The sequence below is a fragment of the Neovison vison genome, chromosome X (assembly GCF_020171115.1).
Source record: "Neovison vison isolate M4711 chromosome X, ASM_NN_V1, whole genome shotgun sequence".
NCBI classification, from domain to species: domain Eukaryota; kingdom Metazoa; phylum Chordata; class Mammalia; order Carnivora; family Mustelidae; genus Neogale; species Neogale vison.
The window spans coordinates 62,043,580-62,331,937 of record NC_058105.1 but is presented as its reverse complement, the minus strand read 5'-3'; the positions used below and the strand labels follow the sequence as shown (position 1 = coordinate 62,331,937).

The 288,358-nt window shown below is 36.7% G+C and overlaps 2 protein-coding genes across 3 annotated transcripts; both read left to right on the top strand.

The window, feature by feature from the left end:
• The first annotated feature begins 103,234 nt into the window (after window positions 1-103,234).
• SH3BGRL (SH3 domain binding glutamate rich protein like) lies at window positions 103,235-226,745 on the top strand. 2 transcript variants are annotated; one of them, XM_044235401.1, is made up of 4 exons: window positions 103,235-103,712; window positions 214,015-214,200; window positions 220,027-220,107; window positions 226,247-226,745. In XM_044235401.1, the coding sequence occupies exons 1-4, from the start codon at window positions 103,668-103,670 to the stop codon at window positions 226,277-226,279; spliced, it is 345 nt and encodes a 114-aa protein (XP_044091336.1). In that variant the 5' UTR covers window positions 103,235-103,667; the 3' UTR covers window positions 226,280-226,745. The 2 variants fall into 2 exon arrangements, with proteins under 2 accessions (XP_044091336.1, XP_044091337.1); XM_044235402.1 differs by lacking the exon at window positions 103,235-103,712 and adding an exon at window positions 112,084-112,108.
• On the top strand, window positions 153,034-155,426 carry LOC122897211 (52 kDa repressor of the inhibitor of the protein kinase-like). Its single transcript, XM_044235400.1, is given in 3 exon segments — window positions 153,034-153,248; window positions 153,345-153,739; window positions 153,742-155,426. Coding segments are annotated over 3 exon segments (2,289 nt in total). The 3' UTR covers window positions 155,421-155,426.
• Window positions 226,746-288,358: the final 61,613 nt, after the last annotated feature.

The window sequence follows — 288,358 nt, the reverse complement described above, 5'->3', positions numbered from 1 at the left end:
ATAATGTGGCTTTTGTTGATAATTCTGCAAAAGCTGATTCTTTTAATAATAACTAAAAGGGCACAAGTCACCACTATCAGGAATAAAACAGAAGATATCAGTACATATCCTCCAGCTTTTGAAAGGGTCATAAGGGAAGACTATGAACAACTTTACACTCATAAATTACATAACTCACAGGAAATAGATCAGATTTTTGAAAATCATAAGCTATAAAACCTCAACCAAGATGAATAAGTCTTTTATACCAAACATTTAACAAATAATTAACAACAATTTCACACAATTTCATTTAAAAACTCAAAGAAGGAACACTTCATGACTAACTTATGAGGTCAGTATTATATTGCTCCCAAAACACACAAAAACAGTGTAAAACAAAACAAAACAAAAAAGAACACAAACAAATATATCTTACGGACTTGGGGGGAGGGGGAAAAACTCAACAAAATATAAGCAAACTGAATCCAACAAAGTAAAAAGGAAAAACACATTAGAAACAAATGTGCTTTAAATCTTGAAAAGGAAAAACAAAACTGGAGGTATCACAATTCCAGACTTCAAGTAATATTACAGATCTGTAGTAATGAAAAAAGTATGGTACTGGGACAAAACAGACACATGGATCAATGGAACATAATTGAAAGAACAAAACTAGACTGACAATCTTATCTTAATCTACAATCAATTAATTTTTGACTGAGGAAGCAAGAATATGCATCGGGAGAAAAACAGTCTCTTCAACAAATGGTGTTGGGAAAACTGGACAGCTACATACAAAAGAATAAAACTGGACCACTTTCTTACACTATACACAAAAGTAAACCTCAAATGGATTAAAAATGTAAATGTGAGATCTGAAAATATATAAATTCTAGGAAAGAACACAGACAGTAATTATTCTGACATCAGCTGTAAGGACATCCTTCTAGCTATGTGTCCTGAGGCAAGGAAAATAAAATTAAAAAATAAATTATTGAGACTACATCAAAATAAAAATATCTGCACAGCCAAGTAAACAGCCAACAAAACTAAAAGACAACCTCCTGAGTGGCACAATACATTTGCAAATGGCAAAGCTGATAAAGGTTTAGTAACCAAAATCTATAAAGAACTTATACAACTAAACACCCAAAAAACAAACAACTAAAAATGGGCAGAAAACCTGAGCAAACATTCTCCAAAGGAGACATACAGATGGATAATAGGCACATGAAAAGCTGTTCAACATCACTGATCATCAGGGTAATCTGACTCAAAAAACAATGAGTTTACACCTGTCAGAATGACTACAATTAAAAACAAAAAAAGTCAAGAAACAACAAGTGTTGGTGAGAATGTGGAGAAAAATGTACTCTTTTTGAGAATGCAAACTGGTGCAGCCATTGTGGAAGATAGTATGAAGTTACCTCAAAAAATTTAAAATTGAACTACTGAGTATTTACCAAAATAATTCAAAACCACTAATTCAAAGGGATATATGCACCCCTGTTCTTATATTACTTCCAATAGGGAAATTACAGAAGCATTCTAAGTATCCATTGATAGATGAATGAATAAAGAAGATGTGGTGTATATTTATAATGGAATATTATTCATCTATAACATAGGATTAAATCTTGCTATTTGCAACAACATGGGTGGATCTAAAGAATATATTGCAAAGTGAAGTAAGCTAATCAGAGAAAGACAAATACGTAATTTCGCTCATATGCAAAATTTAAGAAACAAAACAAATGAACACATTTTTAAAAGAGACAAGCCAATGAGGGGGGACAAAAAGAGACAAACCAAAAAACAGACTCTTAACTTAGTGAATAAGCAAATGGTTACCAGAAGAGAAGTGGTTGGAAGGTAAATGAAATATGTGAAGGGAATTAAGAAGAGTACACTTAACATAATGAACAGTGAGCAATGTATAGAATTGTTAAATCACTATATTGTACACTTGAAACTAATATATAGCAGTGTGTGTTAACTACATTGGAATTAAAGTTAAAATAAAATTATGAAAAAAGAAACAAGTGTGTTTTATTATAGTTATGCAAGGCCAGCTCAACGTCTGAAAATCAATTAAAGTGATCCACCATATTAACAGGTTACAAAAGAAAAGTCATACGATTATATCAAAACACCCATAAGGTGCATTTTACAAAATTCAATTTTTTGGGATGATAAAAACTCAGCCAATCAGAAATAGAGGGAATTACCTCACTATGGTAAAAAAAACACCTACTATAAAGTCCTGAGTTAACATTGTACTTAATGATCAAAGAATGAATGCTTTCCCCCTAAGACTGGGAAAGGCTTCACCTATTACCACTTTTACTCAGTGTCTTATAGGAAGTCTGGCGAACAAAATAAAGGCAAGAAAAAATGAAAAGTACACAGATTGGAAAGAAAGGAATAAAACTGCCCCTATTTGTAGATAACATGACTGTCTGCAAAGAAATTTCACTGATGTTGCAAAAAAAAAAAGGTAGAACTAATTAATGAGTTCAGCTAGATTGGAAGATACATGATCAACAAACAAAAGTAAATTGCATTTCCATATTCTAACAACGATTATATGGAATCCAAGATGGAAAGAAAGCACAATACCACTTACAATTATTACAGAGAAATTGAAATATTATATGTACAATTAACACAATATGTAAAGGTTCTATATGCTTAAAATTACAAAAGGTTCATTAAAAAAAATCAAAGAAGACCTAAATAAATGGAGAGATCTATCATGCTTATGAAATGGAAGACACTATATTAAAGATATCTATTCCCCAAATTGATCTATTTTGAATACAATTTTTATTAAAATTCTGAGTTTTTTGTAGGCACAGATAAGCATTTCTAAAGTTGATATTAAAATAGACACACTCTAGAATAGCTAAAACAAATTTGAAAAAGAAGAATCACCCCTAAAGTGTTAAGTCTTAACATTTAACCACAATAATTAAAACAGTATGGTGTTGTCAGAGAAATAAGTGATCACTGGGTATACCCAACTTATTTTTTACAAAGATGCAAAAAGAAGTCAATGAAGGAAATATTGTATTTTCAACAAGTGGTGCTGAAACAACTGGCTATCTACCAGGTACAAAATAAACATATCTTAACCTCACACCTAATTAAAAAAAAAACTCATATTGGGTCATGGACTTAAATGTAAAACATGAAACTATATAATTTTTAAGAAAATATAAGAATATCTCCAGGATCTATGGCTAGCAAACATCCTTATATTTGATCATAAAAAGCATAATCCATAGCAGGAAAATTTGCTAAATCAAACCTCAGCAAAATTGCAAAATTTTGTTTTGTGAAATATACTGCAAGGATGAAAAGACATGATACAAAAGGAGAAAAGTTTTTCAAATCATATATCCAATAAAGGTTTCATGTATATAAATAATTCTTTTTTAACTTTATTTTATTTTTTCAGTGTTCCAACGTTCATTGTTTATGCATTGCTTTTTTTAAGATTTTAAATTTATTTTTATTTTTTTTATTTTATTTATTTATTTATTCAATTTATTTTCAGTGTAACAGATTTCATTGTTTATGCAACATACCCAGTGCTCCATGCAATACGTGCCCTCCGTAATACCCACCACCAGCCTCCCCCAACCTCCCACCCCCCACCCTTTCAAAACCCTCAGACTGTTTTTCAGAATCCGTAGTCTCTCGTAGTGCATCTCCCCCTCCAATTTCCCTCAAATCCCATCTCCTCTCCATCTCCCCATGTCCTCCGTGTTATCCCTTATGTTCCACAAATAAGTGAAACTGTATGATAATTGGTTCTCTCTGCTTCACTTATTTCACTCAGCATAATCTTTTCCAGTTCCATCCATGTTGCTACAAAAGTTGGGTATTCATCATTTCTGATGGAGGCATAACACTCCATAGTGTATATGGATCCGTTGAAGGGCATCTTAGCTCTTTCCACAGTTTGGGGACCCTGGCCATTGCTGCTATGAACATTGGGGGTACAGATTGGCCTTCTTTTCACTACATCTGTATCATTGGGGTAAATACCCAGTAGTGCAATTGCAGGGTCATAGGGAAGCTCTATTTTTAATTTCTTGAGGAATCTCCACACTGTTCTCCAAAGAGGCTGCACCAACTTGCATTCCCACCAACAGTGTAAGAGGGTTCCCCTTTCTCCACATCCTCTCCAACACATGTTGTTTCCTGTCTTGCTAATTTTGGCCATTCTAACTGGAGTAGGCTGGTATCTCAATGTAATTTTAATTTGAATCTTCCTGATGACTAGTGATGATGAAAATTTTTTCATGTGTCTGATAACCATTTGTATGTCTTCATTGGAGAAGTGTCTGTTCATGTCTTCTGCCCATTTTTTGACATTATTGTCTGTTGTGTGTGTGTTGAGTTTGAGAAGTTCTTTATAGATCCTGGATATCAGCCTTTTGTCTATACTGTCATTTGCAAATATCTTCTCCCATTCTGTGGGTTGCCTCTTTGTTTTATTGATTGTTTCCTTTGCTGTGCAGAAGCTTTTGAACTTGATGAAGTCCCAAAAGTTCATTTTCGCTTTTGTTTCCTTTACCTTTGGAGACACATCTTGGAAGAAGTTGCTGTGGCTGATATCGAAGAGGCTACTGCCTATGTTCTCCTCTGGATTCTGATGGATTCCTGTCTCACATTGAGGTCTTTTATCCATTTCGAGTTTATTTTTGTGTACGGTGTAAGAGAATGGTCGAGTTTCATTCTTCTACACATAGCTGTCCAACTTTCCCAGCACCATTTATTGAAGGGACTGTCTTTTTTCCACTGTACATTTTTCCTGCTTTGTCAAAGATTATTTAACCATAGAATTGAGGGTCCATATCTGGGCTCTCTACTCTGTTCCACTGGTCTATGTGTCTGTTTTTATGTCAGTACCATGCTGCTTGGTGATTACAGCTTTGTAGTAAAGCTTCAGGCAATGTGATGTCACCAGTTTTGTTTTTCTTTTTCAACATTTCCTAAACAATCCAGGGTCTCTTCTGATTCCATACGAATTTTGGGATTATTTGCTCTAGCTCTTTGAAAAATACTGGTGGAATTTTGATCAGAATAGCATATATAAATAATTCTTAAACTTAACAAAAATGGTTCAGGGGAAGAGAGTAGATTAGGATGACCCTAAGCTCACTTTGTTGCATGGATACTATTAGGTAACATTCACATCAACATAAATAACTCAGAAAATGTCCCAAAGACTTGCAGAACAAACTCCACAAATATAAGTAGAGAAGAGGTCACATCAAAGAAGGTTGGAAGGGAAAAATTCAGTTTGAAAGTGATAAAGACCATGGCTATCCCTGGTGAGGAGGTAGCTAGGGGCATGGTGAAGTCGGAGGAATAGATTATTACATCTTAGAGTGCAAAAGGAAGACAAATCCCCATAACATTTGGCTTTGAAATCAAGAGAGATCATATTTTATGAGTTCTTACAACCAGCAGGACTTAAAGGTTGCACTTTTAAAAATCAACAGGCTTAGCTCTAGGAGAGCCTGGACGATGTAAGAAAGCTGAGGCCCTTCCCTTACCAACATAGCATGACAAATAGATCATGGAGTTACAATATAGAAGCAGCAGTTTGAAAAATGTCAGGGCACTCAGGAGGGAGAACTATTTACTCATCTCAGAGTCTGGTTGGAAGAAGCAAAGATCACAAAGACCTCCTCCAGAACAAAGGAGCTGGAAGGCACCATTTCCCTCTCCAACTGACAAGAAAAACATAGTGCCACCACCAGGAACATGTGCAACCCCAGCACTCATTATTAATTTTTTTACAACAAGCCCCGCCCCCCATATTATTGGATCTGCCCTTTCCAGTCACACCTGCCTCAGGCCCAGCACTGTGGACTCCCTAACTCAGAAGACCAGTGCAAACCCTATCAACACCATGTATCCTGACCCAGGACCTTGGTTACACCTACAGTGGATGGAGGTCTCATTTTGAAAGCAGATCAAAACACACCTTGTTCTTTCAAGATATGTCTTAAGCCTAGAGCCAGCAAAAGGATAATACTAATAAAGATTAGAGAAGAAATAAATGATATAGAAACTAAAATAATAACAATAAAATAAAATTGATAAACCTCTAGCCAGATTTTCAGAGTCCATAGACTCTGAAAAACAGTCTGAGGGGTTTGAAGTGGCGGGGGGGTGGGAGGTTGGGGTACCAGGTGGTGGGTATTATAGAGGGCACAGCTTGCATGGAGCACTGGGCGTGGTGAAAAAATAATGAATACTGTTTTTCTGAAAATAAATAAATTGGGAAAAAAAAAACCTCTAGCCAGATTTATCAAAAAGAAAAGAGTAAGTGCACAAGTAAACAAAATCACAAAAAGAGACAGGAGAAATAACAACCAACACCACAGAAATACAAACAATTATAAAAGGATATAATGGAAAACTATATGCCAACAAATTGGACAACCTGGAAGAAATGGAAAAAAATATATATATATAACCAAATAATATATATATATATAAAACCAAAACTGAAACAGGAAGAAATAGAAAACTTGAATAGACAGATAACCAGTAAAGAAGTTGAATCAGTAATCAAAAATCTCCCAAAAAACAAAAATCAAGGACCACATGGGCTCATAGGATATTCTTTTTTTTTTTAAGATTTTATTTATTTATCTGGGAGAGAGATAGAGACAGAGCATAAGTAGGCAGAGAAGCAGGCAGATGGAGAGGGAGAAGCAGGCTCTCCACTGAGCAGGGAGCCTGATGTGGAACTCAAACCCATGACTCTGGGATCATGACCTGAGCAGAAGGCAGATGCTTAACTGAATCAACCAGGTACTTCTCACAGGCAAGTTCTACCAAACACTTAAGAATTTACACCTATTCTTCTGAAGTGATTCCAAAAAGTAGGAATGGAAGGATAATTTCCAAATTCATTCGAGGGGGCCAATATTATCCTAATACCAAAACCAGAGAAAAACCCCAGGGGGAAAAAAAAAAGGACTGAAGGCCAATACCCCTGATGAACATGGATGAAGAAATTCTCAACAAAATACTAGCAAATCAAATCCAGCAACACATTAAAAACAATTCACTACAACCAAGGGGGATTTATACCTACGTGGCAAGGGTGGTCCAATATTTGCAAATCTATTCACATGATGCATCATATTAATAAAAGAACAGATAAGAACAATATGATTATGTCAATGGATGCAGAAAAAGCATTTGTAAACGTGCACCCTCTAATCATGATAAAAAACCTCAACAAAGTAGGTTTGGAGGGAACAAACCTCAATATTATAAAGGTAATATATGAAAAACCCACAGCTAACATGACCTCAATGGGGATAAACTGAGAACATTCCCTCTTCACCCCACTCTCCTCACTTTTATTCAACATAGTACTGAAAGTCTAGCCACAGCAATCAGAAAACAAAAAGAAATGAAAGCCATGTGAATTAACAAAGAAGAAGTAAAACCTTCACTTTTTGCACATACATGATACCATATATAGAAAACTTGAAAGACTCCATAAAAAAACTACTAGAACTGAAAAGAATTCAGTGAAGTCACAAAATACAAAATCAATATACAGAAATCTATTGCATTTCTATACACCAATTATGATGCAACAGAAAGAGAAATTAAGGTATCAAGCACATTTACAATTGTTTCAAAAACAATAAGATACCTAGGAATAAACCTAACTAAAACGGTGAAAGATCTGTAGTGTGAAAACAATAAAACACTGATGAAAGTAATTGAAGGTAGTACAAAGAAGTGGAAATACATTCCATGCTCCTGTGTTAGAAGAACAAGTATTGTTAGAATTTCTATATTACCCAAAGCCATCAACACATTAAATGCAATCCCTATCAAAATAATGAATTGTTGAACACTACATCAAAAACAAATGACATACTATATTTTGGCTAATTGAACATAATAAAACATTTTTTTAAAAAATTAAAAAAAATATCACTAACATTTTTCATAGAGCTAGCACAAACCTAAAATTTGTACAGAACCATTAAAGACGCGAAATAGCCAAAGCAACCTTGGAAAAGAAAAGCAAATTGGAGGTATTACAATTCTGAACTTCAAATTATATTACATAAATGTCATAATTAAAACAGCAAGGTACTAGCACAAAAATAGACATCTCAATTGATAGAGCAAAATGGAAAACCCAGAAATTAACCCACAACTATATATGGTCAGTTAATCTTCAACAAAACAGGAAAGAATATCCAATGGGTAAAAGACAATCTCTTCAACAAATGGTGTTTAGAAAACTAGATGGTAACATGCAGAAGAATGAAACTAGACCACTTTTTTACACCATACACAAAAATTAATTCCAAATGGATGAAGAACATAAATGTGAGACCTGAAACCATAAAAATCCTAGAAGAGAACACAGGTAGTAACTTCTTTGACACTGACTATAGCAACTTCTTTCTAGATATGTCTCCTGAAGTGAGGGAAACAAAAGCAAAAAGAAACTATTGGGACTTCATCAAAACAAAGCTTAGGTACAGTGAAGGAAACAATCAACAAAAGTAAAAACCAACCTAAGGAATGGGAGAAAATATTTTCAAATGGCATATCTGATAAAAAGTTAATAACCAAAATATATAGAGAACTTATAAAACTTATCATCCAACAAACAAATGATCCAGTTAAAAAATGGGTAGAAGGCATAGATAATTTTCCAAAGAAGATATACATATGGGCAACAGAAACATGAAATGATGCTTAACATTACTGATCATAAGGGAAATGTAAATCCAAAATACAAAAACATATCACCTCACAGCTGTAGGAATGGGTAAAATCAACAACACAAGAAACAAGTGTTTGCCAGGGTTAGGAAGAGGGAACACTCCTGCACACTTGGTGGAAATATAAACTGGTGCAGCCCCTGTAGAAAACTGTACTAAGGATCCTGAAAAAGTTAAAAAATAGAAAAACCCTACAATTCAGCAATTGCACTGTTGGGTATTTACCCTCAAATCCTAGAGACTTTAAGAATTATGTTAAAGCTTCTCTGCCTGTGCTCTATAAATGGGACAGCAAAGCCTGGATGACAGTACATTTGTTGACAACATGGCTTATTGAATCTTGAAACCCCCTGTTGAGACCTACTGCTGAGGAAAAAAAATAGATTCTTTTCAAACATGACTGCTTATTGATAATGCACCTGGTCATCCAAGAGCTCTGATGGAGTTGTATGATATGAATATTGTTTTCATATCTACTATCACAGCATCCATTCTGCAGTTCATGGATCAAGGAGTAATTTCAACTTCCAAGTCTTATTAATTAGTATATAGACTTTGTAAGTCTATAGCTTCTATAGATCACAATTTCTCCAATGGATATCTGCAATGCAAAGTGATAAACTTCTGGAAAAGATGTACTATTCTAGATATTATTAAAAACACTTCTGATTCATGGAAAGAGGTCAAAATACCAACATTAACAGGAGTTTGGAAAAAGTTGATTCCAGCCCTTATGGAAGACTTTGAGGGGTTCAAGACTTCAGTGGAGGAAGTAACTGCAGATGTGGTGGAAATAGCAAATGAACTAAAATTAGAAGTAAAGCCTGAATATTTGAATGGTTATAATGTCATAATAAAACCTTAATTGATGAAGAGTTGCTTCTTATGGATGGGCAAAGAAAGTTTCTTGAGATAGAATCCACTTCTGGTGAAGATGCTATAAAGATTGTTTAAATAACAACATAATATTTAGCATATTATCTAACCTTAATTGATAAATCATTGACAGGGTTTGAGAGGCTTGACTCCAATTTTGAAAGAAGTTCTATAGTGGGTAAAATACAATCAAACAACATCACAGGCTACAGAGAAATAGTTCAGGGAAAGAAGAGCCAAACAATGAAGTAAACTTTATTATTTTAAGAAACTGCCACAACCATTGCCTCAGCCTTCAGCAACCACCACCCTGATTAGTCAACAACCATCAACTTTGAGGCAAGACCCTACAAAAACAAGAAAAGGATTATGACTGAAAGCTCAGAAAATGGTCAGCATATTTTAGCAGTAAAATATTTTTTAATTTTTTTACTATATTGTGTTAGTCTCCATACAGTACAGCACTAGACTTTTTATGTAGCATTCTTTGATTCATTATTTGCATACAACACCCAGTGCTCCATGCAATACATGCCCTCCTTAATATCTATGACCAGGCTCACCCATACCCCCACCCCCTCCCTTCTAAAACCCTCAGTTTTCTTCTCACAATCCATAGTCTCTCATGGTTCATCTCCCCCTCTGATTTCCCCTCACCTTAATTTTTCCCTTCCTTCTCCTAATGTCCTCCATCCTATTCCTTATGTTCCACAGATTAGTGAAACCATGTGATAATTGTCTTTCTCTGTCTGACTTACTTCACTTAACCTAATCTCCTCCAGTTCCATCCATGTTGATGCAAAAGTTGGGTTTTCATCCTTTCTGATGGCTGAGGAATATTCTTTTGTACATATGGACCACATCTTTATTCATTCATCAGCTTCTTCCACAGTTTGGCTATCGTGGACATTGCTGTTATGAACATTGGGGTGCATGTGTTCCTTCTTTTCTTTCTTTGTTTTAATAAAGATTTTATTTATTTATTTGACAGAGAGAGTGATCACAAGTAGGCAGAAAGGCAGGCAGAGAGAGAGCGGAAAGCAGGCTCCCTGCCTAGCAGAAAGCCTGATGTGGGGCTTGATCCCAGGACCCTGAGATCATGACTTGAGCCAAAGACAGAGGCCTAACCCTCTGAGCCACCCAGGTGCCCCTGGCCCTTCTTTTCACTATATCTGTATCTTTGGGGTAAATACCCAGTAGCATGATTGCTCTATTTTTAACTTTTTTTTATTAAATTGATTTATTTTCAGAAAAACAGTATTCATTATTTTTTCACCACACCCAGTGCTCCATGCAATCCGTGCCCTATTTTTAACTTTTTGAGGAACCTCCATACTGCTTTCCGAAGTGGCTCTACCAACTTGCATTCCCACCGATAGTGTAAGAGGGTTCCTCTTTCTCCACATCCTCACCAACATTTATTTCTTGCTTGTCAATTTTTGCCATTCTAGCTGGTGTAAGGTGGTATCTTAGTATGGTTTTGATTTTAATTTCCCTTATGGCTAATGATGTTGAACATTTTTTCATGTCTGTTAACCATTTGTATGTCTTTGGAGAAGTGTCTGCTCCTGTCCTGTCCATTATTTGGCTTGATTATCTCTTTTTTGGGTGTTGAATTAGAGAAGTTCTTTATAGATCTTGGATACCAGCCCTTTATCTGTAGTGTCATTTGCAAATATCTTATCCCATTCAGTGGGTTGCCTTTTTGTTTTGTTAATTGTTTCCTTTGCTGTGGAGAAGCTTTTTATCTTGAAGTCCCAGAAGTTAATTTTCTCTTTTGTTTCCCTTGTCTTTGGAGAAGTGTCTTGAAAGAAGCGGCTGTGGCTGATGTCGAAGAACTTACTGCCTATGTTCTCCATGAAGATTTTGATGGATTCCTGTCTCACATTAAGGTCTTTTACCTATTTTGAGTTTATCTTTTTGTATGGTGTAAGAGAATTGTCCAGTTTTGTTCTTCTGTACACAGCAGTAAAGTATTTTTAAATTCACACACACACACACACACACACACACACACTTTATTAGACATGATGCTTTTGCACACTTAACAGACTGCAGCATAGTGTAAATAGAACTTTTATATGCACTTAGAATTCAAAAAGTTAATTTGACATGGTTTATTGGAATATTTACTTTATTGCAGTGATCTGGAGCCATACCCACGTGTCTGGAGTATCCCTGTACAAGGTTTGCTTTTTCAGCTTCCTCTGTTTAGTTAAATGTCCCTTTCTTGGGAAGAACTATGATGATCACATTTAAAACTAATCTCCCTATCCTCTTTCCTTGCTTTATATATCTCCATTGCAGTTATTACTTTCTTTTTTTTTAAAATTTTTTTCATTTATTTATTTTCAGCATAACAGTATCATTATTTTTTCACCACACCCAGTGCTCCATGCAATCCGTGCCCTCTATAATACCCACCACCTGGTACCCCAACCTCCCACCCCCCCACCACTTCAAACCCCTCAGATTGTTTTTCAGAGTCCATAGTCTCTCATGATTCACCTCCCCTTCCAATTTACCCCAACCCTCTTCTAACTCCCCATGTCCTCCATGCTTTTTGTTATGCTCCACAAATAAGTGAAACCATATGATAATTGACTCTCTCTGCTTGACTTATTTCACTCAGCATAATCTCTTCCAGTCCCGTCCATGTTGCTACAAAAGTTGGGTATTCGTCCTTTCTGATGGAGGCATATTACTTTCTAATAAACTATTTAATTTACTTATGTGTTTTGTTTATTTTATCTTCCACTCTATTATGTAGGCTCCATAAAGCAAATACTTTTTGTCTGTCCTGATCACCAATACATCCCAATTGCCTATCTCATAATAAATCCTCAATAATTACTTATTCAATAAACAAATAAACAGGTATCTTCCTTTCACTTTCTTCTGAGAAGAGTTGTTGGTAGATTGATTTTTTCTTGGGCACTCTAGCTGTCCCTGTTACTAATAAAGCAGGCACACAAGGAAAGCTTGTGATTATTGACATTATCAGTAGGCACAGATGTTAAAAGTAGTTCAGCATAATTCAGGATACTCCAGATGATAGTTCAGTTATAGACCTAAAACAGGTGAGCTTAAATGTCTGCATCAGTATGTGTAGCCCTATATAACTTTCTACCCTAAGTTCTAATGGATGATAGGTCTCTCTTAGCAGCAGATGTTCATTACATGTGCTCACTAAATGTAGCTGAGGCTTGGAGTGAATCTGGGCCTGCTGACCATGAATGATGTCCTCATCATCCTGAAATGTCACTGCATGTACCTATAGCCAGTTATATAGGAAGTCAAGATTTCCCTGACTTAAAATAAAGCTAGAGGAAGAGAACCTGGCTGATTTTTATCATTACTGGATAGCTTCAGTATTTCTTGCTGGTGGGCCTAACTTTTCATGCAGAGCCATTTATTCAGTTATGGTTGGTGATAGGTTGAAACAGCATGGCTAGAAGATGAGTCTAAGTGTACAGGTAGCCTTTCAGTTTTACACATGGGTCCAAACTGCTATCCTTGGGTATCTAAATCCATTTCTGACATAAAAGTGTAGAAAGCCTTTTTTTAAAATATTATGTTCGGGGCAGCATCATTCATTCCCTAGTGTATCTTTTCCAGCAACTGGAACTTTTCCATAGTGTCTGCTTCCTTCTCTGGAAGTATTGGCATCTCTTCATAAGCAAGAAGTCACATACCATCTAGGGTGTTAATACTAATCCAATATAGATTTGACATAAAAAAGGACTTTTTTGGTTGTACAGAATGATCTATTTCTATATCCTTCCATCAGCAGAATGTGTCAAATGTTCTGACTTGCTCAGAAGTGTGAGGCCTGAGTATTCACAGAATTATGTAGGGGACTTCATTAACTGACCCAGACCAAGAAATTCTTCTTAAAAGATACTAGACTCCCAAACAATAATGCAAATGTAAAGCCCTAATATGTAAGTAAGACCTTTGATTACAGAGCTAATAGTTCTGTAATTGTTCTCTTTCAAAAAACAGTCCTGGAAGGACTGCAGGATTATTGCCAGCTCATCTGTGTCCATATGTGTAGTGCTTTTGGATCTATGGGTTTCATAACATTATGGTCATGTCTTAATACTTTAGGCTATGGAAAGTCCAGTGAGAATGCCCACCAGGGAGTCTTGGATGATAGGATTGATTAATCAAGGGTGACCTGACGTAGAAGGAGAAATCAAATAGTGGTCAAGCGAATAAGGAAAGATTTTAGGACAATTTTGCTCTTTTGGTTACTTTCTAACTCACTTTTTAAATACTTGTCAGTTTTTAAGAGTTTAAAAAGTATATTTATGATAAAGTGTATTTTAAAACACAAAACTTTAAATGTATGAATTAAAAAGTGACACTTTTCCTTTACTTTCAAATTACATCCTACACGATATTCATTTTTGAAATGTATACAGTGTATACAAATGTTGAATCATTATGTTGCACATATGAAATTAATAGACTGTGGTGTCAACTATACTTCAATAATAATAAAATAACTGAGAAAATCTAAAATTTTATCATCAATTTTAGTTCATGTATTTTTAATTTATGTTTTATTTTTTAAAAGATTCTGCTTATTTATTTGAAAGAGAGAGAAATCAAGCAGGGGGGAAAGGTAGAGGGTGAAGCAGATTCTCTGCTGATGAAAAACTTGATCCCCAGACCCTGAGATCATGATCTGGGCCAAAGGCAGGCATTTAACTGATTGAGCCTCCCAGGCACCCCAGATCAATACATTATTTATGTTGTCTGACTCACATCAATTTCTTGCCCAATGGGAGTAAAACTCAGGCCAAGATAATAAGAGCACAGATAAAGAATAAAAAAGATGATTGTTTGACTTTCTCTCTTCCCTTTAATTTTTCCTTTCCTAATGCACACTGGCATTTTCAAACCAGGCCCATCTCTGTACGCTTATCCTCCTTTACTGTGTAGCTATGTTGTCCTAGTTTTGTTATATTTTGTCAGTCTAAGAACTGAGAATTATTTGTACACTTATCTTAACATGGGTCTATAATGTTATTTGTTTCACTATGAATGCCTGCCATTCATTTATGTGACATATTTTCTCCTTCCTTTTGCTCAAGGTCAATACCTAATTTCTGGATTACTGCATTATCTATTTCATTTTTTCAAAACAACCAGCAGTTTCATAGAAAAGCTAAAGTCATGTACAACATTGAACAAAGATGCTGGAGTAGAGAAAATGGGAGAATAAGGTAACATCTAGGATTTATTTATAATATTGAAAATTGGGGATTGAGATTTTCAGAGAGCCAGAAGCTTTATAACAGGGAAAACTTCTGAAACCCCTGTTTGTTTATAAATAAATTTACCATACAATAAGCTCCCCAAAGGTCTAGAGTTTTTGTCAGTTTTATTTACTGATGTATTCAAGAGCCTATAATAGTTCCTCCATATAATGGGTGCTTGATATACAATTTTATCAAATGATTAAATGCAATTGTCTTTCTGTCTTAGAGAACTCGATGTAGTGGAGATATCACTTGTTCTGAATTAATCAGTTCAATTTATCAGTTCAATTGATCATTCTGAATTGAACATTAAATGATGGAGTTGCCTAAGAGTTTAGCTATGCACTACTTTCTCTTCTAAATCTATATTATTTCCTTAGCTATAACCATACATTCTTATGGCATTGACTACCATCTGTAAAATGATAATGTCCACATGTCTATTTTTACCTCCAGTTCCATATATTAAATAACTTATTTGACATCTCTGCTTGAATGATACACAGACACCTCAAACTATCATATTTAAAAGTGAACTCATTTTACTTCCTCCACATTAGCCATTGAGATGAGTTGAACCAACACTGCTGTGGTGTAGTGGCATTGATGAGCCTAATTTTAGCCTTTTTAAGTCCCAGTAGATTATTTCCAGCAGCAGACTGATGATATATATCCTTTACCTTATGCACACTAGCTTGCCAGAATTAAAGACTAAGAGAAACTACAACTCTGTGAAATCTTTAAAAAATTGAAAAAGTTAAAAAAAAAAAAAAGCAGAATCAGACCTATAAATACAAAAAACAAGCTGATGGTTGCCGGCAGGGAGGGAGTGTGGGAAGATGGAAAAATTGTGTGAAGGGAAATGGGAGATACAGGCTTTCAGTTATGGAATAAATAAGCCACAGAAATAAAGGGCATAGCAGAAGCAACATAGTCTATTATATTGTAATAGCAATGTATGGTGACAGATGGTAGCTATACTTGTAGAGAGCACAGCATAACATAAACTTTTCAAGTCACTATGTCATACCCCTAAAATAATGTAACATTGTGCATCATCTATACTTAAATTATTTTTTAAAGAATTTATTTATTTATTTGACAAAGAGAGATCACAAGCAGGCAGAGAGAGAGAGAGAGAGAGGATGAAGCAGGCTCCCTGCCAAGCAGAGAGCCTGATGTGGGACTCAATCCCAGGACCCTGAGATCATGACCTGAGCCAAAGGCAGAGGCTTTAACCTAGTGAGCCACCCAGGCACCCTATAATTAAATTATTAAAAAAATGAATTATGACATGTAAACAACAATAACCACAACAATAACCACAACAAACCCCTCTCAATCTGTATTCCCCCTACCTGTCTTAGAAAATTCCAAGTTTAAGGTCTGAGTTAACTTAATTTTAAGCTTGAGAACTATTCAAGATCTGAGAAGTAAAAGAAGAATGTTGAGAAGTAAGTTAAGGGTTCAGGCCATGATAAAATATCCATGTAAATGAAGAGCTTTATGAAGAAAATAGCTCACTATAATTTTGAATGGTTCAAAAAATGTTAGGGTCAAACAGCAGGGTCAAGATAAGACTTTTCAACATCAACATCAGCATTACTGACATCTTGGACAAATAATTCTGTGTTTTGGGTGGGGAAGGGCTGCCCTGGTCATTGTATAATGTTTACTAGCACCCCTGAGTTCTACACACTAGATATAAATCACAGTTTTGACAAAAGAAAATGACTTCAGATACTGCTGAATGACAAAATTTTCCTCAGTTGATAGTTATTGATCTAGAAAGTTTGATGTATCAGAGATTAATGATCTGAGAAATCATATTATAGAACTGTCAACTAATGGAATCATTGTGAAATATTTCTGTCCACATACCTTACCTATTGTGGTAAAGGGAAAAGGTCTTAAAAATTACAAATGGACATGGATTATCAAACTCACAGTTACTATGACCAGGTATAAGCTGTACAGTACACCTTATTAGGAATCCAGTAAGCTACCTTGTTATATTTGTAGAACATGTATTATAAAACCCCAGGAATTGATGAAGATGAATTTTAAGAGAGCCCTTTAGAGGAAAAGATAAGTTTCTGTCATATCATAACACCTAATGGAAAGGTGATGGATTATGTTAACTACCTAGAAATATTAGTGGTTCTAAATGAGAGCATTGCCTTTGTCAGAATACTGGAAGAACATTAATGCTAGCTATTTAAAGTCCCAAGCCACATGAGTATAGCCAATTTGAAAAGACAGAAAATTTCTAGTTCTGTGATGATACTATTCAAGAGGAATTCAGGAAAAGAATTTCAAAGAAGTCCAGCCAGCAGCTTACACATTCTTGATCTCAGTCAACCCAACTGCATGAGTAACAAAATCTCAATAATCTCTCTATCACTGTTGGCACTGACACCTAGGGTACCATATCTTACCTTGGTTTTTATCATCCCCAACCTTTTGTTATTCAGCCACCCAGAGAAGGAAATGAATAACACTTTGACATTAGATTTTACTGGACTCAAGTGCTTGGTAGTTTTCCTAAATTATAATTTAAAGGTTTCAATCTGCTACAGAGCCAAGATTAGGATCAAAAATATGCCATCTCAGGTATTCAATTTATAGGAAATGGGAACTATCCTTATAGAAGAAACTAAGTTTACTTGAAATTGCCAGAGCACTTGGTATTTTTTTTAGTAAATATGTTTGGAAACAACTTGTGCCTGCCTCCAGATGATATCTGTAGCAGCTACACTGCACTGCATAAGTACTTGGTGCTTCAATGTATAGGGTAGGAAATAGATACAGAACATGATGAACTGAGAGAAAAGTTCCTTCTAGCACAAGAAGACTGGTGTGGCTATTATCCACAATTTGAGGTAGATTTTATGGCCCCATCCATAAATGTTTGTGTGTGTGTGTGTGTGTGTGTGTGTGTGTAGTAACTGAAAGTTTTGCAAAATATTTTTCTAAGTGACAGTTATTCTTATATGTCTTACTTCACCCTATTCCACTTCATTTTATAAAAATGATGTTTATAGGGGCACCTAGGTGGCTCAGTGGGTTAAAGCCTCTGCCTTTGGCTCAGGGCATGATTCAAGAGTTTGGGATCAAGATCCACATCAGACTCTCTGCTCAGCGGGGAGCCTGCCTTCCTCTCTCTGCCTGCCTCTCTGCCTACTTGTGATTTCTGTCTGTCAAATAAATAAATAAAATCTTTTTTAAAAATGATGTTTATGACACAGTGACTTGAACTCACTACTTAATGGGCTGTGATCTGCGGTTTCAAAAATATCTTAGGGGCAGGTGCCTGGGTGGCTCAGTGGGTTAAGCCTCTGCCTTCAGCTCAGGTCATGGTTTCAGGGTCCTGGGATCGAGCCCCACATTGGGGGTCTCTGCTTGGCGGGGAGCCTGCTTTCCTTTCTCTCTCTGCCTGCCTCTCTGCCTACTTGTGATCTCTCTCTGTGTGTCAAATAAATAAATAAAATCTAAAAAAAAATCCTAGGGAAGGAACTAAGATGGCAGAGTAGTAGGAGGACCCTAAGATTGCCTTGTTCCTCGAATGCCAAATCATTCTGAATACCCAAGAAATCGATCTGAGGACTGACAAAACAAGCTGCATAACTAGAGGGAGAAAGGAAGTCACACTGTAGAAAGTAGGTGTGGGATATATTTTGGGGGAGATAGAGATTGTGGGTACTGCAGAAGGGAGGGAGTCCTAGCCACAGAAAAGGGCAAAAGGGAGAGGAGTACACAGGAGATCACACAAGGAAAACAATTTTCCAAAGCCCGTGACTGATAAACGAGAGAAGCTGTTTTGGGGAGTTTTTTTAGCCAATGATGTTCAATGATCAGAATTTTAGAGGTCCACAGCACCGGAGTTTTGGGGTTTCTGAAGTGCTCCTATGAAGAAGGAGGGCAAATAGACCAGGGACAGACAGCACAATCTGAGGATCCCCTGGGACACACTAGGAGAGATGGTTTCCCTTTCTTAGAGACATCTTAAAGAGGTTGGCATTTCCTCTCCAGGGATCAAAGAGCCAGCTGGTGCCATTTTCTTCCACTATACTTCAGGATAGGCACAGAAACACCTCCTGAGGGTAGCAAACCTAACATCAACTCATTGGTCTACTTTACTACAAACTCCATGCCCCTGCCCTTTGGTGCAACTGCCTTTCTGGGACAAACCTGCATCAGTCCCAGTGCAATGAGACCCTCTCCCAGAGGACCAGTGCAGGTCCACACCACGCCAGATCCCTAAAGTCTGGAGTTTAAAATTCAGCTAGCCTGCCTGGGATAGAGTCATAAACCCCTTACACCAAGTCCTAACCCCCTGTTCTCCACTGGTTCTGCTTTTCTTGGACAAGTGTGCAGTAGGCCCCTCTCCCAGAAGATCAACACAAACCACCTGTGCACACTGTGCCTACCATGTTGAGTTCTGCAAAGCTTTGGCTCTACTAGAAATAGTATAGGCGTCTTTTAATAAGCAGATCAGAGCACATCTACTTAAAATCTGTCACACTCTGGCCAAGGTACAAACACTCAAACTTCAGGCAAAGAAAAACTCTGAAAAAGGATTGACCTAAGGGAAAAAGCAGCCAAAACACAACAGCAGAGTGCACACAGCATACACCAGAGACCCATCCTAAAGTGCCATGCCCTGGATAGTATGTGACCTATTCTTCATAAAACCAATATTCTCAGGAACAGGAAACATAACAGACTTTCCTAACAAACTGAAAGAGACAGACACTAAGATAAAACACCATGACAGAGGAATTTAGCCCAAGAGAAAGAACAAGAAAATATCAGAGCCAGGGATCTAAAAGTGACAGATATAAGTAATATGTCTGATGCAGAATTTAAAGTAACAATCAAAAGGATAAAAACTGGGCCTGAGAGAAGCAGGGAAGGACATCAGGGAGTCCCTTACCACAGAAATAAAAGAGCTAAAAACTAGACACACCAAACTGAAAAATGCAATAACTAAGATTAAAAATGGATTCAACGTAATGAGAACAAGAATGGAAGAAGTAGAGGAATAAATAAGTGACATAGAAAATAAAATAATGAAAAATTATGAAGTTGAAAAGAAAAGGAAAAGAAAAATATTATATCAAAAATGTAGACATAGGGAACTCAGTGACTCTGTAAGTTGTAATAACAGTCATACCATATGAATCCAGGAAGAAGAGAGGAGAAAGGGAGCAGAAGGTTTATTTGAGGAAATCGCAGCTGAAACTTCCCTAATCTGCCGAAGGGAACAGACATCCATATCAAGGAAGCACATAGGACTCCCATGAAAATTTAAAAAAAAAAGGAGGTGAACAACAGAACATATCATAGTCAAACTGGCAAAATAAAATAAAGAAAACATTCTAAAAGTAGCAAGACAAAAGAAATCCTTAACTTAGAATGGAAGACTAATAAGGTTAACAGCAGATCTTTCCACAGAAACTTAACAGGCAAGGAAGAAAGTGGGATGATATATTCAATGTGTTGAATGGGAAAAATCTACAGCCAAGAATTTTGTATCCAGCAAGGCTATCATTCAGAGTAAGAGAGATAAAGAGTTTCCTAGAAAAACAAAAACTAAAGGAGTTCATGACCACTAAGCCAGCCCTGCAAGAATGGATGGTAAGAAATGACCGAAAACACAAAAACTAGAAAAGAGAGCAGAGAAAATCTCCAGAAACAACAAGAAAACCAATAACAAAATGTCACTAAATTTATATCTATCAATACTTTGAATGGAAATGGACTAAATGGTCCATTCAAAAGACAGAGGTAATCAGACTGGATTAAAAAAAAAAACACACCAATCTATATGCTAACTACAATCAACTCATTTTAGATCTAAAAAACACCTGCAGATTACAAGAAACTCATTTTATATCTAAAAAAAACCACCTACAGATTGAAAGTTAGGGGATAGAGAACCATCTATTGTAAAAATCGACAGCAAAAGAAAACTGAACTAGCAGTAATTGTCAGATGAAGTACATTTTAAACCAAAGACTGTAACAAAAGATGAACAAAGGCACTATATCATAATAAGGAGACAATCTAACAAGAATATCTATCAATTATAAATATGTGTACACCTAACAAGGGAGCACCCACATATATAAAACAATTAATAACAAACATAAAGGAACTCAGTGATACTAATACAATAATAGTATGGGACTTTAACACCCCACTTAAATCAACAGGCGGATCATCAAAGAAAAAAATCAACAAGGAAACAATGGCTTTGAATGACACACTAGACCATACTTATTTAACAGATATATTCAGGACATTTCATCTTAAAGCTGCAGAATATATATTCTTCTTTAGTGCACATGGGACATTTTTCAGAACAATGACATGTTAGGTTACAAATCAGGCCTCCACAAGTATAAAAAGATTAAGATAACACCATGCATATTTTCTGGCCACAACACTGTGAAACTTTAAGTTAACCATGAGAAAAGAATTTGTTAACACTACAGGTACATGGAGGTTAGTGAACATCCTTCTTTAGTAGGATGAATAGGTCAACCAGAAAATTAAAGAAGAAATAAAAAAATACATGGAAACAAATGAACATGAAAATGTGGTCATATGAAACAATTAGGATACAGGAAATATGATCCTAAGAAGAAGTAATACAGGTCTAAATCAAGAAACAAGACAAATCTCAAATATGTAAACTCACCTTACATCTATAGAAGCTATAAACAAATAACAAATGAAGACTATAACCAGCAGACTAAGGGAAATCATAAAGATTAGAGCAGAAATAAATTATATATATATATATATATATATATATATATATATATATTAGAATTGATCAATGAAACCAGGAGCTGGTTCTTTGAAAGATTAATAAAATTGATAAACCTCAGACTTATCAAAAAGAAAATATAAAGAATGAAAATATAATAAATTCACAACTGAAAGAGGAAAATAACAACCAACACCTCATATAAAAACAATTATAAGAGAATGTTATGAAAATTTGTATACCAACAAATTGGACAATCTGGAAGAAATTGATAAATTCCTAGAAACATAGAAACTACCAAAACAGAAACAAGAAGAAATAAAAAAAATTGTACAGACCCATAACCAGCAAAGATATTGATTCAGCAATCAAAAATCTCCAAAAAAACAAAAGTCCAAGGCCAGATGGCTTCCCAGAGGAATTCTACCAAACTTAAAGAATTAATATCTATCCTTCTCAAACTTTTCCAAATAATAGAAATGAAAGGAAAACTTCCATACTCATTCTGCAAGGCCAACATTACCTTAACTCCAAAACCAGAGAAAGACTTCACTGAAAAGAGAATTTCAGGCCAATATCATTCATGAACACATCTGTAAAAATACTCAAGCAAATAGTAGCAAATCGAATCCAACAATACATTCACCATGATCAAGTGGGATTTATTCCTGTGTGGCAAGGGTGGTTCAATAGTCACATATTATTCAACATGATACCACATTAATAAAATAAAGAATAAGAAGTATATTATTATTTTAATAGATGCATAAAAGGTATTTGACAAAGTAGCATATATTCTTGATAAAAAACAACAACAAAAACAATAGTGTAGGTATAGAGGGAACATACCTCAACAAAGGCCATATATTAAAGACCCATAGCTAATTTCATCCTTAATAGGGAAAAACTGAGAGCTTTCCCTCTACAGTCTGAAACAAGAGAGGGATATCCACTATCACCAGTTATTTAACATAGTACTGGAAGTCCTAGCCTCAGCAGACAATAAAAATAAATATAAAGCATCCAGATCAGCAGGAAAAAAAAGATTAAACTTTCAACTTAAGTTACATTATAAACCTGTAGTGATCAAGAGAATACAGTACTGACACAAAAACAAATAGATCCATGGAACAGAATAGAAAACCCCAAAATGAACCCACAAGTATGCAGTCAATTAATTGTCAACAAAGCCAGAAAGAGTAACCAAAGGAAAAGAGTATCTTCAGCAAATGGTGTTGGGAAAACAGGATAGCAACATGCAAAAGAATGAAACTGGACCACTTTCTTACACCATACACAAAAATAAATTCAGAGTGGATGAATTACCTAAAGGTGAGAAAGGAAGCCATCAAAATCCTAAAGAAGAACACAGGCAGTAATGTCTTTGACATTACTTTGACAGTAAATGGCAACTATTTACTCTATATGTTTCCTGAGGCAAGGGGGAAAAAAGCAAAAAAAAAAAATTTAAGATTTTATTGTTTTTTATTTGACAGAGATCACAAGTAGGCAGAGAGGCAGGCAGAGAGAAAGAGGAAGAGAAGCAGGCCTCCTGCTGAGCAGAGAGCCCGATGCGGGGCTCGATCCCAGGACCCTAGGATCATGACCTGAGCCGAAAGCAGAGGCTTTAACCCACTGAGCCACCCAGGCGCCCCAAAGCAAAAACTTTTAAAAAGATAAACATAAAATATAAAACTTTGGGACTTCATCAAAATAATAATCTGTACAGCAAAGGAAACTATCAACAAAAGTAAAAGATGATGTAGGGAATGAGCAAAGATATTTGCAAATGACATATTTGATAAATGGTTAATGTCCAAAATATATAAAGAACTTTTCAAACTTAACACCTAAAAAGCAGATAGTCCATTTAAAAATTGAGGAGAATAAATGAATAGACACTTTTTCAAAGAAGACTTACAGATGGTTGACACATTGAAATGATGTTCAATATCACTCAATATAGGTGAAATGTAAACCTAAACTCCAATGAAATTCCACCTCACGCCAGTCAGAATGGCTCAACTTAACAACACAGGAAAAAACAGATGTTAACAAGGATGCAGTGAAAGGAGAATCTTCTTACAGTTTTGTTGGAAATAGAAACTGGTGCAGCCACTCCAGAAAACAGTATGAAAGTTTCTCAGAAATTTTAAAATAGAACTATCCTATGATCAGCAATTGCACTACTAGGTATTTAGGAAAATAAAAAAATACTGATTCGAAGGGACACATGTCCCCCGATGTTCATAGAAGTATTATCTAAAAGAGCCCAATTATGGCAAGGGTCCAAATGTCCATTGACTGATGAATGGATAAGGATGAGGTAGTATATATACACAATGGAATATTACTCAACCATAAAAAGAATGAAATCTTGTCAATTTGCAATGATGTGAATGGAACTAAGAACCTTATTAACATGAAATAAGTCATTTAGAGAAAGACAAATATCATACGATTTTACTCATGTAAAGAATTTAAAAAATTAAATAGATGAATATGGGAGAAAAATAATAAGGCAAACCATAAAATAGAGTCTTAAACATAGAGATCAAACTGAGGGTTGCTGGAGGGGAAGTGGGAAGGGAAATTGGTTAAATTGGTGATGGGTATGAGGGGGGACACTTGTGATGAGCCCTTTTTATGTAAGTGATTAATCACTAAATTCCACTCCTGAAACTAATATTACACTATACATTAACTAACTGGAATTTAAATAAAAACTTGAAACTAGAACAAAAACAAAACAAAAAAGACTCTTTAGTGTTTCACTTTAAGAATGACAAAATTTGCAAATAGCCACATATCATTTTAAGTTTCTCACTGGTCTGTGCAAGGAAAACATAAATATCAGATTTTTTCACTCATTTCATTTTTCTCAGAGGATATCAGCCTTGAATTGCAAAAGCATTAGCAATGACTGAGACTACTAAAAAAAAAAAAGACCCTAGAACTATTTGGACCTGTATTTTATTTTGTTTTATTTACCAGGATGATTGAATACGTTAAGTCCACTAGGAATCTTGAGCATAATGCAAAAGATGTTCAAATTTGGCAGTGTATCTGGAAACAATCCATAATGCCAAACCCATAGTTTTAATAATGAACAAAGATGTATTGTTTTTAAAACCAGATAGGGAATAGGGTGGAGTTAAGATGGCAGAGTAGTAGGGTGACCTTGAGCTCGCCATATCCTTCAAACACAGCTAGATAAACATCCAACTATTTTGAACAACTAGGAATATGATTTGAGAATTAAAAAAGCAATCAGCACAGTTGGAAGGAGAGAACATGGCAGATGCGAGTTTTGGAGCCATGATTTGGGATTGAGAGCAATTGTGCAGCCTCAAAGGGGAGGGACACTTTTTGTGGAGCAAAAGAAAGAGAGAAAGTGGGAAAAAGTATTGTGGGTAGATATCAGAAAATAAGCCATAATGAGGAGATCCCTTGGGTCGCACAGGGAGAGATCACTCCCCTTCCTGGAGTGTATTTGGAAGAGCGTATTTTGTCCTTCCAAGGACAAAAGGGCAAGTAGGAGCCATTTAGCAGCATTCAACAGCGAGGTCAGAGGTGTACGGAGAGCACAGAAAAGCCACAATAGGCGTAAACTTCTGTGTGTGAACCAAGCAGCTGCTTTTCTGCAGCAGAACTAAACAGAAAATAGAGACTGGGGCAGACTTCAGCTAACCTAGCTACTGCTTTTTGCTGTCTGCCACAATATATGCAAGCTTCTGTGCAACTGCTTTTCTGGGAAGGAAGAGAGTAGGGGACTGAGTCATGCACAGACAGAAGAACCTTGTTGCAACTTTTCTCTGTGTATCACAATAAACTCTAGCCTCCATGCTCGAACTGTGCAGCTGCTTTTCTGGGACATGAGAATGCCAGGTGCACCATGAGGCTTTCCTCCAGGGGATAAGTGGGGGTACACAATTTGCAAGGCCCTTTAAAACTTGGAGTTTTGAATCCCAGTTACCAGCCAGAGATAAAATGCAGGAGATCTGGTGGCAACGGGCACATAAACAGCCTGGGAGTACACAAGTTAAGGGCAGGGAACTAATGAAAACCTGGGACACAGGAGATTGTTCACTTTTCTGAGAGAACCTTCTGAACAGTGGTGTCCAGGGGTCCCCTCCATGCAGACATCAGGGTAGAGTGACACTGTATTCCTCCTCCATCACTCCTCTCCCTGATGCACACAGCACCTCCAGTGGAGGCTGGAGCCCCCTACACTAAAACTTGCCCCATTATACCTGACAGGGATATCTTTACAAGGGCAAGTCAATTTGTGAGTCAGACCAATGGGCCTCTCCCTCAGAAGACCAACACATGTCCCTGGATGTTGCAATTCTGATAATTAAAGAATGCTCCAAAAAGTGTCCAATGTGGCTGAGGAGTGGAAGACCTTAGTTTTGTCTGGTCCCAGAAATTCATCTAGGTAACTATCAAATCATTCTGAACACCTGCAAACTTAGCTGGAGATCTAAGAAAAGAATAGCTGCTACTCTGCAGATAGAAACCATTTATTGCAAGGTAGGAGGTGCAGAAAAGTGAATCTGAGGGGATATATGGGAAGATAGCTATGGGGGGAGGGAGCCTACCTAAACCAGTTGCTGGAAATTGATGTAGCAGTGGGGAACAAAATCTGAAGTTTTAGAAGTCTGCTCCAGTGAGGGACTTCCCTGCCTGAAAGCCATTCAGGTGGTGAAGTGGCACAGAATCTCAGGTGGGATAATGTGTTCTCAGGATCCCTGTGGTCACAGAAAGAAAAGGGGTACCTGAGTGTGACAGAGTTCCCAGACATGGGGGCAGTAATTCCGGCTGCAATCAGAAAGCCCAGGAGTGGGCTTTTAGCTCATGGTTACTATAAACCATGATCTGTGACACGGCTGGGTGACTGATCTCTGAGCAGATAGCAAGCAAGCAGGAGAACCACTGCTGAGACCCCCTCCCCTTCCCCTCTGGGAGAATTGTGCAGGTGTGCACTGTAGGAGTCTGCAGGGTTTGGAGACTTGAAATGGGGTCATGAGACAGAGATAGAAATGCTTAGTCACAGGCATGGTGAGCATGGAGTGTGGACAAAGACCAGGGAGACAGGGGTGATAGATTTCTTTTCTTTGAGGGTGGACTGAAGACTGAGGGCCCGAGATTTTGGTTCCAGGGATGGAGACTTAGAAGCTGCCATTTTGATTCTCACCCACTAAAGTGGCACAGAAGGCCCTCAGGAAACAAAAGCCACATAGAGCAATCCAGAGCCAATTACACTGACCATGGCCTCCTGGCAAGGGTGGTGCAACTCCACCCAGGCAGACACCTGAGAATTAATCAAAGGGGCCTCTACCCCTGCCCCCTCCAAAAAATCACCAAGAACATCCTGCTAAGAACAAGATTACCAATTCCACAGAACTGCAAAACTCCAGCTCTAAGGGAAAACAGTGGATTAGAATTCATAGGGTTTTTTCGCCATGATTCTTTACCTTTCAATTTTAACTTTTTTTGCTTTCCTTTTTCAAAAAAATTTTTCTTTTATCAAATTTTTTGAGGATTTTTAAATTTACACTTACACTCTACCCTTCCACTGAATTTCATTTTATTTTTGAGTATATATGTTTATATTTCCTTACAATTTTGGAATGTAATTTCCTAAACAAACAGACCAAAATACACCCAGAATATAGTGTATTGATCTGTTCTCTTCACCTATCTGATCATATTATCATTTTTTCTTCTTATTCTTCTCCTTTTTTAAAGTCTTTTTAAATTTTCATCATTAAAATTATATTCTATCGTCCCATTGTATTTAATTTATTTGTGTATATATATATATACATATATTTATATATATTTAGTATGTATATATATTTATATATAATTATATATATATATTTAGTCTGTGTATATATACATGTATATATGTATATTAAGTTTTTCTTTCTTTAAATTTTGGAAGGTAGTTTCTTCTAACAAACAGACCAAAACACGCACAAGATACAGTGTATTGCTCTCCTCTGTTCACCTGTATGGTTATATTCCCTCATTTTTTTGTCCTAATTTTCATTTTCACAGTTATATTTTATCCTTTCATTGTATTTAACTTTATTTCTGTACATATATGAGTTTTTTCTTTCTTTACAATTTTGGATTTGGTTTTCTAACAAACAGACCAAAATGACCAGAGAATCCAGTGTATTGCTCTATTCTGCTCACCTGTCAGATTATATTCTCTCTCTCTCTCTCTTTTTCTCTTCCTTTATTTTTTTCTCCTCTTTTCTTATTTGTTTAGTGTATATTTCTCCAAGGTCATTGCCATTTTATTATTTTGTTCTCTCATTCAACTATTTTTTTCCTGGAAAGAATGACAAGATGGAAAAACTCACCTCAAAAAAGAACAAGGGACAGTACTGACTCCCAGGGACTTAATCAAGATGGATATAAGCAAGATGTTAGATTAAAAGTTCAGAATAATGACTAAAAATATACTAGCTGGGCTTGGAAAAAAAAAATAGAAGACTCTTTATAATCCCTTTCCGGAGAAATAAAAGAACTAAAATCTAACCAAGTCAAAATCAAAAAGGTTATTAATGAAATGCAATAAAAAATGGAGGCTCTGTGGTGCCTGGGTGGCTCAGTTGGTTAAGCAACTGCCTTTGGCTCAAGTCATGATCCCAGAGTCCCAGGATCAAGGCCCATATCATGCTCCCAACTCCATGGGGAGTCTGCTTCTCCCACTGACCTTCTCCCCTCTAATGCTTTTTCTCTCACTCTCTCCCTCTCTCTCAAATAAATAAATAAAATCTTTAAAAATATATTTTTAAAAATGGAGGCTCTAACACCCAGTATAAATGAGGCAGAAGAGAGAATTAGTGATATAAATGATAAAAAGATGAAAATAAAGGTGCTGAGAAGAAGAGAGATAACTATTGGATCACAAGGGGAGAATTCAATACATAAGTGATACCATAAAGCAAAACAATATCAGAAAAATTGGAATCCCAGAAGAAGAGGAAAGAGAGAGAGGAGCAGAAAATATAATGGAGCAACTTATAGTGGAGAACTTCCCTAATCTGGGGAAACAGACATTAAAATCCAGGAGACACATAGAAAGCCCCTAAGAATCAATAAAAATAGGTCAACAGCATGACATATAATAGTGAAACTTAACAAATCTCAGAGAAAAAGAGAAAATCCTGAAAGCAGCTTGGGACAAGAGGTCTGTAACCTACGAGTATAGAAACTAGATTGGCAGCTGACCTATCCACAGATACCTGTCAGGTCAGAAAGGACTGGCATGATATATTTAGGGTGTTAATGAGAAAAATATGCAGCTAAGAATACTTTATTCAGCAAGGATCTCATTCAAAGTACAAGAAGAGATTAAAAGGCTTCCAGGACAAACAAAACTAAGAATTTGTGATCGCTATAACAGCCCTGCAAGTAAAATTAAAGGTGATCCTGAAGAGAGCCCCAAAGTAACATAGACCAGAAAAGAACAGAAACAATACACATAAACAGTCACTTTACAAGTAATACAAAGGGCACTAAATTCATAACTTTCAACAGTTATTCTGAATGTAAATGGGCTAAATGACCCAATCAAAAGACACAGGGTATCAGATTGGATAAAAAAAGCAAGACCCATCAATATGCTGTCTGCAACAGACTCCTTTTAGATCCAAAGACACCTCCAGATTGAAAGTGAGAGGATGGAAAATCATTTATCATGCTAAGGGACATGAAGAGAAAGCTGAAGTAGCAATCCTTATATCAGATAAATTAGATTTTTAAAGCAAAGATTATAATAAAAGATGGGGAAGGTCACTATATCATAATTAAATGGCCTATCCAACAAAATCTAACAATTGTAAATATTTGTGCCCCTAACATGAGAGCACCAAATTATGTAAAGTAATAAATAACTAAACTAAAGAAACACATTGATAATAATACAATAAAAGTAGGGGACTTCAACGTCCCACTCATGGCAATGGGCAGTTTATCTAAATGGAAGATTAACAAGGAAACAAGGGCTTTGAATGATACATTGGACCAGATGGACTTCACAGATATATACAGTGTTCCATCCTAGATCAACAGAATACAAATTCTTCTCAATTGCACATGGAATAATCTCCAGAATAGTTCACATATGGGGTCATAAATCACATTTCAACTGGTGCCAAACGACTGGGATCTGTCCCTGCATATTTTCAGACCACAATGCTTTGAAACTGGAAATCAATCACAAGAGGAAATTTGGAAAGAACTCAAACACATGGAGGCTAAAGGGCATCTTACTAAAGTTGGTTAACAAGGAAGTTAAAAAAGAAATTAAGAAAAAAATGGAAACAAATGAACATAAAAACACAACTGTTCAAAACCATTGAGATGCAGAAAATGTGGTCTTAAGAAGGAAGTATATAGCAACACCAGCCTTTCTCAGGGAACAATAAAGGTCTCAAATATGCAACCTAACCTTGCACTTACAGGACATAAAGAAAGAACAGCAGATAAAGCCAAGCTAAGCAGGTGAAGAGAAATTATAAAGATTAGAACAGAAGTCAATGAAATAGCAATCAAAAGAACAGTAGAGCAGATCAATGTAAATAGGAGCTGGTCTTTTGAGAGAATTAATAAAATTGATAAACCACTGGCCAGACATATCAAAAAGAAAAGCAAAAGACCCAAATTAATAAAATTATGAATGAGAGAGGAGAGTTTGCAACCAACACTAAAGAAACATAAACAACAGTAAGAAAACATTATGAGCAACTATATGCCAACAAATTAGGCAATCTGGAAGAAATGGATGCATTTCTAGAAACATAAACTAACAAAACCAATATAGGGAGAAATAGAAAACTTGAACAGACCCATAACAAGCAAAGAAATTGAATCAGTAATCAAAAATCTCCCAATAAAGAACATTCCAGAACTGGATGGCTTCCCAGGAGAACTCTACCAAATACTTAAAGAAGACGGGGTGCCTGGTTTCCTCAGTTGGTTAAGCATCTACCTTTCCCTCATGTCATGATTCCAGGGTCCTGAGACTGAACCCCACACTGGGCTTTATGCTCAGCAGGGAGCCTGCTTCTGTCTCCTCTGCCTGCCACTTTCCCCACTTACACTCTCTCCACCTCTGTCAAATAAATAAAATCTTGAAAAAAAAATTAATGCCAATTTTTCTGAAGCTGTTTCAAAATATACAAATGGAAGGAAAACTTACAAACTCATCCTATGAGACCAGCATTTCATTGATCACAAAACCAGACACAGACCTCACCACAAAGGACAATTATAGACCAATATCCATGATGAACATGGATGCAAAAATTCTCACCAAGACATTAACTAGTGGAATCAACAGTACACTAAAAGGATTATTCACCACAACTAGGTGGGATGTACTCCTGGACTACAAGGTTAGTTGAACAACTGCTAATCAGTTTAATATACCTCATTAATAAAAGAAAGATTAATAACCATATGATCATCTGATCAGAGGCAGAAAAACATTTGACAAAGTAAGGCATCCTTTTGTTTATTAAATACTTTACAGTGTAGGGATAGAGGGAACATACTTCAATATCTTCAAAACCATCTATGAAAAGCCCACAGTAAGTACCATCCAAAATGGGGACAAACTGAGAGCTTTTCTCCTATGTTCAGTAACATGGTGGGATGTCCACTATCACCACTGTTATTCAATATAGTACTAGAAGTACTAATAAGCAGACATCAAAATGAAATAAAAGACATCTGAACTGACAAAGAAGTCAAACTCTTACTCTTTGCAGATCACATAATACTATATATAGAAAACCCTAAAGACTCCACCCAAAATTACTAGAACTCATACAGGTTTCAGCAGCATTACAGGATATAAAATCAATGCACAGAAATAGTTGTGTTTCTATACACTAACAATGAGAAATGAAGAAAGAGAAATTAAGGAATCAATCCCATTTACAACTGCACCTTAAACTGTAAGATACTTATTAATTAACCTAAACAAAGAGGCAAAGTACCTGTACTCAGGAAATTATAAATCATGCATAAAAGAAACTGAGGAAGACATAAATAAATGGAAAAACATTCCACGCTAATGGATTGGAAGAACAAATATTTTTAAAACATCTATGCTACCTTTAGCAATATACACATTCAATGAAATCAAAATACCATCAACATTTTTCACAGAGCTGGAACAAATAATCCTAAAGTTTGTATGGAACCAGTAAAGACCCCAAATAGCCAAAGGAACATTGAAAAAGAAAACCATACCTGGTGACATCTCAGATGTCAAGCTCAATTACAAAACTGTAATAATCAAGACAGTATGGTGCCAGCACAAAAACAGAGACATAGATCAATGGGACAGAATAGAGATCCCAGAAATGGGTCCTCAACTCTATGGTCAACTAATCTTCAACAAATAGGAAAAAATATCCAATGGAAAAAGGACAGTCTCTTCAACAAATGGTTTGGGGAAAATTGGACAGCCACATGCAAGAGAATGAAACTGGATCATTTCTTTATATTATACAGAAAAATAGACTCAAAATCAATAAATGAACAACTGTGAAGCAGAAATCCATCAAAATCCTAGGGATGAGCACAGGCAGCAACCCCTGTGACCTGGAGCCACAGCATCTTCTTGCTAGACAAGTCTCCTGAGGCAAGGCAACACAAGTAAACATGACTATTGGGACTTTATCAAAATAAAATGCTTTTTTACAGCAAAGGAAACATTCTACAACACCAAAAGGTAATTGACAGAATGGAGACAATATATACAAATGACATATCCGATAAAGACTTAATATCCAAAATCTATTTAAAAACTTAGAAAATCAACACCAAAAGAAAATAATAATCCAGTCAAGAGATGAGCAGTAGACATAAACAAACATTTTTCCAAGAATACATCCAAATGGATAACAGACACATGAAAAAAATTTTCAGCATCACTTGGCATCAGGTAAATACATACCAAAACCACAAATGAGTTACCACCTCACACCAGTTAGAATCGCTAAAATTAATGACTGGAAAGAGCAAATGTTGATAAGGGTGTGGAGAAAGGGGAACCCTCTTATACTGTTGGTGGGAATGCAAGCTGATGCAGCCACAGTGGAAAACAATATAAAGGTTTCTCAAAACATTGAAAATAGAATACCCTATGACCCAGCTGTTTTACTACTGGGTATTGATCATTAATTACATTGGTATCTCCCAAAGATACAAGTGTAGAGATCTGAAGGGGCACCTACATTACAATATTTATCATGGCAATGTCCACAATAACCAAACTATGGAAAGAGCTCATATTTCCATCAACAGATGAATAGAAAGAGAAGATGTGAAATATATATGTGATGGAATACTACTCAGCCATCAAAAATTAAAATCTTGCCATTTTCAAGGACCTAGATGGAACTAGAAGGTATTATGCTAAGTGAAATAACTCATTCCAAGAAAGACACTTATCATATGATTTTACTCATATGTGGAATTAAAGAAACAAAGCAGGGGATCATGGAGAAAGACAGGAAAAAATAAACCAAGACAAAATCATACAGGGAGACAAACTATAAAATATTCAACATATAAAACAAACTGAAGTTTGATGGAGGTGAAGGGGGTGGGGAATTAGGGTAATGGGGTAATGGCAATTAAGGAAGGCCTGTGATGTCATAAGCACAGGTATTATATGACTGATGAATCACTGAACTCTACCTCTGAAACTAATAATGAATTGTATGTTAATTATTTGAACTTAAATAAAAAGAAAAAAAAAGACTTTCACAAATATCAATCAATCAATCAATCAATCTCCAAATCATCAGCTTCCAGTGGAATAGGAACAGGGTTTTTCCTTCCCTTTTCTTTTTTTTTCTCTCCTTTCTATAACTTTTTAAATTTTTTTTTAGTTTTTTTTGTTTCTTATTATTTATCTTTTATATCTTTTTCTGTTTTTCTTTTCTCTTTGTGTAAGACATCAAACTTACAATTTTTGGTTCATTTATTGTATTGTTTGTTTCCCTGTCTTATTTTTCAGATTGGACTTTTTTCTCTCTCTCTCCCTTCTCCATTCCTTACTCCTCTCTCTCTCTTTCTTTCTTTCTTTCTTTCTTTCTTTCTTTCTTTCTTTCTTCTTTCTTTTTATTTTTTGGATTCAAGCTTTTAATTTTTTGTTTGAATGTTTCTTTGTATTTTTGTTCCTTTTCCTTTTCTCCTGTAGTGGATCAAACTTTGTTTTTCTTCTTTCTTGTACATGGTTATCTTGACAACCATATCAAAACACACATAATTTAAAGGTCCAAAAACTCCCTACTACAAGCAAGGAAGTACTCTATAGAAGATAGACAAGTTGGAATGACCAACCAAAATGAAACAGTAGAGTGTAAACACTGTAGACAAGAAATTTTCTGAAATTTTGTTTTTATTCTTGCTATTCTTGTTACTTTGGTTTTTCTTTTCTCTTTTTCTTCTTCCTTTCTTTTCTGTACAAAATGACAAGATGGAGAAAACCACACCTAAAGCAAGAATAGGAATTAGTACTGACTGCCATGGTTTTAATCAATACTGATAAAAGTAAGATGTTTGAAGTAGAATTTATTTTTCTTAAAGATTTTATTTATTCATTTGAGACAGAAAGATACAGAGAGAGACCATGAGAAGAGGGAGAAGCAGAAGGAGAGGGAGAAACAGATTCCCTTCTGAGATGGAAACTTGAAATGGAGCTTGATTCTAGGACCTGGAGATCATGGCCTGAGCCAAAGGCATATGCTTAACTATCTGAGTCACTCAGGTGTCCCTGAAATAGAATTTTAAAAAATGACAATTGTAAAAATACTTGCTGGGCTTGAAAGACACTAAACATAGAAAACACCAAAGAATCCCTAGCTATAAGGATAAAGGATATAAAATCTAGTCAGGCCAAAATTAAAAATGTTATTACTGACATGCAGTCCCAAAGTGAAAGCCATAAAAATGAGGATGAACAAAACAGAAGATAGAGTCAGTGATATAGAAGATAAAAAGTTGGAAAATAATGAAGCTGGAAAGAATATAGAAGGAAAACTATTAGATCATGAAGGGCATATTAGGAACTCAACAATTCCATAAAGTGAAATAATATCCACATGATAGATATTCAGAAGACAAGGAGCAGGAAAAAGGGGCAGAAGGTTCATTTGAACAAATTAGAGCTGAGAAATTCTTTAATATGGGAAAGGAAACAAATATTCAACCCAGGAGGCACAGAGAATACCCCTCAAATGCAGCAGAAATAGTACAACACCTCATCATATTATAGTGAATCTTGCAATTTTCAAAGACAGAGATAAAATCCTGAAAGTAGCTCAGAACAAAAGGTCTTTAACCTACAATTGTAGACACATAAGGCTGGCATCAGACCTATCCACAGAGACCCAACTGATCAGAAAGTCTGGGATGATACGTTCAACATGTTAAATAGGGAAAAAATATATATAGCTAAGAATACTTTATCGAGCAAGGTTATCATTCAGAATAGAAAGAGGGATAACGAGTTTCAAGAACAAACAAAATCTAAAGGAAGCTGTGAACACTAAACCAGTCCTCCAAGACATACTAAAGGGGATCCTTTCAGTGGAGAGAGATCCCCAAAGTAACAAAGACTAGAAAGGAACAGAGACAATTTAGAGGAACAACGACTTTGCAGATAATACAAAGGCATTAAATTCATATCTTTCCATAACTACTCTGAATGTAAAAGAATTAAATGCTCAAATTAAAAGACATAGGTTATCAGAATGGATATAAAAACAAGATCCATTGATATGCTGCTTACTCATTTTAGACCCCAAGACACCTGCAGATTGAAAGTGAGGGGGTAAAGAACTAATTATTATTCCACTAGAGCAATACAAAAGAGAAGTAACCAAACATATTTTTAAACTAGATTTTTAACCTAAGACAAGTAAAAAGAAATGAAGAAGGACACTATATCCTACTAAAGGAGTCTATCTAACAAAAAGATCTAGCAATTCTAAATGTTTATGCTCCTGGGGAAGCATAAACAGCTTCAGCATTAAGCTCTTGGGGAAGGCAAATATATAAATCAATCAATACCAAACTTAAAGAAACTCATGATAATAATACAATAATAGTAGGGGACTTTAACATCCCACTCACAATAATGGACAGATCATCTAAGGGGCGCCTGGGTGGCTCAGTGGGTTAAAGCCTCTGCCTTCGGCTCGGGTCATGATCCCAGGGTCCTGGGATCGAGTCCCACATCGGGCTCTCTGCTCAGCGGGGAGCCTGCTTCCTCCTCTCTCTCTGCCTGCCTCTCTGCCTACTTGTGATCTCTGTCTGCCAAATAAATAAATAAAATCTAAAAAAAAAAGAAGATCAATAAAGAACCAAGGGCTTTGAATGACACACTGGACCAGATGCACTTAATAGATATATTCAGAGCATGTCATCCTAAAGCAGCATAATACACATTCTTCTCAAGAGCATATGGAACATTCTCCAGAATAGATCACATACTAGGTCACAAATCAGTTCTCAAACAATACAAAAAAATGATATTATACCATGCATATTTCCAGGCCACAATGCTTTAAAACTTGAAGTCAACCACAAGAAAAAAAGATAGAATGATCACCAATACATGGAAGTTTAAAAACATCCTACTATGGAATAAATGGATCAACCAAGAAATTAAAGTTGAATTTAAAAATGCATGGAAGCAAATGAAAGTGAAAACACAATAGTTCAAAACTTTGGGATGCAACAAAGGCAGTCTGAAGAGGGAAGTATATACAGGTCTTTCTCAAGAAGAAAGAATAGACTCAAATACACAACCTAAACTTTCACCTGAAAAAGCTGGAAATACAAGAGGAAATAAAGCTCTGTGAAACATGTGGACAGCTCTGATCTGAAATTAATCATATAGAAACAAGAAAAAAAAAGTAGAAAAGACCAACAAAACTAGGAACTGATTCTTTGAAAGAATTAATAAGATTGATAAACCCCTAGCCAGACTTTTATTTTTTTTAATTTAATTTAATTTTTTTCAGTGATCCATAATTCATTGTCTATGCACCACACACAATACTCCATGCAATATGTACCCTCCATAATACCCACCAGCAGGCTCACCCAATCCCCCATCCTCCTCCCCTCCAAAACCCTCAGTTTGTTTCTCAAAGTCCACAGTCGTTCATGGTTTGTCTCCCCCTATTATTTCCCCCAACTCACTTCCTCTCTCCATTTCCCCATGTCTCCGTGTTATTCCTTATGCTCCACAAGTAAGTGAAATCATATGATAATTGACTCTCTCTGCTAGACTTATTTCACTCAGCATAACCTCTTCCAGTCCTGTTCATGTTGATACAAAAGATGAGTATTCATCCTTTCTGATGGAGGCATAACACTCCATTGTATATACGCACCATATCTTCTTATCCATTCATTTTTTGAAGTGTATCTTGGTTCTTTCCACAGTTTGATGACTGTGGTCATTGCCTCTCTATGAACACTGGGGTAGAGATGACCCTTTTTTTCACTACATCTGTATGTTTGGGATAAATACCCAGTAGTGCAATTGCAGGGTCATAGGATAGCTCGATGTTTTAAATTTCTTAAGGAATCTCCACACTGTTTTCCAAAGTGGCTGCACCAACTTGCATTCCCCCCAACAGTGTAACAGGGTTCCCCTTTCTGCATATCCTCTCCAACACTTGTTGTTTCCTGTATTGTTCACTTTGGCCTTTTTAACTGGTGTAAGGTGGTATCTTAATGTGGTTTTGATTTGAAACTCCCTGATGGCTAATGATGATGAATGTTTTTTCATGTGTCTGTTAGCCATTTTTATGTCTTCTTTGAAGAAGTGTCTGTTCATGTCTTCTGCCCATTTTTTGACAGGATTATCTGTTTTGTGTGTGTTGAGTTTGAGGAGTTCTTTACAGATCTTGGATATCAGCCCTTTGTCTGCAGTGTCATTTGTGAATATCTTCTTCCATTCTGTGGATTGTCTCTTTGTTTTGTTGATTGTTTCTTTTGTTATGCAGAAGCTTTTGATCTTGATGAAATACCCAAAGTTTATTTTTGTTTTTGTTTCCCTTGCCTTTGGAGACTAGTCAGACTTTTAAAAAGAAAAGAGAAATGACCCAAATTAATAAAATCATGAATGATAGAGGAGAGATCATTACCAACACCAAAGCACTACAAACAACTCTAAGAAAATATTATGAACAACTATATGCCAACAAACTAGGCAATTTGGAAGAAATGGATACATCCCTAGAGACATATAAACTACCAGAACTGACACAGGAAGAAATAGAAAATCTAAACATACCCATGACCTGAAAAGAAATTTAATCAGTAATCAAAAATATCCTAACAAACAAGAGTCCAGGGCCAGATGGCTTCCCAGGGAAACTCTACCAGATATTTAAAAAGGAATTAATACATATTCTTTTCAAACTGTTTCCAAAAAATAGACTAATTTGCCAAATTTTTATAGGAGGCCAGCATTACCTTGATCCCAAATTCCAAGACTCCACTAAGAAGGAAAATTACAGACCAATATCCCAGATAAACATAGGTGCAAAATTCCTCACCAGTTAGTAGCTAATTGGATCCAACAGTACATTAAAAGGATTATGCAGCATGACCAAGTGGGATTTATTCTTCAGTTTCAAATGTGGTTCGACATCTGCAAATCAATCCGTGTGATATGCTACATTAATAAAAGAAAGGATGAAAACAATATGATCCTCTCACTAGGTGCAGAAAATCCATTTGACAAAATACAGCATACTTTCTTGATAAAACTCTCCACCATGTAGAAATAGGTGGATCATACCTCAACATAATTAAAAATAATCTATGAAAAGACCTACAGAGAATACCATGCTCAATGGGAAAAACTGAGAGCTTTTCTCCTAAGGGTGGAACATAGTAAAGATGTCCAGTCTCACCACTGTTATTCAACATAGTACTAGAAATCCTAGCTCAGCAATCAGAAAACAAAAAGAAATAAAAAACATTCAAGCTGGCAATGAAGAAGTTGAACTTCATTCTTTGAAGACAACATGATATTCTATGTAGAAAATCCAAAAGACTCCACCAAAAAATGGCTACAACTGATACAGGAATTCAGCAATGTTGCAGGATATAAAATTAATGCAAAGAAGCCAGCTGCTCTTCTATACAGTAACAATGAAGCAGAAAAAATAGGAATCAAGGAATTGATCCCATTTACAATTGCACCAAAACCATAAGATACCTAGGAATAGTGCTAATGAAAGAGTTAAAGGTTCTCTACTCAGAGAACAACAGAACATTTTTGAAAGAAATTGAAAAAGACACAAATAAATGGAAAAAATTTCTATGCTTATTGAGTGGAAGAACAAATATTGTTAAAATGTCTATGCTACTCAAAGTAATCTACACATCAAATGCAATCCTTATCAAAATACTATCCACATGTTTCACAAAGCTAGAATAAGCAATCCTAAAATTTTTTATGGAACCATAAAAGACTCTGAAAGTAATATTGAAAGAGAAAACCAACACTGGAGTCATCACAATTCCAGACTTTAAGCTTTACCACAAAGCTGTAATCACCAAGATGGTATGGGACTGGCACAAAACCAGACACATAGATCAGTGGAACAGAATAAAGAATGCAGAAATGGACCCTCAACTCTATGGATGAGGAACATCCAATGGAAAATAGTCTCTTCAATAAATGGAGAGAATGAGAAAAGAAAATCCAATGAAAAATAGTCTCTCCAATAAATAGTGTTGGGAAAATTGGATAGCCACATGCAGAAAAATGAACATGGACCACTTTCTTACATCACACAAAAAATTAAACTCAAAATGGATGAACAACCTAAGTGTAAGACAGGAATCCATCAAAACCCCAGAGAATAACACAGGCAGCAGACTCTTTGACCTTGGCTGCAGCAACTTATTGCTAGACACATCTCCAAAGGCAAGGAATAGAAAATAAAAAATGAACTACTGGGACTTCATCAAGATAAGGAGCTTTTGCACAGCAAAGAAAGGAGTCAAGAAAACTCAAAAGCCCCAAACAAAAAATCTAGTCAAGAAATTGGCAGAGGACATGAACAGACATTTCTCTAGGAAGACATACAAATGGCCAACAGGCACATAAAAAAATGTTCAAAAATTACTCAGCATCAAGGAAATAAAAATCAAGACCACAAGGAGATAACATCTCATACCTGTCAGAATGGCCAAAATTAACAAGTCAGGAAATAACAGATATCGGCAAGGATATGGAGAAAGAGGAATACTCTTACACTGCTGATGAGAATGCAGCTGGTGAAGCTGCTCCAGGAAATACTATGGAGGTTCCTCTAAATGTTAAAAATAGAGCTACATATGACCCAGCAATTGCACTACCAGGTGTTTACCCAAAGGGTACGTACATAGTGATTCAAAGGGACACATGCACCCCATTGTTTATAGCAGCAATGTCCACAATACCAAAAATATGGAAAGAGCCCAGATATCTGTTAACTAATGAATGTATAAAGATACAGTATATATATTTACACAATGGAATATAACTCAAGCATAAAAAATAATGAAATCTTGCCATTTGGAACAACATGGTTGGAAGTAGAGGGTATTATGTTGAACAAAATAAGTCAGTGAGAGAAAGACAAATACCATATGATTCACTTATATGTAGAATTTAAGAAACTAAATAGGTATACATAGAGGAAGGGAAGGAAAAATAAATAAATATGAATATATAGAAGGAGGGAAACCATAAGAGATGCTCAACTTCAGCAAACAAACTGAGGATTTCAGGAGGGGAGGTGAATAAGGTGATGGGGTAATTAAGTGATAGGCATTAAGGAGGGCAATTGATGTAATGAGCATTGGGTTCTTATATGCAACTGATTAGCCACTAAATTCTACCCCTGAGACTAATAATACACTATATGTTAACTGGATTGAATTTAAATGAAGAATTTTAAAAAATAAAGCCAAACAGCAGAATTCATTGGAGCAGAATGGGTTCTTGGAAACCCATTTTTTTCACTCATCAAGACCAAAATCAAAGAGCTCTAATCACAGTCGCTTCAACTTTATGGAATAAATGCTTCTTCATATATAATATATTATATTAGGTATTCCAGGTGATGAGAACAAAAAATATTTAGAATAACCCCATCATGAATCTCAGGAAATTCACAACCTAAAGGATTTGATTGGATTTTGCTGAACATGCCACAAAACAGGTAGTATAAGCAGAGAACACAGGTTAAGAGCTAGCACATGACATCCTTTCCATTTGACTGTAAATACTCTAAAAAAATACCATTTTCAGAAAAAAATACCACTTTCTTCACCCTTATTTTTTGCAAATTTAGTATAAATCCTGCCTGTCAACAGACCCGCTTCCATTGGAGTGGGAGTTGAGAATTGAAATTCAGTAAGCCTGGCCTAATGTGACTAAGGGCTGGCAGAAAATGGGATGGATCTAATACAGTGATGTCTACCAACATGATCTATTGCCTGTAGATGAATTGGGAAATGATACTTTCCCTATGTATGTGAACCCAGAGCTTGAGGAATTATGCAGGAAAGTAAAGCATCTGTCCTTTTTATAGGAAAAGTTTGAAGTAGACTGTGTCTGATTTCCATGAGAAAAGAGAAGTTAGGGTAGATAGTCAGAAAATGAGAACAGAGTTATTGCGACTATGAGCTAAGGATTCTGCCTGCCCATACACATAGGTTTTATAATAGACAGTGTTTTTTGAACATGAAGCTTCTCCAGAGAGCTCTCAGGAAGTTCCAGAAGACTCAAAGAGCATGGAGGCCTACTTTTCTAGGGTAAAAGCGATCAAAGAGAGAATAGAAAATGGTTGTATTGAGAAAGAGTATTAATTAACCACAGAGGTAATTTGAAATCTGGATTATAGCCCAACATTATTCTATCACGTGGGTTATTCCATGGAAGGATGTCACAAACAGACCAGCATTGTTTGGTACGTGAGAATCGGCCTGTGAACCATCTTAGAGTGGCTAGATAAAGGATTGCTTATTTTCCCATTCTTTTATGTGTTGATTCCTGAGTGAAGACACAGACTGTGGTATGTACTACAACATTTTTTTTCTTTTTTACCAGGAAAAAAGATTGTAAGGGGTCTCAGAATGCCCCCAGATTTGTACCACTTGGGTTTTGGACACATCTGTGTATACTTGGAGAACTGGTGGCAGAGCAGTGCTACCTGAAGGGTCACAGAACCTCTCGAAAAATAATTCCTCTTCTCTGTGGAGTAAATTTCACAGAACTAAAGAGAAGTTCAAAGACAAGGAGGCAGGTCCATTAGAAAGAATGATTTAAATTATACACAGATGTCTATAATTCAGTTGGATTAGTCATTAATCCAGCTCATTCACAGGGACTCACATTTCGGTCCCAGAAGAAAACCAAACATGAAAAATGCAATGAGCTGTTTTACTTCATTACATAGCTGTTTTACCTCAGCTATCACATTTTCATAACACCTCAAGTGTTTAATCCTTACATTGTGGTCTCTGAAGCACTATCATCAACAACTTCAGTTGGGAGATGGTACCCTTAATTCAGATATCCCTCTTGGGCAAAAGCAGTAGATATTAGCAACATTAATGTAAAGATGTCCAAGTTCCAGAAGTAGCAAGAACCTTCAAAGACTATCAGCAATGAATGTGGCTTTAAGAGACAATGTCTTACATAAATTATTTTTGCATAGGCAAGACAGGAAGCATGACTACAGCAAGGAGAGGAAGAGAATGGGAGGCACCAAGTGACAACCAAGAAGACTGGTTCACATGCTAGCTGAGACATGTCCCCTAAGATGCATGGTGGGTATGAGTAAAATAAAATAGAGAGTAGTCACTAGATTTTGTAAAGCAAGTGAATCCAGAGTCAGACTAATACTGTATGATGATTGTTAGAATAACTATTTTACATCCATGATGATTTGGTCTGGCAAATAAAAATCACTTAAGGCTATATTACTTTTCTAGTAAGAAAACACATGTATAAGAAAGAGAATGGGATATATTAAGAAAGGAATGCAAAATAAGGCAAGATCACTTTGTCTCATAATGCTAATGGCCTAATTTATAAAATTATAAGTGGACACATTAGAGGTGTAAAGAATAAAATCAATAATCCTTCAAACATTATCAATGAGTGACTACCAATGAGATATACCAATGATGAAATGTATCACTTATAAATAAAAGATCATTAGCTGTTTGTAATATATATGTATATAATATGTAATATTATACTGAGAAATGCTAATATATCTCAAATCTCTTAAATCTACCATTATGAATATATTAAATATGACAATAAAACATCATAATTACTCTGAGCATTTACTGTGTGCCAAATGCTTACATAAACAATCTCACTGAATTCTCACAGTATTATTAGATACCATTAGCACTATTAGTACTATTAGATACTCACATGTATTAGATACTATTATTTCCACTATGTATATAAAATAAAAAATGACAAACACTTAGGGAGACTGTAACTTGGTCAAGATATACTACAAATATGTAGTGAAACTGGGATTGTGACAGTCTTCTGACTGACTTCAATCCTGATGTTTCCTCTGCTACAATATGCTATTTTCCAAGAAGATTGATTTTACAAAATCGAAATGAGCATGTGGAAATATATAACACTGTTAAAAGAATAGCACATTGTTTTATGACTCAGGAAAATCTGCTTTTAACAACCAATCTCTGTATTACAAGCAAATTCAGTCTCATTTGATAAATATTAAGTGATTGATAATACTTACTTTGGAGTTCTACATATAAAAAAATGAGATTTTAAAGTACACCAATCAATGGTGGTAAAACTGAAGCTCTCATCACAGAAAAATGCATCACACAGAAGCATCTTAAGTACATGGGAAGGAAAATAAATGACATTGAAGTAACTTCTGAAAAGGTAATGACTGTACAGTTTTTCTATTTTTAAAATACCATTTATTTTCTTTTCAAATAGAGATATTTGCATCCTGAGTTCTTATATGTCAGGTAACAGGTCAGTTTTCTGCATAAACTACAGTAATTGGTGGAAATGTAAACAGAAATGCAATGACATGTTTCTAGGCTTGACAACATAATTTACTGAGATTTTAATCACATGTTAGTGTATGGCAGCCCATTTACATTTTCTTGTATATTTTTAATGCGAGCTAGTTACTCAACAGATAAATATTCAGAATTTTATTGAGTTGAGGGTATAAAGCTGAAAATTTAAAACTTTTCAATGACTTCCTATTGTTCTCAAAAAAACCCCCAAGATATCTTACGGGCCTAAAGAGTCCTGAATGCTTTAAAATCCGCTTCTTTCTGTACAATTTATCTCCACGTCACTTGGACCTCTCTCACCACACTCCTGCCACAATGTTTCAGGGTAATTGTACATATTATACCCAAATTATGGTACATTACTGAAATTATTTCATTCTCCCACTAGAAAATATTACAAATATAACAATAAGTATACAAAATGTGAACTGATAAGTATATTCACAAAGAACAATTTGAAGAATTCTAGATTAATGCAAAAGAAGTTTAAATTTATCAAAAAATTACTTTTTATGAATCACATGTCTTGATAAAATTAAATATGTTGGGCAAAGCTAACTGTTATTTGTTTGTTTAAATCTTATTTCTTTCTCAAAAGGATTTGAGAACTCTCTAAAGCCATTTTTAAAGAGTGATACTGCACTCTTCTGGTTCTCCTCTTTCTGCTCCTTAAATGTATATACATAATATAGGGATATATTATATATATATATATAATATAGGGAAAAGCAGGAGGATGTAGAATGAAGCAAACTTGAGACATAGCAACCAAATGTGATATATGGCCCTTATTTAGATACTGATAAGAGAAAAAATAAATGGTTGTATAGAGACACTTTTTAAGTAATCAGGAAAATTTTAATGCAGCATGGTTAGAAATAAATAAGGGATAACTTAATTTGGATAGCTATGATAATGGCATGGAAGTCTAATGGAAAAATAAGTTCTATCACATTGATATGCATACTCAATTATTTAAGAGTGAACAGACATGATGTCTATAATTTGCCTTTAAATATTCCAGCAAAAACAACAACAAAAAAAGATGAAAAGAGATTATCAGAAAATAATATACACTGCAAACCCAGAATAAACTCCAATGTCAAAAAAATAAAAAGCTACCAGAGGATTTGAAGAAAATAGGAAAACATGGAAAACATGGGTGAAATTTTGTTTTAATAATCAAGGGATAGGAAAGGTCCTTTAAACTATGGTACATAATCTGTAACCCAGGGGAAGAGTCAAAGATAGCAGCGGAATAGGAGACTTTAATTTCCTCTGGTTCCAGGAATTCATCTAGATAATCAAATAATTCTGAGCACCTGCCAACTCAACCACAGAGCAAAGAAAAGAAGAGCTGAAACTCTAGAGATGAGAAACAAAACAAAACAAAACAAAAACAACAACAACAACAAAACAAAAACAAAAAAAAACATAACCACTTTCAGCAAACCAAAGCAATATATGAGAAGATAGACCATAGTAAGGAGGAAGCCTCCAACAGTTGGCTACCAGCAAGTGATATAACAGTGGAACACAAAATTGGAACTGTTGGAAGTCTGCTCTGGTGAGGGACATTGCTCAGACTGCTCAGCAGAGATGGAACCCAAGCTGGGACAGTGTGGTCTCTGGATTTTCAGGGTATAAGAAGACCAGGGGTGCCTGAGTGCAGCAGAGCTTCCAGGCATCAGAACAGGGAAGCCGGCTGTATTAGTGAGCCCAGGAGTAGGCTCTGGACTTGGGATTGCCATAATCAGCGAACTGTGGCATTGTCAGGTGACTGCTCTCTAAGCAGGAGCCCAGCAAGTGGCATAGCCAGCAACACTCCCTTTCTGCCCCTGAAAGAGTGGCACAGGAGCACATCACAATAGTGTACAGGGTTTGGAGTCTTGGAACAGGGTCATGTGTCTGAGATAGAATCACTTTGTCACAGAGTGGGTGAGCACAGAGTGTGACCAGGGACCAGGGAGTGATTGGCTGCTTTTCTCTCATGATGCACTGAGGAGTGGAGCCAGAGCTTTCAGCACCAGGGTCAGAGATAGGGAGACCGCCATTTTTATTTCATTCTCTAAAGCTTTACAGAAAGCCTTTAGGGAACAAAAGTGAATAATAGTGAAACTTACAAATCTCAAAGACAAAGAAAAAGTCCTGAAAGCAGCTTGGGACAAGAGGTCTGTAACCCACAAGGGTAGAACCTAGATTGGCAGCTGACCTATCCACAGATACCTGGCAGGTCAGAAAGGACTAGCATGATATATTTAGGGTGCTAATGAAAAAAAAATATGCAGCCAAGAATATTTTATTCAGCTAGAATCTCATTGAAAACAGAAGGGGTGATAAAAATCTCCCAGTACAAACAAAAACTAAAAGAATTTGTGATCACCAAACCACTCTACAAGCAATATTAAAATTGATCCTTTAAGCAAAGACAGAGTCTAAAAGTAACAGACCAGAAAAAAACAAAACAAAACAAAACAAATAAACAAACAAAAAAACCCCAGAGATAATATACAGTAACTTTCATGGGACAGGTAGTACAATGGCACTAAATCAATATCTTTCAATAGTTACTTTAAACATAAATGGGCTAAAATCCACAGTCAAGAGATACAGGTATCAGATTGGATTAAAAAAAAAAAAAAAGCAAGACTCATCAATACGCTGTCTTCAAGAGACTCATTTGAGACCCAAATACACCTCCAGATTGAAAATGAGGGGATGGAAAATCATTTATCATGCTAAGGATATGAAAAGAAAGCTGGGGTGGCAATCTATATATCAGACAAATTAGATTGTAAACCAAAGTCCATTATAAGGGATAAGGAAGAACACTGTATCATAATTAAAGGTTCTATCCAACAAAATCTAACAACTGTAAATATTTATGCCCCTAACATGGGAGGAGCCAATTATATAACCCAGTTAAATAACAAAACTAAAGAAACACATTGATAATAATACAATAATAGTAGGGAACATTAATATCCCCCTCACTGCAATGGACGGGTCATCTAAGCAGAAGGTCAACAAGGAAACAAAGGCTTTGAATGGCACACTGGACCAGATGGATTTCATAGATGTTCCATCCTAGATCAACAGAATACACATTCTTCTCAACTACACATGGAACATTCTCCAGAATAGTTCACATACTGGGTCACAAATCACATCTCAAATGGTACCAAAAGATTGGGATTAGTCCCTGCATATTTTCAGACCACAATATTTTGAAACTGGAACTCAATCACAAGAGAAAATTTGGAAAGAACTCAGATACATGGAGGCTAAAAGGCATCCTACTAAAATGTGTCAACCAGTAAGTTAAAGAATAAATTTAAAAAAAAAACATGGAAACAAATGACCATGAAAACACAAGTGTTAAGAACCTTTGGAATGCAGTAAAGGTGGTCCTAAGTGGGAAGTATATAGCAATACAAGTCTTTCTCAAGAACAAGAAAGGTCTCAAATACACCACCTAACCTTACACCTAAAGGAGCTGGAGAAAGAACAGCATATAAAGCCTAAACCAAGCAAGAGTAGAGAAATAAGAAAGATTAGAGCAGAAATCAATGCAATAGAAATCAAAGCAAAAGTATAACAGATCAAGGAAATGAGGAGTTGTTTCTTTGAATTAATTGAGATTGAGAAACTCTTTGCCAGACTTATCAAAAACAAGAGAAAAGATCCAAATAAATAAAATCATGAATGAAAGAGGAGACATCACAAAGAAATACAAACAATTATCAGAACATACTATGAGCAACTTTATAGAAATAAATTAGGCTATCTGTAAGAAACTGATGGATTCCTAGATATGTATAAACTACCAAAACTGAAACAGGAAGAAATAGGAAACCTGAACAAACCCATAACCAGCAAGGAAATTGAAGGCATAACCAAAATCTCCCAACAAACAAGAGCCCAAGGCCAGAGGGCTTCCCAAGTGAATTCTACCAAACATTTAAAGAAGAATTAATAACTATTCTTCTGAAGATCTTTCAAAAAAAATGGAAGGAAAACTTTCAGACTCTTCTTATAAGGCCAGCATTACCTTGATCCCCAAACCAGACACAGACTTCACACAAAAAAATTATAGACCAATATCCCTGATGAACATGGATGCAAAGATTCTTACCAAAGTATTACCCAGTAGGATCCAACAGTACATTAAAAGGATTATTTACCATGACCAAGTGAGATTTATTCCTGGGCTATAAGGGTGGTTCAATATCTTCAAATTAATCAATATGATACACTACATAAATAAAAGAAAGAACAAGAACCTTATGATCTTTTCAATAGATGCAGAAAAAAATTGACATAATGTAGCATCTTTTCTTGATTAAGTCTCTTCACAGTGTAGGGATAGTGGGAACATCCCTCAATATTCTATAAGTTATATATGAAAAGCTCACAGCCACTATCACTCTTAATGGGGAAAAAGTGAGAACTTTACCCCTAAAATCAGGTCAGGAACAGAACAGGGATGTCCACTATCACCACTGCTGCTCAACAAAGTACTAGAAGTCCTAGCCTCAGCAATCAGACAATAAGGACAACAACAACAACAACAGCAGCAGCAGAAGGCATCAGAATTGGCAAAGAAGAAGTCAAACTCTCACTCTTCCTAGATGACATGATACTTTATGTGGAGATCCCAAAAGAATTCACCCCAAAATATCTATAACTCCGACAGGAATTCATCAAAGTGGCAGGATATAAAATCAATGCACAGAAATCAATTGAATTTATATACACAAGAAATGAGAAAGAACAAAGAGAAATTAAGGAGTCAATATCATGTAAAATTGCACCCCAAAACAAAAGATACCTAGGAGTAAACCTAACCAAGGAGGTAAAAATTCTGTTCTCAGAAAAATATAGAACACTCATGAAAGAAATTGGGGATAAAACAAAGAAATGGAAATATGTTCCATGCACATGGATTGGAACAATAGGTATTTTGAAAATGTCTATATTACCTAGAGCAATCTATGTATTCAATGAAATCCTTATCAAAATACCATCAAGTTTTTTCACAAAACTGAAACAAGTAATCCTAAAATTTGTTTAGAACCAGAAAAGACCCCAAATAGCCAAAGAAAAGTTGAAAAAGAAAACCATACCTGGTGGCATCACAATTCCAGACATGAAGTTCTATTACAAAGGCTTAATCATCAAGAGAGTATGGTGCTGGAACAAAACAGACACATAGATCAATAGAACAGAATACAGATCACAGACATGGACCCTCAACTCTATGGTCAACTCACCTTCAACAAACAGGAAAAAATATCCAATGGAAAAAGGACAGTCTCTTCAACAAATTATTTTGAGAAAATTGGACAGCCACATGCAAAATAATGAAACTGGATCATTTGATTACACCATACACAAAAATAGACTCAAATGGATGAAAGACCTCAATGTGAGACAGGAATCCATCAAAATCCTAGTGGAGAACATGGGCGGCAACCTCTTCGACCTTGGCCACAGCAACTTCTTGTTAGACATATCTACAAAGGCAAGGGAAACAAAGGCAAAAATTAACTATTGGGACTACATCAAGATAAAAAGCCTTTTGCACAGAAAAGGAAACAGCTGACAAAACCAAAAGACAACTGACAGAATGAGAGAAGATATTTGCAAACAATGCATTAGATAATGGGCTAGTATCCAAGATCTGTGAAGAACTTATCAAACTCAACACCCAAAAAACAAATAATCCAGTTAAGAAATGGGCAGAAGACATGAATGGACATTTATTCAAAGACATCCAAATAACCAACAGACACATAAAAAATGCACACCATCCCTTGGTATTAAGGAAATACAAAACAAAAACACAATGAGATACCACCTCACACCAGTCAGAATGGCTAAAGTTCACAAGTCAGGAAACAACAGGTGTTGGTGAGGATGAGGAGAAAGGGGAATTCTCTTACACTGTTGGTGGGAATGCAAGCTGGTTCAGCCACTCTGGAAAGCAGTATGGAAGTTCCTCAAAAAGTTGAAAATGGAGCGACCCTATGACCCAGCTATTATACTACTGGGTATTAACCTAGAAGACACAGATACAGTGATCTGAAGGGGCACATACACCCCAATATTTATAGCAGCAATATCCACAATAGCCAAACTATGGAAAGACCCCAGATATCCATTGACCAATGAATTTATAAAGAAGATGTGTAATATATGTGCAATGGAATACTACCCAGCCATCAAAAAAATAAAATCTTGCCATTTGCTGGAACCTGCATAGAACTATAGGGTATTGTGGTAAGCAAAATGAGTCTTTCAGAGAAAGACAATTATTATATAATCTCACTGATATGTGGACTTTAAGAAACAAAACAGAATCTTCGGGAAATAGAGGAAAAATACAACAGATGGAACCATAGAGGGAAACAAATCACATGAGACTCTTAATCATAGGAAACAAACAGAATTGCTAGAGGGAAGTTCGTGGAGTGATGGGGTAACTGGATGATGGACAGTAAGGAGAGCATGTGTTATAATGAGTACTAGGTATTATATAAGACTGATGAGTCACAGACTTATGCCTCTGAAACCAATAATACATTATGTGTTAATTAATTGTATTAAAATAGTTTTGAAAAATCTGGAAGCCAAAAAAGAAAAGATTGATAATGTCAACTACTTCTAGAAAAAAAATTACTTCTGCGTGATTAAAAAAATCATAAATTTAAAAATGAATAGTGTAAAGCTGGAAAATATTTATAGCTCATATCACAGACAATAGCTAATCATTAGGGAAATATGCAATGAACTGCAATGAGAAAGAATTTTCACTAATCAGCTTTGGGAAATAAGCATTCTCATATATTTTGATAGAACAATGTTTAGGGAGGATTATTTGATAATGTTTATCAAAAATACAAATAAATTTATGTTTTGACTTTGCAATCCTAATGAGAATTTATGTCTAAAGATATACCTTCATATGCATAAGAAACTATTAATTGGTGACCTGTGTGTAGTAATAAAAGATTAGAAATAACCAAACTGTCCATCACTAACAAACTGGTTAAGTAAATTATGGAAGATACACACATACAATGGAATACTGTTTTTCTGCTTAAAAAACAAGAACAACCTCTATATATACTGATACATGATGATTTCTAGAATATATAGTAATGTGAAAAAAAAGTAAGAAAAAGAATAGTACAATACCTTTTAAATAAAAAAGGATGGAAGTGATAATGCTATATAGCTTTATTTCTACATATTTATATAGAGAAACACTGGAAATTATCCACAAGAACTAATAAAAGCAATTTCTTGTAGGGGGTAGGAAAGAGTGATGCAGATGGGAGGGGATAAAAATGGAAATCTTCAATATAAACCATGGTTTATTGCTTTATTTTGATCCATTTGAGTATACATATGTTCCAAACAATATAAATTAATAACATTTTATGATAAAGAATTACACTCCTCAGCAAGCCTTCCTCATTTCATTCAAGATTTAGTCTTTCCTTTGGATGTGCTCCCATACTATTTCATATGCAGCTTCTATAGCACTTCTCAGTTAGTACCAGAATTTTTTGTTTGTCAGTCATTTCTACAAAGTTATGAAATACTTGGGTTTCTTAACTTGTGTTAATTAACTTCTGTCTTTTTAACAATGTGCATGGTATCTGGCAAACATGATAGTTGCCCAGTAAATTTTCTTTTGGATTAATATAATCTTTCTAGGTTTACCTTATCTTACTAAATTTCTTCCTATAGCATCTTTGCTTTTGTCTCATTGCATTTGTCACTATCTTGTTTTACAATTATCTACTTAAATTCGTTTGTTTTTATGAGATTTTGAAACCCTGGAGTTGTAGCAGGTGGCCAATTAGGATGGTGAAATAATTTTCTATAATTCCTAAATTAACAGATGATGATAATGCCATCACAATAATTAGTGATAGTTAAGATGATCACTTTTTAGGAAAATAATAGTCTCATTAGTGGAAAACAAGATTTAAAACTTTAAAAATATATTAGTTTATTACACTGATCCACTTATTCATGGAGACTTCACACACACTACAGTCATTTATTCAAAGGTATACAGAAATCTATTAAGTTGTTTTTAAAATATTTCAATTTGGTTTCCAGAATTTAAAAGATTATTTTGAAAGATATTAATGGAATTTAGACAGACTTCTATAGACTAGTAGGGATAGAACATTAATATACAGGAACTGAAATTATAAGACCAATAGAGATATTTACTTAGAGCACATAAATTCTTTGAATACCTGAAAGTTTCTTGACCTAACTGAAATACATTTATTTATACATTCTTTTATCCAGCAAATATTTTTTGAGCAACTACTATGGAAGTACTTAAGATGTAAATAAAATGTGCTAATGATGTATTGTATGGTGACTAACATTACACAATTTTAAAAAATGTAGTCTTTTGCAAATATCTTCTCCCATTCCGTGGGTTGCCTCTTTGTTTTTTTGACTGTTTCCTTTGCTGTGCAGAAGCTTTTGATTTTGATGAAGTCCCAAAAGTTTATTTTCGCTTTTGTTTCCTTTGCCTTTGGAGACGTATCTTGAAAGAAGTTGGTGTGGCTGATATCGAAGAGAATACTGCCTATGTTCTCCTCTAAGATTCTTTTTTTTTTTTTTTTTAAATTTTTTTTTTTTAACACTTTATTTATTTGACAGAGAGAGATCACAAGTAGGCAGAGAGGCAGGCAGAGAGAGAGAGGAGGAAGCAGGCTCCCTACTGAGCAGAGAGCCCGATGTAGGACTCGATCCCAGGACCCTGAGATCATGACCTGAGCCGAAGGCAGCGGCTTAACCCACTGAGCCACCCAGGCGCCCCTCCTCTAAGATTCTGATGGATTCCTGTCTCACGTTGAGGTCTTTTATCCATTTTGAGTTGATCTTTGTGTACGGTGTAAGAGAATGGTCGAGTTTCATTCTTCTACATATAGCTGTCCAGTTTTCCCAGCACCATTAATAGAAGAGACTGTCTTTTTTCCACTGTATATTTTTTTCCTGTTTTGTCGAAGATTAATTGACCATAGAGTAGAGGGTCCATATCTGGGCTCTCTACTCTGTTCTACTGGTCTATGTGTCTGTTTTTATGCCAGTACCATGCTGTCTTGGTGATCACAGCTTTGTAATAAAGCTTGAAATCAGGTAAGGTGATACCGCCAGCTTTATTTTTGTTTTTCAACATTTCCTTAGCGATTCGGGGTCTCTTCTGATTCCATACAAATTTTAGGATTATTTGCTCCAGCTCTTTGAAGAATGCCGGTGGAATTTTGATCGGAATGGCATTAAAAGTATAGATTGCTCTAGGCAGTATAGACATTTTAACAATGTTTATTCTTCCGATCCAAGAGCATGGAATGGTCTTCCATTTATTTGTGTCTTCTTCAATTTCTTTCATGAGTGTTCTGTAGTTCCTTGAGTACAGATCCTTTACCTCTTTGGTTAGGTTTATTCCCAGGTATCTTATGGTTCTTGGTGCTATAGTAAATGGAATTGATTCTCTAATTTCCCTTTCTGTATTTTCATTGTTAGTGTATAAGAAAGCCACTGATTTCTGCACATTGACTTTGTATCCTGCCACGTTGCTGAATTGCTGTATGAGTTCTAGTAGTTTGGGGGTGGAGTCTTTTGGGTTTTCCATATAAAGAATCATGTCATCTGCAAAGAGAGAGAGTTTGACTTCTTCATTACCAATTTGGATACCTTTTATTTCTCTCTGTTGTCTGATTGCTGTTGCTAGGACTTCTAATACTATATTGAACAAGAGTGGTGAGAGTGGGCATCCTTGTCTTGTTCCTGATCTCAATGGGAAGGCTGCAAGCTTATTCCCATTGAGGATGATATTTGCTGTGGTTCTTTCACAGTACAGACAAAGGTTGATATCCAGGATCTATAATGAACTCCTCAAACTCAACACACGAAACAGGCAAACACATCAAAAAATGGGCAGAAGATATGAACAGACACTTCTCCAATCAAGACATACAAATAGCTATCAGACACATGAAAAAATGTTCATCATCATTAGCCCTCAGGGAGATTCAAATTAAAACCACATTGAGATATCACCTTACACCAGTTAGAATGGCCAAAATTCACAAAACAGGAAACAACATGTGTTAGAGAGGATGTGGAGAAAGGGGAACCCTCTTACACTGTTGGTGGGAATGCAGGTTGGTGCAGCCTCTTTGGAGAACAGTGTGGAGATTCCTCAAGAAATTAAAAATAGAGCTTCCCTATGACCCTGCAATTTCACTCCTGGGTATTTACCCCAAAGACACAGATGTCGTGAAAAGAAGGGCCATCTGTACCCCAATGTTTATAGCAGCAATGGCCACGGTTGCCAAACTATGGAAAGAACCAAGATGCCCTTCAACGGATGAATGGATAAGGAAGATGTGGTCCATATACACTATGGAGTATTATGCCTCCATCAGAAAGGATGAATACCCAACTTTTGTAGCAACATGGATGGGACTGGAAGAGATTATGCTGAGTGAAATAAGTCAAGCAGAGAGAGTCAATTATCATATGGTTTCACTTATTTGTGGAGCATAACCAATAGCATGGAGGACCAGGGGCGTTAGAGAGGAGAAGGGAATTTGGGTGAATTGGAAGGGGAGGTGAACCATGAGAGACTATGGACTCTGAAAAACAATCTGAGGGGTTTGGAGTGGCGGGGGGGTGGGAGGTTGGAGTACCAGGTGGCGGGTATTTTAGAGGGCATGGCTTGCATGGAGCACTGGGTGTGGTGAAAAATAATGAATACTGTTTTTCTGAAAATAAGTAAATTGGAAAAAAAATGTAGTCTTTTTCCTCAGGGAGGCAGTATAGCATAGTGATTAAGAGCAAATGGCATTACATGAACCTACTTTTAAATTATTGCTTCTCTCTCTACTAGTTACATGACCTAGATCAAGTTACTTACTTAAACATTGTGCCTTAGTTTTATCTTCTGCCAAATAAGGAAAATAATAGGTATTTTACATGATTGTTATGAAGATTTAGGTGGAATAAACAAATATAGTGCTATTCACAGTGCTTGAACATAATAATAGCTCCAAAAGCATTTATTTTTCAGTCTATTGTCTAAAAATGGAAGTGTTCTTTTCTGTAGTTTGTTTTTATAATAGTAGCAGTCATCTGCTTTATTGTTGTATATGGTCTCATTGCAAACACTTACAGATAGACTTGGTATTCAAACATGGTACTATTATCCTAATTCTCAGGCTTCATGAGGTATATGAGAACTTCTTAGTAGTGAGCACAGCAGTGAATAAAATTGAACTATATTAATGAAGAATAAAAGAGTTTCCATAAGACTGACGTGGGGGAATATTATTCATTTGAATGAAGAAGTAGAATTCTAAGAAAGATTCTAAATGTATGAAAAAGTATTTTGAAAAAGAAATGCTAAAGGTTAGTGTGGGTTTGCTAGGAATATATTATGCTAGACCAGTAGACCAGTGCTACCTAAATTGTTGTCCCTCAGAACATTGAATGTTAACTAGGTAATTTTGAAAAATAATTTTTTTCTATGACCAAATAAATTTAGGAAACATGAGATTAAGCAAAATTAAGCATATGCTTTCACATGTACTTACTGCAAGACTTTTCAGAGTTTTAATACACTAAAGTGTATTATAGGTTTTCAATAGAGTAAACATAGTATATAGTGTTTCCCAAATGTGAGCACAAAACTATTTTGTTGTGTCTGTGAGTGCATTACTTCTCAACATTATCCTAAACTAATATGTTATGAAATAATATACTTTTGGAAATATAGTTCTAATTTGTCTCTTTATAGAATTACTAAAGTAGTAGAAAGAAGAAGGAGCAGACATATAATATTGTAATTTTTGGAAGGCATTTGAAAAAAATATTTTGTTAATCTGAGATAGAAAAGTGAATTCTGGATCAGTCATCATTAAACACTTTGCTTTCATAATCTCTAGAAGAATTTTCAAAACATATATCTTTTACACAATTTTAAATTAATAAAGTGTTTTATCATCATTTTAAAATTACTTATAATATTTTGGTTGTCAAGATGCACAGAAGTGACATCATTATAAACCTTTTCTATGCTATACTCTGTAATTGGCCTTACACATGGATCATTTGTAGTTATTTATCCAGTAAATCAGTTTAAATAATGTAATAGGCATACACAAATCCAGCAACCAAAATGAAACCTAGACCTTGACAGTAATTTGACATGTAATCATATAGTTTCCTCCTGCTATTCCATTTCCAGGAGTGACCTACCTTGAAAGCTATGTTTATTGTTCCCAGGATTTCTGTTTCATTTAGTCTTATTGAATTTAAACACATTTTGAAGATATGCATAATTTTAGGTATTTTTAACTTCATTAAAAAAGTGTTCATGCTATAAGTAATCTTTTGGAACTTAATATTTTCAGACAATGTTATGTTGCTAAGATTAATTAATTTTTTATGTCTCTGTAGTTTATTACTTAAAAAGAAAAATTTTATTTAAGTAAATAACATATAAAACATATATACCAGGAAGTGTGCAAATCATAGGTACAGCTTGATTAAATAAACACATCTTTGTAACATCTAGAAATAGATTTAAAATTGGGGACTGGAGGGGCTAAGATAGCAATGTAGTAGGAGGACCCTAGGCTTGCCTTGTCCCTCAGATACAGCTAGATAACTCTCAAATCATACTGAATACTCAAGAAATTGACCTGAATCTGATAGAGCAAACTTCATAAGTCAAGAGAGAGAGAAGAGGTCACTTTGAGAAAGGTAGGAGGTGAGGAGATGTGGTTTGAGGGAGAAGCAGATCACATGTGCTGTGTAGGGGAAGGAACTCTGTTCTCAGAGAAAGGGGAAGGAGGGAGGGAGGGAGAAAGAGAGAGAGAGAGAGAGGAGCACACAGGCGACTGCACAAGGAGAACATTTCCCCAAAGACATTGACTAAGAAAATGAAAGGGGTTGATTTTCCTGAGTTTTTGAAACAAGTGGGGCTCAAAGACTGGAGTTTTAGAGGTCCATCGCATGGCTTGGATAGAAGCCTGAGGCCCCTGCCCTAATCCCGGAGAGAATGCAGGCAGTAACCCTGGATAAACAGCATGATCTGAGGATTGCCTAAGAAGCATGAAGAGAGATTGTTCTCTCTTCTTGGAGTGTATCTACAATAGGTGGTATAGACTCTCCAGGGACAAAAGAGCTGGAGAGCACCATTTCTCTCCCTCATCCCTCAGCACAAGCACGAGACACTTCCTGAGGGTGGCTAATATGGGCACTGGCTGTTTAGTCTGCTTTACTCCAAATCCTAAGTCACTGCACTCTGGCACAACTGCTCATCTGGGTCAAAACTGCATCAGTCCCAGCACAATGAGACCCTTTCTCAGAGGACCAGCACAAGTCCTTGCCATACCAGGCTCCTGAAATTTGGAATATTAAAGGTCAGCAGACATGGCTAGGGTAGACTCCAAGGTAGGGTGTGCTGATCCAGGAGTGCAAGCAACCCAGAGACAGATAGTATGAAATCAGTGATCTGGAAAATTTTGGAGATGCACAAGGGGGAAATTATTAGCTCCTCTGAAAGGGTGTACCTAACAACAGCAAGCATGTACTCACCTCTCCAGAGACAAAGAAGCTGACTGGTGCTGTATCCCATTACCACCCCTTAGCATAAACCAACTTCAGTAAACAGCACAGTGCAAAAACTGGTTGCCTAAATTGCTTACACAAAGTCCTATCTCCCCTGGGCTCTGCTATATGACTTTTCCGCGTGCAACTGTGCCTAATGACCAGCACAGGAAACCCTCCTGGAAGATCAGGGGAAAAAACAAAAACAAAAACAAACAAAAAACCACAACCTTACAGTCACCATGTCTACTTACCATAAAGTTCAACAAATATTCAGGCTGGTGGCGAGTATTAAGGAGGGCACATATTGCATGGAGCACTGGGTGTGGTACATAAACAATGAATCTTGGAGCACTGAAAAAAAATAAAATAAAATTATGATATAAATAGCATCAGGTCTCATTTAGCAAGGAGACCAGAGCTAACCTAGTTAAAACTCTCCTTAAGACTCCTGGATGGCTCAGTTGGTTAAGCATCTGCCTTCTGCTCAGGTCATGATCCCAGGGTCCTGGGATAGAGGCCTGCATCAAGCTCTCTGCTCAGCAGGGAACCTGCTTCTCCCTCTCCCTCTGCCTACTGTTCTGCCTACTTGTGCTCTCTCTCTCTGTCAAATAAATAAATAGAATCTTAAAACAAAAAATTTAAAAATAAATAAATAAATAAATCTCTCCACACTCTGGCCAAGGTCCAAACAAAGCCCACTGTAGGATAGGAGAAAACATGCAGAGGACTGATCTGAGGGATAAAGTAGCCTAAGCACAGCGATAGGGTGCACACAGGACACACCAGAGACAATCCCTAAAGCATTAGGCCCTGGACAGGATATGACCTTTTCTTTGTAAAGCCATTATTCTCAGAAGCAAGAAGCATAACAGGCTTTCCTAACACAGAGAAGACAGAGACCCAACAAAATGCCAAAATGGGAGAAGTGATAGAAAAATCAATAAAAGAAGAGAGAAGAACCACATGGTCCTCTCAATTGATGCAGAAAAAGCATTTGACAAAATCCAGCATCCGTTTCTGATTAAAATGCTTCAAAGTATAGGGATAGAGGGAACATTCTTGTACTTCATAAAATCTATCTATGAAAGACCCACAGCAAATATCATCCTCAATGGGAAAAGGCTTGCAGCCTTCCCATTGAGATCAGGAACAAGACAAGGATGCCCACTTTCACCACTCTTGTTCAACATAGTATTAGAAGTCCTAGCAACAGCAATCAGACAACAAAGAGAAATAAAAGGTATCCAAATTGGCAAGGAAGAAGTCAAACTCCCTCTCTTTGCAGACATCATGATTCTTTATATGGAAAACCCAAAAGACTCCACCCCCAAACTACTAGAACTCATACAGCAATTCAGCAACGTGGCAGGATACAAAGTCAATGTACAGAAATCAGTGGCTTTCTTATACACTAACAATGAAAATACAGAAAGGGAAATAAGAGAATCGATTCCATTTACTATAGCACCAAGAACCATAAGACACCTGGGAATAAACCTAACCAAAGAGGTAAAGGATCTGTACTAAAGGAACTACAGAACACTCATGAAAGAAATTGAAGAAGACACAAAAAGATGGAAGACCATTCCATGCTCTTGTATCGGGATAATTCATTCCAAAAGAAAGAACAAGAAAAGGTCACAGCCAGGATCTAATTGAAACAATTATAAGTAATAACAGTGATCCAGAATTTAAAGTAACAATCATAAGGATTATTAGTTGGTCCTGAGAAAACCATGGAAGACATTAGGGAGACCCTTAGTGCAGAGATAAAGAGGTTAAAAAAATCAGGCAGAAATTAAAAAAAATATATCAATAACCAAGATTTAAAACTGACTGGATATAATGAACACAAGGATGGAAGAAAAAGAGGAACAACTAAGTGATATAAAGGATAGAATTATGAAAAATAATGAAACTGAACAAAAAAGAGAAAGAAAAATTTTGGATTACAAGGATAGACTTACAGAACTCAGTGACTTCAGCAAATTTAATAACATTTATATAATAGGAGTCCCAGAAGAAAAAGAGAAAAAATGGGACAGAAGATTTATTTGAAGAAATCATACCTGTAAGCTTTCTTAATCTAAGAAAGAAACAGATAGCCATATCCAAGAAACAGAGAAACTCCCATCAAAATCAACAAAAGTAGGCCAACACCAAGACATATTGTACTTATATTTACAAAAAGAGTAATAAAGAAAAAAAAATCCTAAAAAGAACAAGGCAAGAGAAATCACTAACTTACAAGGGAAGACCAAACAGTTTAGCAGGAGATACATCCATGGAAACTTGGCAATCCAGAAAGGAGTAGGATGATATATTCAATGTGTTGAATGGGAAAAATCTGCAGCTAAGAATATTCTACCCAGCAAGGCTATCATTCAGCATATAAGGGGAGATAAATTTTCCCAGACAAACAAAAACAAAAGGAATTTGTGACCACTAAACCAGCCCTACAAGAAATATTAAAGGAATCTCTTTCAGTGGGAAAGAAAGACCTAAGGTGACAGACTAAAAAAGAACAGAGAAAATCTCCAAAAACAATGAAAAACAAGCAATAAAATGGCACTAAATACATATCTATCAATATCTACTCTGAATGCAAATGGACTGAATACTCCAATCAAAAGACACAGGGAGTCAGAATGGATAAAAATATAAGACCAGTCTTATGAGTATGAGAGTCATTTTAGACCTAAAGTCACCTACAGATTAAAAGTGAGGGGATGGAGAATCATTTATCATGAAAATGAATGTAAAAAAAAAAAACAGTGCTGCAATCCTTATATTAGGCAAGCTAGATTTTAAACCAAAGTCTGTAACAAGGGATGAAGTAAGGCACTATCATAATAAGGGGACAATCCAATAAGAAGACCTATCAATAGTAAATATGCATGCACTCAAGAAGGGAACACCCAAATATATAAAACAATTGATAACAAATAGAAAGAAATGCATTATACAATAATAGTATAGGACTTTGACACTGTAGTTGCCTCAGTAGACAGATAATCTAAGAAGAAAATCAACAAGGAAACAATGGTTTCAAATTACACACTGGGCCAGACTGACTTAACAGGTATATTCAGAATGTTTCATCCCAAAGCAGCAGAATACACATTCTTCTCAAGTGCACATGGAACAGTCTCCAGAATAGATGACATACTAAGCCACAAATCAGGCTTAGACTGAGATCATACCATTCATATTTTCTGACACTACCCTATGAATCTTGAAGTCAACTATAAGAAAAAAAAACTGGAAAGACCACAAATACATGGAGGTTAAAGAATATCCTATTAAAGAATGAATGGGTCAGAGGATGAGTTAAAATGGCAGAGTAGTAGGGGGACCCTATGCTTGCTTTATCTTTCTAACACACCCAGATAAATACCAAATCTTTCCGAACACCCAAGAAATTGATTTGAGGACTGACAGAACACACTGCATGTCTGGAGGAAGAAAAAATGGCCATATCATGGAAAACAGGAGCTGCAGAGAGTTGATTTTCAGGAGAAAGAATTGCATGTGTTGTGGATGGTAAGGAGCCCTGACCACTGAGAGAGGAGAGAAGAGAGAGAGAGGGAGAGAGAGAGAGAGAGGCAAGCATGAAGGAGACTGCACAAGAAAAACACTTCCTCCAACTGACTGACTAGGAAAAGGAGAGGGGCTGATTATTCTAAGTTTTTACAAGCAGTGGAACTCAAAGTCTGAGGTTTTAGAATTCCACACCTTGCTAGGGTCGTGCTTGGTGGGCTTAATGGTGCTCCAGTGGGAAAGGAGGGGAGATTCATGAGCAGACAGTGTGGTCTGAGGATCCCCTGAGACACACAAGGGGAGACTGTTCCTCTTTTTAGTGTGCATTGGGAAGAGGTGGCACTGCCTCACAGGGGACAAAAGAGATGGAAGGCACCACTGAGTGGCTCTGTTAATTAGCCTAACAGCAGATGTACCTGCTAAGGATGCAAACCTGAAAGCCAGCTTTTGTTGTGCTTTCATAAACTCTGAATCACTGCATGGTCATGCAACTGTTTTTCTGGAAAAACCAGCACCAGCCACAGCATGACAAAAGCCTCCCCCCAGAGAATCAGGGAGAGTCTGTGCTGCACTGGTTCCCTAAAATTTGGAGTTTTGAAACCCAGTTGAGTTCCTGAGATAAAACACAAGAGCATGTTGCCATGAAGCAGGCAGAGAACTCAGAGGCAGACATAATGAAGCTGGGATTCTGATGGAGGCCTGGACATAAGACAGGAGACTGTTCACTATTCTGTTAGAACTTTTTGAATAACAGCAGTAATGTGCTTCCCTCTCCAGGAAAGAGAGTGTGGGGTAATACCATTTTCCTGCCACCCATTTGCACAGAGAGATTTCAGTGAGTAACATAGTGTCTCCAGTGGAGAGCAGAGCTGCTTACACCAAACCATACCCCATTGTGCCCTGTAGATGCATCTTGACTATAGCAAGTCTGCCTGAGAACCAGCTCAACAAGCCCTTTTCCCAGAAGACCAGCACAAATGTCAGGCATGCACCATGTCTACTGATCAAAGTGTACTGAAAATCTTCAGCTCTAGGAAAAATAAGATCTACCATTTTGTAACACAGAGACCAAAACACACCTAGTTGAAACTTGCTACACACAGGAAAAGTTCCAAACACTCTCCACTGCAGGCAAGGAGAAACTGTGCAGAAGACTGACCTAAGGGAAAGAGCAGCCAAAACACAACAGAGTGCACACAGCATACACCAGAAAGATTTCCTGAAGCACCAGCCCCTGGACTGTATATGGCCTCTTCTTAATATAGCCATTACTTGTAAGGAGAAGGAAACCTAACAGGCTTTCCAAACACACAGAAGAGAGAGATCTAGGCAAATTATTAAGGTGGAGGAATTTATCCCAAAAGAGAACAAGCAAGGGCATGGGAATGGCTCAGTCAGTTACATATTTGCCTTCAGCTCAGGTCATGGGTCCTCCCAGGGTCCTGGGACTGACTGAATCCTACATTGGACTCCTTGCTCAGCAGGGATTCTGCTTCTCTCTCAGTCTGCCACTCCCCCTGCTTGTCCTCCCTCCCTCTCTCTCTCTGGCAAATAAATAACTTAAATCTTTTTTTTTTTTTAAAGCCCCACTTACAGCAATGGACAGACCATCAAGGCAGAAAATCAATAAAGAAACAATGTCTTCAAATGACACACAGGACCAGATGGACTTAACAGATACAGTCAGCACATTTCACCATAAAGGAGCAAAATACACATTCTTTTTGAGTGCACATAGAATATTCTCCAGAATAAATCACCTCCTAAATCACAAATCAGGTCTCCACAAATACAAAAAGACTAAGATCATACCATGCATATTTTCTGACTACACCACTAAAAAACTTGAAGTCAAGCACACACACACAAAAAAAAATTGGAAAGACCACAAATATATGGAGGATAAAGAATATCCTACTAAAAAATGAATGGTTTAACCAGGAAATTAAAGAAGAACTTTAAAAAGAATACATGGAAGCAAATGAAAATGACAAGATGACAGTCTAAAACATTTGGGATTAAGCAAAGGCAATCATAAGAGGGAAGTATATACCAATACAAGCCTACCTCAAGAAGCAAGAAAAGTCTCAAATACCCAACTTAACCTTACACCTAAACTAGAAAAGGAATAGTCAGTAAAGTATAAAGCCACCAGAAGAAGGGAAGTAATAAAGATTAGGGAAGAAATAAAATATATAGAAAAAATAAACACAAAAGAACAGAACAATGAAACTAAGATGATTATTTGAAATAATTAATAATATTGAAAAACAAGTAGCCAGACTTCTCAAAAAGAAAAGTGAAATGAAAGAGATCAAAATAAACACCACAGAAATACAATTACAAGAACATATTATGAAAAATTTTTTATCAATAAATTGTACAATCAGGAAGAAATGGATACAATTCTAGAAACACAGAAACTACGAAAAATTGAAAAAGGAAGAAGTAGAAAATTTCTATTATAGAAATAGAGAAATAATAGAAAATGGAACAGACCGATAACTGGCAAAGAAATTGAATCAGTAATCAAAAATCTCCCAAAAAACAAAAGTGCAGGAGCGAGATGGCTTCTCAGGGGAATTCTACTAAACATTTAAAGAAGAGTTAATACCTAGGCTTTTCAAGCTGTTCCAAAAGGCAAAATGAATGGAAAACTTCCAAACTCATTCAATAAGGCCAGCATTACATTAATAACAAATCCAGACAAAGACCCCACTAAAAAGGAAAAATATGGGCTAGTATCTCTGATGAACATGGATGCAAAAATTCTCAGCAAGATATAAGCAAATTGAATCTAACAATATATTAAAAGAATTATTCAGTAGAGTCAAGAGGGATTTATTCCTGGGCTACAGAGGTTGTTCAATATTTGCAAATCAATGAATGTGATACACCACATTAATAGAAGAAAGGATAAGAGCCATATGATCCTCTCAATAGATGTAAAAAAATTGACAAATGACAGCATCTATTATTTTTTATTTTATTTTATTTTATTTTATTTTCAGTGTTCCAAAATTCATTGTTTATGCACCACACTCAGCACTCCATGCAATACATGCCCTCCATAATACCCACCACCAGGCTCACCCAATCCCCCATCCTCCTCCCCTCCAAAACCCTCAGTTTGTTTCTCAAAGTCCAGTCTTTCATGGTTTGTCTCCCCCTATTATTTCCCCCAACTCACTTCCTCTCTCCATTTCCCCATATCCCCGTGTTATTCCTTATGCTCCACAAGTAAGTGAAATCATATGATAATTGACTCTCTCTGCTTGACTTATTTCACTTAGCACAACCTCTTCCAGTCCTGTCCATGTTGATACAAAAGTTGGGTATTCATTCTTTCTGATGGAGGTATAATACTGCATTGTATATATGGATCATATCTTCTTTATCCATTTGTCCACTGAAGGGCATCTTGATTCTTCCCACAGTTTGGCAACAGTGGCCATTGCTGCTATGAACATTGTGGTGCAGATGGCCCTTCTTTTCACTACATCTGTATCTTTGGGGTAAATACCTAGTAGTGCAATTGCAGGGTCATAGGTTACCTCTATTTTAACTTCTTAAGGAATCTACCCACTTTTTTTTCCCAAAGTGGCTGCACCAACTTGCATTCCCACCAACAGTGTAAGAGGGTTCCCCTTTTTCCACATCTTCTCCAACACTTGTGGTATCCTGTCTTATTAATGTTGGCCATTTGAACTGGTGTAAGGTGGAATCTCAATGTGGTTTTGATTTGAATCTCCCTGATGGCTAGTGATGATGAATATTTTTCATGTGTTTGTTAGCCATATGTATGTCTTCATTAGAGAAGTGTCTGTTCATGTTTTCTGCTCATTTTTTGACATGATTATCTGTTTTGTGTGTGTTGAATTTGAGGAGTTCTTTACAGATCTTTGATATCAGCCCTTTGTCTGTAGTGTCATTTGCAAATATCTTCTCCCATTCTGTGGGTTGCCTCTTTGTTTTGTTGACTGTTTCCTTTGCTGTGCAGAAGATTTGGATCTTGATGACATCCCATATTCACTTTTGTTTCCTTAGTCTTTGGAGACATATTTTGAAAGAAGTTGCTGTGGCTGATGTCAATGCATATGTTCTCCTCTAGGATTTTGATTCTAGAATTAGGATTCCTGCCTCACATTGAGATCTTTTATCCATTTTGAGTTTATCTTTGTGCATGGTGTAAGAGAATGGTCAAGTTTCATACTTCTACACATAGCTGTCCAATTTTCTCAGAACGATTTATTGAAGAGACTGTCTTTTTTCCACTGTATGTGTGTGTGTGTGTGTGTGTGTGTGTATATATATATATATATATATGCATATATATATGTATCTTTTTTTTTTCTGCTTTGTCGCAGGCTATTTGACCATAGAGTTGAGGATCCACATCTGGACTCTACTCTGTTCCACTGGTCTATGTGTCTGTTTTTTTGCCAGTACCATGCTGTCTTGGTGATCACAGCTTTGTAATAAGGCTTGAAATAAGGCAACGTGATTCCCCAAGTTTTGTTTTTCTTTTTCAACACTTCCTTAGCAATTTGGGGTCTCTTCTAGTTCCATACAAATCTTAGGCTTCATTTTTCCAGTACAGCATCCATTCCTGATAGAAACCCTCAACAAAGTAGAGATAGAGGAACCATACCTCTACATCATGAAGGCCATATATGAAAGATCCACAGCTAATAACCCTCAATGAGGAAAATCTGAGAGCTTTCCCTCTAAGATCAGGTAAAACACAGGAATGTGTGGTCTGATGGCTATTTTTTAACATATTACTGGAAGTCTTAAATTCATCAATTAGACAAGAAAAATAAATAAATGTCATCCCAATTGGCAAAGAATAAGTCTGTTTCACTATTCACAGAAGGCATGATGATATATGTAAAAAACCCAAAATATACCACAGAAAAATTGCTATAATTGGAATAGGAACTCAGCAAGTTGCAGGATATAAAATCAATACACAGAAGTCTTTTGCATTTCTGCACATCAGTAATGAAGTAGCAGAAAGAGAAATCAAGTATTCAATCCCAATTACAATTACACCAAAACCAATAAGACACCTAGGGATAAATTTATCCAAACAGGTAAAGCTGGTACTCTGAAAACTACAGAACACTTATGAAAACAAAAAATTGAAGAGGACAGAAAGAAATGGAAAAACATCCTCTGCTCATGGACTGGTAGAACAAATACTGTCAAATGTCAATCTACATATTAGTGCAATCCCTATCAAAATAACAACAGCATTTTTTCACAGAACTGGAACAAACAATCCTAAAATTTGTATGGAACCAGAAAAGATCCTGAATAGTCAAAGAGATCTTAAAAGCAAAGATGGAAATATGGAGGCATCAGGATTTGGTCTTCTAGCTATATTGCAAACTGTAATGATCAAGACAGTGTGATACTGGCACAAAAACAGACACATAGATAAACAGAACTAACTAGAAAACCCAGAAATGTCTCCCAACTACATGGTCAACTAATCCTTGACAAAGCAGGAAAGAACAGCCAGTGAAAAAATGAGTGTCTAGAAAAAAAAAATGTTGGAAATACTGGATAGCAACCTTCAGAAGAATGGAAATGGACTACTTTCTTACACCATACCCAAAATTAAATTCAAAATTGGTTGAAAGTTTGATAAAGCAGGAAAGAATATCCAATGAAAAAGACAGCCTCTTCAATGAATGGTGCTGGGAAAATTGGACAGCCACGTGCAGAAAAATGAAATTGGACCATTTCCTTACACCACACATGAAAATAGACTCAATATGGATAAAGGACCTCAATGTGAGAAAGGAATCCATCAAAATCCTTGAGGAGAACACAGGCAGCAACCTCTTCGACTTCAGTCACAGCAACATCTTCCTAGTAACATCGCCAAAGGCAAGAGAAACAAGGACTAAAATGAACTATTGGGATTTCATCAAGATCAAAAGCTTTTGCACAGCAAAGGAAACAGTTAACAAAACCAAAAGACAACTGACAGAATGGGAGAAGATATTTGCAAACGACATATCAAATAAAGGACTAGTGTCCAAAATCTATAAAGAACTTAGCAAACTCAACACCCAAAGAACAAAAAATCCAATCAAGAAATGGGCAGAAGACATGAACAGACATATCTGCAAAGAAGACATCCAGATGGCCAACAGACACATGAAAAAGTGCTCCACATCTCTGGGCTCAGGGAAATACAAATCATAACCACAATGAGATATCACCTCATACCAGTCAGAATGGCTAAAATTAACAAGTCAGGAAATGACAGATGCTAGCGAGGATGTGGAGAAAGGGGAACCCTCTTCACTGTTGGTGGGAATGCAAGCTGGTGCAACTACTCTGGAAAACAGCTTGGAGGTTCCTCAAAATGTTGAAAATAGAACTACCCTATGACCCAGCAATTGCACTACTGGATATTTACCCTAAAGACACAAACATAGTGATCCGAAGGGGCATGTGCACCCAAATATTTATAGCAGCAATGTCTACAATAGCCAAACTATGGAAAGAACCTAGATGTCCATCAACAGATGAATGGATAAAGAAGATGTGGTATATATACACAATGGAATACTATGCAGCCATCAAAAGAAATGAAATCTTGCCATTTGCGATGACATGGATGGTACTAGAGGGTATCATGCTTAGTGAAATAAGTCAATTGGAGAAAGACAACTATCATATGATCTTCCTGATATGAGGAAGTGGAGATGCAACATGGGGGCTTAAGGGGGTAGGAGAAGAATGAATGAATCAAGATGGGATTGGGAGGGTGACAAACCATAAGTGACTCTTAATCTCACAAAATAAACTGAGGGTTGCTGGGGGGAGGGGGTTTGGGAGAGGGGGTTGGGTTTATGGACATTGGGGAGGGTATGTGCTATGGTGAGTGCTGTGAAGGGTGTAAACCTGGCAATTCACAGACCTGTACCCCTGGGGATTAAAATACATTATATGTTTATTAAAAAAAATAAAATAAAAAAAATAAAAGGCACAGTGTGTTTCACCTTGTCAGAAAAAAAAAAAATTGGTTGAAAGACCTAAACATGAAACATGAAAGAATCAAAATCCTAGAGGAAAACACAGGCAGCAACCTTTTTGACCTTAGCCATAGCAACTTCTTACTAGACACATGACCAGAGGCAGGGGAAACAATGGCAAAAATGTACTATTGGGACTTCCTCAAGATTAAAAGCTTTTGCCCATTATAGGAAATAATCAACAAAACTAAAGGCATCCTTTGGAATAAGAGAAGATATTTGCAAATGACATATCTGATCAATGGTTCCTACCCAAAATATAGAAAAAAATATAAAACAACATCCAAAAAAGCAAATAACCCAGATTAAAAATGGACAGAAGACATGAACAGACATTTTCCCAAATAAGACATTCAGATGGCTAGCAGACATATGAAGAGATGCTTAATATCGCTTATCATCAGGGAAATACAAATCAAAACCACAAGGAGACATCACCTCATTCCTGTCAGAATGGCTAAAATTAAAAACACAAGAAAGAACAGATGTTGGTGAGGATGCAGAGAAAGGGGAACCCTCTTACACTCTTGGTGGAAATGCAAACTGAGAATCTACTTCATGGTTTGCCTCTATTCTCACACCATGTTCATATGTTTTGTTTCTTAATTTCCACATATGAATCAAATTATATGGTATTTGTCTTTCTTCGACTGACTTACTTCACTTAGCATAACACTCTGTTTCCATTCACATCATTGCAAAGGCAAGATTACATTCTTTTTATGGCTGAGAGATATTCCATTGAATATATACCACTTATTTATGCATTCATCAGTCGATGGACATTGGGGCTCTTTCCATAATTTGACTATTCTTGATAATGCTGCTATAAACATTGGGATGCCTGTATTCCTTTAATTAGTACTTCTGTAATTTTTGGGTAAACACCTAGTAATGCAATTGCTAGATGGTTGGGTAATTCTATTTTTAACATTTTAGTGATATACATGCCCCTTTTCAGATGGCTGCATCAGTTTGCATTCCCACCAAGAGTAAGTTAGTCGAAGACAAATACCATATAATTTCATTCATATGTGGAATTTAAGAAACAAAACAGATGAACATGGGGTGAGAATAGAGGCAAACCAGGAAACAGATTCTCAGCTGTAGAAAACAAACTGAGGGTGCTGTAGTGGAGATGTGTTAAATAGGTGACCTGTTAAGTAGGATGCTTTTGATGAACACTGGGTTTTGTCATGTAAGTGATGAATCACTAAATACTACACCTGAAACAAATCTAACAGTATATGTTAACTAACTGGAATTTAATAAAAACTTGGGGAAAAAGAAGTTGTATACATACAATGAAAAAATCTCAGCCATAGACAAGAATGAAATCTTGCCATTTGCAACACCATGAATGGAGCTAGAGAGTATTATACTAAGTATTATACTAGAGAGTATTAACCAAGTGAAATAAGTCAGTCATAGAAGGACAAATATTATATGATTTCACTCATATGTGAAATTTAGGAAACAAAACAGATGTACATTGCTGAAAAAAGAAAGGAGATAAGCAACCACAAGAGACTCTTAACTATAGAGAACAAACAGATTGTTACTGGGCGGGAGGTGGATTGGGGAATGGTTTAAGTGTCTGATGTGTATCATGGGGCACTTTTCCTGATAATCCTTCGGTTTTGTATGTAGGTGATATATTTTATTTATTTATTTGACAGACAGAGATCACAACTAGGTAGAGAGGCAGGCAGAGAGAGAGGAGGAAGCAGGCTCCCCGCTGAGCAGAGAGCCCAATGTGGGACTCAATCCCAGGACCCTGGGATCATGACCTGAGCCGAAGGCAGAGGTTTTAACCCACTGAGCCACCCAGGCGCCCTTCTAACCACTTTTTAACTGTAGTATTTTTACTTGGAATATTGAGTTCATAAGTTCTTTATATATTTTAGATATTTTAAATATATTTTATATATTTTAGATACTTTATAAGATATGTCATTCACAAATATCTTCCCCCATTCTGAATGTTGCCTTTTCGTTTTATTGATTGTTTCCTTTTTTTGTGCAGATGAAACTTTTAGTCTTGATGAAGTCTCAATAGTTTATTTTTGTTTTGTTTCCCTTGCCTTGGGATACATATTTAGTAAGAAGTTGCTATGGCCAATGTCAAAGAGGTTTCTACCTGTGTTCTCTTCTGGGTTGTTGATGGTTTCCTGATTCACATTAAGGCTTTTTACTTGCTTTGAGTGTATTTTTGCATATGGTATAAGAAAGTGGTTCAGTTTCATTCTTTTGTATGTCGCTGTCCAGTTTTCCCAACACCATTTATTGAAGAGACTGTCTTTTTTTTTTCCCCCATTGGATATTCTTTCCTGTTTTGTCAAAGATACGTTGACCACATAGTTGTGGATTCATTTCTGGATTTCCTATTCTGTTCCACTGATCTGTGTATCTGTTTTGTTATTGTTGCTGTTGTTTTGTTTTGTTTTGTTTTTGCCAGGTCCATATTGCATTGATCATTACAGCTTTGTAATATAACTTGAAGTCTGGAACCGTGGCCTCAGACTTCAGCTTTGCTGAAGTGATGCCTCAGCTTTGCTTTTCTTTTTCAAGTTTGCTTTGCCGATTGGGGTCTTTTGTGGTTCCATGCAAACATTAGGATTGTTTCTTGTAGCTCTGTGAAAAATGCTGTGGGTTTTTAATAGGGATTACTTTAATATGTAGATTGTTTTGGGTGGTATAGACATTTGACAATATTTGTTCTTCCAATCTATGAGAATGGAATGTTTTTCCATTTCTTTATACCATCTTCAATTTCTTTCATCAATGTTTTATAGTTTTCAGAATATAGACCTTTTACCTCTTTGGTTAGGGTTTTTCCTAGGTATTTTATTATTTGGTGCAATTGTAAATGGGATTGAATCCCTGATTTCTCTTTCTTCTGCTTAATTATCAGTGTATAGGAGTGCAACACATTTCTGTATGTTGATTTTATTCCCTGTGACTTTATGGAATTTGTGTATGAGTTCTAGCAAATTTATCGTGGAATCTTTTGGGTGTTTCATATAGAATATTATGCTATGTGCAAAAAGTGAAAGTTTGACTTCTTACTTGCCAACTTGAATGCCTTTTATTTCTTTTTTTGTGTGTGTCTGATTGATTAGGTTAGATATTCCAGCACTACGTTATAATAATGCTAAGAGTGGAAATCCCCAACTTAGTCCTGACTATATAGGGAAAGCTCCTAGTCTTTCCTCATTGAGGATGGTATTAGCTATGGGCTTTTCATATATGACCTTTATGATGTTGAGGCATGTTCTCCCTAAGCCTACTGTGTGGAGGGTATTTATCATGAATCCATGTTGTACTTTGCCAAATGCTTTTTCTGCATCTATTGGAAGGATCACATTGTCCTTATAATTTCTTTTTAAAATGTGGCATATCATGTCACTGATTTCCAACTATTAACCCACACTTGCAGCACAGGAATAAATCCTGCTTGATCTAGCTGAATGATTCTTTTCATGTACTGTTTGATTTGGTTTGCTAGGATTTTGTTGAGAATTTTAACATTCATATTAATCAGGGATTTTAACCTGTAGCTCTCTCTCTCTTTTTTTAAGATTTTATGTATTTATTTGACAGAGAGAAATCACAAGTAGATGGAGAGGCAGGCAGAGAGAGAGAGGGAAGCAGGCTCCCTGCTGAGCAGAGAGCCCGATGCAGGACTCGATCCCAGGACCCTGAGATCATGACCTGAGCCAAAGGCAGTGGCTTAACCCACTGAGCCACCCAGGCGCCCCTGTAGCTCTCTTTTTAAGTGGAATCTTTGTCTGGTTTTGGTATCAAGGTAATGGTAGCCTCATAGAATGAGTTTCAAAGTTTTCCTTCCTTATATATTTCTTAGAAGACATTGAGAAGAATAGGTATTCACTCTTCTTTAAGTGTTTGGTAGAATTCATTCTTAAAGTCATCTGGACCCAGACTTTTGTTTGTTAGGAGATTTTTTACTTCTGATTCCATTTCTTCACTGGTTATCAGTCTGTTCAGGTTTTATTTCTTATGGTTTCAGTTCTGGTAGTTTACATTTTTGGGAATTAACCCATTTCTTCCAGATTGCCAAAATTTTTGGCCTATTTTCTCATAATATTCTCTTAAAATTGTTTGTATTTCTGTGGTGTTGGTTTTTATTTCTCATGTCTCAACTACAATTTTATTTATTTTGGTCCTTACCCTTTTCTTTTTATAAGTCTGGCTAAGGGTTTATCAGTTTTATTAATTCTTTCAAAGAAACAACTCCTGGTTTCAGTGATCTTTTCTACCAGCTTTTCTTTGTTTGTTTGTTTCTATATAATTTATTTCTAGTCTAATGTTCATTAATCCCTTTTTTCTGACTTTGGGATTGATTTGTTGTTCTTTTTCAATCTCTTTGAGGTACAAGTTTAGGTCATTTCAGAATTTTCTTGCTTCTTGAGGTAGGCCTGTGTTACAATATACTTTCCTGTTGGGAATGCTTTTGCTGCATCCCAAATGTTTTGGACAGGCATGTTTTCATGTATTGTTTTATTTTTTTTTTTTACTTCCTGGTTGGCCCATTCATTCTCTATTAGCATCATGTTCTTTAATCGCCATGTATCTCTGGTCTTTGAAAAATTTTCTTGTGGTTGACTTCAAGTTTTATTACATTGTGGTCAACACTATGCATGGTATGATCTCAATCTTTTTTACTTGTGGAGACCTGATTTGTGACCTGGTATGTGGTCTATTCTGGACAATGTCCCATATGTATTGAAAAGAATATGTATTCTGCTGCTTTAGGATGAAATGTTCTGAATATATCTGTTAAGTTCATCTGGCCCAGTGTACCATTCAAAGCCATTGTTTCCTTGCTCATTTTCTGCTTAGATTATCTGTCTATTAATGTAAGTGGAGTGTTAAAATCCTCTACTATTATTGTATTATACTCATGAGTTCCTTTATGTTTGTTATTAATGTTTTATACATTCAGATATTCCCAAGTTAGGGACATAAATATTTATAACTGTTCAATCTTTTTTTGGACAGCCCCCTTTATTATGATGTAGTGACCTTTTTCATCTCTTTTAACAGTCTTTCATTTAAAATCTAGTTTGTCTGATTTAAGTGTTGCTACTCTGGCTTTCTTTTGACCTCTTTTCCATGACAAATGGATCTCCATCCCTCACTTTTAATCTGCAGGTGTCTTTAGGTCTCAAATGAGTCTCTTGTTGGCAGTATATAGTTTGGTCTTTTTTTTTTTAAATCCAGTTGGACACCTTATGAATTTTTATTGGAACATTTAGTCCATTTCTGTTCAGAGTAACTATTTTTTTTAAAAGATTTTATTTATTTATTTGGCAGAGAGAGATCACAAGCAGGCAGAGAGGCAGGCAGAGAGAGAGGGAAGGAAGCAGGCTCCCGGCTGAGCAGAGAGCCTGATGCGGGGCTCGATTCCAGGACCCTGGGATCATGACCTGAGCCGAAGGCAGCGGCTTAACCCACTGAGCCACCCAGGCGCCCCTGTTCAGAGTAACTATTGATAGATATGTATTTAGTTCCATTTTATTATTTGTTTAATTGTTGTTCCTGGAGATCTCCTGTGTCCCTTTCTAGTCTTTGTCATTTTTGGTCTTCTCTTACCATTCAATAAGTGTCCTTTTAATATTTCTTGCAGGGCTGGTTTAGTGGTCAGTTAGTTTTTGTTTTTCTGGGAAACTATCTCACTTTCTACTCTGAATGCAGAATAGAATAGCCTTCCTGGATACAGTATTCTTGGCTATTGACTTTTCCCATTCAGCACATTGAATATATCATCCCACTTCTTTCTGGCTTGTCAAGTTTCTGTTGAGAGATCTCAACTAGCCTTACGGGTTTTCACTTCTAAGTTTGGAAATTCTTTTGTTGCTACTTTTAGTATTTTTTTTCATTATTGCTACATTTTGTACATGTAATTACAATATGTCTCAGTGTTGGTCAACTTTTGTTGATTTTAATGGGAGTTCTCTGTGCCTCCTGGGCTTAAATGTTTGTTTCCTTCCCTAGATTTGGGAAATTTTCATCTATAATTTCATCAGATATTTTCTGCTCCATTTTCTCTCTCTTGTCTTCTTCTAGGTCTCCTATGATAAGAATGTTATTACTTTTGAGGTAGTCACTGAGTTTTCTAAATGTACTGTCGTGATCCGTAATTCTTTCCCTCTTTTGTTCACTTTCATTATTTTCCACAATTCTATCTTCTATATCACTTATTCATTCCTCTGCTTCTTCCATCCTGTAATCATTGCATCCAGTTGAATTTGAATCAGGTTTTTGCATTTTTTATTTCAGTGTGATTGTTTTTTAAGCTCTTTTATCTCTGGGGTAAAGGTCTCCTTGGTGTCTTCCATGCTTTTCTCACACCAGCTAGTATACTTATAATTGTTGCTTTAAATTCTGGATCAGGCATATTATTTATACCTGCTTCAATTAGATTTCTTGCTGTGACCTCTTCTTGTTCTTTCTTTTGGGTTGAATTCCCCCATGTTGGCATTTTGTCTAGGTCTCTGTCTTCTGTGGTTTTGGAAAGCCTGTTATATTTCTTGCTGTTGAGAGTAATGGCTTTATGAAGAAGAGGTCATATAGTGTCCACAGACTGGTGCTTCAGGGAATGTCTCTGGTGTATGCTGTGTACACTCTGCTGCATATTTTGGTTGCTCTATCCTTCATGTCAGGTGTCCCAAGAGGTGCTCCTTGCTTGCAGTATTCAGTGTTTGGAACTTGGCCAGAGTGTGATGAGTTTTAACTAGATGTTCTCTGGTCAACTTGTTAAGAGACTTGATGGTATTTCCACTAGAACTGAAGCCTTGCAGAACTCTATCATTGGGAGAGGTAGTATGTGCCAAGGTTTCTGCTGACTTTCTGGGGAATAGGTTCACTGCACTTGGAGTGAGGCACACTTGCTGAACAAAGGCAGTACTGACTTAGAGCAGGCAGGCAGGACTTGGTGTAAGCAAATTATATAGCCAGTGTTGGCACTGTATTTTTTATTGAAGTTGGTTTATGCTGAGGGGCAGGGGTAGGTCATGGTACCAGCCAGCTCCTTTTTCTCCTCGAGAGGGGTCTCTGTGCTTGCACTCCCAGAAGAATGTATAATCTTCCCCATTGCACCCCAGGTGCTTTCCATATTGCCATTTTCACCCCGTTTCTAGGTTGTTTGCCTGTCATGAGTGGCACAGTGCACTTTGGGCTCTAACCCTGCCAAGCCTGCTGATTTTAAAACTCCAAAATTTATGGATGTGCTAATGCAGGGGTCTTCACTGGTCTTCTTGGGGAGGGTCTCACCATGCTGAGACTAATGCAAGTTTGATTGAAAAGGGAAGTTGTGCCAAAGTGCAGGGGCATGGGATTTGGAGCAATCAGGCTAGACAGTCAGGTTTGGGGTGAGCTGCCATCAGCATGTGTTTCTGCATCTATGCCAATGGTGCCTGCCATGTCTTCGGTCCTTATAGAGGAGTCTCTGTGAATGCCATCTCTCTCAGTTGTGCTCTAAGAAGAGCGAACAATGTCTCACCTTTGAGCCCCATTCTGATTGTTCCATTTGTCCCCATGTTGCTTGCCTTCTTTCTTTTTAGCAGTATGGCAACACCCTTAAGGTTCTATCCCAGCAATGCCTGCCAACCTTTAAAACTCCAGTCTTTGAGTCCTTGTGGTTGCAAAACCTCACAAAAATCAGCCTCTTGTTTTCCCAGCCAAAGGCTTTGAGGGAAGCCTTCTCCTTGTGCATTCCCCTGTGTACTCCTTACTTTCTCACCTTTCTCTGTTACCAGGGTTCCCTCCCCTTCATGGCCCTTGGGAAGTTTCTCCCCCAAACCATGTATTTACACATCCTACCATTTTCAAAGCAGCCTCTTCTCTCCCTCTAGTTGTGGAATTTGTTCCCTCAGTCCTTTGGTCCATTTTATGAATATTCAGAGTGATGTGATAATTATCTAGTAGTTTTCAAGGAAAAAGATGAGCCTAGAGTCCTCCTACTATGCCATAATCTTAGCTTCCTCTCCATATTTCATTTGCATTTAAAAAATACATTTGCAGGCAAAGGAAACAATGTTTCATTTTTGTCTAGTAGGTCAAGTTTTTTTTTAATTGTATTTTTGCATCATTTATGCCTCTATAATGATTCTGGCCTACATTGTTTTTATCAGTTACTGCAAGAAGCCTGTTAAAATATCCCATTATAATTGTATGTTTGTCTATTTCTCCTTCTAGTTCTGTCTTTTTGTTTTATGTTTTAATGTTGTGTGACTATGCACATACACATTTAGAATAGTTATATCTTCAACAGTAAATTAACTTTTTTGCCATTATGAAATGTCCTTTTTACCTCTAGTAAATTTTTGCCATAATGCTTACATTTTCTGATATTAATAGCAATGTCAATTTTCTTTTGGTTAGTTTTTGCATTGTACAATTTTTCCATCTTTATTTCTGTTTATTCTGCATCTTTTTTTCCCAATTTATTTATTTTCAGAAAAACATTATTCATTATTTTTTCACCACACCCAGTGCTCCATGCAAGCTGTGCCCTCTATAATACCCACCACCTGGTACCCCAACCTCCCAACCCCCGCCACTTCAAACCCTTCAGACTGTTTTTCAGAGTCCATAGTCTCTCATGGTTCACCTCCCCTTCCAATTTACCCAAATTCCCTACTACTCTCTAACGCCCCTTGTCCTCCATGCTATTGGTTATGCTCCACAAATGAGTGAAACCATATGATAATTGACTCTCTCTGCTTGACTGATTTCACTCAGCATAATCTCTTCCAGTCCCGTCCATGTTGCTACAAAAGTTGGATATTCGTCCTTTCTGATGGAGGCATAATACTCCATAGTGTATATGGACCACATCTTCCTTATCCATTCATCCGTTGAAGGGCATCTTGGTTCTTTCCATAGTTTGGCGACTGTGGCCATTGCTGCTATAAACATTGGGGTACAGATGGCCCTTCTTTTCACGACATCTGTATCTTTGGGGTAAATACCCAGGAGTGCAATTGCAGGGTCGTAGGGAAGCTCTATTTTTAATTTCTTGAGGAATCTCCACACTGTTCTCCAAAGAGGCTGCACCAACTTGCAATCCCACCAACAGTGTAAGAGGGTTCCCCTTTCTCCACATCCTCTCCAACACATGTTGTTTCCTGTTTTGTTAATTTTGGCCATTCTAACTGGTGTAAGGTGATATCTCAATGTGTTTTTTTTTTCCCCCAATTTATTTATTTTCAGAAAAACATTATTCATTATTTTTTCACCACACCCAGTGCTCCATGCAAGCTGTGCCCTCTATAATACCCACCACCTGGTACCCCAACCTCCCACCCCCCCGCATCTTTTGATTTAATATGTGTCTTTTATAGGTGGAATAAAATTGGGCTTTTTTGCTTATCCAATCTGATTATCTTTTAATTAGATTAGTAACTCTATTTACGTGTAAGGTATTTCAGACATATTTATTTTACATATATACCTTATTACTACTAAATGTCTCATCTGTCTTTTCCTATTTTCTCTCCAGTCTTTTTTTCTTTTGGTTTGATTTTTATTTATTCCATTTGAATCTTCTATTAGCTTCTTAAGCTTCTTAGTTATATATTCCTCTAGCTTTCTTTTAGTCACTCTCCTAGTGATTAAAATAGTGTCCTTGAATATATATATACATATACACAAACACTGTAAGCACTTCATGAATACTATAATGAATGTTGATCATTTAAACTACATTTAACTAATATATATATTCTAATGTCTTCAAATTTTAAAAATATTTCAAATTCCACAAAAATATTACATTTTTTTCTTGTATTTATTTAAATTCCATTGAGTTAACATACAGTGTAATATTGGTTTCAGGTATAAGATAGAGTGATTCAACACTTCCAGACAACACCCAGTGTTCATCACAAGTGCACTCCTTAATGCCAATTGCCTATTTAACCACTTTCCCACCTCCCCTCTGGTAATCTTCAGTTTATTATCTATAGTTAAGGGTCTGTTTTGTGGTTTGCCTCTCTCTTTTTTCCCCTTTTTGGTTGTTCGTTTTGTTTCTTAAATTCCACATATGAGTGAAATCATATGATACTTTCTTTTTCTGAATGGCTTACTTCACTTAACATAATACTATCTAGCTCCATCCATGTCATTGCAAAGAGAAAGATTTCATTCTTTTTTATAGCTGAAAAAAAAAATATATATATATAATTTCCAGTAGTATATATATCTCCATACTACTCCATACTACATCACCTTTATCCATTCACTTATAGTTGGACACTTGGATTCTTTCCATAATTTGCTTCCAAGAGATAATGTTGCTATAAACATTGGGGTACCTTTGTCCCTTTGAGTTAGTAGTTTTATATTCCTTGGGTAAAATCATGTAGTTCAATTGTTGGATTGTAGAGTAGCTCTATTTTTAACTTTTTCAGGAAACTCCTTCCTGTTTCCTACAGTGGCTACTCCAGTTTGCATTCCCACCAACAGAGCAAGAGGGATTCTATGTCTCCACATCTTTGCCAATACATGTTGTTTCTTGTGTTGTTGATTTTAGCCATTCTGATCAGTATGAAATAACATTGTAGTTTTGATTTGCATTTCCCTGATGATCAGTGATGTTGAGCATCTTTTCATATTTCTGTTGGCCACCTGTATGTTTTCTTTGGAAAAATATCTATTCATGCCCTCTGCCCATTTTTAACTGGATCATTATTTGTTGAATAATGAGCTTTGTAAGTTCTTTATATATTTTGTGTACTAGGTATTTTTCAGGTATGTCATTTGTGAATATCTTCCTTCATTTTGTAGATTGCATTTTACTTTCGTTTATTGTTTCCTTTGCTGTGTAGAAACTTTTTATTTTAATGAAGTCCCAGTCCTTTTCTTTTGCTTTTGTTTCCCTCACCTCAGGAGACATATCTAGAAAAAAATTGCTACAGCCAATGTCAAAGAAGTTACTGCCTATGTACTCTTCTAGGATTTTAATGGTTTCCTGTCTCCATTTAGGTATTTCATCCATTTTGAATTTATTTTTGTGCATGGTGTAAAAAAGTGGCCTAGTTTCATTCTTTTGAATGTTATTGTCCAGTTTTTCCAACATTAATTGTTGAAAAGAGTTTTTTCCCATTGGGTAGTCTTCCTTATTTTTTTTTAAGTCTTTCCTGTTTTGTCAAAGATTTATTATCTATAATCACCACAACTACAATCTTATGACCTGTCCATTTCACAACTGGAAGTCTTTACCAACTGGCCCCCTGTGCCAATTTCACTCAGCCACCACCTCCCCTACTCCTGACAAACACCATTCTGTTTTCTGTATCCATGAGTTTAGTTTAGTTTCTTTGTTCATTTTGCTTTTTTAGATTCCACATATAAGTGATATTATATGATATTTGTCTTTTTCTATCTAGCTTATTTCACTCAGCATGATACCCTCAAGGTCTGTTTATGTTGTGACAAATGGAAAGATTTCATTCATTATCGTGGCTGAGTAGTATTCCATCTCATAGATAAACAGATAGATAGAGGATAGATAGATAGGCAGACAGACAGATAGATAAAATACAGATCAAGTGTATTTTTTTATCCATTCCTTCACTAATGAGAACATAAATGTCTTCCATATATTGGCTTTTTGAAGTAGTGTTTTTGTTTTCTTCTAATAAATACCCAGAAATTTCTGGATCATATGAAGACAGCACACAAGAGAATGAAACTACTATCTTCCACATACACAAAAATTAACTCAAAATGAATTAAAGACTTGACTGTGAGTCCTGAAATCATAAAGTGTCTCAAAGGAAGGCAGTAAACTTGACATCAATCAATCTCTCTCTCTTTCTCTCTCTTTGTCTCTGATTCTAAAAACAAGACAACCAAAACAAAAACAAACAAGTGAATCTGCATCAAATTTAAAAAGTTTCCGTACTGCAAAGAATACCACCAACAAAATGAAAAGGCAACCTAATGAATGGGAGAAAATAAGTGCAAATCATATATCCAACAAGGGGCTATTATCCAAAATATATAAAGAAGTCATGTAACTCATGAGGGAAATGCAAATCAAAACAGCAATGAGATATTACTTCTCACCTGTTAGAATGGCTAATATCAAAAAAGGAAGAAATGAGTGTTAGACAGTTTATGGAGAAATAGGAACATTCATGAATCTTTGTTGGGAATGTAAATTGGTGCACCCACTATGGAAAACATTTTAACTTCTTAAAAATCATGATCAATTAGACAATATATAATACATTATCTGTTTTTGATGTTGTGTTCAGTGATTCATTGGTTTAATATAACACTCAGGGTTCATCTCCACACATGCCATCCTTAATACCCATCACACTGTTATCCTATCTCCCTACCCCCTACCCTCTGTAACTCAGTTTGGTTCCCGGATTCCAAGGTCTCTCAAGATTTTTTCTCCCTCTCTCATTTCTTCCCATCCAGTTTTCCCTCCCTTCCCCTGTGCTCCTCCATGCTATTCCTTATGTTCTAAATACAATTGAAACCACATGGTAAATGTCTTTCTCTGCTTGACTTATTTCACTTAACATAATCTATCCAGTTCCATCCATGTCAGTGCAAGTGGTGTTCTCCACATCCTCCACAATACTTGTTTCCTCTTTTGTTAATTTTTGCCACCTTAACTGGTGTAAAGAAGTATCTCATTGTGGTTTTGGTTTGTATTTTCTTGATGGCTAGTGATGTTGAACATTTTTTCATATATCTGTTAGCCATTTGTATGTCTTTGGAGAAGTGTCTGTTGATGTTTTCTGCCCATTTCTTGACTAGATTATTTGTTTTTTTTTTTTTTTTTTTTGTGTGTGTGTGTGTGTTGGGTTTGAGAAGTTCTTTATAAATCTTGAATACTGGTCCTTTATCTGTAATATCATTTGCAAATATCTTCTCCCATTCTGTGGGTTGCCTGTCAGTTTTGTTGACTGTTCCTTTGCTGTGCAGAAGTTTTTATCTTGATGAAATCCCAAAAGTTCATTTTTCTTTAGTTTGCCTTGCCTTTAGAGACATGTCTGGAAAGAAGTGGCTGTGGCCAAAGTCAAAGAGGTTACTGTCTAAGTTCTTCTCTAGGATTCTGATAGATTCCTGTCTCGCATAAAGGACATTCATCCATTTTGAGTTTATCTTTGTGTATGTTATAAGAGTTTCATTCTTCTGCATGTGGTTGTCCAATTTTCCCAGCACCATTTATTGAAGACACTGTCTTTCTTCCATTGGATATTCCTTCCTGCTTTCTGGAAGATTAGTTGGCCATCGAACCGAAGTCCCATTTCTGGAGTCTTTATTCTCTCTATTCTGTTTGATTGATCTATGTGTCTGTTTTTGTGTCAATACTATGCCATCTTGATGCTCACAGCTTTATATTGGAGGTTAAAGTCAGGCATTATGATGCTTCCAGCTTTGGTTTTCTTTTTCAATAATCCCCTGGTGATTTGGGATCTTTTCTAGTTCTCTATAAATTTTAGAATTCTTTGTTTCAACTTTGTGGAAAAATGTCAATGGTATTTTGATAGAGATTCTATTAAAAATGTAGATTGCTCTGGGAATCATGGACATTTTCTTTTTTTTTTTTTAAGATTTTATTTATTTATTTTACAGACAGAGATCACAAGCAGGCAGAGAGGCAGGCAGAGAGAGAGAGAGAGAGAGAGAGAGGAGGAAGCAGGCTCCCCGCAGAGCAAAGAGCCCGATGCGGGGCTCAATCCCAGGACCCTGGGATCATGACCTGAGACAAAGGCAGAGGCTTTAACCCACTGAGCCACCGAGGCGCCCCAATCATGGACATTTTCATAATGTTTATTCTTCCAGTCCATGAGCATGGAATATTTTTCCATCTCTTTGCATCTTCCTCAATTTCTTTCTTAAGTGTTCTGTGGTTTCTAGATCCTTTCTCTCTTTGGTTAGGTTTATTCTAAGTATCTTATGGGTTTTGGTGCTATTATAAATGGTATTGATTCTTTGATAACTCTTTTATCTGTGTCATTGTTAGTGTATAAAAATACAACTGATTTCTGCTATATTGATTTTGTTTCCTGCCACGTTGCTGAATTGCTCTATGAGTTCTAGTAATTTCGGGGTGGAGTCATTCGGGTTTTCCACATAATGTATCACGTCATCTGAGAAGAGAGAGAATTTGATTTCTTCATTTCCAATTGGAATGCCTTTTATCTCTTTTTGTTATCTGATTACTGAAACAAGGATTTCTACTACTGTGTTGAACAACAGCAGCAAGAGTGGGCATACCTGTCATGTTCCTGACCTTAAGGTAAAAGCTCTTAGTTTTTCCCCATCAAGAATGATATTCACTGTGAGCTATTCATAGATGGCTTTTATGATACTGAGGTATATTCCCTATATCCCTATCCTTTGAAGAGTTTTAATCAGGAAAGTATGCTGTATCTTGTCAAATGCTTTTTCTCCATCAATTGAGAAAATCATATGGTTCTTGTCTCTTCTTTTGTTAATGTGATCTATCACGTTGATTGATTTGCAGATGTTGAATCACCCTTGCATCCCAGGAATAAACCCCCAACTGGTCATGGTGAATAACCCTTTTAATGTATTATTACATCCTATTGCTTAGGATCTTTTTGAGCATTTTTGCATCCATGTTCATCAGGGATATTGATCTATAATTGTCCTTTTTGGTGGGGTCTTTGTCTGGTTTTGGGATCAGGGTAATGCTGGCCTCATAGAACAGGTTTGGAAGTTTTCCTTCCATTTCTATTTTTTGAAACAGCTTCAGTAGAATAGGTGTCATTATTTCTTTAAATGTTTGATAGAATTCCCCTGAGAAGTCATCTAGCCCTGAGCTCATTTTTTGGGAGATTTTTGATTATTGTTTCAATTTCCTTGCTGGTTATTGATCTGTTCAAATTATTTATTTCTTCCTGTTTCAGTCTTCACAGTTTTAAGTTTCCAGGATTGGATTCATTTCTTTCAGATTGACTAGTTTGTTGGCATATACATGCTGATAATAATTTGTAATAACTTCCTCTATTTCTTCAGTATTGGTTATGATTTCTCCCCTCTCATTCCTGATTTTATTAATTTGGGTCCTTTCTCTTTTCTTTTGGATAAGTCTAGCCAGGAGTTTATTGATCTTATCAATTCTTTCAAAGAACCATCTTCTAGTTTCATTGATCAGTTCTACTATTCTCATTTCTATTTCATTGATTCTGTTCTAATCTTTTTTATTTCTCTTCTACTTGATTTAGGCTTTATCTGTTGTTCTTTCTCCAGATCCTTCAGGTGTAAGGTCAGCTTGCCCATTTGAGATTTTTCTAACTTTTTGAGAGTGGCTATGTATTTACCTCTAAGGACCACCTTTGCAGTATCCTAAGATTTTGAACCAATGTGTTTTCTTCCTTTGGTTTGCCTGAACTGTTGAAGTTCCTTTTTAATTTTTTGAGTCTGGTTATTAGTTGGTTTATCTAATTGGCTGCTCCCATGTTGGGGGCATAGATATATACAATTGTTAGTTTTTCTTATTGGATAGACCCTCTAATTATGACATAGTGTCCCTCTAGATCTCTTACTGTTATCTTTGGTTCAAAATCAAATTTTTCTGATATGAGGATTGCTACCTCAGCTTTCTTTTGAGGTCCATTGGAGTGGTAAATTGTTGTCCATCCCTCACTTTCAATCTTCAGGTGCCTTTATGTTCATAATGAGTCCCTATAGAAAACATATGGATGGGTCTTGCTTTTTATCCAATCTGAAACCTTTTGCCATTTGATGGGAGCATTCAGCCTGTTCACATTGAGAGAGTAACTATTGAAAGATATGAATTTAGTATCATTGTTTTGTCTGTAAAGTCCCTGTTTCTATAGACTGTCTCTGTTAATTTCTCATCTACACTACTCTTGGGGGGGTCTTTCTTGTTTTATAGATTATCCTTAATATTTCTTGCAGGGCTGGCCTAGTTGTCACACATTCTTTCAGTTTCTGCCAATCCTGGAAGCTCTTGATCTCTCCATCCATACTGAATGGCAGCCTAACTCAATAAAATATTCTTGGCTGCATGTTCTTCTTATGTAATACCCTGAATATGTCTTGCCAGCCCTTTCTGGCTTGCCAGGTCTCTATGGATAGGTCTGATGTTATTCTGATGTTCCTCCCTCTGTACATAAGAAATTTCTTCCCCCTAGCTGCTCTCAGGATAGTTTTCTTGACTGTAATTTTGGAGCTTCGGTATTATATTCCAGGGTGTTGATCTATTTTTATTGATTTTGGGAGGGGTCCTCTCTACTTCTTGGACACAAATGCTTTCTTTCCTCAGGTTAGGGAAGTTCTCAGCTATGGTTCTCTTAAATACACCTTCTAATTTTCTTTCTCTCTCTCTCCATCTCCTCAGGGATCCCAATAATTATGACACTGGAATATTTCATGGTGGTGTTGATCTCTCTAAGTCTTTTCTCATGGGTTACTAGCTGCTATCTCTATCTTCCTCAGTTTACTTCCTTTATCACTAATTTGTTCTTCTGGTTCATTTACTCTGGGTGTGAGAATATCCAGTTTAGACTGCATCTCATTCATGGTATTTTTAAGTTCAACCTGACTAGATCTCATTTTTGCCCATAGACATTCTATATTGTCACTAATGCTTTTCTCAAGCCTAGCTATTGACTTCATGATTGCTACCCTGAAGTCTATCTCTGACATCTTGCTTATATCCATGTCCATTCAATCTGTGGCAGAGGACATCATCTCTGGTTCTTTTCTTTGTTGAGAGTTCCTCTTCCCAGTCAGTCTGTTGAGGGATGGTTGAGGGAATGTACAGAGTCCAAAATATCAACCACTACCTAAGCAAAATGCACCTTAGAAAAAATCCAAAGTGGCTGAAAGCTAAAAAAAAATATGCCACCAAAGTCAAGATGATCCAAAGCAAAAAGAAAGTGAGGAAAATGTAAAGAGGGGAAAAAAGAGAGAGAGAGAGAGAGACGTGGGTAGAGAGATTATAATCTCTCCAAGTGGACACAGCAGGATGATCTGCCTGTTCCTTCTTGATTTCTGGTCTCTGTGTTAGAAGACTCATACCCCCAAATTGCAAAGAAATCAGAACTTACATATATATCAAGATAAAACTGAAGAGTGAAAAATGGGCTAATGTGAGGCATAAATGTATAAAACATGTGGAAAAAATAAGTTAAGCAGTGACTTAAAAGTATAGGTTGGAAAATATAAATGTATTTGAAATGAGAGCAGCGTTAAAAAAAAATAAGAAGAAAATAAACTAAAACAGAAATGTCAAATTTTAGTCTGAAGTATAAGCAAGTCCTGAGGGGAACACCTGGAGCTCACTATATTATTTTCCCCTAGTGCTGGATTTTTACAGTCCTGTGGGAAATAAGCTTATCATTCACCCATTCTTCCAGTCTGTCTTCTGGGAGAGGGGATAGCTGTCTGCTTCTCAGGTGTCTTTGTGGGTCAGGGTTGCCCCACCCATTGTCAGAGTGGATAGGCTTAATGTGAGCTGGATGGCTGTGTGGCTTTTGTTCCATGGAGTCTTTCCACATCTCTTTAGAGGGTCAGAGGAAAAATGGCATGCAGGAATCTCTAGCCTGAAGTTATACTATCAAGGTCTCCCACTGCCACAAATCCTCCAAGTCAAACTGTCTCCACCTCTGTACCAGACTCCACAGATTCATGGAACTTGTGTCTGTCACACCTCTCCTGGGGGAGTCATAAAGATCCACAAGCATCTCTGTGCTTTGTAACTTTGCAATTGCCAACAGGCATGGGCTTGCTCATGCACTTTTTTCTGCAGCTCCTAGGTCACAATAGTGCTACCCTAGTGTTCATTCATGGGCCACACCACTCTGAGAGATGTCCCTGTCCTGGATGTAAGCCATTCTATATCTCCTCTAGGTTATTAGATGACAGCCCAAACCTTAGAATCCTTTTCTAGTCCTTTTCAGTGTGGTTAGGCAGAAGGCAGTCTCCCTACCTGCTTGCCTTGTGGTTTATGGTGCCCGGAGCTGAAAGTATCCCCTGGGCTCATTGACCATAACCAGTTTCTCTGTTCCACTGCTTGGGCATGGTATCAGTTTTGGCTCCCCCATTCTTTCAGAGTCTCCTAGAATCCTGAGACCACAATGATTCACCTAGAATTCTACCTTACTCGCTCCCTGTGCCCTTTACAGAAGGGAATGCCTCTAACTAGAATAGATTTCCAAGGTTCCTGACTTTTTGCTCCAGTGTTACATCACTTTCCAGCTGCCAGCTTATGGAGGTTCTCTCCCTCCTCTGCTTATTTTCAGATATTTCCCCTGAAGGTTCAAGTTTCCATATCCTGCCCTGCAAAAAGTAGCCATTTTTTGCTTGTGGATATCCAGATAAATCTTCTTACATCTTAGGTGAAATTCGTGTGTGTGTTCAGAATGGTTTGATAGATATCCAGGTAAATTTGAGGGACCAAATGAAATGACCCCTACGCTACCTCTATCTTGCCCCTCTTCCCCTATTCTAACTTTTTGAGAGGAAATATAAAGGACTATAAATAGTGAAGACTTAATGAAAAGGACCAAAGTAAGAGAACTTGCAATACCACGTTTCAAGATATTAAAACTGATAGTAACTAAGATAGTGTGATATTGGTGCAAGGGTAGATAAATAGGCAAATGGAATAGAATACAAATGCCAGAAACGGTCCATGAATGTACAATCACTTGAACTTTGACAAAAGTGGCATTGCAAAGCAGGGGGAAATGGATGTTTTTATCAACCACTAGTGATAGAAAAATTGGATATCTATGTGGAAAAATTAAATTTGATCCATATCTCAAATCTTTCATAAAATCACTCTCAGATAGATTCTAGTTATAAATGTAAAAATAATCATAATAAAACTTTGTAAATGAATGTAAGAAGATATTTTCATGTCTCCAGGGTCTGGGAAGATTTCTTTAAGATTTTACATAAAGCAAACTAAATAGAAAGAAAGAGATTGATATATTTAAACAATATAAAAATGGCACTGTTAAAATTATAAAATGCCATGTCTCGGGCTGGAAGACAATATTTATAACAAATATAAGGGTCAAAAGGTGAGGCAGGAAGATGGAGGAGTAGAAAGACCCTAGGCTTTCCTTATACCATGAACATGACTAGATAACTAAAATCATCATAAATACCCCAGAAATTGACCTGGAGATTGATAGAACAAACTCCACAACTATAGGGAGAAAAAAGGCAACATCACAGAAGGTAAGAAGTGTAGAGGTGTGGTTTAGGGGAGAAACAGATTTCAGGTGCTGCAGAGGGAGCGATAGTCATGCAAAAGGGCAAGAGAGAGAGAGGAGCAAATAGGGGAATCCACAGGGAGAATATTTCCCCAAAACCATTGCCTCAGAAAAGGAGAGTTAGTTGGATCTTTATGAGTTCTGACAACCAGCAGGGCTTACAGCCTGGAGTTTTCAATGCCAGTGGGTTTGACTGGGAAACAGCCCAGAGGGCATTGTGCTGCTTTTGGAGAGAAAACAGGGAAACAACCCCTGGGCAGAAAGCATAGAAACAATGATCTGAAGAGGCCTGGGGCACACAGTGGGGCCATTATTTGTTATTCTTGGCATGCTTCCTGAGGAGCAGGTTTCATATAGACACCTCTCCATGAACAAATGAAGTGGCTGGCATCATTTCCTTCCTTAGTTCCTTAGTATAATTGCAGAGCTTCCTACAGGAAACACTGAAGTGCCCACACTGGCTGCCTAACTTGCTTAAACAAAATCCCATCCAACTGAGTTCCAGCAAAACTGCACCTCTCTGTCAAGCTTACCTCAGTCCCTGTGCTGTGGACCCCTCCCCCAAGAGACCAGCACAAACTCCTGACCACACCACATCTCTGTACCAGAATGTTTTTCAGGGCCTCAGTTCTAGTGGAGATGGTGACAGATTTCATTTTACAAGCATACCAGAACACACTTAATAAAAACTTGTTACATTCAGACCAGGGACTAAATAAAGGCAAGGTAAGCCTCTGCAGATGACTGGCCTGAAGGATAGAGCAGGCAGAAGACAACAGAGCACACAGTGCACACACTAAAGAGACACTCCCTGAAACAATATGCCCTGAGCACTACATGACCTTTTCATCATAACACCATTATTTTAAGGAGCAGGAGAAATAACTGGCTTTTCTAACACAAAGAAGAAGATAGAGACTTAGACAAGATGTGAAGACAGAGAAATTTATCCCAAATGAAAGAACAAGAGAAAGTCACAGCCAGATATCTGTGTGAAAAAGATATAAGTAACATGTCTGACAGAGAATTTAAAGCACCAATCAGAAGGATACTCACTGGGCTTCAAAAAAGAATAGAAGACATCATTGAGACCCTTACCACAGAGATAAGAGGAAAGAAGAAGAAGAAGAAGAAGAAGAAGAACAACAACAACAACAACAACAACAACCAGAGATGTAGAGTGCAATAAATGAGATTAGCAATATATATGATGTAATGAAGAGCAGGCCAGAAGAAGCAGGTGAATGAATTAATGACCTAGACTGGACAAGTAAAGGAAACAATGAAGCTGAACAAAAGAGAGAAACAAGAATTATCCAAAATGAGAATAGACTTAGGAAACTCAGTGACTCCATCAAAAGTAATAACCTTCATACTATAGGAGTCCCAAAAGAAGCAGACAGAGAAAAGGGGGCAGAAAACTTGTTTGAAGAAATAATAGCTGACAACTTCCCTAATATGGGGAAAGAAACAGATCCAGATCCAGGAGGCACAGAGAACTCCCATCAAAATCAACAAAAGCAGGCCAACATCAAGACATATTGTAATTAAATTTGCAAAATATAGTGATAAAGAAAAAATCTTAAGAGCAGCAAGACAAAAGAAGTCATTAGCTTACCAGGGAAAACACATAAGGTTAGCTGCAGAATTTTCAAAATAAACATGGCAAGCCAGAAGAGAGTGGTATGATATATTCAAAGTGCTGAATGAGAAAATCTGCTGTCATGAATACTCTATCCAGTATGGCTCTCATTCAGAATAGAAGGAAAAATAAAGTTTCTTAAACAAAAACTTCAGGAGTTTGTGATCAACTAAATCAGATCTGCAAGAAATATTAAAGGGGATATTTTGAGTAGAAAGGAGAGTCCAAAAGTGTCACTATAAAGACTGGAGACACAACAGCAGTAAAAGTGAATATTTCTTTACAAAATTAGTCAAAGAACTCACAAAAATATAATAACATAAAATATAAATATAATATAAATATAAATAAATAATATAATATAAATATAAATAATATAAATAAAATATAATAACATATACCAAAAACATGAGAAGAAGAGAAGAATGGGTTCAAATTTAAATGACCATCAATTTAATATAGACTGCTATTTTCAGAGGAGGTTGTGTATAAATAAACGTACTGGTAATTATAGGTCAAAAACCACTAGTAAACATGCAAAGGTAAAGAGAAAGGAATCCAAATATATCATTAAAGAAACTGAACAAGCCATGAGGAGAAAGGCATGAAAGGATCACAGAAAAATCTCAAGAGACAACCACAAAACCAGTAATAAAGTGGCAATAAATGCATGTCTATCAGGAATTACTTTGGAAAGCAAGGAGACTAAATGTTCCAGTCAAAAGACATAGCACATGAACACCTGTGTGGTCCGGTCAGTTAAGCATCTGCTTTCACCTCAGGTCATGATCCCAGGGTCCTAGGATCAAACCTCACATTGGGTTCCCCACTCAGCAGGAGTCTGCTTGTCCCTCTTCCTCTGTGTTCCCCTCATTCTTGCTCTCTCTCTTTCTCACATGTTCACTCTCTCTTTCTCTCAAATAAATAAACATTTTTTAAAATAAAAAACACATAATATGTCAGAATGGATAAAACATCAACTACAATCTATATGCTGCCTCTAAGAGACTCATTTTAGACCTAAACACACTTGCAGACTGAAAGTGAGGGGATGAAGAAATATTTATCATTCAAATGGATGTGAAACAAAAGCTGGAGTATAATACTTATATTGGACAAACTAGAATTTGAAACAGAGAATGTAATGGGACCAAAAAAACAAAAAATAAAAAATAAAGACACTATATAAGGACAAGGGGGATAAGCCAATAAGAATATATAAAAATTGTAAGTAAATATTTATGCACCCAACATGGGAGTCCACAAATATATGAAACTATTAATAACAAACTTAAGAGAACTAATTGATAATAATACAATAAAAGTAGGGAAGTTTAACACCCCATTTATATCAATGGACATATCATCTAGACAAAAATTCAACAAGGAAACAATGACTGTGAATGACACAATTTTCCAGAAGGACTTAACAGATGTATTGAGAATATTCCATCCTGAAACAGCAGAATACACATTTTTACAAGTGCTCATGGAAAATTCTTCAGAATAGATCACATACTAGGTCACAAAATCAGCCTGAACAAATACATAAAGATTGAAATCATACCATGAAACATTTCTGACCACAGTGTTATGAAGATAAAAATCAACAATTAAAAAAAAAATCTGGAAGTCCACAAATACATGGAGATTAAACAACAATCTACTTAACAATAAATGGATAAACCAATAAATATAAAAAATTTAAAAAGTACATGAAACAAATAAAAATGAACACAGTACAGTCCAAAACCTTTTGGATAGAGCAAAAGCCATCAAAAGAGGAAAGTAGATAACACTCTAGACCTACCTCAAGAAGCAAGAAAATTTTCAAATAAACAACATAGCCTTACACTTAGAGCAACTAGAAAAAGAATGACTAATTAAGGCAGCAGAAGAAAGGAAATAATAAAGATTAGAACAGAAATAAATAATATAGAAAAATTAAAAAAAACACAATAGAACAGATCTATGGGTCCAGGAGCTGGTTCCTTAATTAAAAAATTAATAAAATTGTTAAACCTCTAGCCAGACTCTTCGAAAAGAAAAGAGAATGGACCCAAATAAATAAAATCACAAATGAGAGAGGAGAGATAACAACCAATACCATAAACAATTATAAGAAACACAAATAATTATAAGAAAATAAAATGCAAAACAATATGCTAACAAATTGGACAACCTGGAAGAAATGGATGGATTCCAAGAAATATATAACCTAAACAGATTGAAAGAGAAAGACTGGGAGACAAGATGGCTGGGAAGTAGGAGGAGGTGCCCTTTCAACCTGTACCCTAAAGTGAGCTGATTGCTTTCCAAAGGACTCCGATCACCCACGAAATCAGCCTGAGATCAGAATTATACACGTCTGGATCCCTACTGGAGCAGAAGACGCCAGTGGGCAGGTAAAGCGGAGTGAGAACGTCAGACTGATACCAGAAGATAAACAAAATGGGGAGGGAACCACCAGAGGCGACCCGTTGGAAACTAATATCCCAATACAAGAGTGTCCTGCACCTGGGGACCAGCCTTAATTCGGGAGTCTGGTAGAAAGCACTCAAAAAGAGCAAAGGATCACCGGGGGGGAAATTGTGGGAATCGGGGTGTTAGGATTGGGGCTTAAATCCCCAGACCCAGGACAGCCACCCCTGGCACAGAGCCAGAGAGAGTGCAGCAGAGAAACCAGGTCTCGGTCCCTGAACCACCAGCGGACCTGAGAGTGCGTGGCGCCTGGCTCCCGTGAGGGGCTGGGAGCCTCGCCAGCCAACAGAAGCACAGCCTTTTTGCAGTCCCCACACGAGTGCCCTGCTGTGCCATCAGAGTCCAAGTTGAACCCCGCGCCCTCCCCTGAGAGAGGTGCACACAAACGCCAGCTGGGTGCTCTCAGACCGGAAAGACCATACACTCCCAGCCTGGGCCAGCGGGAAAATCTTAGTGTGCAATCGCTGCTTGGAACTTCTCTGGCGGTCTGGAGCTGCCCAGACAGCCACTGCTGCTGTGGTTTTGGGTACAAGCAAAAAATCCTGAGTCCCCAGGGACCGTGACTGGGAACCTGCTCTGCCAGCAGCCAAGGGGTGATTTATTTGGGCTCTGCAGCCGGACTGAGGCTTCTCTCTGAGAGGGAGGTTAGGGTGCAGTTTGCTTTCCTCTAAACCTACAAAAACCATCAAAAGTGGCCAAGGTGAGAGAGAAAAACAAAAGTGAACAAATATAAAAACTTCCAGAGAACAAAAGCCTGAAAAAAACCAGTTTCCTCAGAGCCTACCCCCTTGAGGGGGGCGGCAGGACTTAACTCAGAGAACATCATTGACTGAACACCCACATGGCAGACCCCTCCCCCAGAAAATCAAACGGGAAAGAAAAAGAAAAAAAAAAGACGACAAGAGAACCTCCACCACTACTTCATAGGACAATTTTTATTATTAATTCGATCGCACTATTCTGGCTCCTTTTTTTTAATATAGTTAATTTTTTATTATTATATAGATAATTTTTAACCTATTTACCATCATAGTGAGATGTCCAGTACATCAAATTCCATAATAACCTTCTAACCTGAACTTTTTGATACATACAGCTGTGTTTTCCTTTTGCATTTCTATTTTTTTAAATTTCTTTTTTTAAATTTTAGTTTAGTTTAGACTAGTTTATTCCTTTTTTAATTTTTATTTTCTAATATTCATATAAAGTAAAACTTCAAGGTAATCCCTTTTCCCCAACAAAGCCACCCTTATAGGTAAACCAATTCCTAATCCCCCCTTATCTTAGGAAAGTTGAGTCCTTTAACAAAGATATCAAGATACATCCAAGAAGAATCAAAACAACCTTCCTCACCCACACTGAGAATTTACAACCACTTTCCCATCTTTTTCTTCCACCAATATTTCTGTGTTTTTGTGTTTGCCCTGATAGTATATAAATCTTATACTTGGGGTTCTTTTTGACGAGGTTCTTCCTTTATTTGCATATATATATGCAAATATATATATGCAAATATATATATATATATTTTTTTTTTCTCTCTTGTCATATGCTTCTATCAGTCTTTTTGTTTGTCTGTGTCTGTTTGTATACTTCATAAATCTTACCTTGGGGCCCATTTGGGCTGAACCTTCTCTTTTATCTCACCTTTCTTTCCTGTATCTCTCCCTCTCTCTCTTTTTTTTTTTCTTTTCCTTTTCTTTTTTCTCTCATTTGGGTGGGGAACCCTGATTGCTCAGAAGCATTCCAGGGTGCACCTTGACTGCACCACAGTCGATACACCCAGCTACACCCATTCAGCCATTTCTCACCAAAATGACTAGGAGGAGGAATGCCCAACAGAAAAAAATACAGAGGATGGACCTTCTGCAACAGAGCTAATGGCTATGAACATTGACAATATATCAGAAAGAGAATCCAGGCTAACAATTATCCAAGCAATAGCTAGGTTGGAGAAAGCCATGGGTGACCAAAAGGAATTGATTAGGGCCGAACTGAAAATGACCAGAGATCATGTTTTCAATATTAGGGAAGAGCTGAAAGCTACCAGGGATGAGCTTCACAATGCTCTTAATGAGTTCCAATCAAATCTAAATACTCGCAAAGCTAGAGTAACTGAGACAGAAGATAGAATTAGTGATCTGGAGGACAAACAGATAGAGAGAAAGGATAAGAAGTAAGCCTGGAGCAAACAGCTTAGAAGCCACGAAAACAGAATCAGGGAAATAAATGATGCCATGAAACATTCCAACGTCAGAATTATTGGAATCCCTGAAGGGAGGAGAAAGAAATAAGTCTAGAAGATATAGTAAAACAAGTTCTTCATGAAAAATTTCCAAATTTCATGAATGGAACCAGTGTTCATGTACTAGAGGCCGAAAGGTTTCCCCCCAAGATTATAGATTCTCGAAAGTCCTCGAGACACCTAATAGTAAGAATGAAGAATTATAATTGTAGGCAGAACCTCTTGAAAGCAGCAGGACAAAGAAGATCCTTACTTAGAGGATCATCTAGAGGAAAGCCCGTCAGAATAACGTCAGACCTGTCCACAGAGACCTGGCAAGCCAGAAAGGGCTGGCAAGATATATTCAGGGCACTGAATGAGAAGAACATGCAGCCAAGAATACTTTATCCAGCAAGACTGACATTCAAAATGGATGGAGAGATATAGAGTTTCTAAGACCGGCAAGGCTTGAAAGACTGTGCAACCACCAAGCCAATACTGCAGGAAATACTAAGGGGGCTTCTGTAAAGGAGGAAAAAGCCCAAGAATAGCATTGAACAGATATATAGAGACAATCTACAGAAAGAAAGACTTCAAAGGTAACACGATGTCAATAAAAATGTATCTATCAATAATCACCCTCAGTGTGAATGGCCTAAATGCACCCATAAAACGGCACAGGGTTGCAGACTGGATAAAACGACAGGACCCATTCATATGTTGTCTACAAGAAACCCACTTTGAACCTAAAGATACACCCAGACTGAAAGTGAAGGGATGGAGAAGCATCTTTCATGCCATCGGACCTCAAAAGAAGGCTGGGGTAGCGATTCTCATATCAGAACAATTAGATTTTAACTAAAGACGGTAGTCAGAGATACACAAGGGCACTACATCATTCTTAAAGAGACTATCCACCAAGATGATCTAACAATTGTAAATATCAATGCCCCCAACATGGGAGCAGCCAATTACATACGTAAACTGTTAATCAAGATAAAGAGTCATATTGATATGAATGCACTAATCATAGGAGACCTTAACACACCTCTCTCAGAAATAGACAGATCATCGAAGCAGAAAATCAATAAAGAAACAAGAGCACTGAATGACACATTGGACCAGATGGACCTCATAGATATATACAGAACATTCCACCCTAAAACAACAGAATACTCATTCTTCTCAAGTGTACACGGAACCTTCTCCACAATAGACCACATCCTGGGTCACAAATCAGGACTCAACCAATACCAAAAGACTGAGATTATTCCCTGTACATTCTCAGATCACAATGCTTTGAAACTGGAGCTCAGTCACAAGGAAAAGTTCAGAAAGAACTCAAAAACCTGGAATCTAAGGACCACCTTGCTTAACAATGCTTGGATCAACCAGGAGATCAAGGAAAAACTGAAACAATTCATGGAAACCAATGACAATGAAGACACTTCTATCCAAAACCTATGGGATACAGCAAAGGCAGTCCTAAGGGGGAAAAACATAGCCATCCAAGCCTCCCTCAAAAAAAATTGAAAAATCCAGAACACAGCAGCTGTCTACACCTTAAAGAACTGGAGAATCAACAACAAATCAAACCAACTCCACACATAAGAAGGGAAATCATCAAGATTAGAGCTGAGATCAATGAGGTAAAAACCAGAGATACAGTAGAACGTAGCAGTGAAACTAGAAGCTGGTTTTTTGAGAGAATCAATAAGACCTATAAACCATTGGCGACACTAATCCAAAAGAAAAGAGAGAAAGCTCAAATACATAAAATTGTGAATGAAATGGGAGAGATCACAACGAACACCAAGGAAGTAGAAACAATCATCAGAAGTTATTATCAACAGTTATATGCCGATAAGCTAAGCAACCTAGAGGAAATGGATGCATTTCTGGAAAACTATAAACTCCCAAAATTGAACCAGGAAGAAATTCACAACCTGAATAGACCAATATCTAGTAACAAGATTGAAGTGGTAATCAAAAAGCTCCCAAAAAACAAGATCCCAGGACCTGATGGATTCACTGGGGAATTCTACCAAACTTTCAAAGAAGCAATAATACCTATTCTTCTGACACTGTTTCAAAAAATTGAAGCAGAAGGAAAACTCCCTCTTTCTATGAAGCCAGCATTACCCTGATCCCCAAACCAGGCTAAGACCTTACCAAAAAGGAGAATTTCAGACCAATATCACTGATGAATATGGATGCTAAGATTCTCAACAAGATCCTAGCAAACAGGATCCAACAGCACATTAAAAAGATTATCCACCATGATCAGGTGGGATTCATCCCTGGGCTACAAGGATGGTTCAACATTCGCAAATCAAACAATGTGATACAACAAATTATTATGAGAAGAGAGAAGAACCGCATGGTCCTCTCAAGGGATGCAGAAAAAGCATTTGACAAAATCCAACATCCGTTCCTGATTAAAACGCTTCAAAGTATAGGGATAGAGGGAACATTCCTGAACCTCATCAAATCTATCTATGAAAGACCCACAGTAAATATCATCCTCAATGGGAAAAAGCTTGCTTCCTTCCCGTTGAGATCAGGAACACAACAAGGATGCCCACTCTCACCACTCTTGTTCAACATAGTATTAGAAGTCCTAGCAACAGCAATCAGACAACAAAGAGAAATAAAAGGTGTCCAAATTGGTAATGAAGAAGTCAACTTCTCTCTCTCTGCAGATGACATGATTCTTTATATGGAAAACCCAAGAGACTCCACCCCCAAACTACTAGAACTCATACAACAATTCAGCAACATGGCAGGATACAAAGTCAATGTACAGAAATCAGTGGCTTTCTTATACAGTAACAATGAAAATACAGAAAGGAAAATTAGAGAATCGATTCCATTTAATATAGCACCAAGAACCATAAGATACCTGGGAATAAACCTAACCAAAGATGTAAAGGATCTGTACTTGAGGAACTACAGAACACTCATGAAAGAAATTGAAGAAGACACAAAAAGATGGAAGAGCATTCCATGCTCTTGGATCGGAAGAATAAACATTGTCAAAATGTCTATACTACCTAGAGCAATCTATACTTTTAATGCTATTCTGATCAAAATTCCACTGGTATTCTTCAAAGAGCTGGAGCAAATAATCTTAAAATTTGTATGGAATCAGAAGAGACCACGAATTGCTAAGGAAATGTTGGAAAACAAAAATAAAATGGGGGGCATCACGTTACCTGATTTCAAGCTTTACTACAAAGATGTGATCACCAAGAAAGCATGGTACTGGCATAAAAACAGACACATAGACCAGTGGAACAGAGTAGAGAGCCCAGATATGGACCCTCAAGTCTATGGTCAAATAATCTTCAACAAAACAGGAAAAAATATACAGTGGAAAAAAGACAGTCTCTTCAATAAATGGTGCTGGGAAAACTGGGCAGCTATATGTAGAAGAACGAAACTCGACCATTCTCTTACACCGTACACAAAGATAAACTCAAAATGAATAAAAGACCTCAGTGTGAGACAGGAATCCATCAGTATCCTAGAGGAGAACATAGGCAGTAATCTCTTTGGTATCAGCCACAGCAACTTCTTTCAAGATATGTCCCCTAAGGCAAAGGAAACAAAAGCGAAGATGAACTTTTGGGACTTTGTCAAAATCAAAAGCTTCTGCACAGCAAAGGAAACAGTCAAGAGAACAAAGAGGCAACCCACGGAATGGGAGAAGATATTTGTAAATGACAGTACAGACAAAAGGTTGATATCCAGGATATATAAAGAACTCCTCAAACTCAACACACACAAAACAGACAATCATATCAAAAAATGGGCAAAAGATATGGACAGACACTTCTCCAATAAAGACATACAAATGGCTATCAGACACATGAAAAAATGTTCATAACCACTAGCCCTCAGGGAGATTCAAATTAAAACCACATTGAGATATCACCTTACACCAGTTAGAATGGCCAAAATTAGCAAGACAGGAACATCATGTGTTGGAGGGGATGTGAAGAAAGGGGAACCCTCTTACACTGTTGGTGGGAATGCAAGTTGGTGCAGCCTCTTTGGAGAACAGTGTGGAGATTCCTCAAGAAATTAAAAATAGAGCTTCCCTATGACCCTGCAATTGCACTACTGGGTATTTACCCCAAAGATAAACAGATGTAGTGAAAAGAAGGGCCATCTGTACCCCAATGTTTACAGTAGCAATGCCACGTTCGCCAAACTGTGGAAAGAACCAAGATGCCCTTCAACGGACGAATGGATAAGGAAGATGTGGTCCATATACACTATGGAGTATTATGCCTCCATCAGAAAGGATGAATTCCCAACTTTTGTAGCAACATGGATGGGACTGGAAGAGATTATGCTGAGTGAAATCAGTCAAGCAGAGAGAGTCAATTATCATACGGTTTCACTTATTTGTGGAGCATAACAAATAGCATGGAGGACATGGTGAGTTAGAGAGGAGAAGGGAGTTGGGGGAAATTGGAAGGGGATGTGAACCATGAGAGACTATGGACTCTGAAAAGCAATTTGAGGATTTTGAAGGGGCAGGGGGTGGGAGGTCAGGGTACCAGGTGGTGGGTATTATGGAGGGCACGGATTGCATGGAGCACTGGGTGCGGTACAAAAATAATGAATACTGTTACGCTGAAAATAAAAAATAAATTAAGAAAAAAAAAGAAACAGAAAGACTGATAACAAAGAAACTGTATTAGTAATCAGAAATACCCCAACAAACAAAATTCCAGGAGAATATATGTTCACAGTTAAATTCCACCAGACATTTAAAGAAGAGTTTACACCTATTCTTCTGAAACTATTCCATAAAATAGAAATGGGAGGAAAACTTCCATGTTCATTTTATGAGGCGAGTATTCTCCTGACACCAAACCAGAGAAGGACAGCACTTAAAAAAAAGAACTGTGGTTCACTATCCCTGATGAACACAACTGCAAAAATTCTCAACAACATTCTAGCAAATCAAATCCAACAATATCTTTTAAAAATAATTCACCACAATCAAGCAGAATTTATTCCTGTGTTGCAAATATGGATCAATATTCACAAATCAATCAGTGTGATAAATCACATTACTAAAAGAAAGGATAAGAACCATATGATCATTTCAGCAGACGCAGAAATAGCATTTGACAAAGTACAACATGAGAGACCATCCCTCAACAAAAAAAGACAATATATGAACTACCCACTGTTAGTATCATCCTTAATAGGTAAAAACTGAGTTTTTCTTCTATGATCAAGAATAAGAAAGGAAAGTCCACTCTTACCACTTTTATATAACATATTACTTAAAGTCCTAACCATAACAATCAGACTATACAAAGAAATAAAATGTATCCAAACTGGCAAGGAAGTAAAACTTTCATTGTTTGCAGGTGACATAGTACTCTATTTAGAAAGCCTGAAAAACTCTCCAAAAAACCTGCTGGAATTGATAAAGGAATTTAGTAAATTCACAGGATACAAAATCAATGTACAGAAATCTTTCATTTTTATACATCAATAATAAAGCAACAGAAAGATAAATCAAGGAATCAATCCCACTTACAATCCCACAAAAATCATGAAATACTTAGGAATAAACCTAATGGAAGAAAACTATAAATCACTGATGAAAGTAATTGACAATGACACAAAGAAATGGAAAAAAACATTCCATGCTCATGGATTGGAAGAACAAATATTGTTACAATGGCTATACTACCCAATGCAATCTGGACATTTAATGCCATCACTATGAAAATACCAACCAATTTTTTCACAGAACTAGGAAAAATAATCCTAAATTTTTTATGGAACAACAAAAGACCCTGAAGAACCAAAGAAATCCTGAAAACAAAACAAAACAAAACAAAACAAAACAAAACTGGAGGGGTCACAATTTCAGATTTCAAGCTATATTACAAAGCTGTAGTCATCAAGACCGTAGGTACTGGCCGAAAAACAGACACATAGATCAATGGAACAGAATAGAAAACCCATACAGTGGTAGAATTGGGGTACATAGTGTGGGAATAGGTTGAGCAGATAGAATAAGACAGAATCGAGCTTATCTCTCACATGGAAAAGTTCCATAACAAGAGTTAAATTATTTCTGGTAGATATGGGTCCATACATATTGCATAGGATAAGAGCTAGAAGCCACCTCCCATTCAGAAATTCTATCTCAGTTTCAATCTCCGTCTTTCTTTCCACCCAAACCTTTTTTACTATATTCACTGGGGGCTCTGTTTATGATGAGAAAGATCTACATCTTCAACCTTTCCTGTGTTCTTTCTACCTCCTTGCCTTGATACTTGTTTCTCCGGAACAGCACTTTCCCCTCTCAAGTGGAGACTGCTTATGTTCTCACACACCACTCAGGGTTAGGAGTCTCTAGATGGATTATCTTCAAAACCGAAGGTCTGCTTAGAAGCTTCATTTTCTTGCTCAACAAATGGACCCTGGGCAAAAGTAGCTCTAATTTATCACTGAGTCCTTTGGAGTTGTAATCGATCCCCATTTCTTACCCTGGTAATTCCTTACTTTCCGGCCCGGTCTTTGATATTATTAAGAAGATTTTGTAAGTTGTCTTCTAAAATTTTAAATTGTCTTTAGCAAAAAGGTTGTCCCAGATCACCCAGTCCATTATTGCCAGAAGCAGAAATATTTCCTATTTTTTTTCCAATTTATTTATTTTCAGAAAAACAGTATTCATTATTTTTTCGCCACACCCAGTGCTCCATACAAGCCGTGCCCTCTATAATACCCACCACCTGGTACCCCAACCTCCCACCCCTCCACCACTTCACTCCCCTCAGATTGTTTTTCAGGGTCCATAGTCTCTCATGGTTCACTACCCCTTCCAATTTACCCAAAAGCACATACCCTCAACTGTTGAGAAAGTGAAAGTATTATTTACCCCATAATACAAAAAGAAGACTATAAAATCACAATTAAAAAGTACTTAACTAGGGGCACCTGGGTGGCTCAGTGGGTTAAAGCCTTTGCCTTCAGCTTGGTTCATGATCCCAGGGTCCTGGGATCGAGTCCTGCATCAGGCTCTCTGATCATCAGGGAGCCTGCTTCCCTCTCTCTCTCTGCCTGCCTCTCTGCGTGCTTGTGCTCTGTCTTTCCATCAAATACATAAGTAAGATCTTAAAAAAAAAAAGGAAATGCTTAACTAAATATATACAAAACATGACCATGTCAGCTTCTTTAAATATTAAATTTAGTATTCATCAATATTTCATTTCACTTGAAAAGAATTTGGAATTCAGATTTTTTTCTTCTACAGTAGCAGAATTCATATATATATATAATGGTTGCAGAGAAATCACTATCAAGCATGATTTAATGAATTACTTGGTGCTAAGTAACTTTGAATTTAGAAATGGAGTTTTAAAATATTACTATATTTTATTTAACATTTATATTATTTATATTTAAGTAAGAAGATAGGTACATTTGAATTTTTTAAAAATTTGCTACACTGTGTAGTGGTGTTTCCAAAATAAGAGTGCCTAGGGTATAAGGGAGAGTGAAGAATGGGACAAAAAGAGCAAAGGCATGAAAATAAGAATAAATATGGTGATTCCAATGAGGAGTCAATAATGATTATGCAGGGAAGTTTAGAAGGGCAATGGGTAAGACTATGGATATTGTAGGGTAGGATTGATGAAGTTCTCGAGCCTAGATGAGGTTCGGTGGGGTGAGGTTCGGAGCCCACGGCTAAAGAAAGAATTCTTAAGACGTCTCTGGTGCAAAAAGGTGATTTATTAAAGCACGGGGACAGGACCCGTGGGCAGGCGGAGATGCGGCTGCCCCGGGTTGTGAGGGTAGGCGTGTTATATACCTTGTGGTTGGGGGGGGTTGGTGAAGGGATGGGAGATTTCGACAGAGCTCTCACGTGCTAAGGTGGGCCTACAAGGTGCCGGGGGGAGTCCTTGCCCTTATGGCTTGATCAATGTCGTTTTTAGGTCAGGTATTAACATCAAGATAGTTAGGAGATTCTTAGTGGGGTATTATGACCCTGCTGTCATTCACATTCCCTTCTACCTCAGTCTCCTCCAGTTTTGGTGGGGAGGGGGACATTAGGGCTTCAGGACATGAGAGTTATTTGCCTCTGGAAATTTGTGCTATTGATAAAGTAACCTCCCTGTTTAGATCTCTAGGATACCTGTAGAGCAAGGGAGATTCCTGTTCTGCAGGATTGCGATCCCTGCAAGTTAACTATTTATCGTTTTATGGCAGTCAGGGGTGCCTGAGGAATGCTACACCTATGGAGGGGAGCGGGTGAAGAGGGGGTGCAAGGCGCCAGCTTCTACTCTGTCCTCAGCCAGCCTCCTGTTCCCTCATCAGGATCATGGAAGGAGATCCTCAAAAACATAATTTAGGTTTTGTTTGATAGTCATTGAAGAACTATCCAAAGTATTTCAGCCTACATTGTCTTTATTGATATATGAAAGTAAAATTTTAGGAGGAAAAACAGCTAACAATTATTGAGTAATTTCCCTGTTTCAGGGATGTGATATAGTGATGGTTAGGAGGGAACCTTTGAGTTGGTTAGACTTGAGGTTGAGTCCTGATTCTGGAATTTATCAGCTATAAGACATTGGGGAAATTACTTATTTTCCTGAGTCTTAGTTTCTTCATCTACAAAATTGTTATAATAACATATACCTCTCAAGGTTGTTGTATGAATCACATATTCTGAAGAAGGGGGGTCCTATGAACAGAGAACAGTTAAGATAAGGTATTACAATTATTGATTCTAGACAAAAGTGATTACACCACTGGAATGGAGAAGGAGGAAAGACTGCAAAGGAAAAGTAAAGAAGCAGGACAGGGGACTGACTCCTTCAACTCACTCTCATTCATCTTGCAAGTTTCTTATTTCTGTTCATTTGACATAATCTGGGAAAATGAAATTATACTCTTAAGAATAGGGTCCCTCTCTGAACATTATCTATCGATTGTTTATACATCTCCTTAGAGCTACAAATAACCATTTGTTCTCTCTGTTCATCATTTCAACATCCCTGCAACATATAACTCAACTCCCTTTCTTCAGTCAATTAAAAAATAAAACAAAACCAAAATCATTCACTTTCTTATACGTATTTTCAATTTTTTTATTGTTTGCAATTTATTCCTTCATTATTGAGTTTGCCAGTCAGGCCTCCTGAAAATTTTCAGAGACAGGATTCACTATGTTAACAAAAAGTAAAACTCATAAAGGAAGCCAATCCTGCCATTTCTGGTCTTAGGGAAACTTGAAACTTTTCTTAAATCTTTTGTACCATTGCTCACTTCTTCAGTGCCGGATTTCTGCTACCAGCTAACTTCAGAATGATCATTACATAACAGAAGTCTTAAAATGTGCAAGGCTTTGAAAGCATGGGCTCTGGATTCAACAGTCTTCTTTCAAGGAAGATCTGTCTTCTTATTTGCATACATTTCTAAGCAGGAAGTTATGCGCAGAACTTTCACTTTCTGTGGTAAAATGTCTTTCATTCTAATGTAATTTAATTCAATGCTCCCTTTTGTTTTTTCTTTCTCCTCTACCACTTCTTGCGGATAGAACAGTCAACAGATCTGTTTCAACAGATCTCGCGGTGCTATTCGAGATTCCCTATTTAAAAAAAAAAAAAAAAAAAAAAAAGAAAGAGAAAGAAAGGAAGGAAGGAAGGAAGGAAGGAAGGAAGGACGGAAGGAAGGATGCAAAGGAGCCTGTGTTTTCCAGGCTTTGGGGCTGGGACTGCAGTGTTCTGAGCTCACTGAAAGCAGTCAAAGGAGGAGGCGGGACTTGGTCGAGTTCCCCTTCCACCTTCCCCCACCCTTCTCTTCCCACCTCTCTTCCACCTCTACCTCGATTCCAGCCTTTGCGGCAGCTGCTCTCTAGCTGTTTGCACGACCCAAAGAACAGCGGCCTTTGTTCCCAGGATGGTGATCCGTGTGTATATTGCATCTTCCTCTGGTTCTACGGCGGTAAGGAGGGTGGGGGAACCGCCTTTGTTTTCCTACACACTTATCTCCTATTGCCCCAGAACTGTTCAATTGCAGAAGTTCATCAGGGCAGCTGTTCCTTCAGAGGACGCAAGCATCTTCCGCGTCCTGCCCTTCTCTTTCTTTCCTTTGTTGCTTCGATTTCATTTTTCCGTGGAGTTTAGCTTTGTTTGCCTTATGATGTTAAGATCACATTTCTTCTTTGAGGGAAAAGAAAAGCTACTGAGTTTTGGTAGATGGGGAAAGGTGGTATATATATAGGGTCTTTAAGGTTAGTGGAAGAAGTCAAATAAAATCACAGACTGGTGAGTTTCAGGAGTGGGAAATTTGACATTTGTGTTTTAGGTACTGAGACGAAGGGCTGGTGTGCCCTTCTGTAAGGATGTAAAACATGGGCCAGCTGATGACATTGGGTGGAGGCCTACCGAGGCATTGCAATTATTTTTGAAGTGAGGCTGCTTTAATCAAAGAGTCATTTTGCCAGTGTGTAGGAGAGGGTGTTTAAACTCAGCCTAAAAAGAGTGTTAGAACTAGGCAGAATTCGGGAGGTGAAGTTGAGAACAGTGGTGCAAAATTGTGGGTTTTTTAAAAAGCAATGTAACAAGGGACCTGTTTTTTCTTTCCATAGTGTCCCTTATTTTGACTTCTTTTTTTCCCCCAAAGATTTGTCTTCTAACAGTTTCTAACTGCTTCAAATATCTTGAGAACTAAAAAGGGAACTAACAAGTAAGTGGCTTGTGTAGTGGTAGACTCCAGTTGCTGTTTCTTCAAATGCTGGGACACTTCCTCCCTGGATTCTTGTGCTTTTAATTTAGAGTAACAATTCTTCAGCAGCTGTGGGAAGCAATAGGATAAACTGGGATGTAACCTGACTGTATATCCATGATAAATGAAAGTGCCTGTTTTTCACAACTCAAACAAATCTAACAGTAGCAAGAGTAGATAGAAGAGTTCTGGATATAGGATGTAATAATTGCCTCCTCTTCTGAGCTTTAGAGCAGCAGCTATTCCATGTTTTTACTGTTGCTGTTTGTTTTGCTTATGTACCCCTAGGTGGGTTTGGGATAAAACTGAAGGTTATGTGAAATCACAAGAACCTTGAACTTTGAAATTTGTCTTCTCTAGACACTATGTGTGGATGTGTTTAGACAATTCTCTGACAGAAAACTTGACATTTTTTAGCAACTTCAGGTTGAAAACATAAAATTTTCATATTGTGTTTGAACTTCACTTCATGAGCTTCTTGCTTTATTATTAACCACATATATTAATTTTGATATTTTGAAGTAATATTTGAGTTACTCCGAGTCTCAAATCCAATACAGTAATTGTAAAATTTTAAAGACCAGCTTAATAACCTTACTTAATTTCCTTATTAGATTGAACAGATCAGGAAGTTAGTTTCATTTTGGGTGATATGCAGTTCCAATATTGCCATTTACTCTTTCTTTCTTGCTCTTCTGCCCCTCCCCCAAAAGCAGATTAAAAACTAAATTCCTGGGGCACCTGGGTGGCTCAGGGGGTTAAAGCCTCTGCCTTCGGCTCAGGTCATGATGCCAGGGTCCTGGGATCCAGCCCCACATCTGGCTCTCTGCTCGGCAGGGAGCCTGCTTCCCCCTCTCTCTCTGCCTGCCTCTCTGCCTACTTGTGATCTCTGTCTGTCAGATAAATAAATAAAATCTTAAAAAAAATAAATAAACTCCTTTCATAATTTCTAGTAAAGAATAATTGTACCTCTTTCTTTGTTAAGACTTAAGTTTCTAAGGGCCTTAAAAAATGACTGCTGTCTCTTATTATGCACATTGTTAGACTGGATTGCTGAAGACTATACAAATAGGAAATATTTATGCTACTTGTGTTTTGTTTGATTTTTTTTCTTATCAGTAGAGATTTGTATGTTGTTTTACTAATTATAGTTTTATGAGCCTGTTATCAAAATTATGCATAAGGCCAAAATAAATTATTTTTTAAAAAAGCATGGGTACTTTTAAATAGTGCTAAAACAGTATAAAGTGAGTATACTTCATTTATAACACAAATAGTTATATACTTATAATATATACTTATAATACTTATAATAGTTATATACTTCATTTATAACACAAATACTAAGGTTTCATTAAAATTGCTACCATATAGTTTTTAACACACGATTTAGAAATTTTGGGGCAAAAATCTTAACGGGAACACAATAATTGGTCAAAATGAGATAGTCCTATAAGTTACTAAGTGTAGGTCTCTGAAGAGCATTTAAAAGAAAGCTTTTGGTTTTGAATTTGTAATTTCTCACTGTTTTCTGATTCCTTCTAGTGGTTGTTATAAAAATAACCAATATTAGATGTTTTATCAGCTAGAGGAGAATCTATGGTAAGTCCAAAACAACATTAACTTGTTCTGTTCTTATTTCAAGACTCCTTTTCCTTCATAGACTGATTAAAACAAAAAAAACAAAAAGTTTTCAAGCGTTTACTCAACTCTGCCCCAACACAGCACTTGCTTCTCATTTAGAAATGAAAGCAAGTAGGTTGGTTTTGCAATGGTTTTCTTGCATCAAAAACTAATGACATGATACGCTCTAGTTCCATCCATGTTGTCGCAAATGGCAAGATTTCGTTTCTTTTGATGGCTGCATAGTATTCCATTGTGTATATATACCACATCTTCTTTATCCATTCATCTGTTGATGGACATCTAGGTTCTTTCCATATCATGCTTAGCGAAATAAGTCAAGCGGAGAAAGACAACTATCATATGATCTCCCTGATATGAGGAAGTAGTGATGCAACATGGGGGCTTAAGTGGGTAGGATAAGAATCCATGAAACAAGATGGGATAGGGAGGGAGACAAACCATAAGTGACTCTTAATCTCACGAAACAAACTGTGGGTTGCTGGGGGAAGGGGGGTTGGGAGAAGGGGGGTAGGGTTATGGACATTGGGGAGGGTATGTGCTTTTGGGTAAATTGGAAGGGGTGGTGAACCATGAGAGACTATGGACTCTGAAAAACAATCTGAGGGGTTTGAAATGGCGGAGGGGTGGGAGGTTGGGATACCAGGTGGTGGGTATTATAGAGGGCATGGCATGGAGCACTGGGTGTGGTGAAAAAACAATGAATACTGTTTTTCTGAAAATAAATAAATTGGAAAAAAAATGAAAAAAAAAAACTAATACATACTGTATGGTGACTAATGTAACATAATAATAAAAAAAGAAAGTAATAATAACAATAGGAACAATTAAGTGTATCAGGTACTATCTCACCTTTTCTTTACAATTTCTAGTCCTGTGAATTAAGTTTATGATTATCTCTATTTTTAAGATAAGGAAATACAGGTTCAGAAAGTTTAAACAACTTTCTCAAGGTCACATAACTAGAAAGCCACAGAACTTGAATCCAACACAAGCTGTTTAAATACAGTAACATGTATTTAACCACCAAGAAATATATTGTCCCAGTGAGGCATGTAGAGGAGGCATGAGAAGGTAAATGTGAACATGAGAGGAGAGGTACAGAAATGATTATCCCCTGTATATGGAAGAATTACCTGAGCATATACACATATAGGGATTAGAAAAATGAGGAGCTGATGTGGAAGAGGGATAGCATGTCTAAAGTTGAATGTCAATAAGTGAGGTAAATGACTGTTCATTCAAGACCATGGAGATAAAGAAGACATTCCTATTTGGAACTATTTTTTATAGGTCAAGGTAGAAGAAATTCAGACCTTAATACAGTTTCTTTTTATGGAAATCATTTAGCAGGAATGCAATTCCAAAGTTGTCTGACTATAGGAGGTGATTTCTGCCTGTTCAGAACTGTTTGTGCATGTCTTGACCAACTGTAACACAGAAGTATATACCTTTTTTGTCAAGATTGTAATGCATTATACATTTATATTTAATGGAAAAGGAATAGAAAACACAGACCTTGTGTATCTTAATAAACTTCAAAAACTTTTAACAAAAATAAGCATTGGGTTTTGATGAGAATTGCTAGAGGGATGATTGCTTGGAGAATTTTAACTTTTGGGAGGATTTTTTCTCATACTTCTTTTCCCTGGACCCATAATAATCTCTGTTTTATGATCTCTATGTATTCTAGGTATACTTGGTGTAGGAATGTTAAGATTGTGATACATAGACGGTTTCTGAGGGGTTTATTTATGAAATGACTTTTTAAAAATGATCTCTTTTATGACAGTTAAAGCAAACTATTATCCATGTAAGAAATGAAATACACATAATTTTTTATGGCAGTGTTCAGTACACAACTTATAAAAACAAGTAAATAAATGCTTGTGATTGCCAAAGCATGAGTCACTAGGCACAGTATTTTTTTGATTTGGATAATATAGATGTGGAATAAAACACTACAGTTCTTCATTTATATGATTCTCACTTAATTGTATTTTAGGTGGCAGAGAATTTTGCTGCTCTGAGTCTGCATTTATAATGAACATTGATTTGATGTATGGTCTTTGTTATAGCTTTCAAGGTTTGTTTGGATGCTGTTTAAAGGTATTTACAAACTATTTAAAAGAACAAAATCAGGAACTATTCTTTGAATGTTTGGACATACTTTTTGGATGCTCTAAACAGTGGAAAATGACAGCATTCTCTAGGTTAATGCAGGAACTCAATATTAGTGCTTTCAACTTGGTGCCCTATATTCGATGACTGACTTCCTAAATTTCACAGCAAGAATGGAAAAGTTTTTGGAATAATTTGGCCCAACTTAAAGATGCTTGGAAAACACAATTATCAGTAATGATGATTCTTGAGCACTTAAAAGTCAAATGGTTTTAGGGAAGAGTGTATTTTGGGAATTTAGTATAAATTTAGGTTTATGATCTGGTAGAAGAGAAAGATAAAATGAATTCATCTCTAGCTCAAAGACTAGTTTCTCTACTGAGGAGGCATTTTGATCTATTTATCTTAAAGTCAGTTTTCCCCCTGGATTGGCCTGGGCGAAAAAAATAAACTGAAACTCCAGACACATTCAGGTCAAATGTTCTAATTCTCTGTAGTTTATTTCTAAATTCTTCTCTAAAATATACATTGCACAATCAAACATATATCTTTTTATAGAAATATTTTCTGCTACTTAATTGAATAATTAAGGCTAAATGTGATATTTCATCTCTTACTGATAAAATTAAACATATTGACAATTTGTCAGTGACTATGACCATCTGTTTGCTTTCAGTTCTGCTTTGTAGCCCACCAGAAAGCCTTTTACGCCTAGTCCTTAATGACTTCCTCCAATCCAGATCAAAATTAAATGAAAGTATAATTAGAGAGAAGGGGCTGTTCATTTATGAAGACTTTTTTTTATTAATATGAGAGGCGAAGCTGACATTTTACACTTGGTTTAGCAGAATTCTAAGCAAAGGGATTATTTGCTAGTCCAGTCCCTCACATTTTGGCTTTATTAGGTTGTTTGAAGTTTTGCAGATTGCCAGAACATTAGGTAAAGTTTAAATATAAATTAAAACATATCATGACAAATTCAAAGATTATATATTTACAAGTATTCAGTGTCCGTGTTATTAGATTTTTTTTAAAGGATTTTATTTTTTGATAGAGAGAGACACAGTGAGAGAGGGAACACAAGCAGGGGGAGGGAGAGAGGGAGAAGCAAGCTTCCTGCTGAGCAGGGAGCCCAAAAGACATGGGTCCTGATCGCAGGACCCAAGGATCATGACCTGAGCTCAAGGCAGATGCTTAACGACTGAGCCGCCCAGGCGCCCCAGAGCTTTTTGTTTCATTACTCATTCATTAACATGACTAATCAAGATTTGACTCTATTAATAGTAAAAGCTAACATTTATTTACACTGTGCCCCGTGCTTTACGTACATTATCTTAATTAGTTTTATCTTTATAATAACACTAATAAGTACTATTATTAGATCTATTCCAGAACATTGGAGAAAGTATCTCTAAGACCCAGAAACATTAGGTATATTGGTCAAGATCAATATAAATACTATTACTAGATCTATTTCATGAAATTGGAGTATTTCTAAGACCCAGAAACATTAGGTATATTGCTCAAGATCAAAGAGTTACAAATGACAGAACTGAGATTAGAACCCAAGTTGTTTTGGGGGTGCCTGAGTGGCTCAGTTGGTTAAGCATCCAACTCTTGGTCTTAGCTCAGGTTTTGATCTCAGGGTTGTGAGTTCACGTTCCATGTTGGGTTCTACATGGAGCATGGAGCCTGCTTAAAAGAAGAAGAAGAAAAAAAAGAGCACAAGTTGTTCTGACTCCAGAACCCACTCCTAAACACTCTGTTACTTACACATTCACTTAGTGTATACTAAGTGAATTTTTTTTTAAGATTTTATTTGACAGAGAGAAATCACAAGTAGACAGAGAGGCAGGCAGAGAGAGAGAGAGGGAAGCAGGCTCCCTGCTGAGCAGAGAGCCTGATGCAGGACTCGATCCCAGAACTCTGAGATCATGACCTGAGCCGAAGGCAGCGGCTTAACCCACTGAGCCACCCAGGCGCCCCACTAAGTGAATTTTTAAACAAAAATTATGTCAGTAGTGCATTAAAATCTTGTCATGTGACTATGGGTCTATAGTTGCTGTTTAAGACTGGATGATGCCTGAAAAGAAAGAAAAAGACTGAATGATGCCTAACCAGGCAAATGTGTCTTCATCCATACTCTTTACATGAGAGTTAGGTGAGACTGTGGAAAGTAGGGAGGTTGATTAGTAGCATCAATTTCAGATACGTTTTAGTTCTTTTTTTGTTGTTGCTAATAAAACTGCCTAACTAAGGGCAGATTTTTAAATAGCATTTGTGCCATGTATTGAACCCTTATGATTTTGATTCTCTTCCCTGAAAAAGTATTTTCATGTTGCTATAGGCCAACATAATTCAAATTCAAATTCAAATTCTTTGGGGTAAATACCTAGTAGTGCAATTGCGGGGTCCTGGATAGCTCTATTTTTAACTTATTGAGAAAACTCCATACTGTTTTCTAGAGTGGCTTTATGAGCTAGCATTCCTACCAAAGTGTGAGAGGGCTCCCTGTTCTCTGCATCCCCACCAACATTTCTTATTTCCTAACTTCTTAATTTTAGCTATTCTGACTGGTGTGAGGTGGTATCTCATTGTGGTTTTGATCTGTATATCACTGATGGCAAGGGATAAGGAGCATTTTTTTTCATGTTATCTATTGGCCATTTGTATGTCTTCTTTGGAGAAATGTCTATTAATGTCTTTTGCCCATTTCTTAACTGATTATTTGTTTTTTCAGTGTTGAGTTTGCTAAGTTCTTTATAGATCTTGGATACCAGCCTTTATCAGATATACCATTTGCAAACATCTTCTCCCATTCCTTAGGTTACCTTTTAGTTTTGTCGAATGTTCCCTTTGTTGTGTAGAAGCTTTTTATCTTGATGAAATCCCAATAGGTCATTTTTTGCATGCCTCTGGAAACGTGCCATTTTGCTTGCCTCTGGAGACGTGTTTAATGAGAAGTTGCTCTGGCTGAGGTGGAAGAGGTTGCTGCCTGTGTTCTCCTCAAGGATTTTGATATATTCCTGTCTCACATTTAGGTCTTTCATACATTTTGAGTCTATCTTTATATATGGTGTGAGAAAATGGTCCAGTTTCATTCTTCTACATGGGCTGTCCAATTTTCCCAAAACCATTTATTGAAGTGACTGTCCTTTTTCCATTGGATATTCTTTCCTGCTTTGTTAAAGATTAGTTGAGTTGACCATAGAGTTGAGGGTCCATTTCTAGGATCTCTATTCTCTTCCATTAATCTGTGCGTCTGTTTTTGTTCCAATACCATAATGTCTTGATGATTACAGCTTTGTAATAATAGCTTGAAGTGTTGTTGTATAAAATAGGATTAAGCTTTTTTATAAATATTTTTAAATCTATAAATATTGTCTCTACTGCAATAATTGTTTTAAGTCACACAGGTGGGTTTCTGTACATAAAAGAACAGATTTTGAAGCTACATCAGTGTTTCTACAGTTTATGTCTTAGCTTTTCTCCTCTCAGTATGATGAGCTTGTCAGGATACAGCAAATGTTAACAAGGATGCAGAGAAAGGGGAACACTCTTATACTGTTAGTGGGAATACAAGCTGGTACAGCAGCTCTGGAATACAGTATGGAGGTGTCTCAAGAAGTTAAAAATATAAATACCCTATAATGCAGCAATTGCACTGCTAGATATTTACTCAAAGAATATAAAAATACTAATTCAAAGAGATATCTGTACTCCGATGCTTACAGCAGCATTATCACCACTAGCTAAATTATGGAAAATTCAATAGAGATAACAATTTACCTACCTTCTTTCTCTACCAGATCATGAACTTCTTACTGTCCAGAATATGCTTATTCATGGTAAGTTTCCAAATAAATATTTGTTGATGCATGAATGGATGGCATGTTTAAATTCATGTTCAAACATGTCATTCAAATGGGGTTCTGCAGTTGCTAGTGGGAAATGTGTGGCTAGAACTTGGGGAAGGTGGTGCTGGAGAATATATATTGGAGTCATTCAGAAATAAGTACTTGAAACCAAAGGAAAGAATGAGCTCATTTGAAAGGAGGAATTGTAGAGTGAAATGAGAAGAAGTCTAAGAACAAGGACAGGATATTAGTGGATGTTCATATTTAGGATAGGGTAAAAGGAAGCAGGTGTAGCAGATAACAGGAGGATTCATTAAGAGAGATCAGGGTGGCATCCTTTAGTAGAAACCAGAGTACTGATTTAGAAAGGCTGTTGAATTCAGCATAAGGAAATCATTAGTGATCCTGGAAATAACAGTTTCAGTGGAATGCTGAGGACAGAAACCTGATTAAAAAGTCTAAAGAAATGCATTATATATTGAAAAGAGGTGAGTAGGTAGGCCAAGATTTGAGTAGTTTGATAAAAAGAAAAAAAAGTTGAAAAGAATTAAGTAACATTACCTTAGAGCTATTAAAATGGAACAAAACTAAGTGAACTGGAATTTTGCCTTAAAAAATCCTATTTGTCAGTCTTCCCAGCCTATATTTATCAGAACATTGTTGTTGTTTTATTTCATTGTAGAATCAACTTTAAACTAACTCAGTTATTAGTGGCTGAAGTATTCAAGAATTAGTATCTTAGAAATTATGACAGAGAAAAATGAACATTTGTAATTATAAAACAATGAAAACAAGTAAACATTTTTTGTTGAAATGTCCACTGAACATTTTATCAAGACAGATACAAATTACTTCAGAAAATATTGCTTTAAAGTATAAAAGTCTTTGTTAATTTCAGTTACCATATAAAGTCTGTGTTGACTATGTAGTAAAATGTCTTTATTTTTTAGCTGTAAATTTAAATTGCCCTTGTAAGAGAATAGTCAGGAAAGTCAAAGTTCTTACAGAAATTATGAAGAATAGCTGGACAACTTACATTACTCTAAACTTTAGTAAAAACAAGCTTGACTCTTCAGAAAATATTGTTCTCTATGCTCTAACTTCTATGAGGTGGATTATTTTAGTCAAAAGAAAGTACAATTTATCTTTTTTTTTCAATTTGTTCTTCTACATTTAGTCCTCCACCTCCTAATCTTAACCTAGCTTCCAAAATTTCTGGGCTGACTTGGGATCTGGTGAAAGCAACTCAATAAAAAAGACAAAGATAAATGGAAAGAAATTAGAAATTTGAGGCTCCATATAAATTAAATTATTAAATTCAACTTCAGAGAGTTTATAGAGCTCTGGTTTAGTACTTCTACATTGAGCAAACTTAATACATACACATACACATACTATATAAAAATTTGGTTGAGATACTCAAGTGCTGAATCTTAGGATGGACAGGCCCTGCCAATTCTGGATCTGTAGGCTATGCTGAGCATTCCCTTCTTTTATCCCAATATTCATTCATTCATTCAGAAAATATTTATTGTCATCCATTGAGCTAGATTCTAGACCCAGGTACTCAAGAGTGAAAAGAGCCAGGAATAATCCTCAGCCTCTTCACTGAGCCAGAATAAGGGAGGACATATAGAGACGTCAATTTTAGTGACCAAATTATATGGTTTACAAATAACAAGGTATATATGAGGGGCTTGAAAGTGGAAGTACTTTAGGGACTATTTTTGTGCAAGTTGGTATGCTGTCTCACAGGAATTAGCATTCTCTTACCTCCAAAAAATGCCTCAAAGTATTTTGTCTACGTCTTCCAGTTGCCCTGACAATGATCTTCACCTTGAATCACTACTCTGAAAACAGTGATAGTTTAATATTGACTTTAACTTTTACTCCTTTTTCCTGCCATTTCACTTATATTTATACATTTTGCACTGGTACTATTATACAGTTCTGATTAAAGTCAAATGTAGCAACAATGACAAGTTAAGGATTTGTGGTTTTATTACCTATTTCTATCAGTTACCTTGGGATACTTGAACAAAGCATGCTAGACCTCTATTTTATTACCTCAAAATGTCTTTTAGTCCACTCAATAATCCCTTCACTTTGGAGTCACCCCAGCTTTGATCTTTTGTGTAAACAATTATGCTTTACGAAAATCTAAGGTGTATTCATTAATTCCTTTATTTATAACACCTCAACCATCTTATTTTTGTCTCTCCCTTTGTGTTCTCTCTGGCTCTTTCCTTCTTTTCCAAGGACTATAGGATTTCCAGCTATATATATTTCGTGAGACTTGTGATTTATTGACTTTAAATTAATTTCAAAATCAGCAGTTTATGCACTTTGAAATCAGTAATTTGCTAAAGTCTAAGTATTAGGCATCATTCATTTATGATAGATGACAGTATTAATAATGAAGTGAATCATATGCCATGACTAAGGTAAGTCCTAATGTAATGCCTTTAAAAGATTTTATTTCCATGGGCGCCTGGTTGGCTCAGTCAGTTAAGCATCTAACTTTTGATTTCAGCTCAGGTCATGATCTCAGGGTTTTGAGATTAAGCCCCAGGTAGGGCTTTGGGTTAGGCATGGAGCCTGCTTAAGATTCGCTCTCTTCCTTGCTCTGTGACCCTCCCCATTTCTCCCTATATAAAAACAAAAAAAAAAAAACAAAACACACACACACTCTGTCTCTCACTCACACTTTGGGGCACCTGGATGGTGCCTGGGAGGATCGTTCTGCTAAGTATCTGCCTTTGGCTCAGGTTGTGATCCTGTGGATCCAGTCCCGCACAGAGCACTCTGCTCAGCAGGGAATCTGCCTCTCCCCGAACCAACCCCCCCACACACTGGTGCTCTTGCTCACTCTCTCTCAAATGAATAAATAAAAAATCTTTATTAAAAAAATACTTGTTTCATTGTTAGACAATTCCAGTTATTAAAAGTAATTTAAGGGGCACCTGGGTGACTCCACTGGCTAAGCATTCTGCCTTTGGCTTGGGTCATGATCCCAGTGTCCTGGAATAGAACCCCACATCATGCACCCAGCTCAGCAGAGAGCCTGCTTCTCCATCTGCTCCTGCCCCCCACTCATTCTCTCTCTCTCAAATAAATATTTTTTTAAAAAGTAATTTTAAATTAAGTCAAATTATGGTTCATTCGAACTTCTACCAGTGGTCTGAATTTTTTTTAAATTTGGAACTAAATCATCTCTTTGGTATTAGATCCCTTTACCTAAGTTAAGACCCACATCATGACTTCTTGCAGTTTTTTGAAAATAGTTTTTGAATATCTGTCCGCAGACTGATTGTTCTTAGTTCTTTCAAATATTTCATATAATGCATATATTTTGTCATTTACTATCCTGACTGTGAGTTTCTAATTTAAGTCTCGCTAATTATCTTTAAAGTTTTTAATCCTGAAAACTTGGTATAAGTATTCAGTGTAGTTTGGGATATATATGCTTATATTTCTGAGAAATTTAATGAATTTTAATAAAAGCACATTAAGGTGAATGATGTTTTCAGGTTGTCCCTGTGACTGAGAGAGACTCTGATGGCAACAACACTTGGAATAAATGTGACAGAGATAAGAGCTGTGCTTAAGTTTTGTAGTTAAGTAGAAAAGTAATTTTCAAATCTCCTTTTTTCTATTAGGGCAAATTGAAGAGGGTTATTTTTATGATCATTTGACTATACTGGCTACATTTATTGGGTGAATTAACATAGATGAATGCCTGCATACAATCACGTTGTATTAACTATTAGTGTTAAGGCCAACTGTGGTAGACAGAGTAATGGCCTCCCAAAGATAGCCACATCCTAAACTTTGGAACCTGTAACTATATTACCTAACATAGCAAAAAGGACTTTGCAGATGTGATTAAAGATTTTGAGATGGGAGAATATCTTGGATTATCCAGAAGGGACTGATGTCATCACAGAGTTTGTTATAAGTGAAAGACAGAGACAGGACAATCAGTGTCAGATTGACATGAGAACAAGTTGACAGCCATTTATGAATTAAAGATGGAGAAATGGGCCATGAGCCAAGGAATTCAGACAGCTTCTAGAAGCTGGAAAGAGAGACAAAATGGATTCTCTCCTATAGTCTCCAGAAGAGAACACAGCCTTCCCAACACCTTGATTATAGCCCACTGAGACATGTTGGACTTCTGACTTATAGAAATTTAAGGTAACAAATATCTGTTAGTTTAAGCCATTAAATTTGTGGTGATTTGTTACAGAAGTGAATAAACCAATGTTTAAATTGAATAGTTTCAGTTTCCCTTGATATAGTATAGAAAATTGAAAATAGGAGGTTCCAGAATATTGTCAGTAATGGAGGAGTAGGGTGAGATTTCTATATGGAACAATTGAGCATTTTTCCAATGATCTGGTCATTTGGTAATTGTCTGTAAGGAACTATGATCAGAGCCCTGAACTATCTAATCTGGCACCACAAGAATTGTGCCTGCCTGCCTGATTGTTTTGTTGAGAAAGACATATGACAGTGAACAGAGTCAGCATGTTATAGATTGTCAGTATAACTTAAACTCCATATAAAACTTTCTGACTATATAATCTACAGAGTTATGGAAAGAGCTTGGCAGAAGAAGCCAAATGCAGGTCTATTTTAAAGTTCAATCCCCAATTTTTTCTTCCTCAAGAGAGATTTTAAGCAAGTTTCCCTGCTTTTATCTACCTAAGATGTTTATGACTAAGCAAATGGATCATATTTCTTATATTAAAGACAATTAACATATAATATAATTATTTTATTTTATCTTATTTATTTTCAGCATAACAGTATTCATTGTTTTTTGTACCACACCCAGTACTCCATGCCATCCGTGGCCTTTCTAATACCCACCACCTGGTTCCCCCAACCTCCCACTCCCCGCCGCTTCAAACCCCTCAGATTGTTTTTCAGAGTCCATAGTCTCTCATGGTTCACCTCCCCTTCCAATTTCCCCCAACTCCCTTCTCCTCTCTAACTCTCCTTGTCCTCCATGCTATTTGTTATGCTCCACAAATAAGTGAAGCCATATGATAATTGACTATCTCTGCTTGACTTATTTCACTCAGCATAATCTCTTCCAGTCCCATCCATGTTGCTACAAAAGTTGGGTATTCATCCTTTCTGATGGAGGCATAATACTCCATAGTGTATCTGGACCACATCTTCCTTATCCATTCGTCCACTGAAGGACATCTTGGTTCTTTCCACAGTTTGGCGACCGTGGCCATTGCTGCTATAAACATTGGGGTACAGATGGCCCTTCTTTTCACTACATCTGTTTATCTTTGGGGTAAATACCCAGTAGTGCAATTGCAGGGTCATAGGGAAGCTCTATTTTTAATTTCTTGAGGAATCTCCACACTGATCTCCAAAGAGGCTGCACCAACTTGCATTCCCACCAACAATGTAAGAGGGTTCCCCTTACTCCACATCCCCTCTATCCCCTTGTTTCCTGTCTTGCTAATTTTGGCCATTCTAACTAGTGTAAGGTGATATCTCAATGTGGTTTTAATTTGAATCTCCCTGATGGCTAGTGATGATGAACATTTTTTCATGTGTCTGATAGCCATTTGTTTGTCTTCATTGGAGAAGTCTCTGTTCATATCTTCTTCCTATTTTTTGATATGATTGTCTGTTTTGTGTGTGTTGAGTTTGAGGAGTTCTTTATAGATCCTGGATATCAACCTTTTGTCTGTACTGTCATTTGCAAATATCTTCTCCCATTCTGTGGGTTGCCTCTTTGTTTTCTTGACTGTTTTCTTTGCTGTGCAGAAGCTTTTGGTTTTGATGAAGTCCCAAAAGTTTATTTTGGTTTTTGTTTCCTTTGCCTTAGGGGACATATCTTGAAAGAAGTTGCTGTGGCTGATATCAAAGAGATTACTGCCTATGTTCTCCTCTAGGATTCTGATGGATTCCTGTCTCACGTTGAGGTCTTTTATCCATTTTGAGTTTATTTTTGTGTATGGTGTAAGAGAATGGTCGAGTTTCATTCTTCTACATAAAGCTGTCCCGTTTTCCCAGCACCATTTATTTAAGAGACTGTCTTTTTTCTACTGTATATTTTTTTCCTGTTTTGTTGAAGATTATTTGACCATAGAGTTGAGGGTCCATATCTGGGCTCTTTACTCTGTTCCACTGGTCTATGTGTCTGTTTTTATGCCAGTACCATGCTGTCTTGGTGATCACAGCTTTGTAGTAAAGCTTGAAATTAGGTAACATGGTGCTGCCAGTTTTATTTTTGTTTTTCAACATTTCCTTAGCAATTCGGGGTCTCTTCTGATTCCATAAAAATTTTTGGATTATTTGCTTCAGCTCTTTGAAAAATACTGGTGGAATTTTGATCAGAATAGCATTAAAAGTATAGATTGCTCTAGGCACTATAGACATTTCAACAATGTTTATTCTTCCGATCCAAGAGCATGGAATGGTCTTCCATCTTTTTGTGTCTTCTTCAATTTCTTTCATGAGTGTTCTGTAGTTCCTCGAGTACAGTTCTTTTACCTCTTTGGTTAGGTTTATTCCCAGGTATCTTATGGTTCTTGGTGCTATAGTAAATGGAATCGATTCTCTAATTTCCCTTTCTGTACTTGCATTGTTAGTGTATAAGAAAGCCACTGGTTTCCATACATTGACTTTGTATCCTGCCACATTACTGAATTGCTGTATGAGTTCTAGTAGTTTGGGGGTGGAGTCTTTTGGATTTTCCATATAAAGAATCATGTCATCTGTGAAGAGAGAGAGTTTGACTTCTTCATTGCCAATTTGGATACCTTTTATTTCTCTTTGTTGTCTGATTGCTGTTGCTAGGACTTCTAATACTATGTTGAACAAGAGTGGTGAGAGTGGGCATCCTTGTCATGTTCCTGATCTCAATAGGAAGGCTGCAAGCTTTTTCACATTGAGGATGATATTTGCCTTGGGTCTTTCATAGATAGATTTTATAGTTTAGACGATAAACTGGGTATTTACCCCAAAGATAACTATAAAATAGTTTATAGTTAAATAGTTTCATAGATTGATTTTATAGTTTAGATTTTTTAGTTCTTCTAAAAGCTTCGTGAAGATGACAAACCATAGAATGTTTAATTCATATGAAGGTTGCTAAGCATTTGTGAATGGAAGAAACCTAAGATACGATAATATTAAATGACTAGTCTTAGAATTCTTAAAGAAGTTGTAGCAGAGTGAGGATTAGAATTTTTTGGCTTCAATTAGTATTTTTAGATTGCTCTATATTTCACTATAATAAGGACATCTATTCTATTTGGCAATTTATGTCATTCATGTTAATAACTTTAATATCTTGTTTAAACTTATTTCAAATATGAAAGTGAGTTTTAGAAGGATGAAAAGACTTGATAAAGGTCACACAGCCCACCAGTGAGGTCACTGAGAGAACATATGTGGTTTTAATTAAGCAGCTGACGTCAAAATTAAGCTTCATAATTCAGATGTAATACCCATAATTTTTTTTTATCTATAGAGGTAAAAATATTTTGGGGGTGAGATGGGATGAAGGAGGGATAGGAATTATCTGGTTTATGTAACGTTTTTCATTTGTAATACTTGAACTCACTAGATAATTACCAGCCATCTTTCAAATGTTATTATATAAGCTTTTACTCTGCATCTTAGTCTACTGCTGACAGTCTTAAAGCTAGAATTTAACAATCTTTTTTTTTTTACTGTGAAATGTTTTGCTCTGTTGAAAATATTCAACTCAAATATTTCTTTATATTTTTATTATTACTCTATGTTTGTTAATTTTTTAAATTTTAAATTACACCGATACTCTGTTTTAACAATGTGTAAATGAGAGAGAAGGAGAGAGAGAGAAGATTGAGAATGGATTATTTATTTCACCAGAATCCCAGGATCACACAGAAAACCAGAAACAACCCATGGAGGCCATATTACCATGAGCAAGTCATCTTTGGTTTAGTGGATCAAAAATGAATGTATTTGAATTCGGTTTTCTTCCTGAGGTAGGCTAGATCTAGCCCTCAAAGATATCAAGTCTTAATCTCTGGAACCTGATAATATTGCCTCATATGGCAAAAGGGGCTTTGCTGGTATGATTAAATTTATGATCTTGAGATGGGGAGATTATCTTAAGTTATCTAAGTAGGACCTAATTGTAATTACAAGGATTCTTATAAGAAGGAAGCAAAGGAATATTTGATGACAGAAGGGGAAATAGGAGATATAATGATGGAAATAATAGGTTAGAGTGCTACAAGGAAGGGAATACAAGCCAAGAAGTGCAGGTAGCCTCTAGAAACTATAAGAGGCTAGGGAAATCAATTACATCTAGAGCCCTCAGAAGAAACTAGCCTTACTACCTTCTTAATTTTAGCCCAATTAGGCTAATTTCAAATTCTGACCTCCAGAGTTGTAGGTGAATAAATCTGTGTTGATTGAAGCCACTAAATTTGTAATTATATGTTATTGTGACAGTAGGAAACCAATATAATTCCCTGCTCTGTCGTTAAATCATGTATTCTTGGCTAATTCGTTTAATTCTGTGACTTTTGTTCCTTTTAGGTAATGTTGGGTTTAACAGTGCCTGTATTATAGCTCTCTCAAGCCTGTTATGAGGAACTGTGTAAAGTTGTACCTGAAATAAATATTTTGGACTTTTCACTACAATATCGCTAAAGCAATTAACTAGTCTCTCATTTAAGAGTTCCACTTTATTTTTCTACTTAAAAACAAGGAAAATATTTTCTTCTGTACATTTCTTATATTTCTTACCACCATATGTCCTCACTCTGCTAGATTTATTTTAGAAAATGGAAAACCTGCCTTATTGCTTGCAAAACCTTTGGGGCTTGAGTCTATGTGAAGAGTGCACAAAAATTTTTGAACAGACTATCAGATGGAACTGTTGACATCTCTCGAGCATAAAGGGAACCAAGTTTTACTTTTGCTTTACAAAGGACTTTTTTTTCTTTAACTTGCTGTCATGGTTAAGTCTTAAAGTCACAATAATTAATTTGCTTCTTAAAAGTAATAGTCTTTAAATATCAAATACTCTTTAAATCATGGAATTAAAAATAAATTGTCATTTTTCCCAGCTCTTATAAGCTTGTATGCTGTTAAATAACCTAAACCAAGAGTGGGCTGAGTACAATAAACTAACGTCTGGAATGTTAACTCACAGATAACATACTTCACTAATTTCTTGGATTTCTGCACTCTCTAATTTACAGAAATATTACAAGACAAATTGTGACCATGTAGCTTCATTCTTTTATATATTTAATCAAGCAGGTAATTTTAGATACCAGGGCTCTAGAAAATATGTTTACAGCGATTGCCCATGAATACGTATTGACTTTCCTAGTGGTAGTTATTATTACTATGTTTATAAGAACAGTCTATTTTGAACTATAGTATATAGTCAACCCATTTTACTTTGTTTATATTTTTTGGATATATAACTCTAAAATCTTTTGTTCAGCAAAATGACATTAAGTGTGACACATGAGCTATAGCTTATAAGTTACATATAGGACTTACAGGTTTTGAGATTCACTATTATCGAATTTTGGGAATCCTGAATGTCTGGATGAAAGGGAGGTCTGCTTTTGAAAAGAACATAGATAATCTGGTAACCTTATTTTTTAAAAGATATTATTTACTTATTTGAGAGAGAGAGAGCACAAGGGGGTGCAGATGGAGAGGGAGGAGGAGACTCACTGCTGAGCAGGCAGCCAGAAGATGTGCTCAATCCCAGGATCCTGGGACAGACACTTAACTGACTGAGCCTCCCAGGCACTCCTGGGTAACTCTTCTTCAAGGAAGCTGTGATGCATATTCATCTCTGGTGCCTAGAATTCATTTCCAGAGGCTATAGAGGAGGTATCAGTGATTAAATGAAATGATATTACTAGTAATTAAGGATTTACTAAACATGTGGTGTAATGAAAAGTCCATTGGATTTAGAGTAGGAAATTCAGAAGTTGAATTTCAGTTCCACCATTCATAGCTGTGTTACTAGGTCATTTAGTTTCTGTAGACCTTAGTGACCTCAACTAGAGAATGAGTATACTAGTACTTGCTCTACCTATTCCATAATGTTGTTGTAAAGAATGAGTGAATATGTATCTTTATTTATTTATTCATTCATCAAGTACATTTGGAGCATTTACTATGTTGCTTGGCTCTGTGCTAGGCCATGGGGGTTCAGCAATGACTAAGACTGACATAGCACTTGCTTTCATTAAGCTTATATTCTAATGGAAAATGCAGATACTAAAAAAGTAAACACATAAACATGGAATTACAACTTGTGATAAGTACCATGAAGGAGGGGTTTGGCGTTTAATGTGAGAGCATAACAAGAGACTTACTTCAGGTAGTGTGGTCAGGAAGGGTCCCACTGTGGAGGTGATAATTAAGTTTACTCTTGAAAGAAGGAAGAATCAGTTACATGACACGCAAGAAAAATATCATTTCAGAAGGAATAATAGCAACTTTTTGAGATATTTTGAGATAAAACTGAGAAGTGAGAAGACATTAAATAGAGCTTTGAGAACATGGTGGTAAACTTTATAAACTCTAAAACCCTTTGTAAGTTTAAGCGGTGATAATATTATTGACACTACTATTTTTGATGTAATATCCCTGAGTTCTCTCATCCCTATAATGAATGTGTGGCCCTAAGTGAATCTTGGCACATGGAGATAGGCCTGTGGATTCCTTTATTTCAGCTTTGACTCTGAGCCAGATGGGATGAAAGCTGGGTTTCCCTCATTTGCCTTCAGATCAAAGGTATTCTAGGTGTCTTCTATAGTTACTTTTCCCCAAATGAAATTATTGGTTTCTTGGAGTTCCTGATTAAGTCACAGTAGGCAGAAGAATTTTTTTTTTAAGATTTTATTTATTTACTTTACAGAGAGAGCGAGCACAGGCAGATAGAGTGGCAGGCAGAGGCAGAGGGAGAAGCAGGCTCCCCGCTGAGCAAGGAGCCCAATGTGGGACTCGATCCCAGGAGGCTGGGATCATGACCCGAGCTGAAGGCAGCGGCTCAACCCACTGAGCCACCCAGGCGTCTCAGAAGAGTTTTATCTGTTTGCACTTCTAATATCAACAATTTCATCCCTGTAAACTAAGTAAAGAACTGTTTTATTGAGTGGTCACTAGAAGGCATATTTCTTTATGTCACACTCGTCAGGGAAAACAAGGACTTATTTTTCCAACTAGTTTCTAGAAGAGAAAGATTCAGGGATAATTAGACATCACTTATTATACTTGGGTTATCTGTCTGTTGAAGTGGAAGACTTCATGAAACAACAGTGTAGCAGAATAGAAAGCTTCCTTAGAAATAAGCTATTTAAAATTCGTGATTATATATATAAAGAACGACAGCTCAGGAACTAAACTCCAGGTTACTTGACTTGTAGGTCAGAGCTCTTGAAAACAGTATGTTGATACACTTGATGAAGTCTTAGAATATAGTAAGGTTCAATGACATAGAGTTCAGAGCCTATGGACAAGAAAAAATTCTTGAGATGTCTTTGATGCAAAATGGTGGTTTATTAAAGCACAGGGATAGGACCCATGGGCAGAAAGAGCTGCTGCTCTGGGTTTTTGAGGAGTGGTGCATTATATGCTTGCAAGATGGGAGGGGGTTAGGGAATGGCATAAGTCTCTAAGGAATCTTAGAAGCAAGGTTTCCAGGACCTTGAGGGGCTAGCTATTGTTGAGAAAAAGGTTATTCATTACCAGTAATAAAACCTTTTCATGAGACCCTTTAGATGTGTATCAGTAGGCCATATGCTTAGGACTGATTGTCAACACCATCTTGGAGGGTTTAGAGATAAGATTTCCAAAGGAATTTGTTAAAGTAGAACTTACAGGATTCTGGTTGAGGGTAGGGGTCTTCAGGCTAGGATTGCCCTTTGCCCTTAGCAAAGCATTAAGGTGAAGGCAGTTGAGTCCCTAGAGGAATGTCACTCTGCCTGTTTTAAGGGCTTGTCAGTGGGTAAGGAAATTTAGTAATTTTTCTTCTGCCTCTGTTTCCCACATCATTCTCCCCTGAACAATCTTGACCCTTAAATTTTTAAGGTTGCTGAGGGTAGAAGGTCTCATGTTCTATAACTTCTTCCTGCTGAATAGGAGCGTAGAGCTGTCCATACCTACGGGTCAGTATTGGTCAGTCGAGGAATGTGTAGGGGAATTACAAAAGACAGAGCCAGCTGAACCCAACGCTGACAGTAAAGAAGTGTCTCTGTGAGTGGTAAGGATCATCTGTCAATGAGAAGTCATTGTAGCAATGGAGTCTCAGCACCAAATAGAGACACACTGAGCAAGGCAACACATTAAGATTAGTAAGGCTAACAATGAGAAGTTCAATAACGATCTTTAATTGTTGACCATAATCCTCCTTTAAAACAGGAACTTAACCAATCACTGAGAGAAAAAGAAGGATTTTGTAGAATCCCAATTTGGGTATTCATATCTTATGTTATAGTCTGGTGACATTTTTTGATAATCTGGGATGTACACACATTGATAATCTGGGATGATAATCTGGGATTTGTTCTGGTAACTGCACATGTGCTGCCCTGTGCTGCTTTTAGGACAGCTAAGGTGATTTTATTTTGTAAAACTGCTTTACACTTTTTGTGTTTCAGTTATTTAATAGAGAAATGCTATTTTGAGTATCACTATGGTCTTTAACCATATACTTGTTAAGACCTTTTATGTGACAAAAAACACCCTTCAGTCCCAAAGGGGAAACAAAAATGGATGTTAGTTGGTCACACCAAGGAGAAACAGAATGGGCTCACCATTGTTTTAAGTTTTGGAAGGTTGGCCAGGTTGGTAATGGTTTTAATAATGCATCCATGATTCCGGGCAAAACCCAAAGTACAGTGACCTATCCACCCGGGGGAAGCCATGAACATAAATTAGAGCCATATAACCATCAGGTCCCATTAGGAGACAATCCTCCAATTCTGGGTTTCTATAACTGCAGTTAAGATCTCAAGGGCTGTTTAGTTTTGGAGGGCCATCTTTTTAATGTGTAATAAAGGCAGTCCATTGTTACTTTATAAGGACCATGGGAGTCCAAACCTAGGGACAGTTTTCCTTCACAAAGTTTTTGTCACCTCCATGGCCTTTTTGCCCAAATCAGTGGTCTGGTGTAAACCTTATATTACTTTGGATCCTAAGGTCATATCCTTTGACATCCTTTGAAGTGAATTATAGCTATCTCCTTTAGGTGGGTGTACAGCCTTAAGAAAAGTAATAATTTTAGGCCTGTATTTGATTGTGGAGTTATAGCTTGATAATAATCCCCTTTTCTTCCAAATTGCTCCATGGACATGTAGGACTAGAAAAGCATATTTGGAGTCAGTATTAATATTTATTTTTTAGGTTTTGGCAGTTGCAAAGCACTAGTGAGCACTATGGCATACCCAGCTTTTCTTATTCTTTTTATGAAAACTATTGTCTTCAGTAAACCAACTGTCATTTATTTTTAATAGGGGCATCTTAAATCTGGTCAACTAGAGTAAGCAAGATCAATAACCTCTGAATGGTCAGGTCCAGGTATAAGGGTAGATAAGTCTGATAGGTTGAGTATTATTTCAGGCATATCTGTAAGTGAAACCTGGTATTTAATAAGTTGCCCTCCATCATCCATTGGTGGGTGGCCTTTGGTTTCAAAGACAAATCTGGACCTGATGTGAAGTCATTACAGGCAGGGACTGTCCTACAGTTAGATTTGAGGCTCCCTTTACCAACAGCACTGTTGTATGCTTAGCTAAAGCCTTTGTTTTCAATTGTACCTTAATAGAGGTGGCTTTTATGATAAATATGACTAAGGGATGAGACCATTAAGAAGCTCTTTTTGAGTGGTCCAGCCTTAATAATATCCTAATTACTGGCAAGTGGGATCACTGGCAAGTGGGAGAAAACTTGTCAAGAGATAAGGAGAGTCCCACATGCATCATCCAATCCAATCATAAAGAAATTGGCATCATTTTTTAGCTCCACAAGTCCATAGTTAATGCTATGGAGTAGGGTATACTTTTGGCTTTTGGGCAATTTTATTATCCCAACCACACAGAATTGGTAAAGGTTATAGTTAAGTTATATAATTGTTGGGGAATCAATCCCATTTTTCAGTTGTTTAATCATGTGCCATGGGGTCTTGTTATTATCCCCACAAAATAAAAAGCAAGAAGATTGTCTAAACAAGCTATTGTGCAACCTTTCTGAAGTTTACCTCAAATTGTATAGCTTAGGTAAACAACATTTAAAGACAATCAAATCTAGAATTTAACATTCACAAAGGTGTGTTATATAAAACAGAATTTTTTAAAAGATTGTATTTATTTATTTGACAGAGAGAGATCACAAGTAGACAGAGAGGCAGGCAGAGAGAGAGAGAGTGAGAGAGAGAGGGAAGCAGGCTCCCCGCTAAGCAGAGAGCCCGATGCAGGACTCAATCCCAGGACCCTGAGATCATGACCTGAGCTGAAGGCAGCGACTTAACCCACTGAGCCACCCAGGTGCCCCAGAATTTTTCACTCTAAAATAACCCTCATTTCCAGAGATAGCCAAGTCAGGACCAATTTATTTGAAAAACAAGTCCGGTTTTAACAAAGTTGGCCTAACTATTTACATAAGTTCAGCAAGAACAGTGAGTAATCATATAAATCTTTTAGACTCTGCTTTGCTGGAACTTCTTATAAGGAATATCTAGGTTGAACTTTTAGTAGCCTCCGAGACCAGAAGCCAAGACAAGTACTTGCCATCAGACATGCCTGCAATACCTGTCGATTTAGGCAGAGTCCTGTTAGAGGTCCCCAAAATATCCTGAGGTTCCTGGACCTGACAGGAAGTGACATTCTTTACTCACCTGTTGAGGCTGCTGGGAACTCGGTAAGCAAGGTATCAGGCCTACAGTTCCACGGGGCTTTATGGCTCCAGGATTCATTAAGTCAATCTCAATTCCTTAAAGCTGTCTGGTGAGTGAGTCTATGCATGTCTTTCTCAAATATGACATTCCAGTCAAAGCCTTGGTAAAATAACCAATGTTTCCAATATTGTCCTGTTACAAGGAGAACAGATTCTTATTGAACTTATGCAAATGACTGATTGCATGGAAGAAAGAATACTTTCTGATACCTTGAGTTTCAGAGGGTTCAGATAAAAAAAAATAATGCTTTGATTTGTTTACAAATGAATATTTTTACATTTTTGTAAGTCACAGATAACTTAAGTAAAATTTTCCTTAGTCTGAAAGAGCAAAATTAGAGAACAAGCAATGTCTAAAATAAGAGACATAACACTATAATTTTTTAGTTCATTTAGTCCCATGTTACTAACTCTGGTTTAGTTTGAATGCAGCTTTAGTTAGTTCTGGAAATTCTTACCCATTTCAGTTTTAGGATTTTCAATATATTGAATACCTGTATTTGTCCTGAAAGTCCTTTATATGAATCTCCTTGAAGATAAAACTCATTTTACACGAGAATTAGAACAATTATAAGTGACAAAAAACTCAGAAATGGACATTGTTAATGATCTGAAATAAGAGTTCACTATGATACTATAGCCAAGGAAACGCAGTTATCCTGTGACACACTGACACATAACACTTTTACAGCCAGAACCAGAATGTACCATACCAAACAAGCAAGCCTAATTAGTCAAGACTTTGTTCAAGATTTAAATCTTGGGAAAGTTTGTTAAAACCTTTTAAAGCACATGCCTAAATAGGATTAGGGATGTTAAAGATCTGATAAAACAAAACATAGAAACTATTTTTTTTTCTGGGCAGGCAAAGAGAAATCTATTTACATTTTACATATTTTATGTCTCTTATTTTAGACATTACCAGTAATAAAACCTTTTCGTGAGACCCTTTAGATGTGTATCAGTGGGCCATATGCTTGGGAGTGATTGTCAACCTGTATCTTGAAGGGTTTAGAGATAAAGTGTCCAAAGGAATTGTTAAAATAGACTTACAGGATCCTGGTCCGGGGGTAGGAATCATCAGGCTAGGGTTGCCCTTTGCTCTTAGCAAAGCCTTAACGTGGGGGTAGTTGAGCTCCTAGAGGAATGTCACTCTGCCTATTTTATGGGCTTGTCAGGGGGTAAGGAAATTTAGTAATTTTTCTTCTGCCTCTGCTTCCTATTGAAGGCAGATGCATTCACTAGTTGGTAGTCTATGGCTCTATAAGGAGAGAGAAGCCAGAAAATCCATGTTGGATTGCTCTTGAAAATTTTTCATGTAGAAATAAGTTTAAGGGGTGCCTGGGTGGCTCAGAGGGTTAAGCCTCTGCCTTTGGCTCAGGTCATGATCTCAGGGTCCAGGAATCGAGCCCTGCATCGGGCTCTCTGCTCAGGGAGAGCCTGCTTCCCACTCTCTAGCTCTGTCTGCCTCTCTGCCTGCTTGTGATCTCTGTCAAATAAATAAAAACAAAAAATTAAAAAAATAAGTTTAAATATAATTTTAGTAAGAAGCCTGTGAATACAAGCGTTGTTTGCTCTTAATCTTTCAAGAAAATAGTTTTCTGCCGAAGAGAATGACACATTTCACTGACCATATACCATATACCTACCTGTCATCTAAAAAAGATGCACTTGCAGATGAAGTTCTGTTTGTACATTTGCAGTCAAGTGAATACTCATCATTCCTAACTCTGTGACATTAGGATTTTTTTTTTTTAATGAGAGAAATTGAATTTCATTTCATACATATTACTGGCCTTTGAAAATAACAGTATCCGTTGTTTGTCATTTTAAAAATAGACAAATTAGTTTATAATTTTGGGCACTTTCTTTTTTTAATCATTTCTTTCTGAAACCAAGGACCTAAATAAAGTGGTACAGTTCTATGGGATTTTGCCCTGTGCTAGAAAGCAGTTGACTTGTTGCTATAGCTGACTGGAAGGGAGATTCCTAACTCTTATCATCTAATAGCAGTTATTTTAACTGAATTGCTACCTGTTAAATTGGTGATTGTATAATCAATTTTGTGATGAGCTTGTCAAATTTTTGCTGAAAAGTTAGTGTAATTAAGTTAAATGTGTAATTAATTAGGTATAATTAAGTTAGGTGTAATTAAGAAATTATTCAGTTTCAATTTGTGCAAAATTACTGTGTTGACAGTTTTCATAATGACTTCTTATTTAAGTTTTAGCATGCCATTGTGGTACAATAAATAAATTAATTAAAAATATGTATACATTAATTATATATATATATATATATACATATATATATAACCAAAGACCAAATATATATATATATGTATATACATACCAAATATATATATATATGCACAGAACTCCTAAACCCATGGAGTTTTCTGAATGGTAAGAGTGCTTTTTGTTATTCATAACGACCACACGGAATTTTATGCTAATGAGGTGGCCCTTGGCTGGGTGTAGCCTCTAAATGGCTTTAGATTGAAAGCTGATCTCCAGAAAAACAATCAAGTGATTAGGGGTTTGGGACTTGGAGAAGGACAGGATATTGAGCTCAATCACCAGTGGCCAGAAATTTAATCATCTTGCCTACATAATGAAATCTTCATAAAACCCCAAAATGACAGGATTTGGGGAACTTATAAGTTTTTTAATATATCCATGTTCCAGGAGAATGGTGCACCCTAATTCAACAAGAACAAAAGTTCCTACACTTCAGATTCTTCCAAACCTCACTCTATGTATCTTTTTATCTGGCTGCCTATTTCTATCCTTCACAATAAATAGTAAATAGAGGTGTTTTGTTTTGTTTTGTTTTTCCTAGATCTTTCCTAAGTTCTATGAGTTGTTCTAGTGATCTTGGGGGATGGGGTGTGGAAACCCTTGAATTTTTAGTTAGAATTATGGGCTTCCTGGGGTCACTACTTGTGACTGGCATAATCCCAGGACTGAGCCCTATAAATGTGGGATCTTATTTAATTGCAAATAGTGTCAGAATTGTATTGGTAGACACATGTGGTATCAGAGAATTGGCAAATTGGTTATTAATGTAGAAAAATTACATATAGCTGTCAGAAAAACCACATTAGCATGCTAGTTAGTTTTGAGATTAAAATGTGAATGTTTGACATTTAAATTCCAGTACTCTTCTTTGGTTCTTGTTTTGTAACATTTATTAGTGTTCATAAGTGATACCAATAATGTCTCTATAGAAGAACCTTTCAGAACCTTATAATATATGAAACTCAGCTACATAAACATTAATGCCAAGCTATTAGAAGACCCCAGTTGTAAAAGTGTCAGCTTTGGGTATAAGGCTACAGTAGCAATATTCTCTGGGAACTAGCAAATTAAATTAACTAGGATAATGTGTATGGTATTTAGCATAATACCTGCAACATAGTAAATGCTAAATATATTATATATGTATGTCCATATGTTATTAATGTGTATGTGTGTATTTAAAAAAAGTGATTAAACAATGTAGGTAATATAAACAAACTATATTCAACACATCATGAAGGAGGAACTCTTCATTTAGAGAGCTGCAAAATGGGGTGGAAGGCAGGAAGCTTTTACAGAATAAAGAATAAAGAATAAGGAAGAGAAAAGTAGAAAATATCTAGTTGGTTGGGGACACATAGTCTAACTTGTTTGGGGTGGGAAGGCCCAGATTTAGCATGCTATTTTGAGATTGACTGACTGGGTATACTGTTTCTGGCCAAGTACAACATTATAGGAACACAAAAAAATATCTAAATTTTAGTTTCCTAACATGGCACCCCAGTCAAGAGTGGCTCCATCTTTTGCTTAGAAATTATAAACTGGGGGTTGCTGGAGGGAACGGGGGTGGAGGGGATGGGGTGGCTGGGTGATAGACATTGGGGAGGGTATGTATTGTAATGAACAGTGGGTATTACATAAGACTGATGAATCACAGACTTGTACCACTGAAATAAATAATACATGATATGTTAATTAAAAAAAGAAATTTATTACAAATAAATATGCACACACACTCATATGATAAATAATACATTATATGTTAATTAAAAAAAGAAATTTATTACAAATAAATATGCACACACACACTCATATGCACACACCTCTAAGCCTCAGTAAGACAGAGATAATAAACCTACCTTACTTGGCTGTTATGAAGTTTAAATGAGATAATATAATTAGTACAGTGTTAAAGCAGTAATTGTTCAATGTCACTTGATATTATTATTTTTATAATTATTATTTATTATTACATATAAATAGATGAATTCATATTGTCCATAAAATCCTTTACTAGGTACAGCATTGTATATAAGTTATTTAATCCCTTCTGAAGCTCATTTTATGAAATGGAGGTAATATGACTACATGTACATCACAGAATCACTGTGATAACTAAACATGATGAAGCTCTCAATTTAATGCTTGGCATACTCTAAGTATTCAATCAATCATAATGATGATGATAATGATAAAAAAAGATGATTTGTCTGTCCCATGGATAATAAGTGTAGACTAGCTGTCAGCCCTTTTGAACAGAAAGACTTTTACTGCTCTATTGATACTGACCTGGAACGGTTTTTCCTGTTACTAAATTTAGACTTTTAAATGCATACCCATCTCTTTCTCTTCTCATTCTCTCTCCTGTGCTGGCTCTGGTTTTTGCATGCTAAAGGTAGCTGCTTTGGGAAAGCACTCATGGCATATATTTGCCCTTTCAGAGATCTAACTGAATGCTTAATAAAACAATTTTCATATTGTGAAATAATAATCCAGTATTTCCTTTTTCTTTTGACATACAGGGTCAAATTCCCAATATGCTTATGAACTAGTATCTGACTCTGCACTTGTCTGATTCATCTAACTCACTTTACAGTAAATTTGGCCTTATCAGGTCATGTCTTTATTTAAAATTTTGATATTTTGTTCATCATCTATTTTTTGTATTAATTTTTATTTTAAATATTTCTTTAAAATATTATTTATCTTGATTACTGGGGTTTTTGGCACCCCTTAAAATTTTACTCTAGGTGAGGGCCTCACTTCCTTTACCCTAGTCCAGGTCTGTTCTAAACAACTGAAGAACATCATAAAACTATAGAGCTGCTTGAGATAATGGGATATAGCTTTTCAGAATATAAATATGGAAATATACCCTGATAGTATTTGAATTTTTACTATGTATTGATTAATAAATAATAAGAAAAACTACCATAAATTTGGTAATACTTTGAAATGAATTTGTTTTTTACACTTGATCTTAGCCAAAAGGCTGAGAAGCAATGAAATGAATTTGTATTTTAATTTACACAACAGTTTCTATACATATTAGAAAACATAGTCATACGTTTCAGTTCAAGACGTATTCTTTAAATCTCTAGAAAATGCTTCCCGTACTCAGAGCTTTTTAAGTCATTTACAGTAATAACTCTATTCTTCCCTCTTCACAGTGATCTCTTGACCACAGATCAGAAACCACTGTATAAGAATTCAGATTAAATAAGGAAAATCAGTGCAATTAAAATATATTTTATGTATATAAAATAAAACATATTTTATATATTTTATTTATATTTATATATTAATTCATCTTTATATATTTATATAGATTTATTTATATAAAATATAATTATATAATTTATATATTTGTAAATTTATTATATATTTATATATTTATATATATATATATATAATATATTTTATTTTATATAAAATAAAAAAGGCAGAGGCTTTAACCCACTGAGCCAGCCAGGCACCCTAATTTTAGGGCGCCTGGGTGGCTCAGTGGGTTATAGCCTCTGCCTTCGGCTCAGGTCATGGTCCCTGGGTCCTGGGACAGAGCCCCCTATCTGGCTCTTTGCTCAGCGGGGAGCCTGCTTCCCCTCCTCTCTCTCTGCCTGCCTCTCTGCCTACTTGTGATCTCTGTCTGTAAAATAAATAAATAAAATCTTTAAAAAATACATCTATTATATATATTACACATATTATATATAATATATGTAAATATATGAAAGGAAGAACTTTGGCTTGAGTTTGAAGATCGAGTAAAAGAAAAAGAGGAGGCCATGAAAAAGTTAGGATGGCAGAGAAGCAGGGGGACCTTGACCTTTCCTCATCCCTCAAACACAGCTATATTGAGGTCAGATCACATGGAACCCCTAGGAAATCGATCTAAAGACTGGGAGAAGGAACTCCACAGTTGAAGGGAGATAGTGTGGCAGATGCAAGAGGCTTGGAAGTGAATTGGGGGAGAGAAATACTACTTTTCCAGGGAGAGAGAAAAGGGAGAGATAGAGAGGTCGAGGGAATGCAGCACTGGGTTCGCACAAGATGAAAATCTCTCTGCATCACAGACTGATGAGCAAGGGTTTCTGAACGTTGCAGGTCTTTTGCATCAGCTGGTGGTGCTCAAACTCTAAGGTTGGGAAGGGCACAACTTCCATCAGAGCAAAGCTGTGGTGTATATTCCTGGGGAGAAGGACGGTGCTGGACCCAGAGTGCAAACGTGGTGTAGGGATATCCTATGTCACACTGGGAGAAAACATTCCCCTTCATGGAGTACATTTGAAAGAAGGTATATTGTCTCTCCAAGGACAAAATCCTATAGGCATCCTCAAACAGCCTTTCATCCGCAGGGGTCAGAGGCATGCACAAAGGGTGGGTAATCTGGTCACTGCTTTTCACTGTGCTATACCATAGATTCTGTGTGCTGTGCAGTTAGGACAAAGAACATTAGCCAGAGTGCTGCAACAAGACTGTTCTCCAAAAGAGGGGACTGGTCCTTTTAGTGCGAGTCCTTTAAGATTTGGAATTTTGAATCCCATCCATGCACCAAACATAAAAAGCAGGAGAGCTGTGGCAGTGGGCACACTGAAGGTCTTCACTATTCTGTGAGAGCTTCCTAAACAGTGGAGGAATATGAGATACCCTGTCCAGGGAGGAGACAGTGTGGTGCTCCCATTTTCCCATTACCAATAACATGGTCAACTTCAGAAAGCAACACAGTGGCCCCCAGTGGAGGAGAGAGTTGCTTATACCAAACCCCACGCTGCTGTGTGTGGCAAGTGCATGTTTACTAGGGTAAGTCTGACTCTGAGCCACTGAAATAGGCTTCTCCCTGAGAAGACCAGCATAGGCAGCACTCCACATGCACCACATAGAGTGGTTCAAAGCATCACCTGAAATGCTGATGGAAATAGGACAAGGCTTTACTTTCTTTTTTCCTTTTCTTTGGAATCAGGCTTATAGTTTTTTTTGTGTTTTTAGTTTGTTTTTTTCCTTACTTTTTTTTTTTAATGTGGCTTCTTTTTGCTTTTCTTTTCCTTCTTTTTTTTTTAACCTTTCTTTTTCTTTGGAATCAAGCTTATATAGTATAGTTTTTGATTGTCTTTTTTGTTGTTGTTCCTTTTCCTTTGTTCTTTTTTTTGTTATTGTTTTTGTTTATGTATTTTTGGTCAGGTTTTTTCTTTTTTTTTGCTTTTTCCCCCCTTTTTTCCAGGCTTATGTTAACAGACAAATCAAAGCAAACCTAGTTAAAGGTGCAAACACTCCCCACTGCAAGCAAAGAGGAACTCTGCAGAGGAATAAACAATGGGAAAAAACAACTAAAATGTACCAGTAAGGCGCACACAGCATACACAAGAAACACTTCCTGAAGTGCCAGGTCCTGTACAGTATATGACCCCTTTTTAATATAGTATTACTGTCAGGTACAGGAAACATAACAAGATTTCAAAACACACAAATGATAGAAACTTAGCTAAAATGACAGAAAGGAGGAATTCTCCCCCGGGGAGGGTGTCAAGAAGAAATCATAATCAGAAACTTGTTCCAAAGAGATATAAGCAGTATATCTGAACAGGAATTTAGAACAATAATTATAAGACTACTAGCTGAGCTTGGGAAAAAAAAAAGTCCTAGAAGATAGCAGAGAAACCCTTGCTGCAGAGATAAAAGATCTAAAAGCTAAGGTGACTGAAAAAAAAAGTGCTGTAACTGAGATGCAAAACTGACTGGATATAACCACAATGAACATTGAAGACATCAAGGAGAGTACAGATGGTATAGAAGAAAAAATTGTGGAAAATAATGAGGCTGAAAATAAGAGGGGAAGAAAACTATTAGATCATCAAAGTAGACTTAGGGAACTCAGTGATTCCATAAAACTAGTACTATCTGTATCATAGGAGTCCCAAAAGAAGAGTGGGTTAGAAGAACAGAAGATTTATCTGAACAAATTATAGCTGTGAACTTCTCTAATCTGGGGAAGGAAAAAGGCACTCAAGTCCAAGAGGCACAGAGAATTTCCCTCAAAATCAATAAAACCAGGTCAACAAAAAGACACATCATAGTGCAACTCACAAAATACAGTGATAAAGAGAGAATTCTGAAAGCAGCTAGGGACAGCAGTTCCTTAACCCACAAGGGTGGACACATAAGGTTAGCAGCAGAGTTGTTCACTGAAACTTTGTGGGCCAGAAGAGAGTGTGAAATGGGAAAAATATGCAGGCAAGAATACTTTATCCAGCAAGACTGTCATTTGGAATAGGAAAGATAGTTTCCAACACAAGCAAAACTAAAGGAGTTCATGAACATTAAACCAGCTCTTCAGGAAACATTAAAGGAGACGCTTTGAGAGGGAAAGAGAGACCAAAAGCAACAAAAAGTAGAAAGGAACACAGACAATCTATAGGAACAATGACTTTACAGATAATACAATGACAATAAATTCATATCTACCGATAATCACACTGAATATAAATGGACTAAATGCTCCAATCAAAAGAAATAAGGTGTCAGAATGAATTAAAATCCATATGCGTTTACAAGAGACCCATTTTAGACCCAAAGACACCTCCAGATTGAAAGTGAGGGGGTGGAGAACCATTTATCATGGTAACAAACATCAAAACAAAGCTGAAATAGCCATCCTTATATCAGACAAAATAGATTTTAAACCAAAGAATGTAAGAAGAGATGAAGGAAATTCTATCATAACAAAGGGATCTATTGAACATGAAGACCTAACAATATATTAATCAATTAATATCAAACATATAGAAATTCATTGATAATAATACAATAACAGTAGGGACTTTAACACCCTACTCACAGCAATGGACAGATCATCTAAACAGAAGATCAACAAGGAAACAAGGGCTTTGAATGACACAGTGGACCAGATGGACTTAATAGATGTATTCAGAGCATTTCATCCTAAATCAGGAGAATACACATTCTTTTTGGGTGCACATGGAGTATTCTCCAGAATAGATCATATACTGGCTCACAAATCAGGCCTCAACAAGTACGAAAAGATTGAGGCTATACCATGAATATTTTTAGACCACAATGCTGTGAAACTTTAAGTCAACCACAAGAAAAAAAAATGGAACTAACACAAATACATGGAGGTTAAAGAACATCCTACTAAAAAATGAATGAGTTACTCAGGAAATTAAAGAAGTCAAAATATACATGGGAGCAAATGAAAATGGAAACATGATAGTCCAAAACTTTTGGGATGTGGCAAAGGTTGTCCTAAGAGGGAAGTATATAGCAATACAAACCTTCCTCAATAATCAAGAAAAGTCTCAAAAACACAACCTAACCTTACCCCTGTAGAAGCTGGGAAAAGAAGAGCAAATAAAGCCTAAGTCCAGCAGGAGGAGAAAAATAAAAAAGATTAGAGCAGAAGCCAATGATATAGAACTAAAAAATATATACATATAAAACAGTAGAACAGATCGACAAAACTAGCAGCAAGTTCTTTGAAATAATTTATAGATCTGATAACTCCCAAAAAGGCTTATCAAAAACAAAAGAGAAAGGACTCAAATAAATAAAACCATGAATGAAAGAGGAGATATTACAACCAACACCACAGAAAAACAAACAATTATAAGAGAATATTAGGAGCAATTATATGCCAACCAATTAGGCAATCTGGAAGAAATAGATAGATTCCTAGAAACATATAAACTGCCAAAACTAAATCAGGAAGAAATAAGAAAAAATCTGAGCAGACTCATAGTCAAAAAAGAAATTGAATTGGTAATCAAAAATCTCCCAACAGGGGCACCTGGGTGGCTCAGTGGGTTAAAGCCTCTGCCTTTGGCTTGGGTCATGATCCCAGGGTCCTGAGACCGAGCCCCACATCAGACTCTCTGCTTAGCGGGAGCCTGCTTCTTCCTGCCTGCCTCTCTGCCTGCCTCTCTGCCTGCCAACTTGTGATCTCTGTCAAATAAATAAATAAAGTTTAAAAAAAAAAACACTTAAAAAATCTCCCAACAAACAAGAGTCTGGGACCGGTTGGCTGCCCATTTTATTTCACAAAACATTTAAAAAATAATTAATACCTATTTCTCTGAAACTGTTCCAAAAAATTGAAATGGAAGGAAAACCTCCAAACTCATTCTGTAAGACCAGCATTATCTTGATTCCAAAACCAGACAAAGGCCCCAATAAAAAGAATTACATGTATTGCATGGAGCACTGGGTTTGGTGCATAAACAATGGATCTTGGAACACTAAAAGAATAAAATTAAATTTAAAAAAAATGTTGCACACCTAGTAAAGGCCAAAACCAAAATTCCAATCTAGATTGTTAAAAAAAAAAATTTACAGACCAATATTCCTGATGGACATGGATCAAAAATATTCAGCATGATACTAGCTAATTGAATACAGCAGTACATTAAAAGGATTATTCACCACAACCAAGTGGGATTTATTCCTGTGCTGTAGGGGTGGCTCACTATGTGCAAATCAATCAAAGTGATACATCACATTAATAAGAGAAAGGATAAGAACCATATGATCCTCTCAATAGATGCAGAAAAAGCATTTGATAAAATACAGCATCCTTGATAAAATCCCTCAAGAAAATAGGGATAGGGATGCCATCAGGGGCCCCTGGATCAAGCCTCTTTAAACAAGTAGACCAAAACATACTTAGGTAAAACTTGTCAGACTGTGGTAAAAGTCCAAATATTCCCTACTGCATGCAAGGAGAAACTACAGAGATCTGGCCTGAGGAAGGAATAACCAAAACACTATGAAATTTGAAGTCAAACATAAGAAAAATATTGGGAAAAGCACAAATACATGGAGGTTTAAGAACATCCTAGTGAAGCAGCACCTGGGTGGCTCAGTTGGTTAAGCCTCTGCCTTAACTCAGGTCATGACCCCAGTGTCCTGAGATTGAGTCTTGCATCTGGATCCTTGCTTGGCTGAGAGCCTGCTTCTCTCTCTGCCTCCTGCTTTCCCTACTTGTGCACTCTTTCTCTCTCTATCTCTCTCTGACAAATAAATTAAATCTTAAAAAAAAAAAGAAAGTAGGTATGGATGGAACATACCTCAACATCATAAAGGCCATATACAAAAGACCCACAGCTAATATCCTCAATGAGAGCTTTTCCTCTAGGTTCAGAAACAAAACCGGAATGTTTACTCTCACCATTGTTGTTCAGTATTTTACTGGATGACCCAGCATCTGGATCAAACAACAAAAAGAAATTAAAAAACAAAACAAAACATCCAAATCAGTGAAGAAGAAACAAACTTTCACTCTTCACAGATGGGATGATACTCTACGTATAAAAACTGAAGAACTCCACCAAAAAAAAAAAAAGTTAGAACTAATACAGGAATAGAGCAAAGTTTCAGGATATAAAACCAACAGACAGAAATCTATTGCATTACAATACACTAATAATGAAATAGCAAAAAGAGTAATCAAGGAATTGACCCCATTTACAATTACACCAAAAACAATGATAGCTAGGAATAAACCTAACCAAAGATGTTAAAAATGTGTAATTGGATAAGTATAGAATAATTATTAAATAAATTGAGCAAGATTCAAAGAAATGGAAAAAATATTCCATGTTCATGGATTGAAAGACAAAATACTGTTAAAATGTCTATACTAGCCAAAGCAATCTACACATTCCATGCAATCCCTATCAAAATAACAGCAGCATTATTCACAGAGCTAGAACAAATAATTCTCAAATATCTATGGAACCAGAAAAGACCCTGAATAGTCAGAAGAATGTTGAAAAAGAAAACCAAACCTGGAGGCATTCCAATTCCAGACTTCAAGCTGTATTACAAAGTTGTAGTAATCAAGACAGTATGTTTCTGGCACATAGATGAATGGAACAGAATAGAGAACCCCAAAATTCACCCAAAGCTATATGGTAAACTAATCTTTGACAAAGCATGAAAGAATATCCAATGGAAAAAAAGTTTCTTCAACAAATGGTGTTGGGAAAATTGGAGAAAAACTTGGAGAAGAATGAATCTAGACCACTTTCTAACAACATTCATAAAAATAAATTCAAAATGGATGAAAGACCTAAATGTGAGACAGTAATCCATTAAAATCCTATAGGAGATCACAGGCAACAACTTCTTTTATCTCAGCTGCAACAACTTCTTGCTAGACATCTATCTCCAGAGGCAAGGGAAACAAAACTAAAAGGAACAATTGGGACTTCATCAGGATAAAAAGCTTTTGTATAACAAAGGAGTCAACAAAACTTAGACAACCAACAGAATGAGAGAATATATTTGCAAATGATATATCAGATAAAGGGCTAGTATCCAAAATCTATAAAGAGCTTATCAAACTCAACACCCCCCACCAAAAAAAAAATCCAGTTAAGAAATGGGCAGACACATGTACAGACATTTCTCCAAAGAAGACATACAAATGGCCAACAGACACATGAAAAAATGCTTAACATCATTCATCAGGGAAATACAAATCAAAACCAGAATGAGATAACACCTCACACTGGTCAGAATCACTAAAATTAACAGTTCAAGAAACCACAAATATTGACGAGGATGTGGAGAAAAGGGAATGCTTTTGCAGTGTTGGTGGGAATGTAAATTGATGCAACCGCTCTGGGAAACAGTAGGGAGGTTCCTTAAAAAGTTCTAAATAAAGTAGCTGAGGTCCAGCAATTGCACTACTAGGTATTTATCCAAAGCATACAAAAATAGTGTCTAATGGGCCCATGCATCCAGCAGCACTATCCATAATAGCCAAAATATGGAAAGAGCCCAAATCTCCATCAGCAGATAAGTGGATAAAGAAGAGGTAGTGTATATATGCAATGGAATATTAGCCATCAAAGAGAATGAAATCTTGGTATTTGTATTCATGTGGATGGAACTAGAGTGTATTATGCTAAATAAAATAAGTTAGAGAAAGACAAATACTAGATGATTTTATTCATATGTGGAATTTAAGAATCAAACAGATGAACATAGGAGAAGGGAAGGAAAAATAAGATAAGGAAAAAAGCAGGGAGGCAAACCATAAGAGACTTTTAACCATAGGCAACAAACTGAGGGTTATTGGAGTGGAGGTGGGTGGGGGATGGGGTAAATGAGTGAAGGGTATTAAGGAGGACACTTGTAGTAAGCACTGGGTGTTATATGCAAGTAATGAATCACTGAATTCTACCCCTAAAATTAATACTACACTATATCTTAACTACCTTGGACTTAAATAAATCTTGAAAGGAAAAAAAAAAAAAAGAAAGAAAAGGAGGAGAAGGATGTGGAAAGGCTTTCTATTTATTGAGTGTTTTGAGGGTGCCAGCTGAAAGCCAAGCACCTTATATTATTTATCCTTTCATTATTCCTTGCATTCTTATGAATATATATATATATATATATTCATACATACATGCAATAATATATCTGTATTATATCCATTTTACATATAAGAAAATAATGTCTCAAAGTATTTAATAACTTGGCTGAGGTCTTACAGCCAGTAAATCTGCATAACCAGGATCCATACTCTGGATTTTACCTTAGCATTATTCTAATGAGAATTACAAAATCCAGCTACTGTTAATGTTGATAAAGAGAGCGAATTTGAACTTGTAAGCTTGGCCTCCACAGAAATTATAACAGTGGTTTGCTTTTGAACTTCCTCATTTGGCAGGCCCATCTTAATTATCCCAATATGTTTTGAATATCCTGTTGAGAAAACTTATGCTGTTTCTAGACCATCATTGAAGAGATTATTTCATCTTTGATTGACTTTACTTGTTGTTGATTATTTTGTGTCCAAAGACAGTAGATGTGATTTGTTGATTACACTGTTTTATGATCTATGTTACGACAAAATGTTCTTTGTTGAGTATTTTTTCTATAACATGGAAAAAATTTTTTTCTGTTGTGAGAGGATGTGTGATATTTAACATAACATTAGACATTATGGAAATTAAAAGTTCTTAGATGCAACTTGACAGGAGTTATTCATCCTTTTTTTTTTCCAATTCTGTCTTCCTCTAAAATCATTAAACCTCTCGGGATCTTGAGGCATGCAAATACTTGATCACAACTGTATGAACTTGGTAATAGGATAGCTAGGATAGGTGATATCATGTAGGATTATAATTCTGAGCTTTGGACTAAGTCCTTTTGTCTTCCTTTAAAAATTTTTGGTTATGTCTTTGACTTATGCCAGTAGTTAGTGCAGATAATTATGAGCTAGTAAATAGTCATGAAATATCTGAGTTTCTGCAGACTATAGAGTTGATCAATTGAGAGCACATGGTTTAGATTCAGATGTGTGGGTTCAAATTCCATGTAGTGGTTTAAACCACCATTTACTGTTGGTTATCTGGAGTAGGTTACTTTTCCCCCTCAAAGGCTCTGTCAAATAAAGTTTCTGGTTTCTGTCAAATAAAGATAATACTATCAACCTCACAGTTTTCTTTTAAAAATTAAGAGAAAATGTGATATGCTTTACAGTGTGCCTAGTGTATAGTAGGTACTTGATAAGATGTAAGGTATCTTTATGATGATGATGATGATGATGATGATGACAACGATGATGATGATGATATTTAATTTTAACAAAGAAAACATGCATTTATGAGCTTAAGTGTTCAGGATCTAATATGTCTGGCAGAGACCACTACCAAGCTATCTCAGAAAGTTAGTTGCTTTTCTATTTTGGGAAGTTTAAAGAAGTCTAATTTTGAGAACCCAGACCTTGCAAAGATGGGGAAAATGGGAAAGAGGTCACTGAATTTATCTTTTTATTGCTTGGGCTTGCTAGGTAGCTTGGTATCTCTGAAAGGCTGATGTGGCTATAAGGAGAAGGAAAGAAATAATACTTCAAGCAAACTGAAAAGCAGTAGTTCACTCGTTCTTACATATGACCTACAGACTGCCCAACTACACCTAGAAGGGTGGTTTCTTTTTTTTTTCTCTTTTTTTTAATGCAGATTTTTCTGAGCCCATGTCAAGATTTCCTGAACTATATTCCAAGTCATACTAAGGTCTGAAAATCCACTAGTATAGTGAAATTAGGTTGATCTGGTTTTAAATTCCTATTTTGCCACTTATTAACTATCCCCACGTCTTCTACTCTTCTCATGTGTCACTGCCAATTCTGCTGTTAGCTCCCTCCCTCCCTTATTTCCTCCTTGTTACTATATAGCTAATCCCAACTGTATAAACTGATTTGGGTAGCTGCGTAACCAATCATCTTTTCCCCTGAGACCATTGGAGTGGTATCACTTAATTACTCCTTACAGAACTTGCACATTGTTCTAGCTAACATTGTTTTTTGTTTACTTCTCATTCTCAATGATTGGTCCTGACATAGCTGCCAGTCTTCCTTTCCAGTTTCTATGTGGTTTGGGTTACTACCTTAAACCAATTTGATGCCAAGTTCTGTAAACTTTTCAGTGAGTTTACCCAGTTTACAGGCCTTATAGCAAATTTAACTCAAGGACACAGACTTAGATATAAAACTTCAGTTTGTAAAGCCCAGAGACCCTATGATCACTCAATACTTGTATCCCAGTGCTGATAATGTTCCATATTTTATTCAGAGGAAAAGAACACATGTGTTAGGTGTGAGGGAAGTAGACTGGAAGGCTACATTTAAGCCAAACCTCAAAAAATACGCAAAGTTTTTACTATTAGTGTTGGAAAAAACATTCCTGAGAGAGGCAACAGTAAGAGCAAAGATATGATAAGGGGACTGGTGAACAACTCAATGTTAGGTGCTCTATAAACATTTCATTGTTTCTCATGGTGTAATATGGGGACCACCTGCATCAGAAATCTCACAAGATGCTTGTTCAAAATGCCATTCATGGATGCTCTACTGAATTATGATCTGTAAGAATGTGACTCAAGAGTCTACATTTTGAGCATCAGAGGCAATATCAAAAAGAATCAAGTAGCTATATGTAACTAAGGTTAAGGACCTGAGGAGCTGGGGAGACCAAACCAAATCCTTCTTAAAGTGATGAAAATTCCATGGCTTGGAGAATGAATAATGACTTTCTAAAATAAGTGGCAGTGTTTGGAATTAGTCTAGGTCCAGGGAACCACTTGAGATATAATATGTAGGATTCTAGGAGAAAAATAAAAACTACTCTGAAATTCAGTAAGTTTTGTGGTATGTGTGTGTATGTGCACATGTGGGTGGGTGTGTAAGAGAGAATAGAATAGAATAGAATAGAATAACAGTGCAAAGAAATCCTGATATGGTTTTGAAGTCCCAGGGTACCCTCAGTAAGAAAACAGACACAGCCTGGAGACTTGGGACCATGGGAATTAAATAGACTCAAGTGAGACTATGTTAGTGAGAGAAAAGTCAAGAAATTTTATTGAATTAAATCATTATTTATTATATTTATGAAGTCTTCACTTGGAATATCATATTTCACATTAATACTTGCAATAATTTATAAGCATAAGTACTCATGTCAGTCTTTTGGACATTAGGAAACTGAGGCCCAGAAAATTTAAGTGACTTGTTTATAATCACATATCTAGTAGGTAGAATAGACAAATTTTGAGCCTATTTTTTAAAGTTCAGTAATATTACCAATACACCAATACTGCCTCCCTCACCTATGGAAATAATATCAGTAATAACAACAACTAACATTAGTTAAATGCTTACTGTGTGTCAGACATTGTTTTCAGCATTTTATATCTTTTTTTTTCAATTTATTTATTTTCAGAAAAACATTAGTCATTATTTTTTCACCACACCCAGTGCTCCATGCAAGCCGTGCCCTCTATAATACCCACCACCTGGTACCCCAACCTCCCACCCCCCGCCACTTCAAACCCCTCAGATTGTTTTTCAGAGTCCATAGTCTCTCATGGTTCACCTCCCCTTCCAATTTACCCAAATTCCCTACTCCTCTCTAACGCATTTTATATCTTAATTCATTCAGTCCTTTTTTTTTCTAGAATCATTTTATCTATCCAAGATTGGTTTTCCATCCCAACTTCTAAAATCCTTGTATCTAACATATGTGCCTTTCCTATCCTTAGATACTCCTTAGAACTCTTTATAGAACACAGACAAAAAAAAAGGTGGAAAAGAAAGCTAAGAAAAAGGAGTGGTAGAAGGACACTTATAAATTATAGGGCCAGAGAGGTCATGTTATTTAGGACTATGTTCATGTAGCTATCTCTGATGACCATTTATAAGGAAGTAGTCAAATAATAATGTTAAACTTTAAAATGTTGATCAACAGTGCACATTTCCATGAAGATTTTAATTGAGACTCATCTTTTGTGAACCTTGTGATATTATGCCTCTATACAGCTAGTATTAGTTTCATCCTTTTGGCCTCAAGGTGTATTTTTTTCATTTTTGAATTGTCTACCTTCTCAAACTATACAAGCAGAGTAAAAACCAGTTGTACATACATAATCATCTTTTAACCTTAGCTAATTCTAAATAGATCTTCTAGTGGCTCATATGTTAAGTATTTGGTTAACAGCTTTAAGAAAGATTCCTTACTGTCCATAAACAGAAGACATTTTAGATGTTGGGGAGAGGAAGATAAAAACCAGGAAGGAGTTAGAGATACTAGCAAAGCATTTTTACCTTCTTTTTCTCTTTGCCTGCCTCTTTTTCTGGCTTAGTTTTAGAGCCTGAAAATCCATATACTCTGTTTTTCTCAAGTTCCTTTTCTTCTTATTTAGAATTGGATCAAAACAGGCTTTGATTGAACAGTCTGAGGGGTTTGAAGTGGCGGGGGGGTGGGAGGTTGGGGTACCAGGTGGTGGGTACTATAGAGGGCACAGCTTGCATGGAGCACTGGGTGTGGTGAAAAAATAATGAATACTGTTTTTCTGAAAATAAATAAATTGGAAAAAAAATGGGCAAATTAAATAAATAAATAAATAAATTAAAAAAAAAAGAAAGTTGACAATACTAGTAGTAAATAATTTTACAGTGGTTACAGTGCCAAAAGAATAAATCAAGTTAGTATTCTCACGAGAGGAGAACCATCAAAGTGATGCATCATGGTTTAAATAAGGTCTTCTGCCTTGAACAGACCTTAACCTAAAAATATTTTTTCAATATTCACAACGTGTAAGGCATTCTGGTATTCTGATGGAAACAAACATAAATCCAATGTGGGGCCTGCCCTTCAGATTGCAATCTAGTAGGGATAACAAAACTTGTATGTAAACATGTGTATGTGTATATATATTTCAGTATCAGCTCTATAATGACAAAGAACTTATATTAACAGTTAACCATGGCAGTAGAAAACAGAAGAGAAGCACAATGCATTAATTTACCAATTTTTCATTCCTTACTGTGAATATCATAAACTAAAACTTCTTCATGTGTAAAGATAGCATTTTCTAAATTTGTCATCTTGTTTTGTTGTGCTGAGGTAGTTTCTTTTTTTCTTTCTTCAGATTGTACTTTTGGCTATCATACCCATGGGTTGATTTCTTCCCCAAACAGAGGACTTCTAGCTCAGTTTATTTAAACATAACTCATCTTTACTATCTGTTCCTTCTTTCACTATCTTTTCCTTCTTAGATATACCCCCTCAACACACACTTTTACATACAGAAGGTCTGCCTTCATTTACAATGTCTTGCTTTTGTCAGTGGTCCCATGTGATTGTCAGCAACATCTTTTCATTAAATGAGAAAAATTTTTTTAAAAGCCTACTCCATTAATTAACACTTACTTAGTTCTCTTGCATTTGTCCCATTTAAATTTTGAAGTCATTTTCACTTTGATAACTCATAACTTTTATCAATTAATTAATATCTGAAATTATTTCATCTATTTGTTAATTTGTTTCCCTATTTATTGCCTGCTTCTCATCATTAGATTATAAACTCCATAGAGGAAGGGACCTTCCTTTTCTGTCTTGTTTATTGCTCTTATATCTGTTCCTTATAAGTACCAAGAACCTAATAGGTTCAGCTCAGTAAATACTTATTAAATGAGTGATTGATTTTAGTGGCTCAGTCAGTTGACTGTCTGACTCCGGATTTTGTCTCAGGTCATGGACTTGGGGTCCTGGGATGGAGCCCACATCATCTACCATGCTCAGTGTGGAGTCTGCTTGTCTCTCTCCCTCCCCTAGTTCACACACATTCTCTCTCTCTAATAAATAAATAAAAATAAAATCTTAAAAATAAATAAATGAGTGAGTCATTTTAAAAATCCTAATCATAATGTTTCCCAACAAATCCTATCAGTTTTTCACTTAATAATGTTTCTTTGATTTTCTACTCCCTCCACACTTATATAACTCATACCTTTCAATTGACACCTTGTCCCTTTAGACCTAAAAATAATTTCTTACCTTCAGTCTTTTTTTCAATCCATTCTGCATAGTACATTCATGGTACATAGTACATTCTGATGTACTACTTTTCCTCACAGTATCTTTTATCTCATTTCATTACTTAGGAATCTTCCCCAAATGCTTCTTGGTCTTGAATATGAAAGCTTAAAGTGCTATGTGAAGTTTTGATCTTCCTTTTGCTTATTGGATTATAAGATTTACCAATTATTTCCACCCCAGCTCTCTATTCTTATTTCCTTTCTAAAACATTTATAGACCTTCCACTTTACTCATCTTGATAACCTGGTAAAAACACTAGAGCCTCTTCTCAAAGATATACATGTATGCATTTTATAGAAAGAATCCCTTTCGTAATATGAACCTCACAATTAAACATTTCATTATATAAACTCTCAAATTGTAATAAAGTTTCACATTCCTATGACCTCCCTTCTTATGTACTAATTTTATCTTCTCTTACTGTAGTTCCCAGAATATTTTGTGCAATTCTGAGCTCAGAAGAGGCACTTCTGGCCTGACATACATACCATTATCCTATTGTGTTTCTGTGAAAAAAACAAACAACTAAACTAAATTCTTATTCAGCAAAAGGTTGAAAGAATCCAGCAAGTAACTATGCAATAATAGTAGTTAAGAAGAATATCTGTGAACTGAAATTTTAATTATAAAAACGAATCTACACAGAGGCATAACTAGAAAATTTCAGAGGGAATAAGAGAACTATTCTGATTCTGCTGGTGATTGCATGACTTTACACATATGTCAGAATTCACAGAATTGTACCTCAAAGGAGTAAATTTCACAATGTATAAAAATAAATTTAAAATATTTCTAAAAAAATTTTTAAGTAATTTCTACACTCAACATGGGACTCAAACTCACAACCCCAAAATCAAGAATTGTATGCTCTACCAACTGAACCTGCCAGGCACCACTAAAATATTTTTAATATTGTGAAGTTTTCAACTTTTTTTTTCTATTCTATCTGCTAAGCAGTATCAGGTCTCTATGTTTTATAATTATGGAACTGTGATTATTTTCTTTCTTTATTTTTTTTTTTTTTAGATTTTATTTATTTGTTTGACAGACAGAGATCACAAGTGGGCAGAGAGGCAGGCAGAGAGAGAGGAGGAAGCAGGCCTCCCACGGAGCAGAGATCCTGATGTGGGGCTCAATCCCAGGACTCTGGGATCATGACCTGAGCCAAAGGCAGAGGCTTTAACCCACTGAGCCACCCAGGTGCCCCAGTTTCTTTCTTAAGCTAAGGTATAATACCTTCTATAATTCAAGTTTGGTGTTGAGTTATTTTTCTCTCTTTCAAAATAAAGGTGAAAGTATGCATTCATTAGTATGCAATAGCTTAATTTAATTTATGTAAAGTCTACAAATTCAACTGTTTTTTTTTCTTTTTTTTTCAACTATCTTATTCTCATTTAAAGAGCAAATTTTCCATGCTCCTGGGTGACTCAGTCTGTTAAGTGTCTGACTCTTGATTTCAGCTCAGGTCATGATCACAGTATTGTGGAATTGAGCTCTATAGCGGGCTCCACAATGGTCATGGAGCCTGCTTAAGATTCTCTCTCTCCTTCTCCCACTGCCCCTCTCACCCTGCACACATGCACTCTCTCTCCCTCCCCCTCTTTCTAAAAACAAAACAAAACAAAAAACACAAATAACAACATCTACAACAACAAAACATAAAGAACAAATCTTTAGGGCCAAATTCTGGTTCTTTTTTTTTTTTTTCTATATAATTCTTAATTTTTATTCCAACATGATATTCATTTTTTTCCAATTTATTTATTTTCAGAAAAACAGTATTCATTATTTTTTCACCACACCCAGTGCTCCATACAAGCCGTGCCCTCTATAATACCCACCACCTGGTACCCCAACCTCCCACCCCCCTGCCACTTCAAACCCCTCAGATTGTTTTTCAGAGTCCATAGTCTCTCATGGTTCGCCTCCCCTTCTAATTTACCCAAAAGCACATACCCTCCCCAATGTCCATAACCCTACCCCCCTTCTCCCAAACCCCCTCCCCCCAGCAACCCACAGTTTGTTTCGTGAGATTAAGAGTCACTTATGGTTTGTCTCCCTCCCTATCCCATCTTGTTTCATGGATTCTTCTCCTACCCACTTAAGCCCCCATGTTGCATCACCACTTCCTCATATCAGGGAGATCATATGATAGTTGTCTTTCTCCGCTTGACTTATTTCGCTAAGCATGATACGCTCTAGTTCCATCCATGTTGCCGCAAATGGCAAGATTTCGTTTCTTTTGATGGCTGCATAGTATTCCATTGTGTATACACACCACATCTTCTTTATCCATTCATCTGTTGATGAACATCTAGGTTCTTTCCATAGTTTGGCTATTGTGGACATTGCTGCTATAAACATTCGGGTGCACGTGCCCCTTTGGATCACTACGTTTGTATCTTTAGGGTAAATACCCAGTAGTGCAATTGCTGGGTCATAGGGCAGTTCTATTTTCAACATTTTGAGGAACCTCCATGCTGTTTTCCAGAGTGGTTGCACCAGCTTGCATTCCCACCAACAGTGTAGGAGGGTTCCCCTTTCTCCGCATCCTCGCCAGCATCTGTCATTTCCTGACTTGTTGATTTTAGCCATTCTGACTGGTGTGAGGTGATATCTCATTGTGGTTCAAAGCAGGAAAGAATGTCCAATGGAAAAAAGACAGCCTCTTTAATAAATGGTGTTGGGAAAATTGGACAGCCACGTGCAGAAAAATGAAATTGGACCATTTCCTTACACCACACACAAAAATAGACTCAAAATGGATTAAGGACCTCTATGTGAGAAAGGAATCCATCAAAATCCTTGAGGAGAACACAGGCAGCAACCTCTTCGACCTCAGCCGCAGCAACATCTTCCTAGGAACATCGCCAAAGGCAAGGGAAGCAAGGGCAAAAATGAACTATTGGGATTTCATCAAGATCAAAAGCTTTTGTACAGCAAAGGAAACAGTTAACAAAATCAAAAGACAACTGACAGAATGGGAGAAGATATTTGCAAACGACATATCAGATAAAGGACTAGTGTCCAAAATCTATAAAGAACTTAACAAACTCAACACCCAAAGAACAAATAATCCAATCAAGAAATGGGCAGAGGACATGAACAGACGTTTCTGCAAAGAAGACATCCAGATGGCCAACAGACACATGAAAAAGTGCTCCATATCACTCGGCATCAGGGAAATACAAATTCTGGTTATTTATAGGAGAAACTATAAGTCCTTTAAAAAAAAAAAGCTGGATTTACACCTTAGTTTAAACTTTCTTTTCCCCCTCAAATGGTGTTCAAAAAACAGGCATGAGGCATTTTGTTCAGTTATACTAGTAGGTTTATGAGAATTAAGCATGTATTGAATATATCTGAATGTATCCTTTGCTGGATGGAGAAGCTAGAAACCTTCATTCTGTGTCCTGTTGCCCTGCCAAATAAACAGAAATTATTGAAATCTCCTTCCCAGACCAAAACATTCCAAGGAAGTAAGTTCTGAGCTGCCAGGGAAGGTTTGGTGGGCCTCTACTCTGTGCTAGGCTAGATGGGAAAATTACTCTGATACACCAAATATCTTGATAAAAAAGTTCAAAATAATTGCAGCTATCCTTTCAGTAGAAAATTTTAATGTGACAAATAAATTCCATCTGTGTCTGCACATTTAGTAGTTAAAAGAAATATTCTAGCCTTAACTTTAGTCAAACTGACTACAGAGTGGTATGATAAAAGAAAAAAACCCAGAATTTCCAGTCTTTCATTAATCACATGCAGATGAACCCCACAGATCATATTGACCAGAAGCTGTGACAAGAATTGTTCTGTGAACTATTCAACCATCATATTTACTGAGGAAACAACTGTATTTAGTACAGACTCAAGGAAAATATATTTGATAGCATATCATTTGGTAAAGAGCAGGAAAAATACAGTTTTAGCATATATGATAGATCTCAATCTAAACATCTGATATTTCAAAAAACAAATAGCTAGTTTTAAATGGATGCTACATAATTAAAGAAATCTCCTAAGACTTTCCCAAAGCAAAAGCACAGCTCTGTCCTCATAATCATAAACTAAGTTGGAACATCTAAAAAAACTGTATAATCATTGCTTTCTTTTTAATAGATTTTATGCAATTGCATTTTAAATCCATTTTTACCTTCAGTTCTACATTTGAAAAGTAACAAATACTGGGAAAATGTATTGGACAAATGTATGTATTTAAATGGAAACAACTGCTTAAAGTATGTTTTTAAAGTCTTAAAAAGTATAATTTTATATTTTAATCCAATAATATCCCTTTTACTAGTTTTAAGCCATCTGTCTTTTCATTGGCTTGACTGGTTAGCCCCTTTTCGATTTTTAGAATAAAAAAAAATTCCTAATTATTTAATAAATTTCTGGTATCATAGGTGGGGGAATAGGCAATATAGGTGAAGAGGATTAAGAGTACAAACTTCCAGTAATAAAATAAATAAATCATGGGGATGAAAAGTACAGCATAAAGACTATGGCCAATAATATTGTGATAACTTTGTGTGGTGACAGATGATAACTACACTTCCCCAGTGAGCATTTTGTAATGCATAGAAATGTCAAATCATAGGGCACCTGGGTGGCTCAATCATTTAAGTGTCTGCCTTCACTTCAGGTCATGATCCCAGGGTCCTGGGACCAAGTGCCCCTTTGTTGGACTCCCTGCTCAGCAAGGAGTCTGCTTCTCCTTCTGTCCCTTTCCATGCTTGTGCACTCTCTCTCTCTTTCTCCCTCTCTCAAATAAAACAAAACAAAACTTTTGAAAAATGCCAAATCACTTTATTGTATACCTGAAACTAATGTAATATTATGTCAACTGTATCTCAATTAAAAAAAAAAATAAAGCCTGCTTACAATGGGTGTTGAAATTAAGTGATGAATCACTAAATTCTACTCCTGAAACTATTACACTGGATGTTAACTAACTGGAACTGATTTATTTTTTCAAAAAATTATCAGAGAAAGAGAGAATGAGAGTACAAACAAGGGGAGCATGAGGCAGAAGGAGAAACAGGTTCCCTGCTCACCAAGAATCCTGATGTGAGACTCAGTCCTGAGGACCCTGGGATCATGACCTGAGTTAAAAGAAGACACTTAAATAAAAACTTGGAACTAAAAAAAAAAAATTAAAATGTGCTTACTTTGATTCTCTGTTCCTCTGTTTTCTAGTTGTGTCTTTGACAAGGTTAACTGTTCTAAGAACTATTTTCTGACCTATAAAAATGAGATAATCACACAAAGTGCTTAGTGTGATATTTAGCACATGACATAAGTATTTAAAAAGTCTATCATAAGTATTTTGCTGAAATGCAGAAAATTGAATTTAGTGTCCTTAATTTTAAACTTTAGTAAAACAGAAATAGTGTTTTTTTCCTTTTTTGCTCCCTGAAGAGCTAGGCTGTGGAAAAAGAATTAATATACAGGATTGGGGGAAAGGGTGGATTTCTTTACTAAGATATAAGGATGGATTGAAGAAAATAGAAAAAAAATGTTAATTTAAAAATTCTTTTAATTACATGCAGTGTAACAATGAATCTCTTTTCCACCATTTTACTTGTTTTTATGCTCCCAAAATGGAATTTCACACATTCTTGAAGGCTGGGAATATTTAGCAATTATTTCCTGTTGCCCTACAAAACTAGTCACTGAAATGTTTGTGAGTCCCAAGCCTAATGTTAAAAAGTGGCAGGAGTCTATGATGAAGAATCACTAATAAATATGTATCATGTGGATATTTTATAAGATCCATGAATATTTAAGGAGACTGTATATCTCCCAACCCACAAATATGAGATGTTACTGCTGTGGTAGATTACACAGTTAATCAGTAACATTCAAATTTTATAAAGGCCATGATAAGTGTGGATTTGATGACCATATTCCGTTAATTATTCTTATAATTCTTTACTATAATCTGAGTGAGTCAGATGCTTAGGGCATTTAGGTGTATTTCCAAAAATTATCTACACTCACCATGGAGACTGATCTATAATTGACCCCGAGTTTTCAGTATCCTTGGATTCTTCACGGGTTTTGTCTACATTTGCCATAAGAGTAAAACACTTTTTAAAAATGGTAAGGTAGGCTTCTCGCCTGCCGCCCTTCCCCCCAGCGCTCCGGCCTTGCTGAGCTGGCCGGCTGGCCTGGCTCCCTTCCCCAGCCACGATGGGTGGGCGGGCTGCCCTGAGGAGGCGGGAAGGGGAGGGCTGGGCCAGCCGGTGGGTGGGCGACGATGCCGAACTTCTGCAATGCCCCCAACTTCACGAGGAAGAGCACGCAGTCGGACCTGGCCTTCTTCAGGTTCCCGCCGGATCCGGCCAGATGCCAGAAGGGGGTGGAGAATTGTAGGAGAGCAGACTTAGAAAATAAAATGCCTGATCAACTAAACAAATATTATCGATTATGTGCCAAACACTTTGAGACCTCTATGATCTGTAGAACTATACATTTTGCAGAGGCATCAGAACACTAAAGAATGATTGGGTTATTTTGTTTCTCAAAATTAATTGAAGCAGGTACTTGTGAAGTCATTGGGAGAGTCCTTTATAGGACAGTTCTTCGAGATAATGCAATACCAACAATATTTGATCTTACCAGTCATTTGAACAATCCACATAGTAGACACAGAAAACGAATAAAAGAATTGAGTGAAGATGAAACCAGGGCACTGAAACAGAAAAAAAAAATTGATGAAACTTCTGAACAGGAACCAAAACATAAAGAAATAAACAACAGCAACGCTCAGAATCCTAGTGCAGAAGAAGGGGGTGAGGAACAGGATGAAGATATTTTACCTTTAACCCTTGAAGAGAAAGAAAACTAAGAGTACTTAAAATCTCTATTTGAAATTTTGATTCTTATGGGAAAACAAAACATACCTCTGGATGGGCATGAAACTGATGAAATCCCAGAGGGTCTCTTTACTCCTGATAACTTTGAAGTGTGCTGGAGTGCCGGATAAATTCTGGTGAAGCGGTTCTGAGAAAGCGCTTTGAGACAACAGCAGTTAACACATTGTTCTGCTTGAAAACACAGCAGAAACAGATGCTAGAGATCTGTGAGAGCTGCATTTGGGAAGAAACTCTCAGGGAAGGGAGAGACTCGCACTTCTTTTCCATCATCACTGATGAGGTAGTGGACATAGCAGGAGAAGAACACTTGCCTGTGTTGGTGAGGTTTGTTGATGAATCTCATAACCTGAGAGAGGAATTTGTGGGCTTCTTGCCTTATGAAGCTGATGCAGAAATTTTGGCTGTGAAATTTCACACTACCATAACTGAGAAGTGGGGGTTAAACATGGAGAATTGTCGTGGACAGGCTTACATTGTGTCCAGTGGATTTTCTTCCAAAATGAAAGTTGTTGCTTCTAGACTTTCAGAGGAATATCCCCAAGCTGTCTACACACTTTGCTCATCCTATGCCTTAAATATGTGGCTGGCAAAATCAGTGCCTGTTGTGGGAGTGTCTGTTGCATTAGGAACAATTGAGGAAGTTTGTTCTTTATTCCATCGATCTGCACAACTGCTTTTGGAGCTTGACAATGTAATTTCTGTCCTCTTTCAGAACAATGAGGAAAAGGGTAAAGAACTGAAGGAGATCTGCCATTCTCAGTGGACAGGCAGGCATGATGCTTTTGAAATTTTAGTGGACCTCCTACAAGCACTTGTTTTATGTTTAGATGGTATAAATAGTGATACAAATATTAGGTGGAATAACTATATAGCTGGTCGAGCTTTTGTACTCTGCAGTGCAGTAACAGATTTTGATTTCATTGTTACCATTGTTGTTCTTAAAAATGTTCTATCTTTTACAAGAGCCTTTGGGGAAAATCTCCAAGGGCAGATATCTGATGTCTTCTTTGCAGCCAGTAGCTTGACTGCAGTGCTGCATTCACTAAATGAAGTGATGGAAAATATTGAAGTTTATCATGAATTTTGGTTTGAAGAAGCCACAAATTTGGCAACTAAACTTGATATTCAGATGAAACTCCCTGGGAAATTCCGCAGAGCGCAGCAAGGTAACCTGGAATCTCAGCTCACCTCTGAGAGTTACTATAAAGAAACTCTAAGTGTTCCAACAGTGGAACACATTATTCAGGAACTGAAATATATAGTCTCAGAACAGCACCTTAAAGCTCTTAAATGCATATCTCTTGTACCCTCTGTCATGGGACAGCTCAAATTTAATACATCAGAGGAAAACCATGCTGACATGTGCAGAAGTGACTTGCCCAATCCTGACACACTCTCAGCTGAGCTGCATTGCTGGAGAATCAAATGGAAACACAGAGGGAAAGATATAGAGCTTCCATCTACCATTTATGAAGCCCTCCATCTACCAGACATCAAGTTTTTTCCTAATGTTTATGCATTGCTGAATGTCCTGTATATTCTTCCTGTGATGAAGGTTGAGAATGAACGCAATGAAAATGGGCGAAAGCGTCTCAAAGCATACCTGAGGAACACTTTGCCAGACCAACGGTCAAGTAACTTGGCTTTGCTTAACATAAATTTTGACATAAAACATGATCTCAATTTAATGGTGGACACATATATCAAACTCTATACAACTAAGTCAGAGCTTCCTACAGATAACTCAGAAACCATTGAAAATACCTAAGAAACGTTTAAAGTAAGCTTTCTCTTATGTTTGATATTTGGAAAAATCTGTAAGAAATTTGAAAACATCTTACAGAAAATCTGTCAGGTGTATGTAGGCCACTTAATCACTGAATATCTTGACATATTGACCTCTCATTGAGTATATTAGACGTTGATAATATGCCTATTTAAATGGCCCCTGTTTAAACTCTCATGCTTTGGAGACATACCTGTTCTTCCAGAAGATAGCATTGAAAGTGCCACATTACACTTCTATGGGATTTCTGCTAGTGACACTTGGGAATTGTTTTAGTTAAGTCATTTTAGACATAATATTTATTATCACTGGATCCAATTGTCGGGTATTGAGTTATCACTTCTTAGAAGATAAAGATTTTGAAGAGGTATGGGGGGAAGGGATACATTTTAGAAAATGTTACAAGAAGCTCATGAGTGACCCTTGAGTAGTAGGAGTGTTAGTATGTTAAAATCTGTAATGGACAGTTCAGGGAGTTACCAGACAGAAACATGTGAGCTTGCCAAGCAAGGATTGCAGTAGAGATTTTGTCTTTATCAAATGAACTTAAAGAGCAATTTACAGTTAAAGTTTGAATGGGAGAGCCTCCCATTGTTCCACATTGGGTTGTTGCTGTTTACATTCCTTTGTTGAGCCTACATCTTCATAAGCTCTTTAGCACATTGAAACACCTATGACTTCATAGCAGGTATATGTTGAACACCTCTGTTCATGGTCAAGGCAGGATCAGAGGCCATGGATACTGACAACTGATTTGTCTGTTTTCCTCTGTCTTTTCCCATGACTATATCTACTGCCTCATCTTGATTTATAAACAAAACCTGGAAAACCTACAAAAATAAGTGTTTTGTGGTTTATCTAGGAATAATACAGAAAATATTGCTGTTATTTTTGGTGAAGAAGATCAATTTGTATAGTTTATTTCAACTTAAATAAAATGTGAATTTTGTTCAAAAAATGATAAGGTAAAATTAGCATTTTAATTTTTGTAATTTTATTCCCTACAGTGTATGGTTACTTCTAATATTGATTAAAATCAAAACAAAATATAAAAGCAATGTTGTTTGTATAACATTTTCATAGTAACATTGACATCACAGTCCTTTTTTCATAGAATTTACTTTCAATAAAAAAGTGATAACTTCCAAGTTTTTTTTTCCTTTTTAAACTTGACTAATATTAGATTTTTTAAACAAATCATTTCCTGAATCAGGATCAAAATCCTTAAGGCAAACGCATGTTTATAGAGAATGAATACTTTGCAGCTTGTCTGGACTTCAAAATGAGGTCATGATTTATTTTTTGTCTTTTGGCAAACATATGGATATTTGTTTTTTCAGTGAGAGAAGTTAAAGATATGACATTGATTATAAGAACTGATTTCACAAATGAACAACCTAACTTATAAGGGACTGCTGAAAACATGTATTATCCCTGGGGGAAGAAGAGCTCAGTCTGGGTTGATGGATTCTTGAAGAATCCATGATTTCTGTTTTATTTTTTTTAACATATATTTTATATTTTATTTTATTTTATATTTTTTCAGTGTTTCAAAATTCATTGCTTGTGCACTGCACCCAGTACTCCATGCATATGTGCCCTCCTTAGTACCAAACACCAGGCTCACCCAGTCCCCCATCTTCCTCCCCTCCAAAACCCTCAGTTTGTTTCTCAGAGTCCACCATCTCTCATGGGTTGTCTTCCCCTGTGATTTCCCCCAACTCACTTCTTCTCTCCATCTCCCAATGTCCTCCATGTTATTCTTCATCCTCCACAAGCAGGTGAAACCATATGATAATTGACTCTCTCTGCTTGACTTACTTCACTCAGCATAATCTCTTCTAGTCCCGTCCATATTGATACAAAAGTTAAGTATTCATCCTTTCTGATGGAGGCATAACACTCCGTTGTATATATGGACCATATATTCTTTATCCATTCATCCACTGAAGGGCATCTTGGTTCTTTCCACAGTTTGGCAACTGTGGCCATTGCTGCCATGAACGTTGGGGTGTAGATGGTCCTTCTTTTCACTACATCTGTATCCTTGGGGTAAACACCCAGTAGTGCAATTGCAGGGTCATAGAGTAACTCTATATTTAATTTCTTAAGGAATCTCCCCACTTTTTCCCAAATGTACTAACTTGCATTCCCACCAACAGTGTAACAGGGTTCCCCTTTCTCCACATCCTCTACAGCACTTGTTGTTTACTGTCTTACTGATTTTGGCCATTTTTACTGGTGAAAGATGGAATCTCAATGTGTTTTTTATTTGATTCTCTCTGATGGTTAATGATGATAATTTTTTTTCATGTGTCTATCAGACAGTTGTATATCTTCTTTGAAGAAGTGTCTGTTCAAGTAGTCTGCCCATTAAAAATTTATTCATTTATTTGACAGACAGAGATCACAAGTAGACAGAGAGGCAGGCAGACAGAGGAAGGAAAGTGGGCTTCCTGCCAAGCAGAGAGCCTGATGTGGGGCTTGATCCCAGGATCCTGGGATCATGACCCTAGCCAAAGACAGAGGCTTAACCCACTGAGCCACCCAGGAGCACCCCTCTGCCCATTTTTTGATGTGATTATCTGATTCATGTGTGTTTAGTTTGAGGAGTTCTTTATCAGTCTGGGATATCAGCCCTTTGTCTGTAGTGTCATTTTCAAATATGTTTTCCCATTTGTGGGTTGCCTCTTTTTTTTGTTTGTTTGTTTTTGTTTTTGCTTTTGTTTTTGTTTTTGTTGACTGTTTCCTTTACTGTGCAGAAACTTGATCTTGATGAAGTCCCAAAAGTTCATTTTGTCTTTTGTTTCCTTTGCCTTTGGGGCATGTCTTTTTTTTTTAAGATTTTATTTATTTATTTGATAGACAGAGATCACAGTTAGGCAGACAGGCAGGCATAGAGAGAGGAAGGGAAGCAAGCACCCTGCTTAGCAGAGAGTCAGATGCTCCCTGCTGAACAGAAAGCCAGATGCTCCCTGCTGAGCAGAGAGCCAGATCCCAGGACCCTGGGATCATGACCTGAGCTGAACTCAGAGGCTTTAACCCACTGAGCCACACAGGTGCCCCTGGGGACATGTCTTGAAAGAAGTTGCTATGACCAGTGTTGAAGAGGTTACTGCCTATGTTCTCCTCTAGGATTTTGATAGATTCCTGCCTCACACTGAGGTCTTTTATCCATTTTGAGTTTATCTTTGTGTATGGTGTAAGAGAATGATCACATTTCATTCTTCTATACATAACACCCAACAGAGGAAAAATTCGGAGACTGTGCCATCTCCATTAGAACTATTGGACATGTACATAAATATTATATCAGAAAGGGAATTAAAGGTAACAATTATTCAGGCAATGGCTAGGTTGGAGAAAACCATTAGTGACAACATAGTGACACCATAGAATCTCTAAGGGCAAAAGTGAAAGGGAAGAAGTTAAAAATGCTATCAATGAGATCTAATCTAATCTAAATATTCTAACAGCTAGGGCAACTGAGGCAGAAGATAGAATTAATGATCTAGAAGACAAATTGATAGAGTAAAAGGATCAGGAGGAGGCATGGAAGAAACAGCTTAGAAGCCATGAAAACAGAATTAGGGAAATAAACGACACCATGAAGTGTTCCAATATTAGAATTATTGGGATCCCTGAGGGAGTGGAGAAAGAGTAGATTAGAAGTTATAGTTGAACAAATTCTGCATGAAAATTTTCCCTGGACATGAACAAATGTTCATGTCTTAGAGGCAGAAAGAACACCTCTTGAGGTCTAGAAAGACCTCAAGGCACTTGATTGTGAGACTGACAAATCATAATTTTACAAGAGCTTCTGAGGGCAGCTAGGAGGAAGAGATTACTTATGTACAAAAAAAAGTACATCAGAATGCCATCAGACCTGCCCAGAGAATGCTGGCAAGCCAGAAAGGGCTGGCAAGACATATTTAGGGCACTAAATGAGAAGAACATACAGCCAAGTGTACTTTATCCAGTGAGGCTAATATTTAAAATGGATGGAGAGAAAGAGCTTCCAAGTCCAGAAAGGCTTAAAAGAGTATGTGACTGCCAAACTGGCACCACAAGATATATTAAGGGGGGTCTCTATAAAAGGAAAAAGGACTCCAGAGTGACATAGAACAGAAATTTACAGAGACAATCTATAGAAACAAGGACTTCACATACAACATGATGTCAATAAAAACATATCTTTCAGTAATCACTCTCAATGTGAATGCCCTAAATGCTCCAAAAAAAATGGCACAGATTGGATAAAACAACAGGACCCATCCATATGCTGTCTGCAAGAGACCCACTTGGAACCCAAGGAAAAATGTGGACTAAAAGTGAAGGGAGAGAGAAGCAATCTTCATGCCAATGGGCTTCAAAGAAAGCTGGGACAGTGATTCTCATATCAGATAAATTAGATTTTAAAATAAAGACGTTAGTCAGAGATAAAGAAGGCCACTACATCATTTTAAGGGGTCTATCCACCAATAAGATCTAACAATTGTAAATATTTATGTCCCCAATATGGGAGAAGCCAACTACATAAGACAACTGTTAATCAAGATAAAGAGCCATATTGATATGAATACATTATTGTAGGGGATCTTAACACACAACTTTCAGTAATAGAAAGATCATCCAAGCAGAAAATCAATAAAGAAATAAGAGAATTGAATGACACATTGGACCAGATGGACCTCATAGATATATACCAAACATTCCACCCTAAAATAACAGAATTCTCATTATTCTCGAGTGCACATTGAACTTTTGCCAGACTAGACCACATACTAAGTCACAAATCAGGGCTCAACTGATACCAAAAGACTGAGATTATCCCCTGCATATTATCAGACCATAATTCTTTGAAACTGGAACTCAACCACAAGAAAAAGTTTAAAAAGGAATGACTTCTGGGTTTTTTTGTTTGTTTGTTTGTTTGTTTTGTTTTGTTTTAAGATTTTATTTATTTTTTTCCCAATTTATTTATTTTCAGAAAAACAGTATTCATTATTTTTTCACCACACCCAGTGCTCCATGCAAGCTGTGCCCTCTATAATACCCACCACCTGGTACCCCAACCTCCCACCCCCCCGCCACTTCAAACCCCTCAGACTGTTTTTCAGAGTCCATAGTCTCATGGTTCACCTCCCCTTCCAATTTACCCAAATTCCCTACTCCTCTCTAACTCCCCTTGTCCTCCATGCTATTTGTTATGCTCCACAAATAAGTGAAACCATACGATAATTGACTCTCTCTGCTTGACTTATTTCACTCAGAATAATCTCTTCCAGTCCCGTCCATGTTGCTACGAAAGTTGGGTATTCATCCTTTCTGATGGAGGCATAATACTCCATAGTGTATATGGACCACATCTTCCTTATTTATTTATTTTAAAGACAGAGATCACAAGTAGGCAGAGAGTCAGGCAGAGAGAGGAAGGAAATCAGGCTCCCTGCTCAGGGAGCAGGTATCAAGACCCATTTGTGGGGCTTGATACCAGGATGCTGGGATCATGACTGAGCAAAAGGCAGAGGTTTAACTCACTCAACCACCCGGGTGCCCCATGATTTCTGTTTTTAGTAGAATTTCTGTACAACCAAATTCTTACAATTTTCTGTTCTACCAGGTGGTGAAATTATGGGATTTCATCACCTAAAACTACATTCAATGTTCAGATAGCTTCCTTTTCAGATACCTAGAAGCCTTGAGAACATGATAATAGCCAAATAAGTTGTAAATAGTAAATGTTGGCAGTTATCCATTGGTCTCTTTCATTTGTGCACATCTTGTGAGCAAAGGCACTGACTACATTTGTTCTGTGTTATCTTTTCAAGGATGCAACCAGTCTTGAAATATGAGATAGTTTCTCTCTCCAAAGCAAAAGGAAGATTTGTGTTTGGTTTAGTATAAAATATCTGGGTTCCTTAACATGGCTTCCTGTGCCACCATAAAGGAATTGACGAACAGAGAAAAGGTATAAGAAAATGAAGGTAATCTGAATACTATTGCCATTGTGACCTAGAAGTCTCATGTTACCTGCCACTATCCTTAAAACTCTGGCTGGGTTACTTGTTAGTTTGCAAGTGGGCTAAAAATATTAGATCTTTCACAATTCTTGACAGTAGTTCTCTTTTATAATATTTTTTATTTCTTTTCAGCATAACAGTATTCATTGTTTTTGCCACACCCAATGCTCCATGCAATCCGTGCCCTCTATTATACCCACCACCTGGTTCCCACAAACTCCCACCCCCCGCCCCTTCAAAACCCTCAGATTGTTTTTCAGAGTCAATAGTCTCTCATGGTTCACCTCCCCTTCCAATTTCCCTCAACTCCCTTCTCCTCTCCATCTCCCCTTGTCCTCCATGCTATTTGTTATGCTCCACAAATAAGTGAAACCATATGATAATTGGCTCTCTCTGCTTGACTTATTTCACTCAGCATAATCTCTTCCAGTCCTGTCCACGTTGCTACAAAAGTTGGGTATTCATCCTTCCTGATGGAGGCATAATACTCCATAGTGTATATGGACCACATGTTCCTTATCCATTCATCTGTTGAAGGGCATCTTGGTTCTTTCCACAGTTTGGCGACTACATTCAATGTTCAGATAGCTTCCTTTTCAGATACCTAGAAGCCTTGAGAACCTTATAGAGAGCCATTATTTGAGACCTTATATGAGACCATGGTCATTGCTGCTATAAACATTGGGGTACAGATGGCCCTTCTCTTCACTATATCTGTGTCATTGGGTTAAATACCCAGTAGTGCAATTGCAGGGTCATAGGGAAGCTCTATTTTTAATTTCTTGAGGAATCTCCACACTGTTTTCCAAAGAGGCTGCACCAACTTACATTCCCACCAACAGTGGAAGAGGGTTCCTCTTTCTCCACATCCCCTCCAACACATGTTGTTTCCTGTCTTGCTAATTTTGGCCATTCTAACCGGTGTAAGGTGGTATCTCAATGTGGTTTTAATTTGAATCTCCCTGATGGCTAGTGATGATGAACATTTATTCATGTGTCTGATAGCCATTTGTATGTCTTCATTGGAGAAGTGTCTGTTCATATCTTCTGCCCATTTTTTGATATGTTTGCCTGTTTTGTGTGTGTTGAGTTTGAGAAGTTCATTACAGATCCTGGATATCAACCTTTTGTCTGTACTGTCATTTGCAAATATCTTCTCCCATTCCATGTGTTGCCTCTTTGTTTTCTTGACTGTTTTCTTTGCTGTGCAGAAGCTTTTGATTTTGATGAAGTCCCAAAAGTTCACTTTTGCTTTTGTTTCCTTTGCCTTTGGAGACATAGCGTGAAAGAAGTTGCTGTGTCTGATATCGAAGAAATTACTGCCTAGGTTCTCCTCTAGGATTCTGATGGATTCCTGTCTCACGTTGAGGTATTTTATCCATTCTGAGTTGATGTTTGTGTACGGTGTAAGAGAATGGTCGTATTTCATTCTTCTACATATAGCTGTCCAGTTTTCCCAGCACCATTTATTGAAGAGACTGTCTTTTTTCCACTGTATATTTTTTCCTGTTTTGTCGAAGATTAATTGACCATAGAGTGGAGGGTCCATAGCTGGGCTCTCTACTCTGTTCCACTGGTCTATGTGTCTGTTTTTATGCCAGTACCATGCTTTCTTGGTGATCACCGCTTTGTAGTAAAGCTTGAAATCAGGTAACATGATGCCCCCCCCCATTTTATTTTTGCTTTCCAACATTTCCTTAGCAATTCGTGGTCTCTTCTGATTCCATACAAATTTTAAGATTATTTGCTCCAGCTCTTTGAAGAATACCAGTGGAATTTTGATCAGAATAGCATTAAAAGTATAGATTGCTCTAGGTAGTATAGACATTTTAACAATGTTTATTCTTCCGATCCAAGAGCATGGAATGCTCTTCCATCTTTTTGTGTCTTCTTCAATTTCTTTCATGAGTGTTCTGTAGTTCCTCGAGTACAGATCCTTTACCACTTTGGTTAGGTTTATTCCCAGGTATTTTATGGTTCTTGGTGCTATAGTAAATGGAATCGATTCTCTAATTTCCTTTTCTGTATTTTCATTGTTAGTGTATAAGAAAGTCACTGATTTCTGCACATTGACTTTGTATCCTGCCACGTTGCTGAATTGCCGTATGAGTTCTAGTAGTTTGGGGGTGGAGTCTTTTCGGTTTTCCATATAAAGAATCATGTCATCTGTGAAGAGAGAAAGTTTGACTTCTTCATTGCCAATTTGGATACCTTTTATTTCTCTTTGTTGTCTGATTGCTGTTGCTAGGAGTTCTAATACTATGTCAAACAAGAGTGGAGACAGTGGGCATCCTTGTCGTGTTCCTGATCTCAGTGGGAACACTGCAGGCTTTTTCTCATTGAGGATGATATTTTCTTTGGGTCTTTCAAAGATAGATTTTATGAAGTTCAGGAATGTTCCCTCTATCCCTATACTTTGAAGCATTTTTTAAATCTTCTTTTTAAGATTTTATTTATTTATTTGACAGACAGAGATCACAAGTAGGCAGAGAGGCAGGCAGAGAGCGAGAGAGAGGAAGAAGCAGGCTACCCACAGAGGAGAGAGCCTGATGAAGAGCTCGATCCCAGCACCCTCGGATCATGACCTGAGCCTAAGGCAGAGGCTTTAACCTACTGAGCCATCCAAGCACCCCAACTTCGAAGCTTTTTAATCAGGAACAGATGCTGGATTTTGTCAAATACTTTTTCTGCATCAATTGAAAGGACCATGTGGTTCTTCTCTCTTCTCTTATTAATTTGTTCTATCACATTGATTGATTTGCGAATATTGAACCATCCTTGTAGCCCAGAGATGACTCCTACCCGGTCATTATGGATAAGCTTTTTAATGTGCTGTTTGATCCTGTTACTTAGGATCTTGTTGAGGATTTTAGCATCCATATTCATAAGTGATATTGGTCTGAAATTCTCTTTTTTGGTAGGATCTTTGCCTGTTTTGGGGATTAGATAATGCTGGCTTCATAAAAGGAGTCTGGAAGTTTTCCTTCTGCTTCAATTTTTTGAAACAGCTTCAGGAGAATAGGTGTTATTTCTTCTTTGAACGTTTGATAGAATTCCCCAGGGAATCCATCAGGTCCTGGGCTCTTGTTATTTGGGAGGTTTTTGATCACTGCTTCAATCTCATTAATAGATTTCGGTCTATTCAGGTTGTCATTTTCTTCCTGGTTCAATTTTGGGAGTTTACAGTTTTCCAGGAATGCATCTATTTAATCTTGGTTGCTTAGCTTATTGCCATATAACTGTTGATAATAGCTTCTGATGATTGTTTCTACTTCCTTGGTGTTAGTTGTGATCTCTCTCTTTTCATTCATAATTTTATTAATTTGGGCCTTCTCTCTTTTCTTTTGGATTAGTGTGGCCAATGGTTTATTGATCTTATTGATTCTTTCAATATACCAACTTCTAGCTTCATTGATACATTCTACTATATCTCTGGTTTCTACCTCATTGATCTCAGCTCTAATCCTGAATATTTCCCTGCTTATGTGTGGGGCTGGTTTTATTTATTGTTGATTCTCCAGTTCTTTAAGGTGTAGAGACCGTGGGTGTATTCTGGATTTTTCACTTTTTTGAGGGAGGCTTGGATGGCTACATATATCCCCCTTAGGACTGCCTTTGCTGTATCCCATAGGTTTTGGACCGAAGTGTCTTCATTCTCATTGGTTTCCATGAATTGTTTCAGTTCTTCTTTGATCTCCTGGTTGATCCAAGCATTCTTAAGCAAGGTGGTCTTTAGCTTCCAGGTGTTTGAGTTCCTTCTGAACTTATCCTTGTGATTGAGCTCCAGTTTCAAAGCATTGCGATCTGAAAATATGCAGGGAATAATCTCAGTCTTTTGGTATCAGTTGAGTCCTGATTTGTGACCCAGTTGTGGTCTATTCTAGAGAAAGTTCCATGTGCAGTCGAAAAGAATGAGTATTCTGTTGTTTTAGGGTGGAATGTTCTGTATATATCTAGGATGTCCATCTGGTCCAAAGGGTCATTCAACGCTCTTGTTTCTTTATTGATTTTCTGCTTCAATGATCTGTCTATTTTTGAGAGAGGCATGTTAAGATCTCCTACTATTAATGTATTCATATCAATATGATTAACAGTTTTCTTATGTAATTGGCTGCTCCCATATTGGGGGCATAGATATTTACAATTGTTAGATCATCTTGATGGATAGGCTCTTTAAGAATGATGTAGTGTCCTTTTGTATCTCTAACTACAGTCTTTAGTTTAAAATCTAATTTATCTGATATGACAATCACTACCCCAGCCTTCTTTTGAGGCCCATTGGCATGAAAGATGCTTCTCCATCCCTTCACTTTTAGTCTGGGTGTATCTTTAGGTTCAAAATGGGTCTCTTGGGGCGCCTGGGTGGCTCAGTGGGTTTAGCCGCTGTCTTCAACTCAGATCATGATCTCGGGGTCCTGGGATCGAGCCCCGCGTCGGGCTCTCTGCTAAGCGGGGAGCCTGCTTCCTCCCCTCTCTCTGCCTGCCTCTCTGCCTGCTTGTAATCTCTGTCTGTCACATAAATAAGTAAAAATCTAAAAAAAAAAAAATGGGTCTCTTGTAGACAACATATGGATGGGTCCTGTCGTTTTATCCAATCTGCAACCCTGTGCCATTTTATGGGTGCATTTATGCCATTCACATTGAGAGTGATTATTGATAGATACGTGTTTATTGACATTGTGTTACCTTTGAAGTCTTTCTTTCTGTAGATTGTCTTTATATTTCTGTTCAATGCCATTCTTAGGATTTTTCCTCTTTTATAGAACCCCCCTTAATATTTCCTGCAGTGTTGGCTCGGTGGTTGCATAGTCTTTTAAGCCTTGCCAGTCTTGGAAACTCTTTATCTCTCCATCCATTTTGAATGTCAGTCTTGCTGGATAAAGTATTCTTGGCTGTATGTTCTTCTCATTTAATGCCCTGAATATGTCTTGCCAGCCCTTTCTGGCTTCCCTGGTCTCTGTGGACAGGTCTGATGTTATTCTGATGGGCTTTCCTCTGTAAGTAAGGAGCTTCTTTGTCCTAGCAGCTTTCAGGAGATTATACCTACAATTATGATTCCTCAATTTGACTTTCAGGTGCCTTGATTTTTTTTTTGGAATCTATAATCTTGGATGGAGACCGTTCGGCCTCTAGTACATGAACGCTGGTTCCATTCACGAGATTGGTAAATTTTTCATGAAGAACTTGTTCCACTATGTCTTTTAGACTTCTTTCTTTCTCCTCCCCTTCAGGGATTCCATTAATTCTGATGTTGGAACGTTTCGTGGCATCATTTATTTCCCTGATTCTGTTTTCATGGCTTCTAAGCTGTTTGTTTTCATGCTTCCTCCTGATCCTTTCTATCTGTTTGTCCTCCAGATCACTAATTCTATCTTCTGTCTCAGTTACCCTAGCTTTTAGATTATTTAAATTAGATTGGAACTCATTGAGAGCATTGTGAACCTCATCCCTGGTAGCTTTTAGCTCCTCCCTAACATTGTGAACATCATCCCTGGTCGCTTTCAGTTCTGCTCTAATCAATTCTGTTTGGTCATCCATGGCTTTCTCCAACCTAGCTATTGCCTGGATAATTGTTAGCCTGAATTCTCTTTCCGACATATTGTCTATGTTGATAGCTGTTAGCTCTGTTGTAGAAGGCCCATCCTCTGTGTTTTTCTTCTGTTGGGCTTTCCTACTCCTAGTCATTTTGGTGAGAGATGACTGAACAGATGTAGCTGGATGTATCAACTGTGGTGCAGTCAAGGTGCATCCTGGAACACTTCTGAGCAATCAGGATTCCCACCCAAACGAGAGACAAAAGAGAAGAAAAAGAAAAAGAAAAAAAAGTAAGAAAAGAAAGAAAAAAGAGGGAGAGAGCGAGACAGGAAAGAAAGGGAAGATGAAAAAGAAGGTTCAGCCCAGATGGGCCTATTCATGTTATCAATCATGGTGCAGTCAAGGTGCAACTTGGAACACTTCTGAGCAATCAGGATTCCCCACCCAAACAAGAGAAAAAAAAAAGAAAAAGAAAAAAGAGAGAGAGAGAGAGAGGAATAAAATGGGAGGATAAAAGAGAAGGTTCAGCCCAAATGGGCCCTAACGTAATATTTATGAAGTATACAAACAAAAACAAACAAAAGGACTGATAAAATTATATGAAAAGAGGGAAAAAAATATATATGTATATGCAAATAAAGGAAGAACCTCGTCAAGAAGAACCCCAAGTATAAGATTTTTATACTATCAGGACAAACACAAAAATACAGAAACACTGACAGAAGAAAAAGATGGGAGAGTGGTTATAAATTCTCAGTATGGGCGAGAAAGTTTGTTTTGATTCTTCCTGGATGTATCTTGATACTTTTGTTAAAGGACTCAACTTTCCTAAGATAAAGGGCGATTAAAAATTGGTTTACCTATAGGGGTAACATTGACTGGGGAAAGAGGATTACCTTGAAGTTTAACTCTATATGAATATTAGAAAATAAATATAAAAAATAAACTAGACTAAACTAAACTAAAATTTAAAAAAATTAAAAAATCAAAATGCAAAAGAAAAACACAGGTGTATGTATCAAAAAGTTCAGGTTAGAAGGTTATTATGGAATTTGATGTACTGGGCACCTCACTGTGATGGTAAATAGGTTAAAAATTGTCTGTATAAAAAATATGAACCAGAATATTGGAAAGGAGTTAAAAATAAAATTTGTCCTATGAAGTAGTGGTGGTTGATCTCTTGTAATCTTTTTTTTTTTTTTTTCTTTCCTGTTCGGTTTTCTCATTGAGGGACTTGCCTCCTGGTTTTTCAGTCAGTGATGTTCCCTGAGTTAAGTCCTCCCGCCTCCCTCAAGGGGGTGGGCTCTGAGGAAACCGTTCTTTTCAAGCTTTTGTTCTCTGGAGGTTTTTATGTTTGTTCACTTTTTTGTTTTTCTCTCTCTCACCTTGACCACTTTTGATGGTTTTTGTAGGTTTAGAGGAAAGCAAAATGCACCCTGACATCCCTCTCAGAAAGAAGCCTCAATATGGTCCACTGTGGGTGCTGCAGGGCCCATATAAATTCCCGCTTGGCCGCTGGCAGAGCAGATTCCAAGTCACGGTCCTTTTGGACACAGGATTTTCTGCTTGTACCCAAAACCACGGCAGCGGTAGCTGTCTGGGCAACTCCAGACCACCAGAGAGGTTCCAAGCAGTGATCACACACTGAGATTTTCCTGCTGGCCCGGGCTGGGAGTGCCTGATCTTTCTGGGTCTAAGAGTGCTGGGCTTGCACGCACCTCTCTCAATGCAGGGTGTGGGTCATGCGTGTGTCTCAGGCTCTGAGAGCAGGGCGCGGGTCCAAGAGCACCAGGCTGTGCCTTCGCGCACCTCTCTCCTGGGAGGGTGTGGGTCACACGTGTGTCTCAGGCTCTGGTAGCAAGGCTCAGGTCCAAGAGCACCAGGCTGTGCCTTCAACCACCGCTCTCAGGGGAGAGTGAGGGGCACATGTGTCTCAGACTTTGTAGCATGGCTCAGTGTTCTGCCATCTGGGGAGGCTTCCAGCCCCTTGTAGGAGCTGAACCCCATGCATTCTCCAGCACGCTGGCAGCTCAGGGACCAAGACCTGGCTTCTCTGCAGCACTCTCTCTGGTTCAGCGCCAGGGGAGGCTGTCCTGGGTCTGGAGACTTAAGCCCGTATCCCTAGCCACCCCGATTCCCACAATTCCCCCACCTCCATGATCCTTTGCTATTTTTGAGTGCTTTCAACCAGTCTCCAAGTTAATGCTGGTCCCCAGATGCAGGGCACTCTCATATTAGGGGTATTACTTTCTAATCGGTCACCTCTGGTGGTTTCCTACCCCTTTTGTTTATCTTCCGATATCAGTCTGACATTCCCACTCCGCTTTACCTGCCCACTGGCATCTGCTGCCCCTGTAGAGATCCAGACAAGTATAATTCTGATCTCAGGCTGATTTCATGGGTGATCGGAACTCTTTGGTAGGTAATCAGCTCACTTTAGGGTACAGGTTGAAATGGTGCCTCCGCCTACTTTCCCACCATCTTGTCTCCCCCTTGACAGTAGTTCTTATCGATGTTTATGCTCTTCTTCTTGATGGTCATAGTCCAAATAACAATGGTGACTATTAAACTGCATAGAAACTCACTGATGAGCCCACAGAATGGCATAATCCAGACCTCTTTTGTTTAGCAACTTTAGTTTGCTAGTTGGTTAACTGCTTGGACCATTTGATCCCAGTCTTATTTAACTAATTACGTAACACATAGTTATTCTCAGCTGAATAGTTCGGAACATGCTTTATATTGGCTTTAGTCTGGGGATACATTCATAGTGTTCTCTGGAATGTTCACATGGGCCCCACTGATCAGCTAAATCTTCAGACTAGTTATTTTTCTTTCTTTTTTCTTTTAGACTAGTTATTTTTCCTATGGAAAATAGATTATTTTTGTCCAGAATTCTCTATGTTGCCATGGTCCTTTGAAAAGAAAGTATTTAATTTCACTTATAATGTTATCACTTCACCAATAATAGGGGACAAAATTAGCACTACAGATAAGTCGGTGGTCTGAAAATGTTGTATTTACTTTTTTTGTGTTTGCTTCCTGAAGTCATAGGCAGCATTATAGGAGTCAAGATTATGCTATGGACCCACCATCAGCTGGATATACTTAGCAGTTGTTTTCCCAGGAAATTCTAAAAAGCGTGATCAGGGACATGCTTTTTATATGTGTGTGAAAGTAATTGGACAAAGATTCATCTATCAACTGAGCCCGCACACCTTAAATAAATAGTCATATAAACAACTTTTGAATTATTAAACAACATTTAGTAATATGCACTTCTTTGTAAAGATTTTTAAAAGTTCCTTTAAAAAACAAACAAAGAAAAAAGTTGAAATCATCATATGTTTGTGTAAGGCCACTTGAAATTCTTTACCCTGAAGAGACTGAGGGTTTTCTTTTAATTGAGTGGCTGTTTGTTTTTAGTGTATAAAACAAACAAACAAACAAAAATGCTTATTTTTTACATTATATTACATTAATAAACCATGCTATTTAGTTAGACAAAGCTTTTATTATTTGGAAAGCTGACCCTATGATCTAAAAATTTGGCAGAATTATTTGTGAAAGTTACCCAGTTAGGTAATGTGTACAAAAATTTAATATCTCCTGTTATGTATTTGATAGAATGGTAATTTTTAAATGTAAATAAATTGAATTTGAGTAAGTTGAATTGGTACCTTTTGTGCCATGCCCATGAATTTGATCAACATTCAAAAGGATTATGGTCTTTTCCTGCATTTGATGTTTTGCTTCATGGTGGGCAATTGAGATTCTCTCCCTATTTGACTAATGTCATTAGTAATAGGTCAAACCTTCCCAAATCATTACGTTTTATTCCCCTTCTTTCTGTTGCCACCACAATACCACTCTTAATTGAGAAAACCATTGCCTTAAAATATTTTTTATTGTACTGAGACAGAATTTGGTTATAGCAATAATATGTTTTACTGGGTTAAAAATATAATACAACATATGTAAAAACAGTTTCTTTTCCCTTTGAAAAAAATAAAGGGAAGTGGAGATATTTTCTTTCAACCAAGAATTATTAGGATTTGCGTTCTGAGAATGTGCGTGTGTCTTTTAATTTGAGAGTATTACTGGTCTTTCGAGAATAATTTGGAGGACTTTGAGAGATTAAGTCAATGACTTCGTTACTCATTGTTTCACTGTATTTTTGGTCTTACCCTTTTAACAGTAACAAATGTTAGTGGATATTTATGGTGAACACTAGCTAAGTGTTGTGGGTATAGAGTTTATTAACTTTATAATTTTTTTTCTACTGCTTCAGATATATCTCAGTTGGGAGAGGTAATTATTTTGCATTTGGAACAGTTTAATAGATGCCAGATAAAGCAACCAATCTAAGAAAAAGGCTGGTTTTATGATTTGACAGGATTTTTTTTTAAGTAAACTCTATGCTCAATGTGGGGTTTGAACTCATGACCCTAAGATCAGGAGTCACATGCTCTACCAACTGAGCCAGCCAACATACTTCTGGCCATATTTTTTTTAAAAATATATCCTTAAAAGATCTTATATATGTATTTATTTGAGAGAGAGAGAGAGAGAGAGAAGAGAGGGACAAGCAGACTCCGCATTGTGCAAAAGCCCAATGTAGGGCTCTATCCCAAGACCCTGAGATCATGACCTTAGCTGAAATCAAGAGTTGGAGGCTTAACATGTTAAATCACCCAGGCGCCCCCTTGGCAGGATGTTTTTAATGGAAATTGACTCTAGGTCTCAAGAAATGTATTGCTTGACAATACCTAACTGCCAGCCAACTTTCTATTAGATTCTCTTACATTAGAAGTGCTTTTCTATAGAATATTATCAGAATACAATTTCTTACTTTTGTCGACAATTTCTAAGCACGACACCTTCAGAATCTTACTGTAACATGGTAAAGAATTTCATCTTTTTAAGGTTTCTTAAGAGGAATTTTACAGTCTCTGAGTGGTCCCTCAAACATTTGGTTGGTGTGTTTGACAGCCCATCTTGTTTCTCAGAGCCCCAGAAAGTGAGAGAGAGAAGTCATTAGACTATGTTAATGTTCAGGCATCAGTTCAGCACTTTACAAACCACTTGCCCTATTGTGACTACCTAGGGACTGCACTGCTTGCTTTAAACACCCCTTTATCATCCTTATGTGCAATTTCCATTGATACTGATAGCTGCTTATCAAAAAGTTACATTGAGTTGTGCAGATACAATATTTTTAAGTTTGATTCCAGTGTCTGGCCCTTCATATGCCTACACTCACTATCATACTGTTCTGGAAAGACTGTCCTGTATTATGATTGATGCACTATGGTGTAATTGATTGTTTTTAATAACTTGAGAACAGGGGTTCTTTATGCATATTTAAAATAGTAGCTACCATTCCTGGAGAGCTTATTATAGAATAATAAGCTATAGAAATAATAAAAATAATAAGCTATAGAATAATATTGTATAGAAAATAATTGAGCTTATTTATAGAAGACCTGCTATATGGGGAACCTGATGGATCAGTCAGTTAAGCCTCCTATATACATTTAACACTTTTAATTTCAAGATTTGTAAATCTCGCCTTAAAAACAGAAATTTTTTAAATTACAAAAAGTATTCAACAGAGGTGCCTAGGTGGCTCAGTACATTAAGCATCTGCCTTTGCCCCAGGTCATGATCCCGGGGTCCTGGGATAGAGCCCTGCATCAGGCTCCCTACTCAGTGGGGAGTTTGCTTCTTCTTCTCTCTGCTCCTCCCATCACTTCTGTGTACTCTTTCTCTCTCAAATAAATAAATGAATGAATAAAATCTTTTAAAAAGGAACACCTGCTTTTTTTTAACACCTGTAATAGGAAAGATATGATAATGGACACTGGATAAATCATCAGCAAGATAGATATTGTTCCATCCATGAAAGAGCATATAATTTACAATTTAGCCTGCATTGTGGGAGGCAGTGTGAGAGGTACATTGCTTCTCTTACCTAAAATTTTGTCTGTAATCATTCTGAAAGGTGAGTGCTATTACTCTCAACCAATAAATGAGGAACTTGAGACTCAGCATGGTTTAATTAAATTGCTCATCACAGAGATAATAAGTGGAGGATATAAATTCAAACCCAAGTCAGTCGTGTTCTGTATTAATTTTCAATGCTGTGTAACAAATTACTATAAATTTAGTGGCTTAAAACAATAGACATTTATTATATCACAGTGTTTGTGGGTCAGGAAATCTGGTATACATTAGCTGGGTTCTCTACAAGGCTGTAAGCCAGGTGCCAACCAGGACTGGCTTGCCATTGAGAGGATCTACTATTGAAGAATCCATTTTCAAGCTCATGTGATTATTAGCAGATTTCATTTCCTTGAGGCTGATATACTCACAGCATTTTTTTTTCATTTCCAACAAAGGAGAGAGAAAATCTAATGTGGATCAGCTAGAAAGATAAAGTTTTACAACATCATCACTAGAGATGCATCCCATCACCTTTGCCATGTTCTATTAATTGGAAACAAATAACAGGTTATTTCCACACTCCAGGGGAAGGTATTATACAAGGGCATGAATACTGGGAAGGGTCATGTTGGGGGGCCCCATGATAATATGTTTGCCTCGGGTTCCATAATATTTTCACTATACTATGCTGCTTCTATTAAGAACCCAATATACATAAATTGATTTTTGAATTATTATTAAAAATTGTGTAAAACAATATAACACCACTAAAGAAGTTTGGTGAGTAAGCACTGGGTAGCTCTTCAATTAAACATCTGACATTGGATTTTCACTTAGGTCATGATCTCAGGGTTGTGAGATCAAGTTCCATCTTGGCTCCATGCTGGGAGTAGAGCCTGCTTAATATTCTCTCTTTCTCTCTCCCTCTTCCTCTCCTTTTCCATTGCATGTGCAAGCTCTCTCTCTCTCTCTCTTGAAAAATGTCAATGGGGGAATCCCCATAGTCTCATGATCCCGGCACTATTCAGTCAGTCTCCTGAGCAAGGTGCTAAGAGATAACAATCCTACTATCTATATAACCACTTATAATAATTGTGTTTGAATTCCTGCCCAATCTTTAAAAAAGTTTTCCTTTTCATAAATTGGATTCATAGCAAATACATGATTCTCTAGACTTCCTTTTCCATTATTTTTACCATAAAATTTTTCCTTGTTGCTACATAATCATACAGTTGTCAGTTTCAATTGGAGTAAAAAATCTTTTGAATGACCATACCATGGTTTATTTAACTAAGTCCAAATATTTTGATGCAGACAACTTTCAATCTTCCACTGCTAAAAGGTGAAACAAATAAATGACAACAATAAAAACACAACAAAACATTGTATAACAACTTTAGGCAAAATTTCTAGCCTCTTTTGGATTATTTACTTAAACCAGGAATCTAGAAGTGAAGTTACTGGATCAAGAAACTTGAATATTTCCATGACTCGATGCACACTCTCAAAATCCTTCTGATTTTATTTGACTCTGAATGAATTAACCAGGCTTCAAAATTGCAGAAGCATATGACAATGCTAATTGAAATTCTATGACCACAGGAAAGAAAGACAGTAACTTAACTGTTCTTAATGTGGGGGTTTTGGTAGTGATAAGTAGGAGAAATTATCTTCTCTTTATGGTCATGGACCAGGTCTCAGGATGTTGTTCTATCCTGGATTTCAGGTGAGGGAAAGGATTCCCTCAGGTCATATACTTAATACCAAAGGATGTTACTTACACAGATATTTTTCATAATCATAGAGTAAAACACTGTCTTCCCTACAATAGGGCAGAAACTATTCACATGAGATACTTCAGAAATTTATATTTTCTTCTGTACAGGGGCAGATTTGACTAACTTATTTCTTCAGATGCCGTACCCTGTTGTTGAATGCTCCATGTTAGCAGCACATTTCATGGTAGCCTTTCCTAGAATTGAAAAGGAAAAGAAGAAAAGGGAATAGCTGATATAATGCATGGTAGATTAGCTCGTATTTGTCATCTGGTTAACACTAGTAAGAGCAGATCAATTGCTTACTTTTCTTATGATCCAAGAACTGATAGTTTGGAGTTGGTGGTTACAGAACCCCTCTCCCTTTTTTAAAGTATCTGTTGTGAGCTGGAGAATTTAGCTACCATATTTGGTTTTCATATGCCTGCCCTGTGACCTTACATTAGCCTGTTGGAGGATTCCTGTGTTTTTGCTTATCCTTATATGGGAAGACTGCCTCGAGAATCTGTCTGACCAGAATTAGAAACCTGTAGCGTTTGCAGAAAGCGCAGATTTAGGAAGAAGTCTCAGTTTGTGTAATTAAGTTTCTATACTGCCATAATTTGTTTCTTACAGAGATACTGAGTTAGAGAATATCCTTGCTAACTCTAAAATCACCAGCATTTTATACATCTTAATATACCAAATTTCCTTTATTCTATTATAAGAAAGTTCTAAAGAGGATTGAAATCTGTGTAGAAACTCATTGTACTGAGTTGATAATGATTCTTTTAAAGATTTTATTTATTTGCCAGAGAAAGAGCAAAGCATGGAGAGCGGCAGGCAGGACATGCAGAGCAGGCAGAGGGAGAAGCAAGCTCCATACTGAGCAAGGAGTCCAATGCAAGACTTGATACTAGGACCCTGGGATCATGACCTGAGCCAGAGGCAGCCACTTTAACCAACTGAGCCACCCAGGTGTCCCTGAATTGATAATGATTTAAGTGTTTAGATCAGGGAGGTGAAAGCTGGAATAAATTAATTTGTTTATTTTTAAATTCTTAGTGCAAACTTAGCCTGAATTTTGCTGGAACATAAGATCCACACATATGTTAAACTAGCACTTGTCACAAATACTTAGCTTTGATATTTGATTATAACACCATGATTTGCTTCAAGGACAGTTTTTGTTTTAAGGGATTCCCAAAGCAGCTGGAACAGCCAAAAATACTTGTTGCCCTATTTCTCCATTTGCTCTAATTTCCTGTAGCTACCTATGGCCACAAGTGACTAACACTTACATGGAAGCACTTAGAAATGTTCTTAACTTCACACTTTATTTGTCCAAATATATGACAGTTTTAAATGGAGAATTTTTTTTAATATATAAAAACAGGGAGATTCATACGAATGACTGCTTCTTCACTCTAACTTTTTCTTACCAAGTTTTAAAGTGCCAGAAGGCTTTTATTACTTGTGGTATGTTTGTTTCATTATCAGAGAACTTCAGAATGGGATGGATTCCTTTCTCACATTGAGGTCCTTCATCCATTTTGAGTCTATTGTTGTGTGTGGTGTAAGGAAATGGTCCAATTTCATTTTTCTGCATGTGGCTGTCCAATTTTCCCAGCACCATTTATTGAAGAGGCTGTCTTTTTCCATTGGACATTCTTTCCTGCTTTGTCGAAGATTAGTTGATCATAGAGTTGAGGGTGTATTTCTGGGCTCTCTATTCTGTTCCATTGATCTATGTGTCTGTTTTTGTGCCAGTACCATGCTGTCTTGATGATGACAGCTTTGTAATAGAGCTTGAAGTCCGGAATTGTGATGCCACCAACTTTGGCTTTCATTTTCAATATCCCTTTGGCTATTCGAGGTCTTTTCTGGTTCCATATAAATTTTAAAATTATTTTTTCCATTTCTTTGAAAAAGATGGATAGTACTTTGATAGGAATTGCATTAAATGTGTAGATTGCTTTAGGTAGCATAGACATCTTCACAATATTTATTCTTCCAATCCAGGAGCATGGAACATTTTTCCATTTCTTTGTGTCTTCCTCAATTTCTTTCATGATTACTTTATAGTTTTCTGAGTATAGATTCTCAACCTCTTTGGTTAGGTTTATTTCTAGGTATCTTATGGTTTGAGGTGCAATTGTAAATGGGATTGACTCCTTAATTTCTCTTTCTTCTGTCTTGTTGTTGGTGTAGAGAAATGCAACTGATTTCTGTGCATTGATCTTATATCCTGACACTTTACTGAATTCCTGTACAAGTTCTAGCAGTTTTGGAGTGGAGTCTTTTGGGTTTTCCACATAGAGTATCATATCATCTGCGAAGAGTGATAATTTGACTTCTTCTTTGCCTATTTGGATGCCTTTAATTTCCTTTTGTTGTCTGATTGCTGAGGCTAGAACTTCTAGTACTATGTTGAATAGCAGTGGTGATAATGGACATCCCTGCCGTGTTCCTGACCTTAGCGGAAAAGCTTTCAGTTTTTCTCCATTGAGAATGATATTTGCGGTGGGTTTTTCATAGATGGCTTTGATGATATTGAGGTATGTGCCCTCTATCCCTACACTTTGAAGGGTTTTGATCAGGAAGGGATGCTGTACTTTGCCAAATGCTTTTTCAGCATCTATTGAGGATATCATATGGTTCTTGTTCTTTCTTTTATTGATGTGTTGTATCACATTCACTGATTTGCAGATATTGAATCAACCTTGCAGCCCTGGAATAAATCCCACTTGGTCGTGGTGAATAATCCTTTTAATGTACTGTTGAATCCTATTGGCTAGTATTTTGGTGAGAATTTTCGCATCTGTGTTCATCAAGGATATTGGTCTATAGCTCTCTTTTTTGATGGGATCCTTGTCTGGTTTTGGGATCAAGGTGATGCTGGCCTCATAAAATGAGTTTGGGAGTTTTCCTTCCATTTCTAATTTTTGGAACAGTTTCAGGAGAATAGGAATTAGTTCTTCTTTAAATGTTTGGTAGAATTCCCCCGGGAAGCCGTCTGGCCCTGGGCTTTTGTTTGTTTGGAGATTTTTAATGACTGTTTCAATCTCCTTACTGGTTATGGGTCTGTTCAGGTTTTCTATTTCTTCCCGGTTAAGTTGTGGTAGTTTATATGTTTCTAGGAATGCATCCATTTCTTCCAGATTGTCAAATTTGTTGGCGTAGAGTTGCTCATAGTATGTTCTTATAATAGTTTGTATTTCTTTGGTGTTAGTTGTGATCTCTCCTCTTTCATTCATGATTTTATTTATTTGGGTCCTTTCTCTTTTCTTTTTGATAAGTCTGGCCAGGGGGTTATCAATTTTATTAATTCTTTCAAAGAAGCAGCTCCTAGTTTGGTTGATTTGTTCTATTGTTTTTTTGGTTTCTATTTCATTGATTTCTGCTCTGATCTTTATGATTTCTCTTCTCCTGCTGGGCTTAGGGTTTCTTTCTTTTTCTTTTTCCAGCTCCTTTAGGCAAAGGGTTAGGTTGTGTACCTGAGACCTTTCTTGTTTCTTGAGAAAAGCTTGTACCGCTATATATTTTCCTCTCAGAACTGCCTTTGTTGTGTCCCACAGATTTTGAACCGTTGTGTTTTCATTATCATTTGTTTCCATGATTTATTTCAATTCTTCTTTAATTTCCCGGTTGACCCATTCATTCTTTAGAAGGATGCTCTTCAGTCTCCATGTATTTGGGTTCTTTACAAACTTCCTCTTGTGGTTGAGTTCTAGCTTCAGAGCATTGTGGTCTGAAAATATGCAGGGAATGATCCCTATCTTTTGATACCGGCTGAGTCCTGATTTAGGACTGAGGATGTGATCTATTCTGGAGAATGTTCCATGTGCACTAGAGAAGAATGTGTATTCTGTTGCTTTGGGATGAAATGTTCTGAATATATTTGTGATGTCCATCTGGTCCAGTGTGTCATTTAAGGCCTTTATTTCCTTGCTGATCTTTTGCTTGGATGATCTGTCCATTTCAGTGAGGGGAGTGTTAAAGTCCCCTGCTATTATTGTATTATTGTTGATGTGTTTCTTTGATTTTGTTATTAATTGGTTTATATAGTTAGCTGCTCCTACGTTGGGGGCATAGATATTTAAGATTGTTAGATCTTCTTGTTGGATAGACCCTTTGAGTATTATATAGTGTCCTTCCTCATCTCTTATTATACTCTTTGGCTTAAAATCTAATTGATCTGATATAAGGATTGCCACTCCTGCTTTCTTCTGATGTCCATTAGCATGGTAAATTTTTTCCACCCCCACACTTTAAATCTGGAGGTGTCTTCGGGCTTAAAATGAGTTTCTTGGTGGCAACATATAGATGTTTTTTTTTTTTTTATCCATTCTGATACCCTGTGTCTTTTGATTGGGGCATTTAGCCCATTAACATTCAGGGTAACTATTGAGAGATATGATTTTAGTGCCATTACATTGCCTGTAAGGTGACTGTTACTGTATATTGTTTCTGTTCCTTTCTGATCTACCACTTGTAGGCTCTCTCTTTGCTTAGAGGACCCCTTTCAATATTTCCTGTATAGCTGGTTTGGTGTTTGCAAATTCTTTCAGTTTTTGTTTGTCCTGGAAGCTTTTAATCTCTCCTTCTATTTTCAATGATAGCCTAGCTGGATATAGTATTCTTGGCTGCATGTTTTTCTCGTTTAGTGCTCTGAAAATATCATGCCAGCTTTTTCTGGCCTGCCAGGTCTCTGTGGATAAGTCAGCTGCCAATCTAATATTTTTACCATTGTATGTTACAGACTTCTTTTCCCGGGCTGCTTTCAGGATTTTCTCTTTGTCACTAAGGCTTGTAAATTTTACTATTAGGTGACGGGGAGTGGGCCTATTCTTATTGATTTTGAGGGGCGTTCTCTCAACGTCCTGAATTTTGATGGTCATTCCCTTTGCCATATTGGGGAAATTCTCCCCAATAATTCTCTCCAGTATACCTTCTGCTCCCCTCTCTCTTTCTTCTTCTTCTGGAATCCCAATTATTCTAATGTTGTTTCGTCTTATGGTGTCACTTATCTCTCGAATTCTCCCCTCGTGGTCCAGTAGCTGTTTGTCCCTCTTTTGCTCAGCTTCTTTATTCTCTGTCATTTGGTCTTCTATATCGCTAATTCTTTCTTCTGCCTCATTTCTTCTAGCAGTGAGAGCCTCCATTTTTGACTGAACCTCATTAATAGCTTTTTTGATTTCAACTTGGTTAGATTTTAGTTCTTTTATTTCTCCAGAAAGGGCTTTTATATCTCTGGAGAGGGTTTTTCTAATATCTTCCATGCTTTTTTCAAGCCCGGCTAGAACCTTGAGAATTGTCATTCTGAATTCTAGATCTGACATATTACCAATGTCCGTATTGATTAGGTCCCTAGTCTTCGGTACTGCCTCTTGTTCTTTTTTTTGTGGTGAATTTTCCCGCCTTGTTATTTTGTCCAGATAAGAGTAAATGAAGGAGCAAGTAAAATACTAAAAGGGTGGCAACAATCCCAGGAAAATATGCTTTAACCAAATCAGAAGAGATACCAAATCGTGAGGGGAGAGAAAGGGGATAAAAAGAGGTTCAAAAAAAAAGAAAGGAAAAAAAAGGAATTAAAAAAAGAAAACAAAGAAAGAAAAGTATGAAAAAGAAAAAAAATATGTATTAGATAAACTAGTTAAAAACTTTAGATATGAAAAGGGTAAAAGTTAAAAAAAATTTAAAAATTTAAAAATAATTTAAAAAATTTAAAAATTTAGCAAAAGTAGAGAAAAAAATGAAAAAGAAAAAAATTACTTTAACTGCAAGACTAAAAAATCACAGGGAGAAAGCCATGAGTTCCATGCTTTGCTTTCTCCTCCTCTGGATTTCTGCTGCTCTCCTTGGTATTGAAACCATACTCCTTGGTAGGTGATCTTGGTCTTGGCTGGATTTCTTGTTGATCTTCTGGGGGAGGGGCCTGGTGTAGTGATTCTCAAGTGTCTCTGCCCTAGACGGAATTGCACCGCCCTTCCCAGGGGCCGGTCTGAGTAATCCGCTGGGGTTTGCTTTCAGGAGCTTTTGTTCCCTGAGCGCTTTTCATAGAGTTCCGGAGGATGGAAATACAAATGTCAGCCTCCTAATCTCTGGCCCGGAGGAGCCGAGAGCCCAGGGCCCCACTCCTCAGTGCGCCCTCACAGAACAGCACCCAGTAACTCCCGTCTGCCTGACCTCCGACCAGGCTCCGAGCTCACCGAGCCTGCGACTGGTTCAAGGTAACCCCAAGCTGCGAGCTTACTGTCGGCTCTGTCTCTGCAGCCGGCTTTCTCGCTCCAATACCCGCAAGCTCTGCGACACTCAGACACCCCCGATCCTTCTGTGACCTTGCGGGACCTGAGGCCACGCTGAACCCGCTTGGGCTTTGCCCCGGTTTAGCCTCTGGAGCGATGTCCCTCAGCGGAACAGACTTTTAAAAGTCCCAATTTTGTGCGCCGTTGCTCCACTGCTTGCCGGGAGCCGGCCCCTCCTCCCGGGGTCTATCTTCCCGTCGCTTTGGATTCACTTCTCTGCCAGTCCTACCTTTTAGAAAGTGGTTGTTTTTCTGTTTCTAGAATTGCTGTTCTTCTCTTCGATCTGCCGATGAATTTGCAGGTGTTTGCACTCTTTAGATAAGCTATCTAGCTGATCTCCTGCTAGCTGAAGTAGTCTCAGCCTACTACTTCTCCGCCATCGTGATTCCTCCCTCCGAACTTCAGAATGGGAAAAGACTGAAGGGGTTATGTAGTAAAATCCACCCTGTGTATAAAACCTTTAAAACAACCAATGGGTTTTCTCACTCTTACTTTAGGCCAAGGTTTGGAGTTAAGAATGATACAAAAGAATTGACCCATATTTGCACTCAAAGAGCCATCATTAAGTTGACAGTACAGTTTAGTATGAGATAACAAACTTGGTGGTGCACCATGGTGATGCATGGTGGTGCATTATTCATTATACTTAGTGTTTAAGTGGTGTTTTCACTCTGACAGATGTTGAGCAAGTATGTGCTTTGAAGGAAGTTTCTAATTCATTTGAGCATTAGTTTCTTCATCTGTGAGTCTGGAATGAAAATAATGGTAGCTGCCTTAGCTGCCTCCAGCCATTATGGAAACTAAAGATAAGTACGTGGCAGAAAAAAGATAAGCACACAAAGGACTTAGTATAATGCCTGGTCCATAAAAAAATCCTTAATAGGGGTGCCTGGGTGGCTCAGTGGGTTAAGCCGCTGACTTCAGCTCAGGTCATGATCTCAGGGTCCTGGGATCGAGTCCCGCATCGGGCTCTCTGCTCAGCAGGGAGCCTGCTTCCCTCTCTCTCTCTCTCTACCAGCCTTTCCATCTACTTGTGATTTCTCTCTGTCAAATAAATAAATAAATAAAATCTTTAAAAAAAATCCTTAATAAATAATAATTACTAAATTAAACTTTAGAGTTAGATTACATTTTGTGCAATGCAGACAGGGACCTGGTACATATAAAATTGGGCAGCACATTATTAGCATACCCTAACTTGGAGTCTGTGTTCTTTTGTTTCTCCTAATTACTCCAGCCCTAATCCACCCACTACTATGCAGCAGAAAGAGGCCTGACTTTGATTAAGGGCCTAGATTCCATTGCTTAAATTATCTGCTAGTATGGAATTTATAATCCTATAATTATAATTTATAAATTCCTTGAGAATAAAGTAATATCTATTTTATTTTATTTTTACTTATATCAGGGTAAGAACAATGGCCTGGAGGCTCAGTGTTTACTTAGCAACTATATTATTTTTATAATATTTTAATTTGACTGTAGCTCACATACAATGTTACATTATTTTCAGGTGTACAACTTACTGGTTCAACTTCTCTATACATTATGCTATGCTTAGCACAAGTGTAGCTACCCTTCTTGATTGAATGGTAGCCCCTAATATTACCCAGGCAGGAGTCCAGCACTAATCCTTTTCTAGCAGCAAAGGATCCTAGAGTTGGAGTTGAGTAGTCTAGTCACTTTTTTTCATAATGATGTGAGATTGATTAAATTGTATGTACATTTGGATGATAATGGAACCAAAATTATAGTCTGGTATGTAGATTATAGTATTAAATTATATAGTAAGAACACATCAAAAGGTGTTATTGCTCTTTGTAAGAGATTGCCAATCTTACATAATTTTAAAAAAATCTATATAAGATAATCATGAAACTGGGTAGGGAATTATCATTGAATAAACTTAAGCTTTGGAGATAGAGATAACTAGGTTTAAATTTCAGCCCTGCCACTCACCAACTTTGTAACTTCGGGTAAATTTACTTAACCGTTTTTAGCTTCACTATTCTGATCTGTAAAGTGGAGGTAATAATATTTACCTTATAGAGCTATTATAAATATTAAATGAAATAGCATTTATAAAACACTTACCTTGCCAACTGTCACTTAATTGGCTTTCTATGAATCGTAGTTGTGATTGATTGGTATAAATAATTAAGAAAATATCTGTCTCCCAGTCTTGTTTGAATGCAACCACAACTTGAAATTACTGTGAATTTGGGAATATTTACTGGTCACCTTCTAATACCTCAAAATGTCCCTCTATGGTAGATGAAACCATAGTTTCTGTGAGCCCACATACTCTAAATCTTGTGAAGTTTATGAGCTTCAATCCTTCTGATTCTGGGGAAAAAATACAGACAGAAAAAAATTGCTAAATTATAAACAGTTGGGTTAATGAGGTTCTTCAGAACTGATTATTTAATTTAGTCAAGAAAAGACTTTTTAACCTAGAAAATAAATGTGACTGTACTTTCCTTACTGTGACTATCTTAAGAAATAGCTATTTCTGAGAAACTACCTTAAATATCTACTCTTTCTTCTTTTCACACTAGGGTCTATTTTTTTAAATTTAATTTCTTTTCAGTGTAACAGAATTCATTGTTTATGCACCACACTCAGTGCTCCATGCAATATGTGCCCTCCATAATACCCACCACCAGGCTCCCCCAACCTCCCACCCCCACCCCCCACCCCTTCAAAACCCTCAGATAAACTACTTGGGCCTTAGTATCTGTGTAGACATGAGGTGGTAAAAGTAAAACTAGGGTCTCGGTGAGTTAAAGCCTCTGCCTTCGGCTCAGGTCATAATCCCAGAGTCCTGGGATTGGGCATTCCCATCGGGCTCTCTACTCTGCAGGGAGCCTTCTTCCTCCTCTCTCAGTGTTAACAGTGGTAACATGGCACTTGTCCAGTGTCAAACAAACTAAGTGGTAATTCAGATTTGATTCTCCTTTTGAATTTTTTTGTAAGTAGGTCGGCATATTTAAATGTTATTTGTTCACTCCTCCTTCACTTCACTGTTAAATCTTTAGGTACAGGCTAGGCAAATAGAGGCCTATTATTTTCCTACAAAGACTAGTGATCCTTCTTAAGGAAGCATTTAAAATTAGCAGAACCAATTGGATTAAATATATGTATCTGCATTCTGCTTTGCAAAAGTTGACTGGATCACTAATTTTAACCTCTTTAAAAAAGACAAAATACACACCCACACAATGGTTTATTCATTTGTAGAGTTTAATTATGGATAAACATTTAGTCATAGAAATTGTGAAGTATCCATTTAGAAACTTTCCAAGTTTATTGTTCTAGTGCAATATGCTATAACATTTGTGTGCTTAGTTTTCACTGCAGGCCAGTTTATTAAACTTTATTAAGTACAGTATCTTTTCACTATAATTATAGATTTCATGCAATACAGACAGATGTAGCATACAGCATTTGTGCTATTATTAAGGTTAATCTAAGTGACATCAATAATAGCTGTAAAACACTTGCTCTCTCTTCTGAGGTCCTTGCACTCATTGGCTTTGTCATTCACTTGGCACCTCTCACCACACTGTATATTTGATTGTCTTAGCTTCATACTGAAGTACCATGTTGTATAATATTTTCCATTAGATTGTAATCTTGGAATGGAATCTGCTATCTTTCTTTAGATATTTTAGAGGACTTAATGAAGTTAGAAATAAATTTGATATATAAATTTAAACACAGATATGATTCAATTAGGGGGGAAATGTACATATCCTGATGATTCAAAGCTGAACATTTGACAGGGCAAAACCTACCTATTTTATTATGGCCCATCCTGTTCAACCTTATAGAGATGTAAACACTTGGGAAGCATGTATAGTTATTGTCAGGTAGTTCCAGTGGATGGGAAAAATATTTTGGGTCTGCAGCTGATGGTTGAAAGACAAGGATATCGATTAATATATGCTATAATGCCCAGTGATACTAGGACTAACCACCATCTTAACTCAGCACAGTATACATTGTTCTTAGCATAGCATTCAATAAGGAGGGAAAGACTTCAAAGATTAATCTTACATGTTCTGTGCTTTTTGTGTTTTACACAGACAGAACAAATGACATTTGCTCAGTGTCAGTTGTAGTGCTTAGCATGTGACCTATAACATTAACTCTTTGTTTATCTAAAAATATCTGTTGGGGTGCCTGGTTGGCTCCATTGGTTAAGTGTCCAACTCTTGATTTCAGTTCAGGTCATGATCTCAGTGTCCTGGGATTGAGTTCCATGTTTGGCTTTGTGCTCAGTGGAGAGTCTACTTGAGATTCTCTCTCTCTTCCTATAACCCTCCCAGCACTCATGCTCTCACTTGCACACACTCTTTCTTTTTAAAATAAAGTAAATAAATCTTTAAAAAAATGTTTTAATGGGATAAGTTCCTGAAAATACCATATTTATGTATCATTTTTATATAAAACTTATTTGTAAATATGCACATAATTGACAAATTACTTGACACACTTCACATTAACTGAACACCTGTTGTTTTCAATAGATTTAAAACCAATGATTTAATTGAATTTTCCATTAAATGCATTAGTCTACTAGATACTCCTGATTATTTACTGATTTTTACATTGATTTTCCTCAAAATTCATAAAAGTCTGTATGTTATACTTAAGAGTAAAAATTTGACCTTATTAGCTAATAAGGAAATAGGATTCTTGTTATCAAAAGTATCCTGTAAATTTTTGGGGATTGTAATACATCTTTAAAGAAGAGAATTATTTTTCCTGAGGTTATGTGATGAGAGAGAAAATTGTTTACTCACAATCACAGGCAAGTTAGAAGGACAAAATACAGCCTTTGTGTATGTATGCACATATATATATGTATGCATGTATGTATATGTGGGGTATAAATTCAGAGGGGTTTGAGTATAGAGGTTTGTTGTTTTTTTTTCTTTGTTTTTTCTTTTTGTTTTGCATTATTATATCTTTTGGGATAACTGCTCCAGTTGATTTTGTATTTCTGATGCCTCTGCTCCATGTAACTTTTCAGTGTGACTCCATTGAGAAATTTATTGATTGAGCCCTGCAGCTCAGAAATGTTAAGTAATAGTTTTAAGTATGGGCAAATTACCATAGATGTGTGAATTAAAGTTTAAAAAACATCAGTGGTGAAAAAAAACTAAATAAAAATATTAATTTTACTATCTTACATCTCTCACTCCTAGGAATGATTAGGAGACAAAATAAGTGTATTATCTCTATCTGGTAATCTAAAGAGCTAACACAGAAATCAAACATAGACTTTGTATTTTTTTAAGATTTTATTTATTTATCTGACAGAGAGAGACAGAAGAAGGGAGGGAACACAAGCAGGGGAAATTGGAGAGGGAAAAGCAGGCATGCTGCTGAGCTGGGAGCCTGAGGTGGGGATCAATCCCATGAACCTGGGATCAGGACCTGAGCTAAAGGCAGACACTTAATGAATGAGCCACCCAGGTGCCCCTAAACTTTGCTTTTTAATGGATTAATCTATAACCCCCCCCAAATATTGTTAAAGCATCAGGTACAAATGCTGTTTGTTTGTTTGTTTCTTATTAGTTTCATCAGTTTTATGTTTGATCAGTGTTGGAAAAGAAAAAAAAAAGAAAAAAAAAAGGAAGAGTTTGAGGACAGAAAATATGATTGAAACATGACCATACTTGTTCCATTGTCACAGGGTGGGAAGATAGGTTTTCAAATCTTCTATGAAAGAAGTAGCACAAACACATGAAACATAACCTTAACAGCGCAGGTTAGTGGCTCATGAGTGGTACATGTATATTCCAAACCTCATATACAGGCATGTTTAGCTCATAAATTCTTTTTTTTTTCAATTTATTTATTTTCAGAAAAACAGTATTCATTATTTTTTCACCACACCCAGTGCTCCATGCAATCCATGCCCTCTATAATACCCACCACCTGGTACCCCAACCTCCCACACCCCCGCCACTTCAAACCCCTCAGATTGTTTTTCAGAGTCCATAGTCTCTCGTGGTTCACCTCCCCTTCCATTTACCCAACTCCATTCTCCTCTCTAACACCCCTTGTCCTCTATGCTATTTGTTATGCTCCACAAATAAGTGAAACCATATGATAATTGACTCTCTCTGCTTGACTTATTTCACTTAGCATAATCTCTTCCAGTCCCGTCCATGTTGCTACAAAAGTTGAGTATTGATCCTTTCTAATGGAGACATAATACTCCATAGTGTATATGGACCACATCTTCCTTATCCATTCATCCGTTGAAGGGCATCTTGGTTCTTTCCACAGTTTGGCGACCGTGGCCATTGCTGCTATAAACATTGGGGTACAGATGGCCCTTCTTTTCACTACATCTGTATCTTTGGGGAAAATACCCAGGAGTGCAATGGCGGGGTCATAGGGAAGTTCTATTTTTAATTTCTTGAGTAGTCTCCACACTGTTCTCCAAAGAGGCTGCACCAACTTGCATTCCCACCAACAGCGTAAGAGGGTTCCCCTTTCTCCAAATCCTCTCCAACACATGTTGTTTCCTGTCTTGCTAATTTTGGCCACTCTAACTGGTGTAAGAGATTACTGCCTATGTTCTCCTAAATGATTCTGATGGATTGCTGTCTCACGTTGAGGTCTTTTATCCATTCTGAGTTGATCTTTGTGTACGGTGTAAGAGAATGGTCGAGTTTCATTCTTCTACATATAGCTGTCCAGTTTTCCCAGCATCATTTATTGAAGAGACTTTTTTCCACTGTATATTTTTTCCTGTTTTGTCGAAGATTAATTGACCACAGAGTTGAGGGTCCATATCTGGGCTCTCTACTCTGTTCCACTGGTCTATGTGTCTGTTTTTATGCCAGTACCATGCTGTCTTGGTCATCGCAGCTTTGTAATAAAGCTTGAAATCAGGTAACGTGATGCCGCCAGCCTTATTTTTGTTCTTCAACATTTCCTTAGCGATTCTGGGTCTCTTCTGATTCCAAACAAATTTTAGGACTATTTGCTACAGCTCTTTGAAGAATGCCAGTGGAATTTTGATCGGAATGGCATTAAAAGTATAGATTGCTCTAGGCTGTATAGACATTTTAAAAATGTTTATTCTTCCAATCCAAGAGCATGGAATAGTCTTCCATCTATTTGTGTCTTCTTCAATTTCTTTCATGAGTGTTCTGTAGTTCCTCGAGTACAGATCCTTCACCTCTTTGGTTAGGTTTATTCTCAGGTATCTTATGGTTTTTGGTGCTATAGTAAATGGAATCAATTCTCTAATTTCCCTTTCTGTATTTTCATTGTTAGTGTATAAGAAAGCCACTGGTTTCTGCACATTGACTTTGTATCCTGCCACGTTACTGAATTGCTGTATGAATTCTAGTAGTTTGGGGGTGGAGTCTCTTGGGTTTTCCATATAAAGAATCATGTCATCTGTGAAGAGAGAGAGTTTGACTTCTTCATTGCCAATTTGGATACTTTTTATTTCTCTTTGTTGTCGGATTGCTGTTGCTAGGACTTCTAATACTATGTTGAACAAGAGTGGTGAAAGTGGGCATCCTTGTCTTGTTCCTGATCTCAATGGGAAGGCTGCAAGCTTTTTCTGATTGAGGATGATATTTGCTGTGGGTCTTTCATAGATAGATTTGATGAGGTTCAGGAATGTTCCCTCTATCCCTATACTTTGAAGCGTTTCAATCAGGAACGGATGCTGGATTTTGTCAAATGCTATTTCTGTATCCATTGAGAAGACCATGTGGTTCTTCTCTCTTCTCATATTAATTTGTTGTATCACATTGATTGATTTGCGAATGTTGAACCATCCTTGTAGCCCAGGGATGAATCCCACTTGATCATGGTGGATAATCTTTTTAATGTGCTGTTGGATCCTGTTGGCTAGGATCTTGTTGAGAATCTTAGCATCCATATTCATCAGTGATATTGGTCTAAAATTCTCCTTTTTGGTAGGGTCTTTGCCTGGTTTGGGGATCGGGGTAATGCTGGCTTCATAGAAAGAGTCTGGAAGTTTTCCTTCTGCTTCAATTTTTTGAAACAGCTTCAGGAGAATAGGTGTTATTTCTTCTTGGAAGGTTTGGTAGAATTCCCCAGGGAATCCGTCAGGTCCTGGGCTCTAGTTTTTTGGGAGGTTTTTTGATCACTGCTTCAATCTTGTTATTAGATATTGGTCTATTCAGGTTGTCGATTTCTTCCTGGTTCAATGTTGGTACTTTATATTTTTCCAGGAATGCATCCATTTCATCTAGGTTGCTAAGCTTATTGGCATATAACTGGTGATAATAACTTCTGATGATTGTTTCTACTTCCTTGGTGTTAGTTGTGATCTCTCCCTTTTCATTCATAATTTTATGAATTTGGGCTTTCTCTCTTTTCTTTTGGATTAGTGTGGCCAATGTTTTATTGATCTTATTGATTCTTTAAAAAAAAACGGCTTCTAGTTTCATTGGTACGTTCTACTGTATCGCTGGTTTCTACCTCATTGATCTCAGCTCTAATCTTGATGATTTCCCTTCTTATGTGTGGAGTTGGTTTGATTTGTTGTTGATTCTCCAGTTCTTTAAGGTGTAGAGACAGCTGTTGTGTTCTAGATTTTTCAGTTTTTTTGAGGGAGTCTTGGATGGCTATTTATTTTCCCCTTAGGACCGCCTTTGCTGTATCCCATAGGTTTTGGACCAAAGTGTCTTCATTCTCATTGGTTTCCATGAATTGTTTCATTTCTTCTTTGATCTCCTGGTTGATCCAAGCATTCTTAAGCAAGGTGGTCTTTAGCTTCCAGGTGTTTGAGTTCCTTCGGAACTTTTCCTTGTGATTGAGCTCCAGTTTCAAAGCATTGTGATCTGAGAATATGCAGGGAATCATCTCGGTCTTTTGGTATCGTTTGAGTCCTGATTTGTGACCCAGTATGTAGTCTATTCTGGAGAAGGTTCCATGTGCACTTGAGAAGAATGAGTATTTTGTTGTTTTAGGGTGGAATGTTCTGGATATATCTAGGATGTCCATCTGGTCCAATGTGTCATTCAATGCTCTTGTTTCTTTATTGATTTTCTGCTTCGATGATCTGTATAATTCTGAAAGAGGCGTGTTAAGATCTCCTACGGTTAGTGTATTCATATCAATATGACTATTTATCTTGATTAACAGTTTTCTTAAGTAATTGGCTGCTCCCATATTGGGAGCATAGATATTTACAATTGTTAGATCATCTTGGTGGATAGTCTTTTTAAGGATTATGTAGTGTCCTTCTGCATCTCTGACTACAGTCTTTTGTTTGAAGTCTAATTTATCTGATATGAGAATCGCTACCCCAGCCTTCTCTTGAGGCCCGTTGGCATGAAAGATGCTTCTCCACCCCTTCACTTTCAGTCTGCATGTATCTTTAGGTTCAAAATGGGTCTCTTGTAGACAACATATGAATGGGTCCTGTCGTTTTATCCAATCTGCAACCCTGTGCCGTTTTATGGGTGCATTTAGGCCATTCACATTGAGGGTGATTATTGATAGATAAGTTTTTATTGACATCGAGTTACCTTTGAAGTCTTTCTTTCTGTAGACTGTCTCTATATTTCTGTTCAATGCTATTCTTGGGATTTTTTCCTCTTTTATAGAACCCCCCCCTTAATATTTCCTGCAGTGTGGGCTTGGTGCTTTCATACTCTTTTAAGCCTTGCCGGTCTTGAAAACTCTATCGCTCCATTCATTTTGAATGTCAGTCTTGCTGGATAAAGTATTCTTGGCTGCATGTTCTTCTCATTTAGTGCCCTGAATATATCTTGCCATCCTCTTCTGGCTTGCCAGGTCTCTGTGGACAGGTCTGTTGTTATTCTGAGGGGCTTCCCTCTGGAAGTAAGGAGCCTCTTTGCCCTGGAGGCTTTCAAGAGATTATACCTACAATTATAATTCCTCAATTTGACTATCAGGTGTCGTGATGTTTTTTTGGATTGTATAATCTTGGGTGGAGATCGTTCAGCCTCCAGTACATGAACGCTGGTTCCATTCGCGAGATTGGGAAAATTTTCATGAAGGGCTTGTTCCACTATATCTTTTAGACTTCTTTCTTTCTCCTCCCCTTCAGGGATTCCAATAATTCTGATGTTGGAACGCTGCATGGCATCATTTATTTCCCTGATTCTGTTTTCGTGGTTTCTAAGCTGTTTGTTCCGGACTTCCTCCTGATCCTTTCTATATGTTTGTCTTCCAGATCACTAATTCTATCTTCTGTCTCAGTTACCCTAGCTTTGAGAGAGTTTAGATTAGATTGGAACTCATTGAGAGCATTGTGAACTTCCTCCCTGGTAGCTTTAAGCTCTGCCCTAACGTTGTGAACATCCTGTCTGGTCGCTTTCAGTTCGGTCCTAATCAATTCTGTTTGGTCATCCATGGCTTTCTCCAACCTAGCTATTGCCTGGATAATTGTTATTCTGAATTCTCTTTCCGACATATTGTCTATATTGATAGCCGTTAGCTCTGTTGCAGGAGGTCCATCCTCTGTATTTTTCTTCTGTTGGGCATTCCTCCTCCTAGTCATTTTGTTGGGAGATGACTGAACAGATGTAGCTGGATGTATAAACTCTGGTGCAGTCAAGGTGCACCCTGGAACACTTCTGAGCAATTAGGATTCTGCACGCAAACGAGAGACAAAAGAAAAGAAAAAGAAAAATAAGAAAAGAAGAAAAAGAAAAAGAAAGAGAGAGAGAGAGAGAGAGAGAGAGAGAGACAGGACAGAAAGGGACGATGAAAAAGAAGGTTCAGCCCAGATGGGCCCCAAGGTAAGATTTATGAAGTAGAAAAAGAGATAAAAAGACTGATACAAGTATATAACAAGAGAAAAAAAATATATATGCAAATAAAGAAAGAGCCTCATCTAAAAGAACCACAAGTGTAAAATTTATATGCTATCAGGACAAACACAAAAAACAAAGAAACACTGATGGAAGAAGATGGGAGAGTTCTTATAAATTCTCAGTGTGTGTGAGGATTGTTGTTTTGATTCTTCCTGGATGTATCTTGATATCTTTGTTAAAGGACTCAAATTTCCTAAGATAAAGGGGATTAAAAATTGGTTTACCTATAGGGGTAGTATTGATTGGGGAAAGGGGATTACTTTGAAGTTTAACTCTATATGAATATTAGAGGATAAAAATAAAAAGGAATAAACTAGACTAAACTAAACTAAAATTTTAAAAAAGGAATTCAAAAAATAGAAATGCAAAAGAAAAACATAGGTGTATGTATCAAAAAGTTCAGGTAAGAAAGATATTATGGAATTTGATGTACTATACAACTCACTGTGATGGTAAATAGGTTAAAAAATTACCTATGTGTAAAATATATATATATATATATATATATATATATATATATATATATATTTATATATGAACCGGAATAGTGGGAACGAGTGAACAATACAAGTTTTCCTATGAAGTAGTGGTTGTTCTCTTGTAGTCCTTTTTTTTTTTTCTTTCTTGGTTTGTTTTCTGGGAGAGAGGCCTTCCACGTGGGTTGTCAGTCAATGATGTTTCCTGAGTTAAGTCCTCCCACCCCCCTCAAGGGGGTGGGCTCTGAGGAAACTGGTTTTTTTCAGGCTTTTGTTCTCTGGCGGTTTTTATGCTTGTTCATTTTTTTTTTCTCTCACCTTGACCACCTTTGATGGTTTTTGTAGTATGAGAGGAAATCAAACCGCACGCTGATCTTCCTCTCAGAGAGAAGCCTCAGTCTGGGTGCAGAACCTGAATAAGTTCCCCCTTGGCTGCCAGCAGAGCATGTTCCAAGTTGCAGACCCTGGGGGCGCAGGATCTTTTGCTCGTACCCAAAGCCAAGGCAGTGACAGCTGTCTGGGAACTCCCGACCGCCAGAGAGGTTCCAAGCAGCAATTGCACACTGAGATATTGTCGCTGGCCCGGGCTGGGAGTGCCCGGCTTGCACGCACCTCTTTTCAGAGGCGGCTATAGATCGGGTGCGCATCTCGGGCACTGAGAACGGGGCACTGGTCCTTAAGCCCCAGGCTGGGCTTTTGCGCACCTCTATCAGGGGAAGAGTTTCGGGCCTGCGGCTTAGGCTTTGAAACTATGGCGCGGGTCAAAGAGCACCGGCTGGGCCTTTGTAACTCAGGGGAACATGAGGGATGTGCGTGCGCATATCTCAAGCTTTGTGGTAGGGCTAGCATGCGTTCTGCCAACCGGCGCGGCTCCCATCGCCTCACAGGAGCCAGAACCCACGCATTTTCGGGCGCGCTGGCGGCTTAGGGACCAGAAGCTGGTTTCTCTGCCGCACTCTACCTCAGCGCCGGGGAGGCTGTCCTGGGACCGGGGAATTAAGTCCCTGTCCCTAGCCGCCCCTATTCCCACAATTTCCCCCCATGATCCTTTGCTCTTTTGGAGTGCTTTCAACCAGTCTCCAAGTTAATGCTGGTCCCCAGACACAGGGCACTCTCGCTCTTATCGGGGTATTACTTTCCAGCCGGTCGCCTATGGTGGCTCCCTCCCCCTTTTGTTTATCTTCCGATATCAGTCCTCTGTTCCCACTCCGCTTTACCTGCCCACTGGCATCTTCTGCCCCTGTAGAGATCCAGACGTGTATAATTCTGATCTCAGGCTGATATCATGGGTGATCGGAGTTCTTTGGTAGGTAATCAGCTCACTTTGGGGTACTGGCTGAAAAGGTGCCTCCTCCTACTCCCCCGCCATCTTGTCACCCCTCCTAGCTCATAAATTCTTATCCAATTTCTGTTCTAAACAATAAAAATTGAATGTAGAGTAACTCTAACTTGTAACATGGTCAAGGAAAGATTCATTTCTGTTTGTTTTAGGATGCTTATTAGAACAGAGAGTATAAAGGGAAAGGAATCAAATTATATTACCAAAGAATACCATCAAACAATGAAAGAGACCAAGAGAAGAAAGGATAAGAGAAAATGATAGAAACAACCACAAAACAAGTAACAAAATGGTAATAAATACATATCTATCAATGATTACGTTGAATGTAGGATAAACACTCCAATCAAAAGACATAGGATGAGAGAATTAAAAAAAATCAAAAACAAAACAAGATCCTCCTATATGCTGCCTATAATAGACTGGTTTCAGACCTAAAGTCACTTGCAGATTGAAAGTGAGACGATGGAGAAACATCTATAGTTCAAATGGATGTCAAAAGAAAGCCAGGGCAAACAGACTTTAAAACAAAGACTGTAGAGAGGAGGAATCAAGATGGCGGAGAAGTAGCAGGCTGAGACTACTTCAGCTAGCAGGAGATCAGCTAGAGAGCTTATCTAAAGATTGCAAACACCTGCAAATCCATCGGCAGATCGAGGAGAGGAAGAACAGCAATTCTAGAAACAGAAAAACAACCACTTTCTGAAAGGTAGGACTGGCGGAGAAGTGAACCCAAAGCGACGGGAAGATAGACCCCGGGTGGAGGGGGCGGCTCTCAGGAAGTGGCGGAGCAACGGAGCACAGAATCAGGACTTTTAAAAGTCTGTTCCGCTGAGGGACATTACTCCAGAGGCTAAACCGGGGCGAAGCTCACGTGGGGTCGGCGTGGCCACAGGTCTCGGAGGGTCACAGAAGGATTGGGGGTGTCTGAGTGTTGCAGAACTTGCGGATATTGGAACGGGAAAGCCGGCTACAGAGACAGAGCCGACAGTAAGCTCACAGCTCGGTGTTGCCTTGAACCGGTCCCAGGCTCGGTGAGCTCGGAGCGCGGCTGGAGGTTAGGCAGACGGGAGTTACTAGAAGCTGTTTGCTGAGGGCGCACTGGGGAGCGGGGCCCCAGGCTCTCGGCTCCTCCGGGCCGAAGACCAGGAGGCCGCCATTTGTATTCCCGTCCTCCAGATCTCTACGGAAAGTGCTCAGGGAACAAAAGCTCCTGACAGCAAAGCCGAGCGGATCACTCAGCCCGGACCCTGGTAAGGGTGGTGCAATTCCGCCTGGGGCAAAGACACTTGAGAATCACTACAACAGGCCCCTCCCCCAGAAGATCAACAAGAAATCCAGGCAAGACCAAGTTCACCTACCAAGGAGTGCAGCTTCAATACCAAGGAGAGCAGCAGAATTCCAGAGGAGGAGAAAGCAAAGCATTGAACTCATGGCTTTCTCCCTGTGATTTTTTAGTCTTGCAGTTAATTTAATTTTTTTCTTTTTCATTTCTTCTCTTCTTCTGCTAAATTTTTTTTTAACTTTTACCCTTTTCTTTTTTAATGTTTTTTAACTAGTTTATCTAATATATATATATTTTATACTTTTCTTTATTTGTTTTCTTTTTTTAATTCTTTTTTTCTTTCTTTATTTTTGAACCTCTTTTTATCCCCAAATCAGAAGAGATCCCAATCTCTTCAATCTCTTTTTTTAATTCTTTTTTAAATTCGATTGAATTTTTAATTCAATCTCTTTTTTTAATTCTTATTTTTACTTTTTTTTTTTCTTTCTTTCTTTTGGAACCTCTTTTTATCCCCAAATCAGAAGAGATCCCAATCAGAAGAGATTCCAATCAGAGGAGATCCCTAACCCAATCGTGAGGGGGAAGAAATCCCCCCTCACGATTTGGGATCTCTTCTGATTTGGTTAAAGCATATTTTCCTGGGATTGTTGCCACCCTTTTAGTATTTTACTTGCTCCTCCATATACTCTTAGCTGGACAAAATGACAAGGTGGAAAAATTCACAACAAAAAAAAGAACAAGAGGCAGTACCGAAGGCTAGGGACCTAATCAATACAGACATTGGTAATATGTCAGATCTAGAGTTCAAAATGACAATTCTCAAGGTTATAGCCGGGCTTGAAAAAGGCATGGAAGATATTAGAGAAACCCTCTCCAGAGATATAAAAGCCCTTTCTGGAGAAATAAAAGAACTAAAATCTAACCAAGTTGAAATCAAAAAAGCTATTAATGAGGTTCAGTCAAAAATGGAGGCTCTCACTGCTAGAAGAAATGAGGCAGAAGAAAGAATTAGCGATATAGAAGACCAAATGACAGAGAATAAAGAAGCTGAGCAAAAGAGGGACAAACAGCTACTGGACCATGAGGGGAGAATTCGAGAGATAAGTGACACCATAAGACGAAACAACATTAGAATAATTGGGATTCCAGAAGAAGAAGAAAGAGAGAGGGGAGCAGAAGGTATACTGGAGAGAATTATTGGGGAGAATTTTCCCAATATGGCAAAGGGAACGAGCATCAACATTCAGGAGGTTCAGAGAACACCCCTCAAAATCAATAAGAATAGGCCCACTCCCCGTCACCTAATAGTAAAATTTACAAGCCTTAGTGACAAAGAGAAAATCCTGAAAGCAGCCCGGGAAAAGAAGTCTGTAACATACAATGGTAAAAGTATTAGATTGGCAGCTGACTTATCCACAGAGACCTGGCAGGCCAGAAAGAGCTGGCATGATGTTTTCAGAGCACTAAATGAGAAAAACATGCAGCCAAGAATACTATATCCAGGTAGGCTATCATTGAAAATAGAAGGAGAGATTAAAAGCTTCTAGGACAAACAAAAACTGAAAGAATTTGCAAACACCAAACCAGCTCTACAGGAAATACTGAAAGTGGTCCTCTAAGCAAAGAGAGAGCCTACAAGTGGTAGATCAGAAAGGAACAGAGACAATATACAGTAACAGTCACCATACAGGCAATACAATGGCACTAAATTCATATCTCTCAATACTTACCCTGAATGTTAATGGGCTAAATGCCCCAATCAAAGGACACAGGGTATCAGAATGGATAAAAAAGCAAAACCCATCTATATGTTGCCTCCAAGAAACTCATTTTCAGCCTGAAGACACCTCCAGATTTAAAGTGAGGGGATGGAAAAGAATTTACCATGTTAATGGACATCAGAAAAAAGCAGGAGTGGCATCCTTATATCAGATCAATTAGATTTTAAGCCAAAGATTATAATAAGAGATGAGGAAGGACACTATATCATACTCAAAGGGTCTGTCCAACAAGAAGATCTAACAATTTTAAATATCTAAGTCCCCAACGTGGGAGCAGATAACTATATAAACCAATTAATAACAAAATCAAAGAAACACATCAACAATAATACAATAATAGTAGGGGACTTTAACACTCCCCTCACTGAAATGGACAGATCATCCAAGCAAAAGATCAACAGGGAAAGAAAGACCTTAAATGAAACACTGGATGAGATGGACATCACAGATATATTCAGAACATTTCATCACAAAGCAACAGAATACACATTCTTCTCTAGTGCACATGGAACATTCTCCAGAATAGATCACATCCTCAGTCCTAAATCAGGACTCAACCAGTATCAAAAGATTGGGATCATTCCCTGCATATTTTCAGACCACAATACTCTGAAGCTAGAACTCAACCACAAGAGGAAGTTTGTAAAGAACCCAAATACATGGAGACTAAACAGCATCCTTCTAAAGAATGAATGGGTCAACAGGGAAATTAAAGAAGAATTGAAAAAAATCATGGAAAAAAATGATAATGAAAATACAACGGTTCAAAATCTGTGGGACACAACAAAGGCAGTCCTGAGAGGAAAATATATAGTGGTACAAGCCTTTCTCAAGAAATAAGAGAGGTCTCAGGTACACAACCTAACCCTACACCTAAAGGAGCTGGAGAAAGAACAAGAAAGAAACCCTAAGCCCAGCAGGAGAAGAGAAATCATAAAGATCAGAGCAGAAATCAATGAAATAGAAACCAAAAAAACAATAGAACAAATCAACCAAACTAGGAGCTGCTTCTTTGAAAGAATTAATAAAATTGATAACCCCCTGGCCAGACTTATCAAAAAGAAAAGAGAAAGGACCCAAATAAATAAAATCATGAATGAAAGAGGAGAGATCACAACTAACACCAAAGAAATACAAACTATTATAAGAACATACTATGAGCAACTCTACGCCAACAAATTTGACAATCTGGAAGAAATGGATGCATTCCTAGAAACATATAAACTACCACAACTTAACCAGGAAGAAATAGAAAGCTTGAACAGACCCAGTAAGGAGATTAAGACAGTCATTAAAAATCTCCAAACAAACAAAAGCCCAGGGCCAGACGGCTTCCCGGAAGAATTCTACCAAACATTTAAAGAAGAACTAATTCCTATTCTCCTGAAACTGTTCCAAAAAATAGAAAAGGAAGGAAAACTTCCAAACTCATTTTATGAGGCTAGCATCACCTTGATCCCAAAACCAGACAAGGATCCCATCAAAAAAGAGAACTACAGACCAATATCCTTGGTGAACACGGATGCGAAAATTCTCACCAAAATACTAGCCAATAGGATTCAACAGTACATTAAAAGGATTATTCACCACGACCAAGTGGGATTTATCCCAGGGCCGCATGGTTGGTTCAACATCCACAAATCAGTCAATGTGATACAACACATCAATAAAAGAAAGAAGAAGAACCATATGATACTCTCAATAGATGCTGAAAAAGCATTTGACAAGTACAGCATTCCTTCCTGATCAAAACTCTTCAAAGTGTAGGGATAGAGGGCACATACCTCAATATCATCAAAGCCATCTATGAAAAACCCAACGCAAATATCATTCTCAATGGAGAAAAACTGAAAGCTTTTCCACTAAGGTCAGGAACACGGCAGGGATGTCCATTATCACCACTGCTATTCAACATAGTACTAGAAGTCCTAGCCTCAGCAATCAGACAACAAAAGGAAATCAAAGTCATCCAAATCGGCAAAGAAGAAGTCAAATTATCACTCTTCGCAGATCATATGATACTCTACGTGGAAAACCCAAAAGACTCCACTCCAAAACTGCTAGAACTTTTACAGGAATTCAGTAAAGTGTCAGGATATAAGATCAATGCACAGAAATCAGTTGCATTTCTCTACACCAACAACAAGACAGAAGAAAGAGAAATTAAGGAGTCAATCCCATTTACAATTGCACCCCAAACTATAAGATACCTAGGAATAAACCTAACCAAGGAGGCTAAGAATCTATACTCAGAAAACTATAAAGTAATCATGAAAGAAATTGAGGAAGACACAAAGAAATGGAAAAATGTTCCATGCTCCTGGATTGGAAGAATAAATATTGTGAAAATGTCTATGCTACCTAAAGCAATCTACACATTTAATGCAATTCTTATCAAAGTACCATCCATACTTTTCAAAGAAATTGTACAAATAATATTAAAATTTATATGGAACCAGAAAAGACCTCGAATAGCCAAAGGGATATTGAAAATGAAAGCCAAAGTTGGTGGCATCACAATTCCGGACTTCAAGCTCTACTACAAAGCTGTCATCATCAAGACAGCATGGTACTGGCACAAAAACAGACACATAGACCAATGGAACAGAATAGAGAGCCCAGAAATAGACCCTCAACTCTATGGTCAACTAATCTTTGACAAAGCAGGAAAGAATGTCCAATGGAAAAAAGACAGCCTCTTTAATAAATGGTGTTGGGAAAATTGGACAGCCACGTGCAGAAAAATGAAATTGGACCATTTCCTTACACCACACACAAAAATAGACTCAAAATGGATGAAGGACCTCTATGTGAGAAAGGAATCCATCAAAATCCTTGAGGAGAACACAGGCAGCAACCTCTTCGACCTCAGCCGCAGCAACATCTTCCTAGGAACATCGCCAAAGGCAAGGGAAGCAAAGGCAAAAATGAACTATTGGGGTTTCATCAAGATCAAAAGCTTTTGCACAGCAAAGGAAACAGTTAACAAAATCAAAAGACAACTGACAGAATGGGAGAAGATATTTGCAAACGGCATATCAGATAAAGGACTAGTGTCCAAAATCTATAAAGAACTTAGCAAACTCAACACCCAAAGAACAAATATTCCAATCAAGAAATGGGCAGAGGACATGAACAGACATTTCTGCAAAGAAGACATCCAGATGGCCAACAGACGCATGAAAAAGTGCTCCATATCACTCGGCATCAGGGAAATACAAATCAAAACCACAATGAGATATCACCTCACACCAGTCAGAATGGCTAAAATCAACAAGTCAGGAAATGACAGATGCTGGCGAGGATGCGGAGAAAGGGGAACCCTCCTACACTGTTGGTGGGAATGCAAGCTGGTGCAACCACTCTGGAAAACAGCATGGAGGTTCCTCAAAATGTTGAAAATAGAACTGCCCTATGACCCAGCAATTGCACTACTGGGTATTTACCCCAAAGATACAAACGTAGTGATCCAAAGGGGCACGTGCACCCGAATGTTTATAGCAGCAATCTCCACAATAGCCAAACTATGGAAAGAACCTAGATGTCCATCAACAGATGAATGGATCAAGAAGGTGTGGTATATATACACAATGAAATACTATGCAGCCATCAAAAGAAATGAAATCTTGCCATTTGCGACAACATGGATGGAACTAGAGCGTATCATGCTTAACGAAATAAGTCAAGTGGAGAAAGACAACTATCATATGATCTCCCTGATATGAGGAAGTGGTGATGCAACATGGGGGCTTAAGTGGGTAGGAGAAGAATCCATGAAACAAGATGGGATAGGGAGGGAGACAAACCATAAGTGACTCTTAATCTCACGAAACAAACTGTTGGTTGCTGGGGGGAGGGGGGTTGGGAGAAGAGGGGTAGGGTTATGGACATTGGGGAGGGTATGTGCTTTTGGGTAAATTAGAAGTGGAGGTGAACCATGAGAGACTATGGACTCTGAAAAACAATCTGAGGGGTTTGAAGTGGCGGGGGGGTGGGAGGTTGGGGTACCAGGTGGTGGGTATTATAGAGGGCACGGCTTGCATGGAGCACTGGGTGTGGTGAAAAAATAATGAATACTGTTTTTCTGAAAATAAATAAATTGGGAAAAAAAACAAAGACTGTAACAAGAGACAAAAAAGATACTATAAAGGGGATAATTCAACAAGAAGATGTGACAATTGTAAATATGTTTGCACCCAATATAGAAGCACCCAAATACATAAAACAGTTTATAACAAACAGAAAGAAGATAATTGATGTGATATAATATAGTAGGGGAATTTAACACCCCATTTACATAAATGGGTAAATCAACCAAACAGAAAATCAACAAGGAAACAGTTGCTTTGTATGACACAGTGGACTAGATTGACTTAACAGATATATTCAGAACATTGCATTCTAAAAGAGTAGAATACACATTCTATTCAAATGCACATGGAACATTCTCTAGAATACAGATAATAATAGACTACAGATTAGCCATAAATCAGGTCTCAAAAAATTAAAAAAAAAAAAAAGATTGAAATGATACCATGCGCCTTTTCCGGCCACACAACTAAGAAACTAGAAATCAATCACAAGGAAAAATCTGAAAAGACCAAAAATTCATGGAGGTTAAATAAAATGCTATTAAACAATGAATGTGTCAACCCAGAAATCAAAGAAGAATTTAAAAAAATTAGGGGCGTCTGGGTGACTCAGTGGGTTAAGCCTCTGCTTTTGGCTCAGGTCATGATCTCAGGGTCCTGGGATTGAGCCCTGTGTCAGGCTCTCTGCTCAGTGGGGAGTCTGCTTTCCCCTCTCTCTGCCTGCCTCTCTGTCTACTTGTGATCTCTCTCTCTCTGTCAAATAAATAAATAATATCTTTAAAAAATTATGTGGAAACAAATGAGAATGAAAATAAACATAATAATCCAAACCATTGTGATGCAGCAAAGATTTATACCAATAAAAGTTTACCTCAAGGATCAAGAAAAATCTCAAACAACCTAAGCTTACACCTAAAGGAGCTTGAAAAAGGAGAAAAAATTAAACCTAAAACCAGGGTGCCTTGGTGGCTCAGTCAGTTAAGCGTCTGCCTTCAGCTCATGTCCTGGGATCAAATCCTGCATCAAGCTCCTACTCAATGACGATTCTACGTCTCCTTTTGCCCCTCCCCCAACTTGTGCATGCTCTCTCTCTTGTAAAAATAAATAAATAAAATCTTAAAAAAAACTAAAACCAGCAGATGGGAGGAAATAATAAATATTAGAACAGAAATAAATGATATAGAAAATAAATGAAAAATAAAACAATGGAAAAAATCAACAAAATCAGAAGTTTTTTAAAAAAAAAAAACAACAAAATTGATAATCCTCTGGGCAGACTAACCAAGAAAAAAGGAAAAGGGACTCAATTAAACAAAACCACAATTGAGAGAGGAGAAAAAACAACCCAAACCACATAAATACAAACAAATTTAAGAGAATATTATTTTAAAAAAGTCAACTAACTGCACAAACTAAAAGAAATGGATAAATTCCTAGAAACATATAAACTACCAAAACTGAAGCAGAAAGAAATAGAAAAATTGAACAGACTCATTATTAGCAAGGAAATTGAATTAGTAATCAAATAACTCCTGACAAACAAAAATCCAGGACCAGATGGATTAACAGGCAAATTCTACCAAATATTTAAAAAGTTAGTGCCTATTCCTCTCAAAGTATTAAAAACAAAACAAAACAAAACAAACAAACAAAAAAACAGAAGAGGAAGGAAAACTTTCAAATGCCTTCTACGAGGCCAAAATTACCCTAATATCAAAACCAGATAAAGACACCAAAAGAAAGAAAAGAAGAGAAAGAAAGAAAGGAAGGAAGGAAGGAAGGAAGGAAAGAAGGAAGGAAGGAAGGAAGAAAACTACAGGGCAATATCTCTGATGAACATAGATGCAAAAAACATGAGTGAAATACTAACAGATTCCAACAATACATTTAAAAAATTATTCACCACAATCAATTGGGTATTTTTTCCTAGGATGCAATGGTGGTACAATATTCACAAATCAATCAATGTGATAAATCACATTAATAAAAGAAAATATGAAATCCATATGATCATTTTAATTGATAAATAAAAAGCATTTGTCAAAGTAAAACATGCATTCATGATAAAAGACCTTAACACACTAGGTTTAGAGGGAACATACCTCAACATACTAAAGTCCATATATGAAAAACTCTCGGTGAACATCATACTCAATGGTGAAAAACTCAGAACTTTTCCTCTAAGATCAGGAACAGGACAAGGATGTCCACTCTCACCACTTTTATTCTACATAGAACTGGAAGTCCAAGCAACAACAGATAACGAAAAGAAATAAAACCAATCCAAATTGGCAAGGAAGATGCAAAACTTTCACTCTTTTCAGATGCCTACTATATATAGAAAACTCTAAAGACTCCACCAAAATGATATTAGATTTCCTAAATCAATTCAATAGTCACAAGTTACAAAATCAACATACAAAAATCTGTTCTATTTCTATACACTAATAATAAAACAGCAGAAAGTGAAATTAAGGAATCAATCCCAATTACAATTGCACCAAAAACAATAAAATACCTAGGAATAAACCTAAGCAAAGAGGTGAAAACCTGTTTTCTGAAAACTATAAAACATTGGTGAAAGTAATTGAAGAAGATACAAAGAAATGGAAAGATAATCCATGCTCATTGATTAGAAGACCAAATATTGTGAAAATGTCTATACTACCCAAAGCAACCTACACATTTAATACAATCCCTATCAAAATGCCAACAACATTTTTCTCAGAGCTAGAAAAAAATTATCCAAAACTTGCATGGAACCACAAAAGATCTTGAATAGCCAATGCAATCTTGAAAAAGAAATGCAAAGTTGGAGGCCTCACAATTCTGGGCTTCAAGTTATGTTAACAAAAGTGTAGTGATCATAACAGTAGGGGACCACCATAGTAATAGATATGTATATCCGTAGAACAGAATAGAAAATCCAAAAGTAAACCCACAATTATGTCAGGAATTATTTTTTGACAAAGTAGCAAAAAAGATCTCATGGGATAGAGTCTCCTCAACAGTGTTATGAAAACTTGTCAGCTACATGTAAAGTAGTGAAACTGGACCACTTTCTTATACCACACACAATAATAAATTCAAAATGAATTAAAGACCTAAATGTGAGGGGCGCCTGGGTGGCTTAGTGGGTTAAGCCTCTGCCCTCTGCTCAGGTCATGATCTCAGGGTCCTGGGATAGAGCCCCACATCGGGCTCTCTGCTCAGCTGTGAGCCTGCTTCCTCTTCTCTCTGCCTGCTTCTCTGCCTACTTGTCATCTCTCTCTCTCTCTCTCTCTATCTCTCTGTGTCAAATGGATAAATAAAATCTTAAAAAAAATACCTAAATGTGAGAGCTGAAACCATAAAAATCCTAAAAGAGAGCACGGGCTACTGTATTTGACCTTGGACATAGCAACATTTTTCTGGATATATATCCTGAGGTAAGGGAAACAAAGGCAAAAATAGACTATTGGGACCACATCAAAATAAAAGGCTTCTATGCAGTGAAGAAAACAATCAAGAAAACTAAAAGACATCCTACTAAATGGGGGCATATATTTACAAACGGCATATCTGATAAAAGGTTAGTGTCTAAAATATATTTTAAAAAAAACTAATGCAAATCAATAGTCCCCCAAAAACAAATAATCAAAGTAAAACATGGGCAGAAGACATGAACAGACATTTCTCCAAAGAAGACATATAGATGGAGGATGATGGAGGAGTAGGAGGACCCTGGACTTGCACTGTCCTTTGAACACAGCTAGATGAGTATAAAATCATTTTGAACACACAAAAAATCAATCTGGGGACAGAGAGAGCAATACTGCAAAGCTGGAGGTAGAAAAGTAACCAACCATATCATGGAAGTTAGGAGCTGCAGAGAGTTGATTTCGGAGAGAAAAGAACTGAAGGTTTTGCAAAGGGGAGAGAGCCCTGATCACAGAGAGAGGAGATAGCAGGGCAGGGCGGGGGGGTGTGGTTGGGAGGCAGGAGAGAGACAGAGAGATTGAAGGCAGGTACAGGGGATTACACAGGAAGAACTTTTCCCCAAAACCACTGATTGGGAAATAAGAGGGGCTGGCCACTGCAAGTTTTTATGAGCTGCAGAGTGCAAAGTCTGAAAATTTGGAGGTTTGTGCCACTGCCAAGGTGGCCCCAAGGAGGCTTGGCAGTGCTCCATTGGGGAAGGAGGGCAGAGATCCAGGAGTGGGCAACATCATCTGAGGATCCCCTTGGCTGCCTGGGGAGAAATCTTTCCCCTGCATTTGGGAGAAGTCATGGGCAAAAGATCCAGCAGATACCAACATGTAGCCCTATTCACTGACGAAGGAACAGAGAGACCATCTGAGGACAGCAAACCTTGGTGGTGGGTTCTGACTATGCTTTACCATAAACTCCAAACTGCTGCATGGTTATGTGACCAATTTCCAGGACAAACTGAGACCAGACTCAGTGCTGCGATGCCCTCCCTCAGAGCAGTGCCAGTTGGCAGCCGGCAGTTCTCCAAAATTTGGAGTTTTGAAACCCACCTGTGTGCCTGAGATGAAAAGAAGGAGTACCACGTGGCCTGGCAGACAGATAGATTGGACGTAGGCAGGGAGAAGGCAAGAATCTGATGAAGCCAGGGACATAAATGAGGTGATTCTTTGCTCTTCTGTGAGGGCTTCCTGAAAAGTGATGGGCACTGCTTTCCCACTCTGAGGAGTTAGAGTGGAATAACTTCATATTCCCATCCCACCATCATCACTGACTCACCTCAGTGTACAAAACAGTGCCACCCAGTGGAAGCTGCTGTCCCTTACACTAAGCCCCACCCTCGTGTGTCTCACAGGTGCCTCTCTAAATAGGCACCTGAGAATCAGCACAGCAGGCTCTTCCCCCAGAAGATGCTCACAAACCCCTCACATACAAGTCTACTGATTATAGAGAGCTGCAAAGCTTCAACTCTAGGGAAAATAGGATCTAGCTTCTTTTAATAAGCAGACCAAAACAGCTGACCCAGGATTCACCTTTTTAAATTATTTATTTATTTATTTATTTACTTACTTATTTTTACCTCTTCTTAGTATAACCATTACTCTTAAGAGAAGGAACACGACAAGCTTTCCAATAATCACAGAATAAACAGTGATCCCGAGAAAATGACAAGATGAAAAATTCGCCCCAAAGAAAGAGCAGGAGAAAGTCCCAGCTGGGATTTAATCAATACACATGAAAGAAGTCTGAATCAGATTTTAAAACAATAATCATCAGGAAATCAGTGGGGCTTGAGAAAAGCATAAAAGACCTAGAAAATCCCTTTCTACAGACATAAAAAAATTAAGGACTAGTCAGGCTGAAATTTAAAAACAAACAAAAAACAAAAACAACTGCTGTAACTGAGATGCAAAACAGAATGGATGCAATGACAATGAGAATAGATGAAGCAAAGGGACAAATCAGTGATAAAGAAGATAAAAATTATGGAAAATAATGAAGCTAAAACCAAGAAGAAAAGATATTGGATCATGAATACAGACTAAAGGAATTCAGTGACTCCTTAAAGTGTAATAATGACATTCATATTATAGGAATCTTAGAAGAAGAAGACTAAGAAAACGAGCAGAAGGTTTGTTTTAGCAAATTATAGCTAAAATGTTCCCTAGTCTAGAGAAGGATACAGACCTCAAATCCAAGAACCATAGAGAACTCCCAACAAATTCAATAAAAAATGGTCATCACCAAGAAATAGCATAGTCAAAATCACAAAATACACAGACAAGGAAAGAACCCTGTAAACATCAAGGTAAAAAGTCCTTAACCTACAAGGAAGGCAAATAAATTTAACAGCATATCTGTCCCCAGAAATTTGGCAGGCTAGAAGAGAATGGAATGATACATTCTGTGTGCTGAATGGGAAAAATATGCAACCAAGAATACTTTATCCAGCAAGGCTGTCCTTCAGAATAGGAAAAATAAATAGTTTCCCAAACAAACAAAAAACTAAAGGAGTTATGACTACTAATACAACCTTGCAAGAAATTTTAAAGGAGACTCTATGAACGGTGAAAAAAGACCATAGGCAGCAAAAACTAGAAAGGAACAGAGAGCATCAACAGAAACACCAACTTTACAGATAATGCAATGACACTAAATTCATATATATCAATAATCACTCTGAATATAAGTAGACTAAATGTTCCAATCAAAAGTCATAGTGTGGGATGCCTGGGTGGCTCCACTCATTAAGTGGCTGCCTTCGGCTCAGGTCATGATCCCAGCGTCCTGGGATTGAGTCCCACATCAGGCTCCTTGTTCTGTAGGGAGCCTGCTTCTCCCTCTGCCACTCTGTCTGCCTGTGCTCGCTCACTCTCTCACTCTGACAAATAAATAAATAAAATCTTTTTTTAAAAAAAGGTCATAGTGTATAATAATGGATTTTTTAAAAAAAGACCCATCTATATAATGCCCACAAGAGATTCATTTTAGACCTAAAGATGCCTGCAAATTGAAAGTGAGGGAATGAAGAATGATCAGTCATGCTAGTGGATGCCAAAAGAAAGCTGAAGTACCCATACTTAAATCTAGACAGACTAGATTTTAAAGCAAAGCTTGTAACTAGAGATGAAGAAGGGAACTATATCATAATAATGGCGACTATCCAACGAGATGATTTAACAACTGTAAATATGTCTCCAACTTGAGAGCACACAAAATATACATTGATAATAATAAACATAAAAATACTCTTTGATAATAAGGCAGTAATAGTAGGGAGACTTTAACATCCCACTTACATCAATAGATCAACTAAGCAAAGAATCATTAAGAAATAATGGATCCGCATGACAAACTAGACCAGATGAAATTTTTTTACTTTTTATTTATTTCGTAATTTTGCTTTATTTTTTATTTAAATTCAATTAATTAACATGTAGTGTATTATTACTTTTAGAAATAGTTTTGTCATTCATCAGTTGGATATAACACCCAGTGCTCATTACATCAATTGCCCTCCTTAATGCTCATCACCCAGTTACCACATCCACCCACCCACCTCCTCTCCAGCAAACATGTCTGTTTCCTATAGTTAAGAGTCTCTTATGGTTTGTCTCCTTCATTGATTTTAGACCAGATTAATTTAACAGATATATTCAAAACATTTCATCCTAAAACAGGAAATTACACATTCTTTTCAATGGCACATGGAACATTCTCCAGAGTAAATCATATAGTGGGTCCAGAAATCAGCTCTCAACCATCACAAAAAGAGCAAGGCCTTATCATGCTTATTTTAAGACCACAACACAATGGAAATTGAAGTTAACCCCAAAATGGGGGGAAAAAAAGGAAAGAAAGAAATTGGAAAGACCAACAAATACATTGATATTAAAGAACATCCTACTAAAGAATGAATGCGTTAAGCAGAGAGAGTCAATTATCATATGGTTTCACTTATTTGTGGAGCATAACAAATAGCATGGAGGACAAGGGGCGTTAGAGAGGAGTAGGGAATTTGGGTGAATTGGAAGGGGAGGTGAACCATGAGAGACTATGGACTCTGAAAAACAGTCTGAGGGGTTTGAAGTGGCGGGGGGGTGGGAGGTTGGGGTACCAGGTGGTGGGTATTATAGAGGGCACGGCTTGCATGGAGCACTGGGTGTGGTGAAAAAATAATGAATATTGTTTTTCTGAAAATAAATAAATTGGAAAAAAAAAGAATGAATGCGTTAACCAGGAACTTAAAGAATTTTTTTTTAAAGAAATGGAAGCAAATGAAAATGAAAATATGATAGTCCAAATCAGTTGGGATACAGCAAAGGTGGTACTAAGAGGGAAGAATATTACTTTACAGTCCTACCTCAAGAAGCAAACAAGTTTCAAAGATAAAACCTAACCTTATACCTACTAAAAGGATCTAGAAAAGAACAGCAAATAAAGCCTAAAGCCAAAATAAGGGAAATAATAAAGATCAGAGCAGAGATAAACAATATAGAAACAAACAAAAAACAGTAGAACAGATCAACTGAACTAAGAGTTGATTCTTTGAAAGAATTAACAAAATTGATAAACCCTTAGCCAGACTTACCAAAAACAAAATAGAAAGGAACCAAATAAATAATATTGTGAGGGAAACGGAGAGATTACAACAAAAAACACATAAATACAAACAATTATAGGATAATATTATGAAAAATTATATGCCAACAAACTGGGAAACCTGAAAGAAATGGACACAGTCCTACAAACCTGAAAACTACCAATACTGAAGCAGGAAGAAATAGAAAATCAGAACAGAGCCATAACCAGCAAAGAAATTAAATCTGTAATCAAAAATCTCCCAGCAAACAAAAGTCCAGGGTCAGATGGCTTCCCAGGTGAATTCTACCAGACATTTAAAAAAGAATTAATAACTATTCTTCTCAAAATATTCCAAACAATAGAAATGGGAAGAAAACTTCCAAACTCATTCTATGAAGCCAGCATTACCTTGGTTCCAACCCAAAGATCCCACTAAAAAGGAGAATGACAGAACAATACCCTGATGAACATGAATGAAAAAAAAATCTTAACAAGAGATGAGCAAATGGAATCTAACTGTATATGAAGAGAATTACTTATCATAAATCATAATCAAGTCAGATTTATTCCTGGGATGCAAGGATGGTTCAATGTTTGTAAATCAACCAGTGCAATACACCACATTAATAAAAGAAAGGATAAGAACTATATATGATCATCACAATAGATGCAGAAAAACCATTTGGCCACATACAACATCCATTCTTGATAAAACCCCTCAAAAGAGCAGTTATAGATGGAGCATCATAAAGGCCATATGCAAAAGACCCACAGCTAATATCATACCCAATGGGGGAAAACTGGGAGGTTTTCCTCTATGGTCAGAAACAAGACAGGGATGTCTACTCTCACCATTACTATTCAACATAGTACTAGAAGTCTTAGCTTCAGCAATTAGACAATAAAAAGAAATACAAGGCATCTAAATCAGCAAGAATGAAGCCAAATTTTCAGTCTTTGCAAAAGACATGATACGCTCTATAGAAAATCCAAACAGTTCTACCAAAGACTTTCTAGAAAAGATACAGGAATTGTGTAATGTTACACATTAAAAAAAATCAAAGTACAGATCTCTGTTGCCATCTATACACTAACAACGAAGCAGCAGAAAAAGAAATTGATCCCATTTATAACTGGGTCAAAAACAACAAGATACCTAGGAATAAACCTAACCAGATAGATAAAAGATGTGTAATCTTAAAACTATAGAACACTTATGAAAGAAATTGAGAAAGACACAAATAAATGGAAAAAAATATTCCATGCTCATGGGCTGGGATAATATTGTTAAAATGTTTACTTTACCCAAAGCAACCTGCACATTTAATGCTATCCCTATCAGAGTACCAACAGCATTTCTCACAGAGCTAAAAAAAAAAAAATCCTAATATTTGTATGGAACCACAAAAGATGCCAAATAGTCAAAGCAATCCTGGAAAAGCAAAGCAAAGCACAGCTGGAGGAACCATTATTCTGAACTTTAAGCTATATTACAAAGTTGTAGTCTTCAAGGCATTATGGCACTAGCACAAAAACAAACACATAAACCAATGGAACACTGTAGAAAACCAAGAAATGGATCCATAACTATATGGTCAACTAATCTTCAACAGAGCAGAAAAGAATACCCAATGGAAAGAAGGCAGTCTCTTCAACAAATGGTGTTGGGAAAACTGGACAGTAACATGCAGAAGAATGAAACAGTACCACTTTCTTACACCAGACACAAAAATAAATTCAAAATGGAAAAGCTTCCGCACATGAAAAGAAACAACAACAACAACAACAAAACCCTAAAAGACATGGAATGGGAGAAGATATTTGCAAACAATATATTAGATCAGAGGGTAGTATCTATAAAGAACTTAACAAAGTCAACAGCCCAAAAATTAAAAAAAAAAAACAGCAAAAACAAATCAGTTAATAACTGGACTGAAGACATGAACAGATATTTCTCCAAAAAAGAAATACAAATGGCTAAAAGACATGAAAAAATGCTTAAGATCACTCTCATCATCAGAGAAATACAAATCAAGACCACAGTGAGATACTGTCTCATACTAGTCAGAATGGCTAAAATTAACAACTCAGGAAGCAACAGATGTTGGCAAGCATGTCTTGAAAGAAGAACCGTCTTACACTGTTGGTGGGAAGGCAAACTGGGGCAGCCACTCTGTGAAACAGTTCCCTAAAAAGTAAAATAAATAAATAAATAAATAAATAAATAAATAATAAAATAAAAGAAAAATAGAACTACCCTATGACCCATCAATTGCACTACTATGTACTTATCCAAAGGATACAAAAATTCAAAGAGGCACATGCAACCCAATGTTTATAGCAGCACTATCTGTGGTAGCCAAGAACTTGGAAAATGTCGAGATGTCCATCAACTGATCAATGCATAAAGAAGTGATACACACACACACACACACACACACACACACACACACACTGGAATATTATTCTGCCATCAAAAAGAATGGAATCTTGCCATTTGCAACAGCATGGATGGAAATAGAGTTTATTATGCTAGGTGAAATAAGTCAGTCATAGAGACAAATACTATATGATTTCACTCATATGTGTAATTTAAGAAACAAAACGGATAAATATAGGGAGAAGGAAGGAAAAGAAAAGAAAATAAAGATGGGGAGGCAAAGCATAAGAGATCCTTAAATATGGGGAACAAACTGAGGGTTGCAGGAGAGGAAATAGGTGGGGGGATGGGGTAATTGGATAATGGACATTAAGTATGGCACTTGAATTAATGAGCACTGGATGTTATATGCAATTGATCAATCATTAAATTCTGCCCTTGAAACTAGTACTAGACTATATGTGAACTAACTTGTATTCATTTTTTAAAAGTATTTATTTATTTTGCTGAGAGAGAGAGTGTGAGAGAGAGAGTGCACAGTGGGGAGGGACAAAGGGAGAGATAGAGTCTTAAACCAACTCCGTGCTAAGTGTGGGGCCTGATGCAAGGCTTGATCTCATGACCCTGAGATCATGACCTGAGCCGAAACCAAGAGTCAGATGCTTAATAAACTGTACCACCCAGGTGCCCCTGAACTAAATAGAATTTAAATAGAATATTGAAAGAAAAAAAATGGTAGACCTAAATGAGAGATAGGAAGCCACCAAAATCCTAGAGAACAGTAACCTCTTTGACATTGGCCATAGCAACTTCTTAGTAGACATGTTACTGGAGGCAAAGGAAACAAAGCAAAAATTAACTCTTGGGACTTCATCAAAATAAAAAGCTTCTACATGGTGAAGGAGACAATCAACAAAACTAAAAGCAGCTTACCAAATGGGAGAAGATATGTGCAAGTGACATATCTAATAAAGGCTTAGTATCCAAAAACCTATAAAGAACTTAATAAGTTCAACATCCAAAAAACAAATCATCTATTTTAAAAATGGGCAGAAGACATGAATAGTCATTTTTCCAATGAAAACATCCAGATGGCAAAGAGATACATGAAATGATGCTCAACATCACTCATCATCAGAGAAATATAAATCAAAACCACAATGAGATACCAGGTCACCCGTGTCAGAATGACTAAAATAAACAATCCAGGAAGCAACATATTTTAGCAAGGATGCAGAGAAAGGGGGACCCTCTTTTCACTCCCGGTGGAATGCAAACTGGTGCAGCTATTTTGTAAACTTTTTGAAAGTTTCTCAAAAAGCTAAAAATAAAAATAAAAATAAAAATAAAATTACACTATGACCCAGCAATTGTACTACTAGGTGTTTACCCAAAGGATACAAAAATACAGATTTCAAGGGGTACATGCACCTGATGTTTATATCAGCATTCTCAATAATAGCTGAAATATGGAGAAAGCCCTAGCGTCCATTAACTGATGAATGGATAACGAAGATGTGGTGTGTGTGTGTATATATATAATGGAATATTACTCAGCCATCAAAAGGAATTCGATCCTGCCATTTGCAATGATTCAGCTGGATCAATCTAGTACCATGTTAAGAAAATAAGTCAGTCAGAAAAAGACACTTATGAATTCACTCATATGTGAAACTTAGGAAACAAAATAGATGGATATATGGAAAGGGGGAAAGAAGAGAGGGAAGCAAACCATAAAAGACTCTAAAGGACAGAGAACAAACTGAGGGTTGGTGAAGGGAGGTGGGTAGAGTATGGGCTAAATGAATGATGGGTATTAAGGATGGCGCTTGTTATAATAAATACTGGGTGTTATATGTTAAGTGATGAATCAATGAATTCTACTCCTGAAACCAATATTACACTATATATTAACTAATATATTTATATATTTAACTATATATTAATTAAAAATTGAAATAAAAGATATATAGATGGCCAATAGACACACGAGAAAGTGCTCCACATTATTTATCATCAAAAAATGTAATTTATTTTATTTTTTAAAATATTTTATTTATTTGAGAGAGTGACACAGAAAGAGAGAGAAGAGTGTATGAGTAGGGGGAAGGAGTAGAGGGAGAAGGAGAAGCAGACTCCCTGCTATGCAGGGAGCCAGATGGGCTTGATCCCAGATCCCAAGATCATGACCAGAGCTAAAAATAGTTTTAACCAACTCACTCAGAAACTCTGAAAAATGCAATTTAAAAACACATCGAGATATCATTTTATACCTATCAGATTGTCTATACAAGAAGCGAGTGTTGGTAAGGATATGGAGAAAAGGAAACTGTTGTAGCATTGGTAGGAATGCAAATATGTGCACCCCCTGCAGAAAATAGTGTGGAGTTTCCTCAAAATTTTATAAATAGAACTACCTTATGATCCAGTAATTGCACTACTGAGTATTTACTTCAAAAATACACTAATTCAAAAAAAAACCCCACTAATTCAAAAGGATACATGCAACCCATGTTTATTATACCATTATATACAATAACCAAATTATGAAAGCAGCCCAAGTGCGCACTGTTAGATAAATGGATAAAAGTGTGATTCTATAAATAAATGAACATTACTCAGCTATTCAAAAAACAAAAAACAAAAACTCCTTGACATTTGCAAGGACATGGATGATAACATAATAAAAAAAATTGAAAAATAAAAACAAAATCTGTATATTCAACATAGTTTCTTTGTCCTTTGGGTTCTAGATTAAGAAGAAACAGCAAGACGTGCTTGGTTTTTTAGAAGCTAACAAAATAGGATTTGAAGAAAAAGACATTGCAGCCAATGAAGAGAATCGGAAGTGGATGAGAGAAAATGTACCTGAAAACAATCGACCAGCCACAGGATACCCTCTGCCACCTCAGATTTTCAATGAAAGCCAGTACCGTGGGGTAAGAAACCAATTTAAACTCTTGTTTTATCAAATGGATCACCTTAAATCCATCCTATCCCTTTCACTTCACCCCCAATTTTGCATAGAGCCATTTCTCCTGTTCATCTCTTCATCCATCCTAGGAAGCTGGGGTATTTCTACTAGGAAGCAAATGGATGAGTCATTCCCCCCAAAATGTCCTGTAAATGCATAAATACAGACCTTGAATATATAGTTACCTTTCCATTTCTTTTTTTTACGATTTTATTTTTAAGCAATGTCTACAACCAACCTGTGGATTGAATTCATAACCCCAAGATCAAAAGTTGCATGCTTTATCAACTAAGCCAGCCAGGCAACCTGCCTTTCCATTTTCTCATCTTATTTCTATCTAGAGCAATCGTGTTGTTTCTGCTATGTCCATGAAGAAGCTTCTGAGAAGTCAGCTGCTTATTTGGATTAAAAATAACTTAAAAAGAGTAATATCTTACTTCCTACTTGAAGCCAGTAATACTTTTATTTTGGTATTATTAATGAAGTTTTAGAAAATGTTATGTTAGGTAGTTAAACTCATTGAGAAACAAGGGAAACAAAAATGGGCTTTTGCTTTGTGACTGGTGCTTTCAAGTATGCCATCTTTAGTCTTTATTTAAGCCATAGAGTAGTTTCCTTTGATCTTCTGTCAATGTATATTTAACATTTAACACTTTATATTTAGCAGCTGATGGCCTTTCTGGGTTCCATGGCAAGTACAAGTGTGTGTATATATATATATATATATATATATATATATATATATATATATATATTTTTTTTTTTTTTCTCTTAAGGAGCTGGTTGGAAGTGAGGTTTGGAAAAATCACACACACATCAAACAATTGGAGTGTGGTTATGAATCCATAGCTATGTGGTGGGAGAATACAGAAAGCATTTGTAAGGCTTACAGGAATTTCCAGTAAAGAACTGTTTGCATTGTTATGTCCTCAGAATTAGCATGACTGGAGAATAAATGTATTAGAGCCAGCAATCCAAATATTCTAGTTTATAGGTTTCCATGGAAGTAAAAGGATTACTTTGGTGGGAATCTTTTTTTATGTGCCAATTCTGAAAATTAAGGGGAGGGAGCATGGCAAAAATGAGAATTTTATTGACACAAAATATTTTCTCTGTGAATTGAATTTTTTTTAGTTCTGAGGAGGGTCCTGAAGATTTCATCTGTTGTTACTAACAGTACCAATGTGTAATGATGTACTCTGCAGATAAGAAATAGGCAATTAGGCTATTCATTTAGATAGTGAAACCTCAATGCCTCTATAATTGAAATTTTTGTAAATGCTGTATCCCAGGAGCTGGAAGAGGTCTCAGAGGCCATCCAGTCCAATATAAGTCAGCATATATTCTTAACTTTTTTTTTAAGTAGATATTTTAATTCATTTGGCTTTAAAAACAAACACATTTTAGGTTATAAGGGTAACATTTCAAAAAACCCCATTGACCTGGTTTATTTCTCCTTCAGAAGCCACACTGTAAGGAAATGGAGTGTATTACACAAATCAGGTATCCCTGAGAAATAGGGAGCTGGAAAGGAAGGGCAGGAGATGAGACTCAACCAAATAAATATTTGTTAATGGAAGAAGAATCCAATTTTTATCGAATGCCTGCTGTGTATCAAGCACTAAGTTAAGAGTTTAATAACAATAAAAATTAAGATTTTTCTCTATACAGACTCTTAGAGAGAAGGGTATATAATAACCATCATAGAAAGTGTATGATGTGTCAGTTATTATACTACATACTTTACGTGTATTTTATTAGTTAGTTCCCATACTAATCCCATGAGGTAGGTGTTGTTATTCCTGTATTATGGATGAAAAAATTGAGGCCTAGAAGGTTAACTGACTAGCTAAATCTGTTTTATTCTCAAGCTTACTTTTTCTGTTAAATTACTGTATATGTCATTTTCCTATTTATACAAAGATTTCATTTTCATTATTTTCTTCCTACATTCTGCATTATGGTGGGGGGGGTACTGATCTCAGTAAATTATATTTCCCAGTCTCTATTGCTGACTGGCTGCCTATTAGGTTTGGCCAATTAACAGGAGAATTGGTTGGAAGAATGGAGGACAGAAGAGAGGAAAAGCCAAGGTATTCACTTCCTTCCTGCTTCTGGAGGTGGCCATGGCTGTGTCTCCTTTGTGGTACCAGGTATCCCAGCTCCTGGTTTCTGTAATATCATCTTCTGCAATTCTTCCTTTAGCCCTATAACTGTGGTAACATCTTCTTGCTATTTCTAATCTTGGTGGTTGCCTTGCTATTTCCCATTTGTCTTTCATCAGTTCCTTGGTAAATAAATTCTTCATATCAAATTCCCTTGTTTAAAACATCTCAAGGTCTCTCAACCTTGGCACAACTGACATATTGGGTTGGATAATTCTTGTTGTTGAGGGCTACCCTGTGCATTGTAAGACATTTAGCAGCATCCTGGCTTCCATCTATGAGCACCAGTAACACCCTCACAGTTGTGAAAAACCAAAAGTATCTCCAGACTTTGCCAGATGTCCCAGGGTGTAGGGTGGTGGATTACTTCCTATCACTGAACTCTGGCTTAGGTTCTTATTTCTAGACTGGAAATAACCAATCTACAACATAGATGAAGCTCTGTTATAGTAGGTAAAACAATTATAAGGATAATCTTGGTTCTGAAAAAGCTTCTGATATGTATATGGAGAACTGGAGCATTTTTTCATGATTAGTAACTAATATGATACCAATATATGGTAGAATACATTATGTATTAATCTTATTGAAATCCCAGAAGTATAAACAAAATATCTTTTATTTTTTCCTCAAGTGAATTCTTATAGAAGAAGCAGACAATGTCACAATTTGTTTTTTATACTCCTTGTAAATATTTTAAATTTGCATTCCCTAGGATTGAGCCATGTATAGATAAGAAGATCTTCATGTTTTATTTATCTTGTGTTCTTAGCACCAAAAATGATTGCTATGTAGTAGGTTCTCAGTACATATTTGCAGAATAAATTAATTAATCTGGCTTAATTGAGAAATGGATCATGTTCTTTTCTCTCAGAGTTACAAACCTAAGTCCAGGACCAAAAAATGATAATATACATTGATCCCAAAACACTTGAAACAGACAACTAGATTAGCACTTTATGATCAGATTTCAGTATAGCTGAAACCTACTTTCTTTCACATGAATTTAAAGACTGGCATGAGTTATTTCTGTTACTTTGAACAAGCAGTAAGAAATACCTCTTCTGTTTGTTCAAAGTAACAGAAATAACTCATGCCAGTCTTTAAATTCATGTGAAAGAAAGTAGGTTTCAGCTATACTGAAATCTGATCATAAAGTGCTAATCTAGTTACCTCTGCTGTGAGAACATAGGCAGTAATCTCTTTGATATCAGCCACAGCAACTTCTTTCAAGATATGTCTCCAAAAGCAAAGGAAACAAAAGCGAAAATAAACTTCTGGGACTTCATCAAAATCAAAAGCTTCTGCACAGCAAAGGAAACAGTCAAAAAAACAAAGAGACAACCCACGGAATAGGAGAAGATATTTGCAAATGACAGTACAGACAAAAGGTTGATATCCAGGATCTATAATGAACTCCTCAAACTCAGCAGACACGAAACAGACAAACACATCAAAAAATGGGCAGAAGATATGAACAGACACTTCTCCAATCAAGACATACAAATGGCTATCAGACACATGAAAAAATGCTCATCATCATTAGCCCTCAGGGAGATTCAAATTAAAACCACATTGAGATATCACCTTACACCAGTTAGAATGGCCAAAATTAACAAAACAGGAAACAACATGTGTTGGAGAGGATGTGGAGAAAGGGGAACCCTCTTACACTGTTGGTGGGAATGCAAGTTGGTGCAGCCTCTTTGGAGAACAGTGTGGAGATTCCTCAAGAAATTAAAAATAGAGCTTCTCTATGACCCTGCAATTTCACTCCTGGGTATTTACCCCAAAGATACAGATGTCGTGAAAAGAAGGGCCATCTGTACCCCAATGTTTATAGCAGCAATGGCCACAGTCGCCAAACTATGGAAAGAACCAAGATGCCCTTCAACGGATTAATGGATAAGGAAGATGTGGTCCATATACACTATGGAGTATTATGCCTCCATCAGAAAGGATGAATACCCAACTTTTGTAGCAACATGGAAGAGATTATGCTGAGTGAAATAAGTGAAAATAAGTGAAATATGTCAAGCAGAGAGAGTCAATTATCATATGGTTTCACTTATTTGTGGAGCATAACAAATAGCATGGAGGACAAGGGGCGTTAGAGAGGAGTAGGGAATTTGGGTGAATTGGAAGGGGAGGTGAACCATGAGAGACTATGGACTCTGAAAAACAGTCTGAGGGGTTTGAAGTAGCGGGGGGGTGGGAGGTTAGGGTACCAGGTGGTGGGTATTATAGAAGGCATGGCTTGCATGGAGCACTGGGTGTGGTGAAAAAAGAATGAATACTGTTTTTCTGAAAATAAATAAATTTGAAAAAAAATAAATACCTCTTCTGTGAATGTTGAACTCTTACAACTAGCATTTTGAGGTTCCTTTCAAGTGGCTGAGTGTAGAAATGATGTATATTGTCTGTTTACTTTGAGTAGTTTATAAGTCTCATGTGTTTCAGTATGAAATTATTATCAAGATCCAATTAGTTTCACTTTTTGAAGAGTAAACTCATAGTAGGCTGTTCATAAATGTCTGCTGTTTAGGGTTTATTCCTTTGCCAACATGAAGGGAACACAGTAAGATGCTTTGAATCAATCCTTGGGGAGATTCAAGTAGCTCTGAACAATTCTGACTTTGTTAAAATAATCCCTAAATAAGAGAGATATTGATGTTTCTTGGGGTGAGGTTCCAATTTAGGGTCATCAGTGGCTTGAGAAATCCTCCAAGTACCAGAAATCCTGCATATATCTAAACTTTATATCTCCAGATCATCCAAGTGCCAGGATGTAACCCTGTAATTGATTATTTATTGGTGAGGGAATCTCTAGAGAAACCAGCAAATTATGAATGCTTTTTACTTCCAATAAATTAGCCAAAATGTCAAACTTAATTCTATGTGTTTTAAATTAAACAAAGTAAGGCCAGCTAGAGGCAATGGCTGTGTTTTGTAAGTAGATTTGCTATTGATTACATTTTATAGTTAAATTTAGGCAATTCTTTGTGTTACTTCTAAAGCATGCTTGGTGACTTAGAGGATGACAGTGGGAAGCCCAACCAAATTCAGTCATGTGGGTTTTTTTCTTGGATCCCTGAACTGAAACATCTTACTGGTTTGTTTACTCTTCTGGTCATATTTCATGAAAATCTCATTCCTTTCCTCCAAAGACAGCATACGTTTATTACTCTCATGGCCTAGCTAATATCTGGTATACTGTAGGTTCTGAGGATATCTCTACCTTAATCAATAATGAAAGGGAAATAATGCAAAACAGGAACAACACCCCCCTACCAAAAATAACCAACCTCTTACTGGTAAATTGTGGTTGCTTTGGGCTGTGGAGAAAGCTACTTGTCCTCAGACAGATTTGCATGCTATATGATATGGAATAAGCCATTTTGCAGTTTCTGCCCAGCAGAACAGCACATATTCTAACCCACGTTAAATGGGATCTAATATGCCTTGCGTTTTCACTTCTCTTTCTAAAATTCTAGCATTTTGGAAGTTAGGTAGTCTGTATGCCCCACCCAAAAGGTTGACCAATGAGTTCATTTTGAATAAGTTTATTCTTTTATTTACCTTGCTGGTTGTTTATTGCTAACTCTTCTTGCCTTCTTTTCATTAAGGACTATGATGCCTTCTTTGAAGCCAGAGAAAATAATGCAGTGTATGCCTTTTTAGGATTGACAGCCCCACCTGGTTCAAAGGTATGATTCTTTTTTTCCCCCCTCCTTTATAAGCCATTTTATTGCTGCTGGCTTTTTTAGTCAGTGAGAGTTCTACCTTTATTAAGTATTCAGGTTAAACTAGAGGCAGTGTAACATGGCTGAAAGGAAATATTCCTTCTCTGCATGCACTTAATCCCAGGTATGGCAAACAGATGTGCGTAATCAAATATGTAAAATATAGGAGTAGGAGGTAGGTGGAGTGATTTCCTCATTGGGTTATCCAAAGCAACAAATTTATCACTGACCCATTCATACGTGACTACTAATTTTAAAGACTCCATTATTTCAGCTGTCATGCATGGTTTTATATCAGCAGAACTGATCTTAGTTCATGGTTATCTTCTTGGCAGCATCTATTGTCTTTGTGTGAAAGCAAATGCTTTAACTAAAAGCATTTGAGTTTCAAAATTGGTCACTAAATTGCTGGCTAAATTTGGGGCTTTCTCCCTGCTAACAGCAAATTAATTTTTCAAGTGGTAATGTTTCCAGGGGAGACCATATAAAGAAAAGAATAAAAAAAAATTAGGTTGTCTATTTAATGAAATGTCTTAAAGCTATGGGCATTAAATATTTCTGCCTTTCACCATAGGTCTATTTTATACAGGCTGGCTTAACCAGAATGTATGTCCCTGTTCTATCACTTTATGTTTTGTTCTTAGCAACTAATTTTATGTTAAACAGATTCTTTGAACTCCAACTTCTTCAATTTTGAGAGTCTGTTATTGCTCATGTTTTCAGCAGAGAACATTTACTAGCATTGTTTTCTGAGTCACTGTGAAATTCTGTTTCCTTGATGAAATTTCTTTTCCCATGGATAAAATGTCTTATTTTAGGCTTCGTATAATTTGAGTTGTAAGAAATGTTAAGTAAAATATTTTTGTTTTAATCAAGTTAGGAAAATACAATTTAAATCATTGATTTCAGTGCAGATAAGAGGAAGTATGAAAGGAGAGATCATCTATTTTCTGTGGCTCATTACTCCCTCTCCTTCAATTAAAATTATGAGTAATTCATTTACTTATTCTTTCAGCAAGTATTGACTGCCAAGCACTAACTTGACATTAATGGTGGAACAGATACAGAGAATGAAGCATAGTCACTACCTTCAAAGTGTATTTAACCTAATGAAGGAAAAGTATACAATAATTCTACAACAAAAATGTCTGCAAACAATTATAATCAAACACATATTATGGTAAATTCTGTATACCCTGAATAAAATGTAGGTGACCAGAGGAAATAATAATAAATTATTACTAAGGAATTTGGGGAAAGTTTCACAGAGGAAATGACAGTTGAGCTGTTAGGATTCAAAAATACTGAAATGACACAAAGATGTCTTTCACAGAGGCATCAATAGGAACCACTGCATTGGGATGTAGCTTCAAATGATGGTATGTTCAGGGAGCAGAGTGTAGTGCAGTTCATCTCCAGAATAGGGCATATTAAATAAAGGATGTGAGATTGGCTAGGTAAGTTTGGACTAAATTATAAATGCTGTGTTAGGTACTTTCAGCTTTATCCTCTAGGTATTCAAAAGTCATGGCAGGAAATGGGGGAAGACAATGATAAGTTTATCTCTGCATTTTTAAGATGTGATTTGATCTATGTCTTAAGAAAATTGGCAGTTGGACAAACCATAAGTGACTCTTAATCTCACAAAACAAACTGTGGGTTGCTGGGGGGAGGGGGTTTGGGAGAGGGGGGGTTATGGACATTGGGGAGGGTATGTGCTATGGTGAGTGCTGTGAAGTGTGTAAACCTGGCGATTCACAGACCTGTACCCCTGGGGATAAAAATACATTATATGTTTATAAAAAATAAAATAAAATATTAAAAAAAAGAAAATTGGCAGTTATATAAATTGTTAAAAAAAATGGGGGAAATTAGATATTAGAGATAGGCCAACCCATTATATAATCTTGAAACTTTGAAAACAAAATTAAACATCCAAATATAGGGTCAACAAAAACAGTTTATTTACTGAATAAACTAGTGCTTTCAGTAAAAAATGTGTTTGTAGGCATGCCTGGGTGGCTCAGTCAGTTACGCAACTGCCTTCAGCTCAGGTCATGATCTCAGGGTCCTGGGATCAAGCCCCACACTGGGATCCTTGCTCAGCAGAGATCCTGATTCTCCCTCTCCCTCTGCCTGCTTGTGCTCTCTTTCTCTCGTTCTCTCTCTCTGTGTGTCAAATACATAAATAAAATCATTTAAAATATTTAAAGAAATAAAAAAAAATTAGTTTATAAAAAGTTGAAAATAGAGTTATCGTATAACCCAGCAATTGCACTACTGGGTATTTACCCTAAAGATACAAAGGTAGTGATCTGAAGGGGCACGTGCACCTGAATGTTTATAGCAGCAATGTCCACAATAGCCAAGCTATGGAAAGAACCTAGATGTCCATCAACAGATGAGTGGGTAAAGAAGATGTGGTATATATATACAATGGAATATTATGCATCCATTAAAAGAAGGGCAATCTTGCCATTTGCAACAACATGGATGGTACTAGAGCTGAGCGAAATAAGTCAATCAGAGAAAGACAATTATCATATGATCTCCCTGATAAGAGGAATTTGAGAGGCAGAGTTAGGAGTTTGGGGGATAGGGAAGGAAAAAATGAAACAAAATGGGATCAGGAGGGAGACAAACCATAAGAGACTCTTAATCTCACAAAACAAACTGAGGGTTGCTGGGGGGGTGGAGGGGTATGGAGAGGGTGGTTGGGTTATGGACATTGGACAGGGTATGTGATATAATGAGTGCTATGAAGTGTGTAAGCCTGACGATTCACAGACCTGTACCCCTGGGGCAAATAATACATTATATGCTAATAAAAATAATTAATAAATAAATAAGGGGTTTGTGTAAAGATACACTATAATACAGTGCATAGCTATTTTTACTGTATAATTAATATTTTAATTATGTTAGGAGACTGAACTTAACCATAGCTAAATGTGACTATTTTTCTCCTTTCTTCATTTTCCAAATTATTAACATACATTGTCTTTATATTTAAGAATTATTCAAAACCAATGCAGTGGAGAACTTGATATTTAAAAGTACCTTATGACAAATATACTTCCATAAAATAAATCTTTCTGTGGAAGACAGCTTTTATATTTTTTTGTATATTGGATGCATTTAAAACAGTGCATATTGATACTTACAAATTACTCTTTTTTATTAATACAAAAGTTTATTCCTTAGTACTAGCATTTCTTTATAGTGGAGGTGATTATTTTCAGATATGAAAGAAAATATTGTATTTATACTAAAAAGTAAAAATTTGGTGATGTCATGTTGAGAGAAAAATCATTAACTCTTATTCACCAGTATGTTGATGGAGTAGAGAACACTGGTTAGAGAAATGTTCTCATTAGCTTTGGTCGAACCACCGTGCTTTAGGGAGGAGCAATGGAATCTCCCTCTGCTGTGAGATTTGAAGCATTCCTATTTCCACTAAGCCCATCCTATTGTACTACATCTCCAAGAGAAATTTTATATTAATTTCACTTAGCTGTGGTGTTGGTGCTAGTTATTAGGCAAGAAGTGGAGTGGAGAAAAGCAGGAAAGAAGGATGGATGTCTGCAATGGGCCAAGCACTGAGCTAGACACTTCACATACATCTTGTTTTATCCTTATATCATACTTATGAGCTTGGTGTCCTCAATGGCATTTTACAGTAGAGGAAATTGATGTTCAGATAATTTAAATAATTTGTTCAAGGTTACGTAATAATTGAGTAGCAGAGCTGGAATTTGAACCCAGGATTATCTGACTCAAAATCAGTGCATTTATAGAATAATGTTTATATTAAGAATAGAGGAGGAGGATACCTCATATCTCTGTTTCCAATCTCTCTAGTTGGTTACATAATCCATGAACTATAAATATTGGCACATCTGTGTAGTAACAAATATTTCAGTCCAATTACATAAATGGTGTATAAAATGTAATTAGAAAACTAAATAAGGGTGCTTGGGTGGCTCAGTGGGTTAAAGCGTCTGCCTTCAGTTCGGGTCATGATCCCAGGGTCCTGGGATTGAGAGCCCTGCATTAGGGTCTCTGCTCAGCAGGGAGCCTGCTTCCTCCTCTCTCTCTGCCTACTTGTGATCTCTGTCTGTCAAATAATACATTTTTAAAAATCTTTAAAAAAAAGAAAATGAAATAATTTAAAGATGATGTATTAAAAAGATAAACCATAAAGAACTTTGAATTGTCTTTTTGTTTTGGATGTTTGTGCTAATAATTTCTTCCATTAAAAGGAATAACTGAGAACTAAAGTATTTATGACAAATTACAGCCAAGATTGATAGGATGTGATTTTAGGGAATTAGGCTGTTTCCAAAATACTAGTTACTCAGGGGCATTGGATGTGTAAAAGAAAAAGGACATCACATTAGAACATATTTACATATAACTACTTCCCCAACTATATGTGCTAGGACTTTGAGGGATCTTGGTGTAAAATTCATTCTCTGGGCAAGGAAATTCTTGGAATTTAATTTCATAAAATGAAACAAAATGTATAATGTGGTTCTAAGATATGTTCATTTTGACAACCGAACACTGAGTTTGATGTTTTAAAAGAGCTTAGAGCTGCCTTTTTTTTTTTTTTTTGGAAGGGTCTTGGAAGGTGAGTTAGTAGTACTTTTTATCTGTTTTGTAAAGATGTATTAAACATTAATTTCAGTGTCTTCTCTAGTGTCCTTCTTTCATTTCTCCATTTTTTGTTTCGTAAAAACTAGCATATATATTTTTTCCTTTTTCCCCTTTTTCTGGGCATAGTATCAGATGCCCATTTTGGAGTATTCAACGGTCCCCACTCCTCCTGAGACTATCAAGTATTCAACTTATGGCACATGTTTATAATGGTATTGTCTAGTATACACGATTTCTACAACCTAACTCTGAAGTAACTTTCACCAAAGTCACTTTTACCACCCATCTTTAGTTCCACAAACTTTTCCTGCAATGTATTTTGTGTCAAGTACTATGGTAGGTGCCAGAGCACATCAATAGGTCAGAGTTCCTATGCTGGAGATACTCATTGCCCAGAGGAGAAGAATAACAACTTGACCTCTTCTCCTGCCTACAGCTGTAAAATTTAAAAGCAACAATATTTTAACAAATAGCATATTTTTTGAAAGAATCAATAAGATCGATTTCCAAGTAATTTCAACCTTAATTAAACAAAACAATTTATCGTAAACCTTAGGTGACAATGTTGTGGAACAGCCAGTTTTGGTGAAAAATCATACAGAAAAGAAATCATTTACTTCCAAATAACATATGAACTATACTTGTAAATCACTTGCCTTTATGGAATTATTTCAAACAATTAGTAATGATTAGGCAGTCTTCTATTATAGCTGCTTCTAAGCAGAAATTTCTACTTTATGGTTTTTCCTTTTTTAAAGATTTTTATTTATTTGAGAGAGATCTAAAGAGAGAGCATACACACAGAGGGAGAGGGAGAGAGATAACCAGAGTCCCCATTGGGCAGGGAGCCTGATGCGGGGCTGGATCCCAGGACCGTGGGGACATGACCTAAGCCAAAGGCAGACAACTGAGCCACCCAGGCACCCTTTACAGTTTTTCTACTAAGAATATTTAGGCAAGGCAGTTTTCTCCAGAAGCCATTTTTGTTTTTGTTTTTGAATATTCTGTTTTGATAGGTGACCCTGGGTGGTGGGTGATATATGTATATCCTCTGTCATGAAAAGATGATTCCTATTTTTTTTTAATTATGTGAACAAGGCAACTCACTGAAATATATAATCTAATCTAACCTCAAAAAATATATTCTGTTTTAAAAAATCTATTTAAGTTTGAAAGAGAGAGAGAAGGAGCACACATGAAGGGGTGGAGTGAAAGAAACAGACTTTCCACTGAGAGCAGAGCTAGCCAGAGGACTCGCTAGATCCCAGGACCCTGAGGCCATGACCTGAGCAGAAGCCGAGTCAGATGCTCAACAGGAGCCACCCAGGCACCCCAGCTTTTGAATATTCTTAATAATTTAAGTTAATATAATTTATCCACAATGTACATAGATGTCCCTTCTGTGATATTTAAATATATCTGTTTTGTTTGTTTTTAATTTCAGGAAGCAGAAGCTCAGGCAAAGCAGCAAGCATGAACCTTAAACATTCTGCCTTAAGCATCCTGAAAAAGGAGTCTCTATTGCTTTTAAAATCATCTTGGCTTCAAGAGAAATCAGCTTAATGTTGAGATAATAGATTAGTTGGTTTTTTCACATACAAACAATAACGAATACATAACTAAAATATGAATATTATGATGAGGATAATGGGAGGTGTGCATAAAAATTTTAGATGTCATGAAATAGTATTGTTCTCTTCCAAGGCATTTTATGTACTTCGGTTACTTTAAAAAGCGAAGACCTGTCCTTTTTTTGTGGTATTATTATTGCAGCTTAAGTATTTCTGTAGCTTTATGTTGAGGAATTTAAAATACAGAGTGAAAGAAAGAATCCATCTCTTGTCCCCAAATTGCCTCATTAATTTTAGTTAATAAAAATATGTACCATTTTTTAAATGGTATAGTCACTTTGTTTTTTTTTTTGTTTGTTTTGTTTTGTTTTAATTTTTATTTATTTGACAGACAGAGATCACAAGTAGGCAGAGAGGCAGGCAGAGAGAGAGAGGGGGAAGCAAGCTCCCTGCTGAGCAGAGAGCCCAATGTGGGGCTTGATCCAGGACCCTGGGATCATGACCTGAGCTGAAGGCAGAGGCTTAACCCACTGAGCCACCCAGGCGCCCCAAATATGTACCCTTTTGATGTGATGTTTTGGTGATTGAAAGGTAGCTGCAGGTAATATTTATGATATGTTAGATATTGTAATTTCTTATGGTAACTATAACATTCCTATTATTTTGTAATTGAAACTGTATGTAGTAAACCACAGGTTTTCTAGGCTTCTAAATGTAACCTTTCATTGTATATTTCAGTGATTAGAACAGATGACCTCCTACAAAAAATAGATGCATTCAGTTAACAAGTTCCCTGCTTAACTGCACAGCTATAATGTGATCATGTTTCTAAGTTGCTTGCCCAGTGATACATGTGTATATATGTTAGGAATGTATGATAGCATGCAAGTTTAAAATGGCAACCTTTTGCAAAGAGCTCAGAATTTTAATTAACTACTATAAGATAGGTCACAGCATTCAGTGCCCAAGACTGGTTTTTGTAGGATATTTGCTAAAAAATCCTTAGCATTTCCTCCTTTTAAAATGACTTATGATCACGAATGCCACTACTTCTTAGATATTTGATATTTTTTTCAGTTTAGGCATATATTGCATGAAATTATTAATGTAAGTGGAAAGAATATTTTCTATGCTTCTATTCCAGTGAATAGCACAAGTATTAGATTAAAAACTTCCATTTTTAAAATTTTAATCATGAAAACTTCTAAGAAAATAAGAAACATTATGGCTTAAATTACTTACCCAGAAGACATACATATTATAGTTTAATTCCATACTAAAACTTTAAAAAACCCTTTTAATTTAAATTATTTTATCATATCATTTGATATATTCAAGTCTGTGCTTTTTGCCAAAATCAGCATATAATGAAGATATAGCTTTGTTTACTGAAATTCAAACTTGACACAATGCTTTAAAATAAATTCAGTCTTTTTAGAAATATAATCTATGTGTTCCTAGAGTTTCTAAATAGTATAATAGTAATTTTAGATGAATAACACATGTTTTAAAAGGTGTCAAAGGAGAAAATAAAAAAAAAAGAAAATAATTTGAATGCAATTTCTAAATTTCCTTTTTAAAATTCTAAATTTTGCTACACGCACTAGACTAGCACAAAGAGCTATTCCATTGTTTTGTCTTCAAAAATAGGCCATGGAGAACTCTAGAGAAAACAGGATGCCTTGTAATAGATTCTGGAAAATGCTAAAAAAAATGTTTGGTGACTATCTTTTCCTAAGCTTTATTAAAAGTTGATTATACTACTTGCAATATTCCATGTGGACATTTCTTTATAATTACTCATTCAAAAATTGTATTTCAGTTCATTTAAATTATGAGAAAAGTAATAGTACTAAGTTGAAATATTCTTAAATGAAAATAACAAATAATATAGCAAATCACTATTGCTTTCGTTGGCTTACTATCCTAACATTAATTATGGTGAATTATTTTGATATTATAAATGGGAATGTAAGACATAATACTACCAACATGAAGAGTGAATCATTCTTTCAGCAGATCAGAGTCTTATAATACCTCCCTTATACTTTTTAAAACATTGCTATTCATGACACAAATATTCAACCAGAGAAAGAAATTAACATTTAATTCAATTGTTTAATACAATTTTATAGTTTTATTATGTGCTCAGAATAATCACAGTGGAGGGGCGCCTGGTGGCTCAGTGGGTTAAGCCTCTGCCTTCGGCTCATGTCATGGACTCAGGGTCCTGGGATCGAGCCCCACATCGGGCTCTCTGCTCAGCAGGGAGCTTAGTTTCCACCCCCCTCTCTCTCTCTCTGCTTTACTCCCTGCCTACTTGTGATCTCTTTCTCTGTCAAATAAATAAAATCTTTTAAAAAAAACTATAATCACAGTGGAGTATAGAAAACAATGTCAACCCACTTTTCATCCTTCAAGTTTACATTGTCTCCAATGAAGCATTCTTTTTTTTTTAAAGATTTTGTTTATCTATTTATGTATTTATTTATTTGAGAGACAGAAAGAGAGAGAGAGCACAAGCAGAGGGAGAGGCTGAGGGAGAGGGAAAAGCAGAGTTCCTGCTGAGCAGGGAGCCAGATGCCTGGCTCCATATCAGGGCTCTGGGATCATGACCTAAGCTGAAGGTAGACAGTTAACTAATTGGGCCACCCAGGTGCCTTTCCAATGAAGCATTATATAGTTTGTACTTAATAGTTTAATTTTCATTTCAATCCAAATTTTCACAAGATAGAATAAGACACTATAATATCTTATAATAATAATAATAATAATAATATAATACAATATTGCTACTGTGAAATTCTGAAAATTCAAAACATATTTTCTGTTTTATATAAATAGATTATTTCAGAATATAAGGCTCAACATGTTACATATACATACTTATGGATTATAGTGTTAAAAAGCATCTTTCACACTTACTTTGATGAGCACTGAGAAATATATGAAATTGTTGAATTGCTACATTGTACATCTAAAACCAATACAGCACTGTATGTTAACTGCACTGAAATTCTTTTACTATCAAATAAGTTAAAAATGTCAAAAATCCATCAAAAACAAATGACATTTTTGACCTCAGAGTTAAGATGATGGAGGAGTAGGGGGGCCCTAAGCTTGCTTCATCCCTCAAACACAGCTAGATAAATATAAAATTATTCTGAACACTCAAGAAATCAGTCTGAGGAGTGACAGAACAAACTGCATATCTACAGGTACAACAATGGTCACATAGTTCAAGGAGTTGTGGAGAGTTCATATGAGGGAGAAAATAATGTGGGTGCTGTGGAGAGAGGAGGGAATCCTGATCACAGAGAGAGGAGTGAGAAAGAGAGAATGAAATCTTATAGGAGATTGGTCAAGAAAATCTTTACCAAAACCATTGACTGGGAAAAAGAGTTGGGGTGACTACTTACTGCAAGTTTATAACCCAGCAGAGCTCAAAGTCTGAAGTTTTACAATCTACAAATTTGTGAATTTTTACAAGTCCACAAATTTTACAACCCTACAAACCAGGGTTGTGCCTGGTAGGCTTAGCAGTGTACCTGTGAGGAAGGAGGGCTGAGGCCCAGGAGCGGGCAATGTAATCTCAGGATCCTCTGGGTCCCACAGGGAGGAACAGTTCCCCTTCCTGGATTTCATGTGGGAGTGTTGGCATGGCCTTTCTGGGGACAAAAGAGCTGGCAGGAGCCCATATTCTGCCCTGCTCACTACCAGAGGAAAAGAGACCCCTGCTGATAGCAGCAAATCTTGGTGTCGCCATTTTTGCTGCAATATACTATAAATTCAGAACCACTGCATGGTCATGTGACCGCTTTTCTGGGACAGACCAGCACCAGACACAGTGTGGCAAGATCCTCTCCCTAAAAGATCAGTGTGGGTCTGTGCCATGCAGGTGCCTAAAATTTGGAGTTTTGAAACCCAGCCATGGGCCTGAGACAAAACACAGAGGTACTGTGCAGCCTGGAAGACAGGGAGCTTGGAAACAGGGTGAAGGCATGGATCTGATGGAAGCTAGGGAAACTAGAAGGGAGTTTGCTCTTCTGTGAGGGATTCATGAAAAGTGGCAGGAGTGAATTCCCCACTATAAGACTGAGAGAACAAGACAATGCATTCCCTCCTCCCCATCAGTACAAACCAACTTCAGTGAGCAACACAGTGTCCCCATTGGAGGCTAGAACAGCTTGCATAAATGACCCTCCATTTGTGGGTGTATCTCCACTAAAGCAAGTCCACCTGAGAAATCAGCACAGCAGGACCCTCCCCCAGAAGACCAACACACCAGATCTCTGGATGGTAGACTGCTGCAAAGCTTCAGCTCCAGGGGAAATAAGATCAAGCTTCTTTCTACTTAATTTTTTAAAGATTTTATTTATTATTTATTTATTTGACACAGAGAGAGAGAGCATGCACACAAGCAGGCAGAGTGACAGGCAGAGGGAGAAGGAGAGACAGGCTCCCCACTGAGCAGATAACCCAATATGGGGCTTGATCCCAGGATGATGGGTCATGATCTGAGCCAAAGGCAGACAATTAACTGACTGAGCCACCCAGGGGCCCCAGGATCAAACTTATTTTAAGAAGCAGACCAAAACACACCTAAGTAAAACTTACCAAACAGTGGAAAAGGTCTAAACACTCCCCACTGCAAGCAAGGAGAAACTTTGCAGAGGACTGACCTGAGGGAAGGAGTAAACAAAACACAAAAGCAGAGTGCACATGCTGAAACACCTCATCAAGCAGCAGGGCAGGACAGTATAAGACCTCTCCTAAATATAACCATTAGTCTCAGAAGCAGGGATATAACAGGCTTTTCCAACAATCACACACACATACACACACACACAGTGACTCAGATAAAATGACAAGGTGGAAGAATTCATCCCCTAAAAAAGAACAAGAAGAAATAATGGCCAGGGACTTAGAATAAAACAGATATAAATAAGGTACTGGAACCAGAATTTATAAAACAACAATCATAAGGATACTAGCTGGACTTGAGAAAACCATAGAAAACACCAAGGAATCCCTTCCTGCAGATCTAAAAGAACTAAAAACTAGTCAGGCTGAAATAAAAAATGCTATAACTGAGAAGTAAAGCTGACTGGATGCAAACACAATGAAGATGGACAAAGTAGAGGAGCAAATCAGTGATATAGAAGATAAAATTATATAAAATAATGAAGCTTAAAGGAAAAGGAAAATAAAGATAATAGAACATGAAGGTAGACTTAGGGAACTCAGCTGCATATTAAAATGTAATAACATTCATATCGTAGGAGTCCCAAAAGAAGAGGGGAAAAAAAAAAGAGGAGAAGAGGTTTATTTGAGCAAATTATAGCTGAAAAACTCCTCACTGGGAAAGGAAACAGACATCAGAATCCAAGAGGCACAGAGAACTCACATCACATTCAACAAAAGCCAGCCCACACCAAGACATATCCTAGTCAAATTTACAAAGTACATAGACAAGGAAAGTGTTCTGAAAACAGCAAGGGATGGGGGGAAGGTCCTTAACCTCCAAGGGAGGATAAATAAGTTTAACAGTAGATCTGTCTACAGACAGACACGTGGCAGGGCAGAAGACAGTAGCATAATATATTCAATGTGCTGAATGGGAAAAATATGCAATCAGGAATATTTTACCCAACAAGACTATCATTCAGAATAGGGGAGAGATAAAGAGTTTCCCCGGGCAACAAGAACTAAAGGAATGTGTGACCACTAAACCAGTCCTGCAAGAAATATTAAAGGGGAGGCTTTGAATGGCAAAGAAAGACCAAAAGCAACAAAGACTTTAAAGTAACAGCACATCACCAGAAGCACCAAATTTACAGGTAACACAATGGCACTAAATTCATATATATTTATAATTATCCTGAATGTAATTAGACTAGATGTTCCAAAGGACATATGATAACAGAATGCATAAAGAAAAGAGACCCATCTAGACACTGCCTACAAAAGACCAATTTAAGAGCTAAAGACATCTGCAGCTTGAAGGTGAGGAGATGGAGAGCCATCTATCATGCTAAAGGACATCAAAAGAAAGGTGGAGAAGACATACTTATATCAGAAAAACTAGATTTTAAAACAAAGTCTGTAACAAAAGATGAAGAAGGACACTATATCAAAATTAAGGGGTTTATCCATCAAGATCTAACAACTGTAAATAAATTTGTCTTCTCCCATGTTGGGGGCATAACTATTTACAGTTGTTAGATCTTGATGGATAAACCCCTTAATTTTGATATACAATATATATATTGTACTTTGATATACTATATATATTGTACTTCTCCCATGTATGTATGTATATATATATATATATATATTTATATATTTACAAATTAGTAATAAGAACAAGCATAAAGAAAATTATTTACAATAATCAGTAATAGTAGGAGACTTTAACACCACACTCACAGTGATGGACAGATCATCTAAGCAGAAAATCAACAAGGAAACAATGGATTTGAATGATAAACAAGACCAGGTGAACTAGCAGATATATTCAAAACATTTCATCGTAAAGAAGCAGAAAACTGATTATTTTCAAGTGCACATGGATCACTCCCCAGAATGGATCACATATGCGCCACAAATCAGCCTTCAACAAGTACAAAAAGATCAGAATCATACCATGCATATTTTCAGACCACAATGTTATGAAGGTCAAAGTCAACCATAAGGAAAAATTTTAAATGACCATAAATACATGGAGATCAAAGGGCATTCTACTAAAGAATGGGTTAATCAGGATATTAAAGAAGGAAAAAAAATGGAACAAATGAAAATGTAAACACCATAGTCCAAATCCATTAGGATGCATAAAAAGGAGATCCTAAGAGGAAGGTATATAACAATATAGGTCTACCTCAAGAAGTTAGAAAATTCTCAAATGTACAACCTAACCTTACACCTAAAGGAACTAGAAAAGGAACAGAAAATAAAGCCTAAAGCCTGCAGAAGGGAAATAATAAAGATTAGAGCAGGAATAAATGATATAGGAAAAAAAAACAGTGGAACAGATCAACAGAAATAAGAGCTGATTCTTTGAAGAAAAATAATGAAATTGAAAAATCCTTAGCTTAACTTATCAAAAAGTAAAAAAAGTAAAAGGACCCTTGGGGCGCCTGGGTGGCTCAGTGGGTTAAGCCGCTGCCTTCGGCTCAGGTCATGATCCCAGGGTCCTGGGATCGAGTCCCACATCGGGCTCCTTGCTCGGCAGGGAGCCTGCTTCTCCCTCTGCCTCTGCCTGCCTCTTTGTCTGCCTGTGCTCGCTCTCTCTCCCTCTCTCTCTCTGACAAATAAATAAATAAAATCTTTAAAAAAAAAAAAAAAGTAAAAGGACCCAAATACATGAAGTCACTAATGAAAGAGGACAGATCACAGCCAAAACCACAGAAATATAAGCAATTATAAGATAGTATTATGAAAAATATATGCCAACAAATTGGGAGATATGGAAGAAATGCATAAATATCTGGAAATGTACAAACTACCAAAACTGAAACAGGAAGAAGTGGAAAATTTGAGCAGACACATAACCAGCAAAGAAATTGAAGCAGTAATCAAAAAATATCCCACCAAACAGAAGTCCAGGGCCAGATACCTGGCTCCCCAAGAGAATTCTTCCAGACAATTAAAAAAGTGTCAATACCTATTCTTCTCAAACTGTTCCAAAATACAGATATGGAAGGAAAACTCCGAAATTCTTCTAAGAGGCCAACATGACCTTGATTCTAAAACCAGATGAAGACTTCACTGAAAAGGAGAATTACAGGCCAATATCCCTGAAGAATATGGATGCAAAAATTCTCAATTAAATATTAGAAAATCAAAGTCAAACTACATTAAAATAATTATATATCACAATTAAGTGGGATTTATTCATGGACTAGAGGGGTGGTACAATATTCACAACTCAATCAATGTGATAAATCACATTAATAAAAGGATAAGAACCATATGATCCTCTTCATATAAGCAGAAAAAGCATTTGACAACATACAGTATCCATTCTTGATAAAAACCCTCAAGAAAGTAGGGATACTTGGAACATACCTTAACATAATAAAGGCCATATATAAAAGCCCCACAACTAATGACATCCTCATTAGAGAAAAACAGAGTTTTTCATCTATAGTCAGGAACAAGACAGGGATATCCACTCTCAGCATTACTCTTTAACATAATACCAGAAGTCTTAGCCTCAGCAATCAGACAACAAAATGAAATAAAAGGCATCCAAATTGGTAAGGAAGAAGTCAAATGTTCACACACTACAGACAACATGATGCTCTGTGTAGAAAATCTGAAAGACTCCATCAAAAAATTGTGAGAACTAATGCATGAATTCAGGAAAGTTGTAGGATATAAAATCAATGCACAGAAATTTGTTGCATTTCTATACCTCAATAATGAAGCAGGAATAATAATAATAATAATAAAACCTCAAGGAATTGATTCCATTTACAGTTGCACCAAAAATTATAAGATACCTAGGAATAAACCTAATCAAGAGGTAAAACGTGTAATCTGAAAACTATACAACACCTATGAAAGAAAGTGAAGAGGACCCAAAGAAATGGAAAAACACTCCATGTGCATGGATTGACAGAACATTGTTAAAATGTCTATACTACCCAAAGCAATCTACACATGCAGTGTGTAGATTCAATGCAGTCCCAATGAAAATACCAACAGCATATTTCAAAGAGCTAAAACAAACAATCCTAACATTTATGGAACCACAAAAGACTCCAAATATTCAAAGCATTCCTGGAAAAGAGAAGCAAACACCGAGGCATACGATTCTGGACTTCAAGCTATATTACAGAGCTGTAGTCATCAAGACAGTATGGTATAGGCACAAAAATAGACACATGGATTAAAGGAACAGTGTAGAAAACTTAGAAATACACACAACTGTATAGTCAATTACTCTTTGACAAAGCAGGAATGGATATCCAGTGGAAAAAAATTGAATGGCCAAAGTCAAATGCTTGTAAATTTAATTTACAAACACTTCAAAATCCTAGAGGAGAACACAAGCATTTGACTTTGGCCATTCAATTCAATCCCTTTTAAAATACTTTAGATATTTTTCAGAGATCTGGAACAAACAATCCTAAAATTTGTATGGAACCATAAAAGACTCTGAATAGCCAGAAGAAAGTTAAAAAAGAAAACCAAAGTTGCTGGCATCATAATACCAGACTTCAAACTATATTACAAATATGTAATCATCAAGACAGTATGGTACAGACACAAAAACAGTGGAAGAGAATGGAGAACCCAGAAATGGGCCCTCAACTCTATGGTCAACTAATCTTTGACAAAACAGAAAGTAATAGCCAATGAAAAAGGACAAGATCTTCAATAAATGGTGCTGGGAAAATTGGACAGCCGCATGCAGAAGAATGAAACTGGAACATTTTCTCACACCATACACAGTCCAACTCAAAATGGATGAATGACCTAAACGTGAGACAGGCATACACCAAAATCTAAAGGAGAACACAGGCAGCAACCTCTATGGCCTCGGCCATAGCAACTTCTTGCTAGATATGTCTCTAAAGGCAAGGGAAACAAAAGCAAAAAATGAACAACTGGGACTTCATCAAGATAAGAAGCTAATTCACAGCAAAAAAAAAAAAAAAAAAAAAACAATCAACAAAACCAAAAGGCAACCTCCATAATGGGACAAGATATTTGCAGATGACGTATCAGATAAAAGGTTAGTATCCAAGACTGATTAAAAACAAAACAAAACAAAAAACGTATAAAACTCAACACTCCAAGAACAAATAATCTAGTCAAGAAATGGGCAGAAGACATGAACAGACACTTCTCTAGAGTAGACATACAAATGGATAATAGACACATGAAAAAATGTTCAATCTCACTAACCATCAGATAAATACAAATCAAAACCATAATGAGATACCACCTCACACCAGTCAGAATGGCTAAAATTAACAAGACAAGGAACAAAAAATGTTGGTGACGATGGGAAGAAAAGGTATCCCTCTTACACTGTTAGTGGTAATGCAAGCTGGTACAGCCACACAGGAACAGAGTATAGAGGTTCCTAAAAAATATTCCCAAATAGAGCTACCCTATGACTCAGCAATTGCAACAACTAATTTATTTATGTTTCTGTGGATTTAATTATTTTGAATTTACCCCAAGGATACGGAAACAGTGATCTGAGGGGGCACCTGCACCCCAATGTTCATAGCAGCAATATCCACAATAACAAACGGTGGAAAGAGCCCTGATGTCCATTGACAGATTAATGGATAAAGAAGATGTAGTATTTTTATATAATGGAACATTATTTAGACATCAGAAAGGATGAATATTTACCATTTGAATCAACATGGATGGAACTGGAAAGTATTATGCTGAGTGAAGTAAGTAAATCAGAGAAAAACAATTATCAAGCGTTTTCATTCACATGTGGAATATAGGAAACAATAGAGAGGATCATAGTGGAAGTGAGGGAAAACTGAATGGGAAGTGACCAAAGAGGAATAAAGACCATGAGAAACTCTTAACTATAAAAACAAAAACAAAAATAAGAACAAAACAAACAAACAAACAAAAAACTGAGAACAAACTATAGAACACCTCCCTTTCTGGAGTTTAGGTGGGTGAGGGTATGGAGGAGCTTGTTGATAGGTATCAAGAAGGGCATGTGATGTGATGAGCACTGGGTATTATACACAATTGATAAATTACTCAACACTACTTGTGGGATTAATGATGTAATATATTTTGGCTAATTAAACTTAAATTAAAAATAAATGTCTGGTAGAATTAATTTGTGAATACATGTGGTCCTGGGCTTTTATTTTTTGGCAGGTTTTTGATTACTAATTCAATTTTATTACTTATAATCCGTCCATTCAGATTTTCTATTTCTTCTTGGTTTAATTTTGGAAGATTGGAATTGCTTCTAGGAATTTTGAAGATTGGAATAGCTTCTAGGAATTTATCCATTTTTTATAGATTATCTGGTTTGATGGCATATAACTTTTGATAGTTTTCTCTTACAACCTTTTGTATTTCTGGGGCACCTGGGTGGCTCAGTGGGTTAAGCCATTGCCTTCTGCTCAGGTCATGATCTCAGGGTCCTGGGGTCAAGTCCCGCATCAGGCTCTCTGCTCAGCAGGGAGCCTGCTTCCCTGTCTTTCTCTCTCTCTCTCTCTGCCTACTTGTGATCTCTCTCTGTCAAATAAATAAATAAAATCTGTATTTCTGTTGTGTCAGTTGTTATTCTTCTCTCTCATTTGTCCTTTTATTTATTTGGGTCCTCTCTCTCTCTCTCTCTCTCTTTCTCTCTCTTTTTTTTTTCTTAATAAGTCTGGCCAAGTGCTTTTCAATTTTGTTTATTTTTTAAAGGAACCAGACCTTGGTTTCTTTGAGTTTTTTCTTTTGTTTTTAAATTTTCTTTGTCATGTTTTTCTGCTCTGATTTGTATTCTTTTCTTATTTCTATTCACCTTGGACTTTGTTCTTCTTATTTTTTCCTCCATTGGCCTATGTTAACATTGTTTGAGTTTTTTCTTGTTTCTTGAGGTATGCCCCTGTTTCTATATAATTCCCTCTTAGAACTGCTTTTGCTGTGTCCCATAGATTTTGGACCATTGTGTTTTCAGTTTCATATATTTTTTTTATTTATTCTTTGATTGATTAATGTGCCCATTGTCCATTTAATATAATGTTTAGTTTCTACATGTCTTTGTTTTTCAAATTTTTTCTTGTGATTTACTTTTAGTTTCATACAATTATGGTCAGAAAAGATGCATGGTATGATTCAATTTTCTTAAATTTATTGAGGCTTGTTTTATAGCATAATATGTGATCTATTCTGAAACATATTCCATGTGTGTTTGAAAAGAATATGTATTTTGTTGTGTTGGGATAGAATGTTCTGTATATGTCTGTTATGTCTATCTCATCCAGTATGGAAACAGAATTTTGAAACAGGCTATTATTTACTTCCTCAGGAAAGTATAAATACAGAGAATTTTGTACACTCAGACTTCACTTCATATATTTCATTTATTCAGCAAAAGGAAAAAAAGAAAGAAGACTCACATGAATTTTATTGTCCTATTACGGATGGTGAAAATATAGAAAGATTGGCATTGACTTATTTTTTTCTCTGTAAAATAAATATTTCTTTCCTTTTGAAGAATTCCAGTAAAACTGATTAAGAGTCATTCACATTTGATTCATTGGAGCTTTCTTGTGTTCTGCCCCCCACCACCCCCATGCTGTCCCTAAATGTTATCAGTTATCTCTCTCTTATTTAGGAAACACAATTTTGAATTCCTACCTAAATGTTAACATACAGTTAATATAAGTATTATTTGAGTATAGTTGCCTTTAAATATCTTCATTAATATATAATTCACATACCATAAAATTCACCTGTTTAAAGTATACAATTAAATGCTTTTTAGTATATTCTTTGAGTTGCACAACTGTGGCAATAATTTAAGTTTAGAACATTTTATCACCCAACAAATAAACCTTGTGCCCATTAGCAGACACTGCCCATCTCATACTTCCTCAACTTTATGCAACAACTAATCTATTTATGTTTCTATGGATTTAATTATTTTGAATATTTCATATAGATGGAATCACAATATATGTGGTCTTTTGTTGCTGGCTTCAAGTAACATGTATCTGAGATTCATCCATGTTGTAGTTTGCATTAGTACTTCATTTTTTATTAGCAAATAATATCTCATTGTATGTCTTTAACCATTTTGTTCATCCATTAATCAGTTGATAATTGGGTTGTTTCCTCTTTTTGGCTATTCTGTATAATGCTGCTAAGAATATTTGTGTACAGTTTTTTTTATTTGAGCACTTATTTTCATCTCTCTTTGCTATATATATATAGGAATCATATGGTATTTCTATGATTTATAATTTGATGTAGGAAGAGCACTCAATCTTTGCCAATGTGTAAGATATTCTGGGCAACAGTATTAAATTTTGTTAAATTCTTTTTCTGTATTTATTGAGATAATCATGTTTTCCCTTTATTCTATTAATATGTTATATTACATTAATTGATTTTAGGTATTTATTTAAATTCCAGTTGGTTACATACAGTGCATTTTTTTTTCATGTGTAAGATACAGTGATTTCACACTTCCATACAACACCTGGTGTTCATCACAAGTGTACTTCTTAATCCCCTTACCTTTTTAAGCCATCCCTTCCACTCACCTCCCCTCTGGTAACTGGCAGTTTGTTCTCTATAGTAAAGAGTCTATTTGTTGATTTCACTCTCTCTCTCTCTCTCTCTCTCTTTTCTCCCCCTTTGCTCATTTGTTTTGTTGCCAAAATTCCACATATGAGTAAACCATATGGTATTTTTCTTTGTCTTACTTATTTCACTTAACATTATATTTAGTAGATCCATCCATGTCACTGTAAATGGCAAAATTTCATTCTTTTTGATGGCTAAGTAATATCATATATATATATATATATATATATATATATATATATATGACATCTTCTTTATCCATTCATTTGTCAATAGACAGTTGGGCTGTTTCCATGATTTGGCTATTGTAAATAATGCTGCTCTAAACATTGGGGTGCATGCATCCCTTTGAATTTTTTTTTTTATTTTTTGGGTATATAACTACTAGTGCAATTGTTGGTCATAGAAGAGTTCTACTTAAAATTTTTGAGGAGCTTCCATAGTGTTTTCCAGAATGGCTGCACCAGTTTGCATTCCCACCACCAGTGAGAGAGGGATCCCCTTTCTACACATCCTCACTAATACCTATTGTTTCTTGCTGATTTTAGCCATTCTTACTGGTGTGAGGTAATTGATGTCTCATTATAGTTTTGATTTGTATATCTCATGATGAGTAATGTTGGGTCTCTTTTCATATGTCTGTTAGCTATTTGTATGTCTTCTTTGGAAAAATGTCTATTCTTGTTTTCTGCCCAGTTTTTAATTGGACCATTCATTTTTTGGGTCCTGAGCTTGATGAGTTCTTTATATATTGTGGATATTAACCCTTTATCATATGTCATCTGCAAATATATCTTCTCATTCCATAGATTGTCTTTTGTTTTGTTGATTATTTCTTCACTGTGCTGAAACTTTTTTTCTTAATGAAGTGAAATAGCTTATTTTTGCTTTTGTTTCCCTTGACTCAAGAGACCTATCTAGTAAGAAGTTGTGATGGCCAGTGCTAAAGAGGTTATTGCTTGTGCTCTCCTATAGCATTTGATGGTTTCCTGTCTCACATTTAGGTCTTTCACCGATTTTGAATTTATTTTTGCATATGGTGTAAGAAAATGGTCCAGTTTCCTTTGTTTGCATGAGTTATCCAGTTTTCTCAACACCATTTGTTGAAAAGACTGTCATCTTCCCATTGCATATTCTTTCCTGTTTTGTCAAAGATTAATTGACCACATAGTTGTGGGTTCATTTCTGGTTTTTCTATTCTACTGATTTATGTGTCTATTTGTGTCTGTATTATAGTGTTTTGGTCACTACACATTTGTAATATAACTTGAAGTCCAGAATTGTGATGCTTGCAGTTTTACATTTCTTTTCCATGGTTGCTTTCACTGTTCAGGGTCTTTTTTTAAAGATTTATTTATTTATTTGAGAGAGAGAGAGCAGAAGGAAGAAGCAGAGGGAGAGAAAGAATCTCCAGCATACTGCCTGATGAAGGGTTTGATCCCATGACCCTGAGATCATGACCTGAGCCAAAATCAAGAGTCAGCTGCTAACCAACTGAGCTACCCAGTTTTTTGTTTGTTTGTTTTTGTTTTGTTTTGTTTTGTTTTTGTATTTCCATACAGATCTTGGGATCATGTGCTCTAGCTCTGTGAAAAATATTGTTGATATTTGACAGGGATTGCATTTATGTAGATTGCTTTGGGTAGTAGCATCCTTGTCTTGTTCCTGCCCATAGAGGGGAAGTTCTCAGTTTTCCCCCATTGAGGGTGATATCGTATCTGGACATTAATTGATTTAAATATGTTGAACTGACTTTGCATTCCTGGGATAAGTGCCTCTTGGCCATAGTGCATAATCTCCTTTAGATATTTCTGGATTCCATTTACTAGTGTTTTTTGAGCAATGTTGAATCTATATTCATAAGGAATATTGTTCTGTCATTTTTTCCCTTGTGATGACTTAGTCTACTTTCAGTATCACAGTGATACTGGCTTCACAGAATGAATTGTGAAGTTTATCCTCCTCTTCAAATTTTTGTAATGATAAGTGCTAATTTTTTCTTTAAATGTTTGGCAGAAATTACCAGTAAAACAACCTGATCCATGGCCTTTTTATTTGGACATTCTTTGTATTATTAATTAAATATCTTCACTTGTTACAAATCTGTCCTGATATTCTACTTCTTTGTTAGTTTACAGTTTTTTAAAAAAAATTCTAGGAAATTATCCATTTTATCTATTACCTTATTTGTTGAAATACAGTTGTTTGTTCTGTTCCATATGCTTCTATTTATTTCTGTGTAGCTGATCCTGATGTTCCTTTTTTCTTTTCTGAGTCTTTACTCTTTTCTGTTCATCAGTCTAACTAAATAATTGCAAATTTTGCTTATCGTTGAAGAAATCAAACTTTGTGAGTTTTTTTAAAACTTATTTTTAATTCTCCACACTAACCTTTAGCTTTCTTGAGTTTAGCTTGCTTGTCTTATTTTAACTTTTTAAAGCTGAAGGTTAATGTATTGATTTGAGATATTTCTTATATTAAAATATTAGTTATAAATTTTCCTCTAAGGATTGCTTTAGCTGTATCCCATAAGTTCGGGGATGTTATGATTTTCTTTTCACTTATATCAAAGTATTTTTTTGATTATGGTAGCTCTTCTATCAGGTAAGTGCAATAGGATATTTTCTAATTTTTTAGTGATTTCTTCTTTGACTCATTGGTTACTTAGGATTGCTGTTGTTGTTGTTTTTAATTTCTATGTTTTGTGTTTCCCAAATTTCCTTTTGTTATTAATTTCTTATTTTAGTTTATTATGTTTAGATAACATACATCATATATTCCAATCCTTTTAAATTTAGTAAGCCTTGTTTTATTGCCCAACATATGATCTCTGGAGAATATTTTATTATGTACACTTGAGAAGAGCAAGTATTTTAATGTTGTTCTAAAGATGATTACTAGGACATATTGGTTTATATTTTTATTCAAATTTCTTTGTTGATTTTCTGCCCAATTATTCTATTTATTATTGAAAACACATTGTTTAAGGTATCAAACTATTACTGCTAAGTTGGCTACTTTTCACTTCAATTCTGCAAATTTTTGCTTTCTTTGTTTTGGAAATCTTTTGTTAGGTGTATGTAGTTTTATGATTGTTTTATTTTCTTCATGGATTGATTTTTAAAATCATTATGAAATGTCCATCTTTTTCTTTAATGACATTTTTGTTGCTTGAAGATCTGTTTTGCATGATATTAGTATTATCAATTTACCTCTCTCTTTTTTTTTCTTTTAAAGATCTTATTTGTTTATTTGTCAGAGAGAGAGAGAGAGAGAGAGAGCGAGCACAGGCAGGCGGAGGCAGACAGAGGCAGAGGGAGAAGCAGACAGCAGACTCCCTGCTGAGCAAGGAGCCCGAAGCAGGACTCAATCCCAGGATCCTGGGATCATGATCTGAGCCGAAGGCAGCCACTTAACCAACTGAGCCACCCAGGTGTCCCAATTTACCTCTCTTATGGTGGTTGTTTTCAAACTATATCTTTTCCATCCTTATATTTCAACCAGTTATTATCTTTGAATCCAAAGTGTATCCCCCACAGGCAATTTTTTTAAAGACTTTATTTATTTATTTGACAGAGAGAAATCACAAGTAGATGGAGAGGCAGACAGAGAGAGAGAGAGGGAAGCAGGCTCCCCGCTGAGCAGAGAGCCCGACATGGGACTCGATCCCAGGACCCTGAGATCATGACCCGAGCCGAAGGCAGCGGCTCAACCCACTGAGCCACCCAGGCGCCAGAGTACATCAGATTGGATTAAAAGAGCAAGCTCTAACATTAAATTGCCTGCCCCCACAGGCAATTTAATGTTAGAGCTTGCTCTTTTAATCCAATCTGATGTACTCTGCTTTCAGATCAGATTTTTAAATCCATTTGCATATGTTACTATTGATATAGATGGATTAACATTTGTTATCTTGCTTTTTGTTTTCTATGCCTCATAATCTTTTCGTTCCTTTCTTCCTTCCATGTTACCTTCTTTTGAATTAGTTATTTTCTATTATAATCTTTTAATTTATTTGATAATTTTTTAATAATATTTCAACTTTCTAATGTTTGTCCAGAGGACACAATATTCATTTTAGTCAAAATCACCCTCAGATTCATACTGACCTAATTCCAGTGAGATATAGAAAATTCACTCCTATATGATTCCATTATTTCTTTCTTTTTTGTGCTGTTATTATTATGCTTCTTACATCCATATGTTACAAATTCAACAACAGATTGTTTTATTTATTACTTTATTTAATCTTATGTCTTTAAAAGAGTCTGAGAAAAGAGAGACAGCACAAATATAAATGATTTTTTATGTGCATATTAATCCTATTTACTATTTTGTTTTGCTGAATCTCTTCCTGTGGAATTAAGTTACCATCTGGCACCATTTCTTATTCCAGTATAGCTCTATACTCTAAAGACAAAGTCTTTAATTCCTCCAACATATCATGCCATGGGATTTATGGAAAAATTATATTTTCCCAAAATGTCAACAAAATAACATAACTTTAAATATAGGTGACCTTGGGACGCCTGGGTGGCTCAGTGGGTTAGGCTGCTGCCTTCGGCTTGGGTCGTGATCTCGGGGTCCTGGGATTGGGCCCCACATCGGGCTCTCTGCTCAGTGGGGAGCCTGCTTCCTCCTCTCTCTCTGCCTGCCTCTGCCTGCTTGTGATCTCCGTCTGTCAAATAAATAAATAAAATCATTAAAAAAAAATAGGTGATCTTTCCAGGTTTCTTAAAAAGTCCACATTGTGGAAAGGTTAAAATAATGACCAAAATTAAAAATGTAAGGGTAAAGAAAAGGACTCAATTTCAGAAATTAGTCAAACCATTTAACTGACTGAGATTCTTGAAAACTTTGAGCTACTAATTTTTATTACCATTTGCCCTAGTACTGGGTTAGTGTAGGGGAAGAAGCAGAGAGACAGTAATGGGAACCTATTTTTGTAACTTTATTTTCATTCCCCTACTTTTAAGTAAAGCAAAGATGACTATATATATATATATATATATATATATATATATATGTGTGTGTGTGTGTATGTGACTATATATGTGTGTATATATACATACATACATATACATATGTATACACACACGTATATACTATATATACATATATATGATATATCTATATATAGTCACATATATGTGACTAAATATGGATAGACTATATATCGATATATAGTCTATAGTCTATAGACTATATATCATATATATATATATATATATATATATATGGCACCTTTTCTTTCTTAACTATTTTTCTTCATTCAAATCCCAATTATTATATTGTGACTGGGCAAGGTGAAGGCTGTGCACATACTCTGACCACTGTACAGGTCTTCTATCCACATAATTTCAGTTAATCTTCACAACACCATGAGAAGTAGAAGTAATGATTAAATTTATGATTAAATTAAATTTATGACTAAATTTATGTATCAACTTGGCTAGGTTCTAATGCCCAAATATTTGTTAAAACATGCATTTAGATATTGTCTTGGAGGTATTTTTTAGATATGATTAACATTGAATTCAGTAGACTTTGAATAAAGTATCACTCTCCATGTGGGGAGACCTCATCCAATCAGTTGAAGGCCTTAAGAGAAAAAAACCTAGGCCCTCTGAGGAAGAAGGAATTCTGTCTTCAGAGTGCCTCAGGACTCAAGACTGCAACATCAATTTTTATTGGAATTTCCAGCCTACTGACCTGTTCTGCAAATTTCAGACTTGCCAACCTACACTATCACTTAAACCAATTCTCTCTCTCTCTCTCTCTCTCTCTCTCTCTCTCTATATATATATATATATATATATAGTATACAATATATATTATATATATATCAATAGGAGATGCATATATATAGGTATTGTTGGTATTATTGGCATTGTTTCTCTGAGAACCCTAATTAATGCAATAGGTATTATTATTTCCATATTTTTTATGGAAAAAGTGAAGTTATATAACTTTACCAGGGACACACATCTGAGAAATAGCAGTTACCTTAGTCCTAGTAACTCCAAAATCTGTAGTGTTGTCCCTCCTTAAAAGTTAGCATGAAAGAAACTGTCTTTTTTGCCCCCTCTATTCCCAGGCCACATATATGAGATCACTACATTTCTGAAAACGTTACTATAAAGTCAAATTTGGAGGCCCAAAACCTTTTTTTTGTTGTTGTTGTTTACTTGTGCTTAAGAATCAGATCCTAGTCCTACTGAATGTTGCTGTGGTATTTTGAGGCAAATAAATGCAAATAATTTAGGAAACAAAATAAAGTGCAAATTTTGCCTCCAATGTTTAGCTTTTCTAATATTAATCTGGCTCTTCATTCATGAAGTGTTTTGATTTTTGTGCTGACTTTTCCAGCCATCAGGGGAAAATGTCAAATGATGTGTGATTGACAGCTTCTGGCCGGTTTAAACTGTTTAAGTCAGTCAAAACAATGAAACTGGTTTGTTCATGTAGATGGAGCTTGGGAGAAATAATGGATAAGTTCATTTCTTTTCACATTTCCTCATAATATCAGATGAAATACATGCAAATCATACATGATTTCAACTATTTCTAAATATTAGTAAAATATTAAATGAAGGCACTGGGAATGATTGTGTATATTAAATTTATAATAACTAAAGTGTAGTGGAGGTGGGAAGAACCACAAATTGAGCACCTGGTATAGTGACTGCCACCTCAGTATGTGATACATCAGTCTATATAGTCAGTGGTGAATAGCACTTCCAGCTCTACATTCTGGAATAGCCCTTCCAGCTCCATTCTACATTTTTTGCTCCCTAAAATTTATTTTATATGCTCTAAGGAGATACAAAAAGGAAAAGGTCATTCTGGGGATGCCTGAGTGGCTCAGTTAAGTGTCTGCCTTCAGCTTGGATCATGATCCCAGGGGTCCTGAAATTGAGTTTCACATTGGGCTCCTTGCTCAGTGGGGAGCCTGCTTCTCCCTCTGCCTGCCTTTCCCCTTGCATGTGTTTGTGTGTGCTCTCTCCTTCTCTCTGACAAATAAATAAATAAAATCTTAAAAAAGAAGAAAAATAAAAAGGCATTCTGGGTCATCAAGGAAATCTGTCACAAAAATATGACTCTCTAAATTTTATGTCTACATTTTATAATATAAGGATTCAATAGTTCTATGCATTACTCAGCATTTATCAAGATAAGTATATTTTTAGTTCTCTTTATCTGTTTCATCCCTCTTTCCAAATATCATACCTCTGGTAACCAGTAGCTTGTTCTCTGTATTTAAGAATTGGTTATTATGCCTCCATCAGAAAGGATGAATACCCAACTTTTGTAGCAACATGGACAGGACTGGAAGAGATTATGCTGAGTGAAATGAGTCAAGCAGAGAGAGTCAAGTATCATGTGGTTTCACTTATTTGTGGAGCATAACAAATAACATGGAGGACATAGGAGATGGAGAGGAGAAGGGAGTTGAGGGAAATTGGAAAGGGAAGTGAACCATGAGAGACTATGGACTCTGAAAAACAATCTGAAGGTTTTGAAGGGGTGGGGGATGGGAGGTTGCAGGAGCCAGGTGCTGGGTACTAAGGAGGGCATGTATTGCATGGAGCACTGGGTGTGGTGCAAAAACAATAAATTCTGTCACACTGAAAATAAATTTTAAAAATTTTTTCTGAAAAAAAAAAAAGAGTTGGTTTTCCTGTCTCTTTTTTATTTTTTTTCTTCATAAAGAAAAATTTGGGGGAATGCAAGCTGGTGCAGCCACTGCAAGCTGGTGCAGTATTTAGGCCCCTCAAAAAGTTAAAAATAGAGCTACCCTATGACCCAGCTCTACTGGTATTTATCCCAAAGATACAAGTGTGATCTGAAGGGGCACATACATCACAATGTTTATAGCAGCAATGTCCACAATAGTCAAATTATGGGAAAAACCCAGATGTCCATCAGCAGATGAATGGATAAAGAAGATGTGGTATACACACACACACACACACACACACACACACACACACACACACAATGGAATATTATGCAGCCATCAAAAAATAAAATGTTGCTATTTGCAATGATGTCGATGGAACTAGAAGGTATTACCCTGAGCAAAAGAAATCAATTAGAGAAAGACATTTATATCATCTCACTGGTATGTGGAATTTAAGAAAAAAAAAACAGAGGATCATAGGGGAAAAGAGGGAAAAAATAAAATAAGAAGAAACCAGAGAGGGAGACAAACCATAAGGGACTCTTAATCTCAGGAAACAAACTGAGGGTTGCTGAATGGTGGGGGTATGGGGTGTTTGGGTGATGGACATTGGGGAGAGTATGTGTTGTGGTGAGCACTGTGTATTGTGTCAGACTGATGAATCACAGACCTATACCCCTGAACACATAAAACATTATACGTTAATGATAATAAAAAAAGAAAGAAGAAAGAAAAAAAAAGTTTTGTTTCAAACATGTTTTGGCTCTTAAATTCTACATACGACTGAAATCATTAGTATTTGTCTTTTCTGTCTGACTTATTTCACTTAGCATTATACCTTGTAGTTCCATTCATGTTGTTACAAATGGCAAGATCTTTTTCTTTTTATGGCTGAGTAATATTCCATTACCACATTTTATTGCTGCATTGTTCTATGGATGGACACTTAGGTTGCTTCCATATCTTGGTTATTATAAATAATGCTGCATATACTTTTTCAAGTAAGTGTTTTTATTTTCTTTGGTTAAATATCAGATAGCAGTATTACTAGACATGTGGTAATTCTATTTTTAAATTTTCAAGGAACCCACATTTTGTTTTCATAGTGACTGCACCAATTTTAATTCCCACCAACAAAGTATGAGGGCTCCTTTTCCTCCACATTCTCACCAATATTTCTTATGTCTTATCTTTTTAATTCTGGTCATTCTGACAAGTACCAAGTGATATATCATTGTGATTTTTATTTGTATTTCCCTGATGATTAACAAGTTGAAACAAAATTAAAAATAAACTCTTGGAATTACACCACAATAAAAAGCTTTTCCACAGCAAAAGAAATAATCAACAAAATGACAAGGCAAACTACTTAGTGAAAGAAGATATTTGCAAATCATATATTTGATAAAGGGTTAATTTCAGAAACAAATAAAAAAATATAGGGGCGCCTGGGTGGCTCAGTGGGTTGAGCCGCTGCCTTCGGCTCAGGTCATGATCTCAGGGTTCTGGGATCGAGTCCCGTATCGGGCTCTTGGCTCAGCGGGGAGCCTGCTTCCTCCTTTCTCTCTCTGCCTGCCTCTCTGCCTGCTTGTGATCTCTCTCTGCCAAATATATATATATATATATATATATATATATATATATATATATATAACTCAACAATAACAAAAACAAATAATCCAATTAAAGATGGGCAAGAATCTGAATAGACACTTCCAAAGAGACACAAATGGCCAGCAGACACATGAAAATTTTGTTATGGTACAGACTTATTTGTGAGAACAGAAAAAGAGGCTTGTGATGGAATGGTGGTCTTGCTTTACAATTTTCCTAGTGTGGGTCCTGGGTCCACATGTCTTAATGCTTTTAAAAAAATTTATGTTATTATTGCTTTGGCAGCAAAGATGGATTTGAGTTAGGCAAACATCTTTAGATATGAAAACAAAACACAAATGATGAAAGAAAAAAATAAATTGGACATCAACAGAACTGAAACTTTTGTGCTTCTAAAAGCAACCATCATGATAGTGAAAAGACAATGCATGGGACGGGGGAAAATTTTGTAAATCATGTACCTGATAAGAAAATTATATCCATAATATTTAAAAAGCTTACAACTCAACTATTCAAAGATATTAGTCCATTTTAAAATTAGGCACAATATTTGAATAGATTTTTTTCTGAAATATATACAAATGGCAAACAGGTGCTTGAAGACAGGTTCAACATTATTAGTCATTAGGGAAAATCAAAACCACAGTGAGACACCACTGCACACACACAAACATAGCTATAATTATTAAAACAAAAACATCAGTGATACATTAAAATTATGATTTACCATAATCAAGTAGGATTTATTTCAGGCATACAAGGATGGTTCAGTATCTTCTAATTAATGTGATACATGATGTCAACAAAACAAAGGATAAAAATCATATGATCATTTCAACAGATGCAGAAAAAGCATTTGACAAAATTCAGCACCCATTAATGATAAACCTCTCAATAGAGTGGGTTTAGAGGGAACATATCTCAAAATAAAAAAAGGCCATATATGACAAACCCACAGCTAACCTCATACTTAATAGTAAAAAAACTGAAATCTTTTACTCTTAGATCAGGGGCAATGCAAAAATATCCATTTTCACCACTTTTATTCAACACAGTAATGGAAGTCCTAGCCACAGCACTTAGACAGTAAAAACAAATATATTAACTAAACAAACAAACAAAAAACAAATAAAAGGCAACCAGATTAGTAAGGAAGAAGTAAAACTGTCGCTATTTCCAGATTATATAGCAATATATTTAGAAAACCCTAAAGAATTCACATAAAACTATCAAAATTAATAAACAACTAATAAATTCAGTAAAGCTTGAGGATATGAAATTAATATACACAAATACTAGTTAATTAATATACAGAAATCTGTTACATTTCTACACACTAACAATGAACCATCACAAAGAGAAATTAAGAAAAAGGATTTCATTTACAATTGCATCAAAAAGAATAAATACTTGGGAATAAATTTAACCAAGAATGTAAAAGGTCTGTACTCTGGAAACTGTGACAATTATGAAAAATTAAAGATGACACGAATAAACTAAAAAATAATCTATGCTCATGGAGTGAAAGAATTAATATTGTTAAAATATCCATACTACCCAAAGGAATCTACAAATTCAATTCAATCTTGACCAAAATACTAATAGCATTTTCCACAAAATTAGAACAAATAATCCTAAAATTTGTATGGAAGCACAAGAGACTACAAATAGCCAAAGCACTTTGCGGGGGTGGGGGGAGCAAAGCAGGAGGTACCACAATCCCAGATTTCGAACTATATTACAAAGCTGTAGAAATGAAAAAAAAAATGTGGTACTGGCACAAAAACAGACAGATAAATCAATGAAATAGAATAGAGGCCAGAAATAAATTCATCCTTATATGTTCAATTAATCTATAACAAATGAGGCAAGGATATACAATGTGGAGTAGACCATCTCTAATAAACAAGGTTGGTAAGACTTGAGAGCTACATGCAAAACAATAAAACTGGACCACTTTCTTATAGTATACACAAAACAAACCCCAAATTGGTTGAAGACCTAAATATGAGATCTGAAACCATAAAACTCCTAAAGAAAATATAGGTAGTGATCTCTTGGACATTGGCTTTAACAATATAATTCTGGATCTGTCTCCTTAGAAAAGGGAAACAAAAGCAAAAATAAACTATTGGGATTACATCAAATTAAAAAAAGGTTTTATACAGTAAAGGAATCCATTAACAAAATGACAGAACAACCTCCTGAACGGGAAAAGATATTTACAAACAATATATCCAATACAGCATAATATCCAAAGTGATTAAAAAAATGATATAAAGCAACACCGTACAATCAAATAATCTGATTAAAATGGACAGAGGACATTTTTCAAAGAAGACATACAGATGGCCAACAGACACATGAAAGATGCTCAACATGTCCTGTGAGAAATGCACCTTAATATACATCCATATGTATATGCATCACTATCTGTATTGATATCTCTATATATACACTTATAATCATATAATATATACGTATTTATAATCATGTAATCTATTTCTCCATATAATTGGAAAAGAAATTTTAGATACCAGCAGTTTTTTCCTTTCCCCATTTTCTCTATTGCAGTTAGATGCCATCTCATTATATTCACGAATCTGACAAGAATATTTTATGGCATAAAATACATAGTCACATAGAAACTTGTTATAAGTATTTGATTAGGGGTATCAGTGGTTATATTTTGATTTTTTTCTATTGACAACTTAATGTCTTGGGACTATCAATGCCCTTTTACCATTGGAAATAGAGCCAGTAATGCCTTCAAATCTAATCAGATTAGAGAAACAATACTAAAAATCCCAAAACCAAATCACAAAAGTACTCATCCTTAAGATTCTGTTCCTATAGAACAACCCTTTGTACCAAAATCTCTGTCAGGATTCTTTAGAGGAATAAAACAGAACAAATGTGATATATATGTGTGTGGAATATACATATACATCGTATATATATATATATATATATATATATATATATGATGTATCATATATACATATACATATGTATAAACATATGTATATGTCTATGTATACATAAAATATGTATATATCATTTGATTATAAGTGTATATTTAAAATTATTCATATAAAATTAAATTTGTGTATATACTGATATATGAATAATTTTAAGGAACTGACTCACACAACTATGTGAACTAGAAAGTCTAGAATTTGTAGAGATCAGCAGGCTAGAAACTCAGACAGAAGTTGATGTTGTATTTCTTGTTTGTTAATTTTTGTTATTTTTTTACCAACATAAAACTCCTTATTCATTTTTTTTAATATTTTATTTTTTATAAACATATATTTTTATCCCCAGGGGTATAGGTCTGTGAATCGCCAGGTTTACACACTTCACAGCACTCACCAAAGCACATACCCTCCCCAATGTCCATAACCCCACCCCCCTTCTCCCAACCCCCCTGCCCCCAGCAAACCTCAGTTTGTTTTTTGAGATTGAGTCACTTATGGTTTGTCTCCCTCCCAATCCCATCTTGTTTCATTCAATCTTCTCCTACCCCCTTAACCCCCCATGTTGCATCACCACTTTCTCATATCAGGGAGATCATATGATAGTTGTCTTTCTCCACTTCACTTATTTCGCTAAGCATGATACGCTCTAGTTCCATCCATGTTGTCGCAAATGGCAAGATTTCATTTCTTTTGATGGCTGCATAGTATTTCATTGTGTATATATACCACACCTTCTTGATCCATTCATCTGTTGATAGACATCTAGGATCTTTCCATAGTTTGGCTATTGTGGATATTGCTGCTATAAATATTCGGGTGCACGTGCCCCTTCGGAGCACCACGTTTGTATCTTTAGGGTAAATTCCCAGTAGTGCAATTGCTGGGTCATAGGGCAGTTCTATTTTCAACATTTTGAGGAACCTCCATGCTGTTTTCCAGAGTGGTTGCACCAGCTTGCATTCCCACCAACAGTGTAGGAGGGTTCCCCATTCTCCGCATCCTCGCCAGCATCTGTCATTTCCTGACTTGTTGATATTAGCCATTCTGACCGGTGTGAGGTGATATCTCATTGTGGTTTTGATTTGTATTTCCCTGATGCTGAGTGATGTGGAGCACTTTTTCATGTGTCTGTTGGCCATCTGGATGTCTTCTTTGCAGAAATGTCTGTTCATGTCCTCTGCCCATTTCTTGATTGGAATATTTGTTCTTCGGGTGTTGAGTTTGCTAAGTTCTTTATAGATTTTGGACACTAGTCCTTTATCTGATATGTCGTTTGCAAATATCTTCTCCCATTCTGTCAGTTGTCTTTTGATTTTGTTGTTTCCTTTGCTGTGCAAAAGCTTTTCATCTTGATGAATTCCCAATAGTTCATTTTTGCCCTTGCTTCCCTTGCCTTTGGCGATGTTCCTAGGAAGATGTTGCTGCGGCTGAGGTCGAAGAGGTTGCAGCCTGTGTTCTCCTCAAGGATTTTGATGGATTCCTTTCTCACATTGAGGTCCTTCATCCATTTTGAGTCTATTTTTGTGTGTGGTGTAAGGAAATGGTCCAATTTCATTTTTCTGCATGTGACTGTCCAATTTTCCCAACACCATTTATTGAAGAGGCTGTCTTTTTTCCATTGGACATTCTTTCCTGCTTTGTCAAAGATTAGTTGACCATAGAGTTGAGGGTCTATTTCTGGGCTCTCTATTCTGTTCCAGTGATCTATGTGTCTGTTTTTGTGCCAGTACCATGCTGTCTTGATGATGACAGCTTTGTAATAGAGCTTGAAGTCCGGAATTGTGATGCCACCAACCTTGGCTTTCTTTTTCAATATCCCTTTGGCTATTGGAGGTCTTTTCTGGTTCCATATAAATTTTAGAATTATTTGTTCAATTTCTTTGAAAAAGATGGATGGTACTTTGATAGGGATTGCATTAAATGTGTAGATTGCTTTAGGTAGCATAGACATTTTGACAATATTTATTCTTCCAATCCATGAGCATGGAACATGTTTCTGTTTCTTTGTGTCTTCCTCAATTTCTTTCATGAGTACTTTATAGTTTTCTGAATATAGATTCTTAGCCTCTTTGGTTTGGTTTATTCCTAGGTATCTTATGGTTTGGGGTGCAGTTGTAAATGGGATTGACCCCTTAATTTCTCTTTCTTCTGTCTTGTTGTTGGTGTAGAGATATACAACTGATTTCTGTGCATTGATTTTATATCCTGACACTTTACTGAATTCCTGTACAAGTTCTAGCAGTTTTGGAGTGGAGTCTTTTGGTTTTCCCCATACAGTATCATATCATCTGCAAAGAGTGATAGTTTGACTTATTCTTTGCCAATCTGTGTGCCTTTAATTTCCTTTCATTGTCTGATTGCTGATGCTAGGACTTCTAGTATTATGTTGAATAGCAGTGGTGATAATGGACATCCCTGCTGTGTTCCTGACCTTAGCAGAAAAGCTTTCAGTTTTTCTCCATTGAGAATGATATTTGCAGTGGGTTTTTCATAGATGGCTTTGATAATATTGAGGTATGTGCCCTCTATCCCTACACTTTGAAGAGTTTTGATCAGGAAGGGAAGCTGTACTTTGTCAAATGCTTTTTCAGCATCTATTGAGAGTATCATATGGTTCTTGTTCTTTCTTTTATTGATGTGTTGTATCACATTGACTGATTTGCGGATGTTGAACCAACCTTGCAGCCCTGGGATAAATCCCACTTGGTCGTGGTGAATAATCCTTTTAATATACTGTTGAATCCTATTGGCTAGTATTTTGGTGAGAATTTTCGCATCTGTGTTCATCAAGGATATTGGTCTATGGCTCTCTTTTTTGATGGGATCCTTGTCTGGTTTTGGGATCAAGGTGATGCTGGCCTCATAAAATGAGTTTGAAAGTTTTCCTTCCATTTCTATTTTTTGGAACAGTTTCAGGAGAATAGGAATTAGTTCTACACTTGATCTTAGCCAAAAGGCCGAGAAGCGATGAGAATAGGAATTAGTTCTTCTTTAAATGATTGGTAGAATTCCCCTGGAAGCCGTCTGGCCCTGGGCTTTTGTTTGTTTGGAGATTTTTGATGACTGTTTCAGTCTCCTTACTGGTTATGGGTCTATTCAGGTTTTCTTTTTCTTCCTGGTTCAGTTGTGGTAGTTTATATGTCTCTAGGAATGCATCCATTTCTTCCAGATAGTCAAATTTGTTGGCATAGAGTTGCTCATAGTATGTTCTTAAAATAGTTTGTATTTCTTTGATGTTAATTGTGATTTCTCCTCTTTCATTCATGATTTTATTTATTTGGGTCTTTTCTCTTTTCTTTTTGATAAGTCTGGCCAGGGGTTTATCAATTTTATTAATTCTTTCAAAGAAGCAGCTCCTAGTTTTGTTGATTTGTTCTATTGTTTGTTTGGTTTCTATTTCATTGATTTCTGCTCTGATCTTTATGATTTCTCTCTCCTGCTGGGTTTAGGGTTTCTTTCTTGTTCTTTATCCAGCTCCTTTAGGTGTAGGGTTAGGTTGTGTACCTGAGACCTCTCTTGTTACTTGAGAAAGGCTTGTACCGCTATATATTTTCCTCTCAGGACTGCCTTTGTTGTGTCCCACAGATTTTGAACCGTTGTATTTTCATTACCATTTGTTTCCATGATTTTTTTCAATTCTTCTTTAATTTCCCGGTTGACCCATTCATTCTTTAGAAGGATGCTGTTTAGTCTCCCTGTATTTGGGTTCTTTCCAAACTTCCTCTTGTGTTTGAGTTCTAACTTCAGAGATTTGTGGTCTGAAAATATGCAGGGAATGATCCCAATCTTTTGATACCGGTTGAGTCCTGATTTAGGACAAGGATGTGATCTATTCTGGAGAATGTTCCATGTGCACTAGAGAAGAATGTGTATTCTGTTGCTTTGGGATGAAATGTTCTGAATGTATCTGTGATGTCCATCTGGTCCAGTGTGTCGTTTAAGGCCTTTATTTCCTTGTTGATCTCTTGCTTGGATGATCTGTCCATTTCAGTAAGGGGAGTGTTAATGTCCCCTACTATTATTGTATTATTGTTGATGTGTTTCATTGATTTTGTTATTAATTGGTTTATATAGTTGGCTGCTCCCACGTTTGGGGCATAGATATTTAAAATTGTTAGATCTTCTTGTTGGACAGACCCTTTGAGTATGATATAGTGTCCTTCCTCATCTCTTATTATAGTCTTTGGCTTAAAATCTAATTGATCTGATATAAGGATTGCCACTCCTGCTTTCTTCTGATGTCTGTTAGCATGGTAAATTCTTTCCCACCCCCTCACTTTAAATCTGGAGTTGTCTTCGGGCTTTAAATGAGTTTCTTGGAGGCAACATATAGATGGGTTTTGCTTTTTTATACATTCTGATACCCTGTGTCTTTTGATTGGGGCATTTAGCCCATTAACATTCAGGTTAACTATTGAGAGATATGAATTTAGTGCCATTGTATTGCCTGTAAGGTGACTGTTACTGTATATTGTCTCTGTTCCTTTCTGATCTACCACTTGTAGGCTCTCTCTTTGCTTAGAGGACCCCTTTCAGTATTTCCTGTAGAGCTGGTTTGGTGTTTGCAAATTCTTTCAGTTTTTGTTTGTCCTGGAAGCTTTTAATCTCTCCTTCTATTTTCAATGATAGCCTAGCTGGGTATAGTATTCTTGGCTGCATGTTTTTCTCGTTTAGTGCTCTGAAAATATCATGCCAGCTTTTTCTGGCCTGCCAGGTCTTTGTGGATAAGTCAGCTGCCAATCTAATATTTTTACAATTCTATGTTACAGACTTCTCTCCCAAGCTGCTTTCAAGATTTTCTCTTTGTCACTAAGTCTTGTAAATTTTACTATTAGGTGATGGGGTGTGGCCTATCCTTAATGATTTTGAGGGGCGTTCTCTGAACCTCCTGAATTTTGATGCTCGTTCTCTTCACCATATTGGGGAAATTCTCCCCAATAATTCTCTCCAGTATACCTTCTGCTCCCCTCTCTCTTTCTTCTTCTTCTGGAATCCCAATTATTCTAATGTTGTTTCGTCTTATGGTGTCACTTATCTCTCGAATTCTCCCCTCGTGGTCCAGTAGCTGTTTGTCCCTCTTTTGCTCAGCTTCTTTATTCTCTGTCATTTGGTCTTCTATATCGCTACTTCTTTCTTCTGCCTCATTTATCCTAGCAGTGAGAGCCTCTATTTTTTTTTAAAGATTTTATTTATTTATTTGACAGAGAGAAATCACAAGTAGATGGAGAGTCAGGCAGAGAGAGAGAGAGAGGGAAGCAGGCTCCCTGCTGAGCAGAGAGCCCGATGCGGGACTTGATCCCAGGACCCTGAGATCATGACCTGAGCCGAAGGCAGCGGCTTAACACACTGAGCCACCCAGGCGCTCCGAAAGCCTCTATTTTTGATTGCACCTCATTGATAGCTTTTTTATTTCAACTTGGTTAGATTTTAGTTCTTTTATTTCTCCAGAAAGGGCTTTTATATCCCCCGAGAGGGTTTCTCTAATATCTTCCATGCCTTTTTCGAGCCCGGCTAGAACATTGAGAATTGTCATTCTGAACTCTAGAACTGACATATTACCCATGTCTGTATTGATTAGGTCCCTAGCCTTCGGTACTGCCTCTTGTTCTTTTTTTTGTGGTGAATTATTCTGCCTTGTCATTTTGTCCAGCTAAGAGTATATGGAGGAGCAAGTAAAATACTAAAAGGGTGGCAACAACCCCAGGAAAATATGCTTTAACCAAATCAGAAGAGATTCCAAATCGTGAGGGGAGAGAAAGGGGAAAAAAAGAGGTTCAAAAAGAAAGAACGAAAAAGAAAAAAAAAAGAAAAGAATTAAAAAAAGAAAACGAATAAAGAAAAGTATAAAAAAGAAAATATATATATATATTAGATAAACTAGTTAAAAAATGTTAAAAAAAGAAAAGGGTAAAAGTTAAAAATAATTCTAGCAGAAGAAGAGAAAAAAATGAAAAAGAAAAAAATTAAATTAACTGCAAGACTAAAAAATCACAGGGAGAAAGCCATGAGTTCCGTGCTTTGCTTTCTCCTCCTCTGGAATTCTGCTCCTCTCCTTGGTATTGAAACTGCACTACTTGCAAGGTGAACTTGGTCCTGGCTGGATTTCTTGTTGATCTTCTGGGGGAGGGGCCTGGTGTAGTGATTCTCAAGCTCTTTGCCCCAGGCGGAATTGCACCGCCCTTACCAGGGGCCGGGCTGAGTAATCTGCTCGGGTTTGCTTTCAGGAGCTTTTGTTCCCTGAGCGCTTTCCCTAGAGTTCCGGCGGACAGGAATACAAATGGCGGCCACCTGGTCTTCGGCCTGGAGGAGCCGAGAGCCCAGGGCCCCACTCCTCAGTGCGCCTTCAGAGAACAGCTCCCAGTAACTCCCGTCTGCCTGACCTCCGGCCACGCTCCGAGCTCACCGAGCCTACGGCTGGTTCATAGTAACCCCAAGTTGTGAGCTTACTGTCAGCTCTGTCTCTGTAGTGGGCTTTCCTTTTCCAATACCCGCAAGCTCTGTGACACTCAGACACCCCCGATCCTTCTGTGACCCTGCGGGACCTGAGGCCACGCTGACCCCGCATAGGCTTCGTCCCGGTTTTGCCTCTGGAGCAATGTCCCTCAGTGGAAGAGACTTTTAAAAGTCCTGATTTTGTGCTCCGTTGCTCCACCGCTTGCTGGGAGCTGGCCCCTCCCCCACCCCCCCGGGGTCTATCTTCCCGTCGCTTTGGATTCACTTCTCTGCCAGTCCTACCTTTCAGAAAGTGGTTGTTTTTCTGTTTCTAGAATTGCTGTTCTTCTCTTCGATCTGCCGATGGATTTGCAGGTGTTTGCAATCTTTAGATAAGCTATCTAGCTGATCTCCTGCTAGCTGAAGTAGTCTCAGCCTGCTACTTCTCCGCCATCTTGACTCCTCCTCAAAACTCCTTATTCATTGGGACGCCTGGGTGGCTCAGTTGGTTAAGCAGCTGCCTTCGGCTCAGGTCATGATCTCAGCGTCCTGGGATTGAGTCCCACATCGGGGTCCTTGCTCGGCAGGGAGCCTACTTCTCCCTCTGCCTCTGCCTGCCTCTCTGTCTGCCTGTGCTTGCTCTCTCGCCCTCTATCTCTGACAAATAAATAAATAAAATTTTTAAAACAAAACAAACAAACAAAACTCCTTATCCATTAAACAATTTCTTCCTATTTCCACTCTCCCAAGTATTATATAACCAAAAATCTGCATTCAGTCTGTATGGATTTATGTATTATTGGTATTTCATATGAATGGAATCATAAAATACATGACTTTTTGTGTCTGGCTTTTCTTATTTGGCATTATGTTTTAGAGGTTCATCCATGATGTAGGTATCAATACTTCAATTATTTATAGCTGAATAATGGTCCATTGTTTATGCCACCATTTATCTATTCATTTGGTAATGGACATTTAGGTTGTGGCCACCTTTTGGCTATTGTGATTAGTGCTCCAATAAGCATGTGTTCACATTTACACATATCTAGAATGTATATGTGAGGTCATAGGATAATTCCATGTTTAACTTTTTGAGAGAATGCTAAATTCTTTCCCACCACGGCTATGACATTTTGCATTCCCATCAATAGTGCATGGCGTTCCAATTTCTCCACAATCTCCCCAATGTTTCTTAATATCTGCGTTTTGTTTCTTTTGAAAACAGCCATATTAAATGGTGTGAGGTGATATCTCATTATGGTTTTGATTTGTATTTCCCAAGTAACAAATGATGCTGAACATCTTTTTATGTATGTGTTGTCCATTTTTGCATCTTCTTTAAAGAAATGTTTATCCAAGTTTTTGCCCATTTTTAAATTGGATCATCCTCTTTGTTGCTGAATTGTAATAAATCTTCATATATTCTAGATGCTCTACCCTTATCAGATACATAATTTCAAGTATTTTCTCCTATCGTGTTTGTTGTCTCTCCACATTCTTGATAGTTGCCTTTGATACACAAACATTTTGAAATTCAATAGAATCCAATTATCTCTTTTTATTTGTGGTGCAAGAAATGATTATATAATACAAGGACACAGAGATTTATCTCTATGTTTATTTCTAAGATGTTTACAATGTTTGCTCTTACATTTATGTCTTTCATCCAATTTCAATTAATTTCTATATATTAGTTTAAGGTACAGGGTCCATATAAATTATTTTCTATGTAGATAGCTGATTGTACTAGCACCATTTGTTGAAAGAAAATATTCTTTCCTCATTGAGTAGTCTTGGTACCTTCATCAAAAATTAATACCTAACTTTTGTAGCAACATGGACGGGACTGGAAGAGATTATGCTGAGTGAAATAAGTCAAGCAGAGAGAGTCAATTATCATATGGTTTCACTTATTTGTGGAGCATAACAAATAGCATGGAGGACATGGGGAGTTAGAGAGCAGAAGGGAGTTGGGGGAAATTGGAAGGGGAGGTGAACCATGAGAGACTATGGACTCTGAAAAACAATCTGAGGGGTTTGAAGTGGTGGGGAGGTGGGAGGTTGGGGTACCATGTGGTGGGTATTACAAAGGGCACGGATTGCATGGAGCACTGGGTGTGGTGCAAAAATAATGAATACTGTTATGCTGAAAATAAAAAATAAACTTAAAAAAATGCAATAAAGGGCGCCTGGGTGGCTCAGTGGGTTAAGCCGCTGCCTTCGGCTCAGGTCATGATCTCAGAGTCCTGGGATCAAGCCCCACATCAGGCTCCCTGCTCAGCGGGGAGCCTGCTTCCTCCTCTTTCTCTACCTGCCTCTGCCTGCTTGTGATCTCCATCTGTCAAATAAATAAATAAAATCTTTAAAAAAAATGCAATAAAGGCTCAATAAAACAAAGATAATTAACCAGAAAAAAAAATTAACTGACCATAACAGTATAGATTTGTTTCTGGGGTCTCAATTTACTTACATTGGTCTATATGTCTACCCTTATATCAGTACCACACTATTATTGATTACTCTAAGTAAGTTTTGTAGTGAGTTTTGAAATCAGGAAGTTTGAGTCTTCCAACTTTGTTCTTCTTTATCAACATTGCACTGATTAATAGGAATCCCTTGTAGTTCTAAATGAATTTGAGGATCAATTTCTCCATATCTGAAAAAAAAAAGTTGAAATTGTGATATGGATTGCATTAAATCTCTGGATTGCTTTGTGGAGTACTGCTTTTTTAACATAATTATGTCTTCAAACCCATGAACCAAGGATGTTTTTCTATTTATTTAGGTTTTCTCTAATTTCTTTCAGAAATAATTGGTAGTTTATTTTTAAGATTTTTTTATAAATTAATTAATTTATTTTCAGAAAAACAGTATTCATTATTTTTGCACCACACCCAGTGCTCCATGCAATCTGTGCCCTCTATAATACCCACCACCTGGTACCCCAACCTCCCACCACCCTGCCACTTCAAACCCCTCAGATTGTTTTTCAGAGTCCATAGTCTCTCATGATTCACCTCCCCTTCCAATTTCCTCCAGCTCCCTTCTCCTCTCTAACTCCCCTTGTCCTCCATGCTATTTGTTATGCTCCACAAATAAGTGAAACCATATGATAATTGACTCTCTCTGCTTGACTTATTTCACTCAGCATAATCTCTTCCAGTCCCGTCCATGTTGCTACAAAAGTTGGGTATTCATCCTTTCTGATGGAGGCATAATACTCCATAGTGTATAAGGAACACATCTTAACTTCCCTATGATCCTGCAGTTGCACTCCTGGGTATTTACCCCAAAGATACAGATGTCGTGAAAAGAAGGGCCATCTGTACCCCAATTTTTATAGCAGCAATGGCCACAGTCGCCAAACTATGGAAAGAACCAAGATGCTTTTCAACGGATGAATGGATAAGATTTTATTTATTTATTTATTTGTCAGAGAGAGAGAGAGTACAAGAAGGCAGAGTGGCAGGCACAGGCAGAGAGAAGCAGGCTCCCTGATGGACAAGGAGCCCAATGTGGGACTCAATCCCAGGACCCTGGGATCATGACCTGAGCTTGCAGGCAGCAGCTTAACTGACAGAGCCACCCAGGCATCCCTAATTGGTAGTTTTAAGTGTAAAAGTATTTTACCTCCTTGGTTAAATTTATGCACAGGGATTTTTTTTTTTTGTCATGCTATAGAAAAAAAATGTTTTCTTAATTTCCTTTTCAGATTTGTTGTCATGTATAGACACAACTGCATTTTGTGTGTTGATCTTTCACCCTGCAACTTTGCTGAACTTATATAAGCTCTAGTAGCTACCTTGTGGATTCCATGAAAAAATATGTATAGCTATGACAACTGTGAATAAGAATAGTTTTTCCTTGTACTTTCTAATTTGGATGAATTTGGTCATTTTTTTCTTCCTTATTTTCTGGTTAAAACTTCTAGTAAAACCTTGAGCAGCAGTGGCAAAAGTAGCATCCTTGTTTTGTTCCTGACATAAGGGGAAAGGTTTAAGTCTTTTAACAATTTTAACAATTGAGAATGATGTTAGCTGTCAGTTTTTCATAAATGTCCTTTTTAGTATTCTGTATTAGAGCCATCTATCCTAGTTCTCTGAAGGTTTTCATTATGAAATGACATGGAATTTTTTCAAATGCTTTTACTACATCAAATGAGATGATCATGTGTTTTTTCCCTTTATTCTATTAATGTTCTATATTACAATAATTGATTTTCTTATAATGGACCACTTACATTTGTGGGACAAATCTTACTTGATCATGGTGTATAATTGTTTTTATACTTTCTCATTCAGTGTCCAAGTAAATTGTTGAAGTTTTTACATGTATAATTATAAGAGATATTGGTGTGAAATTGTCCTTTCTTGTGCTGTTTTTATCTGGCTTTAGTATAAGAGTAATGCTGGCCTCATAGAATGTAGAAGGCATTCCACCTTCTATTTTTCAGAAGACTTTGAGAGTTGGTTTTAATTCTTTATCCAATGTTTAGTAGAATTTACCATTACAATTATTTGGTCCTGGACTTTTCTTTATTGGGATTTTTTTAAGGTTTTTATTTAAATTCCCATTAGCTAAAATACACTGTAATATTAGTTTCAGGTGTACAATTCAGTGATTCAACATAGCCATACAACACCTAGTGCTCATCACAATAAGTGCATTCCTTAATCCCCATCACCTATTTAACCCATTCCCCTACCCACATCACCTCTGGTAACCATCAGTTTGTTCTCTATAGTTAAGTAAAGACCATATACAGAAAACCCCACAGCTAACATCATCCTCCATGAGGAAAAACAGAGAGCCTTTCCTCTATGGTCAGAAATAAGACAGGAATGTCTCAATAAGAGTGGAATGTCTCATCACTATTATTTAACAAGTATTGGATGTCCTAGTCAAGAAATGGGAGGATTTTGATGACATATTAAATCTCTACTCCTTGTAGTCCTATATATATTTTCTATTTTTTCTTCAGTCAATTTTGGCACTTTGTGTATTTCTCCGAATTTGTTTCATCTAGGTTATCTAATTTGTTGGTATACAATTATTAATATTATTCTCTTATTTTCCTTTAAATTTATCTCAGATTGATAGTAATGTCTCCACCTTCATTTTTAAAATTTTATTATTTTCAGTATTTTCTCTTTTTTTTTTTTTTGCCAATCAAGATACAGGTTTTTTTTTTTTTAACCTTTTTAACTTTTTAATTCCAGTATAATTAACATATACTATTATATGAATTTCAGGGGTACAATATAGTGATTCAACAATTCTACACATTACTCAGTGTTCTCATGATAAGTGTACTCTTAATCTCCTTCATCTCTTTCACCCATCCTCCCACCGACCACTCCTCTGATGAACACCAATTTGTTCTCTGTATTTAAGAGTCTTTGTCTCTTTTTTCTTTGTTCATTCAAGCTACAGTCTTTTTAGAAAAAAAAATGTTTAAGTGCTACTGACAAAATTTCACATGAGTTTCAGATGTACAACATAGTGATTTGACTAGTTTATGTATTATGCTATGCTTGCAAGTGTAGGTATAATCTGTCACCATATAACTCTGTTACATTATCATTGATTATATTCCTTCTGCTTTGCCTTTTACTCCCATGACTTTTCATTCCCTAACTGAAAACCCATAACTCCCACCCCCTTCCTCTCTGGCAACCTTCAGTTTTTTTTTCTGTATTTACAAGTCCAGTTTTGCTTTTCATTTATTCATTTGTCATTTTCCTTCCTTCCTTCCTTCCTTCCTTCCTTCCTTCCTTCCTTCCTTCCTTCTTTCCTTCCTTCCTTCCTCTCTTTCTTTTTTTCTTTCTTCTCTTTTTTCTTTCTTTGATTCCACCTGTGAGTGAAATCATATGACTTTGCCTTTCTCTGTCTGACTTATTTCACTTAGCATAATATCCTCAAGGTTCATACATGTTGTCAAACCACACAATCTCAAATTTTTTTTGAGGCTGCTTAATATTGCTTTGTGTGTGTGTGTGTGTGTGTGTGTGTGTGTTTTCCACATATTCCTTATTCATTTGTCTATTAATGAACACTTACTTTGCCTCCATACCTTGGCTATTGTAAATAATGTTGCAACAAACAAACAACAAATATATGCAACAAACATAGTGCATATATCTTTTTGAGTTACTGTTTTCAATTTCTTTGGGTAAATATCCAATAGTGAAATTATTGAATCATATGGTATTTCTATTTTTTTTAATTTTTTGAGAAACCTCCATATTACTTTTCACAGTGGCTGCACCAATTGACAATTCCACCAATGGGGAAGGAGAGTCCCTTCTCCACATGCTCATCAACAGTTGTTATTTATTTTCATTTTTATTTTAGCCATTAGTATACGTGTGAGGTGAAATCTCATTACAGTTCTGACTTACATTTCCCTGATGATTAGTGATGTTGAGCATCTTTTCATATGTCTTTTGGCCATCAGTGTTTCTTCTTTAGAAAAATGTCATTCAGGTCTCTGTCCATTTTTAGATCAGTTTTTTTTTTTTTTGAGGGGGGAGTGTGTTGAGTTATATAAGTTCTTTACATCTTTTGAGTATTAATATGTAAGATATATCATTTGCAAATATATTCTCCCATTCAGTAGATTGCCTTTTAATTTTGTTGATGGTTTTCTTCACTCTAAAAAAGTTTTTACTTTGAGGTACTTCCAATAGTTTGTTTTGCTTCCCTTGTCTTAGAAGGCATATCTAGAAAAACTGTTGGTATGGCAGAGTCACAAAAATTATTGCCTGTGTTCTCTTCTTGATGTTTTATGGTTTCAGGTATCATATTTCTGCCTTTAATCTATTTTCAGTTTATTTTTGTGTATGGTGTTAGAAAGTGGTCTGATTTGGTGGTCCAATTTCATTCTTTTATATATATCTGCCCAGTTTTCCCAGTGCCATTTACTGAAGAGACTGTCTTTTTGTCAGTGGATATTCCTGCCATCTTTGTGGTAGATTATTTGACCATATAAATGTGGGTTTATTTCTGCGGTCTCCATTCTACTCCATTGGTCTATGTGTCTATTTTTGTGCCAGTACTATGTTGTTTGGATTACTACAGCTTTGTAGTGTATCTTAAAACCAGGAATTCTGATACTCCCAGCTTTGTTTTTTCTTCCCCTTCAGGACTGTTTTAGCTATTCAGCTAAAGTTTTTTATGGTTCCATGCAAATTTTAGGATTATTTGTTCTAGTTTTGTGAAAGATGTTGTTGGTGTTGAAATTGCATTGAATTTGTAGCTTGCTTTGTAATTGGACTTTTGTAGTATGGACATTTTAACAACATCAATTCTTCCAATTCATAAGCATGGATCATCTTTTCATTTGTTTGTGTTCTCTTCAATTTTTCATCAATATTTTATAATTTTCAGAGTATTCATATTTTACTATCTTGGTTAAGTTTATTAGGCATTTTATTCTTTTTGGTGCAATTGTAAATGAAATTGTCTATTTAATTTCTCTTTTTCTTACTTCATTATTAATGTATAGAAATGCAACTGATTTCTGGGTATTAATTTTGTATTCTGCAACTTTACTGAATTCATTTGTTATTTCCAGTAGATTTATGATGGAGTTGTTAAGGTTTTCTATGTATAGAATCGTGTCATCTACAAATACAGCTTGACTTCTTTACCAAAATGGGTGCTGTTTAGGGTTGTCTCAAGTCTTCTCTGAGCATGCATTTCATTCTTGGCATTGAGTGGGTTTCGAAATTCTCATACTAGAGAATTTACATGTGAACTTTTGAATGCCCTAATTTCCCAAAGAAATTCAGTCCCCAGGTTTTCCTCTCAGGCAATGTATTGTATGTCTTAATCATAATATTTTGCCCAAGGTAGCTGTGGGTTTTTTCACCTTCCAATATTTCTGAACAATGTCTACTGCTTTTCCTTCCTGAGTTCTGATTTAAATATTTTTAAAGGTATGTGCCATAATATTATGCTGTTTTCTTCTGAAATTTAAACAAAAGCAACTAAGTGCTATTAAGCTCTTTCCATATATCAGATTTCCTTGAAATTATTTCCAAAGATCATTTTCTTTAATCCATGCAAATATACAAAGTAGATATTATTATCCCTTTTTTACAGATGAAAATAATTACATTTGCCAAGAGTCATACAGTTAAAATCCCCGGTAATGCCTACACATATTCAATACCATGCCGGTCTTTCTAAATTTTCACCACAGGGACATTAAGTCTGTTAAAATTTCTCAGACATTTTTTTCTTTTTCTTTTTTTAAAATTTTATTTTATTCATTTACATTCATCCAATTAACATACAGTGTATTATTAGTTTCAGAGGTAGTGTTCAGTGATTTATCTGTTGTATATAACACCTAGTGTTATATTACATCATTACATCACGTGCCTTCCTTATTGTCCATCACTCAGTTGCTTCATCCTCCCACCCCCTTCCTCTTCAGTAACCCTACATTTGTTTCCTGTGGTTAAGAGTCTCTTTTGGTTTGTTTCCCTCTCTGATTTTGTCTTGTTTTCTTTTTCTCTCCCTTCCCTTATGCTCCTCTGTTTTGTTTCTTAAATTCCACATATAAGCGATATCATACAATAACTGTCTTTCTCTGATTGACTTACTTCACTTAACATAATCTCTTCTATTTCCATCCACATCATTGCAAATTCTGATTATTGTATCACTTACTAGTTCTAGATATTTGTTAAATTATTTAATTTTCTAACTTTTCTTTTCAAGTTGGGTCAAGATGTAGACCCAATCAGTTAAGGTAACACAAGGCTGGGGGCACCTGGGTGGCTCAGTGGGTTAAAGCCTCTGCCTTCGGCTCAGGTCATGGTCTCAGGGTCCTGGGATCAAGCCCCGAATTGGGCTTTCTGCTCAGCAGGGAGACTTCTTCGCCCCTACCTCTCTCTGCCTGCCTCTCTGCCTATTTGTGATCTCTGTCTGTCAAATAAATAAATAAAATCTTTTTAAAAAAAAGATAACACATGGCTGGCACATTAAGTGAAGACAATGTTATTAATAATTATTATCATAAGTAATAAATTTAAATTGAATACAAAAATGCAAATATGTGTCATATAATGTATTATTTTCAATTGTTTTATTTCATCTTTCCAAAAAAGCTCATAGCATACAACCATATTAATTTTATTGTGTAGCCACCTGCCTTTTCAAAATCTCTGTATTACAAAATTTATTTTTAAAAAACTACTTGGGACTTGGAGTGATTCTTGTGTTATTCCACTAGCTTTCTCTAACATAGTATGATCTTAGGAATATCCTTGTCTCCCTTCTTTAACAGCATAAAGGGAAAATGCTTCTGAACTCACCATGACCCCAGGTTTTTTTTTTTTTTCTATTTTGTCTTAATTTGGGGAAATTGTACATGGGGCATATTAGTTTCTCATGAGTCTTATAACAAATTACCATGAACTGGGTAGCTTAAAACAACAAACTTTTAACCTTTCGCAGTCCTGGAGTCCAGACGTTTGAAATTAAGGTGTCAATAGTTCTGTATTCCTTCTGGAGGCTTTAGGGGAAATATATATTCTTTGTATTTTTTGACTGCTTTTTGTTCCAAGAATTTATTGGTGTATGGTAACATCATTCCAATCTTTGCTTTTGTGGTCACAGTACTTCCTCTTCTATATATTATCCATCTGCCTCACCCTTATAGGTATTCTTCTCATTACATCTAGAACCTGCCTGGAAAATCCAGGACGATCTTCTCATCTCAAGATCCTTAACTACACTTGTAAAACCTCTTTGTCCAAATAAAGTAAGATTCATAGGTTCCAGGGATTAGGGCATATCTTTTTAAAAAAATATTTATTGGGCTCCTGGGTGGCTCAGTGGGTTAAGCCTCTGCCTTCAGCTCAGGTCATGATCCCAGGGTCCTGGGATCGAGCCCCACATTGGGCTCTCTGCTCAGCAGGGAGCCTGCTTCCTCCTCTCTCTCTGCCTGCCTCTCTGCCTACTTGTGATCTCTGTCTGTCAAATAAATAAATAAAATCTTTAAAAAATTATTTATTCATCTGAGAGAGTGAGACAGCAAGAGCAGCAAGGGAAGATGGAGAAGAAGAGAGAATCTCAAGCAGACTCTGTGCTGAGCATGGAGTCCAAAGCAGGGCTTGATCTCACAATCCCAAGATCATGACCTGAGCCAAAACCAAGAGGTGGATGCTCAACTGACTGAGACAACCAGGTGCTCCAGATGTGGATGTATATGTTCAGGGCTGCCATTCAGTTCATTGCAGGGGATTTAGGAGGGGAGATGAGAAAAAGTCCTTCTCAGTAGATGGCTGTTAGAGTGCATCAACTGCAAATCATAAGACTTTTTACACTAATATGATTAACAGTCCCATAAGCATCTCCAATTAATGTTATTATGCTGTGTGAAAATCCTCCTGTTTTCTTAGTCTGTGCCTGAAAACTAGACAAATAAGGTGCTAAAGGGGAAAATTCACATGGTAGTCATTTTCTCTGTTTTAAAAGATAAACTGATTTTAAACTGTGACTGATATGTTTATATCCTTCTACTCTCTAGTCACCATGTTTAAAAAGTCTCTTATTCATTTCCTTACCTTAGAGGGCTTCTGTAACTGCTAGTTCACACTCAGTCACCTTTGATATTCTCTTGAAGTAGAGTGTTAGACTGAATATACAGAGGCCAGTTTTTATACAAAAATAGAGCTCTAACCCATAACGTGCAAGAGTCAGCCTAAGAAACCAAATCACAATATCTGAAGTAAACCATCCAGAAAGTCAGACTATCTCTGCAGCAATGATTCCCAAATAACCAGGGCCTGATTAGTAATTTCAAGTTTTCCTAATTTTTAGCCCTGCTTCCAATTTAGGACTAACTGAAGAAAACCAAATATGCTCCCTTAACATTAATGTAGTATGCCCTGTTTCTAGTTCATCTACTTCCAGCTTCCTCATCCTAACAATTTCCAAGCAGAACATATCTGAAGCTTTTCTTTAAAGCTTTTCTCCTCTTTTGCCTGGTGTTGAGTCTGAAAAATTCCAATTGGTGTGGGGGGGTGTATCTCCTTGTTATAAAAATCCCTGAATAAATAACCTTTAATAGTTCTCATTTGGTTGGTCTTCTTTTATTTGCGCAGGAGTTGTGGGAGTGTTTGAAATTCTATCTCAGTGCAATGGAGATACAGGGCTCTATGAGGCTGCCTTCAGTCCAAACATACCTTCACTTGAGAATTGCAATTCTCTAATTTTGGTACAAAGAGATTTTGTAGGACTTCTTTGGGTATACTTTGGAAATAAAAGTTACCAGTCTTTTCTGTTTTATGGTCCCCCTAAAACTAGCTGGGATTTTAGGGACTCTATTCCCAAATGTCTCAGGGTTCTGATCATAAGGAGGGCCAACCTGTGGGAGTAGTTTTGTAATGACTCACACAACTGACTCATTTTATTTCTGTCTTCTCTCCTTTTAGATTCTCCTCCCCTATGTCTAGAAAGGGCTTCTTACTTTGTCTATGTAATAGGTATAAAATTTCGGTTTATCACTTATTAGATGTATAGCCTGATGAAAATTACTAATTCACAACTCATTTGATATGATAATAACACTTACCCCATAGGGTCGTCATGAGGTAAATAATTTAAAGTAATTTATTTATTTGTTTATTTATTCATTTATCTTAGAACATCCTGGAGCATAAGTGAGCACTGAAAAAGTATTGGCTATTATGACTTTCAAGGGAGGCAATAGTTCTAAACTGTTGCTAATGTCGTGATAGAAGTAGGTACTGGGTATCATCTAGGTTGTAGAAAAAAGGAGTGTCTCATTCTTTTAGGGAGGAAGAAGTCACAAAAGGCATCATAAGGGAGTTTTACTTGAAATATCAGTAATTGTCAAGCAGTTGGCAGGAAAGAGTAAATCTGCAAATGTGTGCAGAAGAGAAGAGTCTGCAAAACTGATGCATTTAGGAAACTACCAAGAGGTAAACAGGGTTAATGAGGTAGAGACTTGCATGTAACTAAAAGGTGGGAAAAGAACAATCTACAGAACCTTGTTTCAGGGAACAAATATACACTTTAGATTCTTACCTATACATTTCCAAAAATCAGTGTATCATCTGAAACTACTCATACAAATTTTGAATATTTTTGCTCCAGCTTTAAAGGTCTGGGGGAGGACTCAGGAATCTGAATATTTATTAAGTTTTCCAGAATGTGGTTTTCCTATCGTACACTGTGAGAAATTCTGCTGCATGTTACATCCACTTGATTAAACTCATACTTTAGAAAAATTCCTCTAATGATATTGTTCTCAAGTTTGGCTGCAATTTAGAATCATTCAAGATGGGCTCCAAGGAGGAGTTAAAATGGTGGAAGATTAGGAGGACCCTAAGCTTGTCTAATCCCTTGAATATAGCTATATAGTTTTCAAATCATTCTGAACACCAAAGAAATCAACTGGAGATCTGAGGGAACATACACTGAAAGTCTACAATTAGGAAAACAACCACCTTTTTTAATTAACATATAATGTATTATTAGCCCCAGGGGTACAGGTCTGTGAATAGCCAGGTTTACACACTTCATAGCACTCACCATAGTGCATACCCTCCCCAATGTCCATAAACCCACCACCCTCTCCCTACCTTCCTCCCCCTGGCAACCCTCAGTTTGTTTTGTGAGATTAAGAGTCTCTTATGGTTTGTCGACCTCCTGATCCCATCTTGTTTCATTTATTCTTTTCCTACCCACCAAACCCTCCACATTGCATCTCCACTTCCTCATATCAGGGAGATCATATGATAGTTATCTTTCTCTGATTGACTTATTTCACTAAGTATAATACCCTCTAGTTCCATCCACACCCTCACAAGTGGCAAGATTTCATTTCTTTTGATGGATGCATAGTATTCCATTTTATATATATACCACATCTTCTTTATCCATTCATCTGCTGATGGACCTCTAGGTTCTTTCCATAGTTTGGCTATTGTGGACATTGCTGCTATAAACATTTGGGTGCATGTGCCCCTTCAGATTACTACATTTGTATCTTTAGGGTAAATACCCAGTAGTACAATTTCTGGGTCATAGGGTAGCTCTATTTTCAACTTTTTGAAGAACCTCAATGCTGTTTTCCAGAGTGGTTGTACCCGCTTTCATTCGCACCAACAGTACAGGAGGGTTTCCCTTTCCCTGCATCCTCGCCAGCATCCGTCATTTCCTCACTTGTTGATTTCAGCCATTCTGACTTGTGTGAGGTGGTATCTCATTGTGGTTTTGATTTGTATTTCCCTGATGCTGAGTGATGTGGAGCACTTTTTCATGTGTCTGTTGGCCATCTGGATGTCTTCTTTGCAGAAATGTCTGTTCATGATCTCTGCCCATTTCTTGGTTGGATTATTTGTTCTTTGGGTGTTGAGTTTGGTAAGTTCTTTATAGATTTTGGATACTAACTCTTTATCTGATATGTCGTTTGCAAATATCTTCTCCCATTCTGTCAGTTGTCTTTTGGTTTTGCTAACTGTTTCCTTTGCTGTGCAAAAGCTTTTCATCTTGATGAAGTCCCAATAGTTCATTTTTGCCCTTGCTTCCCTTTCCTTTGGCAATGTACCTAGGAAGAAGTTGCTGCAGCTGAAGTTGAAGAGATTGCTGCCTATGTTCTCCTCAAGGATTTTGATGGATTCCTTTCTCATGTTAAGGTCCTTCATCCATTTCGAGTCTATTTTCATGTGCGGTGTAAGGAAATGATCCAGTTTCATTTTTCTGCATGTGGACGTCCAATTTTCCCAACACCATTTGTTGAAGAAACTGTCTTTTTTCCATTGGACATTCTTTCCTGCTTTGTCTTTGTTGACTATAGAGTTGAGGGTCTATTTCTGGGCTCTCTATTCTTTTCCATTGATATATGTGTCTGTTTTTTTTGCCAGTACCATACTGCCTTGATGATGACAGCTTTGTAATAGAGCCTGAATTCCGGAATTGTGATGCCACCAACTTTAGCTTTCTTTTTCAATATTCCTCTGGCTATTCAAAGTCTTTTTTCATTTCATATAAATTTCAGGATTATTTGTCCCATTTCTTTGAAAAAAAAAGGGTGGGATTTTGATAGGGATTGCATTAAATGTGTAGATTGCTTTAGGTAGCATAGACATTTTCACAATATTTATTCTTCCAATCCATGAGCATGGAACATGTTTCTGTTTCTTTGTGTCTTCCTCAATTTCTTTCATGAGTACTTTATAGTTTTCTGAGTATAGATTCTTTGCCTCTTTGGTTAGGTTTATTTCTAGGTATCTTATGGTTTGGGGGGCAATTGTAAATGGAATTGCATCCTTAATTTCTCTTTCTTCTGTCTCTTTGTTGGTGTAAAGAAATGCAACTGATTTCTGTGCATTGATTTTATGTCCTGACACTTAACTGAATTCCTCTACAAGTTCTACCAGATTTGGAGTGGATTCTCTTAGGTTTTCCACATATAGTATCATATCATCTGCAAAGAGTGATAGTTTGACTTCTTCTATGCTGATTTGGATGCCTTTAATTTCTTTTTGTTGTCTGATTGCTGAGGCTAGAACTTCTAGTACTATGCTGAATAGCAGTGGTGATAATGGACATCCCTGCCATGTTCCTGACCTTAGTAGAAAAGCTCTCAGTTTTTCTCCATTGAGAAGGATATTTGCAGTGGGTTTTTCATAGATGCCTTTGATGATATTGAGCTATGTGCCCTCTATCCCTACACTTTGAAGAGTTTTGATCAGGAAGGGATGCTGTACTTTGTCAATGCTTTTCAGCATCTATTGAGAGTATTATGTGGTTCTTTTTCTTTCTTTTATTAATGTATTGTATCACATTGATTTATTTGCAGATGTTGAATCAACCTTGCAGCCCTGGAATAAATCCCACATTGTCGTGGTGAATAATCATTTTAATGTACTTATGGATCCTATTGCCTAGTATTTTGGTGAGAATTTTCACATCTGTGTTCATCAAGGATACTGGTCTGTAATTCTCTTTTTTGATGGGATCCTTGTCTGGTTTGGGGATCAAGGTGATGCTGGCCTCATAAAATAAGTTTGGAAGTTTTCCTTCCATTTCTATTTTTTGGCACATTTTCAGGAGACTAGTAATTAGTTCTTCTTTATCTGTTTGGTAGAATTCCCTTGGGAAGCCATCTGGCCCTGGGCTCCTTTTTGTTGGGAGATATTTGATGACTCCTGCAATCTCCTTACTGGTTATGGGTATGTTCAAGTTTTTGATGTCTTCCTGGTTCAATTGTGGTTTTTTATATGTCTCTAGGAATGCATCCATTTCTTCCAGATTGTCAAATTTGCTGGTGTATAGTTGCTCATAATAATTTCTTATAATTGTTTGTATTTCTTTGGTATTGGTTGTGATCTCTCCTCTTTCGTTCATAATTTTATTTATTTGGGTCCTTTCTCTTTTCTTTTTGATAAGTCTGGCCAGGGGGTTATCAGTCTTATTAATTCTTTCAAAGAACCAGCTCCTAGTTTCATTGATTTGTTCTATTTTTTTCTTGGTTTCTATTTCATTGATTTCTGCTTTGATCTTTATTATTTCTCTTCTCCTGCTGGGTTTATGCTTTCTTTGTTGTTCTTTCTCCAGCTTCTTTAAGTGTACGGTTAGGTTATGTATTTGAGACCTTTCTTGTTTCTTTTTTGTTTAAAGATTTTATTTATTTATTTATTTGATAGACAGAGATCACAAGTAGGCAGAGAAGCAGACAGAGAGAGAGAGGAGGAAGCAGGCTCCCCACTGAGCAGAGAGCCCAACACGGGTCTCGATCCCAGGACTCTGGGATCATGACCCGAGCCGAAGGCAGAGGATATAACCCACTGAGCCTCCTAGGGTCCCCGAAACCTTTCTTGTTTCTTGAGAAAGTCTTGCACCACTATATATTTTTCTTATATATAAGAACTGCCTTTGCTGTGTCCCATAGATTTGGAACCATTGTGTTTTCATTATCATTTGTTTCCCTGAATTTTTTTCAATTCTTCTTTGATTTTCTGGTTGACCCATTCATTTTTTTAGAAGGATGCTCTTTAGTCTCTATGTATTTGGGTTCTTTCCAAATTTCCTCTTGTGATTGAGTTCTAGCTTTAGAGCATTGTGATCTGAAAATATGCAAGGAATGATCCCAATCTTTTGATATCAGTTGAGACCTGATTTATGACACAGGATGTGGTATATTCTAGAGAATGTTCCATGTGCACTAGAGAAGAATGTGTATTCTGTTGCTTTGGGATGGGATGTTCTGTATATATCTGTGATATCCATCTGGTACAGTGTGTCATTTAAGGCCTTTATTTCCTTGTTGATCTTTTGCTTTGATGACCTATCCATTTCAGTGAGGGGAGTGTTAACGTCCTCTACTATTACTATATTATTGTTGATGTGTTTGATTCTGTTGTTAATTGGTTTATGTAGTTGGCTGCTACCATGTTAGGGGCATAGATATTTAAAATTGTTAGATCTTCTTGTTGGACAGACCCTTTGAGTATGATATAGTGTCCTTCCTCATTTCTTATTTTAGCCTTTGGCTTAAAATCTAATTGATCTGATATAAGGATTGCCATCCCAGCTTTATTTTGATGTCCATTAGCATGGTAAATTGATTTCCACCCCCTCACTTTAAATATGGAGGTGACTTTGGGTCTAAAATGAGTTTCTTATAGACAGCATATTGATTTTTTTTAAATCCATTCTGATACCCTGTGTCTTTTGATTGGGGGCATTTAGCCCATTTACATTCAGGGTCACTATTTAGAGATATGAATTTAGTGACATTGTATTGCCTGTAAGGTGACTGTTACTGTATATTGTCTCTGTTCCTTTTGTGATCTACTACTTTTAGACTCTCTCTTTGCTTAGAGGACTCCTTTCAATATTTCCTGTAGAGCTGGTTTGGTGTTTACTAATTCTTTTAGTTTTTGTTTGTCCTGGAAGCTTTTTATCTCTCCTTCTATTTTAAATGATAGCCTACCTGGATATAGTATTCTTGCCTGCATGTTTTCTCGTTTAGTGCTCTGAATATATAATGCCAATTCTTTCTGGCCTGCCAGGTCTCTGTGGATAAGTCTGTTGCCAATCTAATATTTGTACCATTGTATGTTGCAGACTTCTTGTCCTGGGCTGCTTTCAGGATTTTCTCTTTCTCACTAAGACTCGTATATTTTACTATTAGATGATGGGGTGTGGACCTATTCTTATTGATATTGAGGGAGGTTCTCTGTGCCTCCTGGATTTTGATGCTTGTTTCCTTTGCCATATTAGGGAAATTCTCTGCAATAATTTGCTCCAATATACCTTCTGCTCCCCTCTCTCTTTCTTCTTCTTTTGGAATCCCAATTATTCTAATATTGTTTTGTTTTATGGTATCACTTATCTCTCAGATTCTCTCCTCATGGTCCAGTAGTTGTTTTTCTCTCTTTTGCTCAGCTTCTTTATTTTCTGTCATTTGGTCAGAAGAGACCAATTCTCTCTTATGCCTCATTTATCCTAGCAGAAAGAGCCTCCATTTTTATTTCACCTCATTAATAGCTTTTTTTAAAATTTCAACTTGGTTAGGTTTTAGTTATTTTATTTCTCTAATATCTTCCATGCCTTTTCAAGCCCAGCTAGGACCTTGAGAATCATCATTCTGAATTCTAGATCTGACATATTACCAATGTCTGTATTGATTAGGTCCCTAGCCTTCAGTACTGCCTCTTGTTCTTTTTTTTTTTTTTTTTTTTTTTTTTTTTTGTGGTGAGTTCTTCTGCCTTGTCATTTTATCCAGGTAAGAATATATGAAGGAGCAAATAAAATACTAAAAGGGTGGCAAAGACCCAAGTAAAATATGCTTTAACCAAATCAGAAGAGACCCCAAATCATGGGCAGGGGGGAGAGGGGCTAAAAAGAAGTTCAGAATAAAAAAAAAAGAAATAAAGAAAAATATAAAAAGAAAACACACACACACACACACACACACACACACATATATATATATATATATATATATATATATATATATATTAGACTGGTGAATAGAACAGTGTCACCTACTTAATTTTGGGAGAATTTTGGTCTCTTAGAAGGAACTACCTCCCCAAATTTTAAAGAATGAAAAACATATATAAGGGTTAACACGATGAAGGGATGTCATATGACTAATAACATGATATTTTTTTAAATTTCTAAAAAAGGATTTGATTAGATGGTTGGGAGAATAAAGAAAAAGAACGTGGAGAGAATTTGCTCAGGCTAGAGACTAGAACAAAGCCCTGTGCTAGATTAGGGTATGTTTTGATCTATTAGAAGAAGTTGTATCCCAATTTTTTTTAGAAGAAAAAAACCCTATGTGTATACAACAAATAAAATTAGATACAATGAAGGATAAAATATGACCATAATAATGAAAGTTCAAAAAAGATTTTTTGAAAGGTATTGTTAAGATAAACTAGTTAAAAAAAGAACTTTAAAAGAGGAAAGGGTAAAAGTTTAAAAAAATTAGCAGAAGAAAAAAAATTTTAAATTTAATTAACTTTGTAAGAATAAAGAATCATGGGACAAAGCCATGAATTCCATGCTTTGCTTTCTCCTCCTCTGCAATTCTGCTGTTCTCCTTGGTAAGTTAACTTGGTCGTGGCTGGATTTCTTTCTGATTTTCTTGGGGAGGTACCTGTTGTAGAGATTCTCAAGTAATTTTCCCAAGTCAGAATTGCACTGCCCTTATCCGGAGCCAGGCCAAGTAATCCTCTCAGGTTCACTTTTGGCAGCTTTTGTTCCCTGAACACTTTCCTTAGAGTTCCAGAGGACAGGAATGAAAATGGCAGCCTCCCAGTCTCTGGCCTGGAGGAGCTGAGAGCTCGGGGCCCCACTCCTCAGTGCGCCTTCAGGGAAAAACACTCAATAACTCCCATCTCCCTGGTTTCTGTCTGTACTCCAAGCTCACCCAGCCTGTGACCAAGCATCTCTGTTTCTGTCACACAGCCCCACCTGGAGTCTCTGAACCACACAGATCCCTGTGCTCTTCCAGGGCGTCTCCCCAGGTCTTGGGGGGTCCCCACTCACAGAGCAGTGGCCTGTGCCATGGATCACAATTTAAGGTAACCCTGAGTTGAGAGCTCACTCCTCAGCTCTGTCCCTGTTGTCAGCTTCCCTGCTCTAATACGTGTGAGCTCTGCAATACTCAGACACCTCTGATCCTTCTGTGACCCCACAGGATCTGAGACCACACTGTCCCTGGATGGGCTTCACCCCGGTTTAGCCTCTGGAGCAATGTCCCTCAGTGGAGAAGAGTTTTAAAAGTTCTGATTTTGTGCTCCGTTGCTCTGCTGCTTGCTGGCCCCTCCCTCAGTGGTCTATCTTCCTGTCGCTTTGGATTCACTTCTCTGCTGGTCCTACCTTTCAGAAAATGGTCAATTTTCTGTTTCTAGAATTGCTACTCTTCTTCACTCTAATCTCCTGTTGGATTTGTATGTGTTTGGAATGGTTTGATAAGCTATCTAGTTGATCTCTTGCTACCTGGTGTCATCTCAGCCTGCCACTCCTCTGCCATCTTGACCCAAAAACCAACAATCACCTTTTGAAAGATAGGAGGTAGAGAGACGAATTGGGGGAGATATAGCTGTGGATATGGCATCAGAGAGGAAACCTGCTTATGCAGGCTACCACAAAGTATTATAAGCCATGAAGTGCAAAATCTGGACTTTTAGAAGTCTGCTACAGTGGGGGATGTGCCTGGCTTAAGGGTACTCATTTGGCAAACTGGCGAGCAATAATAGGTGTGACACCTTGGTCTGAGAATCCCCTGGGTTCCAGGAAGAATGGGTGACACTAAATGCTACATTGTTCCTAGGCATAGGAGTGAGGAAAACCGGCTGAGTACAGCAAGTCTAGGTGCTGGCTTTCTGCTCAGTTTTGTATAAACAATCGCTGCATGGTTGAACAACTACTTTCCAAATGGCAAAAGTGAGGTGAGAATGTCCCTCAGAGGAATAGCACGGGTCCACCCCCATCCCAGGAGTCATTAAAATTTGAGGTTTTGAGGTTTTGGAATTCAGTCCCACACCTGAGATTAAAACAAACAAACAAACAAAATACACACACACACACACACACACAATCCCTTGTACACAGGCAAGGTGAATGCAGGGTACAAGAATAATTGGTTGCTTTTCTATGAGGACTCACAGAAGAGTGTGTATGTGTGTGTGGTGGCGGGGGTGCAGACTTTCAGCTCCCAGTCTATGGAGCCTGGGTGCTACCAGATTCATACCACACATCAGCACTTAAACCCTACAGGGAGGAAAACAGCATCACCATGTGGAAGTCAGAGTCAATTACACCAAGCCTCTCCTCCCTGAGTCCTGGAAACACATTTCCACTAGGACAAGTCCAACTGAGAATCAGCCCAACAGTCCCCTTCTCCAGAAGATCAGCAAAAAACTTGCTCCCACAAAGTTTACAGATCATGGAGTGCTGCAAAGCTTTAGCTCTGGGGTAAAATAGGATCTGGCATACTTTTTACTCTTATTTATTTTTGTAAAGTATTTGTTCATTGGGGCACCTGGATGGCTTAGTCAGTTAACCGTCTGCCTTTGGCTCAGGTCATGATCTCAGGGTCCTGGGATTGAGCCCCATGTTGGGCTCTCTTCTCTGCAAGGAGTCTGCTTTTCTATCTCTCTCAAATAAATTTTTAAAAATCTTAAAAAAATATTTCTTCATTTATTTTATTTTTTTCAATTTCTTTTTAATTTTTTAAAATTTTTATTTATATAGGTATTTTATATATTTTTAAATTTTTTGTTTACTTTTATTTTATTTTATTTTTATTTACTTATTTATAGATCTTGAGTCTTTTAATAAGGGGACCAAAACCCACCTAGGATCTAGTTTTGTGTGTGTGTGTGTGTGTGTGTGTGTGCTTCTTCTTTTTTTTTTTTTTTCTTTTCTTTTCTGGATAAAATAATGAGACAGAGAAATTCACCCCAAAAGAAAGAACAAGAAGCAATACACATAGTCAGAGATTTAATTATTACAGATATAAGTAAGATATATGTACTATAATTTAAAACAACATTTAAAAGGATACTAATCAGGCTTGAAAAAAGCATAGAACACTCTAGAGAATCCTTTACTGCAGAAATAAAATAACTAGAATCTCTTTCAGTCTAAATGAAAAGTGGTATAACCAAGATAGAATCCCATGTGGAGGCCATAAAACCAGGGGTGGATGAAGCAGAGGAGTGTGATACAGAAGATAAAATTATAATTTTATGAAAATAAATATAATTGTATGAAAATAATGAAGTTGAAAAGAGAAAGAAAGGTAATGGACCAGGAAGACAGACATACAGAATTAGTGACTTGTTAAAAAATAATATTTGAATTATTGGACCCCCAGAAAATGAAGAGAGAAAAAAAGAGGCAGAGTGTTTATTTAGACAAATTATAGTTGAAAATCTTCATAATCTGGGGAAGGACACAGGTATCAAAATCCAAGAACAGAAAAATCCTATTAAATTCAACTAAAATGGACCATTGCTAAGGCAATTTATAATCAAATTCATCAAATACACAAACAAGGAAAAAGTCTTGAAAGCAGCAAGGGGAAAAGAGTCCTTAATGTACAAGGAAGACAGATCAAGTTCACAGCAGATCTGTTCACAGAAACATGGCAGTCCAGAAAGGAGTGGGAGGAAATATTCAACATGCTGAACGGGGAAAATATGCAGCCGATAATTCTTTATCCAACAAAGTTGTCATTCAGACTAGAAGTAGAGACAGTTTCCTAGACAAACAAAAAATAAAGGAATCCATGACAACTAAACCAGCCATGCAAGAAATTTTAAGAGTGACTATTTAAATGGAAAAAAAAAGAAGAAAGAAGAACACCAAAAGAAGCAAAACTTAAAAAGGAACAGAGAACTTCAAGAGAAACACCAACTATATAGGAAACAAAATGGAAATAAATCCATATATTTTAATAATCACTCTGAATGTAAATGGACTAAATGTCCCAATCAAAAGACATAGGATGACTGACTAGATCAAAAAACAAAACAACAACAACAAAACAACAACAACAACAACAAACATACACAGAACCTAACTATATGCTGCCTACAAGGGACTCATTTTAGACCTAAAGACACCTGTAGATTTTAAGTGAGGGGATGGAGAGCCATGCATCATGCTAACAGACATCAAAATAAATCTGGAGTAGCCATACTTATATCAGAAAAACTAGATTTTAAAACAAAGAGAGATTAAGAAGGATGTTGTATTGCAGGTAAGAGGTCTATCAAGAATATCTAATAATTATAAATATTTATGTTCCCAACTTGGGAGCACCGAAGTATATAGATCAATTAATAAACATAAAGAAGCTCATTGATAATAATCAATAATAATAGGGGCCTTTAACAGCAATGGACACTTACAGCAATGGACAGATCAACTAAACAGAAAATCAACAAGGAAATGGTGGCTTTGAATGACACACTGGACCAGATAGATTCAATAGATATATTCAGAGCATTTCATCCAAAGCAGCAGAATATATATTTTCTTTTCGAGTGCACATGGAACATTTTCCAGAACAGATCACATACTGTATCCAAAATCAGGACTCAAAAAGTACAAAAAGACTGAGATCATACCATGCATATTTTCAGACCACAATGATTCAAAACTTGAAGTCAAACACTGGAAGAAACTTTGGAAAGACCACAAATATGTAGAAGTTAAAGAACATCCAACTAAAGAATGAAAGGATTAACCAAGAAATAAAAAAGGAATTTAAAAAAAAGATGAAAGAAAATGAAAACATGATAGTCCAGAACCTTTGGGAAGCAGCAAAGGCAGTCCTAAGAGGGAGATAATTGCAGTACAAACCTACCTCAAGAAGCAAAGGAGTCTCAAATATACAACATAACCTTACACTTAAAGGAGCTAGAAATGAAATAACAAATAAAGCTTAAAGCCAGTGAAAGAAGGGAAATAATAAAGATTAGAGCAGGAATAAGTGATATGGAAACAAACAAACAAAAACACAGTAGAATGAATTAATAAAATTGATAAACTTCTAGCCGGACTTATAAAAAAAAAGATAAAAGACTGAAATAGATAAAATCATGAATGAAATAGGGGAGATCACAACCAACATCACATAAATACAAACAACTGTAAGAAAATACTATGAAAAGATATATGCTACAAACTGACAAACTACCAAAACTGAAATAGGAAGAAATAGAAAAATGGAACTAATCCATAACCAACAAACAAATAAATCAGCAAACCAAAATTTCCCCAAAAACTAAATTCCAGGGCCAGATGGCTTACCACAGGAATTCTACTAAACATTTAAAGAATAATTAAAGTTATCCTCCTTAAACTGTTGCAAAAAATATAAATGGGAGGAATAGGTCCAAATTCATTCTATGAAGCCAACATTACCTTGATTCCAAAACCAGATAAAGACCCCACTAAAAAAGAGAATTACAGGACAATATCTTTGGTAAACAAGGATACAAAAATTATTTTAATTACTTAATTAATTTTTTAAATTTATTTTTTAAATTTTATTTTTTCGGTGTTCCAAGATTCATTGTTTATACACCACACCCAGTGCTCCATGCAATACACACCCTCTGTAATACACACCACCAAGCTCACCCATCTCTCTACCCCTCCCTTCCAAAATCCTCAGTTTTTTTCTGAGTCCAGTCTCTCATGCTTTATCTCCTCCTTTCATTTTCTCCAATTTCCTTTTCCTTTCCTTCTCCTAAAGTCCTCCATGTTATTCCTTATGCTCTACAAGTAAGTGAAGCCATATGATAATTGACTTTATCTGCTTAACTTACTTCACTAAGCATAATCTCCACCACTCCCATTCATGTTGATACAATAGTTGGGTACTCATCCTTTATGACGACTGAGTAATATTGCATTGTATATATGGACTGTATCTTCTTTATCCATTCGTCTATTAAAGGGCATCTTGGCTCTTTCCACAATTGGGTAATTGTGGCCATTGCTGCTACGAATGCTGGGGTACATATGGCCCTTATTTTCATTCCATCTGGAATACAAAAATTCTTTTTTATAATTTATTTTTTATTAATTTTCAGCATAACAGTATTCATTATTTTTGCACCACACCCAGTGCTCCATGCAATCCGTGCCCTCTCAAATACCCACCACCTGGTACCCCAAGCTCCCACACCCCACCACTTCAAACCCCTAAGATAAATTTTTCAGCATTCATAGTCTCTCATGGTTCACCTCCCCTTTTAATTTCCCCCAACTCCCTTCTCCTCTCTAACTCCCAATGTCCTCCATGCTATCTGCTATGCTCCACAAATAAGTGAAACCATATGATAATTGACTCTCTCTGCTTGACTTATTTCACTCAGCATAATCTCTTCCAGTCCCGTCCATGTTGCTACAAAAGTTGGGTATTCATCCTTCCTGATGGAGGCATAATACTCCATAGTGTATATGGACCACATCTTCCTTATCCATTCATCTGTTGAAGGGCATCTTGGTTCTTTCCATAGTTTGGCAACCGTGGCCATTGCTGCTATAAACATTGGGGTACAGATGGCCCTTCTTTTCACGACATCTGTGTCTTTGGGGTAAATACCCAGGAGTGCAATTGCAGGGTCATAGGGAAGTTCTATTTTTAATTTCTTGAGGAATCTCCACACTTCGGAAAGAGGCTGCACCAACTTGCATTCCCACCAACAGTGGAAGAGGGTTCCCCTTTATCCACATCCCATCCAACACATGTTGTTTCCTCTCTTGCTAATTTTGGCCATTCTAACTGGTGTAAGGGGATATCTCAATGTGGTTTTAATTTGAATCTCCCTGAGGGCTAGTGATGATGAACATTTTTCATGTGTCTGATAGTCATTTGTATGTCTTGATTGGAGAAGTGTCTGTTCATATCTTCTGCCCACTTTTTGATATGATTGTCTGTTTTGTGTGTGTTGAGTTTGAGGAGTTCTTTGTAGATCCTGGATATCAACCTTTTGTCTGTACTGTCATTTGCAAATATCTTCTCCCATTCCGTGGGTTGCCTCTTTGTTTTCTTGACTGTTTCCTTTGCTGTGAAGAAGAGTTTGATTTTGATGAAGTCCCAAAAGTTTATTTTCGCTTTTGTTTCCTTTGTCTTTGGAGACATATCTTGAAAGAAGTTGCTGTGGCTGATATCGAAGAGATTACTGCCTATGTTCTCCTCTAGGATTCTGATGGATTCCTGTCTCACGTTGAGGTCTTTTATCCATTTTGAGTTTATCTTTGTGTATGGTATAAGAGAATGGTTGAGTTTCATTCTTCTACATATAGCAGCCCAGTTTTCCCAGCACCATTTATTGAAGAGACTGTCTTTTTTCCACTGAATATTTTTTCCCGTTTTGTCAAAGATTATTTGACCATAGAGTTGAGGGTCCATATCTGGGCTCTCTAATCTGTTCCACTGGTCTATGTGTCTGATTCTATGCCAGTACCATGCTGTCTTGGTGATCACAGCTTTGTAGTAAAGCTTAAAATCAGGTAGCATGATGCCCCAAGTTTTATTTTTGTTTTTCAAGATTTCCTTAGTGATTCAGGGTCTCTTCTGATTCCATACAAATATTTGGATTATTTTCTCCAGCTCTTTGAAAAATACCGGTGGAATTTTGATCAGAATGGCTTTAAAAGTATAGATTGCTCTAGGCTGTAGAGACATTTTAACAATGTTTATTCTTCCGATCGAAGAGCATGGAATGGTCTTCCATTTTTCTGTGTCTTCTTCAATTTCTTTCATGAGTGTTCTGTAGTTCCTTGAATACAGATCCTTTAACCTCTTTGGTTAGATTTATTCCCAGATATCTTATGGTTCTTGGTGCTATAGTAAATGGAAATCAATTCTCTAATTTCCCTTTCTGTATTTTCATTATTATTGTATAAGAAAGCCACTGATTTCTGTACACTGACTTTGTATCCTGCCACGTTGCTGAATTGCTGTATGAGTTCTAGTAGTTTGGGGGTGGTGTCTTTTGGGTTTTCCATATTAAGAACCATGTCATTTGCGAAGAGAGAGAATTTGACTTCTTCATTGCCAATTTGGATACCTTGTATTTCTCTTTGTTGTCTGATTGCTGTGGCTAGGACTTCTAATACTATGTCAAACAAGAGTGGTGAGATTGGGCATCCTTGTTGTGTTCCTGATATCACTGGAAATGCTGCAAGCTTCTTCCCATTGTGAATGATATTTGCTGTGGGTCTTTCATAGATAGATATGATGAAGTTCAGGAATGTTCCCTCTATCCCTATACTTTGAAGCATTTTAATCAGGAACGGATGCCGGATTTTGTCAAATGCTTTTTCTGCATCAATTGAGAGGACCATGTGGTTCTTCTCTCTTCTCATATTAATTTGTTGTATCACATTGATTGAGTTGCGAATGTTGAACCATCCTTGTAGCCCAGGGATGAATCCCACCTGGTCATGGTAAATAATCTTTTTAATGTGCTGTTGGATCTGTATGCTAGGATCTTGTTGAGAATCTTAGCATCCATATTCATCAGTAATATTGGTCTGAAATTCTCCTTTTTGGTAGGGCCTTTGCCTGGTTTGGGGATCGGGGTAATGCTGGCTTCAAAGAAACAGTCTGGAAGTTTTCCTTCTGCTTCAATTTTTGAAACAGCTTCAGGAGAATAGGTGTTATTTCTTCTTTGAAAGTTTGGTAGAATTCCCCAGGGAATCTGTCAGGTCCTGCGCTCTTGTGTTTCAGGATGTTTTTGAACACTGCTTCAATCTCGTTACTAGGTATCAGTCTATTCATGTTGTCTATTTCTTCCTGGTTCAATTTTGGGAGTTTATAGTTTTCCAGGAATGCATCCATTTCATCTAGGTTGCTTAGCTTATTTTCATATAACTGTTGATAATAACTTCTGATGATTGTTTCTACTTCCTTGGTGTTAGTTGTGATTGCTCCCTTTTCATTCATAATTCTATTAATTTGGGCCTTCTCTCTTTTCTTTTGGATTAGTGTGGCCAATGGTTTATCGATCTTATTGATTCTTTCAAAAAACCAGCTTCTACTTTCATTGATACGTCCTACTGTAACTCTGGTTTCTACCTCTTAATCTCAGCTCTAATCTTGATTATTTCCCTTCTTATGTGTGGAGTTGGCTTGATTTGTTGTTGTTTCTCCAGTTCTTTAAGGTGTAGAGACAGCTGCTGTGTTCTGGATTTTTCAATTTTTTTGAGAGAGGCTTGGATGGCTATGTATTTCCCCCTTAGAACTGCCTTTGTTGTATCCCATAGGTTTTGGACCAAAGTGTCTTCTCATTGGTTTCCATGAATTGTTTAAGTTCTTCTTTGATCTCCTGGTTGATCCAAGCATTCTTAAGCAAGGTGGTCTTTAGCTTCCAGGTGTTTGAGTTCCTTATGAACTTTTCCTTGTGATTGAGCTCCAGTTTCAAAGCATTGTGATCTAAGAATATACAGGGAATCATCTCAGTCTTTTGGTATGGATTGAATCCTGATTTGTGACCCAGTATGTGGTCTATTGTGGAGAAGGTTCCATGTGCACTTGAGAAGAATGAGTATTCTGTTGTTTTAGGGTGGAATGTTCTGTATATATCTATGAAGTACTTCTGGTCCAGTGTGTCATTCAATGCTCTTGTTTCTTTATTGATTTTCTGCTTCGATGATCTGTCTATTTCTGAGAGAGGCATGTTAAGATCTCCTACTATTAATGCATTAATATCAATATGACTCTTTTTCTTGATTAATAGTTTTCTTATGTAATTGGCTGCTCCCATATTGGGGGCATAGATATTTACAATTGTTAGATCATCTTGATGGATAGTCCCTTTAAGAATGATATAGTGTCCTTTTGTATCTCTAACTACAGTCTTTAGTTTAAAATCTAATTGTTCTGATATGAGAATCACTACCCCAGCCTTCTTTTGAGGCCCATTGGCATGAAAGATGCTTCTCCATCCCTACACTTTCAGTCTGGGTGTATCTTTAGGTTCAAAATGGATCTCTTGTAGACAACATATGGATGGGTCCTGTCATTTTATCCAATCTGCAACCCTGTGCCATTTTATGGGTGCATTTATGCCATTCACATTGAGAGTGATTATTGATAGATACGTGTTTATTGACATCGTGTTACCTTTGAAGTCTTTCTTTCTGTAGATTGTCTCTATATTTCTGTTCAATGCTATTCTTAGGGGTTTTACTCTTTTATAGAACCCCCCTTAATATTTCCTGCAGTGTTGGCTCGGTGGTTGCATAGCCTTTTAAGCCTTGCCAGTCTTGGAAACTCTTTATCTCTCCATCCATTTTGAATGTCAGTCTTGCTGGATAAAGTATTCTTGGCTGCATGTTTTTCTCATTTAATGCCCTCAATATGTCTTGCTAGCCCTTTCTGGCTTGCCAGGTCTCTGTGGACAGGTCTGACATTATTCTGATGGGCTTTCCTCTGTAAGTAAGGAGCCTCTTTGTCCTAGCGGCTTTCAAGAGATTATAACTACAATTATGATTCCTCAATTTGACTTTCAGGTGCCTTGATGTGTTTTTGGAATCTATAATCTTGGATGGAGACTGTTCGGCCTCTAGTACATGAACGCTAGTTCCATTCGTGAGATTGGGAAAATTTTCATGAAGAACTTGTTCCACTATATCTTTTAGACTTCTTTCTTTCTCCTCCCCTTCAGGGATTCCAATAATTCTGATGTTGGAACGTTTCATGGCATCATTTATTTCCCTGATTCTGTTTTCGTGGTTTCTATGCTGTTTTTTCCAGGCTTCCTCCTGATCCTTTCTCTCTCTGTCTGTCCCCCAGATCACTAATTCTGTCTTCTGTCTCAGTTACCCTAGCTTTGAGAGAATTTAGATTAGATTCGAACTCATTGAGAACATTATGAACCTCAGCCCTTGTAGCTCCTCCCTAACATTGTGAACATCATCTCTGGTCACTTTCAGCTCAGCCCTAATCAATTCCGTTTGGTCATCCATGGTTTTCTCCAACCTAGCTATTGCCTGGATAATTGTTAGCCTGAATTCTCTTTCTGACTTATTGTCTATGTTGATAGTTGTTAGCTCTGTTGCAGAAGGTCCATCCTCTCTATTTTTCTTCTGTTGGGCATTCTTCCTCCTAGCCATTTTGGTGAGAGATGACTGAACAGATGTAGTTGGATGTATTGACCGTGGTGCAGTCAATGTGCACCCTGGAACACTTCTGAGCAATCAGGATTCCCCACCCAAATGAGAGACAAAAGAAAAGAAAAAAAAAGTGTGAGAGAAGAGACAGGAATGAAAGGGAAGATGAAAGAGAAAGTTCAGCCCAAATGGGCCCCAAGGTAAGATTTATGAAGTATACAAACAACAACAGAGAAACAAAAAGACTGATAAAAGTATATGACAAGAGATGCAAATAAAGGAAGAACCTTGTCCAAAAGAACCCCTAGTGTAAGATTTATATACTATCAGGACAAACACAAAAACACAGAAACAGTGGTGGAAGAAAAAGGTGGGAGAGTGGTTATAAATTCACAGTGTGGGTGAGGAAGGTTGTTTTGATTCTTCCTGGATGTATCTTGATATCTTTGTTAAAGGACTCAACTTTCCTAAGATAAAGGGGGATTAAAAATTGGTTTACCTATAGGGGTTGTATTGATTGGGGAAAGGGGATTACTTTGAAGTTTATCTTTATATGAATATTAGAAAATAAATATAAAAAGAAATAAACTAGACTCAACTAAACTAAAATTTAAAAAAAAATTAAAAATAGAAATGCAAAAGAAAAACACAGGTGTATGTATCACAACGTTCAGGTTAGAAGATTATTATGGAATTTTATGTACTGGACAGGTCACCGTGATGGTAAATAGGTTAAAAAATTGTTTATATAAAAAAAATGAACCAGAATAGTGGGAACGAGTTAAAAATAAAAGTTGTCCTATGAAGTAGTGGTGGTT

Excerpts from the sequence above, each read along its gene's own strand:
- SH3BGRL (XM_044235401.1), top strand. The coding sequence starts at position 103,668 with ATGGTGATCCGTGTGTATATTGCATCTTCCTCTGGTTCTACGGCG. Across the intron at positions 103,713-214,014 it reads CTTCCTCTGGTTCTACGGCG|ATTAAGAAGAAACAGCAAGA; the intron begins GTAAGGAGGGTG and ends TTTGGGTTCTAG. Across the intron at positions 214,201-220,026 it reads ATGAAAGCCAGTACCGTGGG|GACTATGATGCCTTCTTTGA; the intron begins GTAAGAAACCAA and ends CTTTTCATTAAG.